The 240714-nt window shown below is 38.6% G+C and overlaps 1 protein-coding gene and 1 long non-coding RNA gene across 3 annotated transcripts; one reads left to right on the forward strand and one right to left on the reverse strand.

Annotated features, from left to right (window-relative positions):
• Positions 1-44695: 44695 nt before the first annotated feature.
• Positions 44696-47355, reverse strand: LOC134492303 (uncharacterized). Its single transcript, XR_010067423.1, has 3 exons — positions 46806-47355; positions 45397-45500; positions 44696-44850 (listed from the first exon to the last, which is right to left on the reverse strand). It is a non-coding gene; the product is annotated as an uncharacterized LOC134492303 (long non-coding RNA).
• Positions 47356-61407: 14052 nt separating this feature from the next.
• PPARGC1B (PPARG coactivator 1 beta) lies at positions 61408-214997 on the forward strand. Of its 2 annotated transcripts, none has more exons than XM_063292423.1 (12): positions 61408-61717; positions 168943-169116; positions 183345-183557; positions 186563-186679; positions 194227-195409; positions 196352-196388; positions 197839-197903; positions 198345-199113; positions 200082-200160; positions 205449-205570; positions 206907-207061; positions 208160-214997. In XM_063292423.1, exons 1-12 carry the CDS (start codon positions 61634-61636, stop codon positions 208261-208263), a joined length of 3102 nt encoding a protein of 1033 aa, XP_063148493.1. In that variant the 5' UTR covers positions 61408-61633; the 3' UTR covers positions 208264-214997. The 2 variants fall into 2 exon arrangements, with proteins under 2 accessions (XP_063148493.1, XP_063148492.1); XM_063292422.1 differs by having other exon boundaries at positions 61409-61717; positions 208157-214997.
• The last annotated feature ends 25717 nt before the right edge of the window (positions 214998-240714 follow it).

Here is a 240714-nt window from a genome sequence, read left to right on the forward strand (position 1 = left end):
TGAAGCAAACTTACCGCAAGCTCCTTGCCAGGTTTATTTATATACTGTATGTTTATTATTATTATTTCCTTATGTGTGTCTGGCAAAAGCTTACTAATAGTGGGAAAAATAGGAGGAGGGAGTATTAGGTATGTTTGCCACCTTGAGTTATTTATAAAAATAATAAAGGTAGGATAGCAGATAGATAGATAGATAGACAGATAGACAGATAGACAGATGCAAGTCAGGACTTCTTGCTTGTAGGGAGACCTTGGCTTGGGATTCAGAGGCTTCGGGCTTCTGTTAGCCAACTTCTGTCCCTTCTACATATTGGAATGACAGTCAGTTCTTGTCTGTCTTTCTCTCTGTGCACATGCTGGGGTGCACCTATGTGTGCATGCATGCGACGAAGAAGCAGCCTGAGTAGCTCCTCTGCCATAATCTTACTCTGCAACCACTAGGTAAGGCTGGATGCTGCACCACTGCTTTTGAATTGTGGCTTCCAGGCTACTCTGAAAAAACCCCCCCACCAAATGGTTATTTGGGCTTGGTTTGAATATATAATTAGTTTGTGCCCTAAGTCCAAAATTGATCAGCTGCTGTGTGGCCTTATTTCACAGAAGTCATTTGGATTCGGTAGCTAAGTTTGGCTATTAATGGGAAATTATTTCTCAGCCTCTGACAAGAAGTGAATAATTTCTGTGGCAACTTAGATACTGCAGCTGGAAGCTCTGATTGATGCCAGTTCATTAGTTCCCTTCCCTTTAGCTGTTGCCCAGATATAGACTCATTGTGGAGCCTCGAAAGCTTTATGTGTGAAGTGCAATATTAAAAAAAAAGATTTAAAACAGCCTGATGCACTATTAGAAAAAGACTTTTGGTGGCTTGATTCAATAAGGCACCTTTTGCCTCAAGGTGCAAGAGATTGTATTGATACCAGGAAGAGATGAATCTCATGGGAATGAAAAGGGGATCAGTGCTCCTTGAGCAAGCTAAGCCTGTAAACCCTTCTTTGCATTTCTTCCTACAGGCCTAAGATTCCATTTACCCTAAGAAAGGCAAGTATTCCTGCAAGATCACCTCACCCTGAAGAAAGAAAAGAGAATAGTCTGGCAAGCTGCTGGTTGCCCAGTGGAAGCAGCTGTGAGCTGAAGTTTCTTAAAACCATCCTACTTTAAATCAGGGACAGCTTATATTTTTGTGGCTGGCAACTGAATGTTTTAATCAATTATTTTTAATTTTAGGGAGTGCCATAGCAGTGGCATGGTGCCATGTTCACATTCTTGGAGTGGGGGGGGGGTTGGAGGTTTTTTTGGAAAGTTTGGGGAATTATTGTTAATATTGATAGGTTGATTAACTGTTAACACACATATCCTTTCCTGCCCTGCCTAATGTTGATGGAAAATCACATCTGCAGAATTGAGGGATGTCCCACCCAATCTTAACAGGAGAATTTGGAGAGGGCAACATGAAAGAGACTTGGGTTACACATTCCCTCTTTGCTTTAAAAGAAGGCAAGAAAAAGAGAAATACCCGGGTAACAGGCTGGGGGAGTGTGGGTGGGCTCTTTCAACCATCTGCTTACCCACCTAGGTACCTTACCTACCTGAGTAAGAGGTTGCAGACATGGAGATGCCCCATGCAGGCAACCTGCTACTCTATTTCTGAACAAAAGTCTGTACTTCAACATTAGGACAGCTAAAGACAACTTTAAGCTGTCTCCGCTGTGGACTGAGAATGAGATAAAGGCAATGTCAAGGAATGAAGCTGTATAAAACCAATTACTAGAGCGTATTCATTTCACAAGTAGAAGGATGTGAGTATAAACCCAGAGTTAGGGTTGGAGTAAAACAGAGTTCAAGTTTATGCAGAATCAATGAGGCAGGATTGGGTATTATTATTATTATTAATTATCAAATTTATCACTGCCCATCTCCCCACAAAGGAGATCTTTATTAAAAGATAAATGAAAGCAAGGAACCCTTGTTTGGATAAACCTAAGACTGAAGATGTTATAAATTGTTTAAATTAATTTTAAAAAGCAAGTAAAAGCATAAGAGTGCCAATCATTCACTGTATTATGTGCAGAGTGGGCCATTGTTGCAAACAAAATTTGCATACATATACTTATGATAGTGCATCCTTGTGGCAGATTTAACACAGTATTCTTTGTAGTAGTCACATTGTACTTTGGGCCTTTTGCAATAGAGAAAAGAAACAAGGTGTTAAACATCACTTGCTATCTTGTCTTATCTCTGTTTGAGTGTCAGCACATGTAGCCACATGTCATGTTCCACAGTCACATGATTTATGAAATGGGTTTTACACCTCTTGAGTCAATAACTTCCCTATGATCATAACTCTACAGCCATATATTCAGAAATGGCAGGTCATCTACTGTATATATAGACCCATCTATGCACAAACCAGCAGAATGCCCAGAATCACACAGACTTGCATCCTTTCTGTCTGAAGTTGCATTCCACTAAAATGCAATGGAAACATCAGAGGATATGCTTGAAGAATATTTTTTTCATTTACTTACTTACTATTTATTGGCAAACATTTAAATTTGATAAAAATCCCATTCTGGCTAGAATGTGTATCTGTTTAAAATCTACTATCTATATTACAACAAGCACATTTACAACTTACATGTAGAAGAATGGAATACATATTTAGCATCACATGTGAAAATACCACTTGAAGTTAGCGCATGGAGAATAAGAGATCCTCTTTTCTTTCTTCCTTGTTGCCTAATTAACTTGCTGTTTACACAACTTTACTATTTGCACACTAAGTTGCTAATTTCAACAATGGTACTGTTTATGCTCCTGAAGCAGCTGTATGAATTGCTGGACAGTCCATTGAATTAAGTTCTGAGATTTTTTGTTGCTCTGGTGAAGGAAAGCTGGAGTATTAAAATCTTGGCTCATTGTTTGATTAAACAATCTTCCTTTATTTACACTAAAAATCTTTGAGAAGCTAATTTTGCTTTATAATTTATTTATTGCTCATTTGATATGGATTTGTTCAAATGATCAATAACAAACATGAGCTTTTTTTTTAGTAACAGCTGAACATAATACAAATCTGAGTGTAATTAAAGAAAATAATGAAACTTCTCTCTGAATAATTCTGGGGTCTGCTTCAGATATGCTAACTTGTTCTTTATAGAAAGCATTTCCACGTAGGAAAAGGAAGGGCCCAATGCTTCTGGACAGCCACACCAGACAATTAAGCATACATCTATTTCATCAAGAGTATTTGGCAGCTGCAACCAGGGTGTGAAAATAGAACCAAACATGTTCCCCTGTTGTGCATCCACTTTTTCTATTATTGTTTCCATTGCCATGAATTGATCACTTTGCCAAGAACGGTTCTGCTCATCCAATTGGATCATTCAGAGAATTGCTGCTGAGAATTCTGTCCCCATCTGCTGTGCAGGATGTGTTAGGCTTTCTCTGTAATAGCCCCCACATTCTAAACCTCCTGAATAACTGGAGGCTTGAAACTAGGTCTCATTCAGTCTTAGCACACACAACTTTTTTCCAACTGTTTGTCCATCAACCCCCAAAGAAATACCTCTGGTCTCAATTGTATATTCTTTAAAATCTTCTGAATCAGTGTATGTATCTGAATCTAAATCTGAATGTTTCTGAATTCAGAATTTTCTAGCTTTCTTACATGTCCACCAAACATGGTAAAATGTCCTTTCTTATTGTTCACATTTCCAACATAAATTTGAAGTGCCTGTATACATTCTAGACAATTTCTCTGGTGAAATATATCAACAGTGCATCATTTTATAAAAAATCCCTTTGAGATTATAGCATAGTGTAAATTGAAATCCTTTCAGTCACGTATTTTCCCATTGTTCCATCTGGATAGTATAACTAAGATTTTTACCCCACTTTATCACACATTCTTTCATTTCTTCTTCTGTTTCAAATTTCAATAAAAGTTTTTCCATTTTAGTAATTACATGTTCATCATTTGTACACAATTCTATTTCAAACTCAGTCTTACAATGTTCAAAACCATACATTCTTTTATCTACTTTAAATCTTTCTAATAATTGTAAATAAGAGAACCACTGACAACTATATCCCTCTGCCACCAGTTCTTCCCTTGATTTTCTTTTACATTCCCCTTGACAAAATTCTAATATCTCATGATAAGTTAATCATTTGCGTTTACCCATTATTTCACATCTATAAAATGCTTCTTGTGCTGAGATCCACAAAATGTTTTTGGGTACAACCTGGGTTTGTATCTATTCCATACTCTCAACATGGCAGGTCTAACATAATTATTTTTAAAATCCACATTAACCTTGACTTTATTGTACCACAAATATCCATGCCACCCAAATCTCAGGTCATGTCTTTCTAACTTCAAACGCCTTCTATTTCTCAGCAATACCCAATCTTTCATCCAAACCAAACAGCAAGCTACAAAATACAATTTCAAATCAGGTAAACCCAATCTTCCTCTTTCCTTTGCATCTTGTAACACCTTATATTTAACTCGTGGTTTTTTCTCCTGCCACACAAATTTAGATATATCCATCTGCCTCTGTTTAAATGGTGCATCAGTTGTCAAAACAGGTATTGTCTGAAACAAAAACATCATTCTAGGCAAGACATTCATTTTTATCACAGAAATTCTCCCCAGCAATGACAATTGTAATTTCTCCCATCTTAACATATCTTTTTTAACTTCATTCCATGTCTTAACATAGTTATTTTGAAATAACATATGATTTGTATGTCATAATGATACCCTGATATTTTACTTTCTTCTCAATCTTAAAACCTGTTTTATTCATCAATTTTCTTTGATCGATTACTTTCACATTTTCTGTTAACATCTTTGTCTTCTGTTTATTAATCTTGAAACCTGCTAATGTACCAAATTCTTTTAATTTGCCCATTAATATTTAAATTCCCTTTAAAGGATCTTCCAGAACCAACACCAAGTCATCTGCAAAAGCCCTTAACTTATAAGTTTCTTTTTAAATCTTTACTCCCACAATCCTGTCATCTTGTCTTATATCTCTATTCAGTATTTCAAGAACTAAAATAAACAAGAAAGGAGACAGTAGGTTTCCCTGTCTTGTTCCTTTTTGTATCTCACAGGGTTTTGTTAGATCTCCATTAACAATTATTTGTACTTCCTATGAAGTGTAGGTCGAACTTACCCATTTTATAAAGTTCTCTCCAAATTTTATATCTTCCCAAACCCAAATTCATATCTTCCAAAAAAGCCCAGTTCAAATTGTCAAAGGCCTTCTCTGCAACATAATGAAAAACAATCACCGTGGCTTGTTTTTCATTATGTTGCTCCAATATTCCAAAATGTCCAACACATTTCTAACATTGTCCTTTTACTGTCTTTTAGGTAAAAACCCACATAAATCCTCATGAATAAATTCTTGCAAAATTATTTTCAGTCTATCAGCTAGAATCATTGTGAACAACTTGTAGTCATTATTCCATGGTGATATCAGCCTATAGTTTCTTGTTAAAATCCAATCTTGTCCCTCTTCGGGTATTTATGCTATACTGGCCTTTTTCCAAATCTCTGGCATCTTTCCTCCCTGTAGAATAGATTTCATTGTATTTTGTAAAGGTTGCGAAAGTTCATCCTCAAAACATTTATAATAAGAACCTGATAATCCATCTGGTTCAGGCACCTTTCCTAGTTTAATCTTTTCTATAGCTTGAGAAACTTCCCTTATTGTTACAGGTCCATTTGTAATCTGTCTCTGTTCCTCTGTAATCCTCAGTAAATTTTCTTTAGATATTCATCTATTTTCTCTACAGAGATGCCACTTCCTTTATATAAATTGGAAAAATATTGATAAATTGCTTTTTTTATGGTCCCATTGTCCAGTATCTCCCTCTCGTAATTTCAATTTTCTTTTCTTTTTCTTTTCATAATTTATATGCCAACCACTTCCCTGGTTTATCTGCAAACTCAAAATTTTTTTGCTTTACATAATTCATTTTTATTTCCATTTCTCTTATGCTAACATAGATAATTGTCATTGTAAAGGCTTAATTTGTTGAGAAATGCTTATCTTCTCTGGAAATGAATTCTCTTTCTTTTCTCTTTATTTCATCCAAAATAGCTTGTGTTTCCTCTTGACTCTTCTTTTTAAGTTCACTAGTATGTTGTATAAAATAACCTCTAATAAAAGCTTTACTTGCATCCCAAACCATTCTTAAATCATGCCTTATCTAAATTATTTTCAAAAAAATATTTTAATTTCTTTTTACCATCCTCCACTAGTGTTTCTTTCTGTAGCAACATTTGGTTTAGTCTCCACCTAAAAGAATTAGATTTTCTTTTATAAACCAAACTCACAGGATTATGATCCGAAAAAGTCTTTGATAATATCTCTGCCTTAGAACCCTTCGTAGCCAAGTTCTTTGAAGTCCAAATCATGTCTATTCTTGAAAAGGATCTGTGACTTTCAAAAAAAGTAGATGTACTCTCTCGAATTGCCATTTTTCTGCCTCCATGTATCAACTAGCCCCAGAAAAAAAATGAACTTGTGATTTATGGTTTTGATGATTAGACAGGATAGATTATAGAAAGAAGAGAGTTATATTGTAACCACAAAGCAAGAGGTTAACTTATAATTATAGTTGTAACTGCTGTAAAGAAGATTGGAAGCTACTTCTTTGTATCTTTTCAGTTTCTTTTCTATTTTTCTTTTACTTTTTTCCCTTTCACTTTTAGCTTTCTCTTTGATTTCTTTCTTTTTCTTACTTTATATTAGTTTGCAGTAGTTTTTATCTTCCTTTTTTAAAAAAAATCTTTAATAAAATTATTTAAAAAAAAAAAAAAAAAGACTTCCATTGAATTCCAGTGGAAGTTGGCCTTAAAACAGCCTTGCCCAGCTTGGAATTTTCTGCTGGATTATAGTAACCAACTCTCCCTCCAACCAGGGCACTTTAAGTACAACATGTCTGGAGGGCATGAGTCTCCCATATTTATCAGCTCAGCTTTGCACTAAGAAACTGATTCTGGAACAATCTTCCCCAGGTTAGAGATCTCTACACTGATGGACTATAACTCTCATCTTTCCCAGGAAGCAGGGAATTGCAAGTCCAAGGTATCTCAAGGACATTTGTTTGGGGGAAATTCCTAGACTGTCAGAGACTTTCCAAAGATGCTGCAGGGGTGGAAGGGAACCCATAGATGGGGGAGTGAACCGCTCTTTTACTCACACATCAGCAGGAAGGCTTCTCCTAATGCATAGATGCAGTGGATGCAAACTAATGCAGCTCATTTTTAAAAAGAAATCAGATGAGTATTTTTAAAGCCCTGACTGAATATATCTCAGATCAAGAACAAATGAATAGTCTGAATTTATTATTGAGTTTTATACATTTGCAAGTTAGTTAAATTTGGGTAGCTTCATGGTTTCCCTTGTAATTTAAGTACAGCTACTCTTGTTTAGCAACTGCCTTGTTTAGTGACCATTCACAGTTACAACAGTAATGAAAAAATAACTTTATGACCAATCCTCTCATTTATGACCTTTGCAGATCTGTAAAGCAAAGGAAAGGATCATAAGCACAATAGCAGTTTCATTAGTGACTGCTTTGCTTAACAGCCAAGTTGCCAGTCCCAATTGTGGTTACTAAATGAGGACTACCTGTAATAGATTATTCAAAATCAGGGAATGGGGGGGGGGGGGGGGAGAAGAATACAAGCTTGTTCCTGAAAAATAGATCATGGTTCCCAAGTAAGTCCATCATATCACAAGCTGCCTAAAGCAGCCTTCATATGGAATTACTGTAATATTTTAAACTTTTTTGGTATTTAAAATGCCACTGGTCCTTAGAAAATTGCACATGTCTAGCCACCAATAAATGTTATCTGAATGCGTGTTAAGCAACCATCTAGCACCTACCACAAAACCATGGAGAACAATCCTGAAATGCTCACTTTTTTCTATTATCCATTTTTTTCCTAATCATCAACATTGCTCTCTCTATTTTCTATTAGTTGGTGTTAGTTTTTATGTTTTAAAACTTTTAATAAAATTTATTGAAAGAGAGAGGGAGGGAGGGAGAGAGAACAATCCTGAAATGGATGCCAGTCAATTGGGTCAAAAATTCCTGACTAGAGTACCCTAATTTCTCTTCTGATATTACAACCCAGCCAGTATTTCACAGCTAGCAGCTATGGCTCAAACAGGCAGTCTAACTGTACTTCCTTCTGAAAGGTAATACATTGTCTCTTTCCTTTTTTTTTTTTTTTTTTAGAAATCTAGCATTGCATTTTTATGGTTTGACTTCCTGCATAGAATAGTTTGCACCACTGCTACAGGATGGCAACCCATTGCATAAGATGACAGAACAAACTGGCAGATTCTGTTGATGCTCCAGGAAACTCCTGTCTTCTCCTATGCCAGCTGTTCCATCTGATCTACAATGATCTCACCGTAGCCAGGTTTATAACTCATCAAGCCAAACTGAGCCGTGGATATTGGCCCATTGAGGGCTGAATCCTCTTTAGGTTGTCAGTTTGGGACTGAAAAAATAAAGGATGTTATTAGGCCCCTGGATTGCGCTTGGCTTAAAATATTCTGGCTTGATCAGGTGTCCTTGAAAGCACCTTCTGCAGATAGGAAAAGTCACCCTTGACTTCTTCCCTCTCCGTTCTTGGTCTCTCATCTCTAATTTTTGCTGCTTCTCTAAACACATGAAATCATTTTTCCAGACTTCAGAGCAGTGGCCAAAAGTAGGAGAAAATCAGGATTGGGGATATCTGCAGTTAAATTAAGCATATGAACAGCGTAGAAGGAAATCAGACAGAGCAAGCTGGTTAGGGGAAAAAACGGTAAATTAAATATTGTTATATTATTACTACTATTTTGGATCAGTGTTCCAGGATGTTTATTTTATACATTATGTTGCTGTTGTTTCTTTTTTGCTTTAGTCCTCTGTGCACCACCCAGAGTCACTGTTGTGAGATGGGCAGCTGTATATATTGTTCAAATAATTGAATAAATAAATACTAAATGTATTTATTATTATTTATTTATGAAACAAACTTATATAGCCTCCCATCTCCCCAAGGGATTTCAGTGGTGCACTTTTGGTGAGCAAAGAAAATAAGGAACCACTTGAGACCCTTGGACCATGAAATGGTCCTCCAAGCACAGAACACACTTGTCACCATTTTGGATTGACTGTTACTGCATATTTGCTACCAATTTTTGGTAGCAATATTCTGGGGTCTCTGGGAGTTGCAAAAATGGACCTGAGAGCTGCATGCAACTACTCTATGTATTGACTACCTGGGGCACAGAAGAATATACTACTTCTCTCCTATGTTGCTTCTGGATATGGTCCAAGGTGTTGACACTTACCTATAAAGCTCTGAGTCTGATTATCATTGAAGGAACAACTTCTCCTATATAATTCTTCACAGCCACTGAGGCCATATTTTGCTGGATGCTCCTGAACTTCATGGATACCAGCAGCAGCACAGGGCAGGTAATTTCCAGAAGTAATTTTGCAACTCTGCCATAGACTCTTCTCCCCCACAGTTCCTTAGTGTTTGCAGAACAACAGTAGAGACTTATGCTTATGACTTGATTTGGTGTATTTGTGGCAATACCTAGCTGATTTTGTCTGGATTGAGAAGCTAAGCATTGTAGAGTTGGGCAGCCTTATAACTGTAATTAAATAAATAATTGGAGGGGAGCTCTTCAGGAAATCCAGGGGCTTTAGAAGTTGCAAAAACATTCTGGGAAAAGGGCGATGGAAAACCACTTCTGCATTATTACCAGAAAACTGCAGAGACTTAATCATCATCATCTTTATTATTATTATTATTATTATTTGATATGTCAACTCAAGGTGGCAAACATCTCTTCAAATATTCTTGGCTGAAATTGACACCTGAGCACTGGACCTATCTGGCTTTGGAGTAGCCAAGAACAACCTGAGGCAAAGGATGAGATGATGTCTTCCTTGCTCCACATACCAAGGCCTTCTGGAATGGCAGTTGACATTTTTTCCCCCTGATTGGTGCCTCTATAGATAGACTGTGTTTAAAAGAAGTTATGGAAGAGGAACAGGTTTTACCGGACAAGACTGAGACTGATCTGAAAGTGGATTTAAAAACGTTCAGCTACAAGAATGATATGGAAAAAAATGCTACAGTGAGTATACAAATGAAACCGGCTGATGTCTTAGTAATTAAAAGGGATGTATAAATACAAACCAAGAGAGTGATCTGGATAACTTTCCTATATTGGATTTATAAAAGAGACTTCTTAAAGTTTTGAAGAATTTTATGAGCAGGGACAAAGAAAAAATGAAAAGAAATCAACTTCTAGGACATTATTTGACAGGATTAAATCAAGATTGTTAAAAGGAAGAAATATAAAGTTGGTTTATTTGATCAGATTTAAAATAGATATGTTGTTATTTCTGATAACCCTCAATGGACTTTTGCTGATCAGGACTAAACGACAAGGCTTTAATGATTTGTTTATAGATAAGAGGTTTGATATGGGAAGAAGAGATCATTTGTTATATTTTAAGAGAAGGTGATAAGTTGCTAAAATTGTTTATACTTGTGATGAAGGGGGAAGTCATTTCTTTACATATTTCTTTTTCTTTACTATATTCTTATTTATTCTCTCTACTATTTTTCCTTCTATATTTTTTCTTTTCAGCACTTCCTTTTTTTATTCTTTTATTTTTTTCATTTGCATTAGTTTTTATCTTTTTAATTGTAATGATTATTAAAATTACTATTTAAAAAAAAGGAATAAAAGGGCTGCAAAGGTCTCTGTGGCAGCCCCCAGACTTTGGACATTCTTACCCCCAGAGGTCTACAAAGCTTCCTCCCTTGTGGTTTTAGAATATCTTTCAGGACAGTTTTATTTCACCAGGCTGTCAGCTCTAAGGTTTTTGGGCATCTGCCTTAGAGAAAAGGTTGATTTATTACTGTTGATTTTTATTACTGTTGTTTTGATCATTTTGATTTATGTTCTTGTTGCATTCACAATTTTTACTTGTTGTAAGTTGCCCAAAGGCTTTTGAGATATGCAGGCTATCAAAACAAAAAGCTAAATGAGTAATTCAGTGAGCAAACCTCACAGCTACCCTTGGTTCTCTGGCTGGTGGTAGAATTCAGGGTGCAAGTTCCTTCTGCAGGGGAGAAGACAATTAAGCCTGGCCCAGGTTTTTCTGTTCTTGGTTTCTATTATTGCTGTATCAATTTTAATGCTGATCATACCTGCTTCTTTTTGGATTGATTTATACGCTTATCTTCTACTGTGAAATAAAGGTATTGAAAGCTGCCGGGCAGGCCAAAATTGTTCTATTTGCAAGAGATGCCTTTTCCACTTGAGGAAGGGGGTGGGGCAGCATTTGAATCTTGGCTTGTGTTCTGCGGAGTGCTCATCGCATTTTGCAGTCAGATGCAGTTTGTATATAGAAATCCTGCAAAACAAGCCAGTTGCTGCCAAGCCTTTGAAAAATCCTAGAATCTCAGAGCGCACAAGGCCAGGACAAAAGCAGGCATGTTGAGTTGTTGGAAGAACTGAACAATGCCAGTTGGGGTTGATTACGGTAACCAAGAGCAAGTCCTAAATTGGAAACAAAGTGAAAGCGCAAGAAAAATAGCATAAGGGCTTCACTTCCTTGATTCCTGAATCATCTCCTTTGACAAGCTTGTGGGGAAGACAGGCCTCCCTTGGAAGATTTGATAGAAAAGATGGCTTTGTAACACAAGAAGAGGCAATAATGCTTAGCGGCTTTAATAATACCTCTTAAGAGCCGATGCTCCAGAAGTAATATAAGGGAAGCTCTGCTTGAAAATGCCTAGAATGAGTTCTTCGCTCTCACCAGGGAAAAGATAGACACCTCATCAACTATGTCATCTAAAAGCGGACTGGACAAAGCCCCAGAATAATATCCTGTAGTAAACAACCTTGCCTTGCCTCCCAGGAGATTGACAACATGACAGCTTTAGTTGCTGTTTTAATTCCAGATCCTAAAAATAGGAGGGGAAAAAAGCCTGTACACTTTAAGCCACACACAGACTTTAAGAACAATGGAGGAACTGAGGAAAGCCAGCCAAAGGAAAGGCATTGTATGGAAACAGCTAATTATTAGTCACTCAGACTATAATAAAGATCCCTAAAATTGTTTTGTTGTTTTTCTTTTCATCTAAATTCCACAATAACAGGCAGAGAAAAAGAACAAATCCCTGCCCATGTTGTTCTACAGACAAATCCATATTTATATGTAAAGCTATTTTTTGCCTAATGCATAGTAAACTGTGGAATTCACTACACTTGATGCAATGATGGCTACTAACTTTTATTTACAAAATGTATCTACCCCCCCATTCCCTAATAGATTTGCATGGCTTGCAGTAATACAATAAAAACCATTATGAAACCATCATTGAAAACTAGAAATATTAAAACCCTAAAACTTAATGCAATAAGCTTGTAACATGAATCAATTAAAAGACAAAAGGCCTGAGTGAAGAGATACGTTTTTAGTCCCTGCTAAGTTGTAAAAAGAGACCAAATTCAAGTCTAAAGCTAGACTGAAAAGGGTATTGATAAGTAGTATCAGCCAGAGCTGCAGCATCATCACTTTGCTCACCAAGTTGGCTCAATATGAAATATTCTATATCAGGTCCAAAGATGGTTTTTAAACAAGGGCCTCACTACCACCTCCTTTAAGATGGAGGGAAATCTTGCCTGCAGCAAAGAAATAATGGGGTGATTATTGGTAAGATGGAATCCTTTGAAAGCCTCATAAGTGAAACTGGGAAGAGATTCAGGATACAAGTGGTGACACAGACAGATCCAAGAGCCTTATCTATTTCCCCAGGAGACAAACTATGAAGCACATTAAGGTTACTAGACGCTTTGGTGGATACCCTTACATGCTATCACTCATAGTGACAAAAACTCCCAGGAACCTTGCAGGTAAATGACTGCCCAAACTGTTCAAAGCAATGCTCACATCAGACCTGGATGCCAGCTAGAGCCACTACAAACTGGGCCATCTACCCAACAACCTGTGCTCCTCTTTGGATGCAGTCAGAAAGGAGACCTGTTGCCTCTTGGATTATTTTAAAATTGAATGAGACAAATTGATTGATAGTAAGTCAATCAATCATTGGTAGCTACAGCACTATATTTTACTTCCGATAACAGATGCAGAACTGTTCAGTTCTGGTCCTGTTTCCAATGCAACCACTGGTCTAGTCATGCGCACTGAAGATCAAATGTAGTAAATTAATAAGTAATAAAGTATCTCTAAACTACTGACTCCAGCCAACTTGAGGAAGTTTAGAAATGCAGAAACACATAAAGCAACAATAAAATAAGTCCCACAACAGAATGCCCACAGGCATAGCTTCGACTGCCTTCAAGAATATGGAAAGGGATGGAGGCATTCAGTTATCTGGAGGGAATTCAGGACTCCCAAGCACCCTACCTCTGATCTTGTTTGGTTGGGGAGAGTCAATATTCACTTTGCACTGCCCATACTGGAAAGATTGTTTCCTTCTGGAGTAGGTCCTGGAGATATCTAGATGCCAAGCAGTATACAGGGCACTTCAAATTGTCCTTGGAGGCCTATTGACAACCAATGAATTGCTCACAGCACCACTGTTGTATGACACTGCTGGCTATCACTATCCAGTAAACAGGCTGCTGCGTTCTGAACGAATTGCAGCTTTCAAGTAGTCTTCAAAGGCAGCCCCAAGTAAAGCACGTTGCAGTAATCGATCTGTGAAGTTCTTATGTTTTTAGCTTTGGAAGAATAGTGTACACAGATGGCTTACCACATTAAGACAGCTGCCACGTGGAGCAATCTGAATTGCAAAACTGACATTTTGATGGATAGGTGTGCTCGTTTTTATTGGAATTGCGATGGAAGGGAATAACATTAAGGAGAAAGCTAAGGATTACTTTCTCCTAATACCTTAAAATAACGTGCTAGCAAAAGTTGCTTCAGATTGCAATCCCAATCAGGAGCCCAGTTTTCATCTTGCCTAGTTACCAAGTAGTATTGGGCTTCTTCAAGTATATCATGCATAAGTTGGTCTTGTTCAGGATAAACCCTCAAATGTTGTGTTTTGTCCAAGATTTTGTTTAAAAACAGTTTACAGTATTTTTCATTGAATGAGTCTGATTTGCTTTTGAACGAACCAAGTTAAGTTTGTCAAGTTCTTAACTCAGCTGATTCAAAACACTTATTCAGATACTGCATTGACGTTATTTAGTTCCTTGATTATTCAGTAGTGTAGGGTTTCGCTGATAAGGAGTTCTTACAATTGCCGGCTTCTATTAGTAATCTGAAACTACAGAACTCCTCCCAGCCATCTATTACTCTTCCTTCCTTTTCCAAAAGGTGAAATTATGCCCCAACAAAGGTTGCATGTTTAGCATCCCTGTTGCAGAAATAATTCACAGATGAGTAACACTGCTAAGACATAGTAGAGTTACACCTGGACTCAGCTTTTGTATCTTTATATATTGTGCTTATTCTTACATAACAAAACTTGCCTTGTAGCCATGTAATGGCTCTTTCTCTACTTGGTCATTTGGACACCTAAGCAGAGCAGCGTAATGTCAGAAGTAGTGTGCTGCTTATTACCTTGCTGAGCTAAAAAGAATGTATTAGTCATGGTTCAAACTCGTAACTTGGATATTAAACCTCAGATTTCCTTTCGCCTGATATAATGCAAAACAACATGGAGCATACTGAGTAAAGGGTCTGGATTCAAGGGACTCTGTCTGTGGGAGGTTTGGACTAGAGTGCCTTGGTGGATGTTCAGTACAAAATATAATTGTTATACCTAAATAAACCTTGTGTCATGTTCCCCGTTGCAAGGCATATGTGCATCACAACGGGGAACATGCACATTAGGTAAGAGGAAGGGATAAGCATAATCCCTTAATCACTCAAGCACCCATATCCAGAAGGGAACCCCCAACACAATAGGTAAGCCGTTCAGACCAGACTTGGCACCCATCAAAAGGCAAGGGGAACGCCTTCCCATTCCCCCAGGGGATGCATTCACACCTCCCTCAGGCACGCATGTCCACAGAGGAATATCCAACATAATGGGAGCGCCCATCAGACAGAAATTAACACCTATCAGAAGATCGGGGAAACACCTTCCCATTGTCCCCAGGGGACGCACCCGGTCCGGACGGAGACAGGGAGACAAAGGAGATCGCCGGGATCGCCCATCAGCTGACGCATCGAGGTCCCAAGCACCCATCCGGTCCTGGCCCGAGGGTAGAGAAGCACGACGTCCGCCAGCAAAGTATAAACAGGGCACCCTGTCACCACATAAGGATTCCCGTCTTTCTCTTTGCACGCACTCTGTTCTAATAAAGCCAGAAATCCTTAGACCTTCTAAGTGAGTCTGTGTCTTATTCAGAGCGTGGCTGCCCTGACACCTTGTGCTTTTGGAACTGCAACCATCCTTCCCATTGCCGCATAGCAAATGTCTTTTGAAAATTAGGGCAGGATCATAAACAGGTGGTGATCTGTCCGGTTGCAGTGCCATTCAATATGCAAGTCCCCTGAATATAGTCCCTTGTTGGATCCACTTGCTAAAACTGAGATTGCAAACATGATGGGAAAGTGAAGCCCAAGACCTGCAACCAGGCCTTTTACAAGACTCCGTTCTATATCAATTCATTCTTAGTCCAGCTGCTATTTGCCAGGCCTTTTTAAAAGATGTATCTGCAATAGCTCCGTAGACACCAGGAGAAAATAATCTGAAAGAAGCAGACAGCTAGCAAGATACCATCACAGGTTCCAAGGCTTTGTTATAAATAATAAGAGAGATGCAGCTTCTCAGCATAGAACAGAATCATCATCTGTGCTTGTATATAGGTTTTGGGTTGGTTTGCCCCCCCCCCCACCCCCATCTGAAGGAATAACATCTGTGCATGCAGGCTATGGAATTTCATTAAACTGAGCAAGTCCTGAACAACCCAGTAAAAGAAACTCAACTTTTCTGGATTGTGCAAACACACTAAGAACAATAGAAAGGCCTTAATTTAACATGAGGAAGATTTCTGCCTGTTCTTACAAAGAAGTTGAAAACATCATTTAGGTGACTCTCCTGCATGTTTTGGGTAGTACATAGTGAGACTTTCTGAATGTCCATAAACCACAAGTGGCTATTTGTGGAGGAAAGGAAAGTTCCAGATTATGATATTCTGTATCATACTTCTTGGCTTCATTTATACTTATTTTTAAAATCATGGTTTGTTGAACAGGCTGGGTGACACTAAGCCTAAACCAAAGGAATGACATGGTGGCTTAGTGTTACACAGGGACCAGGGCTTTTTGTTAAGAGGACTTCATCAGGCCAGACAGCAGCACTGACTTTCTTTTTTTCAACAAAATTTTATTCATTAAAAATTTCTACAAAAAATTCTACAAGACATATATACAAAAATTTTTTTCAACAAAACAAAATAACAAAAAAATCAACATACATTTCTACACATCTTGCTATAATGTACTATGTTAGTGATACATCTTATGATTTTAACCTTTCTTTCTCAAAAAGAAAAAAGGTGTATCGACATATACAAAATCATATAAATGAAAGGTTTCCGACTAAACTAGCTAAAGATATATATTAAAACCCCTAATGTAACTCCCGATAATTTTGAACTCTTATTTTACTATTTATTTCTCAATATTTGCTTCTTTACAGTAAGAAACCCAATGTCATTACTTCATTTTCAACAATTGAATACAGGTAATCTAGGATTGGTTGCCACGTTTCCTTAAATTTCAAAATGTTATTATCTTTCATTAGACATGTTAATTTTGCCATTTGTGCTAATTCGATGAGTTTTATTATCCATTCTTCCACTGTTGGGACAGTTTCCCTTTTCCAATACTGTGCATATGCTAATCTGGCCGCTGTGATCATGTAAAGCATCAAATTACTATATTTTTCTTGTTGATTGCCATCAAAGAGACCTAATAAAAAAAAATCTGGTTTTTTTCCAATCTTTTTCTTAAAAATTTTCGGAAACATTTCATGAATCTGTGCCCAAATTTTTTTAGCTTTGCTACAGGTCTACCACATATGATAGAACGTTCCTTCCATTTGCTGACATTTCCAACATATATCTGAGATGTTATTGTACATTTTTGCTAATTTTTGTGGTGTCAAGTACCACCTAAACATCATCTTATAAAAATGTTCCTTTAAATTATGACATAATGAAAACTTTAAATCTTTAGTCCACATTTTTCCCATTTTTCTAATGGAATGTCATAACCAATATTTCTTGCCCAGTTAATCAAATTCTGATTCTTCTTTTTTAAATTTATAATTCTTTTTATCTAACTTAAATCATTTGTTTAACTGAAAGTAAGTAAACCAATTGCACGTGTGGCCTTCATTTTGTAGTTCTTCCCAAGTTTTTAGAATAGGCAGACCACCTTGATCGTCTTGTAATAGATCTTTATATCTTAACCATTTAATCTGGTCCCCTAAGCTTTCTCTTCTTGATAAGGCTTCTAATGGCGATATCCAATTTGGTATATTTGGAAGTAATCTTCTTTTGTATTTGTCCCGGGTCTTAAGTAGCGTTTTTCTAATAATGTGATTGTTAAATTCTTTATTCAATTTTATTTTTTTGTACCAGATATAGGCATGCCAGCCAAATTTAATTTCGTGTCCTTCTAACTGTAAAAGTTTTTGATCTTCCAATGTTAACCAGTCTTTGATCCATAGAAAACAACAAGCTTCCAGATATAACTTAAGATCACGTAATCCCAGGCCTCCTTTCTCTTTGGCATCTTGCAATAGTTTAAATTTAATTCTTGGTTTTTTCCCCTGCCATATAAATTTCAAGATGTATTTTTGCTGTAACTTAAAGGTTTTTTCATTTATCAAAACTGGAATTGTTTGAAACAGAAATAACATCTTTGGTAATACATTCATTTTAATTGCAGATATTCTTCCTAGAACAGATAATTGTAACATACTCCATTTCTCTAAATCTAATTTAATCTCAGACCACATTTTCTCATAGTTATTGTGGAATAATGCATTGTTATTAGCTGAAAGTATTATACCCAAGTATCTAACTTTCTTTTCTATTGTAAAGCCAGTTTTTTCTTTTAAAATTTCTTGTTGTTTTTAAGTCATATTTTTACTCAGTATTTTAGTTTTTTGGTTATTGATTTTAAATCCTGCTACCTCTCCAAATTCTGTTAGTTTTTCAATAAATAGTTTATCAAATCTAATGGGTTTTGTAAAGTAAACACCAAGTCATCTGCAAATGCTTTCAATTTAAATACTTGTTTTTTAATTTTTATCCCTTCTATTCATTTATCAAATCTTATCTCTCTGTCTCGTTCCTTTTGCTATTTTACAGTTATCTGATACTTCTTTGTTAACTATTATTCTGGCTTTTTGTGATGAATAAATTGCTTTGATCCCCATCATAGTCTTTTCCAAACTCCATTTTCTCCAATGCCTTAATCATAAATCTCCAATTTAAATTATCAAAGGCCTTTTCAGCATCCAAAAATATTAAGGCTATTTGGCTTTCATTATGATGATGTGCATACTCCAAAATATCTATCACTGTTCTTGTGTTGTCTTTTATTTGTCTTTTTGGTAGAAAGCCATTTTGATCTTTATTTATAATTTCTTGGAGGACTATTTTTAATCTTTCAGCTAATATTGCCATAAAAATTTTATAATCATTATTAAGCAATGAAATCGGCCTATAATTTTTAGTTAAAGTGGGATCTTGTTCTCCTTTTGGGATAAGAGTAATATTGGCTTCAGACCATTCACATTAAAACGGTAAGTTTCATTCTTTATTTTTAGTTTAAGAACACTGTTAATGCATATACTGTATATAGGCCTACACATGAAATGAGTACAATAATTTTGTAACTTGTGGCCTATATTTCAGCCTGAATGTGTAGGGGTTTCCCGAGGCCTGAAATATGTTTCAAGGGTTCCTCCAGGGTCAAAAGGTTGAGAAAGGCTGGTCTAATCACTACAGAACACTGGTTCCCATATATGGACTTAATGACTAGAATATCCATAGTAGTTCTCTCCTTGTCTCTCTCTCTCTCATACACACACACATACACACGTATAATTTCACATTTAATGAACACTGTGCACACAGTGAATTAATTTTTGAGTTGACATTAGGAATTGGATAAAATACAATCTGAGCCATTCTTTATAATGGCATTTACCATCTTATTTAGGATAACAATTTTACACTGCTCCTGTCTTTGCTCTGGAGAAGAGTTTTGATGATCTGTCTGAGGAGTCAAAGGGAACCAGAAGTCTTCCACTAATTCTTGACAATGGACACTGTACAGCCAAACAGTGTTCTGTGGCTAAGTACTATAACAATTTATTTATCAAAAATAAGGGAATTATTCTAGACTTTAGGGTACTGCTGATTCTTCAGTGATGTCGATGAAGATTCTCAGTCATCCAGGTGGAATTGTCTATAGGTTGAGTCATAGCAACTGGATTTCTTTCTTTTTGGTTGAAACGTTTCACTGCTTGTCCAAGCAGCTTCTTCAGTCTGGGCAAAGGTTGGTGAGTGGACCCCATATATGTCTTCCAGAGTGGCTGCATTGTCCCTACACCTGAATGGCTTGTTAATTTTGCCATGGAGGTGTGGATTGTCTTTGGGATGTCTTACTCCTAAAGTAAGACATATGGGGTCCCCTCAGCAACCTTTGCCCAGACTGAAGAAGCTGCTTGGACAAGCAGTGAAACGTTTCAACCAAAAAGAAAGAAATCCAGTTGCCATGACTCAACCTAAAGACGATTCTTCAGTGATAGCTTTTTCTTAATGACGCTCCAACTCTCCTTGGCTTTTCATCTGAGATTCAGAGTTTGCCAAAGATTTTTCATTTGTTTATGATCATAATAGTGGAATACAAATTATTTGGAGTTGCCTTTGCAAATAATTTGGAAATTCCAGCTGGTACAAAGCAAGCAACAAGAAGCTAGAAAGGCACTGAGGAAGCAGTCTTCCAATAGCTGCTGGGCTATTTTTAAGAAGATGAAAATGGAGGAATTTAGAGGCAATGACATCCCATTTGCATTTTGACAACAATTTGGATGGGATGATAAACTCTTGTAAATACATTTATGTATTCTAAAAAAAAATTCATGTCACTGGAGTGCTATTTTTGGCAGAAAGATGAGATATATAACAAATTAATAAATGCTCTGTTCTAACACTAGATTATCAGTGTTCTGAAGTTCAGGAAGCTGTGGAACATTTTAATGTTTGTATCCTGTTCTTCTGTCATACTTAACATTTTGATGTGGAAAGTAATTTAATATAGAGAAAGCCACAGTTGCTCAGAGAATAAGGGAGAAGCTCAGCATCTTTCTCATCATCAAATTTTTTTAAACTCTCCCAGTGTTTTACTAACAGGAGTGTCTTGCTGGAGGAATTCCATTACTTGAAACCTCAGCATGAAGTATACTTTGTATATGATCCTTAATGTGCTGATTTTGGATCCCTGAAGCTTTAACCCTTATGACTGAATTGCTATTTATTTGACTATATGAAATATTCATGATAGGCACTGTCTGGCCAGAGTGAGCAGGTTTAAGTTTTGCTGATTTCAGCTGAAGAGATTTGTGCAAGAATATAATTCTTAAGAGAATTAAATTTAAAAGTGGCAGGTCCATGTGTCTCTGTATAAATTATCTGTGTTCCTTGGGTTTTCTTCTTTTCTAAACCCTGGAGAAAAGAATAGTTGCAAAATGAAGAAAATATTAGTATGTATAAAAATCTGCTTGTGAATTAGGCCTGTCTTACAATTAAGGATGACTGAAAGATCAGCGAGTTTCATTGTAGGAAATGTTTGTATCCAACTGCATGCCAGTTTATCCTGTACCTTATCTAATCCACTTCTCATTGCCATCTCTGAGAAACGGAAAAGAGAGAAAAATAACATGAGAGAGACTTGTTATACCTCCTGCTTTTAGATTCTGGATGAGCACAGTTTTCTTTATAAAAGAATAATCTTATTCTGCTTTTTGTAAATATACATTTTTTCATAATACACATTTATAAGGGTATGAAATAAATCAAAACTATGGCAAAACTCACACTTCAGCATATGATCTCGTAACATTTCTGTGTCAGGACAAACCACTTTTACAAACTGTAAGCTTGTGTGCTGGTAGAAGCACTCTTCTCTATGTGCCTATTCCCTGGCAATTTTCCATGTCAATTAGGTGTGGAATTATCGTAACATTTTGATAACCCGATGCAGCATCAACAAGGAGAAACATGGATTATTATATGGACGTGGCCACTTACTGCAGTGATGCTGTTTCTGGAACAAAACGCTGCACTTGAATGAGTCATCCACAATTCTACCCTAACCCACTGTGCTCACCCACTCATGCAGTTTTGTGTTGAACGGCAAAATGAGATTGCTTGGAAGCTAACTTCTGATATTTTCTCTGTTATACAGTAAAATATTTCTGAGGGTCTAAAATGTGGGCATTTGGTAAAAAAAGGAATTTGGCAATCCCACAAAGAGTTAGAGAAACAAAAGTGGGATCTGAGTGAATCTTTCCTATGAATACTGCAGGAACTATGTGTAAAATTGTGAAAACTTCACAACCATAGAGATTACAGTGCTAAAATAACTCGCTTTCAGCAGGACATGCCCTCTACTAAATGTACTCTACTGAACTGGTTATCTACTACTGCAAATTCTAGTTATCATTGATTTACTTACAGGGTTCAAGGGCACTGCTGATCCAAAAAGGTGCCCTCGTGCAGAATTCCACTTAGCTCTCCCCAAACATTTTTAATGTTCAAAATTTATTAAATATAATTATAATTATGTGAAGCCTTGCTGTGTTGTGATCCCAGTAGCAGTGTGTGTACATGTGAAGTTGTAGAGCCTATATTGTTAATATTGTATATCCTCTCTTTTTTTACTTGCAACTGGCACCTCCCCTCAGCTGGCACCCTTGTGTGGTGCACAATTTGCACACTGGGCTGTGGTGGCTCTGCCACGGTTGATTGCTAAATGCCTAGATTTCCTTTGTTTTGGATGAGAACACTGAATGTTAATTGCATGCTTGCAGCATTTTAGATATATAGGCAGATCATACTGGGAGTAAATAAAGACCTAATATCTGACAGCACAAAAATGATTCTTGCTTCAGGTTCTTAGGAAAGCTTTCCCCCCTGCCACTCTAAACCCCAGAATATCACTCTTAGCACCCCTAACTAAAGCTCCCAATTTGCTGTAATGAAATTCAGTGATGCCGTAGACTTTGTCTCCATTCTTTTCATTAATAAAAGGGGACCACTTCCAGAAGTAAGGGAAAGAGGTATTTAGACCCCAAGGTATGCTAACATCTCTTGCAGAGTCCCAGAACAACATCAGCTGCTCAGTGAAAGATGCATTCACACTGCAAGTGAAATACAATAGTAACCCCAAAATTAAAAGAACATTTTATAAAGCAGCTTGTCAGAAGAACAGGCAGAAGAAGACTACTGCCCTTGTTTGCTACTTTCTGGCTTCCCATAGGGCTAAATGAGCTTTGATCTGCTGCAGTAGAACTCTTCTTTTGAAATTGTTAAATTCATTCATTCATTCATTCATTCATTTTATTTATATGGCCACCCATCTCAAATTCATGACTCTGTGTGGCTAACAATATTTAAAAACAGCTTAGAACAGAAAAAAGAAACAGAAAATGACAACACACATGTAAACACATATAATTTGATTTTAAACTGGGGGTAATTATGTTGGAAAGTTGGAGTGCCTTTCAGTAAGCATGATCTGATATTTGTTATATGCATACCTGCATGCATAATACAGTATATGCTTATCATACTATTCCCTTTCAGAATATGCAGAGGTATGTGGAGTTGTGCAGATTGCAAAAGATGAGTAAGAAATAGTAGGAGAAAAAAATTAGAGACATGAGTTAGGCAAAAGGAAACAAACATAACTAAAATTGCTAAACTAACACCATTCACTATACCTTTCTAGACCTTTCAATTCTCACAAATACTCCTGGCTTCTACAGCATCCCAGCTGGTTCATGTATCTTCTCACTTGTCTTTTTTAAGGATCTCATTAACTTGATCAAATCATAACTTTATCAGATTTCTTCTTCGTCTTCACCCATTTGTTCTTTATTCATGTTTATAATTTAATCCTCATTCTTTTCTCTACATGACCAAACCACCTCGAAGTAGTTCTTTCATACTGGGCATTCAATTTTGTGTTCAGTCCAAATTCATTCAACACTCATTCATTCTTAATCTTGTTTCATCTAGTTTTACCACACATGGTTCTTTTGTAACTCATTCCCATTGCATTCAGTTTATTTTTAACTTTTTCCTGACATATCCAACTCTTACTTGTTAATATGTTTTCTACTACAGATTAAGGTTACTATGGTAACAAATCATTTTGGCCAGGTGAAGAGGTTGAATTTAATTGTCCCCTTTTCACATGTTAATGGTTGCATTGCCTAAGGGAGGAACTTGCCTGGACTTGTTTTAGTTTCAGTTTCCCTTCTGTGTAGGCTTGCAGAGAATATGCAGCTGAGAGAAATCTCTCCTCTCAGCAAACAGCCTTTAAATATGTTTGTTTTCTGTAAATAAAATTATTTTTATAGAAATGCCTGGTGTGTGACTTTTCTGATCTCTCCTGGGCCAAATGCTTTCCTAGCAATCTGCCAACAGGTTATGGGCCCAGTAAGCAGCTCAGTAAATCCAGTAAGCCCAGTAAAACCCAGAGAGAATAGAGAGATCAGTTCCACACCTCATGCACAATTTAAAGGCAGGTAGCAAAGACCTGTAAAGGTTTTCTTTGGAGCCACCTGGAGATTTTCCAGCAACTGCCAGTCTACAGGACAAAGAAGCCAGCTGAGGTGACTTGCAAAAGGAAGAAGCCATGGCTACCTCCCAGCCCTCAGCAATGCCTCTGAAGCACCTATCACAGACCAACTATTTGAATTGGCCCCTGAAGATGGAGATGTATCTTCGCAGAGAGAATCTTTGGCTGGCAATTGGTGAGCAAACCCCCAAAATCCCAGTGCTGAATGGCTTAGACAGGATGAGCGGGCTAGAGCCACCATTATCCTGGGAGTTGAGGACAATCAGCCAGTCCATGTGTGAGGTATGCAGTCTGCAAAGCAACTTTGGGACGCTTTGAGAGACTTGTATGTAAAGGCAACAGCAGGGAGTAAAGTTACCCTGACAAAAAAAAAACTGTACAAAGCCTACCTTGCAGAAGGAGATAGCCTTCCTGAGCACCTGCATTATATTCAGCAGCTGTTTGTTGAGTTGCAGGAGAGAGGAATGGAATTTACACCTCTCACAAAATCCTATATCCTCCTGTCCTCACTGAATGAAACGTGGGACATGCTGATTTGTACCCTGGAGGTTATGCCTGAAGCAGACCTCACCCCATCATATGTTACACAGCGCTTACTCGCAGAATCCATGGAACAACGGACTGGTTTAAGATTGGGAAAGGAGTATGGCCGGTCTGTATACTCTCACCCTACCTATTCAACTTGTACGCAGAACACATCATGTGACATGCTGGGCTTGAAGAATCCAAGGCTGGAGTTAAAATCACTGGAAGAAACATTAACAATCTCAGATATGCAGATGATACCACTTTGATGGCTGAAAGTGAAGAGGAACTGAGGAGCCTTATGATGAAGGTGAAAGAAGAAAGTGCAAAAGCTGGCTTGTAGCTAAACCTCAAAAAAACCAAGATTATGGCAACCAGTTTGATTGATAACTGGCAAATAGAGGGAGAAAATGTAGAAGCAGTGAAAGACTTCGTATTTCTAGGTGCGAAGATTACTGCAGATGCTGACTGCAGTCAGGAAATCAGAAGATGCTTAATTCTTGGGAGGAGAGCAATGACAAATCTCGATAAAATAGTTAAGAGCAGAGACATCACACTGACAACAAAGGTCTGCATAGTTAAAGCAATAGTGTTCCCCGTAGTAACATATGGCTGCGAGAGCTGAACCATAAGGAAGACTGAGAGAAGGAAGATCGATGCCTGTGAACTGTGGTGTTGGAGGAAAATTCTGCAAGAAGATCAAACCAGTCCATCCTCATGGAAATAAAGCCGGACTGCTCGCTTGAGGGAATGATATTAAAGGCAAAACTGAAATACTTTGGCCACATAATGAGAAGCCAGGACACCCTGGAAAAGATGCTGATGCTAGGGAGAATGGAGGGCAAAAGGAAGAGGGGCCGACCAAGGGCAAGGTGGATGGATGATATTCTAGAGGTGATGGACCCATCCCTGGTGGAACTGGGGGTGTTGACGACTGACAGGAAGCTCTGGCGTGGGCTGGTCCATGAAGTCACGAAGAGTCGGAAGCAACTAAATGAATAAACAACAACTCGCTGAATGGGAGAAGAGAGAGGAAAGATTCCCCCCCCCCCATCTCTTCTGGAAAGCTGCAGTACCAAAAAACAAGGGAAAAGAAGGGAAAGGAAGCTGAGGCCACAGCACTAGCCAGCCAACGATGCTTCACTTGTGGTTCAGCTGGACATTTGCAGAAAGACTGTGCCTTGAGACCCAAGGGTAGAAAGACAGAGAAGAAGAACACAAGGGCAACACAGAAGAAGGCTCTTCAGACAACCCAAATTGCACAGGTTGCTGAGAAGGGTAATTCTGATGTATGGGTGTTAGATTCTGGGGCCAATTGTCATTTATGTAATTGTAAAAGCTCTTTTGTGTCGCTGTCTAAAACAAACAGACAAAGTGTGTCTTTGGCTGATGGGTCTGTGACCAAAATTATGGGACAAGGTGACTTGTATTTATCCTGCTTGGGAGAAACTGTAAAAGGTGTGTTGTATGTGCCAAATTTACAATCAAAGCTTTTATCTGTGGCACAATTGGCTGCAAGAGGGTATGTCATAACATTTAAGAAAAATGGTTGGAGATACGTAAAAAATGGAAAATTGTGTGCTACTGGTATATTAAAAGTCTCTTTGTATATTGTGCAAAATGCAAGGAAGCCAAGCTGCAAGGCTGCAGTTGGCAACTAGACCTTTGGAAATTGTACACTCTGACATTATTGGTCCTTTTGCTCCAAATCTTGGACAAGCAAGGTATGCAATGACCATCATTGATGATTTCTCAAGATACACATTTATCTACATCTTAAAACATAAAGATGAGGCATTTGAGAAATTTAAAGGGTTTGTGACATGGGCAAATGGAAAATTCCCTAGGCCTGTATCTGCAGTCCAATGTGACAGAGGAGAAGAGTACCTTTCTCACAAATTCAAAAGGTTCCTAGTGGAAAAGGGGATAGAACAAATTCTTTCTAACCCTTACACCCCTCAGCAAAATGGTGTTGCTGAAAGAAAGGGCAGAACCTTGCAAAATGCGATGGAATGCATGCTTAAAGATTCACATTTATCTTTTAAGCATTGGGGAGAGGCAATATCTACTGCCTGTTATGTACAAAACAGATTGTATAACTCTGTGATTCAGGACACTCCATTCCATTTGTTTTATGGTGTGAAACCAAAGGTAAACCATCTTAGAGTGTTTGGTAGCACTGCATGAGTTCATATTCCAAAACAACAGAGAAGGAAAGGAGGCCCCACAACAAAGGAAGCCATTTTTGTTGGCTATGAACAAAGCCAGAGGAGCTACAGGTTCATAATGGGAGAGAAATTGATAATTAGCAAAAGCACTTCTTTTGCTGAACAAAACTGGGGGAGATTAAATTCCAGCTCTCCAGTTGATCTGAGCACCACAAGAGAACAGCAAGGACTTGCTGATAGTGATCTTTTGCCTGATGAGGACATTAAACCAAAAAAGCAAGCTGAAGATCTGTCTGATGAGACAGATGCTTCTCAGGAAAGTGATAGGAGTCAAAATTTAAGCCCTGTATTACCTCGCAGATCTCAGAGGAGTAATAAAGGCGTTCCTCCATCACGTTTTCAGACTGAAACAGTAAAGGCTTTTCACATATTCACAGAACCTGAGTCTTTAGAACAAGTGAATGCTTTACCACCTGAAACTGCACAAAATTGGCATTCTGCCATGCAACAGGAGTTAGCATCCTTGAAAGAAAATAAAACATGGAAACTGGTAAATCTACCTCCCAATGAACACTGTTTAGGTTGTAGATGGGTTTTCAAACTGAAAAGGGATGCTGATGGCAAAATCCAAAAATATAAAGCAAGGTTAGTTGCAAAAGGGTTCACTCAAAGGAAAGATTTAGACTTTGACAAGACTTTTGCACCAGTTACTAAAGGTGAATCAATTAGATTACTGTTAAAAATTGCTGCACTGAAAGGAATGTCAGTTCACCACTATGGCATTCAAACTGCATTTCTCTGTGGTGATTTAGACCACAAATTATACATGCAGCAACCCCCTGGCTATGAAAAAGGGGAGAATCTGGTCTGTGAACTGCAGAAGTCAATCTATGGGTTAAAACAAACTGCTAGATCCTGGAACCAAAAATTAGATGAAAAAAAAAAAAACTGCAGAATTTTGGTTTTGAAAAAGGAAAAGCAGATCCATGTGTATATATGAAGAAAGACAAACAAGGCTGTATGTATCTGTGCATTTATGTTGATGATTTGCTGCTGTTCACACCATCAGAAAAAACAAAGGCTTGATTTTGAAGCCTGCATGAAAAGCCATTTCACATTAAAAAGCCTTGGAACTGTAACAAATAACCTAGGTTTGGAAAAACACAGGGAGGAGGATGGTAGCTTTCTGTTAAACCAAAGGGGAAATAATGTTCAAATATTGTGAATGGAAAGGCATACAGAGTTGTCAAAGAAAATTAGTTTGCATCTTATTCTGTAGTATAAAAAGGGGAGTGTTAATATGTTTTCTACTACAGATTAAGGTTGCTATGGTAACTAATCATTTTGGCAGAGTGAAGAGGTTGAATTTAATTGTCCCCTTTTCACATGTTAATGGTTGCATTGCCTAAGGGAGGAACTTGCCTGGACTTGTTTTAGTTTCAGTTTCCCTTCTGTGTAGGCTTGCAGAGAATATGCAGCTGAGAGAAATCTCTCCTCTCAGCAAACAGCCTTTAAATATGTTTGTTTTCTGTAAATAAAATTATTTTTATAGAAATGCCTGGTGTGTGACTTTTCTGATCTCTCCTGATGCTTTCCTAGCAATCTGCCAACATTACTTCCATATAACTAAGTATGCAAATACCATCTCCCCCATTTTTACATCTTTCCTGTAACAGACCACATACTACCAATGACCTTTCTGCTAGTATTTGCACATCTTCTTATTTCCACATTTATTTTCCCAATATTAGCAAATATTCCTCCAAGTGACAGAAATTCATCTCCTTACTCTAGTTTTTCACCATTTATGCATAACTTTCAATCATTCACATTCCCTGTCAAGTACAACTTGATCTGTTTAATATTGAACCATTTGCTAAGCATTCCTGTTATTCCCATGCATTCTCATTCATTCTTAAGCCTATGAATGCTTCAATCCTTTGAGATAGGGTAGGTGAAGAAATAGACATGGCAGAGATTCCAGGAATGCTCTTTATTGCAGTAAGGTAAAATGACAGAATCTTGGAAGCCTGTCCAAAACTTCCCCTGCTCCTTTTTAAGTACAACAAAGTCAAGGTGGGACTGTTCTGAGTCTCTTTCTCACACTTCCTACTTCCCCAAGGCTGAGCAACTATTTCCTCTTTCCTACTCCTCAAGGCCATAGCCAAATTCCTCTACGGAATGACCTTAATGTTTTGTTCCAAACCATCCATCCATGTCACCTAGGACTGAATTCATTCAGAATATTGCACAATTTCCCCCCAGATTCATATCTGATTTTTTATTACTACCATTCATGGCAGTATCACATTCAGCTATCACCAGATTAGGGATTCCTACCTTCATATGCATCCACAGGAGCCAAGGTGGCACCACTTCAAACATTCTGACATATATTTTAGCTTTTCATTTATAATTAAACCTAAAACTTCATGTCTCTGTATGCATTCATTCATTCTGCTTCACAAGATCAGACTACATTCACTCAGATTTTTTTCATCCTTCCCTTTCTCACAGATACATAACGCCTGCCTGCCTGCCTGCCTGCCTGCCTGCCTGCCTTCCTTTTTGGTTAATTTATATTCTTTACTATTAACCTTCTTACCTTCCGAGTCACAATCTTCCATACACTATGGTGGTCACCAGATGGACCCACATATATTGATCTTCATCACCTATTAAGGTTTTGGTCAACTAAGATTTTCACATGACATTTTTTAGTAATACAGAGAAGCTGTAGACTAGATTATCAGCCTTAGTCATACCCATGTCACATACAGTATTACCTTTTGACATTAGACATTATCAATCAGTTTTGCTACATTTTGGCCAATATGCCCAAGCACAACTAAAGCCCAGTTTTATCCAGATATGATCACACTCTTGAATGAAAGCTAGGATCTGAAATCTAGGGACTATGTTGCAAGTTAACATGCAGTTGCCTTCATCCCACCCTCTAGAGGATATACGTTGTGCACTGACCCAACATACCCAGGATGCTTGATACAGTTAATAATTCATTCTTAACTGAAACTGAGTATGAATCAGAATGTGATATAGCTGCAAAAAAAGAAAAGAAAAGAAAAGAGGCTATCACAGGTTAGACTGTATCAACAGAAATATAGTCTCCAGATTACAAGGACATCATTCAATGTTATTCTACTTTGGTCAGATCCTACCTCTAGTTCTAGGCAGCACACTGTGAACATATTTGAAAAGATGCCACTGGGATGATCAAGGGTCTAGAAAATATGAGTCCTATGAAGAGAGGAGCTGGGTATATATAGCCTGGATATGATTGTAGGGGAAGGGTTGGGGATATGATAATAATCTTGAAATATCTGAAAATGTGTCACAGAGAAGAAAGTCAAGACCTGTTCCCCCTCTTTCCAGATAACTGGATATAGAATAAAAGATATAAATTACAGGAAGGCAATTTCCCCTTGAATGGTAGGGAAAATGTACCAGCAATAAGAACCAATTACCCAGAGAGGTAGTCTTCAATGGATGTGTTTCAAGGGAGGCTGGGATAGTTTAATTTGGATTCCTGCTCTGAGCAGCAGGTTAGATTTAATAGCCTAGATGGCGCCTTCCAACTCTAGGTTTCTATCAGTGTTGATCGCTGCCCCATTGAAGAGCAAACTACTTCCTAAGTTAGAACTGGAATAGCTAAATGAGGTAAAGAATGGAAGAAAAATAACAAACAAAGTATATGTGAAAAAATATTATTTGGTAAGAGATTTTTTCTATGATTTTAATGGACCCATTACTAGTAGTAAAATTAGGCTCATCAGAGATCACCTGGGATGGGCTTAGATGAAGCAGAGATTCCCTTCTGCCAAGAGAGAGTTCTACTGGTTGGAGACGGCTCTGCCCAAGAGACCTTATTTATTTGTATCAAAAGCTCCAAACATGTAAGTGTAAATCTACTCCTGGCAAATTTTTCAGATTATCAAGTGATAATCAGGAAGCAGAATAGAGATGCTACTGGATCCAAAGCCATTTTTAACATTTTCTGTTAAAAACAAACAAAAAATCTTAACAATTCGATGGTATCATAATATTTGGCTATGGCTATGGCTATAGTGGTGATAGATGCCAAGTGACAGCAACATCAGGAAGCAGGAGTGTGAGAAGCTGGAGAAGTACCAGGGCCTGAAGGAGGAACTAGAGAGGATGTGGAAAGTGAAGGCCGAAGTGGTCCCAGTGGTGGTAGGAGCACTCTGGGCTGTGACCCCCATGCTGGGAGAGTGGCTCCAACAGAACCCAGGAGCAACATCAGAGCTCTCTGTCCAGAAGAGTGCAGTGCTAGGAACAGGTGAGATACTGCGCAGAACCCTCAAACTCCCAGGCCTCTGGTAGAGGACTCGAGGTTGAGGAAGACACATACCACCCATATGGATGAGAGGAATTTTTTGTTTATCTATCTATCTATCTATCTATCTATCTATCTATCTATCTATCTATCTATCATCTATCTATCTATCTATCTATCTATCTATCTCGCCACCCATCTCACATATTCTGAGTACACAATTCAAATAACATAAATAAAACAATTAAAACAAAAATACAATTAAAAACAGTTCAAAACTATAAATAAAACAAAAACAAAAACACAGGAGAGTGCATTCCAAAACCTACAAGCAGTATCACCATTTTGCAGTCCCTGTACTTCCGTGGGATCCCCAGGCCCAATGACAAAACCAGGCTTTAAGACCCTTGCTTCCACTATGGAATGATGATTAAAGTATTGGATGAAGACTAGGGAGAGTCAGGTTCAAGTCCACCCCCAGCCATGGAAACTCATGGGGTGATTTTGAGCCAGACAGTATATCTCAGACCAACCTACCTCACACAGTTACAGCTGTGGGGGAAAAAGGGCATTCTATTGACATCATCATGAGCTCCAGGAGGAAAGACTAGATAGCAGTCTAATAAATAAACAAATAAATAAATGAGTATAGAACCATAAAATTGAAAGAGGCCATTTAGATCATCACATATAACCCCCTGTTAAGTGCAGTACAATGCAAGCATAATTGTCTATTTTCTTAATTTGATCTAACCCTTAAACACAATTTTATGAACTGCATTGAAGGTAAATGCTATTTGAAGTACTAAGAAAATGCCGGCTCCTCCATCTTCAGCTTTGCATATATATTGGGGTATGTATGTGTATATATGTATATGTACACACACACACACACACACACACACAAGTGCAGCCATTTGCTTTTACAAAATACACCCATCCTCATATCAGTGAGTGAACCTCGATTTATAATCAAATTCTACAGCATTTGCCCGGGAGAGTTTATAGACTGTATTCAGAAAAAAGCCCCAAATTGGGGGTCCTAGCACCACTAACATTTGATTTCCTCTGTATGCCAAACTCTGTAATGGCACCATCTATATTGCCAAACTAAACACTAAATTAACCAGTCAGAGGACCCAGGACCAATCCCCACCTGTCAAGACCTATACAGACATTGCACAAGCACCTCTTCCTCTGTTTAAGCATCTTGTCTGTGCCATGTGGACACTGCTTAAGCCTCTGCTCATTTTCTCCAGTTGAACTTTAATCTTAACCTCTGTCTCCATTTGCCTGTTTACTTATCTCTAGTGCTTTGCTGCTTTGGGACTCAGCATTGACTCATTGCTACATGCCAGCTTTTGGCTTATAGCCAGCTCTCAGGGGTCCTGGAACTTGTCTTTTCTAAGGCCTTGAGAAGGAAAGAGAGTTTGAAATAGAGGCTCATTTGCTCTCCCTGTACACAACTGGGGGTGTTGCCAGTATATGAACTGTAGACAATCAGTAGATTTTGTATTGTCACATATATCCAATTAACAAGAAGTTCACAGACGCTGGTGATGTCCAAATCAAAATGCTATTCACCCCACCTCCATCTAAAGGATATGAAGTGTGAATGCAACCAGAGCTTCAATGAAATGAATCCAAAGCCAAGGCATGAACGTTGCTAGGTTTCACATTTTCAGACTCTTACGTTAGATTTCAATTGTGCTTCCAGTGACTGAAGCTGTCTTTATTTAATGTTCATTCTACCAATTTTCCATAAGGAACATACATTTTATATCAGAAAATACTAGTTTGAAAATGGCATACTTCATTATTTTTCTATCCTTTTATTCAAGAGCTTTCTGGCAGACAACATGGCATCTTAAGACACAGGGAGTGGGGCATAGACAGGAGGCACTTGAGGACAGACAGACTGCCTTAGCCTGGGCACTCACCACATGTTCTGGTTTCAACTCCTAAAATTCCCAACAATGGCAGTGCTTACTGTGGAATTCTGGGAACTGAAATCTACACTTTTGGAGGATGTGGGGCATTGGGGAAAGCTGCTTTAAAATATTTGGAGCCTGTTTCGAAAGACGGTTGATGTTGGATTGTTCAGTAGAAGTCCTGACCATCCTTTTATCACAAGGTGACACAGAAAAGTAGAATGGTCTAAGGCTTCCTCCTGAAGAGCAACTAACAGCTATCTAGCAAGTGGCTCGAAAGGGGAGAAGTTCAGGGGGCTCTGGTGCTGCTATTTTGACCTCTTGACATTATGGTTCTTTCTCTTCAGACATGGCTCCTACGACTTAAAAGATTATTTGATAGCCAGCAATTCAACAAGCACACCTTTCTTTAGTATATAGCTGAAGTCACTGGAGTTGCTTCTCCTCTCAACTTTTTTAATAATGCTTGAGACAAATAATCTCCTGGGAATGGATCTCTTGGCATTACAAAGTCAATGCAGCTAGAAGACTGTGGGGCTTATCATACAGTCAGCATAGTGCAGGACATCTGAAGAAAAAAGAAGGAAAGGAAGACCTGATATGCACTGAGCTTTTGGTAAAAGTATCTGTTGCACCTCTCTATGGTTGTACACATATAAACAGGGAATTATGGTTTGATGAATTGTCGGATGTACTTTCTTTAGCATTCACTTTTCCTTGGATACATGTTTGCTACATCCTGCTTCTGCTTTGGTTTGTGGTTTGTTTTGGGGGGCTTGGGGCGGTCCTCATATGTATGTTTTCTCTAACATAATACTTTAGCAAGTTCTTTTCCATAATAACTTCCTTTTTCTACACAATTTGTTGGTAAAGTATACATTTCTAAGTGTGGTTGTATGGAAAAAGCAGTTTCAGTGAGGAATGAATTGTTCCATTCCATCTTTGCCCGTGGTATGTCAGGGAATATAATAGGAGATCCATATGCTGTGCACTGCAATAACACAACCAGTTTAAGAGTGTTTTGGTTATTGTAAGAGGAACTGAAAACCTTCCATTGATGTTAAGGCAAGTGGGGACTAAAGGCCTGAATTTGTCACTATTAATTCATGTTTTGGGGAATTCCTTAGCATGTGTCCTCAGCTGTCTCCTCTCCTTGCTACTATCAGTGCCATTTGCTTGATGTTTCTCCCCTTCTCAGTTTGGTTTAGTGCCTAGGAGGTACTAGACACTAAGTAGAAGCTACTGATCCTTCTCTTTGCTGTTCCTGTTCACATGCACACAGAGGTCAGATGACCAGCCAACAAGAGCAGAAAGGGGTCGCAAGGCTACAGGACTATAGGAGTCAGCTGTGGGTCCACATGCTAGCTCGCAGGCCTTGTCAAGTACTTGATAATGCTAACCTCTGGTAACCCCTTCCTCTGCTCCATCTGTTATCAGTCATAGCAAAGCAAGAGAGATTCAGGTGAAAGTCTTATAGTAACAAAGTTTAAGTCAAGACTGTTTCTTCTAGGCTTATTGTAGGTAACAAGAAGGCCTCATGAACGTTGCAATGTATATATGCATGTGAGACACATACACAATGTTATCAAAGTGCATGATAGAAAACACTATTTGATGTGATGAGGAAAAGACATATTTCAAGAAACTCTGTTAGAAATTGGAGTCATTAGAGGCTGTACTTGCTATTCTTTGCTATTGTGCAAGATGCCCAATATTGTTTCAATATATCATAGACTTGTAAAAAACCCCAGAATTATTTCCCCCCCCCCCAAACCCATAATCAGCTGAATGAAGAATGTGCAGCAGGAGAACAGCAGGCAACAGAGAAGGACTTCAGAAGGGCTCAACTGTCTGCTGAGTTCACATATCAAAGGCAGGACAATCACTAAAATCAATTGGAAAAACCATTTACCAGGAGAGGAAAGTGGGATTTATTTAGGGAGGGAGCTTATGTCATCTCTTGTATCCAGGCAGAACACTTCCACTCAGCATGAGGCAGTTGTACAACCTTAGGGGATCTGCCTATACAAGGCAACAGATCAGTGCAACAGACATTTGTGTTGAAATGTTGCATATTTTCAAAACCTGTGCTGTAGTTTAAACACGGCTTGCATTGGATTGTTGCCATGAAATGAGGCGTTGTCACTTGTTCATGGCCAATTAAACTAACCTGGGTGGGAATGTGAAGTTCGTTTCCATCTATTGCCTAACCAGTCTTCCTAATACCATCTCACCAGATGCCACTTGCCAAGGAAAAGATCCCTTGACAACAGGGCTGGGTTCTGTAGAAGATTTCAGGATGTGCTACATGAGTATTTGGTAATTATAGTGTATAAAGCACAGATTTTAATAATATTATATGTCTACTACCAAGAGTAGCATGGACCCTTCCAAATGGATCCTGGATTAGTCAAAGAATTCTTGTCTTTCAGGGAAAATAAGGAGTGGGGATGGGGAGAGAAGAAGCATATGCAATATAGCATAAACCTGTAATGTCTTACCTGCATACTTCTAAATGTACTGGGCTAAATCCACATGATTTTGCCAAACACGTGATAGATTGGCTGGGCATTCTGGAAATTGTAATCGAAATACATCTGGAGGGCACCAAGTTGTGGATTGCTGTCATGAGCTGGGCTGAACTGGAATAAATGCTACATAATAGCTTAGAGGAGGAGGAGAATACCTGACAAGAAGGTTCTCAGGTCAAGTTTCCTTTTAGCCAAGATGTTTCTGCAATCCTGCACATAGCAAAAAGTCTCCATGAACTGGGATTCACTTCTAAGTTAATGTGTATCAGATTGCCCAGAAAGCCCTTTCTGCTGTATGGACCATGCTTCATTTTACAGTAACTGACAAATGCTAGCAGTATTAAGACTGCAAAGCTTGAAAATGCTATTTCTCTTAGCAGGATTGTCATAGGTCTTCTTGAAGTGATGCATAATGCAAACTTACTCAAAGAGCAATAAATAAATTATTATCCATTATCTACAAATAGTATTTATTAATATGTATTAATATGTGCATATATTATTACTATTATTAATCCATAAGACCAGAAGCAGAGTTTTGCTTGTGCAATTGAACTTTCCTGCATTCTTTCTCCTCCAGCATGGCAAGCAACTAAGAAAACTTCTTCATTTCAATCCATTATGTATTAGCATCCTCCTCCTCCTCCTCCTCCTTTGAACTTTCATTTTGTGCTACATTGTGGCAGGTGTTATTTATTTATTTATTACTGTAAAGGTTTCTTTCTTTTCAGCTAAAAGGAGTTCCCAAAGTAGTTTAAAAGATCAAAGATAACCCCAAAAGCTTGGAAGGAAGATGATAAAAGCAAATGCAGACACTAGTTCTTAGTTACAAAGATCTTATAATGACGCATTTGGAATGAAACAGTTCAAGGAAAGGAGCCAAACATTGTTGACTTTCTCTCCGCTAAGCTAACGGAGTGGCTCTCTTTCCTTTCATTATCCTAACCCAGTGTTTCTGAACTTTGGCAGCTTGAAGATGTGTGGACTTCAACTCCCAGAATTTCCTAGCCAGCCATGCTGGCTGGGGAATTCTGGGAGTTGAAGTTCTCGCATCTTCAAGCTGCCAAGGTTCAGAAACACTGTCCTAACCTGAAGGCTGCTCCCCGGTGTTGTTGGTGGTGAGAGAAGCCTGTTTCTGCTTCATGTATGCGGTGTGGACATCCAACCTGGATTTCCTAGATTTGCTTGTCCATACCTTCTCCCACTCTCTAGTTGGCACTGCACATTGGCAGAGGTCATTGCTGAGAGACGCTCTTATGTTTCTTCTGTACTAGACGCAGCTGTGATATGTGCCTTCCAGTCAGGCCCCACTTTTACTTCTGTGATGAGATGCTGTTCAGTGAGCTACTGGAGGAAGGAGGAGGCAACCTTAGACTTCATTTTTGTTTTTTGTATTGTGGACTTCGCACTTCACTCTTGTCTGCTTCCATCTACAGTAAAACTGAACAGCTTAGAGAAGAGGGCCTAATAAAACTCCCAGACCAGTACAAGTCAAATTTCAAGTATGCGAAGGTTGGATTCTTCTGTATTATAGAGGAATTCATTGATAGTTACTGGGCAAACTCAGCATTCTGATTCCAGATCCTGTGGTGCTTTGGATAGAGGGAAGGCAATGTGGAACAACAAGTTTCCCTTCCAGTTCTGATGGAACTTTTATCTAGATGTAGTACAGATATGGCACAATCAATAATATATTCCCTCTTTACTCCAGGGATGCACTGCCAGAGGTGAAATGGTGCCTTTGGGCAGTGGTGTCTCCCATTTCAGCACTTTCAAAGCAACCCTCTGTGAAGCTATGGGCATGATTATTTTGAGAGGTGGGTAAGCAGGACTTTGTGTAATCACAGCCTGGATTCTGATGACCACACTGACAACTAAAGGCATTGCATACTTCCCCCAGTCTCCTATCATGGAAAAATGATTCTAAGGAGTCTGATGTGCTACTGTGTCTGATGCTGCCTATTGCATGCAAAACAGAGTGGTTCAAGCAAATCGGTTGGTTGTTTTGCCCTTGCTCTTTTGTGGTAGCAGTCTGTGTTGTGTTGGTTCCTAAGGAACCAGGAATGACTACCTGGGTGAGGTTACCAAGCCTCTCTTACAGTGCTCAGGGTACTGGAAAAGGAAAAGGAAAAGGAAAAGGAAAAGGAAAGGATGGCAATAGGACAGGGAGAGCCAATGCTATTATATGTACTCAGGTTTAGGGAGGAGGCATTAAATATCTATCATTGTGAACTGTTGGCAAGGTATGGAGATTGGAAAAAGTACAATATATTGATACTCTGTGGTAGGGTGAATTCATACAATCAAGTAGGAAAATCAGTGGTCAATTTTTCTTCTGAACTTGTTCATATCTTCAGTATGTTACCACTGAGCAATAGAGGAAAATAACCTAAATGAAAAATGTAGAAACATTGGTTAAGGGGAAAAAAAAGCTTGTCAACTCTGGTTGAACTCTTTTCTTTGTGGGGTCCACTCTTATCAAGGGCTACAAGGAGTGGCTTGCTCTACAGAGTTATAAATATGTGTGGCTGCTAGACGACAGCAATATTATAGCTACTGTCAATAGCAAGCACTGACAGCTTAATAGGGAACCAAACCTAGCTAGCAAAAAAAGAGTTAAACCTGATTTGTTTAGCAGCTAGGAGTGCATGCATATGAGGTGCTCCCTCAAAGAAAACACAACTACAATCACACAAAGTAGCAGCTGGCCCTTCCTTGCACCCATGGCTAACCACTGCCAGCAACATGGTGGATGAGACAAATCTGCATGTAGAAGTATATTACTCTGTCCGATAACAAAGAGGCTACCAAGGCAAACCAGTTCATACATTGTACTTTATGTGACACAAAGAAATAGCCCACCAACAATCAAACCTAATTTGTGCAGAGGTGAAGAGAGCTGAGAAAGCACCATTGCAGAATTGTGCAACGATAGCAAAAGAAAGCTATGCCTTTGTTTTATAATAGTTCTCACAGTCTGCAAAATTCCATCTGCAAATCACCCAATTGAATCTTTGCTTTGAGCTGATTCCATAGTTGGGCAGAAGAAGCATCATGAGGCTACTTCTGCACTGCTTGAAGATCTTCTTGAGGACAGCATAATGATTGCTCCAGAGGATCCTATGAAGCTGCTTAGTGTAAGGACACAACGTTAGGCTGTTTATGGATACTCAAGATGGGGTATTTTTCATCTTTGTGTAGTACTCAATTGCTGTTTGCTGGAAATCATATGGCCACATTACAAGGGAGTCCCTCCCCCCACCATATCAATGCTTTGTTAATTATACCAAAGCTCTTCCTGAACTTTGCTTGATCTTTCAGATCTTCAGTAGAACAAGGATTTTATCCTCTTTCATCCTATTTCCACAATATCCCTTATCTGAAGAACTTTCTCTGGTCTGCCATCCAGCAATGTCCACCATGGAGAACTGAATAGTGGTGGGCCACTGAGACCAATCTTCAGCAAAGGATCGTTACCTTGTCGTGGTGCTGGAGCTTGAGCACCTCAATGATGCCATGAGCTAAACCGTGAAGGGCCACCCAAGACGGGAAGGTCATGACAGAGAGGTCAGACTAAATGTGATCCCTGGGGAAGGTAATGGCAACCCACCCCAGTATTCTTGCCGTGAAAACTAAATGGATCAGTACAACCAGAGATATGTCGGTATACCATCGGAAGATGAGACCCCCAGGTCGGAAGATGGTCAAAATGCTACTGGGGAGGAACAGAGGATGAGCTCAACTAGCCCCAGACGTGATGACGCAGCTAGCTCAAAGCCGAAAGGACGGCTAGCGGCCGACGGTGCTGGTGGTGAACGGCGAATCCGATGTTCTAAGGATCAACAAACCATTGGAACCTGGAATGTAAGATCTATGAGCCAGGGCAAATTGGATGTGGTTATTGGTGAGATGTCAAGATTAAAGATAGACATTCTGGGCGTCAGTGAACTGAAATGGACTGGAATGGGCCACTTCACATCAAATGACCACCAGATCTACTACTGCGGACAAGAGGACCACAGAAGAAATGGAGTAGCCTTCATAATTAATAGTAAAGTGGCTAAAGCAGTGCTTGGATACAATCCAAAAAACAATAGAATGATCTCAATTCGAATTCAGGGCAAGCCATCTAACATCACAGTGATCCAAATATACGCCCCAACCACAAATGCTGAAGAAGCTGAAGTAGAGCAGTTCTATGAGGATCTGCAGCACCTACTGGACAACACGCCTAAAAGAGATGTTATTTTCATCACAGGAGACTGGAATGCTAAGGTGGGCAGTCAAATGACACCTCGAATTACAGGTAAGTATGGCCTGGGAGAACAAAACGAAGCAGGACACAGGCTGATAGAATTTTGCCAAGACAATTCACTCTGCATAACAAACACTCTCTTCCAACAACCTAAGAGACGGCTTTATACATGGACTTCACCAGATGGACAACACCGAAATCAGATTGATTACATCCTTTGCAGCCAAAGGTGGCGGACATCTGTACAGTCGGTAAAAACAAGGCCTGGAGCTGACTGTAGTTCAGATCACGAACTTCTTCTTGCACAATTTAGGATCAGACTAAAGAGATTAGGGAAGACCCACAGATCAGCTAGATATGAGCTCACTAATATTCCTAAGGAATATGCAGTGGAGGTGAAGAATAGATTTAAGGGACTGGACTTAGTAGATAGGGTCCCGGAAGAACTCTGGACAGAAGTTGGCAGCATTGTTCAGGAGGCGGCAACAAAATACATCCCAAAGAAAGAGAAAACCAAGAAGGCAAAATGGCTGTCTGCTGAGACACTAGAAGTAGCCCAAGAAAGAAGGAAAGCAAAAGGCAACAGTGATAGGGGGAGATATGCCCAATTAAATGCAAAATTCCAGAGGTTAGCCAGAGGAGATAAGGAATTATTTTTAAACAAGCAATGCGCGGAAGTGGAAGAAGACAATAGAATAGGAAGGACAAGAGACCTCTTCCAGAAAATTAGAAACATTGGAGGTAAATTCCAGGCAAAAATGGGTATGATCAAAAACAAAGATGGCAAGGACCTAACAGAAGAACAAGAGATCAAGAAAAGGTGGCAAGAATATACAGAAAACCTGTATAGGAAGGATAACAATATCGGGGATAGCTTTGACGGTGTGGTCGGTGAGCTAGAGCCAGACATCCTGAAGAGTGAGGTTGAGTGGGCCTTAAGAAGCATTGCTAATAACAAGGCAACAGGAGACGATGGCATCCCAGCTGAACTGTTCAAAATCTTGCAAGATGATGCTGTCAAGGTAATGCATGCTATATGCCAGCAAATTTGGAAAACACAAGAATGGCCATCAGACTGGAAAAAATCAACTTATATCCCCATACCAAAAAAGGGAAACACTAAAGAATGTTCAAACTATCGAACAGTGGCACTCATTTCACATGCCAGTAAGGTAATGCTCAAGATCCTGCAAGGTAGACTTCAGCAGTTCATGGAGCGAGAATTGCCAGATGTACAAGCTGGGTTTAGAAAAGGCAGAGGAACTAGAGACCAAATTGCCAATATCCGCTGGATAATGGAAAAAGCCAGGGAGTTTCAGAAAAACATCTATTTCTGTTTTATTGACTATTCTAAAGCCTTTGACTGTGTGGACCATAACAAATTGTGGCAAGTTCTTAGTGGTATGGGGATACCAAGTCATCTTGTATGCCTCCTGAAGAATCTGTATAACGACCAAGTAGCAACAGTAAGAACAGACCATGGAACAACAGACTGGTTTAAGATTGGGAAAGGAGTACGGCAGGGCTGTATACTCTCACCCTACCTATTCAACTTGTATGCAGAACACATCATGCGACAAGCTGGCCTTGAGGAATCCAAGGCTGGAGTTAAAATATCTGGAAGAAACATTAACAATCTCAGATATGCAGATGATACCACTTTGATGGCTGAAAGTGAAGGGGAACTGAGGAGCCTTATGATGAAGGTGAAAGAAGAAAGTGCAAAAGCTGGTTTGCAGCTAAACCTCAAAAAAACCAAGATTATGGCAACCAGCTTGATTGATAACTGGCAAATAGAGGGAGAAAATGTAGAAGCAGTGAAAGACTTTGTATTCCTAGGTGCAAAGATTACTGCAGATGCTGACTGCAGCCAGGAAATCAGAAGACGCTTAATCCTTGGAAGAAGAGCAATGACAAATCTCGATAAAATAGTTAAGAGCAGAGACATCACACTGACAACAAAGGCCCGCATAGTTAAAGCAATGGTGTTCCCTGTAGTAACATATGGCTGCGAGAGCTGGACCATAAGGAAGGCTGAGTGAAGGAAGATCGATGCTTTTGAACTGTGGTGTTGGAGGAAAATTCTGAGAGTGCCTTGGACTGCAAGAAGATCCAACCAGTCCATCCTCCAGGAAATAAAGCCAGACTGCTCACTTGAGGGAATGATATTAAAGGCAAAACTGAAATACTTTGGCCACATAATGAGAAGACAGGACACCCTGGAGAAGATGCTGATGCTAGGGAGAGTGGAAGGCAAAAGGAAGAGGGGCCGACCAAGGGCAAGATGGATGGATGGTATTCTAGAGGTGATGGACTCGTCCCTGGGGGAGCTGGGGGTGTTGACGACCGACAGGAAGCTCTGGCGTGGGCTGATCCATGAAGTCACGAAGAGTCGGAAGCGACTAAACGAATAAACAACAACAACTGAGACCAATAATCAAAAGTAGATGTCCTGATCTGACTATGCCTTTAGTGACACCTTCATCTATGGATGCATCCAATAGTACAGTCAAGACCACACAACTAATCAAGCTGATTTTACAGAGATAGTCTGGACAGTGTCACTTCAACCTCTATCCCATCTGTTGGCAGAGCATAGGCTCTACATATCTTAATGCAGCACCAAATCCACCTCATTTTATTTATGGGCCAAATCTACGTTTTATAAACAAAGTTGTATGAATTTTGGTATCTATACAAGAGCTCAAAAAGCCCAAATTGGAAGCCCCAAAGTCCTGTAATTAAAAGCAGCATTTTGTGCTCTAGTGACAAATTTGACTTTAGTTTCTCAATGATCCAGTTCTGTCCCTTTATTTTAATTAGAGCACACTTTAACTGCTTTTATATCTAGAGTACTTCAGTGTGCTTGGGCTTTTTTTGGGGGGGGGTGCTGTTTTAAGGTGTCAACAATAAGGTGTCAGTTCCACCTCCCTCCCCACATCAGTTTCTTCTGCAGTAAAGAACAAATGAGTATAGGGGGAGATAAGTAGAGGCTGAAATAAGAAGCCATGACCAAGCATTGTTCCATCATGCTGTCTGGAGAAGACAAATGTGCTACAGGGAAGGAAGGCTGTGGGGGCCACCTTCAGTAGTCCACAGACTAGAAAATATGTCACATTGAGACCAGTTGTGACCTTCCCTCCTTTGTCATCAATCTGGATTTGTGCAGATCTGCATAGAATCCCCACCACCACTATTTTAAAATAGCATAAAGTCACCCTTCCACCACTCCCTTCATTAATCCTGCTCAATTCCAACCTTACCAATTCCTTATAATGTTTGTGAAGCAGACTATCTATAGCAGGGTTTCTCAACCAGGGTTCCATGGAAGATCACGATTTCTTTTTAAAAATTATTTCAAATTTGGGCAACTTCACATTAAAGAGGTAAGTTTCATTCTTTATTTCTAGTTTAAGAACACTGTTAATGCAGTTATACAGGCCTACACATGAAAGGAATATAATCATTTTGCAACTTCTGGCCTATATTTGAGCCTGAATGTGCAGGGGTTCCCTGAGGCCAGAAAAATATTTCAAGGGTTCTTCCAGGGTCAAAAGGTTGAGAAAGGCTGATCTATAGGATTCAACTGGAAAAAGTGGAAGGTTGGATAGAGAAGGTACTTGACCCTAACTGAAAGGATAAACACTGGAAGAGAGGTTGGCCAATGCCAGGGGGAAGGGGCTTTGACTACATCTCAGGATGCACCAGGTTATCTAGTATTGCTGGGCCAAAATGGGGCAACAATTTTTTCACACCTTTTTGTTGTGGTGAGACCCTCTCAGTTTAAGCAGTAATATGAAGTGGTGACAAAAGACTGATTTAATTCTGAGCTAGCAATTTAATAAGGCCAGTGTTGTGTAATCAAGGAGGAATATCAGAGCTGCCAGGGCACACTGGTGTTGATTTGAACTGCAAGTGAGAAAAGGACTTTAAATCTGTATGTCCAACCTAGCCCTTTGTCATTGCTCCTTATGGACAGCCATGGCATTCAAATGACATTCCTGCAGCTGTGCCTGGAAACTGCAGCAACTGCTGTTGCTAAGAGGCACTTTAAGCAGGAAACCAATTATCCAAGCATGATGTATTCATTTTAAATAAATGAGAAGGAATTCTTGGGAATGCATCATGGATTGGAGAAGGCTTCATGGACAGAGCTGCTGGATTGGCCACTTTTTGCTGGTCACCCAGAGGGCAGGAATTTTATTTTATTTATTTATTTATTTTATTTTTATCCCGCCTTTATTATTTTTATAAATAATTCAAGGTGGCGAACATACCTCATACTCCTTCCTCCTCCTATTTTCCCCACAACAACAACCCTGTGAGGTGAGTTGGGCTGAGAGAGAGGGACTGGCCCAAGGTCACCCAGCCGACTTTCATGCCTAAGGCGGGACTAGAACTCACAGTCTCCTGGTTTCTAGCCCAGCACCTTAACCACTAGACCAAACTAGCTGTTTACATCAATGTAAAAGTGTCATTTTTGTTTCTTGGCAGCAAATCCCTATGGATGTTGATGGGCTATAGTTACTAATTGTCAGTATATGCAGTGTTTTGTATATTGATGTAAGCATAAGTCAGACTATATCTCTCCAAACTGAAGATTCAATTTTGTATGAAGTTCTTGCAGTTTTATACAATGCCTTCCAAGATCTGGCTCCTGCTGATAAATTTGAATGAGTTAAAAAGCAGGTGTCCAGTAATGTCGTATCAGCTTCAAGGTAAAATAAAACTTAATTCAGCTCTGTTCATTTTTCATATTCATTTTTCATATTTTCATATTCATCTGCCAGCAGCTGAGGGAACTGAGAATGGTTCATGGTCCTGTTCTCTAAGATATTTATATTTAAATAAACAAAGAGAAGAAAAGAAAAATGGTTGTTCAGCACTTTGGAAAGGAAGGTATACCACTACACCCCACAACAATGGATCAGTTTTGAACATAGACTGATGCTTCATTACATTCTTGAAACCATTTTATTCTTTATTTTATAATACTGTTGAATAAATCCCATTAAAGTCCTGCAAAACAGGAAATAATGAGATTGGGTTCACATCAATAGTTACATACAAGTGGTTCAGCAGGGAAACGTGGATGTACATCGCAGTTTGAAACTGTATCTCTTGCACAGGCTTAGCATCTGTTCCTACATGTAGTTCTCCATTGCTGGACTGAGACAATTAAGGTTACTTAAATGCCCATTCCGCTGACAGGAAACCAAGGGAAAGAATGGGAGAAAGCATGGTACAGAAGATACATCCAGGTAGGTTCTGCCTCAGCAGGTATTTGAACCAAAATTGAACATGCTTCACACCATAGATCAACTCTTACAGAAGTCATGATTTGAAAGAACAAGGTTTCTTTCAACATTTCATTAAAATGAAATAATTCTATGTAAGAGGAGCTCATATCCAACTAGAAACTATTTTAACTGAATGACAGAAATGTTCAATAAGACTAATAACATGACTATGATGCTTTAGTGCTATTAATGTTAATTATAGAGTTCTACAAATGAATTATGGAACTATCAAAATATTAATCATGCAATACAAATGAATTATGGAACTATCAAAATTAGTTTGATTGAATTATGGAACTATCAAAATATTAATCATGCAATACCTCTAATTAGGATTAACCTATGTTCACAATGTACTAAGGAAACATACTGTATGATGTATCACATTGCTGATTTACAGTAGATATGCACACGCACACACAGAGAGAAAGAAGGAATGAAAAGTATAACATGGAAATAACTTGCAAGTTAAAACACTTTATAAGTTTTCCAGGGTGATTATATGGTCATATGAATAAAATATTTTGCCATCTGATTAAACATGTATAGTATCCCTGTAACAAAAAACAAAACAGTAAAGTTAGAGCTCATAATATGCTTGAACAATAGCTTTTTTTGTGTTTCTGGCTGGATGATGTATAGCACACAGCTGGTAAGCTGCCAGATCTGGATTGCAAAACTCCAGACAACCACTAGATGTAGCCAAAAGATACAGAAAAATCAGAATCCTTGATGTCATCTAATGGTTGTCGGGATGTTTACATCTTAGACCTTCTACAATGTTAATGTAGCTATTTCTGGAAAAAATGACATTGGACACTTGAATGTTCTCAGAACTGGAAACTTGGCCTGTAATTGGAAGGGTTAGGTTTATTTCCTTTATTCTTATAAAGAGGGATGACTATGGCCTCATTCCACTCAGATGAAAAATGTGCTGTGTTGTTAATATAGGTAAATAGGGCAGCCGGCATTGGAGCCCACCAATTTTTATTTTCCTTTAGCGACTCTGGAGGGATGAAATCACCTCCAGGAGCTTTCCTGGGTTTCAACTGTGTAATAAGATCCTTAACCTTGCCTATAGACACAGGCATTCAGGAGGTGCATTACAGTGGGGGACCATCACTGGGTTCTTAATAATTCTGAGCTGAAAATGGTCTGAAAGTAATTCTCCCAAATATCTGCTTCAAGTCTATGATACCTGAGGAAGTGGATAGGTCCTCTTTGGAATGAGTTAAGCCACCTGTAAATTAGATTCTTGTACCTCTTGGCTGATACATGTGGCTAGAGAGGGAATGGCAATCTGGTTGCAGGAAGTGATGAATGCATGTTGAGGGAGTGATCCTGCCAGCCTTCAAGGAAGTAGTAGTTTGCTGTCTCCTCAAGAAACCATCATGTGACCTAGCCATCTTAAGGAATTATCAACTTGTCTTCAACCTATCATTTTTAGGCAGAGTGCCTGGGCAGTGTGTTGAAGGAAACCAATTATCTGGATTCCTTCCAGTCAGGACTCATGCTTTTGTGAATAGCTTGCAATGGGACCACAAGGGATGGCAGATTGTCTCCTTACCAGGTGGACCAGACAGGAAACATGACCAGATGAGCTAATTCTACTGTGTTGTTCGGTTACATTAAGAGAATCTTGCAAGTACAATTCTCCCCCTGTCTCCTTTACACCCGAAGAAATTAGGGAGGGTCTCTTCTGATCCTCTTCCCCTGCCCACTATCCAGCTGTGGACTATGCTGTCTCTAATCTGACCATTCCTTAGACAGTGTCTCTAGGCCCAGTCTCCCAAGGTCATTCCCACATACCATTACACAGTTCTTCCAGCAGCATTTAGTACCATCAACCATCGTATCACCTGTGAGCGTTGGAGACTGGGACGATTGCTCTACAATAGATCCTCTCCTTCTTGACTGGGAGATTCCATCAATACCAGTTGAAAACAGTGTGAGTCCTTGGGCATTTCAAAGCAAGGTGACTCGAGTTGGTCCTCTTGCCTGTTCTTTTCAAAATCTACATGAAAACACAGACAGAGATCACTCATTCATTCTGCGTATCATCAATTGCATCTCTACTCCAGGTCAAACAGGAGATGCAGTAGATGTCTTAACAGTTTGGAGCCTGTGAGTGATTGAATGGGTTAGAACACTCTTGGACAAAATTACACAAGTTTATACATGGTCAGTAAGAACATAGTATGTCATTAAAAATTATAAGAAATGTAAAGAGGTAGTAGCGATGAGGATTCACTTTGCTGACAAGCAGTTGCTTGTAATCACTTCCATGAGGAACTAAGTTCCAGACTGGAAAGGCAGTAGCGAATGGAATAGATGCTATGGCAATTCATATCACTTGCTTCTTCTTCCTTACCTTTGCCATTCAGGAAAACTAGTGATGTATTACAGCACAGACTGTTATGATTGGTTTGGACAATGGCTTCCAGCACCTGGCCCGCTTTGAGCTTGAAAGTAGAGCTGGCCTGGTCCTGATTAAAATGTGGAGAGGAAACCTCTAGGGAATAATACCCAAAGTTAAACTTGACTGAGAAGTAAAAAGACAAAAAGAAAAATCCTCAAAAAAGACAAGGCAAACTGCTTCCATATTCTTACCAAGAAAACTACATGGATGTGTTCATAAAGTCATCAAGAGTTGAGTTTAGCTTGAAAGAAACTGTATTTTATCTTACCGATTTTAAATCACATTCTCAGGTGATAATCCAAAGCAACAAATCTAAATTTGTTCTGTTAAAAGGAGGAGGGGAAACCAAATAATTTCTCTGCATGACCCAAAGCACTGCTGTTAAGCATGACTGAAAGTTGTTTTCATACACTTAACGTGTCCTGCAAATAGATGTATGCATGACCCCTCACCTGCTGTGGCCACCTGCACTGAGAATGCAAAGCTAAACATGCACTGAGAAGGAACAGCAATGATATTTTTATTACTCTGATTAGTTAATGTTTATAAAGTATTCAGTGGGGATCTTGATACAGAACAATTAATATATAAATCATGAAGCCAAGATCCTGGCATGGAAAAATTAAGTTTTGAAGTCTGATAAAGTGTTGAATATTTTGGAGTTGTGTTGACTTTGGAATTCATTGAATGTTTTAGTGCTTCATGTGATCACTTCAACAGCCTATGCAGTATTTACATTAGAAAATCAATGCTAAAACTTCTCATTAGTAGCCTTGTGCAGAGAGCAGAGATAGAGAATTGCAATTTGAATATAGATTTCTGGATTTGCAAGTTCAAAGCTGGAGGGAGAAAGATGGCTCATTGTCCCATGGACAAAGGTATAAAATGAGAAAATATCTGCCCCTTGCCACATTTCTGAATTGCCAGAACTGTTCTGTGAAGTGTGTGTGTGTGAATGAGAGAGAGAGAGAGAGAGAGAGAGAGAATGGACATTAAGACACTCCACTGGTCATCCCCAACTAGAGGCCAAACACTAAAACCTTAAAGCATAGTTTTCCTCACATCTATACCACTGAAGGCCGTATACATTATCCTCTTAAGGATATATCTTTTAATTACAGAGAACCTAAACTCCAGATGGGAAGAATGCATAAATTAAACATGGAAGATTCAGTGTTTCTCTCTCAAACACAGCAACCTATGTTGCACCAGTCTTGAAGGTCTTCAGTGAATTGAAACTAGCCTCTAGCAATTCGGGTTTTCACTCCAAATCATTCTAATGACATATGAACAAAAATCACTACCTTTGTACAGTATAAGCAAAAACTCCCCAAAACAGTTGGGTTTGCCTCAGCTACTTATCTTAAACACTGCACAACTGTCTCATCAGGGAATTTACTGAAAGCAGGAAGGCAATCTGATGGGGAAGAAAACACAGAACATCATATAGCCAAATGAAATGAGAACATGGAATCTAAACTCAGTTGGATTCCCACTCTAAAAAGTATAAGGTTGCCTTCAGGTATGATCAGTGTAAGGAGAATAGGGGCCCATTTTTAGAATAAGCAATCTGTTTAAGCATCTGTCTCAGCCAAGGATCAGAAGTATGGCTCTCTATAGGTCTCATTCATGTTCAGACTTCATGATCCCTTCTTCCCAACTATGCCATCTTTCTCTCTGAAATTCCTTTTGAGAAGTTGCTTTATGAAATCCTTTTCTAAACTGGGTTCATGTAATATGATTCAGTTTGCTGCAGCCACAGGTTGTACACCTCTGGTGAAAGGTGAAAGGTCCCCTGTGCAAACACAGAGTCATGTCTGACCCTTTGGGGGGACACTGCTTTCGCGATGTTTTCTTGGCAGACTATATCGGGGTGGTTTGCCATTGCCTTCCCCAGTTGTCACCTTCCCCAGCAAGCTGGGTGCTCATTTTACCAACCTCAGAAGGATGGAAGGCTGAGTCGACCTGAGCAGGCTACCTGACAGAGAATCCAGCTTCCGCTGGGATTGAACTCGGGTCGTGGGTAGAGTTTTCGGTTGCAATACTGCCGCCTACCACTCTACGCCACACCTCTGGACTCAATCATAAAACATTATAGTCCACAGTGGCTAGGTTCACAGAATACATTAACTCCAATCCTAACATAGCACATTATGGTTTATAGTAGTGGAGGAACACTGCCTAAAAGGCCTCATGTTGAGATCTTGGGAGACTGCTATGAATCAGGGTAGACAATATTGTATGAGATGTACCAATAGTCTGCCACAGGACAAGCCAGCTTCATACATTCATATCACTTCTTTTGTCTAGTTATTAATTAACTGAGCTTGACCTGTCTGAGCAAGTATTGTTCTTGAGACTTAAGGATAATATAGATACCCCTGGGACCATTGAAATCACCACTTCTTTGTTCATGCCAAAGCTTTCGCTCTGGAATAATATACCACATATCTTTAGGAAAAAGCAAACTCTGTGACAGAGTCAAATGCACACCTACTTTAAAAGAACAGAATTTGTAAAAATAGCATGTACACAGTGCCAGAAGAGGATTATATTAGCCATTAAGACCAGATGGCTAAGTAGAACTGATTGCACAAGAAGCTGAGGGACCAGGGCTAGAAGAGGAAAAGATACAGCAGCAGCATCAAATATTGCATGGCAGCACATTTAACAGTGTAGCACAATGACATCAATACAATATCAAAAGCAAGGTAAGCTGAGTGTAATAGCTTGTAGTGGTAGCATGCAGCAGAATAATCAGAGTTCATTTGAAGGTTGAGAGACTGACTGACTGAATGTTTGGGTAAGATGTGGCTAAGTTTGGTCACTTAAAAGTAAATAGCTTTCCAGCCCTATCTACCTAAATCTCCTTCAAGTCGCTTTAGAGGAGGATTAGGTGAGAGATAGAAAGGAAAAATGAAAGGGACCAGTGCTTCAGAGTCAGACAAGGACACAACAGATTCTCCAGACAAAGCCACAAGTCTCCCTCTAATTAGAAGTAACATAAACATCCTGATTTCATCTGAGATATTAAGAAATACAAAGCATGGAGTCAAATCCATTTATGACCTCTCTGGCCCTAAGACAATATGTATAGTAAAATAAGGGAATTGGTCTGTACTTACAAATCATGGGGGCGGGTGAGGGGGAGAGCATTTGATTCTTCTGATCTCAGGATTAAAGTCTCGCAAGTTACAAGAAGGTAGCAATGGACCAACTCATGCTGGTCTTGTGCTGCAATTACCAATCCTTTCTACCCTCCTTCTAAAAACTCTCCTGAAAAACTAAAATAACACAAACTGTAAATATGTTTGTGTTATTTATCTTGGATCTGGCTGTGAATGAATACTTTCCAGAAGCTAAAAACTCAGAGAAAGACCAATGTCAGTCTTTTAAATATGATTGCCCCATAGTGAATTGGAGTCCTATCACTGTCCTCTAGATGAATTCATAGGATTAATGAGGAGAGCCCAGGCCCTTTTAGGTATATAGAATAGTCTGGGTTATTTCCATAATAATTAAAAAAAGACAGTTCATGAAAGCTAAAAATGACCATCCAAGGAATTTGGAGAACATCAATAAACAAATGCTTCTTAGCATGGACCATAGGAAGCATAAAGTTGGATTTCCATTAAGCTGTGGAAAAGAGGAAAGAAAAAACACCAAAATTATGCCCAAGAGATTATAAGGTGGGAAAACAGCTTCACAGGCAATCAAATGCTGGAAATGGCTCCTTTTCTGGTGTTACAGTAAAAATTCATTCATAGCTGAGCTTTGCTGAGTTTCCAGGAAGCTTCAGTCAAGTTTTAGCCTGCCAAGGGGCACCTGGCAATTGCTTCTTTGGGATTGTTTTCTGACTTCCCAGTCTAGCCTACAGTCCTGGAATTCCCTGGCAGTCTACTATTCAAGTACTAACCCACCTGACCCTGATCAGTTTCCAAGGACAGACAAGGTTGTGTCTAAATACTGTATATGAATCCCTTTGAGCTTGAGGCTCAGACTGAATGGTTCTTCTGGAAGTTCCTGATTGGCTGAGATGACCATATCTATATTAAGGGGACACAATACAAAGAGTTTTCAAATGATAGATATGCCTCCATTTGTGATCCAGGTAGAACCTATTGAAGCATTTTGAGATTTCCTTTTAATTTTCAACTGGTACAAACCAGTTTGAACTGAACTGCTACTGGAATTAAGGGGTAATTCTGTGGTTATTGCACATATGTAATAAATATGCATGTCTTAGAGTTAATGGCCAACATTACTGGATAATGTGTTAATCATGAACCCCTTTGTTAATTTTAGCTATTTATTTCCTTAATTTCACAGGCAAATCATAAAACTTCCCATGCCTGATTTTCCCCTTCACTTTCATTTGCCTCAAGTGGTTTGAATCAAGTGCCTCAAATGGTTTTTTCTTAGAGAACTCTACTAAACATGTTGAAAACGCAATCTGGACATTCACGAGGCATTCTCATTTCTTGCAAACTCATTCCAATTCAAAAATTTTGAGTGTACCACTGTGACTTTTGTTCCTTTCCGATTTTCCATTTGCTCTGATTTCAGCAGCTGCACAAAATATATTCAGACCGTGAGTGACAGGAAAATTCATATATTAAAGGAAACTTGATTAGATATATCTCTAGTTTCCAAATGTGGTCATTGCCTATGTCCAAGGGAAGGGTTGTATTGGAGACACTATCATTTGCAATATCATCTGCACAGTATGTGCAATAAATAAAATAAATAAAATTTAGACCAGAGGAAATATTTATTAAGCAGATTTTTTTCAGAAAAGTGAAGAAAAGTTTGCTTTTGCTCATTTCGTTTTAGCAAAATGAGAATATATCAAAGTTTGGATTATGATGGACGTTTAAAGTAGGGAGAGAGGATGTTACAATTTTGAATAGGCCACTAAACATTTCTGCCTTTCACCACATATCATCTGTTATTACAACATCAACTTCACAAGTATCAGTGACATCTGAAATCTGAAACTAAAGCTGCAGAGTTTACATAGTATTTGGGGTGTCTCCTGCTCAAGTGGTTTTCATTGGTTCCTTTTTCTGTATTGTATATTCAGCCTTCGGTAGGCTAAGGGTAGAGATAAACTTTGTGATTTCTCCTGACCAGTGGCCTAGTGACATTAGTTGGTCTCTGAACTGTATTATTTTGAAAGGATACTGGCAGACTTTCCCTGTTACACTTCAAATTGTTAACTTTATACCCAGTCTCCCTGGGCCTAGATCACATCACAACAGCTGGCTGTAAAAGCCACTTAATCTCTTGAAAATTGCTCTGGTTATAATCCATGAGTCACAATCATATAAAATTATAGTCAAGCAAGATGATTTGAACATTTTCTGTAACACATAAAAGACCAGGCAACACCTGACTCAGTATGTCTTCCCATCTTCCCAGGATTATGGTGCTGGATTCATTCATAAGGAAGATCACTGGACCCAGAAACATCTGAGATCTGTGTCAAAGGTATCCATAGTTAAAAATTCATTACCTTTTATTTTTCAGATGCCAGGAAGCACCCTGGCCTTTTCACAAAGGCAGGAGATAAACATCTTTACAGTACTCTCCTTCTTTAATTTTTTAAACTGGTACTGTTGCACTTAATGCATACAGCCTCCAGTCAACAGCACAAATTTCTCTGAATTTTGCAATTATTCACTAATGTTATTTTGATATATAGTTAATTTAAAATGGAAGGCCATGAAAATTCTCTATCTAGAAAGTCCCTAAAGTCAATCTGAACGTTTTTGTGATCTATAAAAAGACGAATGTAAGAATAATCTCATGGTACTTTTGTTGCTCACATTTCAATGAGATGTGGCAAGCAGCTAATTAAAAACTTCATTGTGCAATTCTACATGCAGTAATCACTACTGTTTCTATATTTCTTCACTGACATCTCTATTCTAACTTCCGCCCGCTCAGAACGTTTAGTTGGATGAACTCAAATTAGGGTGAAAAACTTTGCATTTCCTAGAAAATGTGATTCACCTATAGAGCAAACTGATCAAGAAAGAAACAGGATTCTCTGGTGCCTGTGGAATCTTCGCTCCTGGCTGGCTGGGTGACCTTGGGCCAGTACCTCTCTCTCAGCTCAACTCACCTCACAGGGTTGTTGTGGGGAAAATAGGAGGAGGAAGGAGTATTAGATATGTTTGCCGCCTTGAGTTATTGTTAAAAATAATAAAGTCAGGATAATAAACAAACAAACAAACAAACTTTGGGTGGTGAGCAGTGAAAGAGTTAGATCTCTCTCCCAATTTTCTCCATTTTACTCATCCAGATTATTTTTAAAAAGAAAATACATCCATGCTAAAACTTATATGTATTTCATGTAAAAAGTTTGGCCTTTTATTACTTACATGTTTTAGTGAGCAAAATAATCACATTTAACATATTAAAAACAATTTATTAATGGAAGCCAGCTTTGGTTAAGGTATACAGTATATGGAATCAAAAAGCCATGTTCAGGCTGTTTTATATCTGATTTGGTTTACACATCATGCTTTCTTCATTGGATCACGGTTTCTTGAATAATTCACAATAGCCTAGATTCATATATTGTGCTAAGACATGAACCATTATTTAAAAATCACAATAGCTGGGTTGGTACAACATGCTAAGTCAAAACCAAACAAACCACATTATAGTTTACTATGATATGTGAACCCAGTCTATATGTCCAGTTATGTAACAACATTCATACTGCTTGGTTCACAACATCGTAGCCTTATAAGAAATGATATGGATATCAGTGAACCCCAGCATCAATGCTGACATGCAGTGCATCAAACCATATTGTGGTTTACTAATTAAGCCATCAAAACTCAGAATTATGGTATTCTGTTGATAGGTGAAAGGTCATCAGCCATAATCAGTAGCAATGTTCATTTCTTTATGGAGCCATTCATCCTCTGAGGAAATGGTGCTGGACCTGCAGCAGCATCTTCACAAATCCAAATTCATTTCTCATCACCTACAGAAAACTAGAAGGGTTCTCTTGGAAAATAAAAGGACTGGGGAAAAAGATGAGCCTGTTCTCCATTCCATTCAGATAGCAGCATCTGCTCAGCTCTGACTGATCTTGAAAATTAAACTGGATCATCTCTACTTAGCAATTGCATGGGGAACCATAAAAAAACACCAAGTCAATAGGCTAGATGGGGAAGTTTTAAAAAACAAGTTGGGGGAAGAAGGTTGTTTGTTTGAAAAAAGCATTGCCCAGAGGAAAGGTTGCTTTAGTACCAACCAAAAGGGAGGAGAAAAGCAAATTATGGCTGATTGTGATTGGCCATATTTTCTAGTGTGCATTCACTGGACGAAGGTCTTAGCCATGGTTAATGCATGTCTGGGGAATGTAGTCAGTATAAGGATCTAGGTTAAGAAAAAGCTCATGATACATACTATCTTCTTTCCAGCCTGAGTTCATGCCAGCACAATGCTGTTATTTTAAATAAAGAAGGCAATTATTCATCTGAGCTCTATGTGAGTATCTGCTCTAGAAATGTAGTGTCTAGTTAGAAAGTAGGTCTGTTAGTGAATCCATTTTGTATTTGGCATTTAAAAAATGCTGTAAGAAATCTTAGCGGTCAGTTCTGCAAGTAGTGTTGTCAGATTATAACCCAGAAGACATTTACACACATTTAAGTTCCTCAGTGCAGCAAAAGATTTTCTTCTCCCACTTTGATTGCCTACCTGCTACTGCACTTGCTACTGTCACAGGATGGCAAGTGACAAGAGGAATGAGGGCAGATAATAAGACAGGAGAGAAATGGGTGAGGAAAGGTTGTGGTAACCCTTGGCTCTTGTAGTACAAATGATTTAAAGTTATAATATAGGTTTTTCATATACCACCATTCTTATGAGCACTGGCTTTTCTTACTGCTAAAGAAAGTATTTCTCATTTATAATGCCTGTGCCAACTATGATGAAGGATTCATACATCTCCCCAAACACCATTAACTGTCAAATATCATTTATTTTACCAGAGTACATCCATTCTGGAAATGCTCCCCGTTTTTATTTGTTGAGAAACTATACACATAAACACATACCAACAATCATATTTTCTTTCACAGCACTTTCACATGTTCAGTTCAATGTAAAAATTAACTGATGAAACTCAATGATTGGGGACATTTCCTTTGGGAGTATTTTCCTCAAGTTTACCATGATCTCCCCGCTGTTTAAACATGTTGAAAAAAGTTATTGGTGTTTGCAATCTGAATTTAGTCCACAGAGCTGACTCTATTATCTCTGACTCAGAAAGATTTGTCTCTCTCTTGACTGTGATTAAGAACAATTATAAACAAAGTTATATATATATTTTAAAAAAAGATCACTATCATTCTGCATCTGTGGCCTAGTCATCAAAGTGAGTTTAGAGATGAAATTTATAATCCTACACATTAACTTAAATCTATTTTTAAGGAAAAGTTTAAGGTATTGATAAATAATAGACTTGAACCTAAAAACCAACTGGAAGCCAGTAAAACTGGTCATACTCAACAGTCAACATGGTAACATAACATCCAAACTTCAAAACTTATTTTTGCTGTCAGGTTTGTGCTCTTGTCCCCCAAGGCCCCTCAACTGGAATAGACACTGGGACTGGCATATATCTGTGACATGGTTCTCTGTGCCCAGCAAGTTATGCTAATAAAGGCTTGTTTGTGCCTTTGACTTATTATTGGCTCCTGGCGACTGCCTGGTCAAGTCCATGCAGGGTCTTTTGGCAAGATTTTCAGGCAGAGAGAGAGTGACTAGTCCAAAGTCACCCAGCTGGCTTTGTGTCTAAGACAGAAGTAGAACTCACAGTATCCTAATTTTTAGCCTGGTGCCATTAACCACTACATCAACCAGGCTCAATAAAGGTTTATCTCCATAAAATAATGGACCAATATACAACATTGGCATTAAGGAAATAGGGTCTATTGCAGCTGAAATTCAGAGGAATCAAGATGGCTTTTTGAATACATTCACATTTATTCTGGTTTCAAGACATACAAGCCAGGTGAGAAAAACCTGTCTAGTCATCATCTCATCATCAACAAACTGTTTGACTTTACTATTCCAAGCAGTCATGATGTTATACACAACCAGATTGTTTTGCTTGGTGGGTTACAGCTGTGTACAACTGATGTAAATTAATCATGTTGGTGATATTATATTTCTGATCCTTTTGTCTCCGCTCAGAACACCAAAGGTCCATTTCTAATCAGCAACTGCCCTTTCTTCAGTGCTGGAAGGGAAACTTGTTGAATGCTTTCTCTAGATCTTTGTCCACTGTTAGATGCATGCACTGCTACCATTCTGACTTTCTGCCTGACAGTGGCAGAAAGGCAGCATTTATGTCACTGAGAGATGCACTACATGAAAACCTTGTCAAAAGAAATTTGCACAATGTTGATATTGTTATAACTTTTAGTAACTTGAATAGATTGGTCACCTGGGTAGGACACTGACACATCTTCATAATGTGATGATATTCATAGGAAGACTGTTCTAGCAGGTGTTTTTGTGCTAAAGCTTCCAGATGGAGGGCTTTGAGTGCTAGCAATCAAAAGGAACCACCTAGCCATTTCATCTTTTCTTCCTTAATGGATTTTCTTTTGTTAAGAAAAAAAGCATGGACGAAACCATGCATAAACACAGCAAAATTACAAATGAAAAGCAGGAGGGACAGGATTTAGATATTGCACTAAGCAACAACTGGATTTGTTTAATGTTGGCTTAGCATGTTGTATGTATCCAGCCAATTGGAACTTATTAATATCATGGTTAAATCATGATTTAGTGCAAGGTATGTACTCAGAATATAGCATGGTGATTGCACAGTAAAGCTTCATCTAAAAGCACACTTAAGAAAGATAAGGAGGTGAAGATGCTGTTGATTTATTTTGAAGTATTTGCATACTGCCCTGATCCATACAGACTGTGGGCAGTGCCCAACAAAAAATTCCCTAATAATTTCTCTAAACCCCAGTAAAACGATAACTAGGTGATCACTCACACCAACTCACCATGGGCCAAATTAACACTTTAATTCTTCATTTGTGGAATCCTATTAGGTTCAGTGGTCTGCCTATTCAACAAATAATATAAGATTCAAAACTATTTGGAGAGGTATCATAGGTGTTTTAGAAAGCACCTAGTTCTTTCTTCTGTAACCTTAGAATTTACTGAGAACTAGTCTCACTGAAGAATTGGATGCTGAAATTGATTGAAGCTTATCAGGAGCCTGAAGTGATAGTAGCTGGTCTATCTTGCAACAGCAGAAAGAAAGGAAGAGGAGAAACTATGATCATGGATGGCACTGACCATGGTTTAATAAGGTTAGTCATCTTAAAACACTGGTTCTGTGGTTATGTCCAGAATTGGAGGTTATCTGAAATGCTTATTACCTGTCCTGAATTGATAAAGTAAAAAGGACCATAAAATATAAACTACTAGATGGGCATATTTATGTTCATTATGAAGGCTTTTTATAAAATTCTGTGTTGTTTTACTATGCTTTTTTTTAAAAAAAATGCGGGTATCTCTCTTGGTTCACTTCCATTCTGGGCTCATAGCATGAATGATGTGGGTTAAACTGTAGGCCCAGAGCCTTAACATGTGAGTTAGATGTGTTCACCATGGAACAGAGAAGTAGAATTACAGAACCCTTAATGTCCTATGATCACTGTATTACTTTTTTTAAGGCACAAAATGGCAGTCGAAGTACAGCCATAGGATGAAAAAAAACCCCATAAAACTTCAAAGGAACAACTATAGACAGTCCTAAAATGGCTGGTGACAAAGAATACTATTGTGCTAGGACAATAAAACATTTCAATAAAGAACTTCAAGCACAGCGCACATGAGTATACCTTTTTTAACAGTATAATCCTTCTATGCACATCAGTATCATATTGTCTGATACGTACGTTGTGGGGGAGAGGGTAATCTAGCTTCAGTTGCTTGCATGGGCTGTTGTTCAGGACAGTTGTATATTGACTAATTAAATTATTAAACTCCATCATTGTCAGTGGTGACTTAATTTTATTTGCTTTGGATAAGCAAATAAATACAAATTAAAGGTGATTTGATTCCCGTCATTAATTCCTTCAGGAAAAAAGAAAAACTACTACTTTATGTGCATTAAAACATGAGAATTGGGTCTGAAACATGAAAGGATTGTCTGCCCTACAGACCACTACCAGTCAGTGAAAGGCTTGTTCTTTGCTGCTTCAGTTTAGCTCTGCATACCCTCTACTCAGCCGTATAGAATATTCAACAGTCATTTTTCCTGCAGTTATTGGCACAGCATTGCACACCATACAAGTAAGTGTGATTACAATGTGCTTTTATATGCTAACAAGTAACAAGCTTTGAGCTTATGGACGTATACCAACCTAGCCTAGGGTACTATAAAATTTGATCTTTTCAGAAGGAGCAGCTCTGTCTGTGTTTATGGGTCTACATTTTATTTACTGTTCTAACCAATGAGTAGAGACACAGAAATCAAAGAGATGTCTTGGAAAACTTTAAAAACAATCAATAGGAAGAAGCATATGTGCAATCATCTGTCCCTTAGTAGCTAACACATGCAGAGTGAAGTGTTCATTGTGTGTGTCTGTGGGAGGGAGAGACGGGGCAAAATTAAGCCAGAAGTCAAGATTCTGATTGTGCCCTAACAGCACTAAATATCTTATGGAAGAGCTGCATAATTTGCTTCCAGGCAATGGAAATAAAAACAAAACAAGGAGAGCAGCAAAGCACACACAGACACAAAAAAAAGGGGGGGGGGGAGCTGTAAAAAGAAATGTAAAATTTGCAATGAATGTAATTAATTTAACAATCCAAATTAATGCTTTTATATAAAAGAAATCAGCAAAATACATTTGTTCTTATTGTAATAATTACTTTATTTTTTTTATGCACATGACTAAACATAAGACAAGTTTTTCAGGCCTTCTTCATTCTGAACTATTGTATCTGAATGCTTGGCCTGGAAACAAGGTTGCAGATCTTTGAAAGGAGAACAGTAGATTAACCTTGATTGCTCAGGAACAAGGATGGGGAAACTGAGCTACAAATGGATGACTGAGCTGTAGACAGTACAGGAAATATAGTACCGTGACTCAGTTTAAAATGGTTCCCTATCTAGAACTGGTCCTCACTTTGAGGAAGGGCTAGGGCTTATATGGATTGAGGAGACAGTGTCAGGTGGCAGATGCTGCATACTGTAGTCCCCTTTACTGAAGGAAAGAACTGCTTGCTTGCTTGCTTATTTATTTATTTTTTTATCCTGCCTTTAGAACAGCATCTACTGAACATTCCAAGATTCCAGAGATACATCATTTCATTAGACCATGAATTTTAGTCTGCCCTTAGGCAGGGAAGCCAGCTGGATTGGTCACTCACTCTCAGCCCAAGGCCTCTCACAGGGCTGTGGTTGTGGGGAAAATAGGAGACAGCATTATGTAGGCTGCCTTGAGTCAAACAAAAATAAAGGAATGATATAAACAAACAAGCAAGCAAGCAAACTCAGTAACCTTTACACTAGGTACACTCCTATTAACTGAACTAGGGATTTCACTAACTCAGCGTCCCAATTGCTGCTTCATACTTGCTCTTAGCAAAGGGTGATATCATTTGATGGCTATATTATTTAAATATCATTCAGGGCATAAAATGCCCCTTCCTTCCTTCCTGCCTACCTGCCAGCCATCAGAATGTGCTTGTGGTTCCGAAGCAGCATGCACTAATTGATTTTTCTTTTTTAGCGCTGTCTTCCTTTTCCCTGTTCTTGTCTAATATATTGATTGAGAGAAGAGTTGCTGATCGCATTCCACGCCTAAGAACCACAATATGTCAGCTCAGCAGGACTTTGAAATTCAGTTACGGTGGGGGGGGGGAATGCATTCTATTAAGGTAGCAGGAGAGTGCATATAGAAACATTACCTGCAGACTTCTCTTTCACATCATCTGTGTGAACAATATTTACAACAGGTTCACTGAATATTCTGAGGGCCACAGAGAGCATCTGTTAATGCTGCACAGCAAAGTGGCTAATATGACACTTGATTGCTTTTGACTTTCTCAGCATAACAGATGTTTATTTTGTGGCTGAGTGAAAATGACAGGACTTTGAATAGATTTAGCTCCCACGTCTGCTATAGGTGGAGATTATTGGCTCACATTGACAGTTAAGGCCGGATAAGTACTGAAAGAGTCACGTGAAGACTTTAAAATGTTACAAAGAAAGAGCCAGAAAGAATTAAGGAAGCAGTGGGACAGTTAGGTAATTCTAGCCTCTGGACTTCGTGATCTTACTGAGGCACCCTCTTTCGATAAAATGTATCTCTTCACTTGCTTCATAATGTCGTAAACCGGTCTTGCAGCATGTCTGCCTGAGTATTCTGCTAAGCAGGGCCCCAGAGCCCTGCTGGGACTGTGACCCAGAGTAATTTTCAGGAAGAAAAATGGCTGGGTTGCCAAACCACGTAACGTGGAAAGCGCGTTGCTGCTTCTTCAGGGAAAAACGGAATGTCTCCGAAGCATGCCGGCAGGGAAGTCAGGGAAGTAACACGGAGTGGAAGAGGGTCTACTCTTCCTGAGTATCTCCCCCTCCACAACGCCCTCAGCGGTAAGAGCGGAATTCTGCCGGGCGCAAGAGCCGCCCCAGGGTTTCAAGGCATGTGCGCACTGTTTTCTCCCCCCTCCGCTCTAACAGACGACTACCGATGAGCGCCTGGTCAGGAAGAGGAATTGCCGGGCTGGTTTATGCCCCGGCTCCTCTCTCTTGAGGAGGCGGGGAGGGCGGTCTCTGCCCCACGAGGAGCCAAGGGCTTCCCGCGCTCCCCCGAGATATCAGAGACCGCAGAACTCTTTCGGCGACCTGGGGGCGACGCGCGCGCCTCCTGCGCTTCTTCCTTCCTTCCTCCTCGAAACCCGCGAGGACACAACCCTGGGAAGCGCAGGCCGCAAGCCCTCTTCCCGGGCAGGAATTCGGGCTACCCGAAGCGCGCGAAAGCAGCAGCGCCCCGCCGCTTTGCCCCACCACTCCCGCGAAGCCCAGCCCAGACGAGCCTCCCGCCGCCGGACTCCTCCTCTTCTGACTCCCCGACACCGCCCATTTCCAACCGGCGGGCTCCAGGCCCCGCCCCGCCCCGCCGGCTGCCCGGTTTGGCTCGTTTCTGACTGTGCTTGCTGTTGCCGCTGCCGCATGCTGTTTCGTGCCGTTGCCGGAGGAGCAGGAAGATGGCGGAGCCGGAGCCGGATTGCAGCACGCTTCTGGATGAAGACCTCTCCTCCTTCGTCTTCAACTATCTCTCCGACAGCCAGGTAGGGCTTCGGGGCGCGAGCCTGGTGAGGGAGGGGGGACCCCCGCCGGCACGTTCGGAGCAGTCGCTGGGATTCTAACGGACCGCGGAGTCGCGAGGAGGGGAGAGCCTGGAGCGAAGGGGTGCTAAGCTTGGGCTCAGAGTGTCCAGATCCCCCGTGCACCGGCACATCTCGGCTACAGGGACTTCGGAACCCATGAGTCATTCGGGACCCCAGCTCTGCGATCGGTCAAGAACGGGCGGGTGTTAAAATTCCGTGCATCGTGAAATTTGGGGCTGGGGGATTCCGATCTGTCATGCCCCCTTGGGATGTTTTACGCAGCGGGTGCCTGATCTGACAAGCATTAGAGTTTCGGGCATAAAGGCGCCGCATGCCCGCATTTACTCTGCAGGGAATCTGGGGCACCGGGATTGAGGGATGTGTGTTTGCATTCAGACGCAACTTAGAAGTCTGGTGCAGAAGATCCCGGGAACAGCCATGCTTTTTTTTTTTAAAGTGCTGTCGTGCTGAGTTAGATCTGCGAGGCAGGAGCGATCCCCTTAGAAAGCGGGAAGTGTGCGTTTTGTGTGTGTGTGTGTGTGTGTGTGTGTGTCTGCGTGCGTAAGCGTAAGGACTTTTGATTTTTCCGTAACGGATCTTTTCCTCTCTTGGGCACGGAGAGAGGAAAATGGAGAGGTCGCTAGTTGCCCGGCGGTCCTGACACATTCCAATGCATCCGGGGCTGGAGAGCCAGGAACGCTGCCCTTTCGGGTGCCCGGATTCGTTCAAACAGCAGACGGAATGGACAAAACTAGGGAGGGAGGGAGGTTGTGTCCAGCCAACCCCCGCGGAAGCTTGCTGGTGCTCTCCTCGCTGCAGTTAGATAGGATCCGGCGGAAGAAAAGAAGAAAGAGCGTTCTCATGGAGAGACTTAAGTTGAGGATGGCTCTGCGCACTCCTCCTTCCCTTCCATATTGCTTTGGAAACCGCGGTGGGGGGACTCTAGTAATCCGAACACTTCAGCACCACTTACACGTGGACGAGTGGATCGCTCCGTTGGTGTCCCAGATAACGAGTCTTCTTGCTTCTGCGGTGTTGCAGACTGAAGCTGCAGAGCTGCTCGCTTTACCACTACCTTGCCCCCAAACCTGAACGCCATTCCCTTTGTCTGAATTAGAAACTCTGGATGGAGGGATGGGAGAGGCTGAGGGTGCTGGCCATGGGAGATGAAAGGAGCAGGGTACAACGTTTATGTACTCCCCTCCCTCCCTTTGGGCTTGCTGTTTTCTGTTTTTCTTTTATCATGGGGAGGCAAGATTGGCAGTAATTCAGTTTGACTGTGGGAAAACAAGAATAAATGGATGCTGACCCCCTCCCTTTCCCCTTTTCTCTTAGGGATTTGCTGGTGGGAGCACTTAATGTCTTAGGGTTGTGTGTGTGAGTCATTGCTGATTATATACCCGCAGCTTTAGGGTGAGGGGGGTGGTGGTAATCTTAGTTGCTTCAAATAAGCAATTTTGCAGATTGCTGCCCCTTTTGGACCGAGTTGCATGTTAAAATCAGATTAAGGTTTTTTTGGCAGCCCTCGCTGATCACGAGCGGGTTCCGGCTGGAAGGGCAGCAGGCTGCATTCCTTTCTGTGAGGAGAAGCAGAAGAGCTGTAGAACTAATGCTTCAAGACCATCATACATCGCTCAAGTCCTGAGCTGTTGCAGAGTTTTCCATGGTTACAATCCCAGGCCTCCCTCATCCTCCATGATTTCTCATAAGTAGAAATGGCCTTGATTTGGGAAGTGGCACACACCTTTCCTTCTTTCCTCCTGCCCTCTCTCAGGTTTCTTCATTTAGTTGGTTAAAAGAGAGCTGGGGAAAATTTGCTCTGGTTTGGTCCTAGACAAGCAAGAGTGCCCTTGTCTCAGTCACACCAATTTATCCAGAGCATATTTGTGTTTATCTGGGAGACAGAACCAGGATGAACCAGCTCCAAGCTAGACTTCTTTAGTCTCAACACTTCTGTTCCAGGGCCAACACTGGAGTTTTCCAGTTTGACATGCAACAGTATTGGCCAGGGGGGAACTTTTCACAGAATTAAGTACAAAATGGTGACAGCTGGATTAGAGAAAAACGGATGGAATATTTTGTAAGCAGGGATTTTTGCCTTGAAAGTGGTTATTTACATGATGCCAGATAAAGAACTAGGAAACTCTGATGGATCAATACAAAGATGTGCTTGCTTTCAGAAAACACCAGCAGCAAAACCCCCAGGCAGAAAATTCAGAGGATTGTGCAAAACCCTGTAGTTGTGTTCTTACAGATGAAAGATCTGACATTCTGCAGCTCGTAATGTAATCAGTACACTTAAAGTGGAACTTTTTGTGTATTGGTTAATGGTCAGGAAAACTGAGATGTCTAGCCTTGTATATTCTAAATTTGTAAATGTAAATGGAGGTACAGGAATCTGCATTTTGCATGTTGGATATGAAAAAGCCAGTGAGTGAGCATTTTCTGAAAATCTGAAACAAGCAAAAGATTATTTTCACCAGCTCTGATGTAATAAGTAGCTATTTGTACCTAAGTAGCACCAGTAATAATAGGTAATTTAGAAAGTATATCACCAAAATACTTGTGGTAGGTTGATGTTTCCTTTTTGCTGCAGATCTCTGCATTATTAGAAGGTGCTTTTAATCTCTGGATTACTTTTTCTCTTCCCCTGCTTGTGCACAAGGCTAAAGTCTGAAATTGAAGTGGCATGTGATTGCTTTGGAAATGATTGGAGTTGTAACTGTGGTTTGCACTTGTACTTTAACCTCTGACGAAACTGCAGTGAAGGCTCCAGCCTTGACTGCTGTCACATGCTTGCTTGTAACTAGAAGTGGGAGGTGGTTCCTAGGCTTGCCTCTGACGTCACTCTCCATTACTACTATACTGAACTAGCCTCTGCTTACAGATGGGCTGCTGAGTTCTCAATGAAGTCAGAAAGCTGCACAAGATCAGATTATCCTACGAGGCTAAAGTGTCAGGCATCTAGGAGAGAGTGAATGTTATTTCTCTCTTTCACTGCGACTCAGAAAGATTTCATTCTTTTCTGTTACTTATCATGGATACCTTCTTCCTTTTGCAGTGACATTGCAGCAATGCATCTCAAAGTCTTGTGAGTGTAGTACAGGGAACTGGAAACTCACAGATGTTAACCTATTTTATTTTACTTACCTTAAGAGCTTTTATGTCTTGTTGGAGAGGATATTTCCCAAAATGACTGCACTGCAACACTTAGATATTAAAGCCTGCAGGCTGGTTTCTCATTGGCATGGGCCTGTTGTGCATCAGGCTAATACAGTTTATGCATTAACTAGCAGGTTGCATTCTGGGCTGCTAGTTTTGAGTTCGTCTCTGTTGTTGATGCACTAGGTATTGCAAGGTTTCTGGAATTCCTCTGTCTGTACAAGGGTAAGAAAGGGGGTTTCCTTTTCTATATATTATTATTATTTAAAAGAAAAATAATAACACAGGCTGCCCTGGAAAGTATTTCCTCTTTTATCAGCAACTTGTTAACAGCTCAATTAATTGATAGTTGGAGATGTAAAGTATTATTGATCAAAACAAACTGATTTAGCTTCTGTCAGATACATACATACTTCCAATGAATTCATAGATTTGTGTAATGTTCCTTTTCTGTTTGCACAAGCTATTGCCATTTGAATAACTGTGCCTCCACCAGTTGAATGAATAAAAAGTGTATTTTTCTTGGCAAAATGCTATAAAGTTTTCTTTAGATCAATTTTTTTTTTTTAGAATATCTTGCTTCATTATTGGGGAGGGGAATAATTTACGAGGAAGAGGCGAGATACCAGGTTCTTTACCTGTTTTATATGTTTCAGCCCTGAGCAAAAATGTGGGGAAGCCAGGGAATCACCAACTCAGTTGCCCAAACTCTGCACTTATGTCTTCACAGTCACATTTAAGGAAGCATCCTAATTTTTCCCCCCTTTTGGAGGTTGACCTAGATCTTTTATCTGCACTCTTGGGAGTGACAAAATTGTCTTTTATTATTGTTCTTATTAGTGTTTTGTTTTTAAAAAAATAGAATGGATTTTAATTCTATTTTGTTCTTCCCTTCCATTTTGTCATACTAGTTTTTGCCACTGTATTCCTCTCCTCTACCGCCCTGATCAACCCTGTCATTTCAAAATAAGGCATAAGTTATCAGATAAAGGAAGGGGGGTAATCAAACACAAATATATATTTTGAACTGGGCTGATACATTCTTTCTGACTTAAAACTGAAAAATCACTACATGGCTTTGACCTCATGTGGTCCAAAGGGCATTCAGCTCATATAATTTTCATAAAACTTTCTGGATTCTCTCAAAGTTATCCAGATTCCCTTGTCTTGACTAGTTACTCTGAACCATTTTTCCATAATAAATTAGGACTTGCACTTCTGGTGATATTGAGAGGAATTAAAATTATTTCATTTTTTGTTTCACTTTTAGATCTAGAATATACTTTATATTCTAGACAGGAAAGTAAGCAGAATTATATTCTTAACATTGCTTGCTTTCCTGTCTTTGGCATATGTCATGCAAAAATTGAAACTAACGGGGGAACAGCATATTCAGAAGACTCCATAAAAAGAAAACTCTTTGGGGGCCATATCACTTCAGTTCCAAAGTTAAAGCCTGTTGAAACTAGTGGGATTTATTTCCAGTTAAATATGTATAGGTTTTGAACATAAAGCTGAAATGATGTGATTATGGGAAGGCAAGAGGCAGAATGTTTAAGCTGTGGAAATAATGCCTTTGTATGTCATTATATTTTAAGTGAAAGTTAATCTAAACTGCTTTTCAACATAGATTCCACTCAGAGAGGTGTGAATTTAGTGCCAGACAGCTGTATAGATTGGATCCTTTTGCTTATTTTGAGAGTGTATAAAGTGTGGGCAGTAGTCAGCAAGCATCTTTCTCTACAGCAAAGTTATGCCAAATTTTGCTGAAGCAGGAATCTCAGCAGAATAATATTGTGAATTTAATCTTGCCAAGTTTGGCCCCTGGACTTCTTTTTATCAGACTACTTAATAAATGAGCCTGATATAAGCACCAGATTGCTATTGGCTAGGAGCTGATCACAATAGATGATCTTTATGACAACAGTGAATGACAGTTTGCCAAACCATGGATCCAGAAATTCACTCTGTACAACTGCACAAAATCTGGATGACAGTGTACTCAAATGCCCACATTAGTATCCCTCAGTTGGTAACTAAAAATCAGGAAATATCCATAAACAAGCACATCAAGTTGTAATAAATACATATAGCCACATAAGATAAAGCTAAGCATAAGAAGCATATCATGCATTCTTTATGGTAGCTAATATTTGCAAGGGGAAAAAATCTTTTAAACCAGGGGAACTAATAATTTCACTGGTTCTGGAGTTGGCTTCTGGCACTGAACACCAGTATCATTTGTGGCAGGTATTCATAACTTTTCATTTCTTGAAAATTTGGGGTTTCAGTGGAATATGTGACACTCCTCAAAGGGACAGTTGGAGATATGGTCTGGAGCCACTATCACTGAGAAGAAACCATTCACCATGGAACTTTATAAAGAGGTGATTGTGAGGATTCCGAGTTGTCACCATTAATTATCAGAAGGCACTTTCTATCTCCAAGGCTAGGGATTGACTGCATTGGGATGACTCCAATTTAATTGTTTTGTACTTGCAATGATTTTTGACAGTCATCTTATGAACATGTCCGTGAAGAACAGCAGTGTCTGGATGAATTATCATAAGTGAAAAGGGGTGATTAATATTGGTCTATGAACATTGCCTTATATGATGTGGAATATAATACAGCACCTTCATTTCATATGAAGAGAGTGTGGCCCAACTGTGTTAACTGATGCTTTGTGTTCACAGTTTTCATTCACTGAAGTTGCTGCCAGTTTAGATGGTTTTAAAAATAAGAAGACAGATTCGCAGAGGATGGATATAAACAATTTCTGGTAACCAAGAAATTTTTAACTCTCTTGTTTAGAAACAACATAGTATTAAATGTTATATATTAATAATATATATTAACTTCCCAGAGTTGCTGGAAGTTGTGTGGATTATTATTATTATTATTATTATATTATTATTATTATTATTTACTGTTGTTTTCCTACTTATAGCAGGAAAAAAATAAAACAATGAAATGGTAAATAAAAAGTATTGCCTATATATGAGCAATTAATACAGAGCACAGAAACAATAATATAGCAAGCCCTAAAAAGCTTTAATTAAAAAAAAATAAAAATCTGATTTAAATTCTTGATTATAATATGTCATAGTCCTAAACACATTGCTAAAAAATGAACAGGGCCTGGGGGTTGGGTAAATATGAAACAATTTCTGCCTAAGGTTGGATAAGTATGAGACAGTTTGCCCCAGGCCACAAATTGAACATAGGAATATGTTCAATCTCCCCTTTTGGGGGAGATGGGCGGTAGCAAAATTTGAATAATAAATAAATATAAGCAGCGCCTTGCTTATCAGACCCTTGGCCCATCTAGTTCAGTTCTCACAGTGGCCAACCAACTGCACAAGGAAGCCCAGCAGATGGCCTTCAGAGGCAGTCACATATCAAGACTAATAGTCATTGATCCCTATGACTTCCACAAGTTGGTCCAATACTTTTTTGAAGCCAGCCAAGCTTGTAGTGAGTACCATATCTTGTGGTAGCAAATTCTAAAGCTAAATTATGTGTTGTGTCATGAAATATTTCCTGTTGTCCTGATTCTTCCAAGATTCAATTTCATTGGATGACCTCTGGTTCTAATATTTTGAGAAGGGAAAAATAGCTTCTCTGTGTATACTATATCCACACCATGCATAATTTTGTACACCTCAATCATGCTCCCTCTCATTCACCTTGTTTCTAGACTAAAAAGCCCCAGATATTGCAACCTTTCCTCATAGAGAAGCTATTCCTTCCCTATGAGGAAAGGCCCCTTTGTCATCTTAGTTGCCATCCTCTGAACCTTCTATAGCTCCACTAGAATCTTTCTGAGCCGCACTGACCAGAACTGCAAGTGAAATCTACTGTCTGTAGTTGCTTCCCAAGGGTTTATGGAGCCTAAGGTAGCTATGATCTAAGGAGCCCTGAGAAATATTTCAAGCACAAAACTATTGCTTCAGATAAGGAATGGGTTGTTGCAACTGTTTTAGAAACTGCATTTCTAGTGAACTTGAAACACTTCTGAAATGGTCAGAACATCTTGTGTTGACCTCAAAACAGAGCATTATGAAATCAAAGCTTTTCAAATACAAAAAATTTGGTGTACTCTTCCCCGTTTTTTTTCTTCCAGCATACAGTACAGAATTGTACATATAATTCACAATGACACCAACAGTTCAAATTCATGCATTTTAACATAAACTCTACTGACAGAAGCTGCAACCTCCCCCCCTTTGATATACAACGTTCTCTTTAATTTAGGCACAGATTGAATTAAACTTAAGATGCATCCAACAATATTTTCTGGTATAATCATTTTTTAAAAAAATAGTACAAGAGAAATGGAATTAGTAATGGTGTATGGATCAGTTGAATCTATTCATTTTGAAAATGAAAAATCTGGGCTTGCAGGAGTCTTAGCCATAGTATACTACAAAAAGTGTTTTACTATATCCAAAATAATTAATTATGTTAATAAAGTTAAATTCAGTTTATCTTTGTGGTCAGAGCAAAGGAGGGGGAAAAATAAGAGAGAGGAAGAAAAAGAAAAAGAAATGAAATGAGCCCCAAGAGGCTTGTTTTAGAAGAGAGATGAGTGTGAAACCAACATGGTTGACATATGCTAAGTTGCGAACCTTTGTCGAAGGAGAACCTAAGTTAAAAACAAGAGAATTGGAAATGGAGGGTTATACTTGTCAGTGGTTTACTTATGCCCAACTGACAGAATGATTTAACTCAGATAAGAAGACTTACAATTTTGTTAATGAAAAAACACAGTTTAAAGTGGATTTATGTACTAATGACGAGCATGTTATTTCTAAGATGTATAAACTATTCCTGCAAATGAACTGGGAGGTTGAATATGTTAAAGACTGTAAGATTAAATGGGCAAAGAATTTTGGATGTAATATCATGCTTGAACAATGGGAGAATATGTAGATCAAAGGTATGAAATTTACACTGAATTATAATTTGAAGGATAACTTTTATAAGATGATGTACAATTGGTATTTAACACCTGATAAGTTGTCAAAGATGTACAAGGGGGTATCAATTGTATGCTGGAAATGTTCCCAGTGAGAAGGTACTTTTTACCATCTTTGCTGGACTTGCAAGAAAGTTAAAACATATTGGGAGCAGATATGTATTATAATTCAGAAGATTATTAAGATGAATATACAATTGAAACAGGAAGTTTTCCTTTTAGGTTTGATGGATGAACAACTTGAAACAAAATTTGGGATTTTGTTTTTATATACGATAACAGCGGCAAGACTTTTGTATGAACAAAAGTGGAAGGATTTACAGATTCCTGCAGTGGAAGAATGGATGATAAAATTAATGGAATTAGCAGAGATGGCGAAACTGACTACATTGATTAGAAAAAATAACTTGTCTAGCTTTGTTTCTACTTGGAAACTGCTTTTGGAGTTTTTGCTTGTAACTGAAAAAAATGAAGTTTTGATTCTGAGATTTGATGATTAGGTTGGTATAGATTATAGAAATAATGTTTATTATAGTTAAAATTTAGAGTAAGGGGTTAATGTATTTGTTATTTGTATCTGTGCTGGAGAAGGTCAGAAATCACTTCTTTTTCTGTATTTCTTTCTATTTACCTCTGCACTTCTTCTGCACTTTTTAGTTTATCTCTTTTTCTTTAGTCTCTCTTTAATCTTTTTCAATCTTTTTGTATTTTATCTTTATGCTGAAAAATTTAATAAAGTTTCTAAAAAAAAGAAAAGAAAAGAAAAAGAAATGAGCCCGCTATTACAGGCAGCCTGCACTAATCTTTGTTTTGTAATAGGTCATCTCTAAAAGTCATACTTAAAAGATTGGAATTTAAAAAAAACACACTTTGAAATGAATCTGTGTATTAACATAAGAATTTTCTCAACAGCTGGATTTGGTTTCAAAACCAAATTCATTATTACCATTATTATTACTGTTACTGTTACTATTATCATCATTTCTCTGATCTTCATTCAGCTAATGTGCTTGCTGAAAAAGGCACAGATTTACCTCTGAAAGCAGAAATTGAAGGGGTAGAAGCTGAGAGATAAGTTGGAGATTGGCAGTCTCTTTTCAGGCCAATACCAATGAGATCAAACAGTTTGAAGTCATATGTTTAACGTGCACTTAGAAATATATGACATACTTTTCTCTTGGGAGTTCATTGAAAGCTTCATTTTATCAAACCAAATTAAGCTTTAGGTGTGTATTTAGTTTTGAGCTCTTTAAGTTAGGTTTTCAATGTGTCATTTGAATCTCTCAGACATTTGAGTTTTGATTCATGCAATTGTTTTAGACATCTCCTTATATCAATTTAAATGTTTTACTGATGAGGTGGCCAAACTATATAACAAAATAGCTTAAGAATGGATGCACACACAAATTCTCTTTCACACATGCTGCATTTAGTAGTTATGAATACAGCAGAGACTGAGCAGTGGAAGGAGGTGGCTTACCATCCCTGGTTTCTATTTTGTTTCAATCTAGTGAGGTGCATTTATTTAGTTTCTTAGTTTGGGTACGTATTTTACATTCTTACTTTCTTGTTTCCATAATTAATATGCATATATTGGATCAGGGACCTTGACCTTCCAGACCAAAGATTTAGATGGAATGTAGGAATACTGATAACCTGGTTGAAAACCTATCACCCTGCCATGGACTCAGCCAGAATGTGGAAAAAGGTACTGATGTCTGTCAGAAACAAACCTGCGTATCTATACTCTTTTGCTCTATCTGTACTTTCTCTTCCTCCAAACTGGAAAGGGGATCAGGAAGATGTGAGGACAATGGGTAGATACTGATTGGCTAAGTTATTCAGATTTATGGGATGCAGATATCTAAATAATTATAAATGAAACTTACAGATGCACTGATTTAGTTTTCCCTTTTTTCTTTATTTTGTATATGATCCATTTCTTTGGTCTTTGTGTCTACGTGACTGTTCACTTAACTATAATGGTGCTAGGCCTATTTTCTAATAATACTGATACTTTACTACAGCACATAGAGGCTATAGGCCTCCCAGTGTCATACCTACACAACCCCCACATTTGGACAACCCTGTTACTGTATTCACTGGTGCAAATTTAAGAAGGAGATTCAAAAGCTAAGTGCAATATATTGATTAAGGTGTTGGGCTAAAAGAAGGGAGATCCAGGATCAAGTCTACCCTCAGCTATGGAAACTCACTAGGTGACTTTGGGTCAGTCACTCATTCTCAGCCCAACCTATTTCATGGGGTGGTGGTTGCTGGGAAAAATGGGAAGAGGGAGCACCGTGTACACCATCATGAGTTCCTGTACATATGGCGGGATATAAATATAATAAATTCTATAAATAAATTCCTGGTTGGTTTCTTTTGAGATCATGATTGCAGAGCTTTAAAAGTAAAAAATGGAACACTCTCCAGTAATTCCAGTAAAATAGTATATTGGAGACAAACAACTGGGGAATGTTATTGATTGCCTGGAATAGTATGCATTCACATACATGCATACATGATTGAGAAAAACAGCAAATCAGAAGCAAGAGAAACAAAACAGCTCACAAGCAGGGAGAAAAAAAAATCCAGCACAAGCAATAGCAATTTTCTTGCACGCTTGACCAACTTGTTTCTATGTGCCTCTCAGAGGCATCTTGTAGCCATGTTTTGAAATAGTTTGCAAACTAACATAAAGATGTGGCCAGAAGTATTAGTACTTTTTCCCAAAGAATCCCAATTTGCCACAAAATAAGTTGAAACTGACACAAGTAAATGGCATCTACCATTCTTTATTCCATAGTCCATAGTCATAGAGCAGACACTTTGCTTTTGATGTATGACTTAACATATTCTTGTTTCTGCCTAGCCAATCTGATCTGGCAGGGTTGGTGAGTTCTGGGTTCCCTCAGTTAAACAAGGCCATCTATCAGGACCTCAGAAGCGTGCCTTCTCTGTTACAGCGCCTGCTTTCTGGAATGAGGTTCACCCTGAGATTCGAACAGCCCCTACCCTATTGGTGTTCCTTTTTTTTTTTTTTTAAGAATTTTATTAAATTTCAGAAAAAGATAAAAGGTACAGAAAAACAAAAAACTACAAAAAGAAAAAACTAAAAAGTGTGAAAACATAAGAGAAATTTTTTTAGGTAGATTACAAAAAGAAGTGACTACCGACTTTAAACGTCAAGGATATACAGCAATTTTCCATAATCGATCCATTACTCTATATTAAACCAAAATCACATTATTTCTACAAATCAACCCCTTAGCACATTGTAAATATCACTAAGTACCATTGCTCTCTCCATTTATATTAAAAGAAAAAAATATAAAACATCTAATCAACTTCCCCTCTCAAAGTAACAATTACTTAATTTTTCCCTTCCTACTACTATTCTATATATTCCTGTCTACTATAATAAAAATAAAAAATAAAAAAGCATTTAAATTGACTACCATTATAATTAATAATACAAAAAGCAATGATACAAAAAACATGAATAAGAAAAACTTAATAATCATAATCCCAATCACTAACAATGAGTAAAGTTATCCAAAATCATAAGAAGATCCAAATAAATATTTTTAGGCCCTTAACCCACTTCAGAATAGACCAAGACATTTATACATCCCCATGACAGGCACAGAGCTATTTTCTTAAAGAAATCAAACAGCCCAACTGCTCCCCTCACAAACACAGACTTCTCTCCAGAAAACCTCCCATACATAATAACCCCTTCTTTTCCATAACACTCCATCAAAAAGCCAAATTCACTCATGTCTTGCAGCTCAATTTCTCCCTTTAAGTTCTTCGATTCAGCATTGCCAATTTCATCCAGGATTTCAACACAAGCCCAAGAGAGATAATTTCATCACTGTTGGATTCGACAGGTTCATCCACTTCATCCCCAACCAGATGGCACATTTCAGACCACATATTTTCCACAATGCTCCGAATATCTTGCAGAATACTCAGCAGGAATCAGAAAGAATCTGCTTAATATCTGCTTTGATATCTCAGCAACAGTCAGAGAAAGCCTGGCTAAGATCCTCCATTTCTGAAGCAGTAAGTTATGGCGCCCCCTAGATACTTAAGTGGCAAAAGTCAATGGAAAATATCCAAACTGAGTTAAGGTAAGATAACAGTTCCCTGAGAAAGTTGTGGCAGGAAAGTAAAAGTTCAGAATGGCAGATTCAATGTGTAGGAAAAATGCCAAAATCTTCAAAATTAGCGCAGAAATTATAACAGGAAGACGATAACATACTCTCAACTCTCCTTAGAATTGGATGGAAAGCAAAATCCAAAGCTTTAATTTTTTAAAAAAATTAATCACAAAAATAACGATAAGCACCAAGAGAGATCGTTTCTCCTTAATGTAGAAAGCCTCTCTTAGGGTACAAATACTTTTAAAAAAAATAATAAATTGAGTGCTTTAGAAATGGGGTGGCTGGACTTAATGTCCCTTTAAGGGCTGCAGCGTGGCTTGGAAATGGTGAAATCCCAGCCTCCCGGCGAAGTCTTACCCGTAGATTGTGCACGCTGTCCACAATCTCCTGGCTGCAACTTGCTGTCCGGAGGACGAATGGGTTGATTCCAAGCATTTTCCTTAATCCTGAAAAACACTCTGGGCTACAGAAGAAACTAGCTGAGCCCGAAGAAACTGCCACAATGCCAGTTCTGCCCGTGGAGCTTGTAGGCATGGCTGCTCAGTCTGCCATATTCCCACCAGAAGTCCTCCCTATTGGTGTTTCAAAGGTCTCTGAAAACCTGACTATTCACGGAGGCCTTTGGTGGGTGTAACTGATGACACTTCTTTGTTCCCATCTAGGTTTGTTTTCTCTGCCATCCTTGTTCCTTTTGTTATGTTTTGTGTTGTTTTCTTGTTTTTTCTTGTTTGTAAATGTTTTAACAATTTGTAAACTGCCCTGAGTTTCTGGGAGTTGGGTACCATATAAATTTAATAATTTATTATTATTTGAATTATATAAATCAAATAAATAAATATTAAACATAACAATGGTGAAGATGGGCTTTATATCACTTCAACAATGGTTGGGTAATGCTAAAAAGATGCTATAAGTCACAAATGTAGAAATGACCCTGGTCATTCATATATGCCCTTCTCTATTGATTATCTGTTCAATATATTGCTGTTCATGCTCTCTCTCCAGGACATATTGTACCTTTGCCTTACCAGAAAAAAATGGGCATTTTTATGATAAGTAAAAAGTTGAAAGTGGTGGAAGAAAATCATAGGAAGGTTCAAGTGAGATACATTGTTAACTTGGCAATCTCTAGAATTATGCAGTTAAGATGGGATGATTGCATAATAGAAGTGTCATTTGGAAAACCCAAGATCAGATCTGGAATGTAGCTATGTGCATCTTATGTGGTATTGACGAACCACTGATATACTCCATTAAAAACCAACATCTGTAACTGCACCAGCTCTACTGAGGAGTGCTGAAATCAATTGTTTGAGATAGTAAATATGTGCAGGCGTTTGAATTATCAGGCCCTCAAGGAAGCCTTTATGTATGGAGGCGCAAGGAGGAAAACCCTAATCATCATCATATTGTTCTTTCTCAATGGAATGGGGGGAAGGCTTGTAATCTGCTTTCTAAAAATGATAGATCCCCTGCAGCCTACTGAAATTCCTACCTCTATAGTAATCATGATTATGCAGGTAAAAATCAAGTCCTATCATTCCTATAATTATACCAGATATGAAGTAGCTCCACTAAATCTACTGGAATTCAAAGAGAACATTGAGCATATTCTCTTTGGTGTTCTGAACAGAGAAAATCTGACAAATTATAGTTGTTGCTCCTGTAATTTTTCTGTCCTGATATGGGGACAATATACATCCTTGTCTCACTCTCTTTTTATTCTGAACCAATCTGTTTCTCTGAATTCACTTCTTGCAATAGCCTTTTGTGTTCTGACAGATCCAAAAGCCTGAATACATTCCATTGTCTGCCATGATCTGCATAATCAAAGGCCTTGCTATAGTCAACAAATTATGGATCTCCTTCTGATATTCACTTGGTCTTTTCACTATCCATCTTCTGTTAGCTAACTGTTCTTGTATTCCTTTGCCTTTTCTGAAACTGCCTGTTCATTTGACATTTTTCTTTCCATTTCTCTCAGTTCCTTTTGTAAGATGTTAAGCAAAAATACGTTTGTATGAAGAATTAGTGCAGTGGTTTGATAATTTACATGTAGCAACTCACTTCTTCAATATAGCTGTATCTACAATAAACTTTTCCACTCTCTAAGTCAGTCTTATGCTATATTTTTGATATAGAGCTATTAGCACTTTAACTATCTCTTCGGCAGTTTAAACAGTTTGCAATCTTGGTCCATTGCCTGTCGACTTTATTTTCTAGGGGAGTTGGTTCCTGAACATATTCTCTCTTTGCAAATGTTTCTGTTATTCTGTAATCCCCTTTGTAAGGGGATTTGGCAGACTTTCCATCTTTCTTTAACCTTGTTGCTTTTATTACATCTCTTCTGAGAATATACCTGTGATTTTTTTCTTACATTCTTAGAAAGTCTCTTTGTTGACATTCTTGATATCTTTCCTTGTTCTTTCTCACTTGATATTGGAAGTTTGTGTTCAGTTATCATATGTCCTTCACGTTCCTCAAGGCTTTAATCTTTTATTATAATCATAGCTTGTTATGAAAGCTACTTTAAATATTTTTTCTTTTGCTTCCGTTTTCATGATGTCTCTTATCCCTTCCCATAGCTCCTGAGGTTCTCTTTCACATAAATTAAGTGTACTGAATCTGTTCCTTACCATGATCTTATATTCTGACTGTATTTCTTCCAGATTGGATCTAGCTGGCACACTAACCTCTTTAATCTTCTAAGTTTAACCTGTATATTTGACACCAATATTTCATAGTCAGTTCCTGTGAGAGTCTGTGGGGCTTTGCAGTGTCTGCTTGACTGAATTGCACTTCTCCATTGTTTGCTTTCTACTTTTTTTTAATCTGTTCAATTGTGTCTGATTCTTGGAGACTGCCTGGACAAGTCCCTGCAGTTTTCTTGGCTATTATGTAGTAGTAAATATGATTCTGATACTGTCCTCCTGGTGATGCCGAAGAGTAGAGTCTACACTGTTGACAATAAAGAGTTCTCTTTGCAAAACTGTTGATCTGTCTCCTGTATTGTATTTACCACAACCAAATCCTTAAATCATTGGAGGTTCCTCCATTTTTTCAGCTTGCACATTCTAATCACGCATTAGTAATACATATCCTTTTTTGAAGTTGAATTTAGTGTTTATAGTAATTTGGTGTAGAAATGCCTTCCATCATTTTATCTGCATTAGGTGTTTACACTTGTATAGCCTAGACATTCACTAGATATCTACTTATTTTAATAGATATAATCCTGTCATATTGGACCCTAGCCAAGCATATACTTAGCAGTGTCCTGCTACCACTGTCACTCTATTCCTTCATATGATCTCATGACCAGCGGTCATCTTATTTAAAGTGGTTAATTCCATTTACTAAAGTTTACTTATTTCCCAAACATCTAATTTGGTGTGCTTTATTTCCACTTTAACAATTACAACTTTTCCTTGGTTTATATTTCTTACACTCTAATGGTATGCATCCTTGCAAACTGTGGAATGTTTAGTACTTTAGTACTGGCCCAATCAGGGACCCTTTAGCCATGTCACAATTCTATTCAACAACTTTACTTTTTGTCTTGGGGGTTTCAGTATCTGTTACTGAAATGTGTCTAAATGTTTCAGCCACGTCCTTACAGTTTTCTTTGCAAAAATGGAGTTTTTCCATTGCCTTCTTCTAAATTTGATTTTGGAGTTCTTTCTCTTGAGCTGTTGGGTTTTCTTGCACCTGTAGAGCCTCACCTGCTTTCACCCTGGTTATATATTACATACGGCCTTATCTCTCTCCTTTGACCTTACTAGCAAGGGTGATTCTGTGAGGAACTCTTATTGCCACTAGTGTTACGCTCAGGGAGAACAGGCCATATCATTTGTATTGTAAGCAGACTGGAGATGAACAAACTGAGGCACGAGGACAAATTCCTTCAAGTTAATCATTGTGGTCTCAATTAACTGGCTTCCCAATAGCAAACTATCCTTTTTTATTTTACATGCTAAACTACTTAGCTATACATGCATACAATAGCATTAATAAATAAATAATTTCTATGGGAAAGTTCTTGAGCCACCTGCCTAGTCCAAAGGCACTTCATGCAGATTTAATTTATTTCGGGTAAGTAATGCCTTAATAGGTAAAGCAGTGGTATTCCATGTAGTAACATGGCTGCAAGAGCTGGACCATAAGGAAGGCTGAGAGAAGGGAGATAGATGCTTTGGAACTGTGGTGTTGGAGGAAAATTCTGAGAGTGCCTTGGACTGACAAGAAGATCAAACCAGTCTATCCTCCAGGAAATAAAGCCAGACTGCTCACTTGAGGGAATGATATTAAAGGCAAAACTGAAATACTTTGGCCACATAATGAGAAGACAGGACACCCTGGAGAAGATGCTGATGCTAGGGAGAGTGGAAGGCAAAAGGAAGAGGGGCCGACCAAGGGCAAGATGGATGATATCCTAGAGGTGACGGACTCATCCTTGGGGGAGCTGGGGGCGGTGACGACCGACAGGAAGCTCTGGCATGAGCTGGTCCATGAAGTCACGAAGAGTCAGAAGCGACTGAACGAATAAACAGCAATGCCTTAGTAGGATAGTTGTGAAAGGTTTTTCTCTGAATTGAGTGGCAAATAAATGAAGCGAATGAATGAATGAAAGAAAAAGAAAGAAAGAAAGCTGGCTGGGTGACTTTGGGCCAGTCACTTTCGCTCAGCCCAACTCCCCTCACAGGTTTGTTGTGGGGAAAATAGGAGGAGGAAGGAGTATTAGGAATGTTCCCAGCCTTGAGTTATTTATAAAAATAATAAAGGCAGGATAAAAAAATCTAAAAAAATAAAAATAAAATTTGTATTTATGTATTATTCATCGTGTTCTTCAGTAACACCACTAACAACAGCATTTATTAAAGAATTAATTATTTTGTATGAAGATAATTTGATTAAAAAGCTCCTTACCTATTCTGATATTAAAAGTTTTCCCCAGTCACTGTCATTTTTGTCTGACCATATTTTTTGTACAGAGGGGGGGATCTTAAATCATTTAGGCTTCTTGTTAGTGTATGGAATTGCTCTCTGAAGTAGGTGAGATTCTTCGGTGATAATGTATTATCAGTTTCATAAAATGTCCGTATGCAAAGGGATTCTTTAATCTCTAATCACAAAAGAGATGCACATTTGAGTATGGACTACATTCCTAGCTTTAGCACCAAATGATATTCCTGGCATTGTGATGAGTTCTAGACCGTCTCATGTGGTCTAGGAAATGCAAATAATTAATGAAAGCTGAAGTACATCAATAAAAACTAATTTCTGTCCTTTGAAAGAAAGGACAAAAAGTCAACATAGAATCAAAGTAGATAGTTTAGTTTAGTTTTGTTCAGGTTTACCTGCAATTGAAGTTATTCTGGTTTGATTTCATTTCAGGTACATAAGCATTCAGTAACCACTTCAACATACATAATCAGTTCAATTCTGATCCACATGAGAAAATTTTTAAAATATACTGTGTGTATATGTATCTGTGCGTGTATATATATGTGTGTGTGTGTGTGTGTATGTGTATATATATATATGGCACATTATTTCTGACAGTTGTTTCACTGCAGAGTGCAGCACATTAGAAATTAACAACATATGCAGTAAAACAAGCCCAGTGTTAGTGCTTTACAAATATATGCTTTTATTTGTATGGTTTAATTTCAGTTCTTAAGTTAGAGCTATGTGTAGAGTAAGTCCCTGTCACAAAGAGGAAGTAAGCAGACCTCTACTTCAGCTTAAAATTTTCCAGGTCCAAATCTTGGTGATGGTGATGGTAAAAGTATAGAAGCCTGTCCAAACTGTCAAAAATAACTTCTTTGGAGACATTGCTTTTCTTTTTTATATTCTTTCTGATTGTGATATTGGTTGTTGCAGAGCCATTTGTCACATTAGTTATTTGTTGTTTGGATGAACTATTACTGTAAATTAGTAATGTGATTTTCCCTCCTTCACAGTTCTGTTCTAGCTCAGGTTCAACAAATGCTTTCTGACAATACATCTGTTTCTATTCTGGCTGAGAAACAAAAACAAAAATGTTTATTCTGGTTTTTGGTTCAGTTTTTGTTTGACTTTCTGGTTATAGCAAGGCAGAATTGCTTGTCAGACATTTGTCTAATTTTTTAACTAAAATCCCCACTAATTTAGATTCTTCTCATTCTTCTCAAGAAAATTTGTTCCAGTGCTTATTCAGCTACAGCAACTGCTGAATGAGAGAGTAAAAGAGAAGCTGGAATCAAAATCAGAATTTTATTTTATTTGTATTGTATCTGAGTATTTTTCTCCCACTTGTAGTCATCACTAACAATTCACTCATCAGATGAGTGACATTTTGTTTGATCCAGGTATACAGGTGTACAGGTATTGATACAGGTATTGATGAAAAAATAACACCTGAACACTTTTCTTACCTAAAGCTATAGATATGTATATATAGTATTCAGGTCAGAAGCAAGATTGACAGGTTCCAGAAAATTAATACACAGATGCAATTGGAAAGTTAAACATTTATCAGCAACTCCTGTTTCCTTTTCCCAACCGCCAATAAATATTGGAGATTTGTGCATTGCTAGCTGGGAAATCATCTTCAAAAGTGGAAAAATAACAATTTAAATGAAAATTGTCTGAGTTTAGGTGACAGGCTTTGTCCCATTTCTGAATCTGAACAAAAACAATCAGGGTAGGTAATGATTGGTGACTCTTTTTGTACCCATGACTAGCATAGCAGTGCTTGATTGACAGGGTTTGACTTCAAGGATCCTTGGCCTCTTTCAGTTTTTTCAGTTGGACTCTGAGTAGTTCAAAACATTCCCACTATGCCATGATCAGAGGTCAAGAAAAGTGTGTGAAGAAAAGCTGTTCCTTCTGTTTAACAGAAAAAAAAACAAGCATTTTGAGGCAATTATGAAGCATCTGAAAGGAAACATTCCTCCATTATCAAATGTTCCAGCTGATTCCTTGTGGCTTTTTTGTTCTGTCTGCCTCTGTTCGTTATTTTGAATGATTTAGTACGGTTCCCCTTCTCCATTAATCCATTCTTAGTTTACTGTTTGAGGACTGAACTGGCAGCATCTTTATTTGTTCATGGCTCTGACTTTTGAGGCAAGGTTTTAGTGATGTCAGTTTCTCACTTCCCAATAGCTACTTCAGTTACTTAGTTAGTTAATTTATTTGATTTACAAGGTGGCCTGTCTCACATCAGTGGCTCTGGGCAGCATATAAGGATTAAAACAACAACCTTATACTTCGTTAACATGGTGTAACATTGATGTTTAGTATAAATGCTGGCATTGGCATACCAGGATATGTGTGTGACTAAAGATTTGTTTACTTATGTATCAGAAACATGGCATGCACAGCCGCTGTCCAATGAGCTATTTGCAACCCTAACGTGCCAGGGTATTGGTGGCTCCCTAGCCCCAATCACTGATGCTCAGTCTGGATATTGCATTTGTGTCTGGCTTCTCCATCAGTGTTACCAACATATTATATTATGTTGACTGGGTACACGCACACACTCACACCAAGAGAAATATATACTTTACCTCACCAAAGTGTGAGAAACAGTATTGAAACCCATTAGTTTTGAGGGAGAACAGAATTAAATATAACGACATATAAAAAGAGCAATATTGGATATGACCAAAAGCCTATTTTGTCCAGAATTCTGCCACCACCCAGCATAATAGATGGCTATGGGAAGCCCATAAGCAGGGCATGAATACAACTGTATCCTTTCTCTTGTGTTCTCCAGCAGCTGGTACAAACAACAATATATAACCTTCCTGAAGTATAGCAATCAGTAGCTTTATCCCCCATAAATTTATCTGATTTTCTTTTAAATGCGCAAAATGGTAGTACATCTTGTAGTGAATTCTATAGTTCAACCATGCCAGAGGTGAGCAATATTTGGCCCCAAGGCTGTATTTTGTTACAGATTATAAGTTGCTGGCTCCACCTGTGCATGTATGCATTTATACATTTCCTTCTGCCTACTTATTTACATATGCTGTGCCCATTCATGTACCTATTCACCACAATATTGCTTAATAGAGGAATCCTCCCAGTGATCCTGTTGCTGCAGATAGCCTAGCAAACTGTTTCCCAGCATCTAGTTGTCTTATTATATTTATTTATTTATTTATTTGTCTGTCTGTCTGTCTGTCCGTCCGTCCGTCCGTCCGTCCATCCATCCATCCATCCATCCATCCATCAAATTTATAACCACCCATCTACCCCCAAGGAGGAACTCTGGGCGGTTTACAATAAGACACAATTAAAACAATGCAATATAACTATAGAATAAATATAATACATAATAAAATATAAATAGGATGGAAACCAGATGGTTAAAAGTTCTCTATAAACCTGCAAGCAAAACAGGGCCATTCTGGGGAGCTAGCCATCCCCCCAGGAGTGACTATTTTCCCTCCCACCCCAGGCATGGTGACAAAACCAGATCTTTAATTGTTTGCAGAAGTCCAGGAGTGAAGGGGTCTGTCTCACGTCTGGGGGGAGAGTGTTCCAAAGGGCAGGGGCTACTGCAGAGAAGGCACACTTCCGTGACCCCGTCAGATGGAACTCTTTAACAGAAAGGGTCCGTAGCATGCCCTCTCTGGATGCCCGGGTGGGACGGGTCAATGTGATGGGGATATTCTTTTCTGTGGGCCAGAGCTGTACATAGTATTCCAAGTATGGTCACACCATGGATGACATGTTGATTTTAACAGTTTTATTACTATTTTTTTTCTTAATGATTCCCAAATTGGACTCATCTTTTTTTCTCAGCAATATTATTTTCATTGATCTGTGATGACCAAATATCCCTTGTCAATTACTCATCATTAGACCTTCATCAGTGCCTAAATATGAGAAATTTTATTTTTATTTTTTGGCTCAGCCTGACTTGCGGTGGGAAGAATGGTATATAGTTGGTACAATCATAAGAGTGGCAGTTCAACCTGATGAATTCCAGGGTACACTGAATAACTAGCAGGTATGACATTTGAGAATAAGAAGAAAACAAGGCAAAATGAGTGCCCATACAGCCCTATATTTGGGACGCTGAACACATTAAAATATGTTCAGTTCATTTAATGGAGAGAATAAAATATAGCTTGTCCTCAGAGTACCTGATTTACTAAATAAATACATAAATGTGTGCAATAGTAAGGCAAATCAAATGAGTGTAACTTCTGTTAGTTAGGGATGGCTTCCCAGGGCTGTTTGCAGACATTCTGTTTTTCAGTTGTTTGGCTGAATAGCTTAGTGATGACAGCACATGAAAAAAGCTTATCTGTGAACAAAAATAATTTGCTTCTTTGTCTATAAGTAGTATTTGTTTCTTTGCAGTAATTTAGGTAAGCATAGCAATTGATGTATCAGTTTATGAGATCATTCACTGCCTAATTGCTACCCAAAGTCTTAATTGATTTGGATAGTTTACAGGTATAAATAAAAAAAATAAAAATTAAGTTAATAAATAGAACAATCTAAAATAAAAATGATGTCATCCTAAATAAGTAAAACCACTGTCAATAAAAGATCAATAAATCAGATTTCAAGATAATAAAATGTTCTTAGAATTATGATGGAAAGAATAAGATCTTCATCTGGTACGAGACAGATTATAACAAAGGCCCCAGCCAGACCTGTTTGGAATGGGGATTTATAACTGAAGTATCACCACTGAAAATGGCTGTCCCTATTAGTTAGTTACTACAGTTCATTTGAATGGGGCATCTGAGAAGAAGGCTACTTAATCAAGTAACCCAGTCCTGATTTATTCAGTTTCCCTACTGATTGTAACACTAATTCTATTACTCTTTTCTCCTGATGCAGCAAACTCTGAAGGTAGAACATATGGGACAAATTTTTCTCAACCCTATATGGCATCTCCCTCATTGGAAGTTTCTAACAAGGGCCAGAGGCACCCAAGAGAAAGAGATTCTGTGGTATGATGCACATAAACACCATACACCATTAATTAGTTTAACTGAAGGGTAGTGTTATGCTTCCAGGCTATTTAGTTAATCACAGTGAGTAGGTGTGTAAATCTAGCAAATATATCCGTGAAATAATATGCAGACACTTACAATACTTACATTTCTGTGAAGTTAAAGCAGATGGACTTTGGAGCCCTTAGAGGTACTTGTTGGATTTCCTGTGCAAATGGCTATAGGGGAAGACAGCTTCATCTGTAGAGGCTGCACCATAGTACCAAATTATGACTTGGGGATTGTGTTACTTCATCACAGTTGGGACTTATTCACAGGTGTGCAACAGAATGTCAAAAGCAATGGTTGGAAATTCTTCTCCCTCTAGATCTTTTGGAATTACCTCAAGAAAAAAAGGTCCATTCACCAACTCCCTCAAAACTCAGGAAATAACTGCTTTGATCCCTCTCACACCCCCTCATGATTTTCCAAATCTGATCTTTCTGTCTCTCACTGACCTTTGCCCTGTTTGTCATCTGCCCAATAGCCTGTAAGCTGGAGGAAATCTTGGGAGTCATAGTATTTATTTAATAACTGAGGCAAGTATGATTATTTGCCAGGTTTCATATCGTAAGCCAAAGAATGTTAAAGCTTGATGACACTCCTAGTAGTAAGGATATATCAACAAGAAACTCCAACTACAATGTCCTATGAAACATGAATTATATGGTGAATGAATTTCTTTTGAAATACACGAAGTCCTGCCCATTTTCTCTACCACTCTTTCATTGTTCCTTTTATTTGTGTTTTCTTGTTGGATTATGTTTCCTGACTTTCTCCAATCTCAAAAATGGGAGCAAGTAGTTTTTACTTCTTTGGTTGTGCTCGGAGGTGACAAAAGTCACTGTTGCTCTAAGTCCCTCTTCTCCCCAGGGCCTGGTATATGATAAGGCTTCTGAAACTCAGAGAAAGAGTTTGTTAGCTCAGCTCACATTGTTTTTTAGACACTCAGAAATGATGTGAGAGATTCTGGATGTTTGTCTCTCACCTAGTATGAATCAAGAGGCAAAAGATTTCTTCAACCAATCACTCTGCATGTGCTAGATGAATCAGGCAATTGTGCAGAATCATCTCAAATATTAGTTTGCCATCAAAATGTATAGACCTCTGCTTTTAAATTAAAAGGTAGATAATACCTGAAGATAGAGAATTTTACCCATTTGAACAAATAGATGCTTGTTTGTTTCCTATGACTGAAAATCCCATGTTTTTATCAAAATTGGCAGTGTAAGTATAGAAGCAGAAGGGAAAGTAGAAACCAGTCAGTATTGAAGTAGGAAATTTGACAGTTTTTAGATTTTCTAAAATTTGTCATAAGCCGTAAATATAACTACTACCCATGAATTGATGAAGTCTTGCTCTGTATTTTAATTGCTATATGTATCATCTGTGAACAGTTGAGTTATTATTCACCCCGTTCTCCATTTTTCATAGTTTTGCACAACTAGAAATGATAGTTGTTACATCTGAACTTTTCTTCCCTATCTAGAAGAGATCATTGATTACATTTCAAAGGTGTGCTCCCTTATCTTTCTGTTTAACTTTTTCTGTGGCTATTGGTGTTTGAAAAATGGCCATTTTCTTCTGCTCTTAGTGACATTGGTGAGTTAATAAGACTTTCATGACCATGTCATACATAATTAAACTGGAGACCAGAAATGGGAGATTGTGAAAGATAGGGCAAGTAAGACAGAAATTGCTTATTTCCTTGCTAAAGTCAATGAAGTTAGATTTAAACCACAAAGTATAGAATTTGGGAAAAAATGGCAACATGTATTCAGTGTGTGGCCGTGAAGCACTTGAAAATGTCCATGGGATTCCAATTTCATTTGCCAAAGATAATTCATCATCTTTCTCTCAGATAGTTATGTCTCCTTGGAGTAGTTGCATTTAACCAATATTTGGAAGAGCAGTATATTCTTACTTGAGAAATATATTGCTCTCCCTTCAATACCTTGTTTCCTTCTTCAGTGAGCACAGCTTTTATTATACGGATAGTTGAGTAGAAAGAGGCAGCTGCTTGTGTGCCTGAACCAAAAGTGGGTTGCAAATAAGGGATGAAGTTATGACTTGGGTGAGTTTCAGGTGAGGTTTTGGGCAGGATATGTTATTGAGATTGATGTCCAATGTTGGAAACTGGATGTTGGGAGAATACAGTTCTGCTATTTCTTCTAAACCTCAGAGTCTCCTTCTGGACTGTGGTAGGATTAGGCATTGAGGTCACCACTTTACAATGGTTCTGGTCTCTCCTCTTAAGCTGTGTTCAGAAGGTGATACTAGGGGAATTGCTGATTGGCAGCAAGTCAGACAGCTTATCCCTCACACTGCTCTACTTAAAACATCCACATGGGAGGTATTAAGGAGTTTTGGAATGGGATCCTGTCAATATGCTGATAATATCCAGTTCTATTGCTCTTTAATATCCAACTCTGAGGAGTTAGTTGGTACCCTTGAACATTATACAAGTTTGATAATAAGCTAGATGAAATAGAATAAGCTGTAGTTAAATTCAGACAAGACTGAGGGTCTGGATTCATGGATTAAGATTAGCTTGTTTTGATGTTAGGAAATCCCAATTGCTTAATATAGGAGAAGTTTATTTATTTATTTATATATCAAATTGCTTCTTCATCTACAACTGTTGCTGAATTAAAAGATGATGGTTATTGGTGAGGAGTGGTTTTCCACAATTAGGGCTAGTGGTGTCGGTGTGGTCCTTCCTGAGGTAATTGAGATTGGCAGCAGTTGGTCACATCTTGGTTGTATCCTGTCTTGATTATTGCAGTGTGCTCTGAGAGGCTTTCTTTACAAAATACCTGGAATTTGAAATGGGTGCAAAATGCAGAACTAATCAATTGCTAGTTAATACTGTATATTGCATGCTGTCTTTACTGAAATCTGCAATGGATGCCAATTGCTTACTGGGCACAATTTTAGTTATTGAGGTAAGACCCACATAGCTTTGGCCTGATTATCTGAGTGATTGCTTTGTGATGAACCTATCTAGTATTAAGAGCTGCGGAGAAAGCTTATATGAAGAGTCTCCTGCCATCAGCAACTTGGTTATTTGCATAAGGTTTTCTCCTGTGTTGCTCCCAGCCTATGGAATGCATTTCCACAGGAGCTGGATTTGGCTCTCACTTTCTTAGCAGTTAGAAAATATGTTGCAGTGTATTTCATAGATTTTTAATTGATAATCAATTTTGGAATTAATTTTAATTTATGTTTCAACTTAAATAAAATAAATCTTAACTACCTTAAGTATTCACTTTAGTAGAAAGGTGTCTATAAATTGAATGACAATGAATGATTGACCAATCAGTCAATAAATTATTGAAGCAGTATCTTTTCTTTCTGTGAATCAATTAGTATCTTGTCGCAGAGATGACTTTTTTTTGTAAATTACTCATTCAGCATTAATGATGCCTGTTGTCTTTTGTTTATTTTTTTTAAAAAAGATTAAATTAGGTTTTTTCATTTACTGCATGGTATGTTTTTCCTTTAGTGATATTTTTATGCTCATTGCTGGAGGAACTATTCCATAAATGCCATAGAAGGCATGCTATTGCAGTTGGGTGGTACTAGTACTAATTTGACATATATGCTCTTTGGTCCAGGACTGTGGCTAACCATTTTCTCTGGAGAGAAGCTTCATTTAATTTTGCATATGTGCCAGTGCAGCAAGAGCAACTGGCAAAAGGCACACTTTGTGCTGTCTGCAACTCTACAACTATCATGTGTGTATATATAGAGATACCTTCCTTTGTGGCGCAGATATTCCGGCTCAGGCTTTCCTGATTTAGATTCTGTTCTTTAGCCAAGCTGCTTGAAGTGCTAGCTGATCGGTCTTGTGATTTGGTCTCTGGCTGACTGGAGTGTGCACAGGATAAGATTTGCTCTGTGTTTTCCACAGGGATGCAGAAGATCCCTTGGTTACTTGACTGTTTAGCTCTGTGATATTCCTGTTGTTGCCTTTTAAAGGCATTGGTCTGTTAGTAAAGGAAAATACATTCAGAGTTTTGGTTTGCATGGCCTGTTGGCCCCTGTGAAGCATTCTCTGTACACACAAACACACTACCCTCTTTCTCTGTTTGTGGCCTGATTACACCCCAAGTAAAGAATTGCTGCAACACATTTACCAGCAGCATCATGTACCAGTGCTATTGAACTACATAGCTAATGCGTGCGAAAAAAACAGACTGGACTCACTAAGTTTATTCTTCTATGATTTTGTCTTGAGGTGAGGTCTCAGTAGCACAGTCACTCTATTCAGTGATTGTTGACTTTTGTCCTTTTTCCGAATGGATTCATATAAATAATCTAAAATAGCTTTCCTCAGTCTGGTGCTTTTTATTTTATTAAACAAACAAACAAAAGTAATAGTTATGGCAGCAATAATGGATAAATGAAGAAAAAATATCAAAGTTATCCTCTGATACTATACAAATGTTAACATACCATATGGTCTGGATTAATAATAAGCTGTATACTATAAATCATATAAAATAGCAATAAATGCCTGAAAGATGAAACAATTCAATTTTTTTTAATGAGATTGGGTAAGTCATCTTTCTCTTTAAAAAAAGGCCAGTCAAAACAGGAAACACATATCACAGCAATTCACTATTGCATTTCACTTGTAGTTTTGGCCTTTCAATGTTGTATAACAGTTCTTTTGGCTGTCACTGTGCACAATAAATATTTTTTTATTCCTTGATAAATTCCAAAGTCTGGGTATACAGCCAAGTAGAGCATATACATTTCTGACAAGCAATGATCTGGTAGGATCATTTGGATTGTAATAGGATTGTAATGTTATGTTAATAATCCTATGACAAAAATATAGCAATAGTAGGATATCCCACTTTATATGAAATGATGTTCTAATTCCTACATTGCATTTCTAGTAACTGTAATCTCTCTTATTGAGTGACACTCCAAGATATCTATTATTTACAAAACAAAATGTTTTATTAAGTGCATTTTAAGATAAAAAGATTAGTTTTATAGTTTTTTTTAAAAACCTGCCACTGGTTTATGTAATAGGATATTTAAGCTTGTTATTCCAAAGGTCACATAGATAACTAATATCTATTTCATCTATTTTAACTTCTTAGCCTCAGTTAATACTCCCAAGACTTTTAACAAATATAGAATTTCAGAGGCAGCAATGGTATCAGGATCAAAGAGACCAAATCACTAATACTTAAAATTCAATTAATGGTCTCAGAAGCACTCTTCCTGAGTTTTGAATCTACTAAAGTTTAAAAAGAGCTTTCAGCAGTTCCTAAGTGGTCCAAGGTGATGATATTATGAAATCTAATTTACTCCAAGATTTACTAGCTATTCTTAAATTGGGGTTGTCCCAAAAAGATGTTCATGGCTAAATGTGTCTCTTCTGCAGAATGGTAATACTGTAGCTATATTGTTTGGAGCTAATAGGAATTTCTAACAGATCTGGAGGGCACTGAGTTTGGAGAAGGCTGATCTAGAGTATTTACCATAAAAACACATCCTGCAAAATTTAATTTATGCCATGGGTCACCTCCAGCAAGAGCAGGAGTCAAATCAGGAACATGTCAAATAAATATAGATGAAAGTGTTCCTGAGTTAGAACAGAGTGCGCTTTCCTCACCATTTAATAAGTAGCTAGGTCTTCATGTATGAAGAATTGGGGGAAAACCTACTAGCTCTGATGAATGTGCCCCTGGCATTTTTATGTTATCTTAGAAATTAAGTAGTGTGATCATAATCTCTTAGATCCTGTTTTCTTGTGTTGTGTTCTTTTCCATATGTAGTACATTAACAGATGTAAGTGCTGAGGACATACCTTCTTTCTCAATAAATTGTCTGAGCAGAGAGGCTAAATAAGTCGTATGCAATCAGAATCCATCATGCGTGCAGTGCATTAAATAGGGCAATAAGCTTTTTATGAAGTCTATTTCCACACTTGGATCTGGGATTTAATGCATGGTTGCTTAGAGAGACTAAGGATTTCAGAGGTCAGCAGGGCTAATTGCAAGGCTGAGAGCTGCTCAGGACGAGTAGGGCCAGAGGTAACCACATATGCTAAGGGAAGTAAGCCAATTAACTGATGAACCAGTTGGAATCTCTCCTGCAAGGATCAGACTGTAAGCTTTTAACTGTATGAACTTACAGTGAACAGGGACATTTCTTTTGTGTCATTCAGAAGGATGAAGTTAGAGAGGAAGCCCTTTTCACATCAGTTCTAGACGGTGTTTGGTAGATTATGCAGCCTTTGGAGTGGTGGTGTAGGACTGTGGCAGTTTCTAAAGCCATGGATTCTGGGGAAAATGCCACGTAGCCTGATTTTTGCCTAAAGGCAAGTGAGTCTGTGAATGTCAGTTTGTTAACAGATTTGTGTGGGTGGCTGTAGGTTAATGTGAAGGAATAGGGTGATTTTGTGAATGTGAGGCCTAATTTAGAGCCTTGCATTTGGAGATTCTGAACCATCAGGTATATATAACATATAAACTTTTTATCTAATTCTTTGGTAAATTATTGATTTAATAGACCTTACAAGTAGGCTTGTCTCTTAAGCTATCCTTGTGTTAGAAATACCAAGTTCTGGTACACCTTTCCTTGATTTCCTCCAGGCTAGATTTCTTTTTGAAGAAATCTTTCCCTAAGGGCAAATATATTTGACTACCTTTTGTGATTGGTCATATACCAAAAATTCAGCAGGACAAATTCTGATTTGGGATTACCTTGTTCAAGGTCGTAGTCAGGCAGGTGTGCATTAGGGAATAGGATTGTCATATTATAACTATCTGTACAGTTCAAAGAACCATGTTTACTGTAAATCTACAATTTATATACTATCAAAATATGTGGTATTCCTTGCTTAAACCTGTTTGTATGCTAAGACAAAACACACTAAAAAGCAACTGTTGAGCGTCGCTTATGTAGCTGGTTCCATGATATTCTCTGTGGTGAAAGAAGGCACAGTAGAAGCTATTTTCTTGAGGGCAGAATTAGTATGTTTGGTTTATCAGGAAAAGGCTGGCTTTTAAAAACATACAAAGCTCCGAAAGTAATTTAACTGAAAAAAAAAAGTCTGTTCTGAATTAATTCTTGTAGACCCTCTATCTTTAGGGGTGTATGAAAGAAGCTGTATGTTGCACAGCTGTAACCAACTTATTTGTGCTGTTTCATGTATGTATTTCTTTGTCTTCCAAAATGGCATACAGGTAGTCCTCATTTAGTGACTGCAATGGGTTCCAGTGACTCAGTCGTTAAGCAAAATGGTTTCTAAGGGAACACGTGACACAGAGAGAGAGAGAGAGAGAGAGATGCTGCGAAGATCACTGGTTGCTGCCATCTCATTCAGATAAAGTTCTCTCATACGTGTCCTCTGCTTGATCTGTTTCTCCCCCCCTGTTTTGGCTCCTCATAGGGTGGAGAGATTGCTTAAACAAGCTACAGTATCTCTTCCTGAGCTGCTTTTCTTTGCAGCCCAGTGCTTCCATAAAAAATGCTACCCCATAAGTTGAGAAGCTCAGCTCTGTGACCTTAATTAGTCCATCAGAACTCTGGGGCTGGCACTGCTGCCTAAAACTGACCAGACCTAAATCAGTTTCACACTGAAGGCTTTTTTGTCCTGAATGCGCATTGGTCGCAAAAATGAATTTTTAATTACCGTTTATTACCATCATTTTTGTGAATGGTTGCTATCCAAGGCAGTTGGTAAATGAGGACTACCTGTACATGGTTTTCCTTTTCCAACTTTTCTGCACAACAATCCTATCAGGTAGAATGGATAAAAAAAAAGTGACTGGCTCTAGCTCATGCATCAGTCTGTGCCTAATGCAGTACTCTAACTGATGCCATGCTGGCTATTACATAGCTCAAGAGGATACTGAGGTTAGCACTTCTTAGAAATAAGTATAAAAACGACAGGGATAGTGACCTCAAAGCCAGATAGATCTTCGACACCCTTTTCAGTGACCCTTTTTTCAAAATTTAGAATAACTCCCAGTAGAGAGCCTGATAAAAAGTAAGATGCTCTATGATTCACTCAGTGTAGACTCTTAGGCATATCCCAGTCACTATTTTCCCCAAATTCCTCCTCTTTCCTTACTTTCCTTGACAATCCTCAGCTGTCTTGTGAGAAGTGATGATGTTGTCATGGCAACCAACATGGCTGCAATCTTGTTATGCTGCTCCCATGCAAGACACAACCATAATCTAAAAATAATAATCCCTGCTCATTTCTGTGAAGAACTGATCTACATTTTGTCACAGGGTATGAAAAGCAGATGTTTAGAAAGATGTTTTTAAGTGTTCGGTTGAATATTAGAACCTGTAGTTTTGGCAGTCCTTTGGAATGTCAACTTCACCTCATAACAAAGTGGCAAAAATAATTATAATAACAATACACAATACATTTTCTCCTCACAGAAATGAACAGCAGTTCAGGTATTCTCTCCACCTGAGATCACTGACAACATTTCCACCTATACAAGAATCTCAAGAAAGCAACTATTCCTTTTTTGATAGATTATAACAGGAATTTGATTGTAATTTGCTGCTACTATGCTCTGGTGTTTCATGAAGTCAAAGTAGGTAGTTCATAGTTCATATGTTGGGATATATTAAATGGACTTCGTGGCCTTCATGCATTATTTATTTATTTATTTGGGTTTTTTATATATATATAGACGTTCAAATTATCCTGTGTATTTATTTTCAGCTTTCCCTGTTGCTGTGTTGACTGTAAAATATTTATATTGTTGTGTCAATCTAAAGTAAGTCCATCAGTATCTAGAATTTGCAAAAGAATTATCTTTTTTGCCTCCCATCCCACTTGCCAGACTAAGTTTTCTCCTTGCCAACACTTTTTTTCTTAAGCGTGGGAAGCAAATGCTTTAAAAGAACTCTTTATCCAAGTGGGAGCAAGACTGTGTTTTTCAAAATAGGTTTTCTATAAATGATTAATCACATGGTTTTGTTTTATTCTTCATTCTCTCCTAGATGGTGCCATTTTTACTTTCCCTGAGAGAATCATAGTGCTAGGAACATTTTCTGAACTTGTAGGAAGATTATTGTAACTGAACCAGGGCTTTTTGAAATGTCTTTAGTTGATGGCTTTATTAGACTAGAACTTCCCATGTGCTAGACTATGATCATGCAAGCCTCTAATTTTGGAACAGCTGAAAACAAAAATACGATGCATTGCCTAGAGAGTGTCTGCAGGTGCAGTCACTGGAGCAATCCAGTTCATATTGGATTATCTCACTGCTGTTCCAAAATCATGAATTATATTTCCTACCTCTCATTTGAGACATAGGCAATATTTTGGGGTTGATTTGGAATTCTGAGAGCATGTCATGTTCATGGCCAGAAATGACTACCAAGGTGGCTTCCACATTCATCAAATGCCAGTTGTGATGAAGAGAATCACAAAACTCTGTTTACTAGAATGCAAAATTGTGAAGGTTTTCTTACCATCTTCTTTAGTCCCTTCCAATTTGTCTCAACAATCCCAGCTTAAGCTTTGTCTTTTCTTTCGGCAAGTGAACGTGTTTCCAAGCAAAGAACTAAGCACCAGTCACTTTTCGTTTTTATCTTCTAAGAATACTGTGGGGATAAATGTACAACAAATGTGGGGACAGGGCATTCTTAGAAATAAGAAATAATTCTTGCTTCTCTTTTAAAAAAAGTAAAAAGTCAGGTAGTATGAGAAGCCTGATTAACATTGTACGGTAAGGGCATATTGGTGCTTACCAGCCCATTTTAAGGATACTTTCTGGGGAGTAGGGGTGTGTGTGTGTGTGAGTGTGTTAGATAAAATATATGTGTTAGAGAAAAACAAGAACAAAATTGGTATTATTAAGAACATTGTCATACAAAATTAAATTAATTTTATAAAATATTATTAGATATTGCAGAAATTTGATTGATCTGTCCTGGTTAAAATGATTTCTACATTTACTTTCAATTCTGTTATTCCATTTTTTTCCTTTGTCATATACAGAGCAGCCTTTTGGGTCATCAGTTTCACAGCATACAAAGGTCTTGGCATATTAGCAGGTATATCCAAGAAACAAAGTTTTTCTTAGGTATACCCAATACTCAACATGTGCCAATTTTTTTTTCCATTTCTGTACAGCTCTTATGGCCAGGTTCTGGGCACATTCATCCATAAATGAATCCCAAGCTTGCATAGAATCACAGCGTAAAGGCTGTATGAGTTTTCTAAAATGTTGCATCTCCTTTCTCTGTGCTATTAGATGTCCCAGGGAAAGTATTTTTCCCATCATGAATCATGCAAATGATTGTGCTGTAGTAATATAAGAAAAGCCAGAGTATTTTGGGGGTGGGGAGAGAAGAAAGATAAAAGGAGGCTAGACATGCTGTATAGCTGTGTCTTCCAACACAGGAATGGCCAAGGCAATTCAGGAGGAATGCCCTGCAGATGTTACTGTTGCTCTCCTCAAAATCTTCTCTCTGAGGCAGTTACCTCATCTGTCAAATGTGGGGTCAGATATGCTAGTAGTAGAAAAGATTCTTATAAAAGGAAGTATGTGTATGCATGTATGTGTGTAGTGATCTGCCATATGGCGATACTACAATATAAAATTTGCAAGCACAATTAGAATGCAGATGCACTACTTTACTTTGTTAAACATCAGATTTACCAGGCCTCATTTAGGCAGAACTTTCTGCAGTACAAGCTCATGAAAGTATTTGTATTTATGCAAAGTATATGTATTTGAATATTAGAATATGAATATTTTGCCTGTGAAAGAACATGTGCACTCAGATATGCAAGCAGCAGCATGTATATATATTTCCCTGTTTCTTTCATTGTGTGTTGTAATGTTCTTGCTGTTGCCTGTAATAGTTTGCAACATGATTTAATGAACAGCTTTGGGAATTGGTTCCAATTCCATCTTCAATCTGACACTGTAATTAGTGCCACCTGCTTTCTTTCCCTATTCCTTTTCTGTTATTTAGCAATTGAACAAGCAGAGAAGAGCATAGGGTTCTTACTTAGACTTTTAAAACTGAGGTTCCCATAGGGCTAAGAAAGGAAATGTGCCTACAGATAATATGGAAGAACTATAGCCCTCATGAGAGGTTTGATAATATGAATATGCTCTATGCTGAAAAAGCTCTGAAGATAAATGGATTCTTAGGTACCCACTGCAATTCCCTTTTGATGAACCCAGATTAATAGAAAGTTTGTGTTCTAAGATTCTTCTCTTAGGGCAAAGGCAGACAAATATAAGCCCCACTTCTGGTTGGAGTCCCCCAAAACCTTCACTGTGATCCCCAGAGCCCTTGCACATTTGCTATCAAAATCAGTTTTTAATGTGATAGAAAGGGATTTCTTTTTAAATACTTGGGGAGGAATCATATCAACTATATTTTATAAATGTAATTTGAAATAATGTCAGTTAAGATAAATCAGATTTAATGTTTGTCTGGTCCAACATACTTCCTAACTCTGGCCTTGCCCACTTTTTGGAGTATGTTCCCCAAAGTGTCTTCTTTTGGCCCTTGGCAAAAAATAATAGTAAATCTGTCTTCGGGTTACTGAATTTTCATAAGATACATGACCTCCAAAATGAATGACATTGCTCAAAACTTGCTGATATGGATGAAGCCCAGAGTCATTATGATAAGATGTATAAATTTAACTGTATAAATAACTGTATAAATAAATAAACAAACAAGGCTCCCCCCCCCCCCATACTAAGATTATTGTTAATGCCAAACATGACATTGACAAGGAAAACACAAACTGGGCTTCAGCCCTGGTAGGAAGAGCTGGGAACATTAGTGCCATTATATTTCAGCACCTATGGAAATGGTTTGGGTATGCTAAGTGTTTAATAAATTTTGGGTATGGCTAACAGCTTCTTAGCATTGGTTCTTGCGCTGAGGCACTTGTGAATTCCATAGAATGGGGTTCTCTTTTCCTGCAGATCTTCCAACAGAGCTGGTCAGCAACCTCCTATGAATGCTCTAGCTTTGAATTTCCTTCACTGAGTAGGATGGGTGGGTGGACTAGATAGGTAAGTCTTCTCTCCATGATTCTGTAAAGCTCAGTATAAAACAAACAATAAAACAAAACAGTTCTGCAAAGCTATATTTAAGTCAGACATTTACCCAAGAAGTGAGGTGTCAGCTCTTTATTAGCTTTGCTTCTGTGTCTTTAAAAACAGCAACATGCAGAAATTGAAACCAAGAGATGTTCACATTTTATATATATATACACGTACACAACACACACACACACATGCACTAAAGGAAACATCAAGCTGATAAATTTCTCTGTTTGGATCTCTGTGTTTAGATGCCAGGAGTAACCCACTTCCCCTCACTAAAAGCTGTCATACCCAAGATTTTGATCATAGCCTATTTTAATAACTTACCATATATACTTGCGGAGAAGCTGAGAATTTTAGGTGCCAAAATATACCCCTAAAATTGGGTTAGGCTCATCTGCAGATGGGCTTATCCGTGAGTATATACAGTAATACTTTTTTAAAGTACCTGTATATCCTGTATATATAAGTCCATCCACGGCTAAGCAGACCCTCAATTTTTTAACTGAAATACCATGTTAAGTGTTGGTCAGCTTATCCACGGGTGGCACATTTTTCATGATATTTTGGTTAAAAATTCGAGGGTAAGCTTATCCACGAGTATATATAGTTGAAAATGAAATGTGCTATTGTTGGACAGAAGGATTTACAGGTGTAAATGGTCCATCAATTCACTAGCATCCATTTTTATGCTACTTTTCTGCTGATATCAGTAGGTAAAAGCCAAAAGCCTGTGTGTAATTACAAGAACTGTCTCACTGGATTCAGTAGACTTAAACAAATTTACACAGACTTTAAAATAGCATTGTTAAAAAACTGGGTCTCAATAATTTTTAATAGAAGTTGGTAGATTTTTGTATTGTCAAATCTTTTTATACTGAGGTTTTACAACTTTCCTGACAGTTTTCCATCACTTAAAAACTGAACTATTTTCTCAACTTTAAACCACATCACTACTCTAATATACTGTATTTAATTCATTGCCTCAGATCCTTCCCCTGATACTAGTGGAGAACAATTATGTTATCATCTTCTTTATAGCTGTTGCTTAAACAAGCAAATATATTATTTGTACATGCTCAATTTTTAATATAAAGCAAACTTGTTCTCTCACCCAACATCTTTACTAGAAGAAAATATATATCCAGTAGTTTGTAGTCTCTAATACTCGAACAAATACTGAATGTGACAACAAATTTAGAATCCTTGTAACTTTTGATACAGAATTATTTGTTCATTGGCCTGCTTTTGCAGAGTAAAAGACAGAGTATTAGATTTAGATGAAGATTTGGACCTCATATTAAATTAAGTGACTTTATCTAATTGTGTGCTGGATTTGAATTTTCATCTTTTGGTATTACAAAAGTTGAACAATAAGAATGAAATTAGAGCTGTTAATTTCACCATGTCATTCAGTTCCATAAACTTCACCATCCATTCTTTGATTAGAGAAAAGACATTGATTAATTTTAATGCTGATTGGAAACTCCTTCTAGACTGTTTTGTGTGAAACAGGAAAAAAATGAAATTATGATATGTGGATTTGATGATTAGAAATAATAGTAGACAATAGAAAAAATGAAAGTTATGTTGTAAACTTAGAGTAAGAGCTTGATGTAAATCTATACTTACATCTGCTATAAAAGGAAGTTTGAAGTCATTTCTTTGTATTCCTTTGTATTCCTTTTTTTTTCTTGCAGTTTTGACTCTGTTTTCTTTTTGATACTTTTCTTTTTTTCTCTCCTCTATTTTCTATATCAATTATTTGTTCTTGTTCTATCGCAATTATTAGTTTTTATCTCTTTATTTTAAAAATCTAAGAAAGTTACGTATTTTTAAAAAATAAGAATGAAATTAGGGCTACCATCTCTGGCCTGTCATAATTTTAAAGATTATATGCATTTGTAAATGTATGTTCTGTATGTTTTTGTTTTTCTGGTTTTATTCTTTTTTATAGCTTTATGCATTCTTTATTTCTTTTTCATTTTGTTTGTTTTTAGAAAAAAAAATGGCCTGCAAAATTTTGGCCATAAGAGTAATAGAAAACTTTTTCCTGCCATCTAATGATCATCCAAAATTTTTACATCCCTACTGAAATGGGTTTGCAGTATTGTTCTGGTTTCAGACCCCCTATGGCATAATTGCCAGATGTTTTTCTTCATAGTTCTATGCCATGCAGAAATTCAGGTGCTAGTTTTTCACAGATAGCAAATAATTTTTATCAGAATAATTCCTAGTTAAGGCATAGGAACTAAAGTTGGGTTACCAGATTGTACCAGTGCTTCCCTTCCCTGTTTCCTTTTGATCAGAAACATTTGGAAATTTGGGTGTGTGCATATGAAAATGAGTGAGGACAAGCAGGGACAAGGTCAGACCAGCACTGAACGGCAGCTAGTCATGTGAGGCCAACTGTACTCTTGTTACAACCTAGTAAAATATTAGCACTGTACATTGTAAAACTCTTGAACTTTCACCTAGAACCAGTTGCTTTTTACTCTGTAGGAACATGCAAAACTCAAAACTATAGCAGAGTTTGAAAAACAAGTAAAAACAAATAGAAGATGAAAGATTTGCATGTTGGGAAGCCGTTTTCTTTGTAACACATTCTGTTCCTTCCATGATTGACATATAGACATAGTAGAAATGATTGTGACATCTTTTTCAGAAGCCTTGCTGTTTGAAGAATATGAGCATTTGCAAAGAGTGAATGAAAAGGCAGACACGTTGAAGGTGCAAAAGTAGTTCAATATTTCTGCAGTGCATAAATTTCTCAGCTAATGTGGATATGCCTTCCAGGATAGGAATGTTTGTTCCCAGTCTGAATGTGTTGGATAGGCAAATGGGGTGTGACAGTTTCAATGGTTGACCAATGCTGAAAATGTAAATGGTGTTTGGAATTACCTTTAGTGTTCCTTGTGTTCTGTTGGTACATTTTGGGTTTTTTTTAAGTGTGCTTCTGATCCTGGTTGGAACCACTATACAGATGATCTCCTTGGATACCTCAAGAGCTGTTCCCCAAGGAATTTCTCTTTGCTGTCTGTCTGCTCTCTGCTTACAGACTCATCACCATTTTAACACAGCTAAAGCTAAGCTGCGCAGTCTTGCTCCCATTCCTTTTACAGTATGGGCTGCTTGTCTAAGGAAGTTCAGTAATCTCTTATGTCCCATTTCTTTCCTTCTTTGGTTGTCCTGACTGCTTGATGCTCTGGCACCTATTCCCTCTTTCCATTGTCTGCATCTAAGGCTATCCCTTCCATTTCAAACAGAAATAAAAGCAGTAAGAGAGGAAATGGATCCCAACAAGTGTTTATCAACAGTGTAGTTCTGCCAGTCTCCTGGAGTATAACTGGAGACCAAAAGGAAGATAGAGGATTTATCTGTTATTGATATAAGCTTGGTTGCCAGCACTTAAGATATATGCCAAGTGGCTGCCTAATTGGCATTTCAGGTTCAGAAAACAGATTTTTGCTGCAATATTATCCTGCCCCCCTGTTGCCACCATTAAATAAGATTTGGCTCAAAGCTTACAGGAACTGGGAACTATCTTCCATTGTGACATCATCAGCAGAAAAATGAAAAAGGACTCAAACTATTCTTTTTTTGGCAAATCTGTATGCAGAATTTCATATAAATATGGCAGTTAAGTACGTCCTATTGAACAGAGTAATACTTCTGAATAAAAATACAGATATAGACTTGGGTTGTGAGATACCCTTTTTATTCCTCAGAGCTTACAGAATAAATAAATTACCCACATGCATTTTACACATAAGGGCTTCTTTGCAGAAGTGGTAGTCTTGTCTTCTCTCTGACCAGCAGAAACAAACCTTTATTATCCTGCTCACGTATCTGGCAAGAATTCTATGTGCTCATTTGCTTGGAATTTCTGGTTTTTAGTGATGATCATCGTGCAGGTGAAATACAAGTTTCCAGAATTTTTCATAAGCAAGAGTCTAGTGTGGGAGAATGGGCCAGATGACTGGCCTTTTCTGTGGTACCCCCTGCTTTCTGGAACATTCTTCACCTGTAGGTACATGTGGCCCTTAGACTCCTAATCATAAAATATAAGCAATTAAAATCAGTATTATTCCAACAAGCCTTCAGCTCAAGTTGATTCAGTTGAGGCCTTCATCTTTGGTACCTTAATTATAGTTATTTATATTTGATTTATTTTGTTCAGTGTTTTTTACTGTTTCTGTTTTGTTGTTCTATTTTTGTTTCTTAGTTGTGTACTGCCCAGAGGCCTTTGGGATTGGAATGAGTTAAAAATGCCATTAATAAATAAATGGATGAATAAATAGTTATTAAGCAAAAAAGTATTCACCATCATATAAAACAATTGTTTGTTATTGGTTAATAAAATCATAAATATTTATACACCTTATGGAAATTGAACAAATCAGGTATTTGGAGAGATTAAAACAGAGAAATAAAGTAATTTGTCTAGGTTCTGTGAATGGGCTGGGAGATAAACAGGATGTTATTACTGTATTCCAATTCCTGGTACCCCAGTGACTTTCTAGTTGCTCGCTGATTCTGAAGCTCAGCAATTGCCATCTTTTCTGCATCAGGAAGTTATTCAATGGGATATAGAGAGCCAGTTTGGTCTAGTGGTGAAGTTGCTGGCCTAGAAACCAGGAGGCTGTGAGTTCTAGTCCTTCCTTAGACATGAAAGCCAGCTGGGTGACTTTGGGCCAGTCACTCTCAGCCCAATCCACCTTAGAGGATTGTTGCTGTGGAGAAAATAGGAGGCAGGAGTACTGTATTAGGCATGTTCACTGCCTTGAGATATATATAAAAAGGGGTAAGATGATGACGATGGTGATAGTGATGGTGATGATGAAACATAGAAAGGACCCTTAGCATTTCCAGCCTTTCACAACACTGCAAAAAGCTATAAACATTTAAACCAGACCAAGAACAATGGGACTGCTACTTTCCCCCCAGGAAACAGGGCAGTAGAGTCTGTTTCTTCTCAATTCTGCACTGCCAATCTGCACCTGGAAAGGTTTTAGGAGCTGTCAGAATGTTCTGACTAAACAATAGGATGTACCCATACCTACTGGAAAAAAGAGAAGACACTCTTGTGTTGAGCTTGACCCTTGATGACTGCATTTACACATCCATGCTCTTTTCTTGGCACTAGTGCAGAGATGATTTGCCCTAATTTCTTCCAGGATACGTTTTTTTTAAATCTCCCAGTCTAGTTTACAGCTCTGGGATTTCTTAGTGGTCTCCCATCTAAGTACTAAGCACATCCAACCCTACATATTTTCTGACCTCAAATAAGATTGGGCAAGTCCTGCTGAGATTGCCCATACATTTATTCAGACATATGTCCCTTTGGACATAGAGTTTGCTGTCTAAAAAGCATGTTTAGGTTTTTAGCTTTATTCTGTTACTTACGATGATTAAAATTGTCTCAAAAGACAATATTTTGGTGTGGTTTTTTAAACATTAGAAGCAGCCTTCAACACAAAATATTTACTGGGTAATCATAATTTGATTGCCTTCAACCTGTTTTCTTGTAGGTATTTTAGTAACTTAAGTACTTTTGTTTTAAAAGATAATTATTTTTTTCAAATTAAAAATCTAATCACAAAGCAGAGGTTTGTACTGCACCTTGTTAGTTGGTTATATAAGTTGCAAACAGCTCAGGAATGTGCTGCCCAGCAGGTGGTCTGTAACCTTCAGAGAATCTTTCAGAAATGCCTTCTCCACCTGAGCTAACCTCCACCTGGAAATAACCAGTGGTGTGAAACAAGCACAGACTCCAGTGTGGAAGGCTGCCTTGGGTTGTTGAGGGTCATTTTGAACTCAAACAGCTTAGGGGTCTCTGAGGGGGTTTCATTTCAGTGAAGGAGGAAAACAGTTTGTCTTCATGCTTCAGGTCTGAAATGTCACCTTCTGAAATAAAAGAAGATCAGGTTTAGTTTCAGGTTGAACTTTTAGCTGAAGCTCGTATCTCACTTTGCCCTGTAATACATTCTTGCAAGTGAAAGCAACCAGAGTTGTAAAAAGGGGCTTGGCCTACGTTATCTGCATATTGTCTTTTGCTTTAAAGGTAGGGAACATGCCCCCAAACTGTTACTTGCCATAGATTTGGAACATCAGTTTTTCAGTTTCATTTTAGAAGAAAATAGCATCAAGAGAATGTGACTCTTCAAAAATGTTCTTGTCAATACAGCGTGGAACAGAAAGGATTTAACTGTAAAATCTTGGGCTATATTTGCATTTTGCAGAGTACACATATTTTATCCTCCTAGCTCTCCTCGGGCCATTAGTCCAATCCCTTTTCCTCCTGAAACATCTGGATCCCCAAGTAACCAACAATGTTTACTTGGAGCCGTGGGAGAATTTTTGGAGCGTGGGTGGCTGCATCTTTGCTTTGGGGAGGAAGGAAAGGTGCTAGACAAAAATGTGGAGTTCTGCTGATTACAGCCAGTTTCCATTGTAGTTTGATTTTGTGATTATTATTTATATTTGGAAGTCTTCCTCTCAACCATCCCACGGAGACAGATGAATATTGTTTTTTGTAGCAATTTGGAAACAAGAGAGCCCATGTGGTATTTGCAGGAGTGGTATTTATCCCATTGTAAGCACAGTAAGATTCTTCCGTGTAGAGGTGAGACAGGTAAGTTGGAACTGACAGTGCCGCAAATGTTTAGTGCTATTTGTTAAAGCCAAAGGGCTGTTCCTCTTCTCTCCACTCCTTCCCTGGACCTTCAGAAACAACTACTGCCAATTCTTGTTTTGGTTATTGTCTTATTTTTGGCTAGCATGTATGTTGCTTTCAAAGCTCAGTGCTTTATTACACATCTGTCAGAATCTTTTTTTTTTTTATCCATTCCCAAATGTACAATTGTGAAATTGTCCCTCTGGTGGACAGGGGTTACCCAGCTACAGTGATCATCCTACTTTCTCCTATATTCATGGCTGTGATTCAATTCAATTGATTTTATTACAGTCACTGACCAATATAAGATACAATTCTATAAAAATATGCACATTAGCCATTAGCCATAAAATATGAGCCATCTAAATTAAAATAATTTTAAATTTGAGTTTACAAGTTCCAATTAAGTGTTAAAATACGTTTGGATCACAATGTAAGTGAGCCCCTTAATCAAGTTTAAAAACAATCTTATTAGTTTGCATTATCATGACTAATATTCTATCAGGTATAAGTGTCTATAAAAATATATGTAAAATATTAAAAGGAGTGATAAAAAGAGTAAAATATAATATATAAAATGTGTTTTATAGACCACAAAGTTATTACAAGGGATACATTACTACATTTTTCCAATCATAATCTGACGTATCTTCATAGCAGCTGCGCAGAATCTGGCTACTTGCGCCATGACAGTTGGATATTCATCTATAAGTAACATTTGCATGCAATCTATATCTTTCCATCTAGGGCATTTACTAATCAAAGGTAATATTAGTTTACTCCTGAGCTCTTTATAAAAAGAACAAGCACGTGGTCTGTAGTTTCTATCTCTCCATTGTTACAAGGGCACCGCCTTGCAGCTATTGGGATTTTTTTGTATGTGCCTTCCAAGACTGCAGAAGGGAGTACATGGCTTCGAGCTAGGGAGAAAGCTTTCCGCTGGCTAGGAATTTCAAACTGAGAAAGGTAGTTAGCAGTATTGACAATATATTTATTATGCTCTCAAGATAGGAAATGAGGGGCCTTCTGTAAGTCCATTTGTCTCTCTATATCCTTTATCCTTTGCTTCAGGGTCAGTTTTGCCTGTTTGTAATCCATCCTAAGAATTGAATCTGTAGAAAATCCTAGCTTTGCGAGGCTAAATTCAGTGTCCTTTAACCAAGAGGATTGGAAGTAATCTTGAAAAATGAGTGGTGCTAAACCTTGGGGATAATGCTTGACTTTTAGCCAAAGGTTCAGGGAGGCTAGACGCACTCTTGCCTCGACTTTTATCATGCCAACTTCCAATCGAAGTTGAGCGTTTGTCACACATTTGGGCATTTGGAGTACTGCTCTCATAAATTTGGACTGCACTCTTTCCAGAGGTGTAATGCTTGAAGTTGGAGCACCAATGCAGGACCCATAAAGGAGCTGGGCTAATGACTTCGCCTGGAAGAGCTTAAGAGCTGCTGGAATATAGTGCCCACCTTTGCTTCGGAAAAACTTGAGAATGGCATTGGCTGATTTTTGTCCAGAATCAGCTGCATACTCAAAGTGAGGTTTCCTAGATCCAGTGGCATGCACAACTACCCCTAGGTATTTGAAGCTCGTCACTTGCTCTATTCTGTGCCCATTTATATGCCAGGAGCGAAGTTTTGGCCTTTTAGCGAAGGTCATTATCTTTGTTTTCTGATAATTTATTTCTAACTGATTATTAATACAATATTGGGCCAAGGATGTCAAAGCTCTCTTGAGACCTATAGGAGTCCTAGAGAGTATGACCGCATCGTCTGCATACAGCAGCAGGGCAATACTTCGATCCCCTAATTTAGGAGGATGAAAGTCTGGGTGACTTAGGCATCTTACCATATCATTAATGTAAAAGTTAAAAAGTAGGGGAGCCAAAATGCAACCCTGTTTCACCCCCTTTTGTACTTTAATCGGCTTGGACAGTGACCCAGATCTATTGCACCTGACCTTCAAGGCCGTATCTGAGTGTAGGGCACATATTAGGCAGAGAAGCCTGCTATCTATGGAGGCGGCTTCCGACTTCTCCCACAGCTTAGGCCTGGATATAGAATCAAAAGCTGCCTTTAAGTCTATGTAAGCAGCATACAATGATGTTACCTTGTTGGAACAATATTTTTCAATCAAATGTTGAAGAATCAGACATTGTTCAATAGTTCCTCTGCCCTCTCTAAAGCCAGCCTGTTCATCCGTTATAAGATTTCTCTGGTCCAGCCAGTCTTTGAGTTTTCCTTGCAAATGTCTAGCATATAGCTTACTAATTATATTCAGTAGACTAATAGGTTGGTAATTGGCAGGATCATTTGTCTTCCCTTTTTTAAAAATCGGGACTATAATAGCCAGGCCCCAATCCTCTGGGATTCTCCCAGAATTATCAATATAGGTAAAAAGTGATGCTAAAATTGGGGACCACCATTCAACAAGAGAGCCCATGTGGTATTTGCAGGAGTGGTATTTATCCCATTGTAAGCACAGTAAGATTCTTCCGTGTAGAGGTGAGACAGGTAAGTTGGAACTGACAGTGCCGCAAATGTTTAGTGCTATTTGTTAAAGCCAAAGGGCTGTTCCTCTTCTCTCCACTCCTTCCCTGGACCTTCAGAAACAACTACTGCCAATTCTTGTTTTGGTTATTGTCTTATTTTTGGCTAGCATGTATGTTGCTTTCAAAGCTCAGTGCTTTATACACATCTGTCAGAATCTTTTTTTTTTATCCATTCCCAAATGTACAGTTGTGAAATTGTCCCTCTGGTGGACAGGGGTTACCCAGCTACAGTGATCATCCTACTTTCTCCTATATTCACGGCTGTCATTCAGATTTAATATATTCTTCTGGATGAATTTGAATGCTGATACTACATCTTTTTTGGCTGTCTTCATTTCTTTGGCTTAGTTTACTATTTATACCTACCCCTGTTTTTACTTGCACTTAATTCTCAGAATTTCTATATAGCAACATGCATTTAATATGACTTAAATTTTAATAACTGAAGTAAATTAATTTTTACTTTTCCACATTTTAAAAAATGAAAATATGGAAACAATTCTCCATTCCATTCACTAAAATCAGTTGTTAGTTTAGGCATGTTAAGAGGTTAACATTTTTATCTTTTGAACAACACTATTTGCTTAAGTATGTTGCATTAGACCCCAAATGCATGCTGTTGAGGAGTTCACTCTGTAAATCTTGCTTTCACATGTATGCTCTTGTTATAAGCTACAAGGGTGTAATAAAAACAAAACAAAAACATTCACTTACGACTGTTAAATATTCATAAACCCATATTTTGGGACGACAACCATAAGCAATATAATGATTACATGCTACCTTGCTGTTGACCAGTTTGAAAATATATGCCATTGGTTTTGCAAACAGCTTCCTTAGCAATCTCAGTTTTATATTAACGTGTCAATGGCCAAGATCCTAAACTTTAGCATTAAGCTTCCTAAGGGTGTGGCGGGTCAGTGAAGTATGTTTGCAGGAGACAAGAGGGCAACAACTGAAAGTTTCTTTATTACTGAATCTGCAATTTGTGCTTGTCATGCAGATATTAAAGGCATGGTGCTGGAGCCTTTCCAGAAAACAAAGAATTGATAGTCAAGAAGGCATAAACTCAGTGAGACACAGATTAATAGCTGTATTTATTATTACAGTGAATTAATATAAGAATTAATCTCTTACAGTTACATGTTATAAAAACAAATAATTAGGAAGCACTCTATAAGCTTGTATTGTCTTGCACCTCTGAAATGATTCTTTCCCAGAGTACTTTTCATCAGGAAAAATAGACTTCCTATTATGCATTTTAATCCTCCTTTCTCTTGTTAGGAGTCCCTTGACCCTACACACAGAGGCTGAGAATGGTGGCTGTTAAATGATGTCAGATTGAGAGAAGGTTGTTTGGTACAGAAGTAGATGTATAATATGGATTTTTGTTATGAAATGCTGTGTGGGTCTGTATCTTGCACACAGAAATTCCTTAAATGGAAAATGGGTAGGGCATGTATATGTAGGAAAATATCTGTCATCTTCATTTCTAGATAAGAGAAGAGGTGCCAAATGCTGAGATGTGAATCATACACATATCTGGTTTTAATCATGTGTGATAATGGAAAACTACCCTTATGTCTAATAAAGCAGATTTTGCAGTTTGTTTCTTGTGCAATGTCCATTCATTACCTTTTTAAAGCTTATTTTTAAAATGCAAACAATTATTAGTGATTTCTGGAATGTTTGAAGCTAAGCTAGTATATTCAGAACACCAAGAATTGGAGAAGTATGGATCCATGCAGCAAATAAATAAATGCTTTAAAATCCCATTGTGCTCATTGGGAGAGTTTTTGTAGGCTTTATTCACCCAAGTTAAATGATTGGGACAACATAAGCTAATTTTGCTTTGCATTTGCAGGTATATTGCTGTTCCTATCTTCCTTGCTTCTTTTTCCTTTCGTTCTTCTCTGTTCCTTTTTATTTGGTCCATCTGATCCAAACAGGAGAGCTGTCTGTATGTGTCTGATATGCTGGTTGGCTGGTGTCAGTATCACAAGGTAAGAGAAGTCAGAACAAAGATACCACTATGGGACAGCAATTTTGTTTACAAGCAGCCAATTAGAATCCAAGTTTCCTCAGCCTGTGGTCTAGCAGGTGTCCTAAGCTGAACCAATGTGCTGGAAGTTTTGGCACTATGAGGCAATATGCCTGGAGTTCCCATCCTTTGGCCCTGCCTCATTTGGATTCCATGCCAAATGCTAAAAAGCATTTGAGCTAAACATTCAGCTGAGACTCGTTTAAGAGCTAAAACATACAGAGACATCTGCTGATTCCTAGTAGTGCTCCATGTTTCAGCCTAGTTTACCCTGTGATCTGGTGGTGGTGGAAGAGAGTGGCCAAGTATTGAAAAGATTATAGTAGCTTTGGAGGAAGATGTTTACCACTGTAGGTTATATTTTTATTAAAAAGAGTATAGAACTATTTGGCTGTGGTAGAAGAGTCCAAGCAATTTAGTGATATTATACGTCTATGGTTGGTTTCCTATGCAGTGCATGGCTAAAAGTAGATTTGAAGGGTTTTTTTCCTTCTTGTACTCTATGTGGGAAAGTATTGATTTGGCTGCATAGAAACCTTATGGAGAGAAAAACTGCAGTACAGATCATATCTCCAGTTAAGGTGGGAGCATGTGCAACAGAGTATAAATGCACTGAGAAAATAATTGGGGCTCTGCAATCCATCCACAATTAACTCTTTCCTCCCCAGTGTGTAATTTTTGATCTAGTAAAGCAAGCTATGAGTAGAAACTGCATTTTCTATTTAAAATTATTGGCAGGAGTTCATTGTGTATTTATACTTGTTGACTATTAGCACTCATACAAAATTTTGCCAGTCTAGTGCTATTGCACACACTACTGTAGCTGGCAAATCTGGGAGTCGTAATCCAGTTCTTGTGGATGTACCAGATTGGGGTTTTAAAGGATGTTCAAACCTTTCCATTTCTTTCTTGTTGTGTGTTAATTTTACATACCTAGGTGAGAACAACTTGAGCCCTTCAGATACTTGGACTATACCTCCTATAATGCACCTTTGGGTTTATTTATGTCTTTGTTTCCTTATTGTTTTTGACAACATTTATAGTCTACCCCAATCCTAAAGGACTCTAGGCAAGGCTCATGGTAGTTGTGCTTCAAAACATATAGAATGTATCTGTTTACTTATTTTAAAGTTACGGTTAGGGAAGGATTTCAAAATCTGTTGGTCTTTTGCTTAGTATAGCAGTTACATCTCTGCTTCTCATTATCCTCAGGAACTTGGGTTCCAATGGCCAGTGGGACAAATAAAATAGATATCACTTATTGAAGCCTGTATTTTGATTTGTAATATGAGAAAGGGACCTATTTTGTATACATATATTTCAGTACCTTGAATTCCAGCTCAATTTTCTACAGACACAATATTCTCTGTTTTAAAATCTCCATATTTAATTAATCAGAATAAATACTATCCAAAAGTTGATGCATATACAGTAATTGCTAATGCAGATTATAATCCCCATTTCCTCATCATCCTCAAGTTAAGTGAATTTGAATATTTGTACTGAGTGAAAATTACATTATATAATTTCTGAACTTTGGGTCATTTAATCTAAAATGCAGTTTGTACACACTTCTTTGAGATTAAGTTGCAATGAACTCAATGAAATCTAAGTCCAGATAAACATGCATAGGTCAAGCCTTAATAAGTGTACCACAACTGCATGCCCTTTTCTGATGAAAATCTCTATCCAGTCCATCCTGACAGATTACCAATTTTTGTATGATGAGAACTCTGATTTCAGAGTTCATATCTGACTCATTGCTACATGTGGTCTTAAAAAATTTCTACCAGTGCTCTTGTCAGTCTTTTACCTTGGTCAATTTGTAGCTTAGTTTATCTTTTGCCTCCACACTGTTGTTTTAAAGTACATTACTCCTGATGCCCCATATTGCCGTAATTGTTCAGCAGCAGTAATTCATTCATGAATTTGGTGATTTCCCTGAACGAAAAGAAACAGCCAAGTTCCAGGTAATTGTGAAACTCATTGTAATACTTAATCTGTATAGCTGTATCTTTGGGTTCAGCAACCTTGTGTGCTGGCAAAATGTCCTAAGAAATATGCTGAGCGTAATGAAGTTCTAACAATCCCACGATGCAGTACAGGCTGGCTGCTTGTTCAATATAAAAGGTCCCACCTCCAACAAATATCAACCAGATATGTATCAAAGTAACTATAGAAACTTTATCATGCTCTTTACTTCTGGGTAAACTTTGGAAGGGAGTGTTTTATGATGCTTGTGTCTATGTAGTGAAACATACTTTATTTCCGTGACCAGGTATTCAGTTGTGGGAACAACTGAAAGTTCTGAAGAGCCTAATCTTGCATATCAAGGAGTGATATCATCTTATGAAATAACAATTTTAGTGAAGCAGAGGACAATATGATTATTGAATCTACAAATCTGAATTAAGTAAATTCAGAATCCTGTCAATATATATGTAACTCATTCTGAATTAGGGGTGTCAGCTGTCTGGACTGTCTTCAAATCCTATGCCACAACATTTCTAGGTATTGCTAGTTATTTTCTAATTATTGTCCAGTTCTGATGACAGCCCAGAAAATCCCCAGTTTCCAATTAGTTTTGCTTTGCACCTTTATTAATATGATATACATATCTATCCCTTGTGCTGCTCACTTTGTAATAGAATTTGTGATATTTAATAACATAACTTTTTTTTTCTCTTTCCACTTCCTTCTCTTTAAGTGTTCTGTCTTTTATCCTGTAAACCTGTGGACAAGGACTATATCTGGTTCAGCACTATGGATTAGCAATATACTGTATGTAAACCAAGCTAATATTTACCTTCTTTTCTTTATAGTTAAGGCAAAGCTATCCACTTAGTGAGCACTAAATAATGAGCTCAGTAGGATTGTAGTAGCAGGGAAGAGGAGCAGAATTAATAGTAGTACAGCTGGAAATTCAGGGAATGGGGAGAACAAAAAATTGGGAGCTGTGGAGATCAATAATAATCTGATAAAGGAATAGAAGTAGGACTAACATCTTCCAGAGTATGTATTTGCGTAATATAGGAACTTCAGAATGTAGCTCCCATCTCTGTCATGTTATGTAAATCTCCTCCCTATTTCTTATGTTGCCTGTGAAGGCATGGAATGATGCAGGAAAGTTTCTGCCTTGGGAATTTCCCCTTTATTGCCTCAAGGAGTTAATTCCTAGCAATATTCACTGCTGTAATAAAGGTATTACTTAGAAGTACAGATAGGAAGCTATGCTTTTATTTGGCCTTTCCTATAGCATGCGAAAAATAGAATGGCTTTTTCAAGAGATCTGCTTAGGACCTACAGTATATCATAGTATTTGTCTGTCTGTCTGTCTGTCTGTCTGTCTGTCTGTCTGTCTGTCTATCTATCTATCTATTTTTTTAGATATTTTTATCCCGCCTTTATTATTTTTATAAATAACTCAAGGCAGGGAACATACCAGTACCCCTTCTTTTTCCTATTTTCCCCACAACAACAACCCTGTGAGGTGAGTTGGGCTGAGAGAGTGACTGGCCCAAAGTCACCCAGACGGCTTTCAGGCCTAAGGTGGGACTACAACTCGAGTACATAATGTATTAAAGACACTATTTGTAGAATACTTATTCCTGCAAAACAGAGTTCTGGATTTCTTCTTCAAATAACAAATCTAGAACAATTATTAATTAATAATTAAATAATATTTACGATGTGTGTGTGTGCGTGAATCTGTGGTCCATTGCCTCTCAGGTTAGGTAATCATTTATGTAACAAACTCTTCATAAGTTTTCAAATGTTTCCTAAGATTTAATAATGACAGGATTCAGGAATTCTAACCTACTATTCTATCTATTGTTTAGGTTTCTAGAGCTGTCTATTTATAGAAACCGTCTTTCCAACAATGGAAACTCTGTAAATTACAAATGCAAGCTTAGGTGTTTCCTCAAAACCATGCTTTAGCTTTTTTTGCACCACAAACTCTGTATACTTTGTGATGCCATCCGTAAGTGTAAAATTCATATAATTAGGATGGACACATTTAATACACCAAACCAATCATGCTATATATCATTAGGACCTATATCAGCGGTATGATAGTTTTATACTGTTCTGTGTCATAAGTTCTAATTTTTGAGCTGTAGCTCAGTGATATATAAGTGATTTACTTAGTAGCTGTGTTCACATATAACGCTAATCCAAAGTCAGTCAAACTGTATTGTGATATAAAAGAATGTAAGAGCCCAGTCAATCTTCATTGTTAACAAAGGTTTTTAAAGGTAACTATTGATACCTCCTGAACTCTGCTATTTATGGTGTCTTGTTTAGAAATCTTATGTTTATGGGATTTGGTTTATGGTTACTGTATTTCTGTATCACTGTAATTTTATTTTCTTTTACTGTATTTACTGTGTTTTTATCTTCTTGTATTTTGAGTTATTTACGGTTGGAATTATTGAAGCAACATAAAAGCATTCATAATAACTAAAATATAAATAAATACATGCATGGATTTCTTTAGTGACTGTATTTAAAGACATGAGGTAAGCCAGGTTTCCTCTTGGTTTAGGAAGCATGTAACATTTCCACAGTTTAATTTCTAGACTGGCTGTGAAGGTTGTCTATGCATTCCCGCGAGTCTCTTACTCATTTGTTTGGGCCTTACATACTAAACATGATCTCTGCTACAGAATGTAATATCTACTGTTATAGATACTGATGCTCTAAATCAGTGATTTTCAGCCTTCGCATCTCAGTTCTCACCAATCACTCTGTCAAAGAACCTGGTCCCACCATGATAGAAGTAAAAAAACTCCTCAGTCCCTCCCCCACCACCGGAACATTTATATATTTTGAGGCATTCTATTATAACAATTATTTACAACTTTTAACGACTTAATTAAAGTGTCAATGACATATCCTGTGCCCCATCAGTTGAGACCTGTTGTTCTAAAGACTGTTTTATTTATTTTTCATTCATACATAAATCAAAATATTCTCAGTAGTTCTGCTGAATGTCTACTGATTATGTGTACCAAGGACTTGGTTTTTATGTTTTTCTTTTCTGTGTGCTTTTCTTTCTTTCCTTTTAAACATTTTTCTCCCGCTAAAATTAAGTATGTTTTGTCCTTGAGGTTTAAAGGACAGTTCTTTAGCCTAGAAAGAACACTGATGTTGCAGTGTTCTATCTATATGGTGGCGGAGGAAGCCTCATGGCAATGGACTGGCCTTGGTGACATAGCAGGCCTGGCGTACTGGCCTTGGTGATGCGGTGCAGGGCTTAGGGCAGTGGACTGCTTGTGGGGTCTCGGAAGCATGCCCTCTGTGCAGTAGCTCCCACCCTTTGGAACATTCTTCCCCCGGAGGTGAGACAGGCCCCCTCGCTCCTGGACTTCCATAAAAAACTACAAACATGGTTTTGCCAGCAGACCTGGAACGGGAAGGGGAATAGCCACTTCTGGGGATGGCTAGCACCCTAGAATGACCTTAGAAGGGCCTGTTATATCACAGACTGGTAGAGAACTTCCAGCTATCTAGATTCTATGACATTTGTATTCTTACTGTATTTACAATTGTTTTGAATTTGAACTCTGTTTTTATTGTTAACCGCCCAGAGTCCCACCTTTGAGGGGGAGATGGGCGGTGATAAAATTTGATAGATAAGCAGATAAATAAATAAATAATACTCCTAAACAGATTCTATCAAATGCATTTCCCCTGAATTCTGAAGGTGGCTTGAAAGCCTTTCAGATTAAAAGATAAAGTCTACAGCTTTGCCCACTTGGTTTATTCTGTGACTTTATACATGTGTGTTTTTGTAATAGCTTCCCTCCTTTATTGGATACATGTATATTAGAATGTACTGTATATCTTACTGAGCTAAACAGGGAAGATGCTCTGTTGGTGGGTGAGCAAGATGAGTGCTGATTTTTAATGTTTTTATACAACTGTTTGTTTGTTTGTTTGTTTAACAAATTTTGTCACCGCCCATCTCCCTCAAAAGATGCAATATCAACTCTGAACCCTGGTAGTTACAAAGAGCCCTATGAGGGTCTTGCTGAAAAACCTTGGGCTTGGCTGGAGAAAATAAACCCAGTAATCTACTTTTGCATAATCTAAGTAAATCACTTAGGTAGTTGAGCACCTTTATGTAGGCAGAAAGTTTGCTGCTCCATCCTAATTTTATGATATGAAATATCTTCCCATTCGCTCTGAGTCTCCCTCCCCCGCTCCAAGCCTGGAAAACGGCAACGGATGCATCACATACAACCGTGAATGCTTGGAGTATAGTATTCTTCTTTCCTGCTTTACCAAGCAGTGAAATCATGCCTCCTTCAAAATACTGTTGGCTGAAGTGGGATTGGTGACATTGGCCATAGGCAAGGCAAAGACCAAGCCAAATGTTTTGTCCTTGCAATTAGTACATTTATCTATTTTCAATAGTCCTTGATCTAATAAGAATATCGCCTTGCCAAAAAAGACTGAACATCATTCCCAGGCCAAAACTGAAGCTTATTCTGTGATTCATTCTCTTTTGTTCCCATCTGTTCCCCCATTTAACAACAATATCCAGAATGATCCTGATATATCGGATAGATATTTAAAAAATACATCTCTAGGCTGCTAGGTAAGTGGGACTGGTCCAAGAAAATATATCTTGCCAGATTTGAAAATATGTCACTGGCATCTGATTTATTTCTGAGTACAATTTAAAGTGGTGATGCTTAGGAACCAGATAACTTAAGGAATGGGCTTTCTGTTTACAAAGACCTAAATGCCTGTTATAATAAATTTAGGTTGGCTGTTAAGAGAAGTATGTTGGGGGCGGGGGAAATATTTGGCTGTAGTGCTTTAGTTCTGAAATGCTTTCTGCAGGAAAAAATTGCTTGGCATCTATTCTTACGTTTTGTGTAATCTATACTGTGATTTTACTTTTTGAGGTGTTTTCAGATGGTTTATCAAACTATTAGCTATCCTAAGATCATATGGTTGAAGGGTGGGATATACATTTTGAAATAACTATCTTTAAATAAAATATATTTCATTGTTCTGTTTCATTATCATATGATATCCTTGCAGGGGTTTTTTTGTGGAAGTTAAATACTTTTTTTAAAATATCTTTTGCTTAAGGATTTTAAATAATTTATCCTAGAATGTAAAAATTCCACCTTAATTAGCATTAAGGGTGCATAGAGGTAGCAGGGGAAGTACGTAATGTATTAAATACACTATTTGTAGAATACTTATTCCTGCAAAATGGAGTTCTGGATTTCTTCTTCAGATAACAAATCCAGAACAATTGTTTTTCTATTCCAAGGGAATGATCATAATAGTTCAAACAAAAGTTTATACCTTGGTCAATATTTTCAGATTTGTGCTCCAAGGAATCTGGGAATATGTCTGTGTGTGAACTCAGAATGTTATTGAGAATTTTTCCAATGAGAAGTACCTTCAGTGCCAGATATGCTTCCTTGACAAACAGTGTGACTGAAATGGTTGGTTATTTTTCACAATGTATAGCTGACCTAAAAGGTTAGATATATTCAAACTCTTAATGGGGTAGTGTTCAGAATTAATCATTCATGTTGTATTATACAATTAAGCCAGTCACTTTTAAGTCAGTGTACTTAACAATAAGAAAACAAAATTGGAAATCAAACAGAAGTTAATATGTTCAATCCAGATTTCTGAATAGTCCTCCAGTTGAGACTCCCATGCTATAATGCTTGTTCAAATATAGAGAGATAAGTTCTTAGACCATTGAATAACCGATGTAGAATGGATGTCCTTTCAACCTTGTAATGTCAGGGTTTGAGGTTTGTTTGTTTTTTGTTTTTTGTAATCATAATAGTATACAATACAGGCAGTCCTCGCTTAACAAACCTAACTGGAACCAGCAACTCCATCAATAAAGTGAAGTGGTCGTTAAACAAAACATCACGTGACTGCCCTGCTTAGCGATGGCAGTTCCCGCAGTCTCGGTTGCAGTCATTAAGTGAGATATCACATCACATGACTGCCACTTGTGACCTCCTGCCAGCTTCCTGATTGACTTTGCTTGTCGGAAGCCAGCTGGGAAGGTTGCAAATTGCGATCATATGACTACGGGACTCTGTGACTGTTGAAAGTGCACAATGGTTGCCAAGCACCCAAATCATGATCATGTGACCGTGGGGACACTGTGACAGTCGTAGGTGCGAGGACCGGTTGCAAGTCACTTTTTTCAGCGCCTTCGTAACTTCAAACAATTGCTGAATGAATGGTTATTAAGCGAGAGCTACCTGTATCCACTTTGTTCCATTACTGTTAAGTTCAAAAGAATATGAATATGTATGAAGCCAATGACTTTAATAGAACACAATAAGTGAAATGTCTGATCAAAAGAGAGCCATTGTAGTCCAAGGCCATACCATATAAACCAATGTTGTATTTTGAATATCATATTGCCATTAATTAGCTGAACCCTTCAGTTTCATCCAAAAAGGCTCACAGATATCTTTTGTTGAATTAAACATAAGTTTTCATCAATGGAATTGTGACATCTAGTTCCCAAGATGATATTCCATTAATTTTAATATATTGGGCATTCTAATTTATTATTACATGCCTCCGTTTATGCTGGAAATGTATAATTTAGTATATTCTTGCAACTGGTTATAAATATCTGTTATAGACTTACTATTTTGTAAAACGCATATTAAATCCTCTAATACCTCAGGGGTTTTGAAATGCTTAGGACTGTTGATCTATATTTCAGATCCATTATCTAATCATATTACAGGTAGTTCTCCTTTAGCGACCATTCATTCAGCGACTATTCCAAGTTATGACGGTGCTGAATGAGGGGGGACTTATGATTGGTCCTTGAAGTTGCAGCTGTCCCAGTGTCTCCGCAGTCATGTGATTGTGATTTGGGCACTTGGCAACTGGCTCACACTTAGGTTAGTTGCAACGTCCTGCAGTTACATAATGGGGAAACCAGCAGGGAAGGTCGCAAGGTCCACCTGGCCACACCTGTGCAGCGCACACCCACACCGCAGTGCCCACTCCCCCGCTTGCCTACATTGGTGCTGCACTCCCCCACAAGCCTGCACTTGCGCCACAGCACTCACCTGCCCAGAGTGCCCACCCCCACACCTGCTCATGCTGCACTGTGGCACCTACCCTCCTGCACTCCATACCACTTATCCACCCACTGGCCTAAAGAAGAAAGGTTTTTCATGTTTGGAACTTGTGACTTCCTGCTGGCTTCCCCATTGACTTTGCTTGTTGGAAGCAGGCAGGAAGTCGAAAGTCACAGTCATGTGAGGTCCTCTCTTAATAATTTGCAATCCTCCCTTAACAACAGCAACAGGGACTGCTGTTGCTAAGCGATGCTATCACATGACATTGCACTTTATAACTGTATCACTTAGCGATGGAAATTCCAGTCCCAATTACCATCATCAAGTGAAGACTACTTGTAATTGACCTAAGTTGTAAATTCCATGTTCTACCTTGATTTTCTTAAGAAAAGATAATTCTTAAGAAAAGATAAATTAAGAGCTGGTGAGCAATACAAGACTAGTTTTGGTTAGTATATGAGAGAGATCTGGTCTGGTCTGGTCTGGTCTGGTCTGGTCTTTCCCTTCCTCTCTTCTTCCTTCCTTTTTTTCCTTTCTCCCCTCCCTTCCTTTTCTTTCTGTTTGGACTTTTGGAGCTGGACCATACATGAAACACCATGAGCCACTTCCTGTTCCAGAAATAATCACAAATCACCCTTAGAGTGGTAAGATCAGCACATTCCAGGAAAAAAATGTAACAACTTGGAGAAAGTCCATGTTCTGTCGGCATATTTTCTGATGTGATTAGCTACTGTGAGAACTGAACGGTGGATTCAAGATTTTTGGTCCAGTCTCTGTTAGAAATAGAATGTCCCTTACTTTGTCTTTATGCCAATGTCATAAGAGTTCTTCTGGAAGGAGAGAAAAACATGCTCAAAGCTGGGTAGAACTACTTAGGTTACATACTAAGGAATTACCTTACTTGACTTTCCCTTGTTTTTGCAGCTAAATGAATAATTTGTTCTTACTACTGTTCCGTTGAAAGTATATACTGTAATGTTTAGTACCATATTCATACTGATATGATTCAGTTGTTGAGCTCAGCATGCAAGGCAGGCAGGACTTTGTACCGACTTTCAGCAGTGGGCTCCACATTACACCAATCCTATCTTTGCTGCCTTAGAGCCAATTCATGTGACTGCTCTCTCTCTCCAAGGTGACTTTTGCAGTGAGATGGAGAGTGGTCTGGTTAATAAATCCAGCACACTATCACATCACTCACCATCATTCACTACTGTATAGAAATTTTACAATGGAGCAGAATGTGATAAGAGAGGGGAGTGAGATGAAGTGAAAGACTAACTTGGAGACTAGGGCTAGGAAGTCTATTTGCAGGCTAGAAAGAAGGCCCTGCCCAACCTGCTCTTATCTCTCAACTTATTTCTGCTGGTGCTCTTACCTGATTTCTTGAAAACCCCTGTGTCTTCTGAGTAATTATTCACTTGGTATTAGATTCTGCATCAGATTGCTTTTTATATCAGTCATGATGCAAATGCTCAGGGCAAGTTAAATCTATCTTTACCTGGCCTAGCTTGGAATTGAATATCAAGTTTTGTCTCACCACTGTGCTGCAGCACCTCTAGCTCATGTAGCAAAAGAGCTCCCACAGTTGATGTGTTCTTGGCTTCCTGTTTGTCTCATGTCTCTGGTAATTAAAGAATGGTAAGACTTTACTGAGGGTGTTGTTGTAGGCAGAACAATCTGGTGTGACTAATGTTTGGCTTCTTTTTTATGACTAATGTTTGAGGTTTTTTTTTTAATGGTATATAATGAGATTTCTCATTCTGCTGCTGCTGCTGTACTTGTTCCTGGTTCTTTCACTTAATTCAGATTGGGTAACAATTGTATAAAATAGCTGATGGAAAGTACAGTATGTATCAACTTCTTCATAGCTACAGTTGTGTGTTTCTTTCATTCTTTTTCTCAAGCACAAATACTCCAGTCCAATAGATAGTGCATGTCTTGGAATATGTTGATTGAAGTCATTGTCAAGACACTAATTTTTACTCATTATGTTTGCAAGTTTTTTAAAAGCCCAGCAAACAATAGATTTGAAATAGCCTTTGAGTCAAATTTCACATTACAAGGTGCTTGTTTTTGCCTGATGTTCAGCTAGAAGCTGAACACAACACAATCTTGCAAACACACACTAGGAATTTAAAAAAGGATACTCTCTCTCTCACACACACACACAGAGCCATTCATATATTCATTCAACCCAGAGATGTACAGATATATAGCAGGAGTTTGACTTTTTGTTTTTGTTGTATTATTTCCTGTTACTGGTTTTTTACATTGAAGAATGTACTGCCTCTAGAGCAGGATTTCTCAACCAGGGTTCTGTGGAACCCTAGGGTTCTGTGAGAGGTCACTAGGGGTTCCCTGGGAGATCACAATTTATTTAGAAAAATATTTCACATTTGGGCAACTTCACATTAAAGAGGAAAGTTCCATTCTTTATATTTAGTTTAAGAACACTGTTCGTGTATATATTCAGGCCTACACATGAAATGAATATAATAATTTTATAACTTCTGGCCTATATTTGAGCCTGAATGTGCAGGGGTTCCCTGAGGCCTGAAAAATATATCAAGGGTTCCTCCAGGGTCAAAAATTTGAGGAAGGCTGCTCTATAGAAATAGGAACTGCTGTGTAGAACCCTGCAAACAAAACTATGGTTCTGCATAGTCAGTAAGCATTGTTCGTCTTTGAATTACAACTACAGACTTTTAAAGTGAGCAGGCGTGTCGGCTTCTGTAATTCCAGTTGGCTTTTCTACATCTCCTGCCCTTTATTACATTGGCTCTTGGGATCAAGTGACTGAGTACTCAGATAAGCTGATACTGCAACCTAGACAGTGTCCTTGAAACATAAGAGTTTGGTCTGCAAATTTTGGAGTATGATATAGGATTCTCCAGATATTTTGGATTAAACTCTCATAATCCATTGCCACTGCCCATAGTGATGGTGAGAAAAAAGTAAAACAAAAGTCTAAAAAGTATTCCTATAGTAAAATTAAAATACTGTGGCACAAGATGTAAGAAAGCTGAACTGTAGTGCAGCTGGGGCCTTTTTCCAGATTCATTGCCCCACTATACCTCCTAGTACCTACAGTTGCAATATTGCCATCCAGCTAATATTTTTAGCCCAGTGGTATAGCTGGCTTCAGGATCCAGGAAGCCTTAACGAGTCCTCTAGATACAGTACAAGCATATCAAGTAGTAATGGATGTTTGCAGTTGGATCCAGCCACTTGATTTGTTCAGAATGCCAGCTCAGATCATTTTTAGTGTGTAGAGGGAAATACATGCCACGCGTCAACAATGTATTGTGACAGTTACCAAAGAAGTTTAGGTGCTGACACCAACTCTAGTTTCCTCTAGAAAATGTGTTGCATTTTGTTGAGATCTGGTTCAATGAAACAATACAGTCTGTAGGCATAAGCCTCTCAGGTATCTCCCTGAGACAGAAACTTCAAGCCAAAGATCAGTGCTTGGTAAAATGGATATTACCAGCAGTCATTGTTGTGATAGTACTGTATCTCATAATAATGAATGAAAATCATAGGTGTACTCATATTCCTATCACTGCATTTAGTAGATTATTGGAGCTAAGAGTTGGAGGTGAATGTTTCAGTTTCCATAGTTAGCTTCATCCTTATTCTTGTACTGCTGCCTCATAATGGAGTTCCTTCCGAGAGGACTTTTGAACCAGGACATAGAGAGTGAAGATTCCTGTTGCTGGTGGTTGCGTATCTTGCATCAAGCTATGGCTGTAGTTGGATGCCAGAGGAGTTTGGTTGCCTAACTTGTAGTTTTCACCCTGGAACATGCATGGAATCAAGTTGTTGGTTGTTTCCATAAGCAACTATTTAGCAGAGGTGTGTGTGTGCGTGTCTTTGAGTCAGTGTTGACTCCTAGCAACTGCCTGGATTAGTCCCTGCAATTTTCTTAGCAAGGTTTTTCAGAAGTGGTTTGCCATTGCCTCCTTGCTAGGGCTGAGAGAGAGTGACTAGCCCAAGGTCACCCAGTTGGCTTCATGCCTAAGGTGGGACTAGAACTCACAGTCTCCTGGTTTCTAGCCTGGTGCCTTAACCATTACACCAAAGTGGCTTTCTATCTAGTTGTTACTAAACAGAAAAGAGTTTCTCCATGAGATGAAAAGTAAAAGTCTGTGAGAAATCACATTACAGAGCAGATTGTTAGGATAAAATAAATATAGAGAAACATCCGTGTAATCCCTTGGCCTGAGTTTTAATCTTGAACTATTCTGGACTGGGGGATTGGGTTTATGAGGGAAAGTAATTGAGGAGTGAGAGGATGTTCTGTGTGGTATGTGAGTGTATGTGTCTATTGTGTGTGGTTGGTACCCGTCTTACCTGGCTCCTTGGGCTGCTGAGTGCTAGAAGAAAAAGTAGCTGGGGTGAAGAATATGCTAGGCATCTGATGGGTAAAGTCCTCAGAATTGGACTCTACTTGGACTGGTGGTGAAGGCAGGACTTTGCTTGGTTAGCTGGAAAGAGTGATCCTGTTACTCCTGAAGAAGTGGCCAGGATCTTTGGGAGTGCTAATTCAGCCATCTAATTATTAGATCCTTGTCCTTCCTGGCTGGTGAAGGCTACTTAGGAGGTAACATGTGGTTGGGTACCTGTGGTAGTAAGCACCTTCTTGAGGGAGGAAGTGGTTCCAATAGTCTTGAAGGAGACAGTTGTATGTTCTTGGGAGGGCTGGTACAAGCCATGGGTGAATCAAGGGAGGCCAGGGAGGACTGGTGCAGGCCACGTGTGAATTGAGGGAGGCTGGGGGAGGGCTTGGGAGGCCCAGCGCATGCTAAGCGTAAGTTAGGGGAGGCCTGGGAGGGCCAGTGGGGGTGCTGCGGGTGGGAGCAACTTATCAGAGCGACTGCAACCTTCCCTGCTGGCTTCCCCATTGACTTTGCTTGTGACAAGTTGGCAGGGAAGGTCGCAAATGGCGATCACATGACTGCGGCTCCCTGTGAAATCGTAATCGTGAACTGGGCAGCTGAGCACCCAGATCACAATCATGTGACCGTGGGGGTGCTGCATTGGCCAGAACTTTGGGGACCTGTTGTATGTCCATTTTTTCAGCACTGCTATAACTTTGAATGGTCACTGAGCAAATGGACGTAAGCCGAGGACTACCTATATTCTATACTGAACCAAGGTGGAGTCAACTTGATCCTTTTTTTCATGCTCTTTTTCCCCAGGGCTGAAATGTCATTTTATTGTATGCTAAAGCTCTTGCATACTTTTGCCAATGTTATCTCATGTTTTCCTCTACACTGGCTCTCCACAGTGCAAGGAGCTGGGGTGGGAGACACTGTGTTACAGTGGCTCCCCTTTTCTCTGAAGCTGATTCCAGGCAGTGTTGGTGAGAGTTTGAATCTGAAGCCCCTGATTTGTGGGGTGCCACAGATTTTGATACTTTGATCCCTCTTGTTTAATGTCTACATGAGACTGCTAGGAAAGGTCATCTATCAGTTCAGGGTAAGGTATCATCAATGCACTGATGACACTGAGTTGTTCATCTTGACCTTTGGCTGGACGATTGATTGATTGATTGCATTTTTCTACTGCCCATCAACTGCACAAGGAAGCCCACTAGTGTCCCAGCAGATGGCTTTCAGAGGCAGTCACAGTGCTATCAAGGATAGTAGCCATTGTTCTCTTTTTTATATATAATTTTTTAAATGATTTTGATTACAATGGTAAAAACTAATACGAACTAAACTTAAAAAAGAATAGTATGAAAGAATAAAAAGTTCAAGGAAAAAGAAAGAAGAAAGAGAAAAGAAAGAATATGATAAAGAAAATGAAAAATATATAGAGAAGTGACTTCCAACCTTCATTACAAGTATAGATAAATTTAGTAACTCTTCACCCCCTATAAGATTACAAATATCTCTTAATTCTATATCCCATCCCTTATCTGTAAGCAAATCCATAAAACGTCAACTTTTCAATCCTTGTGTCAACCAAAAGTCCATAAAGAGTTGCCAGAACTTTGCAAAAAAACTCTTATTTTAACCTTGATCAAATAAACCAACTTCATATTCCTTCCTTTTACTTCTAACAGTCTTAAGCTTTAGTTCATTCAAATATTGCCATAGGAATTGATTTCTCTTCAATTCTTCTTTATCCCATCACACAGACTTCTTCAAGGGTTTAACAAGCCTCTTTGTAGATCCAATAAGAAAACGTTTTCCAGGTAATTCTCTTGGTTTATCATTCGTATTTCCCTTTTAATTTTTAAAACTTCAGTTTCTTTTGTATATCCAGTGAAGCATCCTTTTCTAAATCATTCTCTTGGCCTGTCATTTGTATTCCACTTTTGGTACTTTCTCTGTCTGTGAAGCAAACTTTGCTCCACATCTGTCATTCCTTCATTAACATCCTTTGGACATAATCTATCCATAGAATCAGCCGTCATTACTGACGCTATTGATATTGTAGCTACTAATTTCTGGCTCCATTCTTCAAAAGTCTCCTTTAATATTTCTAATGTTACGATGTTTAACCAACACCAAAAGCAGGCTTGTATTTTTTTTCCCCTTCTACTTAGAATCTTTAGTTCCCTCTAGTGTCCAGTTTCTAAAATCCTAAAGTCGCTTATCTTTGTTATGAGCCAAGATAGCTAAAATAATTCTGGTTTATAATTAATTCCAAAATCTTGTAGTAAAAGTCAATATTCCAAGTTTAACTGGCCCCTTAATCTGTTTGTAACTTTATTAGATCAAAATCTTATTTAGCATTTTGATGTTTATTTCAAATTATTTAAGTTATTAAGCTTGTAATTAATTTTTCTTTTGTTCAGAGTTGAAGCTAAACTCACTTGGCAACTTTTCAAACATGTCTGAAGGTCTCTAATAGCTTTAATATGATTAATAGGCAATTTCCATAAGTGATTAGAAAGTGAAGCTTACGAACTTAGTGTCAGAGTGTGCTGGAAAGCTTTTGGCCCGAGAGATCAGAAAAATCACACACACCAGGCATTTCTATAAAAAATAAATGTATTTACAGAAAGCACAAAAACATATTTTACAAGCTGTGCATTCACATGTTCTCAGAGAGCACAGGGAAGAGAAGCTGTGTAGAAAGAAGGAAACTGAAACTAAAACAAGTGCAGGCAAGTACCTCCCCCAGGCAATGCAGCTTTTAACATCCAAATTGAGGACAATTAAGTTCGACCTCTTCACCCTGCCGATACTTAAGGAAGTACTCAATTACCATGGTAACATTAATTTCTGTAGCAAAAAACAATATACCAACACTTAGTTCCTGTAAAAGGCTCTGCTGCAGTTGCAAGCAAGATGGCTAATGCCTTCGTCTCCCGGCACTCAAACCCGCAGAAGACTGTTGTCCTGTGGTCTTCTCATGAGGAGCAGCCACTTGGAGCACATGTAGGTGATCTCCTGCCCTCTACTTATCTGGAGAGGTTCCGAACAAGCAGTCTACTCACCGGTTCTTTGGTCTTTGCTGTGGTTGTCGACTCTACTTTAGCAGAGGTGTGTTCAGTTCGCCCTGCCTCCCCCTTGTAGCTATTGTTCCCCATGTAGAGGTCTTGTCCCAGTACCTGGAGGCTGCCAGCATCAGAATGGGGAGGAATAGGCTCACGCTCAATCCTAGCAAGGCCAAATGGTTGTGGGTTCTTGGACCACCTGATTCAGAGGAATTTCAACCTCTGCTCCTAAATGGGGTTGCGCTGCCCTACTCAGAACTGGTGTGCAATGTTGTGGTCTACCTGGACTCTCATGTCCCGCTCTGGATCAGGTGGCAGCACAGATTTTGTACAGGTTCCGTTTCTCTGCCAATTGTGCCCATTCTTGGACTTGGAGGTCTCACAGGTGGACTACTGCAATGCTTTCTACATGGAGCTACAACTCGGAAGCTGCAGCTGTGTCCAGAATGCAGTAGTAAGAGCTATGAAAGCTCCCTGGATGACTGGATAATTTGAACCAGTCACTATCTTTCAGTCTAAGCTATTGCACAATGTTGTTGTTCTCAAAATAAAGTTGGAGGAAGGAGTCGTGTACTCCTGAAGGAAGGTGAAATAGAAATCTAAGAAATGAAGTGAAATAAAAGAATGAATGACTGGCTCTGTGAATGATACTGGTATCAAACAGGAATATGGAATATTCTGGATTGTGGTCTGTGTATTACCTTGCTAGTTCCCAGATCTGATAAAATGTCCACAAATAATAAACACAGTATATGATTTATGATGTAAGTTATAATGCATCCAGCCAAAGTCAGTAGAACTTACAGTAATTTGGATAAACCCTACTGTGTTCAGTAGGGCTCAGTACGTAGTATTTAAGATTGGCTTAGTTTCAGACAGGTTTTTTTAACTGTGATTCCTTTTTGCATTAAAATGTATTTAATGCATTTTGTTTAATAGAAATTATATGGGCCTCAGCTGATTAGTTTATATTAAGGTTTCATAGTAAATAAAGTTATTTTTCAAAGGATTTGCTGTCAAAGCTGTTTTAAATATGAAAACCTATTTATAGCCATTTTTTTCTTTAGAAAGCGTAAGTATTTATCATCTCTGCAGCTTATTTTCTGCTTGCAGTTAGATTTGAGGGCACCTAGTGGGGGATCCATTCAGAATTTTCATTCTGGCTTGTGTGCATCATTGCTCATACATATTTAAACTCTTAAGGGAAGAAAGACTTTTTGTGAGTTGCAAACTCCTTTTCCTTTTCCCTTTTATGAGTTTGTCCGAGGTGCCCTGGCCAGCTGCTTGCTTTTATCTATGCATACTTAATTTTGCATTATTATTGGGGTCATTGGGAATCTTACTGAAGCATCCTGCTTCATCAGGTCCCAAGCCCAGTAGCAAGTATGTTAATTAATTTGGATCCTATATTTAGATGCACAGACTAATAAAAGGTCACTGTTCTGCTAGTAGAATTTGCTACACAATAAAGCTGATTTTTTTTCCTTCTTGCTTTTCTTCTTGGAGCCACTGTTTAAAGCAGCATTTAGAAAAGTTTCATCATAGACCACAATATATACACTGAGAGTTTGGTATTCAAGAATATAGGATCAGAGAAGAAGCAGATCCAAGAACTTGAAACAGTTTGGCTGGGAGATGATTTGGTTTGGCAAACTCTTCATGTACTTGCATGGAAATGTATAGTAAAGCTTATAGTAATTATGTGTATACCTGCTATGTCTCCATTTTCAGTGTTACTTTTGCCAAGGTTTGGAGGGATTGCCAGTTTTCTTGCATGTTCAAGGTCAGAATTTGTCAAATGATACAGCAGAATTCTCACGAAGACATTATTGAATGAAATGGTACAATCTGAATATTTAACATAGCGATATCTATAAGAACAGAATAGCAGCGATGGTATACTCCAATTCATACAGTGAAGGGTGAGTAGAGCAAAGAGAAGCATGAAGTCCAGTGGCCAATCATTGCCTCCTTTTGAAAAAAATCCTCTTTTAGTTTTTATTACTTCTGAAATGTCACATACAGATAGTCCTCAAGTTACAACCATTCATTCAGTGACCATTCAAAGTTATGATGGTGCCAAATGAAGGGACTTATGACTGGTCCTTGAAGTTCCAGCCACTGCAGCGCCCCCACAGTCATGTAAACAAAATTTGAACATGTGGCAACCAGCTCACACTTAGGACCAGTTGCAGAGTCCCGCAGTCATGTGATAGCCATTTGCAACCTTCCCTGCCAGTTTCCCACAAGCAAAGTGAATGGGGAAGCTGGTAGGGAAGGTCGCAAATAGCTCAGGTAAGTTTCCCCCAGTCCCAGCCTTTTTTTGCTTGCATGCACACATATGCAGGCACTCTGCACCATCTTTCCTGGCCTCCCTGTGCTTGCATGCATTCCATGCCCTCTTTCTCTGGCCTCCCTGTGCTCGCACACACGCACACACCTTGCACCCTTTTTCCCTGGCTTACCTGCACTCACACACATCCCGCGCCCTCATTTCCCAACCTCCCTGCACTCATGCCCATGCACGCACAAGCACAAACTCCACATCATCTTTCCCCAGCCTCTCTGCCCTTGCATGCACCCCACACCGTCTTTCCCCAGCCTCCCTGCACTCACACCACGCCGCAGCACCCCCTCCCCCTACTCATGCAGGACCTGTGCTTGGCCTCCCAAGGCCTCCCCCACCCCCAGCAGCACCCCTTCATTCTTTACCTGGGACTCCCTCTGCTTCCTGCTTAATGACCCAGGCTTAGACCTACGTGTCTGGGGTTATGATAACAACCAGGACTGCCTGAATTAAGGTCACTAAGCAGTGTGGTCACATGATGTCGTACTTTACGACTGCATTGCTTAGCGATGGCAATTCTGGTCCCAATTGCAGTCATAACTCAGGGACTACCTGTATTCCATTAAGAAGTCTGATGAGTTGTGATTCGGAACCATAATATAATATGCTGTAAAAATTCTTGTGAATTCTTATTTGACATATCTTATTAGGAATTTATCAGCACTGTTACCTAATGCAATATAGTTCACATCAAGCCAAAGAAGTGCACTCCTGTTAACTGTCTCATGGGGATGTTGAGGATAAATAATTTGGCAGGATATTTATTTATTTAAGTAATTATGCAGATTTATATGGTTGCCCATCTTGCAATTAACTCTGGGCAACGAACAACATGAAACCATATACAAAAACAATAGAAAAAAACAGTAAAGAAGTAAGCTAAAAACTCCTTATTTAAGCAGACCAAACACAGATTGGGCTCCATTAATATCCTGGTCCTAAGCCTGAGGAAAGAGCCAAGTTTTTAAAGCCTTCTGAAAGGCCAACACATTTGGGGCAATCTGAACCTTGAGGGGGGAGACTGTTCCACAAGGCAGGTGCTGTGACAGAGAAGACATACCTCCTAGGTCCTGCAGGATAACATTGTTTCATAGAAGGGTTACTTTAGGAGCTAGTGAATCACCACAACCACTTTCTGATAAATAAATTGTGAGATGGTTATTTTTTTCACAGGGAGAACTGTAAAGTTTCTAAAGCTACACTGGTGTCATACAGATAAAGTTGAAGGGACAAGTGACTATTTCCAATGTATATTAGGAGCGTGGCATAATTGTGGGAAACAGTATAAGATGATTTAATTAAAGCAGTAATATGACAGAAAGAGTTAAATATTCCCTCCTTCAACATTTTCCAGATCACTAGTTGCTCTACTTCTCCCATAATTACTTTGAAGTAAAGAAAAAATATTAGATGAGCAGATCTCAGATCACATGCAGTTAGGTTTGCAGAAGCATGTTTGTGAACAAGAGATACTTGGAAATAGATGATTTCATTTTATTGCCATAGATGCAGCCCTTTTTGTTTTGATTCAGACACACACACATACACACACACCATGTTCTTGCATATGAGTTTGCTGTTCCCAGCTTGCTAGCAGCCTTGTAAGGAAAATGACTTAATATCAGCTTTTTCTCCAACCAACCTTGATCAGTGCCTGCCTTGCATCATCAGTACAGCAGCTTTAAAGGACATTTCAAGGTCTGAGAATCTGCTGATATGCAGTTATCAGGTACTCAGTTATGTGCTTTATTCTGTTCATCTTGCCAGAAGGGGATGATATCAATAATCCAGTTTCTACCAATATAATAATACTGTACCAAAACCTCAGATGGATGTACCACAGTTTTGTACTGGCACAAAGAAAATTTGAAGTGACTAGGGAAAGATGTTTAAAACAGTAATTTTTTTCTGTGAGACTTCTTCATTACTGAGTAGTGGCAAGGAGTCAGGAATTGGCATTTGGGGGTGAGAAGTGATTGGATGAAAGCAAGACATGCAGCATGTCTTCATTCTGGTTAAACAGAGCTTCATCAGACTTGACTTTACAAGCGGTTTCTCTGCTAGTAGAGAGTTTATGAAACTGGCATATTAAGCTTATTAAACAGTCTCCTTAACATTTTCTGTGTTTCCCAAGCATATAAGTCTACTTCAGCAAATAGTTTTCTCCGATCTAGAATTTAATTCTCTTATCTCTAGTTTTCTTCTAGACACAGTAAATTCAGATTCAAATGTGAAATGTTTGATATACATATTTTGTGCTTTCCTTTTTCAGGAGCAAGTGTAGTCATTCAGATATTTGTGGTTGTGGAGAACCTGAACAAACTGAAGGAGGAAGAGGAGCAGGAAGAGGAGGAGCAGGAGAAGTAATAATAGAAGCAGTAGTAGTAAGGACATATTCTGAAGGGTGTCATCAGCTTCATCAGTCTATATATAGACTACATTTTAGTTACAGTTGGTCTTGCAACCGGAAGCAATATTTTCTGAACTGTGGAAATTTTGACCCATGCAAAAGTGATTTCTAGACAGGATTCAGCCTTTCTGAAAACAGCAGAACTGTCTTTCAAAGTTTTTTTTTCCCATTTTACCTCAGCAAGACAGTACATGATACTTTCTAATGAATAGGTCTATACTGTATAGATCTATTAGGATCTATACTATATCTATACTAGAGCCTCGTGTGGCGCAGAGTGGCAACCGAAACTCTCCCCACGACCCAAGTTCGATCCCAGCAGAAGCTGGATCCTCGGGTAGCCGGCTCAGGTCGACTCAGCCCTCCATCCTTCCGAGGTCGGTAAAATGAGCACCCAGCTTGCTGGGGAAGGTGACAACTGGGAAAGGCAATGGCAAACCATCTGCTATAGACTGCCAAGAAAACATCGTGAAAGCAGCGTCCCCCCAAAGGGTCAGACATGACTCGGTGCTTGCACAGGGGACCTTTCACCTTTCATACTGCATTGCCCAGCATCTGCTACTTGTCATTTAAATTTACATTCCAGGCTCAAGAGGTTCTGGAAATATTTTGTGTGAGACTTTTTCATGACCCAGAAGGTGAAATTTTCTGGAAAATGAAATTTCTCCTGTCTGATCAATTTTAAGAAGGCATTTAGTAAATACAAGGAATCTAGCTTGCCTAAGAATAAAATAAGTATAGCTTAGTTAGAACCAATTGGTAGGGCATGTTATTTAGACACCTATTATATGAATAGTTTTGTTTCCAGACAGCTTGGAATGACAGGATGAATGGATCTGTTTGTTGTATGTATACTGTGTTTATACTGTACATATTTAAACTGGGCCACATTCTAAAAAATATCTAGAAATAAATCATACTGCTGTTCTTTGTCCTGAAATGTTGTTGTGTACTTAGGGAAAATATTTTTTAATAATTTGGTAATTGTTATCCTTCATAACCAAGTGAATACTTGTCACTTATAAATAGTTATTTTTTTTAGAATGCATATAGTTATCACTGATTCTATAAGCCCATTTCTAAGATGGCCTGATAGCTCAACAATGCTTTATATCATAGATTCAGCTTTTAACAATGTGATTGTATTAATACAGGAGTACATTTTTACAGTCTGAAAGTGAGTGATATGCAAACACGATAACTTGGCCCATATTCTTGCGAAAGCTTAGCCCCAATTATGTATTTTCTCAAAGCGGTTAGAAACTTGTACAAGAATTTACATATGCATTTCTTTCTCCCCCACTCATCTCCCATTGGTCTGTATTCTGTCCTTCAAAAGAATGAGTAAAAAAAGTTTCCTAGCTTCCCTGCAAGGAAATCATAGCTGAGGTGGAGTATGTGGAGGTCACATACTCCTAATCAAGGGAAAGGTCTCTTTGTTGTTAATCTCAGTTTAAGTGCCTATGTGTGTGTGTGTGTGTGTGTGTGTGTGTATCTCCCATTTGTTTTTCTTCAAAAGTAAAGAACTGATTGGAGAAGTGTACAAATATTTAAAAAACAAAAATAGCAAGAACTGATAATTAAAAGACAACTCAAATTTTGAGGTGAAAAATAGCATCATATCTTATGGGGTGCTGCAGTCACAATGCACCTCCCTTGTTCCAGGATTTCTAGGCCCTTAGGCCTCTGGTAGTTCAGCTATGTCCTAATTCACATTCCTCTCATATTTATTCTGGAGTTGTGAATGATTACCCTTCAGTCCGGTGTATGTTATCACAAAGATACCATAAAGAAAGGCAGATAAATGGTTTGGACAGGATAGGAATAGTTAAACAGGCAAAAGAGAGCAATATTTGGATGTGGGCATGACAAATGGCTACAAAGAATAGGGTAGACTATGTGAATGTTTGCTTAAATCCAGGTAGATTCTCCTACTTCCCCATTTTTATTACCCCAACTTCTTCTAGATATTGGTACTTAGAGGATATCAAGTCAGGATTTTGTAACGTTAAAAACATTTTTATTTCTTTCTGTATCCTTGATGCCTAACTAAATATCTATATAAATGTGTTATTTATCATGAAACAGACAATTTTTCCTTGCCTGCTTTCAGAGGATGTTGTATCCCTGAGCCTATCTGATATCGGTGCTTGGTGATTCAAACACTATATCGTAGGGAGAGTATTAGAAGAATCAAATTAACACATATTCTTTCAAAGGCAATGATTTTATGCATCTTACAGTTCATACATTGTTGGGGAAAGAACAGAAAGTATTTTGGTCTGCAGGGAAGAATGCCTACTTTGTGCTTGCTCCTGGGCATGTTTCCGTAAATCTTGTAATAACTGGATTAATAGCTAAGTTGAAATAATAAGTGCCATGATGGTGAATGTGTTTGGTCATGTAAAAAAATTTGCAGAGGTTTTCCACTGGGAGGTAGTAAAATAGGTTGTAGCATGTTACCATTTGAAGTAAAGAGGGAACTGTGGGTTCCTCTTCCTTGATAGTAGTGTTAGAAGTTTGAGTCCAAATATATGATGTATAAATATCATATTAAAGAGATAAGGATGATGCTTCAGAGGATATAGAGCTGCAGATATAACATCTGCTTGCAGTTCTTTCTTTTTAAATACAATTTTATTGAAGAATTTTTTAACAAGATGAAAACAATACAAATATCAGAAAAGAAACAAAGAAATAAGAAAGAATAGTGAATAAGTAAGAAAGACAATAGAAAAAGAAAAAGAAAGGAAGAAAAGATTATAAAGAAGCAGCTTCCTATCTTTTTGGCAGCAGTTATAAATGCATTTATATTTTACCCTCTTTCTCTAAGGTCACCCTCTTTCTCTAAGGTTAATTTCCTTCTTTCCATAAGCTACCCTTTCTAATCTTCAAACCCATAAATCGCAAGTTCATTTTTCACTTTTTTCAGCAAAAAGTCCATAAGGGGTTTACCATGCGAACTTAGATATATCTTTCTGCCATTATTTAAATGGTACATCAGTTGTCATAATAGATATTGTTTGAAACAAAAATATCATTCTAGGCAAGACATTCATTTTTATCACAGAAATTCTCCCCAGCAATGACAATTGTAATTTCTTCCATCTTAACATGTCCTTCTTAATTTCATTCCATTTCTTAATATAATTATTCTGGTATAACATACAATTCATGTTAGTCATAGTGATACCCAAGTATTTCACTTTTTTCTCAATCTTAAAACCAGTTTTTTTCCCATCAATTCCACTTGTTTTTCCATTTTCATATTCTTTGTAAACATCTCTGTCTTTTGTTTATTAATTTTAAAACTAGCTAACACCAAAAAAAGTTTTAGTTTTTCCATTCCAAAATATCCAATACATTTCTAATATTGTCCCTCAGCTGTCTTTTAGATAAAAATCCACACTGATCTTCATGACTAAAGTCCTGTAAAGCCATCTTCATTCTCTCAGCTAAATAGTGAATAACTTATAATCATTATTCAGTAATGGTATCAGACAATATTTTTTTTGGTGAAGTCAAGTTTTGACCTTCTTTATCTATTAATGCTATATTAGCCTCCATCCAAGTATCCAGTATCTTTCCAGTCTGTAACATAGTATTCATCATGTTTTGCAATGGTTGTAATAATTTAACTTCAAAATGTTTATAATAAGAGTCTGGTAAACCATCTGGTCCAGGTACTGTCCCTATTTTGACCCTTTTTATAGCTTTGCAAACTTCCCTTATTGTAATGGGTCCATTCAATTGTTTCTGTTCTTCTGTGATATTTGGTAAGTTTTGTTTCTCTAAATAGTCATCAACTTTGCCAGGGGAATTTCTTCTCCTTTATATAATTTAGAGTAGTATTGATGAAATGTTTTTTGCATCTTTAGGTTATCTATTATTATAGTATTTCTGTCTTGTTATTTTAATATCATTAGGCTTCTGGGTGAGGTTCTGTGTGGATTAGATGTCTACAAAGTAGTGGGGACAGCGCAGTGATAGTGAATGGCAGCTGGTGGTGATTTCTGGCTGGCTAAAGTCTTTCCGGATAAAGGAGAGACCAGGAGATTGACCACCTATGGCCCGGACAACTGCTCCTCATAAGGAGACTGCGGGATGGCAGTCTTGTGGTCTTCTCATGAGTAGAGCCACTGGGAGTCAAGGGAGAAACAGCTTACTCACACTCGCAATGCACAGCCTTTTTTTAAATAGTAATTTTATTGAACATTATAATTAAAAAGATAAGAACTAATACAAACTAAAAAAAAGAATAAAAAGAAAAAATAGTGCAGAAAAGAATGAAAAATAGAAAATAGAAAAGAAATAGAAAAGAAAAAAAAGATTATAGAAAAGGAAAAAAAGAGAAATATATAAAGAAATGACTTTCTCTTTCATAACAAGTATAAACAATTTTAGTAAGTTATCACCTTCTCTTAAAGTACGACAAATGATCTCTTCTTCTCATATCTCATTTCTCATCTATAAATGAATCTTTAAAGCCTCATTGTTCAGTCCTGGTCAGCAATAGCCATTTAAGGGTTGCCAGAGATAACAACATATCTATATATTTTAACCTTGATCAAATAAACCAATTTTATATTCCTTCCCTTTACTTTTAACCATCTTGATCCTTAATCCCCACAAATAATGTCCTAGAACTTGATTTCTTCTCGTTTTTTTCTTTCTCCATTCTCACAAAATTCTTCAAAACTTTAACAAGTCTCTTTTGTAAATCCAATATAAGAAGGTTATCCAGGTCACTCTTGATTTGTTAAGATATCAGTCGGTTTCATTTGTATATCCAGTGTAGCATCTCCTTCCACATCATTCCTGTAGCCTGTCATTTTTAAATCCACTTTCAAATCAGTCTGAGTCCTATCTGGTAAAACATGCTCCTCTTCCATATCATCTTCCAAGCACAGTCTATCTATAATGGCACTCTTAAAGTTAACTTCTGGATCCCTTGTTCACAAATTTCCTTCAATATGTCCGATGTTAAAGTATTTTGCTCCATTCTGTCATGGTAGGTCAAATTTAAGTGTTCTTCTTCTGTAATCTTTAGTTCCTTCTGGTTCCCTCTAGTGTCCAACCTTCAAAATCCTATCTTACCATATTTTTTTTAAGTATTCAAAACAACAGCATTTTCCCATGGGAAGGATTCTTATCATTAGTTTCAAAATCTTATTTCAAATTCATCTGGACCCTTAGTCCATTTTAACTTTCCAAAATCAATGTCCAATCACCCTTTTGCTGTTTATTAAAAAAATAGAATAAAAAAGAATCTTTTAAATCCTTAAATATGTATTTAAAAATTCTTTCACTAAGGATTGAAGGAAACTCACCTGGTGTAGTAAAACTTGCTGTTCTGAAGGTTCCTTATATCTGAAAATCAGTTAACAGGCAATTTCCAAAGTGATTAAGAAAGAAAGTATGCGAACCCAGTGTCCTTTGAAAAGGCACCAAACACAGTTTGGGCAAATATTGCAATCTCTCATCTCCCAGAGCTCTAAACCCACTGGAGACAGCTGTCATGCGGTCTTCTTGTAAGCAGCAGCTGTCTGGACTCCTTGTGGGCAATCCCAAGTCCTCTCCTTGTCCAGAGAGGAATCCCAAAGAGCCAGTCCATTCTCCATCTCTTCATTCCACCACGGTTGTCAGCTCTGCTCTCAGTGGAGCCGTCTTCAGTTTGTCATTTCTTCCCCCGGAAGTCTCAACAACGCGCAGCCTTTTAAAGGACACTAAGTTCCACCAACCCTTACTTTCATAATCACTTCGGGATATAATCAGTTTACAGTTGAAAAGAGGTCTTTGAAAACAGCGGGTCAGAGAAAACTTCTTGGTGAGTTCACTTTCCTTCTGGATTACAAAAAGGAAAGCAAAAAGGAAAACAATACTTTTAAAGACTTTAAAATAGCAGCAAAGAGCTTAATTAAGATTTTATCTAAGAAAGTTATAAACAGACAAAGGGGACAGGATAAATCTGAAAGATAAATATTTTGGCAAAAGTGCTTTTGGCGTTACTTGGAATTAATTAACTAAACAGAGTAGACTTTCCTGGGAATGTTGATTGTTTGACAACAAACAGAAGAGATAATTGATGGAAGTTACAAAGTAAGGAGATAAGTGTAATAAGAGATGGATTGGAAAGACAGATTGGATTAAAGCCTTAAGGGTATAGAGAAAGTGAAAGAAAGGGGGGAAAAGAGAACTCTGCTTTTTATCTTCATCTTTGTAATTGACTTACTTTTACTTCTGGATTACAAATAAAAAAATGGCGACCACCAAAAAAGTTGCAAAGCAAGGTGAGGTAAGGAGAGGTTCATTAGAGCAACCAACAGATAAAGGAATTACCCCAGAAATATTACAACAAACATTTAAAGAAAAGGGAAGGCAGGTAATCGAATCTGTCAAAAGTGGGCGGGTTGCTTTTGAAGCGAGAATGGAACAAAAGTTCATAAGAATTAAAGAGGAGATAAAAGAAGCAGTTACAAAAAAAATTGAAGAATCTAAAGTTCTTCTTATGGGAGAAGTTAAACAAATTAATGGCAAAGTGGAAATTTTAGAAAGTAAAACAGAAATAATAGAGAGATGGAAAAGGACTTAGACAATTTGGCATTATTGGAACTGAAAGAAAAAAAATTCTGCCTGAGATTTAGAGCAGTTCCAGAGGACCCTGGAGAAGACACTAGAAAAAAGATTGTTCAATCTCTAACAATTTTTTTGGAATAGGATGAGGATGACTGTGCAGAAATAAACACAGTCTATAGAATCAACATGCAGTTTGCAAAACTAAGAAGTATACCAAGGGATATTCTTGTGCACTTAGTCAGAAAGAAGACCAGAAATCAGGTTTTGCAGCAGCATTTCTCTACTGGACTGAAGATTAATAATGCAGGTATGATTATACTTAAAGAAATGTCATTTAGAATACTGAGCAAAAGAAAAAAGTATTTCTTTTTGACTGGCAAGCTCAGACAGAAAACGTTACTATTTCGATGGGATAAATTGGAAGGATGATCTTTATTTTTAAACAACAGAGGTTCAGTCTGAATTCAGTCCAAAAGGCAAGAGAATTTCTGGAAAAGTTTAAAGGGAACTGAAAGAAATGCAAATGGAAGTGACATTTCTCCATGGACCCTAAACAGCTCTGGACCCTAAACAGCTACAAGAAACTGAGGAGGAAATCACCATGCTAGGCACTGCAGCTATTGACTTTTCTAAGTTTTTGGCATAAACATGGATTTTAAATGCCTAACATGGAATATAAAAAGAAGAAAATTATTTTATTATTTTTTAAAAATGAAACAATATATAGTTTGTCTTCAAGAAACCATATTAGAAAAATGGATATTAAATATCTGATCTGCAAAAATTTGGGTGAAGAATTTATTTCGGCAGGCGTTAAAAAGAGAAATGAAGTTATTTTTTTATAAAAACCCCCAATTACAACCAGAACTGATATTGACTAATGATTATGGTAGCAATGTGGGGGTGGAAGCTACTTTGCATGGGGCCAAGACTTTGATAATGGGAATTGATGCTCCAAATGAGGATAAAGTAACTTTTTACAAATGACTTATGGACAAACTGATGGACTTACTATATGAAAATTGGTATTCCCTCTTTTGTGGGGAGATGGGCGGTGGCAACATTAGATAGATAGATAGATAGATAGATAGATAGATAGATAGATAGATAGATAGATAGATAGATAGATAGATAGATAGATAGATCTATAATGGGAGATTGGAATGGAGTAATTTGTCCACAAAAGGACAGAACCTCTGAGAAAGATATTAAAACAACACAAGGTAAATTACCAAAAGTTTTTTTTTAACATGATCGATGATCTAGAGCTTGTAGATGCATGGAGATACAAAAATAAGAGGTGCAAAAGAATAAACTTATTTTTTTGAAAGACACAGATCTTTTTCAAGAATATTTTGGATATCAAAGAATTTGGCTCCTAGTGTTCACAAAGCAGAGATACTTGTAAAGACTTTTTCAGACCGCAATCCAGTGACTTTAGTATTTAAAAGGAAAACCAGTTCTTTCAGATGGAGTTTAAACAAAACATTGTTGCACAAAGAAACAGTAATGGAAGATTGTAAAAAGAAGTTAAAAGAATGTTTTGATAATATTCTTAATAAAGATACAGACATAGGAATGGTTTGTGACGCAAGAAAGCTTTTATGAGGGAATATTTTATACGGCATAATGGTAAACTCAAAAAGAAAAAAAAGAGATGAGAAAACACAGACGATTTTAGATCAGACAAAAATGAAAGAAGAATTCAATCCCTCCAAAAGAAAATTAATTCACAGCAAATTAAAGTTTTACAACGGCAGTTCTCTTTGTTAACAGTAAAAGAATTGGAAGTAAAAATGAATTATGCAAAACAAAAGAATTTTGAATTTGCAAATAAGCCAGGGAAATGGTTGGCATACAGTATACTGTAAATTGAGGAAAGAAAAAGAGAAAATAATGATTCTAGCATAAGCTGTCTTATGCCAGGATCTAGATGCAGTTTTAAGAGTTTCAGACAGGAGCCATATAATGCACCTTTTTTTCTTGTTAAAAGTGCTTGAGCTACAATTTGTTGGCCAAATGAAGTTAAGAGAGTTTTATCATTGCTCCCAAAGATAGATGAGATATTTCAAGGTGGCTCATAGCCATTTGACAATTTCCAGTGTTCGATGTCTGATGTGTTATAATGAGTGCCCAAGGGATAATTGTAGTTCTCTTATAACATAGGTAAGTTATTATAGCCAATTATTGGAGTTGTTTATGAATGAAGTTTTTCCATTCTTATACAAAAGTTGAAATGAGACTTCTTAAATGTATTTCAGTTTGGGGGAACTACCAAAAGTTACCAGAAGTTTAATATAGGGTTTAGTGGACAATTTCCCCACAAATATGCATTGAAAGACTGAAAAAATCTATATGAATAAAATAATCTGAATAAAATAGATTAAGAATTAATGCAAAGGTTGGGAGATAGTTTTTATTTTGGAGAAATTTATCTGATCTAACAGAATATTCAGCTCTAGAAACAAAGGTCCTCTGCATTTCTTAATGAATTGACCATTAGGGGCATTAGGAATAGAGATAGCAAGCAGCAGACTCTGTCTTTTTTCTCTCTGTGTCCCTGCTCTGCTTTCTCAACTGGAAACTGTTGGTCTTAAGCTCTCCTCTTCAGTCTGCTTTCCATAGGAAGAACTGAGTGCTCTCTTCCTTTTCCATTCCCCCACCATGAGGGTAGAAAGCTCAGATATGCAGCTTTTGTATCAAAATGGATAATTTCCTTAATAATGTTTCCATCTCTCTAGTAGGGTTACCATATCTGGGCTGCAAAACTCTGTACCGCTACCAGATACAAGGCAGCAAAAATACAGAAAGCTCTAACTCTTTGCTGCCTTTTAGTGGTCTAGATACTCTTAATAGGCTTGATTCTACGCGGAGTGAGAGATTCTTCCTAGCGTTTTCCCACAGGTGCAGGCTCCACTTTTCAGATCAACCGAATGTTGATCCATTGGTTGCGACAAGAATTAACTGGCTGGCTTGTTGCTAGAGCCTGATGCTGTGGGCTGAGAGTACGGGACTGGCCCAAGGTCACCCAGCCTGCTTTCATGGCTAAGGAAACTCACAGACTCCTGGTTCTAGCTTGGAGCCTTAACCACTAGACAAGACTGGTTCTCCTCTACTCACATATATACGCTGTGCTAAATTTGTATCCTAGTGAGTGAAGTAGGGCATTACAACTTGGATTACCTCAATATTTTTTCTACAGATATGATATCAAGAACAATTACAGTTTCTCATTAGTGCTGAGACCAGAATAAAGTGACTCACACAAATGTGTACTGTGCAAATATGTAAGTGTTCTCTTGAGAGACATTAACATAGTTATTGTAAGGCCTATTCCATTATGTAGGGTAATGTGTAAATAAAGTGTTCTCTCATGGTTAGGGAATTTCTCTTATAAAGTAATATATGGATTAGAATAAACATTATGTTCCGTTGATAATTTGTCATGGCATTATCCCAGTTATAAGGTTATAAATTTCTGGTACTGCCCAGCCCCTGATTACAACTGTGTTTCCATTGTTGAAAACTCCACTTTTTTATCTGTCTTAACACAGTATCTGATTTTTAAGGCTTGCTTTTTTTTTTTTATCCATTCAGTCATGTCCGATTCTTGGACACTGCCTGGATAAGTCTCTGCAGCCTTCTTGGCAAGGTTTTTCAGAAGTAGTTTGCCATTGCCTCCTTCCTAGGGCAGAGAGAGAGTACCTGGCCCAGGGTCACCCACTTGGCTTGGGGCCTAAGATGGGAGTACAGCTCACGGCCTCCCGGTTTCTAGCCTGATCCCTTATCCACTAAACCAAACTGTCATGTTCACTGATTCAATGTAGTTTATACATCGTAACGTTTCACATGCCATGGCGCTGACGCGCATTTCTGTTTGGGAGAGAGCTACTGTGAGACCTTGTACCAAGCTCTGTATGTGAAATCAGTACAATGGAATGTGTTTGGGTTATCTTCTCTGCTCAAGGACTTTTCCTGCAGACCATCAGAAACCGTTAGGAGCACCTGGGATTGTGAACTTGAGAAGATTCTACGGGGGGAGGGATCTCATTTGCACCGAGGGTTTTTAGTTTGAATTTGGCGCGCTTTCATCATTCTCAGCTTTCTCTGTGATCCTGCATACTATTCTTTAATAAATCAGATATCTTCGAATTCCTACTCATGAGTCTGATGGTGTTTTAGAATAGGCAACCATTACACAAACTGGCTCTTACTTTTATGACCCTCCATATAGTCCAATGTTTCCATATGTATGTGTGTGAGAGAGTATTTCCTGCGAAGTATAGATGCAATGAAACCAGAAGAGTTTTTATGTAAATTTTTTGGGGCTTTGTATTCTGGAACTAACTGTAATATAGTCTGTCGTTCTGGGGTCCCACAATGGTAGATATGTACATCTGAGACCCAGGAACTACAGGTTTTCTATTGTGATGTTAATGATATTTTTATTTCATTGGTGATCTTGTTCAGTGTTATGAGAAGATTATGAATAAGCTTCATAAAGTGTGTGGGGTTATGGGTGCTCTTGTGTTGTATTTAGAGGAATTAGTTTGGAGACAATTTTGTTTTCAGGTTGCTTGCCATTAATGGACAGTTACAAAGCAGATGGGTATGTTTAGTTTGCTGAAGTGGTCTACGTCTGCAAGACTGTACTAGCTACCTTGGATATATTGAGTTGCTGGGCTTGAATTATCCACATTAAAAAAAATCATGCCATTCTTTAAATGTATCTCCTTAAAAAAGAAATAATTAGAAGCTAGAAGCTTTTTTTTTTCTGGAATAGTAAGTTTTGACATGAAGGTAATTTTTTATGTGGGGGCATTTTCAAAGGAAATACTTCACAGGTGGAAGCTGTACATTCAACTGAACAGATATTTGCCTTGGTGATGAACATTTGCATTAGCTCTAAAAAAAGGACTGTAATTAAAGCCAAGTTAGGGAGAGTCCACAGATGTTATAAAAGGGTTGTATTGGACTCAGTGGAGCAGTGAACTGTAGCCTGTTGATCTGATAAGAAACTGGTGTCAACTACTTCTGTAATACAGAAAGAACTTTGAACTCGTGGAAATAAATCTCAAGATATACCAAATCAATCTTTGCCCTCTTCACTCTTAATTTTCTGCCTTCTTCCATCCAAGTAATGGAGGGGAGGGGGCTTTTTTTTGTGGAGGGAAAGGTTAATATACTGGCAGAGAGGAAAGCACTGCTCAGACTGCCTGAGATGTTGGCTGTTTTAAATTTGTTAGGACTCCTTGCCATTTATAACAGTTTTCTGCTTGCCAGTTTGACTGCCAAGTCTTCAAAAAGATAGTGCTCTTCTGTAGATACTTCAAGACCTTTACCTGTATTTACTGGGCCTCAGTTGCTTTCTTCATGGGTTGTAAGGATAATTGACATAACTATATGCATATTTATGTGCCAGATGCAAAAGTGCTTTGACTCCTGTCTGAAGTTACTGTTAATGAGCAAGATAGAGGATACTACTAGCTAACTTGTCCCTTTTTAACTTGACCTTGAAGTTTTCAGTCACCTTAATTATCCTTCGGGTTTGCTAAGATGGTAATTTTTTCTTCTGTCGCAGAACTTCTTGACATACCCATCACGATGGGGGATGCTTCTATTTGAGTCATGTTTACTGTATGTAAAAAGGATAGCTCAATTGTTAAAGACTTGGGAACTCCTGCCAAGTCTTTAAGTTAGCTGCAGGCATCCACAGTACTTTCACAGGCATAATTTTTCTTGTTATATGTTTAGGTCTGCAAACACTGAGCAAGGATTGCTCAAGCTATTGTGCAAAGAATGAGAGACCCTGTATTTGACTTCTCAGGAGATGCTGGAGCTTCAGTTAGGAGTGTTTGGATTTGTATAGAGCTGCCCCATGTGGTGAGCCATTGAACTGCATGTTTCTGTCTCTGGAAAGGCAATTTAGGACACTCAGTCGTGAGGCGCCGTTGTCGAATAAAGTTTGGAGGCTTCTATTAGGAGCAGTGCCTTTTCATTTCATTTTATAGAATGCCTTCCCATAGTTAGAGAAGGCATTTGGAATCAACTGCAGAATCAGACCAATACATTTTGTTCCTTGAGGTGAAGGAGAAAAATTCCCCCCTCCTCTAGCTCAAGAAACCAATCAGACTGGCAGTTGAATCTTATTTCAGTACTGGTGGTGAAACTTAGGGGCAGCAGGTTAGCGTAGAACTGCAGGACTGGTTGTCCAAAAAACAGAGGAAAAACAGAGGTAGACTGCCAGGTTATCACCTCCAAATGACACCACTGTAGCATTTGGCACCTGAGACAAGAACCTCAGTTTGGCTAATAATAGAACCAGCCTTAGTCAGCTGAAATTATTTAGACTGCTATCTTTTTTTTTTCCCTAAAGATTTTTTAAATTTAGTGATTATTGCTGTGTTAATGATATTTTATTTTATGCTTATCTTCAGTTGCTATAAACTTTGTGGATTTCCTGTCTTTAATACCTTATTTGCAATTTTGCAGCAGCTCTTTAAAGTATATTTTATTATTTTATGGGATAATTGTACTGAGTTTATCAATAAAAATAAAAAGAACATTGATGATGATGATCGTTCATTCCCCTCATTTCATTCCATCTGTTATGCTTCCCATCTTTTATCTGTTACTGATTTTATTGTAATTTCTTTGTTTGATTGTTGTGAGCCACCCAGAGTTGGGCAGCATACAAGTTTAATAAATCATCATCATCATCATCATCATCATCATCATCATCATCATCATCATCATCCAATAAGTCTAAAACTTACCTGGACAAAACAATTTCTGATTTAGTTTAGAGAATAAAGCTAGAAATGTATGATGTATAAACTCTTCATTCCATTTAACATATTACAATTTTCTCCAGTTGGAGGGCTAGTCTTCTATATTTAAACATCTGAAATTGCCAATCGCAACTTTCTTAATTAGGTGCCTAGAAAGCCAAATATATTTCATGACATTTTTAGAAATGCTATACAATTTACATAGGCACACAAATACGTATTTGAAGTTGAGAAGATGCTTCAGAGCATGAGGGAGTACAAATATAGCACATATTTGCAACTAATTAAAGCAGCTGTATCTTTTCCCAGAATTGTGTTACTGACCTCTACAGTTGCTTCACAACACCGGGAAAAGACATGGTTTAAGGAGTTGGAGGCAAGTTCTATGTGTATAATCTAAAGCACCTTTTTGACTTTGAAGTGCTATGTTTAAATGATATTAAAGGCAAAACCAAAATATAATGAGAAGACAGGACACCCTGGAGAAGATGCTGATGCTAGGAAGAGTGGAGGGCAAAAGGAAGAGGGGCCGACCAAGGGCAAGGTGGATGGATGATATTCTAGAGGTGATGGACTCGTCCCTGGGGGAGCTGGGGGTGTTGACGACCGACAGGAAGCTCTGGCGTGGGCTGGTCCATGAAGTCACGAAGAGTCGGAAGCGACTGAATGAATAAAGAACAAAAACCTTGCCCTTGGTCGGCCCCTCTTCCTTTTGACCTCCACTCTCCCCAGCATCAGCATCTTCTCCAGGGTGTCCTGTCTTCTCATTATGTGGCCAAAGTATTTCAGCCTTTAATATCATTCCCTCAAGTGAGCAGTCTGGCTTTATTTCCTGGAGGATGGACTGGTTTGATCTTCTTGCAGTCCAAGGCACTCTCAGAATTTTCCTCCAACACCACAGTTCAAAAGCATCGATCTTCCTTCACTCAGCCTTCCTTATGGTCCAGCTCTCGCAGCCATGTGTTACTACGGGGAACACCATTGCTTTAACTATGCGGACCTTTGTTGTCAGTGTGATGTCTCTGCTCTTAACTATTTTATCGAGATTTGTCATTGCTCTTCTCCCAAGGATTAAGCGTCTTCTGATTGCCTGACTGCAGTCAGCATCTGCAGTAATCTTCGCACCTAGAAATACAAAGTCTTTCACTGCTTCTACATTTTCTCCCTCTATTTTCCAGTTATCAATCAAGCTGGTTGCCATAATCTTGGTTTTTTTGAGGTTTAGCTGCAAGCCAGCTTTTGCACTTTCTTCTTTCACCTTCATCATAAGGCTCCTCAGTTCCTCTTCGCTTTCAGCCATCCAAGTGGTATCATCTGCATATCTGAGATTGTTAATGTTTCTTCCAGCGATTTTAACTCCAGCCTTGGATTCCTCAAGCCCAGCATGTCGCATGATGTGTTCTGCGTACAAGTTGAATAGGTAGGGTGAGAGGATACAGCCCTGTCGTACTCCTTTCCCAATCTTAAACCAGTCCGTTGTTCCATGGTCTGTTCTTACTGTTGCTACTTGGTCGTTATACAGATTCTTCAGGAGGCAGACAAGATGACTTGGTATCCCCATACCACTAAGAACTTGCCACAATTTGTTATGGTCCACACAGTCAAAGGCTTTAGAATAGTCAATAAAACAGAAATAGATGTTTTTCTGAAACTCCCTGGCTTTTTCCATTATCCAGCGGATATTGGCAATTTGGTCCCTAGTTCCTCTGCCTTTTCTAAACCCAGCTTGTACATCTGGCAATTCTCGCTCCATGAATTGCTGAAGTCTACCTTGCAGGATCTTGAGCATTACCTTACTGGCATGTGAAATGAGTGCCACTGTTCGATAGTTTGAACATTCTTTAGTGTTTCCCTTTTTTGGTATGGGGATATAAGTTGATTTTTTCCAGTCTAATGGCCATTCTTGTGTTTTCCAAATTTGCCGGCATATAGCATGCATTACCTTGACAGCATCATCTTGCAAGATTTTGAACAGTTCAGCTGGGATGCCGTCGTCTCCTGCTGCCTTGTTATTAGCAATGCTTCTTAAGGCCCGTTCAACCTCACTCTTCAGGATGTCTGGCTCAAGCTCACTGAACACACCGTCAAAGCTATCCCCCATATTGTTATCCTTCCTATACAGGTCTTCTGCATATTCTTGCCACCTTTTCTTGATCTCTTCTTCTTCTGTTAGGTCCTTGCCATCTTTGTTTTTGATCATACCCATTTTTGCCTGGAATTTACCTCCGATGGTTCTAATTTTCTGGAAGAGGTCTCTTGTCCTTCCTATTATATTGTCTTCTTCCACTTCCACGCATTGCTTGTTGAAAAATAATTCCTTATCTCTTCTGGCTAACCTCTGGAATTTTGCATTTAATTGGGCATATCTCCCCCTATCACTGTTGCCTTTTGCTTTCCTTCTTTCTTGGGCTACTTCTAGTGTCTCAGCAGACAGCCATTTTGCCTTCTTGGTTTTCTCTTTCTTTGGGATGTATTTTGTTGCCGCCTCTTGAACAATGTTGCAGACTTCTGTCCATAGTTCTTCCGGGACCCTATCTACTAAGTCCAGTCCCTTAAATCTATTCTTCACCTCCACTGCATATTCCTTAGGAATATTAGTGAGCTCATATCTAGCTGATCTGTGGGTCTTCCCTAATCTCTTTAGTCTGATCCTAAATTGTGGAAGAAGAAGTTCGTGATCTGAACTACAGTCAGCTCCAGGCCTTGTTTTTACCGACTGTACAGATGTCCGCCACCTTTGGCTGCAAAGGATGTAGTCAATCTGATTTCGGTGTTGTCCATCTGGGGAAGTCCACGTATAAAGCCGTCTCTTAGGTTGTTGGAAGAGAGTGTTTGTTATGCAGAGTGAGTTGTCTTGGCAAAATTCTATCAGCCTATGTCCTGCTTCGTTTTGTTCTCCCAGGCCATGCTTACCTGTAATTCCAGTGTCATTTGACTGCCCACCTTAGCTTTCCAGTCTCCCGTGATGAAAATAACATCTCTTTTAGGTGTGTCGTCCAGTAGGTGCTGCAGATCCTCATAGAACTGCTCTACTTCAGCTTCTTCAGCATCTGTGGTTGGGGCGTATATTTGGATCATTGTGATGTTAGATGGCTTGCCCTGAATTCGAATTGAGATCATTCTATTGTTTTTTGGATTGTATCCAAGCACTGCTTTAGCCACTTTACTATTAATTATGAAGGCTACTCCATTTCTTCTGTGGTCCTCTTGTCCACAGTAGTAGATCTGGTGGTCATTTGATGTGAAGTGGCCCATTCCAGTCCATTTCAGTTCACTGACGCCCAGAATGTCTACATTTAATCTTGACATCTCACCAATAACCACATCCAATTTGCCCTGGCTCATAGATCTTACATTCCAGGTTCCAATGGTGTGTTGATCCTTAGAACATAGGATTTGCCGTTCACCACCAGCACCGTTGGCCGCTAGCCGTCCTTTCGGCTTTGAGCTAGCTGCGTCATCACGTCTGGGGCTAGTTGAACTCATCCTCTGTTCCTCCCCAGTAGCATTTTGACCATCTTCCGACCTGGGGGTCTCATCTTCCGGTGGTATACCGACATATCTCTGGTTGTACTGATCCATTTAGTTTTCACGGCAAGAATACTGGGGTGGGTTGCCATTACCTTCCCCAGGGATCGCATTTAGTCTGATCTCTCTGTCATGACCTTCCTGTCTTGGGTGGCCCTTCACGGTTTAGCTCATGGCATCATTGAGGTGCTCAAGCTCCAGCACTACGACAAGGTAACGATCCTTTGCTGAAGGTGCTATACTGTCCTAAAATATACATACATACAGATTTGCTATAACCTCTGTTCACTTCACTGTTGCCATTATGGCTTCTAGCACGGACTGTAATGCCCCACTGATTTAAAAGTTCATGAAAATTTCATAGATGGTTGGATGATTAGTTCATCGTGAGTTTAATGAAGCCCAATGCAGGTTTGTTGTGGAAGTGCAGTACAATTATCAGCTGCAAATACTTATTTTTTTCAAATCAGTTTTGTTTAGTCTCTCATGATTGTGTTATGACAGTCCAGTTAAAAATCCAGTTAAAATCAGTGTGAGTGGGATTTAAATTTGTCACAGCTAAATTCTATCTATAGCTTTCAACTCAGTTGTGAGTGACTTTTGCGGAAACTGATCATGGTGTTCTTCACACCATGATAGTTGTAATACGTTTGTGGAAACTATGAAATAAATCTACCATAGTATTTGGACCATGAGCTCTGACAAATACTTCAGTACTACTACAACTACTTAAAATCTCAGCCATGTAACATTGTAATCTAAAGATGTAAAGCTCAGGGCAATGAACATGCTGTTTTTAGAATCTATTTTCCTTGTTTGGAATGAGAAAACTGGGCAGGATATGAAACTGTTGGACTTTCAGGCACAGTTTTCCCAGCCTTTCTTGAGAATGGGATTTTAAGAGACTGGGAAGAGATCATGTAACAGGATAAAAATACTCTGAACGAGGAGCAAAGGCCCTTGAGCTCAGTGCGTGCTTGGGAGACTGACCTTGTTGCTAGCTTCAGTTCTTGACTTTTCACCCTATATGTTCAAGGCATTTTTTCAACTCCAAACATTTCACATGGTTTTACTGAGAACCAGGATTATCTCTGAAAAGCATCTCTTAGAGTTAACACACCTGAGGTAGCCTATAGATCATCTCTACGCTGATAACGTATTTGATTTCAGCAAAGATTTGGCACAGTAGTCTATGATATTCTGATTAGCAAGCTAGTTAAATGTGGGTTGAATTACGTAATAAGTGGATACACAGATGTCTTGAAAAACATACTCAAACAGCACTGATCAACAGTTTCTCATCAAACTGGAGAAAAGCATCAAGTGGGATATCACTAAGTTGAGTCCTGGACCTTGCATTCTTCAACATTTTCATTAATGACTTGAATGAGGAAATAGAATGTCTTCAGACTGCAAAAGATTTTTAAAAATGGTTAAAATATTTAATACCCTACAAGGAAGAACTAAAACATTCTAGATAGGTTAGAAAAATGGGCTGAATATAATGGATTGAAATTTTATAGAGACAAGTTTAAAGTTCTTAATTTAAGAGACAGAAGTCAAATGTACAGTGCAGAAGAAAAGGGATACCTGACCTGGCAGTACTACTTGTGAAAAAGGTATTGAAATAGTAGTTTATTATAAACTGAGTATCAAGTTGGTTGCTGCAGAAAGAGACAAATGCAATTTTAAGCTGCCTTAAAAGAAATACAGCTTCTAAGCATCAGAAAGGAATCTTCAAACTTTATTCTGGCACGATCAGACCCAGCCTCAAGTATTGTGTCCAGTTCTGGTCATTAGAGATTCAGAACAATTGGAGCCTGTGCAAAAGACAGTGGGAATTATCATGGGAGTTAAAACTAATCCTAGGAAGAGAGATTGAAATAGCTGGGGATGTTTAACTTTGGGAACAAAAGAGGTAGGGGGACAGGTTAGACAATGTCATCCGGCAGGACCCAGGAGATGTGCCTTCTCTGTTGCCACCCCTTTGGAACAACATCCCCCCTGAGATTTTGTTGGTTCTGACCTTGCCTGCCTTTTGAAAAACATTAAAGGTCTTGCTCTTTCCCCAGGCACTTGGTCAGGGAATGGTATGATACTATTGGCTGACTTAGCTGAGGTTGGGCTTGATGGCCTAAGTGGTCCCTTCCAACTCTTTGGTTCTGCGAAATGTGGTAAGATAAGGAATGTGATAAAAACAAATGAAAAGGGTTCCTTTTACCCTGAGGCTTTCATTATCACTATCAGAGCAAGATATGTATTTTTGAATAATCCCAATGCTATTTCTGAAATCCCAAATGTATTCTGTTTTCTACTTTGAGAAAATTAAAGAACACTTTAAACTACTATTTATCTAATTAGTTATTCCATCCAATAGAAGAGAATTGCTAGTATATGGACTTAAGCTATCAATTAACAGGTAAACAATGATCATATAACCAGGCAAATTTTTGCTTCGTTTTTCTGTTTTTTAAGAACCAGACTTGCAGTTGAAGAGCTACAGTACGTTGATTCCTTTATTTATTTATTTGATTGAAATTATCTGAAAGATTATTAGCTTTATTCCTTTCTAGCCTGCTGCTAACCCTCTAGCTGACATCCTTTCTGCAGCTTTCCAGGTATTCTGGTTAGATCTGCGAATGAGAACAGAGTTATCCATCATTCATGCAGGTGCAGGAAAGAGAGAAGAATTTGAGAAACCAAGGAATAAATGTCCTTGTGAGATGTAAGAGTTGCTGACTCTGTACCGTGGCACAGTTAATTAATTTTCAGGTGTTTGTGGGTTATTTTTTAATCCTTATCATTTTAGTGCTTTTGTGGTTAACTGGTGCACTGATATGGTGATAGGTTTGGACTCTTACAAGTCAGGTGTCACCTATGGATGTTTCCATTCTTATTCCTTGCTGGTAAAAAATGCTAGCAGGCTGAGCCTAGGAAAACCAGACGCTGTTATGCATAATCACTGATGGTAACTTCAAAATCTCCTATGCTTTCCATAGGTTTTGTATTCCATCATTAGTAAATAACTTCCACAAATCTCCTCATCTGAATAGATTTGATCCTCTCCTTTAATGCAGGATCTTGTGAATGCCAACTAAAATGCCCTTTTTGGGAATTTACCACAGCATTTTCTCATAGCCTTCTGATCCATATGGATATTAAGTGGTACAAGAAGAAGAAAACATGTAGCCGGCTGTGCTTGTAGGTGAGATTTCTCCAACTTTATTCTCTTTGGCTAGTACTACAGTATTAACTCAAACATCTAGCTTCAGTTATGCAGACTGGCATCAGCTTGTTCATTTAAAATGTATCTCATCCCTCAGTTGTAACAATTAGTTTGTTTTTACAAGATAATACAATAAACTATTAAAGACAGCATTAAACAATTTGGCAGAGATAAAAGAATACCAGGCATGGGAAAACCAGTACACAAGAAGGTCTTTGGCTAGAGCAGTGTTTCTCAACCTTGGCAGCTTTAAGATGTGTGGGCCTCAACTCCCAGAATTCCCCAGCCAGCAGGTATGGCTGAGGAATTCTGGGAGTTGAAGTCTACGCATCTTAAAGTTGCCAAGGTTGAGAAACACTGGGCTAGAATATAAAAAAAAGCAGGTAGCAGGCAAGGCTTCAAGGGTCTATTGGGTTTTTTTTCCAATTGTTATCTGTCTCTCTTAAGATGATGGGAATGTTTCAAGGAGGGCACCTGATACATGCGTGTGAACTTCATCTTGGCTATATGAGTCCCAAGTCACAGAGGTCTTTCAAGATCAGCAGTAGCACTTTAAAAGTTTGAAACAAATCAAATCCAAGGACCTCAGTAATTTTGAATTAAAGACTGTTAGATAGATGCTGCTGTTACTAAAAAGGCATTTAAACATTTGTGCAAAAAATGGGCAAATATATGGCAGTGAAAGCATATGTAGATTCTTCTTGTCAGTCACATCTTTGGTAGAATTTGAAATGAACTGAAATTAATAGCTGTACCTTTTTTCGTGTAGTAAGCAATAAGAAGGATATGTTAGCTCTAAATTGAGATGAATCATACTGACTTAGAAATCAGTTCAACAATGTTTGCATGTGACAGGTTTCTGTACACTTCTGAAACTTTTCTTTATCCTGAGAATAAGCCATCCTAGAATATGAACACTTCAGCTCTTATACTAAGGCAACGGAGGGCAACTCAAAAGTTCTCCAGCATGCCACTTATGCTTTTTAACACTCCTGGGATTTGGTGGCAAAATGACTAATTTTTGGTTTCATGATTTGGGTTCCCGATATCCCCCACACAAAGGGAGAGAATGGGAGGGGAAGCTTCCAGGGGACATCTTCCCTTTGCAGCTGTAATATGTCTCCTTCCACTCACCCCTGAAGTATTCCTAGGCATTCCCCAAATACTTTCAAATATTAACTTAAAAAACAAAAACAAAGGAAGCTGAGATGGTCAACATACTTGACTTATGATTGATACCAAATCTTTGCCTCCATAAGGTATTTGCAAAGCACATAAGGCCCTGAACCTAGTTCTGGTCTGTATGCTTTTTGTTTTCCTTTCCTTTTTAAAATTACGTGGATAGATCAAATCAAACATTTTGATTTAGCTAGCCCTTTTTCTTAGAAAGTTTGTCACCTAGGAAAAGCAAGCAGTAATTCTACAGCATAGTATTGGAGCAGTAATGATACAGAAATTGCAGTTTATTAAATTACTATAGAAAGTTTCCATTATAGTGCTGTGGAATGGTTTCAATTTAGTTCCAAAATGGTGTTTCCAGAGTATTCAGGTTCACAAACAGAACTTGTCTGCAGTTCTTTAAATCCATGTTTGCTTTAAAGAGTTGCAGGCAAATGCTGTGTTTGTACTTGAACAAAGTCTGGAGCACCATTTTGGAACTGAATCCAAAGCAGTGCACAGATCTAGTCTCCATGCATTCAAATTATACTTAGAAGAAGGAGCAAGGCTTCATATGCTGCCTAATCATCTAACAACACTGCCTCTGCTGGCTCCATTTCCAGACTTTTGCATATTGGGAGAAAAGTCAGGAATTGAATTTTGTAGATACAAATGTTTCCCCTGCAGACCCTCTGAGCCTAGGTAGATTCTTCTGATGAGAATTCAGCCATCTATTGAACCAATAATTTCTGCAGAAGTCAGTTTTATGTGTGAATTTGGGCCTGATCTGTGTTCAGAGTTAAACTTAGGGAGAAAATATGGATCAAGATCTAGAAGTTGTTTAGGTCAATAGACTAGATCAGTCAACTGCTAACTTCTGTATCTGCCACATTGGAATGTCTGATAGTTGTTTAACTGTCTTTTATTTCACTGGGGCTTTTGCAAGTAAAAGTACTGATGCATTCGGTACAACATGCATTGGAATCGCCAGCCCAAACGCAAAGCCTATCATGAAGGGTGAGGATTATTCTTCATTCACTAGCATAAAAATAAATGAAAGCTGGATAATATAGATGACCTTTTAATAGAGTTTTAATTTTAATTTATTATGAAATATATGTTAACAGCTGAAAAGTTAGTTAACCTGCCGATTATTTCTGTATGTGGAAGTCTGATTGTTCTCTTACAAGTTTGCTGGAGAGTTGTGGGTTACATTTGTTTTACTAAACCATTATATCTTTAACTTTGCAGCAAACCCATATAGTTTTCATTTCAGGGGTGAAAAGATTATAAACTATAAATGTTTGAAAATAAGTTTTTTTTTAAAAAAATCAGGTAGTACCTGATGAGTTTCCTACATATTCATAAAAGTGGGCCTACTTTTAGTTTGTTATATCTTGATCCTACTTCCCGTTCTGGTTTTTGTGTCATACCCAACATACGCTTTGTATTATTGCTGTTCATTTATTTTGGACTTGATTGCTGTGTGGTGGGAGATAACACCAAGTTTATTAGAAAATATTGCTGGGGTTTTAGAGACACCTCTGGGATTTCAGCTGGGTGATCTTAAAGCAGCTGTTTGCATAGCATTTGTTCTTGCTTTTCTAACAACAAGGCTATAAGTTTAGGATATAGAACAATGTCAATTGCTGCCTTGTAGGAGAGGAACAGCCCAGCTGCAAGACATATGGGTACTTCATAAGTATGTAGGACCTTAATGTACACACTTTTTCCTACTTGATGTAAGTATTTGGCTCTGTTGAGTTTTTGGTGTAACTGAAAAGCAAAGTTGTGCATGTGTATTTGCTTACATATGTAACGTATTACTAATATTGCAGCAATTATATTCTGGCTTTGCTAGTTCTTAAATGTGCAATACAAAGACACTGCTTGATTTAAATCAAACTCACTATAGTGATACTTCGTGGGGTTGGTGATGTTTTAGCTTTTATATTTTAAGTCTATCACTTTTGTGGTGCTAAACTAGTGATCCTTTTAGTCTAAAACACCATTTAGACTAAGAACATGAACCATCATGACAAGAATGAAAAGAACAGTAATGTCATCAGATAGTTCTAGTCTTTGTTCTTAGCTGGTGATGAGTTTTTAAGAAAGGAATGCAAATATTATTTTATTTACATATAAAATATGGTAAATCCACTACATTTGGAGGCTCTCTCTTGTTGAGTGAGACCTTGGACTTCTGCCTGAAAGTCCTTTCCTCTGATGGTAGTAAAGGTAAAGGTTTCCCTTGACATTAAGTCCAGTCGTGTCTGACTCTAGGGGGCGGAGCTCATCTCCGTTTCAAAGCCGAAGAGCCGGCGTTTGTCCGTAGACACTTCCATGGTCATGTGGCCAGCATGACTACACGGAACGCCGTTACCTGCCCGCCGAAGCGGTACCTATTAATCTACTCACATTTGCATGTTTTTGAACTGCTAGGTTGGCAGGAGCTGGGACTAGCAACGGGAGCTCACCCCGTCACGCGGATTCGAACCGCCGACCTTCCGATCGGCAGCTCAGCAGCTCAGCGGTTTAACCCGCAGCAGTTGACTAAAAATACAGTCCAAATTCAGAAATGGGAATATAACTGTAGCAAGGTCAGATATTGCAATCAAATTACTTTACCAAGTAAAATGTATATAAAAATAATTCCTGTACATATAAAGTCTTATACTGCTTTTTTTCCCCCTAAACCCAACTTTTATTGCCTTGGAACTAGAGTTCTTGAAAGGAATGCACAGTGACAAAACAATTAGAGAAGGCTAATTTAGTGGTTAAGGCTCCAGTCTAGAAACCAGGAAACCATGAGATCTAGTCCCACCTTAGACACAAAGCCTGCTAGGTGACCTTGGGCCAGTCACTCTCTCTCAGCTCTCAGAAGGAGGAAATGACAAACCAGTTCTGAAATCTTGCCAGACTAGTCCTGGCAGCCTCCAGGAGTCAATAGTGCCCAAGCAAGCAATCAATCAATCACAGTCATGCTTTGTAGGCTGAGACATTTTTGTGTTTTGTAATACATACAATCTCATTTTGTCTAGTTTCCCAATCAATCATTTAAAAAATATTAGGTATCATGTAGATGTTTTCTAACTTATGTATTTTTCTAGGTAACTTATGTGATTTTGTAAGGATATTTTTTAAACTTGCAACTACCCCAATATATTCTTTTTTTCTAGGCAACTTGCCCTAATAAACAGGGATTTTCCCCTATATAACTTGCCTTTCATATTGTTGTTCAGACTCTTTTGACTCTTTATCTATTGGACATAATTTTGCTAGGACTGTAACTGCTACTTTGAGTTCTTGTAACTTTAGTGTCTAGCCACATTTACCTTCTTACGCTTTTGTATATGTGGGATATTTTTATTTGCTTCATCTTTAATATCACAAAGTTCAGTTCAGAGCACTCTTTTTTATCAAATCTAATCCATTAAATGTATACTTTATCTTCACCACATAATTGTATGGAATATTGCCATGGTTGTACTTTGCCGATGTGATGAATTTATTTGTTTTCTTTCAGTTTAAGTTGCAATCTTAATCTAAGTACTGTCAGCACTAGTTCTGGTTTCTGTTGATTGAAAAGAGCTTTTGCATCTTCGCTTCCAGAGTAGAGAATGAATTTGATTTTGATGTTGTCAGTCTGATGATGTCCATGTGTAGAGTTCTCTTTCAGGTTGTTGGATGGAGTTTCCTAGAAACATTGAATTTTCTTTTCATAACTTCATTAGTTTGTCTTCTGTTTTGTTTTGTATACTGAAATGATTTTTTCTATTATTCCAGATTCTATTTTATTTCCAACTGTAGCATTCCAGTCTCCTATAATTAGTATGTCTTTTGTGATGTCTTGATAGAGTGTTGCAAGTTGCCATAGAACTGTTCAGCTTCTGCCACCTCTGTATTTGTGATTGCTATATAGATTTGGATCACCATAGTATTTATTGGTTCATCTTGGACTCAGATTGAACATCATTTTATCATTTTGACTGACTTTGACACCATTTAATAATGAGTAAGGTCTGTACTCCTTTAATGTCAAGTGGCTCTTTCCATTCTGTTTCAGTTTGCTGATTCCCAGCATGTAAGTGTTCAGACTTGACATTTCTCTTCTGACAGCATCAGTTTTATCTTGGTTCATGGTTCTGACATTCCAAATACCAGCGGTAGGTGTATCTTTGCAGCACTGAACTATTCTTTTACCTCTGGCCATGTGAAAAACTGGAGTCCTTTTGGCTTTAATCCAGCCACATCATAAACACCAAGATTAGTCATACTTGTTCTCTGGTCTTCCCAGTAATTCATTAGATATCTTTTGCCCTGGGGACTCTACTTCCAGCACCATGTTGATAGTGTCCTAGCTGTAAATGTCTCAGCAGTATAGCTCATAGCATCATTGGTATGTACAAGTTCCTTCACCACTATGGCAATGATCCATAAAGAGGTTCTTTTTATTGTTTCTTGTTGTTCGTTTTTCACGTAGCCACCCATCTCACAATAAAATGACTCTAGTGGGTTACAGTAAAAACAATAATAAAATCCAAATGTTAAAAACTACAATTAAAAAACATCAGCAATATTATTATTAACAAGACGTGGGGAGAATTGATGTTAAAAACAATGCAGCCATCTCATCAACTCACCAGTGCCTTGAGATCTCTAGGCCTGTTGATACAGCCATGTTTTAAGGGACCTCTGGAAGGATGTCACAAATGAGGGAAGCCTTATTACAGACCAACCTGGCATTTAGTAGCAGAAGCCAGAGCCTCTGACAGTCTGCTGACCTGGCACAGAGGTTGAGTGCAGAGGTGGATCGTGGAACTGGTACAAGCCGTTGGGACCCATTCTCTGAGAACAGCCTGCTCCCTGTCTCCCGCCATACCTACCCATGCCCATCACCACTGATGTTCCAACCTGCCCTCCCCCGAGACCTCAACATCCCCCACTCCAACCCTCCTGGTATCCAAGGCCGGGGATCTTCCACCTGTCCTTTTATATACTCTGTTTAAATAACACATAGGCATACAACACTTTTTTAAACTACAACTTTTCCAAATCTGTACTGATTTATAGACAACTTTTGTAGTGAAGAATAGCAGATGATAACAAACTTCATTCATTGCTGCCATCCATGCTGTGACAAAAATCCCTTTTAGTGAATCAAAACATTTCAAGGAAAGAAAATCTGTGATGGATTTCTTTTGCATCTGTAGTTATAATATGTGGCTGTTCAGTGCTGTCCAGGGATAGATGTCCACATCATAAAAGCTGAGCCTGGAGCTAGTGGGGCCTTGATTATATTCTGCCTCACGTTCTCCTGTTGTCTTGAGTAAAACTTTTTCTTGCATAAAAATATAAGATAATATGATATATTCATTGATGTTGTTGTATGGATGCTATGCTTCTGTCTGTGCTTGTGATTTGTAATTATTTTTGTTAGGAATGTTTATTCATTTAAGATGCAGAACACTGGCACATTTGGCTACATCTTTATTCATACTTATCTGTATTTAACAGAAAGAAATCAGAAGGACTTCGAAATTTATTATGGGAAGCTTCCTGTCTCTACTAGCCTCATATCAATAGTATTAGATTAAACTGTAGATAGATGGAGCACATGAGTAGTATGGCTGTGAAAAATATGAAGAAGCCTCAGCAATAAACACTGTAGCTAATTAATCTTTGGTAAAGCATCATTTCTTCTAAATCATTCCCATGCTTGTCTAAAATGCTCCTACTTAACTTTGTTTACTTTACAGCATTCCTTATTTCTTGGGAAATGTTTCCTTGCCCTTCCATCCCCATCAGGGCTTGCAGGTATTAGTGACCCAACAAGTTCTTTCAAGTTTTATAATTAATTGTAATGTCATCATTTTGTTCTTTACACCATGGAAAATATTAACCTATTTTCAAGTTAATGGAACTGTCTTCTTGCACTGATAGTTTGATCTGTTTTTACAGCAATTCTACTTGTAAATAGTGGTTGTAGGGGTAAGCCCACTGTGTCTTAGTTTCTCATCATTAATCCAAGATTAATTCCAACATGTTGCATGTAATTGTTGCTAGATTACTTGAACTTATTAATAATGTTTTCTAAAGAAAAAAAACTGATTATACAATTTATGTTATTGAAAGACCAACTATTCTGATGGTTTGATTATTGTATGAATCACAATAAAAATGATTCCTTTGTTATATGATTATCTCTGTCACCTCTCAGTTGTAATAGGTGTAAGAGAAATAGGGGTAGCAATGGTATTTACCAGTGGTTTATATCAGTGAGTAGCATGTGATAAGTGGTAGCATCAATCACATTTCTGTAAGTTGTAGCATCAGTCATACTTCAGTCACGTTGTAGAGATCTGTTACTACTGTGAAGCCAGATTTATGTAAGATTGTAAAGTACTTGCAGTCAAATATGCTGCATGTATCTTGCTTCTAGTAGTATCATCAGAAAACATCATACGCTTATTTATTTGTTTATTTTATTTTTATCCCGCCTTTATTATTTTTATAAATAACTCAAGGCAGTGAACATACCTAATACTCCTTCCTCCTCCTGTTTTCCCCACAACAGCAACCCTGTGAGGTGAGTTGGGCTGAGAGAGAGTGACTGGCCCAAGGTCACCCAGCTGGCTTTCATGCCCAAGATGGGACTAGAACTCACAGTCTCCAGGATTCTAGCCCAGCACCTTAACCCCTAGATGAAATTGGCCCTCTTTGTCAACAGAAAGGAAAAAATCCCATACATTTTGCTTCTTCCTAAGTGTAGGCTGGCTTTCCTGAGATCAGTAACTAAGCTCAATGAAGGCCTTAATGAGACCTTGATGCTCACCAAAAACTGCTTGTTTTTAAGTTCTAATTCCCTTTGGAAACTTTTGGTACAAATTATGGATGTTTCACCTGCATATGGATGAATAAGCAATGGGAACCCATACAGGAGCTTATTTGGCACCCAGGGAACCTTTCTTTCCTTTCCATAGACCAGTGGGACATCATTCTTCTCACCTCCCTCCTCCATGTCAAATATTTATGTTTGCCATTGCAAGCTGGGCTGCCTTTCCAGTCACAACTCCTGGGGAGTACTAGTCACCTCTTCTGAGGCCTTGGCTATAAATATCACACTGTCAAGAGGAGTAGCCTGACAAAAACACGAATCAGCACAACACTTATCCGTTTAAAATGACATTTTGTCAAATGCCATCACAGGGGTTGGCATATTTCCTGGCAGCACTGACCTTCATGCTGACTGCCACATGCTTTGCTCTCTCTCTCTCTCTCTCTTTCTCTCTTGCTTTTTCAAACTACTCTTCTTCAGAACATCTTTCATTTATCTACTGTTCCACAGCATCAAAATACTGTAGTCCCCATTTTTGTCCCTCTAACTTTTACTATCTCAGTTAAGAATGTCTGGTAGACAGCATGCACAATGCGCAAAGAGGTTACCTTTCCCTGGAACCTAGCAGATTCCAGTGAAACTCCTGTACTGGGCCTGCAGGTACCAAAAATAGTTTAGACCTAGATTGCTGGATAATCACTGGGGGCTACTACTAGGACTGAAGGAGACAAAGAGGCAATAAAAATATACTTTACATATGTTACAAGAATCACATAATTATTTTTATGATGTCAAACAACTTTAATCAGAGATGTTTTCCCCCCTGGAGGTGGAAAAGCTTATGAAGACAGAACAAGCCTCATTTGGATAGCCCAATGATAGAATTTTACAAATACCATTTCTTTTCCCCAAAGTTATTATGTGAGAATTCAGCTTGGAATCCTCTTTGTTGTTTATTTGTTTAGTCGCTTTCGACTCTTCGTGACTTCATGGACCAGCCCACGCCAGAGCTTCCTGTCGGTCGTCAACACCCCCAGCTCCCCCAGGGACGAGTCCGTCACCTCTAGAATATCATCCATCCACCTTGCCCTTGGTCGGCCCCTCTTCCTTTTGCCCTCCACTCTCCCTAGCATCAGTATCTTCTCCAGGGTGTCCTGTCTTCTCATTATGTGGCCAAAGTATTTCAGTTTTGCCTTTAATATCATTCCCTCAAGTGAGCAGTCTGGCTTTATTTCCTGGAGGAATCCTCTACAGTAGCAAAATTAGAGGAAGCCAAATTTGTTCAATTCTCTTTGCCATGGTATTGTAGGAGATGTCAAGAAATGCTGCACAGCACAGTTGGGGAAATCCATGTCACTTTGGGTGTTGCTGAACTACACCTTACAGCAACCCTAGCCTGCATGGACAATTAGAGATAAAAGATGCTGAGCGCAGTAGTTCAGCAACATCTGGAAGGCCACAGATCAGCTACCCTGTGCTGTACTAGGAGTTAAGTTTTGACCAGGAGAGGAGTGATCTTTTGGATACCAAAAGGATTATGTTCTGTATTCTTCAGCAGATTCAGAACTAGCTATGTGGAACTGCTAGTGAATGCAGTTAGTAGTGGGGGATCACTCATCTCAAAACCATTATCTCAAACCACAGTTGCAGCTGTCAGTACAAAAACATGCTTGTGGAGGAAATGGATTCAGAATTTTTTTTCTCACAGGGTATTATATAGGTATCCAATGTAGGTGACTGTTGGCTAGTTTAGTACAGAGGAAATAGCCTTTTGGTACTACAGTAATGATTTTGTGAGATGTAGTAATGGCCAGTGGTTAAGAGAAAACTTTAACAGGAGTAGGCAAACACATAGTGGATAACTATTATTACTAGTCATTAGCACAGACTAGATAGCAAAATACAGTCTTCTTCTAAGGAAATGTGCTTCGGTATCAAATGTAGGAACCAAACAGCAAGGGATGTGTATCATCATTAGACCTTCCTTACAAGTTTCCTAGAAATACTTAGTTGCAAATGTAGGGATTGTTTTGATCCAGGACAAATCTCATGTTCTTAGTCATATTTCAGCAATCTTGCACTTAGGGGAAGATTATTAGATACCATTTAAAAAATCTATATAACATTTCTGCAGACACCAAGATAGCTTCACTGCTAGTAGTGAAATCAGCCAAATTAGAGGAACCAAAAGCAAAATTGGTGGGTTTGGTTGATCATGCTTAGTAGAAGCCCCTGAGGAAATGCAGCCGTTGAGGGCAGTGGATGCTCAGTGACCACAGAATTCTGAGTGTCTGCTGAAGGAGAAGGGTTAGGGGGAAGAGAGGAGTGGAGACTATACTGGAGTATTTTATAAGAGAGCATGGCTGGCTGGAACTGTAAACAGGAGCACTGCTGTCTTCCAAGTACTAGTCCAAAATGTTAACAGAGATCCTAATTCTTTTTTTTTTTTAAAAGAAGACTTTGGCTCCAGCAAGACATTCCTGTTCAGTTATAGGCCTGGGCACTCTATAATCCCACTGGTTATCTTTGCTGAATGTAAATATTGTGTCCCTTAAATGGTTGAAATATCCATAATTGAATTGATGCAGTCTCTGAAGAGATTGTCCCATCAGAGAGGTCAGTAATTCATGATAATAATAATAAAAAACATTCTCTCAGCACACCCATAATCTGTGTTGCTTATAGTATGTAATTACAGATTTCTCTCTGATAAATCCAGATGGTTCTCATAAAATCTCCTTGCAAAGGGATTGTTTTTTGGTGTGAGGGAGGGAGGCATCAATTTTCTCTGTCTTTAAAAGATACAAACATGCTTTTGCTTCTCTGCCCATCGTTCCTATGAAGTTGGAAGTACATACAGATGAAATGGCATCACTCTTCTGTCTGAAACTTGTTTGTAAATCACCTCACCTTGCTCTGCTTTGTGATCCAAATACCTAAATGCAGCTTTCCAATTTGGAGCTTTCTTGACAATGCTGGTCCTGAAGTTATATTTATCCCTTAATGCCATTGATGGGGGACTTACTCATGAGTGGGAGACTCTGAATCAAATAGGATGAATCATTTGCAGAATCCTTTTTTTTTTAATGGGTAGCGTAATTGATTGTGTTTTCTTCCAGATGTCCCTGGTGAAATTGAATGCTCTCTAGCCATTCCAATAGAACAATCTTTACCATCACAACTGAGAATAGTAAATAAATGTTTGAATGGCAAGCCCTTTACAAAGCATCTTAGTAGCATTTATGCAAATGACAACATAAATCTAGTCTTCAAGGCTTAAAATGGGATTAGGTTACTGAAAAGCTGCTGTGGTCTGTCCTTCCGGCAGCATTTTTTTAGCTGCTGCAGCAGCTGTTAAGAAGAAGCTTACTGCTTCACAGACCAACCTCCCATTTGTTCTCTATTTTCTGCTGCACTGCCAAAAATATTTTTTTAAGATGCTACCATAACCAAGGACCAGTTTCAGAAAAGTGCAAATTTAGCTTTATTCATGCGGTACAGTCTGCTTCGATTTTGTGATAAGCTCCATTTCTTCTGCATTCAATATTCATATAGGTCATTTTCAGAATTTGGAAAGCAAACTCAGTTTGCACTGATGTGAATCATCCTTTATAATGAGTGGACAGCCTTTTTATGATTGATGTCATGCAATGTCCCCCCCACCCCCGCCCCAGGAAGGGCAACAGTAATCTGAGTAAAGATGCAGAGTGTGCAAGTTTGTATAATACAGAAGTGAACCTTTGGTTTCCCATTAATTTTTTGGGTTTGGGAGATAGGCTGGGGGATTCCCTCCCACTTTTGTATTTAGATTGCTTTCAGGAATATCCTACAGTTTTTGTGTACTTTACTTTTTTAAAGCCAGCATTTTCAAATTAAAAGACTTAGAGCAAAAATGGGGTTCAGGAGCCATAAGTTATTCACTTCTCTACCCTGAGTCACAGAGAACCTGCAAGAGCTCCTCATCTGCTCACTGTCTAAGAAAAGGGGAAACAAAGTTTTTAAAAGGGTCCCTACCGAAATCAATGGCCCCTTTGTAGCAGGAGGGGGGGCTGTTTTCGAGATCATCTTTGCTGATGGCAGAAAGGAGAGGCCTTCCTTCCCTCCCCAAGACTTAATCTAGAAAAATGTTTTAAAATCTGTTCTCTTGATGGTGGAGGATATTTTCAAGGTTCTTTGTCACACTGGAGAAAGGGCATTTTAGGGTGGCCTTATTGCTTAGAGACTAATCATAAAAATAAAAATAGGGAAAAGTATGAGGAATTATGATTTATTTTTCCACTTCAGTATACATAGAAATCACATATGTAGCTTTTAAAATTTGAGAATTAGATTGAGTACTTAATAATAATTTGTTTTTTAGCTCAAAATATACTATATGCCATATGCATTAAAATGGGTGCAAATTACAAATGTAGATATTCATTATTCTCTATATAAAGACAAATATCTTTACACACATACATTCATGTGCACAGGGATCTAGTCTGTATGTGATAGTAAACCAGAAGCACTTTTTACAGATTAAGTGCAGCCCCAACAAGAGGGTGGCTGTGGGTTGACAGTTCTTCTAGAATTGTGGAACATGTGGCTCAGATATGGCTCAGAAAGGCAGTATGACAGCAGTGATTTAATCATTCCAATATGGCTTCATTTAGCCTTTCCAAAAGTCCCTCTGGACCTTTTGTAAGCAAAGCTTTCTGGGTGAATGAGGTCTACGTACGGACAGACAGACAGAAGGAAGGAGAGGCCATAGTTGAGCAATTAAGCAAACAGCAGAAAATCCCATGTTTAGTCTGCAGTATCTCCAATTAGTAATGTCTTTGAGTTAAAAGCCGTGGATGAACCTTCGCATGCTTGAATTTTTTTTAATCCCTCCTTTATTATTTTTATAAATAACTCAAGGCAGCGGACATACCAGATACTCCTTCCTCCTCCTATTTCCCCCACAACAACAACCCTGTGAGGTGAGTTGGGCTGAGAGAGAGAGACTGGCCCAAGGTCACCCAGTTGGAAATACTTCTTGAGTGGATACTTTCATTTTCTAATTTAACATGTTCTAAATGTCCACGTACCCAAATGACTATGGAGCATGAGTTCCCCTACACACAGTGTGTTGATTGTTTTTCCTTCAACAAAGAAAACAATCATGCCAGAGAACAGGGTAACAGTTCTCATTTACTCTTTCTACTCTGTTTGGCTACTTCTGAGGTTTTGTTTTGTTTTTAATATAAAATATGCATTTGAAGACTTGAAACCACACCTGCAGTCCTGTGTTACATAGTTTGACAACTAATATTAATGGAAAGTTGTAGATAGCGCCTTTTAGCTCTTAGTTAAGGCAGTAGCCCATGTTGTGCAGCATAATCTGAGATGTATAGCAATCAGCTATTTATAAGAAACACAGCCAAATCCAAGGGTAGTTAGAAAGAAGACTGTTCTGTTGCTGGTGCCAGTGTATTTCATCCATATGCTTCAGTGTGCACTAGCCCAGCAGTCATTCTTTTCTCTCAGGGTGATGAGAGATAGAAGTACATGCTAAAATTTCACTTCTGTAATTATCTAGCTGTGGTCTGTCATTGAGGAGGACGCTGTGTTAGTTAGCACAGTGCATTGGATTTCATAGTGACTCTGAGTGTTAGAGTGTTACCAATGTAGGGCAAGGATCAGTACAACCTTTCATCTCTCTCACAGAAAACATCTAGTGGGGAGAGCTCCATTTTTTCTGATCTTATCCTAAAGTTTACAGTGGTTGGGTTGCATCTGTTAAAGTGTTACCCACTAGCCTATAATAAAGTCAGAAATTACCAGAAACGTCAGAAAGAAAACTTCCCAAGAACATGCCAGTACGTTCTGCATTTTCTGTTCAGATCTTATTCCTCATGGCAGAAATCTCAAAAAAGAATTGTAATTTCTTCCAGAGTCATTGCTATACAGGATAGGAAGTGAAGACATATGGTAGATAGATAAATAAATAAATTTCATGGCTACATCCAGCTAGGCATTGTCCACCTGTCTACTGTGGAAAAGGCTTTGCTGCTCACAGATCAATTTATTGATTATTTTTCTTTAATTTTAATCAAGAAGTTTAATGGCTGTTTATCAGTTACAGAAAATGCATGCTTAAAGAAAGGCTTTAGGATAATATTGAGATGAGTGCACTGAAGATGAATTGCTCGACTGCTGTGCAAACAGAAATGTAGACATCTTTGTGGCCTCATTAACAAATCACAGTTTGAGGCCCAAAATACTTTATCATGGCTAGATTTGCCACTTGACAAAAGCAAGTTCAACCTTTCTGTTCTTGGAAGGGACTTGGTAACACCATATTAGTACATAAAATCTCAGTCCACCATAATTATATTTGAAATCTATCTTTACAGCATTATAGTAGGACAACCTTGGGAAGACCACTTTTTTATTTGCTATTCTTTTGCAGAAGAACATGTGAAGCTCTGTATACCATTTGATCGTTGGCTTATTTATGCAAGAATAGGTTACTCTTACTAGCAGTAGCTCTCCAGCCTGTGTAAGATCTTTTCAACCTGAATTACCTGAGATCCTTTGAAATGATTTTGTGAGAATTAATTACTAAAATGTTTATAAACCATGCTGAGCTCATGGCACAGAGCACAGTCAGGTCCCAGACATTTTTCATTTTCCACCATAATTCCTGTCCTCTTTCTAAGTAAGAGTGGCATGAGGATCCATTCCACTATATACCATTTAGGCTTCCTTAGTAAATTAAAAAAGGGAAAATGATCTGATTTTACTGAACTCCCAGGCTGGGTTTTTTGCTTTGCTCCAGTACACATGAATGAAATGTCTGGAATGAAAGATGGTTCAGAATTCCCAACCATTTTGCTGGCTGCCTTCCAAGACCCAGTGGCTGCTTTTCTTACAATCTCCTGGGTAAAATTAGAACAAAGTTCACTTATTTCATAAGCAGAAAAAGGAAATGGAGAACAGTAGACCAGTCAAGATATATTCAAAGTGCAGGCCCTCTCAGAGTAGAATCCTGTACCATCCATCTGCCCACAACTCTAGATAGAAAGAAGAATCAGAAATATCATCAGCTGTTCCGCCTTCTATTAAGTGCTTTATTCTTTCAAGGCATGTGACCAAAGATGTGTATTTCTTCATATTTTTAAAGCACTGAAGGAAGGAAACTGGATTCAGAAACAGAATATACTTTATTGATAGAAGTAGCCAAGCAAAAGTTAGACCAGTTATTACAGGTGAGTGGGGCTCAGCACTGGCTTGGAGAAGATTCTTGAGCCTTAGGCCACTAGGTTTAATATTGATGGATCATGACTCACAATTTATCTTTACATGAGCTGAGTCTCACTGGTGACACCAGCATAATTTCCTTTTTTAAAAAAAATGATGTTCAAATATATTGAGAGAAAGCAGTAGAGAGAAAACACAAATTGATACAGAGAATGAGGACAGACAGGAAATGCATGCAATAAAAACATGGGTACTGTCTTGCAGGATAGGGCTAAGATTGTGATTAAGGTTGAACTTGCTACTTTATATTGCCACATTTGAATGGCTAATTCTAATGTAGTTATGAATTATGCTACTAAGCTACTGAAAACCAAACACTCAAGTTATTGTATTCAACATCAGCTGGTCAGTTGCTTCTGTTGACTTTGGATGGATGCATTCTTGTAGTCAGGAGCAAAGAGTCCTGTTTTTTTTATTTCCCAGGTGACTGCTGTACTGGACTTAAACATGGCATTGCCAGGGCACCAGCTGAATCTTGCAGCTGATCTCAGCATGCCAAGTAGGCTGCCCAAAGAGGCATTGGATTGCAGGAGTTTATTTATACCCAATTCTGTTGGCAGTGAGAACGCATCATGACAGTAGAGATTATCAAAGGACATCCTAAATGCTGGTGTCAGCTGTGCCTTGTGATTGCAATTTAGGATTTCTTCCCTTGTGATGTATCAAAGAAAACTGAGGAAGTCAAGTATCTGTAGAAGTCTTAATATACATAGAATAATTGCAGTGCATATGAAAATATATTTATGTATTAAATTTATATCCTGCTACAAGCAGGCTGAGATTCAGGTTTTTGTCCTTGTCGTTCTTATTTCATTTCAGAATGCTTGAACATCTCCAGTTCTAAAGTATATCCAATATTTTGCTAGCCTTTCTTGATCAACTTATGTGCAGGACCCCTCTAGTTGTACCCAGCTGTTAAAAAAGAAGAGGAGGAGAAATGAAATAGAAAATAATGTCCCTGACGTTTGTATTGGGGGTGTGGGCCAATGATTCAAGAGAGTGACAGTGAGTGGGCACAGGGCAGGAAGACATCAGTTTGTACCCTAGCAAATCCTAGTCTCTGTGCAAGATTGTTGCATGCACATCTTGTGTTATATCATAAAAAGAATACAATTGTTTGAATACAACCATAATGGTTTGATTAATGATAATTGAGGAATTGGGTCGCTTTTAAACTAGCCTTTGTTCAGTATTATAGTATTTACTTCCATGTTGTAAAAAAGATTCAATTGCTATTTTTCATATTGAGGTTCTGTTAAAGCAGAAGAGCAAGCTGCTCCCCTAATCTTCAATATTTATTATTTATTATTCACATTTCTATCACCGCCCATCTCCCCCTAAATATATTAAAAAGCTTCTGAAATTACCCTTGAGTTCAATGATGAGGAACTGGTGGTGAGGCATCAAGGCTATTTTAATCAGATAAATGTTTTGATCATAATCTGTCCTGTACTGGGCAGATTTAGTGGGGTTCAGGTGCAACTTTCTTTCCCATGCTGCTTTCAGTTTTTATCCATTTTCAGTCTTCCTCCTTCCTCCATGATCTTCCTTCATAATCTTCTGACCATATGCTTTTTCTTGCATTTAATGTTCATACAGAAGGACTAACAGTTTACTGTTATGGGACACTGCATCCCAAACTAAATTGGAAGACGGTGACAGTCCCATTTTTGCAAGAAGCCAACTTAATTGAGGTTATCCTAGATAATTAAAAGAAAACAGAACCAGGATGTTAATGGGGAAGAATAGTATTCTGTCACTTCCATTTCTTTAACTGTTTTTGCAAATTGATTGTACAGACCTAGAGAAGCTTGGAAAAATCCAAAGCAGTTGGTTTTTCAGATGCTCAGTTGATCTTGTGTTATGATTACACTGTGCAAAATAAGCAAATCTGCTTTCTCTCTGGTTTAGAATCTCTCACGTAAGTGTGTGTGTGTTCATGAATGTTAATTTATTGGGCAGTGATTTAAATGCTGTTACTGGTTATTACAGAAACAAAGAATGTAGATTACTTGTTGGATAAGAAAGGCCAAACGCTGAACCTTCCTTGCCGAAGTCAGTGAACACTGAAGTACTACTATATCAGCAAAGTTGAGATCAGGAATAGTTATTGCTTGGTATTGTGTTTTGTAAACCTCAAAATATTTACCATGAATAAGAGAGCTTCAGTGTTGAAGTAAGACTTGAACATCTCTTTCGAGTGTGGTCTAGTGAATTAAGTTAGAATGAGGGTCTGGAGATTCAGTTCCCCTTGCAGACATGAAAATCACTTTAACAATTAGCAGTAAAGCTACATATAACTGTAAATAAATACCACTCTGAATAGCTTCATATAATTTTAAAACTCTAAGCATATTCTCTCCCAGAATCAAATAAGGTACAGCTATCAACAGTGCTATATAGCACAAGTTTATATAAACAATTATGTAGGCAGGCTTTAATATTAAAACAATTCTCCCTCCTAGCTTTCCCTTCATTCTGAATCTTCAAAGGTAGAATCTCTAACATACCCATGACTTTTGATAAGCTTAGCCTTAATGGTGCAGTGCAGCATTCCTCTGTCCTTCTGGGTTACTTGCTTTGTGCTGAACATTAATGCAGTTGTGTATGCCTTGAGAATGTAGTAGAAATAGGGCTAGGTCCCAGCTGCTCTCTGTGATTGACTGGATATTTTTAGCTCAGTTCTTAGAGCATAGATTGCCTTATGTGCGCCAGCCATTGATTTTGCTCTATTATTCTTGTGTTTTGGCTAGGTTTGAGGAGAAGGAAAAAAATTACAATGGATTGTTAGAGCCTTTATTGAATAGGTGTCTAGAGAAACTTGTTTCTGTAAGGAGAGATTGTCACCAGGGACAAGGAAATATTGAAGTTTGAAGGGTTTGCCTTTTAATACCTTGAGCGTGTCAGGGCTACAGTTAGGTGAAGGATGGAGCTTTGGGGTGAAAGGTCTCAGGCTAAAAGAAATTAAACCAGAGAGTATGCAGAGAGCTGTTACTGTATGTCTACTGGACCAAAAACATCAACTCCAAATGCTTACGTGCTTCTGTACCTACTGGGCTTATACAGTGATGCTTAAAAGTTTGTGAACCATTTTGAATTTTCAATATTTCTACATAAAAGTGACCTAAAAAGAAAGAAACCATCTGAGCTGTTTTTAGGAGGGCTTGGCCTCCTGAAACTAGGAAATAGTTCTATTTCTAAGAACAAAGAATTGTTAAATTTTGAATCTGCATAATATTATAGTCATGTAAATATAGGACATAAAAAACAAATGTGTTTTGAGAAAGTTGGCCAAGTCTGCAGTATTATTCCCTAATGGAAATAATAGTAGTTAAATGAGAATAGTTACTGGCAAACATTTTATTTTGCTTTTCTGTAGAGTTTTTTTGGCATCTATGCATGTATTCAAAGTAAATAAGTATAATCAGATAGTAGTAGTCACTTTTTCCATATATCTAAATTCTAATAATCTTGAGATAATTTAGGGAGATATAATTGTAATAAATAATCTGAAACCCCATGATTTTTTAAGAGGGGTAGCAAATGCCCATTTCAGAACACTGCTGGCCTATTTAAATTTTGCAACCAAAGTGACTTGAAAAAAAAAGTTTACGATAGTCCTTCCTTTCTACCTCAATTACTCATGGATTTGCTCTAAAATATGCCTGGGATATATTTTGTGTTATTGTGTTTTTAGTTGCAAAATCACTGAGCATCTCAAATTACATATGCATTAGCAATACTTGTCTCCTACGGATGGTAACAGGTAGAAAATAATCCATCTGCTTCTGGCCCAAAAGTAAGTCTAATAGGCAGCTTCCCAAAAGCTCTAAATCGATGTTTCTCAACTTCAGCAACTTTAAGCTGTGTGGACTTCAACTCCCAGAATTCCCTAGCCAGCATGCTAGTTGGGGAATTCTGGAAGCTGAAGTTCACACTGCTCTCAGTTATTAATTGCAGCTGACTGATTCTGTAAAGCAGTGCTATTACATGTTATCCTTTTCAACCCCAAGAACCATACATAATACCAGGAGGTGAGATGGAGGCTGCACATGTGAGCATACACACTTTCCCCAACATCTGCTGTGGGTACTCATAAAACTTCTCTCACCCAGCAATTTTAACACAAGGTTTCTCCACTGCTTTTAACAGTGAGAAAATGATGGGCAGCAAGGATTGACCAAATGCTGTCTGTTTCATAACAAGATCAAGCTTTTGTAAATCCAAAGGTTGTAATATGGTATTTGTCCTCACATGTCCTCTTTCTCAGCCCAGCTAGGGAAGAGAGTAGCAGCATGGTTGGCAACTGCAGGAAAGGCCTTTGAAAGTCTATATACCACAAATTGCTCGTCTCAGTTTAAAGCTTGCTTAGAAATACACTCCATTTTTCTATGGCTGTCATTTGTAGCTCCTCTGCCACTGAGAGTCTTATGGGGTTATTGTTACATTGCCTGTTTATATTTTTACATTTTTATTGATCACATTTTTGTGCTGTTGAGCTGTCCTCAAACAATTGAAGAGCAGGATAAACATATCTAAATAAGCAAATTGGAAATGCTACATTTTCAGAGCTTGAAAGAGTTGATAATAGCTTGTAATTATTTAAAGGCTTATTTTGTTCCAGGAAGAATTGCTCTTTGCACTCCCTGTCCTTTGGGGTGGGGGTGGGGGTAGGTTTAGCACTGAAAAACATTTACAATCTGATATACAGCTACATGAAGGCAAGTATATTATTTGGCATGAAGTAATCAAGAATTTGTAGGCAGGCACTGTAAACTCACTATCATTCTTTTCTTTTTTTCCTTCATAGTACGAAGTCTCTGGTGAAGAGCACCTTTACTCTGATTTCCCAGAGATTGATTTGTCCCCGTTGGATGCCAGTGACTTTGACTCAGCCAATTGCTTCAGCGAGTTCCAGTGGTGGTGTGAGCACTCTGAAACAGAGTCCAGCCAATACAGCACAGATGACTCTGAACTTTTTCAGGTACTCTCTATCATGGGATTCCCTGTTACAGAGGGGAGTCTGCTGTGCAGCACAGCTTTCCTTTCCTTTAAGAAGTGTATCATCTGGGATCCCAGGGTGCATTCAGCTCCTGAAAACCTTGGGTATATGCAAAGGTTGCTACCAAATTATAATTTTAAATGTGACAGAAGTGGAGAATGATTAAATACAAGGGGAGTAATCATGTTAACTGTATTTAATTTAATTTAATCTTAATTGAACTAAACGCCCATTCCAAGTTGCTGATTACCTCTGCAGGAAAGCTGCTGTGGGCAGAAATACAGGTGGTCCTCACTTACGGACTGCAGTTGGGACTGGCAACTCCATTGCTAAGTGACATGGTCATAAGGTCATAAACTGAAATGTCACGTGATCGTGACTGACTTATGATGTCAGTTTGTCAGTTCTGGCTGCAGTCATCAAGTGAAGCACCGTGTTGATGTTCCCATTACTCACCAGTCTCACTGCCTGATCTGAGAATGGTCGTGGGCATGCTGCTGGGAGATTTGTGCGATTTAAATATTCATATAAAGGGCACCCAGGGCTTCATCACTTCCACATCAGCCATGTGCAACAAATGCAAGAGGACATAACTCTGAATTTAGTTTTCTTTATTAAGTAGGAAGTTGGTGGTCAGGAATTAGGAGAGTGGGTGTTGTGACCCCTGTTACGCAGTCAGGTCATTTTCTGATGGAGTGAAATTTAGGAGTGGCTTTTAGGTTTTTCACCCACAGATTTATGGAATTTGATAGGATTGTAAATAGTTTGGAGGTTTTAAGTCTGACAAATCTGACACTTTTGTTGAAGCCCTGGACTTCGTATTAGACAATGAGATGATGAGGGCTGCTGGCATTATTACTCTTTTGCATTGTAGAGTCTGGTCAGTTCCATGGTTTACCTGTGGGTTGGGAGTGATGATACAGATAAGAAGATGATTATTATGCAAAATCTCCCAGGTTCTGTGACTACACCGTTGAAGGCACCAAAGGATTCTCACTTTCTCACTATCATTTCATTCTCAAGTAGAAATCTGCTTTCAGAGAAGACTTTTGTGGTCTCCTTTGGCATTGCAAGACCCTTTTGGGGCAAAGTGCTTCACATCTGCTCTACCTTTGATACCGTCGTTGATACCGTTCCAGAGGAGAGAGATCATCTAGCCATGCTATGTGGGATAGATTTTAGTCAATAAAACCTAAGGATATGCTCAACCTTTATCCCTTTTGGAAAGAGATGTTTAGTTAAAAGGGAGTGTGTATGTGTGAGTTCAGGAAATTAAATGCCTTTTTTCGCAGAGGATCCTGGTTGCCTTGAAAATGAGTCATGAGACTGCTTCTTAATCTTCCTTACTGGAACTGGAAGAATACTTGTCTATTGCAAATATCCCCTTTATATGTAGCGTGCTTGATAAAGTGATGGGAGTCCAGTTCCAGATACTGTTGAATAACAGTATTATTTAAATCATTTTAAGTGCAATTAGGCTAGGGTTTGGTATTGATTAACTTTCTCAGGTGAGAGGGAGAGTATAACTCATCTATCTATCTATCTATCTATCTATCTATCTATCTATCTATCTATCTATCTATCTATCTATCATATTTCTTCACTGCCCATCTCGTGTTGCGATAACTCATGTTGGTTCTCCCTGCTTTATTTATATGTTTTGAATTGCTCACCATATTTTCTTACTCAGCTAGATCTGTGAGAGCTTGGAGGCCCCAATTCATTTGCAAGAGCAATTTCAGAAAGTAGGTTCAAGGAATTTGTTCAGCCTATTGATTTAGATCTTTGGCATCTGCAAGATTCTAGTTATACAGTATGCATAATCTTTATCTATGAAAATATTGGGTGAAGTTACCTGAAGTTTTGAAGTAAGGTATCCCATAGTTTTTTCATGTTATCTCATAGTCTGATGATGCCTATTTCCATCATGGGCGTAGGTGATGGGTGGGAAGGGAATCCTCGTAAAATGGAGGCTCTCCAGCTAAGTAATTCAAAAGGATCTTAGAGTACATCTTTTTCTGGACAGGGCTGCATGCCATTTGTAAAGAAAGGTACACAATCTAACGGATGCTTTTTGATCCAATATTGCCACTAGAGGCCCACATGCGCTCAATGGCTCATAGCATCTGTTACTTGCTGTTGCTTTCCTGCATAGCAACAGGCTGCAGTGGTGATCCAGGCACTTTACTGTAATGTGTTCTATGAAGGACTGCTTGTAAAGATAGTTTAGAAGTTTCAACTACAAAGAATTCAAAAATGAGGGTTGCAACTAGTTTGAAGAGCCATATTATACAAATCCTGAAAGAAAGAATTACATTGCCTACCAATTTGCTAATTTAAAATTTGGGGTGTTTATCTTTAAATTGGGGATGGGCAATCTGTGACCACACAGTAACATACAGCCCCGAAAGCCTTTCTTTGCTTTCTCAAAGACCCCCCTCCCTGATTACATTGCTGAATGTTTAATATCTTTTCATTTTGAGTGGGAATCCTATACAAATAGGCCCAAATAGGCTTAACAGAGTAATAAAAAAAGAAAAAGAAAAACAGTCCTGAAAATCTAGGGTTCACTCACATGAATCTTACTCCCAAACATTTTGCATCTTTGGTGCATCCATTGTGCCCCTTTATTTACTTCAAACCCATAAAGTGCTTACTATACCAACTTTCTTGTCTGTTAAGAGCATCAGGTAATGCCTTTGGATAGAGGAATAAAGGACAGACTTCTTTGATAGAGCGCTGACTTTAGAACATGCCTCTAAGGGCAAATCTGACTTGCACTAACCCTGTACACTTTTGAGTAACAGCTTAAAATATTTCAGTTTCTGGATATTTTAAACTTGACTGCAACTATCCTGTATGGTTTCAGCTGATTGGTGAATTTTGGTTTAATTCCTCTCAGTTTTGTGGTCTTGTATGGGAATATACAGTATAATACTACAATTTAATCATACTGAATCTGTAATTATATGCTTATATACTACTGTATATTCAGCAAAGGATGGTTACCTTGTCGTGGTGCTGGAGCTTGAGCACCTCAATGATGCCATGAGCTAAACCGTGAAGGGCCACCCAAGATGGGAAGGTCATGACAGAGAGGTCAGACTAAATGCGATCCCTGGGGAAGGTAATGGCAACCCACCCCAGTATTCTTGCCATGAAAACTAAATGGATCAGTACAACCAGAGATATGTCAGTATACCATCAGAAGATGAGACCCCCAGGTTGGAAGATGGTCAAAATGCTACTGGGGAGGAACAGAGGATGAGTTCAACTAGCCCCAGATGTGATGACGCAGCTAGCTCAAAGCCGAAAGGACGGCTAGCGGCCGACGGTGCTGGTGGTGAACGGCGAATCCGATGTTCTAAGGATCAACACACCATTGGAACCTGGAATGTAAGATCTATGAGCCAGGGCAAATTGGATGTGGTTATTGGTGAGATGTCAAGATTAAATGTAGACATTCTGGGCATCAGTGAACTGAAATGGACTGGAATGGGCCACTTCACATCAAATGACCACCAGATCTACTACTGTGGACAAGAGGACCACAGAAGAAATGGAGTAGCCTTCATAATTAATAGTAAAGTGGCTAAAGCAGTGCTTGGATACAATCCAAAAAACAATAGAATGATCTCAATTCGAATTCAGGGCAAGCCATCTAACATCACAGTGATCCAAATATACGCCCCAACCACAGATGCTGAAGAAGCTGAGGTAGAGCAGTTCTATGAGGATCTGCAGCACCTACTGGACAACACGCCTAACATAGATGTTATTTTCATCACGGGAGACTGGAATGCTAAGGTGGGCAGTCAAATGACACCTGGAATTACAGGTAAGCATGGCCTGGGAGAACAAAACGAAGCAGGACATAGGCTGATAGAATGTTGCCAAGTCAACTCACTCTGCATAACAAACACTCTCTTCCAACAACCTAAGAGACAGCTTTATACATGGACTTCACCAAATGGACAACACCGAAATCAGATTGACTACATCCTTTGCAGCCAAAGGTGGCAGACATCTATACAGTCGGTAAAAACAAGACCTGGAGCTGACTGTAGTTCCAATCACGAACTTCTTATTGCACAATTTAGGAACAGACTAAAGAGATTAGGGACGACCCACAGATCAGCTAGATATGAGCTCACTAATATTCCTAAGGAATATGCAGTGGAGGTGAAGAATCGATTTAAGGGACTAGACTTAGTAGATAGGGTCCCGGAAGAACTCTGGACAGAAGTTCGCAACAATATTCAGGAGGCGGCAACAAAATACATCCCAAAGAAAGAGAAAACCAAGAAGGCATAATGGCTGTCTGCTGAGACACTAGAAGTAGCCCAAGAAAGAAGGAAAGCAAAAGGCAACAGTGATAGGGGGAGATATGCCCAATTAAATGCAAAATTCCAGAGGTTAGCCAGAAGAGATAAGGAATTATTTTTCAACAAGCAATGCGTGGAAGTGGAAGAAGACAATATAATAGGAAGGACAAGAGACCTCTTCCAGAAAATTAGAACCATCGGAGGTAAATTCCAGGCAAAAATGGGTATGATCAAAAACAAAGATGGCAAGGACCTAACAGAAGAAGAAGAGATCAAGAAAAGGTGGCAAGAATATGCAGAAGACCTGTATAGGAAGGATAACAATATTGGGGATAGCTTTGACGGTGTGTTCAGTGAGCTAGAGCCAGACATCCTGAAGAGTGAGGTTGAACGGGCCTTAAGAAGCATTGCTAATAACAAGGCAGCAGGAGACGACGGCATCCCAGCTGAACTGTTCAAAATCTTGCAAGATGATGCTGTCAAGGTAATGCATGCTATATGCCGGCAAATTTGGAAAACACAAGAATGGCCATCAGACTGGAAAAAATCAACTTATATCCCATACCAAAAAAGGGAAACACTAAAGAATGTTCAAACTATCGAACAGTGGCACTCATTTCACATGCCAGTAAGGTAATGCTCAAGATCCTGCAAGGTAGACTTCAGCAATTGATGGAGCGAGAATTGCCAGATGTACAAGCTGGGTTTAGAAAAGGCAGAAGGACTAGGGACCAAATTGCCAATATCCACTGGATAATGGAAAAAGCCAGGGAGTTTCAGAAAAATATCTATTTCTGTTTTATTGACTATTCTAAAGCCTTTGACTGTGGACCATAACAAATTGTGGCAAGCTCTTAGTGGTATGGGGATACCAAGTCATCCTGTCTGCCGCCTGAAGAATCTGTATAACGACCAAGTAGCAACAGTAAGAACAGACCATGGAATGACAGACTGGTTTAAGATTGGGAAAGGAGTACGGCAGGGCTGTATCCTCTCACCCTACCTATTCAACTTGTACGCAGAACACATCATGCGACATGCTGGGCTTGAGGAATCCAAGGCTGGAGTTAAAATCACTGGAAGAAACATTAACAATCTCAGATATGCAGATGATACCACTTTGATGGCTGAAAGCGAAGAGGAACTGAGGAGCCTTATGATGAAGGTGAAAGAAGAAAGTGCAAAAGCTGGCTTGCAGCTAAACCTCAAAAAAACCAAGATTATGGCAACCAGCTTGATTGATAACTGGCAAATAGAGGGAGAAAGTGTAGAAGCAGTGAAAGACTTTGTATTTCTAGGTGCGAAGATTACTGCAGATGCTGACTGCAGTCAGGCAATCAGAAGATGCTTAATCCTTGGGAGAAGAGCAATGACAAATCTCAATAAAATAGTTAAGAGCAGAGACATCACACTGACAACAAAGGTCCGCATAGTTAAAGCAATGGTGTTCCCCATAGTAATGTATGGCTGTGAGAGCTGGACCATAAGCAAGGTTGAGAGAAGGAAGATCGATGCTTTTGAACTGTGGTGTTGGAGGAAAATTTTGAGAGTGCCTTGGACTGCAAGAAGATCCAACCAGTCCATCCTCCAGGAAATAAAGCCAGACTGCTCACTTGAGGGAATGATATTAAAGGCAAAACTGAAATACTTTGGCCACATAATGAGAAGACAGGACACCCTGGAGAAGGTGCTGATGCTAGGGAGAGTGGAGGTCAAAAGTAAGAGGGGCCGACCAAGGGCAAGGTGGATGGATGATATTCTAGAGGTGATGGACCTGTCCCTGGGGGAGCTGGGGGTGTTGACGACTGAGAGGAAGCTCTGGCATGGGCTGGTCCATGAAGTCACAAAGAGTCGGAAGCGACTAAACGAATAAACAATAACATACTACTGTATAAACCCAGCTGTTTTAGGAATTCTTGCAAATAAATTCTCTCACTCAATCAAATTTAAAGAAAAGAAATTCCCTTATCTGTCCACATATAGCTCATTCCTAGCTTGGTTATGCATCTCTTATAACAGAAGCACCTGGGATATTCTGCTTAATGGTTTCATAAGCCTATTAATTCCTTATTGTGCAGGTTATTTTTTTCTTTTTCCTAGATCAGTATGAGGAAAATGAGGAAAAGTGGCTGTGGATGGGGAGAGGGTCCAGGCTATTAATATCTTTTCTGCACATGATTAGTGCTCCATTAATTTGCACTTGGTTTCTAAATGGAGCAAGTGTAGTAAAGCTAATGAGGAGGTGGAAGAGCAGGAGAAGGCTGCCGAGCCAATCCTCTTGTGATCTATTATTAAAAGGAAATTACAGGATGGTGTCTTGTGCATCCAGCTTGTTTTTTTTAAAAAAACTGATGGATTATTCTGCTGTAGGTGGGAGGCACTAAAGGAGAAGGATGCGGAGAAGGCAGGTGCAGGGGGAGAACTTATATGAAGCAGCACAAATGATATGGCCTGAGAATATTAATTTCCATCCTGCAGAAGGCTGCTTTATCTGACTCCCCAGCTTCAGCATCACCTTTACATCTCTGTGCACATAGATATTTATAAAAGAGGCTCTCTCTCAGTGTGTTGTTTGTACAGTATTTTCTAAATATATGTGGTCCCATTATACAAATACTGAGCTAAGATGTGGTGCTGGGTGGATGGAGCAATGAGCCGATGAAGATTAAAACCATATTACATACCCTGGGCTTATGAGAGTTTTTTGCACAACCCATTTCTTCCCCTTCCTTTCTTGGCTTTCAGAAAGTGGTACAATATTTCACTTTGGGATACAGTGTATTCACACTACAGTTAGTACTCCGATAATCAGGATATGTTGTGAGTGATTACTACAGGGGTTGAATGAAAAGTAATGCTTCTACCACCATAACTTTAGTTTAAATAGGGATATTTTAATATATGAAAGGAAAATAATCCTTGAAATGAGCTCTTTTGTTACCTTGTATTTACTTCTTCACAAAATCACCACTGTTTGCTACACACTTCTACCAAAGATGAACAAGCTTCATAAAGCCATCACGAAAGAACTCCGCACTTTGTCTCTTCCACCAGGCCTGACAATTCTTTCCACCTCTTTGAGTCAGATGCCTACGAAAGTATTTCTTAAATTTTGGGAAAAGGTGGAAGTTGCATGGCAGCAAGCCTGGACTGTATGCCAGATGGGGTAAGATGATAAGATCCAACTTCACAACTGCCTCTTGGCTCATGAGTGTGAAGCCTAGTGTTGTCATGTTGCAGCAAAATTTCCTTCGTATGCTTCCAAATTCTGCTTAATTGTTGTTTCAAAGTTTTGAGTGTTGCAAGGTAGCACTATGAGTTGATAGGTTCAAGGAAATCAATGTGAACAGCTCAATCTGTCAGATCTTGGGTTTTGAATGTGTTTTCCACAGGTGAAGCTTTGTGATGATATTCTATAGACTACTGCTTTATTTCTTGATCATAATGATGACCCCATCTTTTGTCTGCTATCAAGCTGTGAAGAAATTCCTCACTTTCATTCTTGTAGCATGACAACAATTGCTGGCAAATTTCAACTCTTAAAGCTTTCATCTCTACCATCAGAGTGTGAGGAACTTATCTTGCAGAAACCTTCTGATATTGAAGAACATTAGTAATGTGACCCGCACATTCCTGTGAAATGCCAAGCTTGACAGCAATTTCCCTTTGAATGATCTGCCAATTGTCCTTAATCAGTTCATCAACCTTTCTCATGTGAAACTTGGTTGCTGTAACAAGTTGTCCATTTCGTACCTGATCACACACATCAGCTCTTCCCAGTTCACTATCTTTATACTTTTTTTTGACCCAGTGATGCACGTCATTTATGTATTTGATTCAGTTTTTGATGCCGCACGACTCTGGGCAGCTCACAAAGTTAAGAAAACAACACAAAAACAAATAAAAAATACAGTAAATAATTAATATACCCCACACACAAGACAGTTACAAGATGGCAATCCAGACAACATATAAATCTGAACTGGGGGGAGTCCATGCACCTTACCCCAAGGCCAGGGGGAATAACCATTACTCGTGTCAGCATAGTCATCACTATAAACAACCTGCATTTATCATTTCATTTCATTTCATTATTTTATATCCCACCTTTATTATTATTTTTATAAATAACTCAAGGTGGTGAACATACCAAATACTCCTTCCTCCTCCTATTTTTCTCACAACAACCCTGTGAGGTGGGTTTGGCTGAGAGAGAGTGACTGGCCCAAGGTCATCCAGCCAGCTTTCATGCCTGAGGTGGGACTAGAACTCACAGTTTCCTGGTTTCTAGCCCTTTGTTTAACCACTAGACCTGGTGAATATTAATTGGAGGGGCTCCTTTGGCAGTCAAAAATCCAATCATGCTTAAAATGCACTGAGTATTTAATACAGGCTTCCATTTCATGAACAATAGCAACATAGCCTTTTCTCACAGCAACTTCCCACCAACTGAAGTGAAAGAACAGATACTAAACAATACATCACAACATCCAGCATGTCAACACTGCCATCTGTTGGTGGCTTACAGTATAACATTGAAGGCATTACTTTTCATTCAACCTTCCTACCTTCAGTTCTCCTGTGATTAAGCCCTGTACAGTTAAGAGGGTTAGTGAGTTAATGTGTTGTGAGAACATTGAAATAGGTCAGTTGACCTAGTCAATGTAATAAGAGGTTAAATTACCCAAACTGATCCAATTGTATATAGAGTTAATGCAGGACAGTCATATTGTGGGAACACCTAAACCCTTTGGTATATCTACTCCTCCAAGAAAAAGTATTGGAATTAAAAGGAAAGCTCTCCATTACAGAATTAATACAAAGATCTGGGAATTGGGAACGTACCTGCAGTGGCCGAGCCAGGTCTACAGCTGCCTGGCTGGCCAATGGAGAAGGAGCTGGTGATGGAATGAAGCCTTGCCAATACTCTCTTGATGCAAGGACTTACGGAATACCTGATGAAAATTGATGGATCTTTATGTTCCCCAAATAGTGTTATCAGTTGGTATAATTTTGTATTGCTACATCTGGTAATGAGACTGAACTGGATTTTTGGCTAACAAAGTTAAGTGTACTATGGGAACAGGATCTTAAAGTTGTAGTCAACCTCATTGCCTTACTGCTTCCCCTGGGCCAGGCTGCTATTAGGCATTCACTAGTTCCATGCAGGAGAGTGAGTAGTTTTATCCTCTTGCCAGCTCACCCAGCTATCATACTGGCCATGATAGAAGTGATGCCTATCCCTCCATAGGAAAGCTAAGCAGGCTGATGAAAGAAAAGTGGAGTGTCTGATTCTCCTTTGCTACTCCACCGTATTTCTAGCCTGCAAAATGTTAATCAGACTGTACATTACTGGTACACAGGTTACAGGTCAGTAACTTTTGCATAGTAACAAGGCAACCCTGGAAAGGCTATTTCTTCCTTTCCCAGATACCTCATCAATTTTTACAAATGGCAGTGTGAATGTTACTGATACCCACCTCCCCTTCAGCTCAGTCTTTTTTTTTTGGGGGGGGGGTACTTCTGCTGGATTTACTATACTGCCTAGGGAGTTTCTTTTTGTGTTTCTTTTTTTTGCGGGGGGGTGGAGGTTCAAGAGAGACTTTTAGTCAGCCCTTTTCTTTTCGGGAAACAGTGATTTTAAAATGCATTAAATAAATGCAGCATAGAAGTGTGGTAATTGGAGCCCCTCTGGTTATTGCTGAGTGTAATTACAGTAGGAGGCCTGACCAGCTGCAGTGTTGCTTATCCAAACAACCTCTAACTGATCTGTTGCAGAAAAGCTAAGACTGTATGTGCAAACAAGGAATGCCATTTTAATTTCCTGAAATGGCTGAAAGTTGTGGAGGAAAGAATGAATAATCCACAGTCCCACAACACAAATACAAATTGTAAGAACAATAATATTGCTCAGGATAAGTGCAGTAAAGCTGGTCTGGATCGGTGCAGAGAAAAGTAACCTTAAATAGACATATTAACAAAACGGATGTGCTGCAGCAGTGGATATGTGGGTGCTGCTCATCTTAGGCCTGATTCACTCATTAATGTTCAAAATGCATCCCACAGTTTCAAGTACCCAAACCTTGCTGATTACCTGTTAGTCCAGAACAAGTGAAACCAGAGGGCTTGGCCAGAACCTTTTTCTAACCCCAGCAGAATCTTCCAGGTAGGCTTTGCTCCATTAAGCTGGCAGGGAAGGGGGCTACTGACTCTAGCAACATACAGTCTTAGCTTCTCTTGCTTTGTTCAGTATCCCACTCAACCCCTCCTTGATTTGACGTAGTAAGAGCCAAGCTGAGCAAGATGTTGGGAAAGGGTGTAATATTTGTGTGAAAATCTAATATTATTTAGTTCCTATAATAAAAGAATTCATTTATACACTGATTCCTGTAACAATTTTTCATGGTAAAGTAGGTGTCAATCTCTGTAGAGCCTCCTAGAAGCAGCTGAGAAGGGACATATAAAACTATAAAGAGCTTATGTTTGGACAAGCTGTATTGGATACTGTAACAGTGTCATTTAATGTATATACTACTTTTTATTATATAATATAAAGAAAATGGCAGAAAATAACACACATTTTGATTGCTTGGGTAAGCAATTTTTCCTAGTTCAAAAGGTGAAGTATATTAGTGGTTACATATAGAAAAAAATGCCTTTAGTTCTTTGCTGTTCCTTCTTTTAATATAAATATCATCTTAGATTTCAGGTTAGTAGGAACTACCAGACTAGTTGTACTATAACTTTTTTTTCTTCCCAACGTTTTCCCATGGGTGCAGGTTCTGCTTTTTTTCGGATCAATGAATGTTGATCCATTAGTTGCTACAGGAATTGACCAACCAGCTTGTCACCCGAGCCTGACGTCATGGGCTGAGAGAGAGGGACTGGCCCAAGGTCACCCAGCCGGCTTTCATGCCTAAGGCGGGACTAGAACTCACAGTCTCCTGGTTTCCAGCCTGGAGCCTTAACCACTAAACCAAACTGGCTCTCCACTAGTTGTACTATAACTGCTTGTTCATTAAGAATTTTAAAGAGTTCTTCCCCAGATGTAGTGCCTTCACTTTCTAGCTTTATGTTGTTGTTCTAAAAAGTCCAGTGACTGACAGACCATCATTGCAGGATGCATATTTTCCACTGAAGAAAAAGACAAACAGAGCAGATATGTGAAATACAAGTCTTTCTGGAATGCATAGATCATCATGAAAGATATCCTGCTGATGTCCTGTGTAAAGAAGTATTTTGCCAATATTAGAAGGAAAATGTCTGTTCAAAGAATGCTGCATTCTTGGTGCTTTCCTCCTTGATGCTGTCTTGTATAACATGATTTTTGGGCGTTAATGACTTCATTTTTATGGAGTAATAATGGCTGCAGATAGCCCAAAGATGTGCTTAGAGTCAGTGAAGACTTTTTACATCTTTAAATACAAACTACAGATATAAGTATCTGAGAGCCAGTTCATATGTTTGGCAAGCATGAGACAGACCCACAAATAATATACAGTGTTGGAATATACACAGTGTATAGCTTGTTGAAAATAATCCCATATCAGCACTATACATGAAGTAAATTTACATATCAGCAAGAAGGTTATAAATCGAACTATCTTACATATGAATTTTGAGTTAATAGCATCAGTGGGGAAGACTGTGCCGTGTATTTGAATTAGCTCTAACTGAATTAGACTGGAGTGTCTAATGTTTTAGACAGCTAAGCTTTTCTCCCCTGTGTGTGTTTGTGTGTGTGTGTGTGATATCAGGGCTTCCAGCATACAGGTTTCAACACTTAATACGTTGTGTCTCTAGAGCATTCTTTCCATTACTAGCCTGGTAGGCTGAGGGTCAACTACACATAACTTGAACATGTGATTATCAGCTATGTCCAAATCAGGACCAGAACAAAGGTTAGTGTAGAATCTTTCATTCTTTGCCTCTTCTGCAGTTCCATCTGAGAGTGGAGGAAAAAGAGGTCTGCAATTTACGTTGTCCAAAATAATTTGTTTGATTTGATAACAAATGGGAAAACAGCACAGGCTGAGAATTAAAATTGGGGTGTAGAAAATGGCTAAAGCAACCACACTTCCCATATTAGATCTGCCCAGTCCCTCTTTTGGGAGAGATGGGCAGTGGCGAAATTTGATAAATAAATAAATAAAATAGATCCCTGATCTGGATCAGACTTGTGTACTTGCTTATATTTGTTTTAATGTTGTTATTTGTTGTGTCTTTAAGCAAATGTATTATCTAAGCATGACTCACACATAGCGAATTTAATCATGGTTTACTCTGTTAACCCATTTTAATGTTTGTACAACACACTGAATTTTAAACACCAGACAGTCTAGGTTTTCACCACAGGCTAAGCTAAAATATACTTGGCTACTTTATGTCTCAGGGTATCATGTGAGCACAGCCATAGCTTTAAAGTTAGTATAGGAATAACATGCAAGGGTAGGGTATATTATACCTGAATTAGATGTTTTCCTTAAGTATCCTTAAATTATGAAGCACCTTGATGGCTGTACCTCATGGCAGCATGCAGTCATGTGAGCATGTTAAGCGCTAAAATTTATTTATTTATTTCTCAAATTTATACTACCGCCATCTCCCCCCAAAGAGGGACTTTGAGATAGGCAGTAGTATAAATGCTAGATAGGCATTGTAACATGCAGGGGGAATCATGTCATAAGGCATAGGGCTGACCCCATCAAATCCTGACAATGCTGGGATCCCTGTTTCTACAGCTATTACAAGACATTAAATCCATATGATTTGGCTTGTCCTATTATCGCTATGTTTTGGGCTAGTGTCAATAAGGTTGTTAATACAGCATGATCAATCAATTTATGTTAAAGATGTATATATTCTTCTTGGATATATCCCCAGCATTTGGTATCTATCAAAATATCAAGAATTGTGATTGAGGCAACCATGGGTTTGGCTAAAAGAATTATTAAACAACATTGGAAATAGAAATCTACTCCTGAATTTCAGTGATGGTTGTTGATTTGTGATGTTTGTCAGCATTTGAATTTTTTTTTTTTTTTGGTCAAAGGGCTAAAGAAGACTTTTGAGCAATATGATCAAAATTTTTGAAGTTGTTCAGTTGATTACTTTTGATTACATTTTTTAATGTTAGGCCTATGCCAATGTATTGCTAGTTTCTCTGCCTGCCTTTACAAAGAATATACTGTTGTTACTGTCTCAGTCTTTAAATTAAATAATGAATATGATACTTTGTCCCCATTAAGAATTATAGGATGAAAACCAAGTTTCAGAGTTTATTTATTTACAGTCATAGACTAAAATAGAGAGCCAGTTTGGTGTAATGGTTAAAGGTACCAAGCTAGAAACTGGGAGCCTGTGAGTTCTAGTCCTACCTTGAGCATGAAGCCAGTTGGGTGACTTTGGGCCAGTCATGTTCTCTCAGTCCTTAGAAGAAGGCAATGGCAAACCACTTCTGAAAATTTTGCCAAGAAAAATTGACTTGAAAAAAGTCCTGCAAGCACTGGATGGCAGCAAAGAGCTTGTCTTCTGTATCTGCTATTGTCAGATGTTTGGAATCCAGATATGGTAGCCCTAACTAACAGTAATAGGCAGAAGGGAAGAAAGGAACAAACATAGATGCTTTTTGGTAAATTCGTCACATTCCAAAAGAGAATGGCTTATTCTGTTGTGGAATAAATCTTTTCTACTATGTTTTAGGCTGTGGAATGCCAGTTTTCCCTTCTTTATGATGATACGGTAGTTTCATCTGGCTGCTCTACTGTATAAATAACTTGAATGTGATTACAAGTGAGTTTTTATCCTATAGGAAGTAGTGTGTTTGGGAAACACCTGTTCTTATTCTCTCTTTTTCTCCCATGTTCCTCTGACTCCTCCCAGCAGATTATAGACAGCGAGAATGAAGCTTTGCTGACAGCTCTCACTGAGACACTGGATGGCATTCAGGGAGAAGACATGGGTCTGGCTGCCTTCAAAAGTATGGACGAGGGGGACATGCCCAACAGCGGCTACACATCACCTATCCCCTCTCCCAAACATGCTGCACCAGTCACGAGGGGGCCTCCTCTGGCCCAAGAGGTTGATGAGCTGTCTCTAGTAAGAACCACTTCCTACTGTTTAAGGTGGATTTGGATGCGCCTCTGATAATCCGTCTGCATGGGTATGATAGGAAGCAAAGGTCTGAATTTTTTCATTATAGGCTTACAGTTATAACAGTACAAAACCATTATATCTGTTATTGTATACGTATACATGTGCCACATCATTGCTCTCATTTGATCTGCTCCATAGTTATCCTCATTGGGAAGTATATGATTGTGGTGGAAAGGGAAGGGCAAAGAGTGGGCTAGTGTGTGAATGGCTTAAGCACATCACAATATTATCATTCATTTTAAACACTATCTACTCTAGGGATGCCCACTGTCCAGCTATTTCCTCTCATCTCTTACATTTCTTCCCATATCACACTCTCATGTCTATTAAGGAGATGTCCATGATTTTGTAAATTGTGTCATTTTATTTTGTGTGAGTAGTTATGATATACGGCAAGCTGCTATAGAGCATTTTCTCTGAAACCACCAGTTCTAGTAATTTACTAAATTGTTCTAACTTCTGAGATTTCATAGTCTCAGCTGCTAGTAGCCTCTGGCCAACCGTGGCTGGGCTTGGAAGCTAAATAAGATAAATATTGGCTAGTACTTGGATGGGAGACCATCATAAATCACTAGGAAATACAAGACATTACTACAGTACTGCTGTTGCATGGTTGTGTCCATGCAGTCACCAGAAATTGAGCTTGGCTCAAAGATATCTTTAGCTGTCATACTGCCTATATACTTTCCAAGGGTCTTGGAACTTGCTTTCTGTAGGGGAACTTGTTTTCCCATGGAAAACTGACATTTGTAGGAAAGAGGAGTTCTGAACTGAGGCATGTAGCCACTCTTCTCCTTTGAGGTAGCAGAATACTGTATTTGGGGATTTATCTAGACAGTGGTCCTTCTGTACTTGATTTTCTGTGGTTTCTGTTCTACAGTATGTAGTAGTATTACCCAACCTGCAAGTGGGAGCAAAGAAAAGAGAGCATTATGGATGACAGCATCTCTGCTAATAGAAAATACTGTTACTACTAGCCCAGGTTCCACTTAACAAGGAAAGATCATTATGGAACACAGAAGCTTCAGTGCTCCATAATGTCCTTTCCCAAAATATGCTTTTACACTACAGTGGCATTCTTCACTTCTAAACAGAACTTTTGTACAGGAGACCAGGAGCATAACTGTAGATTCCAGAACTCTCATCCACCCATCCCACCTCCTGATCTACCATTATTGAATCTCATGATTTCTAAAAGTGTTATGGTGGCATCTAGTGGTAAGAAGTATGCATTTTCACATCACAAAACAGTCTGCCTGTGTATGTCTATATATATCATATATATATATATTGCACAAATCCATATGTATATATATAGGATGTATACGTTGCAGAAGGGAGGAAATAACTTTTTAATGTTTTATTATTATAGAAAGTTTACACATAGAGAATCAAACTAGTATTTCACTATGTTGTATTAAAGAAAAGCTTTGCAGTTTTGATTGTGGGAACTAATTGATTGTATATTTGTCATATGCTTAATTGTTAAGGAGATTTTCGAGTTTCTGGACCATCTTTAAAGATTTGTTCTCACTGCCACATTCCCACTAAAGTCATATCTACCTGTTTGTAGTCAGAAAAAATTAGGTTAAGATACCAGATATTTGAAGATAATGTTTTACTCAGATTTGGTTTTTTTTTCTTTTTATGAAATGTAATACCTGTTTTACAAAGCATCCTTAAAATCATCTCAAACTGGGAAAGAAAATGCTTCTTCAGATTGCTTGGCAAGCTGTTGAATTAATTAATTGAAACCCTTGTTAGAATGTTACATCCAATTGATTTCTTTGGCAGGAGCTTATGTCTACTTCCTGATTCATACTAAAATTAGTATCTGAAAATAAATCACAAATTAGGGGAAAGGGGAAAGAGATTATTCCAACTCTTCAGAAGCCAATTTAATACCACCACCCGTGATTCTGGAAAGCTGCAAACAGCCTTGGTGCCCTCTGAATGTGTGGGAACAGCATCTTTTCACAAACTGCCTTTGAATGTGGGCTTTGGCCATAGTATTCACTCACCTGGGCTTTGGCTCAGCACATCAAAATATGCCAGATTTGGGAGGCTGTTTTAAACTATAAAGGTTAAGCAGCTTTCCAAAAAGAAATCAAGATTTTTATATTGTCAACATTTTTTCAGGGTTTCTTCAGATGGTATATAATTCCTGCCTCTGTACAATTATGCAAAATTAATTTTATTACATGCACCCATCAATGAAAGCTTGCTGTGACTTTGAATTATTATTATTATTATTATTATTATTATTATTATTATTATTATTATTATTTTCTTGGAATGGCAAGTCAGACTAACCAACAATAAATTCAGTATTCTTTTGAAATTGCCTTTGCCAAGTTAATGTTGGCCTTCAGTCTCACTGTGATTCAGCTTCCTCATGATCTTGATTCATGTGATCCTTTATCTTTTTCTAGGTGATATGGAAAATGATGAGGTTCTACTCATGTTCAGGGGAGGGGGACTTCTTTCTCCCCATGTCACTTTCATTACAGAAGTGTCTATAATGGGGAATATCCAGGGAGGCATTCCAAATCTTTGAGAATCTTTATTTTGTATGGTAGAAATAAGATGCTCTTTGCTACTGAAAGCTGTCTTCTAAACATAGCAAGCAATGTAAGAGGACAAATTACCATGCCACTTCCATTCCCTTACCCTTCCTTGACCAGCCATGAGTATAATCTTGACACTTTTCCTAATGTATAAAGAGAGGCAGGTTTTTGTATGAGTAATGTTAAAATGATTCGGTGTGGGAAAAGGCAGGCTGTTAAAATAAAGTACTCAAGTAACACTGTCGCTTTTATTTTGGATCTCTACCCTTGCTGCTTATCCTATGATTGTCTTTGAGTGTGGGAATCTAGGGAACTTAAAAAGAGGCAGCTCTTCATTTATGTAGGAATTTCGACTCTTTCTTTCACCATTTCCCTTTCTAGCTAAAGAAATTGCTTCTTTCTCCATCCAATGTGCCTCCAAGCTATGAGGTTCAAAGAGAGGGGAGTATATGGCGTCAAGGAGCTCCTAAATCCAGACCCCAGCGACCTTGTGCAAAGGTATTGTTTTTCTTGGCAGCTATAGCCTTACATAACTGTGGACTATATTTATGTGAGATGAAATTTTTCCCAGGAATATTACAAAGCTGTCATATGTTCAGATTGCTAGCTCAGCATTAGTTGCACTTATTGGCAGTGGCTCTCCAGAGTCACTCTCCAGGTGATGTGGTGTTCAGCATTTCCTCTTTATTTCACCTTCACCTTCACCTTCACCACCTTGAAAATGGACAGGATAATTTCTGCCATCAAGAGCTCCTATGAAAGTTGGGTAGTTGTTCTGTCCATATTTATAGTCCTCCTTCCCCTCCCTTTCTTCTCACAGGCAAACCATCACAGCAACCAGTTGCTTATTTCTTTAAAAATCTTTTAAGAATGTTGCTAGGAATGTTCTGCAAAATAGTACAATTCTTTCTGTTTGATCCAGCTGAAGATTAAGACATTCTGAAAGCAGACATTTGGATCAACCATACCAAAAAATGTTAGGATAGAACCTGGGTCCTTCTGCTTATGGAGCATGTGTCATTTATTGTGAACACTATGTGTAAAGTTGTAGAGCCAGTCCAGTTGTTAAAACTAATTGTTCAACATCCACACAAGATGCCATTAAAGCATTTTCACTTGGATGAAGGAAATTGTGTAGTATGTTAAACAGGTGAATTTGGATTGCATGGGGAAAGATAGGGAACATGGGAAAACAGAGTGAAGACAGGCAGGGATAGATATTGAGCTTCCATGCTTAATGTCATGTATGTTATAGGCAGTGTGTCAGGTAGAAAAGAATCTGACTGAAGAATCTCTTTGATCCATACCATAATATACCTCTGAAATCTTTAAAAGAAGTTTGTTGTTGTTGTTGTTGTTATTATTATTATTATTTTCCCTCTTGTTTCCCCTGCTAACTCTTTGAAGAATCCTCTGGGTTCTATTCTTGATTTCTGAATAAGTTTATGCATCTCCTCAGCTTATATCTTTAAGGTTTTTCTGTTTCCTGATATATATAGAGGTAGGTAGGTAGGTCTTCAGCAAAGGATCGTTACCTTGTCGTGGTGCTGGAGCTTGAGCACCTCAATGATGCCATGAGCTAAACCGTGAAGGGCCACCCAAGATGGGAAGGTCATGACAGAGAGGTCAGACTAAATGCGATCCCTGGGGAAGGTAATGGCAACCCACCCCAGTATTCTTGCCGTAAAAACTAAATGGATCAGTACAACCAGAGATATGTCGGTATACCATCAGAAGATGAGACCCCCAGGTCGGAAGATGTTCAAAATGCTACTGGGGAGGAACAGAGGATGAGTTCAACTAGCCCCAGACGTGATGATGCAGCTAGCTCAAAGCCGAAAGGACGGCTAGCGGCCGACGGTGCTGGTGGTGAACGGCAAATCCGATGTTCTAAGGATCAACTCACCATTGGAACCTGGAATGTAAGATCTATGAGCCAGGGCAAATTGGATGTGGTTATTGGTGAGATGTCAAGATTAAATGTAGACATTTTGGGCATCAGTGAATTGAAATGGACTGGAATGGGCCACTTCACATCAAATGACCACCAGATCTACTACTGTGCACAAGAGGACCACAGAAGAAATGGAGTAGCCTTCATAATTAATAGTAAAGTGGCTAAAGCAGTGCTTGGATACAATCCAAAAAACGATAGAATGATCTCAATTCGAATTCAGGGCAAGCCATCTAACATCACAGTGATCCAAATATACACCCCAACCACAGATGCTGAAGAAGCTAAGGTAGAGCAGTTCTATGAGGATCTGCAGCACCTACTGGACAACACGCCTAAAAGAGATGTTATTTTCATCATGGAAGACTGAAATGCTAAGGTGGGCAGTCAAATGACACCTGGAATTACAGGTAAGCATGGCCTGGGTGAACAAAACGAAGCAGGACATAGGCTGATAGAATTTTGCCAAGAAAACTCACTCTGCATAACAAACACTACCTTCCAACAACCTAAGAGATGGCTTTATACATGGACTTCACCAGATGGACAACACCGAAATCAGATTGACTACATCCTTTGCAGCCAAAGGTGGCAGACATCTATACAGTCGGTAAAAACAAGACCTGGAGCTGACTGTAGTTCCGATCACGAACTTCTTCTTGCACAATTTAGGATCAGACTAAAGAGATTAGGGAAGACCCACAGATCAGCTAGATATGAGCTCACTAATATTCCTAAGGAATATGCAGTGGAGGTGAAGAATCGATTTAAGGGACTGGACTTAGTAGATAGGGTCCCGGAAGAACTCTGGACAGAAGTTCGCAACATTGTTCAGGAGGCGGCAACAAAATACATCCCAAAGAAAGAGAAAAACAAGAAGGCAAAATGGCTGTCTGCTGAGGCACTAGAAGTAGCCCAAGAAAGAAGGAAAGCAAAAGGCAACAGTGATAGGGGGAGATATGCCCAATTAAATGCAAAATTCCAGAGGTTAGCCAGAAGAGATAAGGAATTATTTTTCAACAAGCAATGCGTGGAAGTGGAAGAAGACAATAGAATAGGAAGGACAAGAGACCTCTTCCAGAAAATTAGAACCATCGGAGGTAAATTCCAGGCAAAAATGGGTATGATCAAAAACAAAGATGGCAAGGACCTAACAGAAGAAGAAGAGATCAAGAAAAAGTGGCAAGAATATACAGAAGACCTGTATAGGAAGGATAACAATATCAGGGATAGCTTTGACGGTGTGTTCAGTGAGCTAGAGCCAGACATCCTGAAGAGTGAGGTTGAACGGGCCTTAAGAAGCATTGCTAATAACAAGGCAGCAGGAGACGACGGCATCCCAGCTGAACTGTTCAAAATCTTGCAAGATGATGCTGTCAAGGTAATGCATGCTATATGCCGGCAAATTTGGAAAACACAAGAATGGCCATCAGACTGGAAAAAATCAACTTATATCCCCATACCAAAAAAGGGAAACACTAAAGAATGTTCAAACTATCGAACAGTGGCACTCATTTCACATGCCAGTAAGGTAATGCTCAAGATCCTGCAAGGTAGACTTCAGCAATTGATGGAGCGAGAATTGCCAGATGTACAAGCTGGGTTTAGAAAAGGCAGAGGAACTAGTGACCAAATTGCCAATATCCGCTGGATAATGGAAAAAGCCAGGGAGTTTCAGAAAAATATCTATTTCTGTTTGATTGACTATTCTAAAGCCTTTGACTGTGTGGACCATAACAAATTGTGGCAAGCTCTTAGTGGTATGGGGATACCAAGTCATCTTGTATGCCTCCTGAAGACTCTGTATAACGACCAAGTAGCAACAGTAAGAACAGACCACGGAACAACGGACTGGTTTAAGATTGGGAAAGGAGTACGGCAGGGCTGTATCCTCTCACCCTACCTATTCAACTTGTACGCAGAACACATCATGCGACATGCTGGGCTTGAGGAATCCAAGGCTGGAGTTAAAATCGCTGGAAGAAACATTAACAATCTCAGATATGCAGATGATACCACTTTGATGGCTGAAAGCGAAGAGGAACTGAGGAGCCTTATGATGAAGGTGAAAGAAGAAAGTGCAAAAGCTGGCTTGCAGCTAAACCTCAAAAAAACCAAGATTATGGCAACCAGCTTGATTGATAACTGGCAAATAGAGGGAGAAAATGTAAAAGCAGTGAAAGACTTTGTATTTCTAGGTGCGAAGATTACTGCAGATGCTGACTGCAGTCAGGCAATCAGAAGACGCTTAATCCTTGGGAGAAGAGCAATGACCAATCTCGATAAAATAGTTAAGAGCAGAGACATCACACTGACAACAAAGGTCCGCATAGTTAAAGCAATGGTGTTCCCCGTAGTAATGTATGGCTGTGAGAGCTGGACCATAAGGAAGGCTGAGCGAAGGAAGATAGATGCTTTTGAACTGTGGTGTTGGAGGAAAATTCTGAGGGTGCCTTGGACTGCAAGAAGATCAAACCAGTCCATCCTCCAGGAAATAAAGCCAGACTGCTCACCTGAGGGAATGATATTAAAGGCAAAACTGAAATATTTTGGCCCCATAATGAGAAGACAGGATACCCTGGAGAAGATGCTGATGCTAGGGAGAGTGGAGGGCAAAAGGAAGAGGGGCCGACCAAGGGCAAGGTGGATGGATGATATTCTAGAGGTGATGGACCCGTCCCTGGGGGAGCTGGGGGTGTTGACGACCAACAGGAAGCTCTGGCGTGGGCCGGTCCATGAAGTCACGAAGAGTCGGAAGCGACTAAATGAATAAACAACAAGGTAGGTAGATAGACAGATAGATGAGAGACAAAGATAAGGACTTGTTCAAAGTAAATTTCTACCTATCTTGTATTAAGTAGAGATGATCAAAGGTCTTTGAGGAAATCAGGGAAAGCATTAAAAAAATTAATCCTGATACTGGTTTGTCTGTATTTTCACACAATAGAAGAAATAATACAATCTCTGCTTTTCCCCCCCACAAAACTAATATTCCTTTTTTTTTCTCACTGATGTGTTAAGTATAGAAAATTGGCTGAAGTTTTAGTATAGAAAAAGACCTTTGAAGAATATTATAATTAAGGATCATTTTACTCAAATCCAGTCTTAATGTCTCTACTCAATCTGTACAAATACCTTATTTTTTTTTGGAGGGGAAATACTGAATATGGATGTTTAAATGTATTTCTCCTTAAGATGATGTATATTTTTTTGTCTTTTTCTTGATATCGTTTTAAGACACTCTTCATTTTTATCGATAGTTTCAATTAAAATGAACTTAAAAGAGTGGCTAGAAGGACCAGTATGGCATTTCACATACTGGAAATTAGCACTCACAGCACAGGAGTTACTTGCTGGGTTAATGTAATTCTCCCCCTAGCCTTTAGTAGCTGTTGAAATTGGTATGTATTTATGTAGCTGAACTGCAGCTACTGAATTATGCTTGAGACATCATAGCTAAATGATTTGTTTCTTGCCATTGCCATCAATGGCATCATGTCTGTGCAACTTGGGAGATACTGATAATGCTATTTCTTTTTTATGTTTTTAATCCCAAATGTTGATGCTAGCCATGTTGTCTTTTGTTTTTAACTGTAGTCACAGACAAGCCCAAAGTCCTCTAAGCAATGCTGTTGCATCCCCACTGATCCACCTTTCAGAAAGTGTATTTATGCACAGATCTTTCATTGCTTTAATTTTCCAGAAATGAAAGTAAAGGAACTTTTCCCTTGCAGCAAGAGTCTTCCCACATTGCAGCAGTGTTTCCACTCCCCTCCATTTTCTGCAACCATTTATGCCATCACAATTGCAGGATTGGAATTTATACAGTGAAAACAGTGAAAGGGAATGTACTCCCATGGCTTGGCATTTTATCAGCTGTGCCCAGTCTCAGAGGCAAAGAAAATTATCAAAAGAAGCCAGCCTGCATGTAAAATGCTATGGAACTAAGCCTGTGATGAAAGATAACAGATTCCTACAGAGGTGGGTGGATAATGACCTAATCTCTTCTCTGATTCAAGGTATAAAAACCTCCTTAGGGATCAGAATGAAAGTCCAGCCCATACTGTGCATAAATGCTTATAAAAACTATATTTTTAATATGACTAACAAGTATAAAACATTATAACACACAAATGTACAAAGAGGGGAAGTTTGGAATTCACAGTACCAAAAGAAACAACATAAAGATGCAAGAACAATTCTATGAGGGCCTTCTATTGTGCCTTCCTTGCCTTCCTTTCTAAATTAGTCCTTTAAGCCCATATTTATGGATCTGAAATCAAATCTACAAATATCTGGTGCTTAATAAATGAGTTCAAATACAATAGAATGCCAAACCTTCTGTAGAAATCATTTGGAAATTCCAGCCAGGCCGAACATAATTTAGTTTATTAATACAATGGTTGTTACAGGCTTCTTTGAACTAAAATAACATCCACAATAAAGTATAATTGTTACCACTGCAATTAAGTGCAATTAAGAAACAAGATAATTTTCCACTGTACTTATAGAATCTTTAGGCAAAAACAGCTTATATGATTAAACCATGGGAGCTGTGAGATACATTTGTTGGTTCTAACATGATGGTTACAGATATATAGCATCACAACATACAGAAATGCTGTACTGAAACTACTTATGTCAAGTGCATTTCAACATAGAAATAAAAGCAGAATTAAACCTGGGTATGTGTCAATAGTCACAATATATTGCACCACAACCCTCTCATTAAGTCTAAAGAGGACTGTTTTTAAGATATATATCCAATATAGTTACCTTCTTAAACATTTTTCTTAAGTTCCCACCTTCATATTTATTCTTTTAGTGTGCCAGAACTCATTTAGATGAACAAGTAAACAGATCCTTTTGAATATAAGTACTGTTATTACTGGAATTCATAAAGCTGTTGGATTAACAGCAGTTTTTACAAAAACTCCATTTACTGTGTGGCTATTCACCTGCAATAGTCTGTGTGTCTGTGCATGCATGTGTGCGTGCATTTAAGGGAGTTAATCTATGCAGCCTAGTCTCCATGCCAGCTATTATATGTGGGCAGGACATCCACAGCTATAGAACATATATAGGGAAACATTGCAACTGAATTAAATGGAGTAGATTTCAAAGTTATTAGCAAAGCATTATATAGAGCAGGGTTCCTCAACCTTGGCAACTCTAAGCTATGCAGACTTCAACTCTCAGAATTCTGGGAGTTGAAGTCTGCCCAGCATAGAGTTGCCAAGGTTGAGGAACCCTGATATAGAGGAAGGTCATATAGTAAAGCATGTACAATTCTGGTGTAGTTGGCATAAGTAATTTTAGTATTGCATCTTTATATGCTTTTATTACTGTAAGTTCCAACCTTCCTCTGTTTGTAATTTATTCTAGCAGTTTACACTTGTTAGTTGTGTTAAATGCTTGTGGACAGTGCAAGCTGGAATTTCATCCTGTTCCTCTTTAACACTCATTTTATGGATCAGAGATCAATCTTCCTCTTTTTGTTGTGAAGACTTCCTTGACTATGTTGGTAAGGATTGGTTGCCTTATTATTATTTCAAGCATAAAATAAACAAACAAACAAACAAACCAATGGAATTTGCACAGTAATTTCCACAATATTATATAAAGCATAGACATCTCAGTGAGAATAGAAGCCAAATCTAGAGCAATACAAGCAACCTCCAGAAAATCAGATTCTGCAAGTTCTCTGGAAATATAATAGAGGATACTAGTTATATCAATTATTCTGTTAAACTAGTTGTTCTTGAATTAAAGCCAGAACCATCTGTCATTTAAGGCATAATGAAATGACTTTAAGAATGTGTATGATTCACCCATTGTTTTATTACATTATATGACTCTGTGACAGTTGATATGGGTTGTTGAAAAATCCATATAGTGTTATTATATTGGTTGGTCAGCAATTAAGCATAGGCAGTAAGCCTTGAAACAGCCATTTTAGTGTTGCAAAATATGTAAAGATTTGAACGAACTCTGCTTTAATATACTTGATCACCTAGAATAAAGAAATGTGCAAATATGGGATGTCTTTTTGATGTAGTAGCTTAACTTCCTTTTTTCTTTGCCTTTGAAGGTGGAAGGTGTCCAAGAGAGAAAGTCAAGTTTTCTTCAGGCTCAGAGTCGGAACTGCACCGAGCTTCATAAACATCTTACCACCACGACAGCCGCCACCACACACTGCCTGCATGGAAAAGGCAGTGGGCCACTAGACAAGTGTCATGTTGACAACAGCAGCAGCTGCAGTGAACCCCAGAGACATTACATTCAAAACAGAGAAGATAGCAATTTAAGCGAAGATTTGTTGAATCGCAGTAACACTGTAGCACCTCCTCTCTCTTCTTCTGAAAAAGGCATTGGAGACAAGGACCTTCATGCTGCAGTGGAGCTTATCCACTACATGCATACCTATTGCCTTCCTCCAAGAAAGCTGCCCTCCATACATCCTGTTGATGGAAAACACCAGCCTTTTCACAGCCCCTCCAAAAGAGCCAAGCCAGATTTCCCCCTGCAGCGGCCTCCACTCTGTGGGAATGGCAATTGCCCATCCAGCCCTTGGCACTTCTCCATGCGCTACAAACAATCCCGAACTCCCTTTTCTGAATTTTCCATCCTGAAAGAGCTGCTTGCCAGAGAGCTCCCATGTGATGTGAGTAAGCCATATCGATTAGCGAAACCTGTGTATGCCTCTTTGGCCAGGTCACAGCCTCCCAAAACTTCAAGAGCTTCACCTCACCATACTGGGAGGGAATCTTCTGATGGATATAAGCCCACAACCAAAATAATACCAGAAATGAAAACTGAGCTGAGACAAACTTTCAAAGTAGAGTCTGAGGCTGAGAAAGAGACTGCACTAGAGGATGGTGCAAAGCAGGTGACTCTCTTGGGTCAGGGAGCCTGTGGGAAGTCAAGCCACAAGCAGGAAAGCTCTATTTATGCAGTGCGGCGCTCCAAAAGACTCAACCCTGAGCTCAGTGTTTGGCAATCTTTCCTTGATAAATCTCCCTCAGAACCTACAGCGTCCTCAGTGACCACTGCAAACACATTTGCTTCTACAGAGCCTTCCCTCTGCTCATCTTTGCAAAACTTTGATACAGAAGCACCAGCAGCAGAAGTAGAAGTGAGTGGTGCAGATGAGATGGATGGTGGATATCAGACTTTCCCAATGGAGTTGCAGACCCCTTCACCAGAAAGTTCTAGGGAAAGCGACACTTATACAGCAAATGAGAGTCAGTGCTTCACCCCCTTTCATCAAACAGGTATGTAGAAGAAGGGAGCCCTGCCATTCTCCTGTGCCAGCATTTCCACATTTGTGGAAGAGAATATAAGTTAAAGCCACTCATGTTTTACCATGATTACCAGTCCTAGCATTCTTCAAGGCCTGAGACTGGTGTGATGTGGTCCCATATTCTACTAGCTTGACCACTGAATATCTTAAATATTGTTGAAGAGAAATCTCTTTCCCCAAACCAAATGCATAGATAATTTCCTATAAAGTTAATTGAGTATTGAAAAAGTAGTGGGAAGGGTAGCAAAGCCGTGACAAAGAAGGAGTTCAGTATTAATTAAAGTGAGCCAAGTCTGACAAGGAAGAGTTTGTAGAAGCCCAGTGTGCTTGATGTGACTCACACATTGAGGGAGAAATGAGAAGCTTCTGAAATACTGTATAGTGTTCCAGTTGTCTCATAATCCCTCCCCTCAGGACTCAGTCATATAGGGTAGGAAAATAATTCCTCTAAGTCTATTGCTAAATTAGGGACAGACACTGGGAAAACTGAATCAGATCACTATTTCAGCATTGGGAGAGATGATTTATTCTTTTCCATATAATGTTTCCCAAAGCTCTTCTCCCCTCTATTAATCATAGAACAGTAACAAGACAATAAAATTCAGTATGGTGGATCATTTCAATATGAAAAACTGCATGGAAGAAGAATTAATCCCCTCCCCTTCATCTCCAATGCAGTTCCTCTCCCCTGCAATATTTTCAAGTTTACAAAACAAGATAAATCATGTATCTCCCATGGCTCACCTCATTTGGTCATAATCGCCCAGAGTCCCCCATCAGGGGAGATGGGCGGTAATATAAATTTAATAAATTAATAAATAATCTACTGTCTCTCTTACTAGCTCTCTAATCCAGTTTATGGGCAGAAAGATGGCTCATTGAATCATTCTGGTTTTCTCTGTTTTTGTTTCAGAAGCACCACAGTGTCTGTCATTGCCCTTGGCACAAACGTAAGTGCAATACCCGAAATATATCTTGTGACATGATGATATCTCTAAGTGTCAGAAGCCAGAAAATCTGGCAAATGGCAGTCTCAGAATTTTGCAATCCTGATAACCAAGCTGTGCCTTCAGAACTGGGTTGATACTATCCTTAAGCTAAGCTGCTTGTGTACTAAGAGGACTTCTGGTGCAGGAGCTTAATGTCAAAATAATCCACTACTGGGTAAGAACTTCATATTGCAGCTAAGCATTTTATAGAAAGTGATGTGCAACTCACCCAAGAAACACTCAGAACAGCTCATCTAGAGCATAAAGCCCCATTAAGGACACTGGAACTACTGATATATACATATGCATAACTGAATCTTTATTATTAAAGACACATCAAACTTGAGATGTTCATCACATGCTGCATATGATAGTAAGGTGCCATAATCGCTGGACTACTCCTATCTTGACGGAGACTTTAAGGGGAGGAAACATATGAACCGATAGAAATCAATCTGGCGGTGACATGTCAAAGTTTACTAAAAAAAACTATATTTCAGTATATTTCAATAAAAGCAAAGGAAGAATGAGATGTCCAGACAGATGAGGAGCAAAGAGTGAAGAACTTAAATTGTGCAGGATCACTCCAGAGTGAGCCAGTTTTCTTTATGCAGAAAATCTCATTGTTTCTGCTTTCAGAAACGTATTCATTATTGTAGCAAAAAGTTTCACTGTGGAGGCTTCAATGTTAACTAGAACAAATATGAAAGCATAACTTCTTGCTTTCTTTTAGTTCTTCATGAGAATAAAGTTAGCTGAAAACTTGTGCTACATTAGTAATAGTATCCCTGCTATGCTGCAAATACTTGTTTGCAGGAATGCCTTTGACAGTCAGTTTGCTTGCTGATTAATGGATGTTTTATGTCTGGCTATGCTCACCATGACAGTCATTTTGTGAATAAGTAAGTCTCCCTGGCAACCATTTTGTGAATATACCAGCCACATGGTCCCAAAATTTCAAATGTGCCCTTGGCTTTCAAAGTTTGTTTACTTGTGAATTCATGTAGCAGAAGTATGGGCTTCCATGTATGTAAATGTAATGTGTACCTGAGCAGAAAATCTGTAACAAGTTTTCAGGTTAGGTTTTACTAGTTTATGTTGGTCATTTGAGACCTTTTGGTTGTCTGAGTGGAAGTTAAAAGAGTTAGTTCCTTTCTAGCTTATCAATTTTCCAACATAGTTATCTGGAGATGATCCCAACTCAATAGCTGCTACCAGATGAGTGCCCATCTATCTAAACTTATTAAAAAGAAGATACGGCATTTAAATGGCAGCAGGGAGGTATCCTCCCACCATGTCATGTTATTTTTAAAGCTTCTTTTTTTCTACTTTATTGTGTGAATTCCCCATTCCAAAAGTATGTTTTGGCTTTTCTGTAACCATTTCACTCTACTTTTCTTCTCATTTTTAGAGAATCAACACTTGGGAAGCGTAGCTTTGATCAAGTTCTGACTGTAGAGCTGTGTGGCACTGCAGGTAAGGACAGAGTTTATGTTAAGAGTTTATTATTAAAGGAGTTCCATCAAAATATGGAGAAAAGACTGTCCAAAACCAGATTATCAGGTAATAATTCCTGCATTTAATCATTAACATGAATGAAGAGGAATCTAGGCACCTCTGAACCCTGTTTCATTTCTCCCTTCCTTGAAAAGACAATTCCAGAGCAGCTTATCTTTATTTGAGTGACAAGTATTTTGGAACTGCTGTAGCCATTTTCTAGAGACAAAAGACTGGATATAAATAGCAAAGCATACCCATCCCAGATCAACTGTGTGATAGCATTTGAAGCCTCCACAAAGGGGTGGGAATGTATGATTTTTTTAAAATGGACCTAATTCCGGTTGCAGTGATGGCTTTTTACTTTCATGCTTCTATACTGAAAGAGTTTTATTCTTTTGCTTCCTTGGGGGAGATAAGGTCTCACACCACCAACTACTCCTCCATACAAGCCTTCAGAAGAGGACCTATATAAGCCAGACATTCACCAGAGACCAGCACAGAAGACTGCTGTCATCACCAGCTCTGAGGCACATCCAATGATCAGTCATAGGCCAACTTCCAGAAAGCATCAGAAAAAGCACCCAGTGCGGACAGAGCTTTATGCCCACCTGAGTAGGTCTGCTATTCACCCTTCTCACTCTGAGCAACATGGGGTGTTGAAACGCCCTTTCTCACGGTCTTTTGGTGATCACGATTATTGCCAAGTCTTGAAACCTGAGTATTCGCTCCAGAGGAAGGTGCTGAGATCTTGGGAGCCCTTGAGCCATATAGAAAGCCAACACAAGAGACAAGTGCCTGATGTGCCCTATCAGGAAGCAAGCAAGAAGAGTTTTGATAAAAGCTCAGTGAAGAATGGCAGCAAACAGCTGAGGGACCAAGAAATCAGAGCCAGTTTGACCAAACACTTTGGTCTCTTGGACAGTGCCCTGGATGATGAAGAGGCCCTGTTCTTCAAAACTCCTGAATATGATACACTCTTTGAAGACAGCTGCAGTGAGATTGGTTCTCCATTGGAGGAAGAAGAGGAGGAGGAGGAGGAGGGCTACATGAGTCCATTGGGTTCCAACAGATGTCCACACAGTAATCCTCTTTCTAGGACCAATTTGCACTATAGTTCCCGAAGCAGATCTGATTCAGAGTCTTCATGCTGCAGAACTAGGTCTCCAGTCAGCCAGCAGGTTTTCAGGTACATTCACTTGCAATCCATACTGTTGTTAGGAAAGAGTCTGAGATGGGCAATAGTCAATTGCATTGGTTTGCATTGTTGATTGCATTGGTTCAGACTATTGTGGATTAAACCTTCATACACTTCAGTTCCATTTTTAAATAATGCAATGCTGTATGATTGGTGGCCCTTCAGTCAGCCTGGGGGAGCAAAAGACCAAATTTTGTGAATTTCTCAGACAGGGTTATATCTTTTTCTTTATTCTTGATTTGCCATGCAGTGATGCTATGTCTAAAAAGGCTAATTTAAAAGACATTGGGCTGAATTCAGAAATCCTGTGAGCAGAGAACAGAAGTGGGAGGAATTATTTTTACTGTATTAGTTCCTCCTCCAGACCTTGAAAATCTACTCCAGAGGATTGATGGACCTATTAGAACTGCACCAGAAATAGCAATGGCAGCTGCAAGAGAAATTGGGAAAATTTGCCTTCATTCCTTGATTCAGGAATGGCAGTCTTTGCTGGATAGATAGCATCCCTGAATTGGAAGGAGACTCTCCATGCACAAAAGGTTATTTGAGGACCAAGGGGAAAAAAGAGATACCCTGTTACCCAGATGCATAGAAATAAATTTAAGATTATTTGTAATGGAGATTGAGGCCAAAACCACAGTATGGTTGTGCCTAAGAAGATTATGTCTGAAGATTTTCAAATTGTATGGGTTCAATCATTTACTTTTGTTTACCCCTCTGGTCCAATATTTGGTGGCTCTCTGGTTTCTCCTTTTTCAAAAACGCTAAATGTTTGTGAATCTACAATAGCCCTTAGCATTCTATAGTGATTGTTTTAATGGGTGAGACTGTTCCTGCAAGCATGAAGTATGTTTCTATGTAACTGTGATTTCTTGGAGTATTTTTATGATTAATTGTGATTTCTAAGACTCAGAAGAGTTAGAATCCATTTAGGTCTGTGCTTTCTTGTTTTCCAATAGACGTGAAAATGGCAAGCATTGTTCAGATGGAACTATGAGCAGCCGGAGACAGATGGAGAAAAAAAGAGAAAAAGCCATTGTGAGTGACCTGTGAGCTCTCAGTGAGGTTTGGAATGAATGAAGTGGAAGTGGTGTGGTTTCCAATCAGATCAGATGACTTCCTCTTTCTAAAACACATCTGAATTTGGGGACAAAGAAATTTCCGCTCAAGATAGGGGTAATACAATGCATTAGCTGGTTTTCCAATATTGCCAAGACTAGCTTATAGGAACATATTGGAAGGGAATAAAATGGAAGAAACTGGCAACAGATTGAGTTCTTGGCACAGGGAGAACTCTGTTCATAATTCATCAGTATGCACTTCCACAGAGTAATAGAGTTTGGAATCTTGAAAAACATGTGATATCATTTTTAAAAATCAGACAAAATAAGAGGAGATAGAGAATTGTTGAAGTCGAAAAAGACCACAGTTGAAGCTAGTGGTTTGATATTCCATATCATCTTTTAATCAGGCAGACCTGGATTCATTTAGCATATTTAGAGCTCATCTTTCTTCTGCTGTTAAGTTCAAAGATGTTTAGATGAGAAAGCCATCTCCTATCAAGACACTGTTCAGACCCAAACTGGTTGGATAAGAAGTCTGCTTCGTGTGTTCTTGAACACAGATTCCTAGTATTTGTCTTCTTATACAGTCATTCATTCTTTGTAAAGTAAAATGTTAGGAATAGAGATTGTTCTTATATGAATGGTCTGACTTCCATAAATGGTTGATGCCTGTGCAGCATAGGAATCTTTTCTGCAGACCTGCAGATGAACAAAAGACCACATCTTGAGGCTACATTGGAAGTCAGAATTGCTTCAGAGGTTTGCTATGGTGTGATTCCCCACTCATTCACCCAGGGCCAGGTAGCTAATGCCAAACCAGGTCTCCTGCTCTGCAAAACTCTTTCTTTTCCTTTTTCTTAAAAAGAAAATAAACACGTGTTAGATTTAGTACATTTTGTTGGCAGAGTGCTAGAAAGCCTTTGGCCCAGGAGAGATCAGAAAAGTCACACACCAGGCATTTCTATAAAAATAATTTTATTCACAGAAAGCAAACATATTTAAAGGCTGTTTGCTGAGAGGAGAGATTTCTCTCAGCTGCATACTCTCTGCAAGCCTACACAGAAGGGAAACTGAAACTAAAACAAGTCCAGGCAAGTTCCTCCCTTAGGCAATGCAACCATTAACATGTGAAAAGGGGACAATTAAATTCAACCTCTTCACTTGGCCAAAATGATTAGTTACCATAGTAACCTTAATCTGTAGTAGAAAAACATATTAACACTCCCCTTTTTATACTACAGAATAAGACACAAACCAATTTTCTTTGACAACTCTTTATGTCTTTCCATTCACATTATTTTAACATTATCTCCCCTTTGGTTTAACAGAAAGCTACCATCCTTCTTCCTGTGTATTTCCAAACCTAGGTTATTTGTTACAGTTCCAAGGCTTTTTAATGTGAAATGGCTTTTCATGCAGACTTCAAAATCAAGCCTTTGTTTTTCTGTTGGTGTGAACAGCAGCAAATCATCAACATAAATGCACATACAGCCTTGTTTGTCTTTCTTCATATATACACATGGACCTGCTTTTCCTTCTTCAAAACCAAAATTCTGCAGTTTTTTTTCCATCTAATTTTTGGTTCCAGGATCTAGCAGCTTGTTTTAACCCATAGATTGACTTCTGCAGTTCACAGACTAGATTTTCCCCTTTTTCATAGCCAGGGGGTTGCTGCATGTATAATTTATGGTCTAAATCACCATAGAGAAATGCAGTTTGAATGTCATAGTGGTGAACTAACATTCCTTTGAGTGCTGCAATTTTTAACAGTAATCTAATTGATTCACCTTTAGTAACTGGTGCAAAAGTCTTGTCAAAGTCTAAATCTTTCCTTTGAGTGAACCCTTTTGCAACTAACCTTGCTTTATATTTTTGGATTTTGCCATCAGCATCCCTTTTCAGTTTGAAAACCCACCTACAACCTAAACAGCATTCATTGGGAGGTAGATTTACCAGTTTCCATGTTTTATTTTCTTTCAAGGATGCTAACTCCTGTTGCATGGCAGAATGCCAATTTTGTGCAATTTCAGGTGGTAAAGCATTCACTTGTTCTAAAGACTCAGGTTCTGTGAATACGTGAAAAGCCTTTACTGTTTCAGCCAGAAAACGTGATGGAGGAACGCCTTTATTACTCCTCTGAGATCTGCGAGGTAATACAGGGCTTAAATTTTGACTCCTATCACTTTCCTGAGAAGCATCTGTCTCATCAGACAGATCTTCAGCTTGCTTTTCTGGTTTAATGTCCTCATCAGGCAAAAGATCACTATCAGCAAGTCCTTGCTGTTCTCTTGTGGTGGTCAGATCAACTGGAGAGCTAGAATTTAATCTCCCCCAGTTTTGTTCAGCAAAAGAAGTGCTTTTGCTAATTATCAATTTCTCTCCCATTATGAACCTGTAGCTCCTCTGGCTTTGTTCATAGCCAACAAAAATGGCTTCCTTTGTTGTGGGGCCTCCTTTCCTTCTCTGTTGTTTTGGAATATGAACCCAAGCAGTGCTACCACACACTCTAAGATGGTTTACCTTTGGTTTCACACCATAAAACAAATGGAATGGAGTGTCCTGAATCACAGTTATACAATCTGTTTTGTACATAACAGGCAGTAGATATTGCCTCTCCCCAATACTTAAAAGATAAATGTGAATCTTTAAGCATGCATTCCATCGCATTTTGCAAGGTTCTGCCCTTTCTTTCAGCAACACCATTTTGCTGAGGGGTGTAAGGGTTAGAAAGAATTTGTTCTATCCCCTTTTCCACTAGGAACCTTTTGAATTTGTGAGAAAGGTACTCTTCTCCTCTGTCACATTGGAGTGCAGATACAGGCCTAGGGAATTTTCCATTTGCCCATGTCACAAACCCTTTAAATTTCTCAAATGCCTCATCTTTATGCTTTAAGATGTAGATAAATGTGTATCTTGAGAAATCATCAACGATGGTCATTGCATACCTTGCTTGTCCAAGACTTGGAGCAAAAGGACCAATAATGTCAGAGTGTACGATTTCCAAAGGTCTAGTTGTAACTCTGTCACTGTGCTTACTCACAGGAGCTTTTAGTGTTTTGCATTCTTTGCAAACTACACAATCTAAGTATTTGTCACAGGGTTTTATCTTTAGATCAGCACACAGCTGTGGCATTTGTGCTATATACTTGAAATTAGCATTAGCTGATTGTCCTCAACTCCCAGGATAATGGTGGCTCTAGCCTGCTCATCCTGTCTAAGCCATTCAGCACTGGGATTTGGGGGGGGTTTGCTCACCAATTGGCAGCCAAAGATTCTCTCTGTGAAGATACATCTCCATCTTCAGGGCCCAATTCAAATAGTTGGTCTCTGATAGGTGCTCCAGAGGCATCACTGAGGGCTGGGAGGTAGCCATGGCTTCTTCCTTCTTTTGCAAGTCACCTCAGCTGGCTTCTTTGTCCTGTAGACCGGCAGTTGCTGGAAAATCTCCAGGTGGCTCCAAAGAAAATGTTCACAGGTCTTTGCTACCTGCCTTTAAATTGTGCATGAGGTGTGGAACTGATCTCTCTATTCTCTCTGGGGTTTTACTGGGCTTCTTACTGGGTTTACTGAGCTGCTTACTGGGCCCATAACCTGTTAGCAGATTGCTAGGAAAGCCTTTGGCCCAGGAGAGATCAGAAAAGTCACACACCAGGCATTTCTATAAAAATAATTTTATTTACAGAAAACAAACATATTTAAAGGCTGTTTGCTGAGAGGAGAGATTTCTCTCAGCTGCATACTCTCTGCAAGCCTACACAGAAGGGAAACTGAAACTAAAACAAGTCCAGGCAAGTTCCTCCCTTAGGCAATGCAACCATTAACATGTGAAAAGGGGACAATTAAATTCAACCTCTTCACTTGGCCAAAATGATTAGTTACCATAGTGACCTTAATCTGTAGTAGAAAAACATATTAACACATTTAGCTTTAGGTTTTTAGGCCATTCCATAGAACAATTTAGAGCTTCCCAGAAAAACAATGACCAGCATTTTTTAAGCCAAGAATATAATTCAGTAGCTTGTCCCAAATGCCAAAAATTCCCATCAGTCATCCATTACTGTGGCTGGCTCCAAAGAATCAACAACAACAAAAAATTTACTTGTGAGTTAAATCCTTCTAAACTACTCCTGTGCATTCATACATCTTCCAACCTGCAATTCCTCTTTCTTGGATTCTCATGTTGTCAAAAGAGGATCATGGTATAAACGATGAGAAGACACTAGGAAGGATTTATCATTCCACTGCTTCGAGAAACACTCTGTGCAGCTGACGAGTCTGTTTGCCACATATATTAATGTAACTAGAAGAACTTTAATGCATCGTTATAAATATTCTGTGTTGTTAACTGCTATGTGTACCACACATCTTAATGTGACTAGAAGAATTTAAACCATAGAAGGGTAGTGTCTTTGTTTAGTAGAACCTAATTTACAGATATGTAATCTGAGGTTTCTCCATTACAATCTTGTATTTTGCTACAGGTTACATTCCCTTACTCCAGACTATCCTTCTCCTTTGTCCATCCATTCTTTCCACACATCAGGTTCTTTGAAAACTTGGATTCATTTGATCAGTAATGCTTTTCATTTTTAATGACAATTATCTGTTTTCAATGCAGGTAGTCCTCATTTAGCAACTGCCTTGGATAGTGACCATTTGCAAATACAACAGTAATAAACAGTAGTAAAAAAATCATTTTCTGACCAATGTGGGTGCTCACACCCAAATTTTTGCACCTGACAACAGCGCACGCTGGAGTGAGAGTAACATTGGCATACCCGTATGAGAGAACTTTAGCCAAATGAGATGGCAACAACCAGCAATCTTTGCTTAGTCACATGGTTTGCTTAGCGACCATGTCACTTAGCGACTGTTTTGCCACAACCAAATGAGGCTGCTAATGGAGGACTACCTGTAATGCATTTTCATCCATTTTTTTCAAATGTATACTGATATTTCTGAATCATCTTTCAACCCCAGAAGTGACAACATATAGTCTAAAACTTCAACACAGTTTAATCATTAACACAACAAATTTAAGATAAAACTATATTTTTTTCCCTCCAAAATCAAGAATAGCACTCAATGTATTTAAAACCAGTTTAAAACCAAATGGAACAAAACAGTTTCAGCACTTGCCTAAAACAATATTGAAAAAGGCACTACTTGAATATTAAAGCAGAACTGGGGATATCAAGAGTTTATCCATTCAAAACATTAAATCAGGACAGGCATGAGCGATTTACTCTTGTCCTTGAACAGGGAGAAGGCCGTGTAGTATACATCCAAAATCTTGCCAGCAGTATGAGCTCTAGTGAACTGAAGAAGCAGTTTGAAGTGTTTGGAGAGATTGTTGAGTGTTGCATTTTGACCAAGAATAAAAGGTGAGTTTTCCTTACCTTATTATTATCCCTGACAGCAACATTTTTGGAAATCAAGGGTATTTGGAAATTAGCTTCCTTATTCTATGATTAAAATTAAAATCTGACCCCAAAGTACAGTAGCTGGATAATATCTGTTCTTTGGAGAAACATCTGCTCTGTGGACCCTGTGGATGCAAAGGATGAGTATTAATTGATTGGAATAATGTGTCTACTCAGAAGTAAGTTAAGTAAATTAAACTTATTCCTGGTTAAATATGTATTGGGATTGCGGTCCTAAATTCATTCTTTCCTCAACTGTATCACACATTTTTTGACTAAGAAACTGCCATTAATTCCATCATCATTTAATTGTGTAAGGAGTAACACTGCTGCGTCGCACAGAGGATGCAACATTTCTTTCAGTTCCTAATGGATTACCATTATTTAACCTATGTATATTTATTTAATTGTGGTATACAAAGCAGATTGAATTTGAAACAGTCCTGTTCAAGCTTGGAATGGGACTCTTTTGAGCTCAAAACTCTTCCAGAATAGTCCGAACAGCATTGGAACCTGTCTGATAATGTTGGAACTATCTGTTTCAAATGCAAAACGGGGCGTTTTAAGTTCCAAGTGTTTTGTAGATCTCTGTTATTTACATATACAGTATATGACACATACAGTGTCTTATATCTTCCAACTGGGTTTAGCTATGCAGAGCTTTCTTGTTTCCATCTCAAAGCTGGAAGCGAAAGTGAAAGCTGGAAGTTTGCTGCTTTGCTTTTCTGCCTAACTAATAATCAGACTGGAGTCCAATTGGCTTGTTTGTCTTTGTGACCAGCATGCCTCCATTTCCCCGTCCCAGCTAGGAGTGGGAGATGGGAGATAAAAGTTTGGTACAGCCCTGGGCCCAAGTGCAGAGCCATGGTAAATCCAGGCTTTTGCTGAGGCTATGTTTTCCTATATGTATAAAAAAATCTTCCTTACTTGTTTTATGAGAGAAACCATTTTTATCCAGTGGCTCCCTGTTGCAGTTTTCTTAATTTATGTTATATTGTGTAGGGGCAGGTCAATATTTTGTAGTCTAATTGCTATTAACTATCATGAGTGGTGTGTAAGTGGGAATGAAAATAACAAATAGCCTGGCTGAAGTGTTCTTTTCCAAAGCAGCTGGAAGATGCCAATGTAATAATAGTAGTTTGATTAATAGACTCTTGGATCCTAATTCCTGTAAAGTTTGTATGAGATTTAAACCAGTTGCTCTGAGCTCCTGTTGAAGAAAGACAGAATAGAAATATTGACAAATAAATAATGCTTCCTTGCTGGCTATGCTGGCATTCCCTCTTTCATTATTCAGGGGAGATAAGTATGGTGTCATCACATACCGGTGTTCTGAGCACGCTGCCTTGTCCTTGAAGAATGGTGCTTCACTGTGGAAAAGAAATGAGCCGTTGTTCCAGCTGGCTTATGGCGGCTTTGGACACTTCTTTTGGACCAGATACACTGATTTGGGTAAGCCAGCAACCATCTCAGCCTGCTTCATCATAATAGACCTGATTTTGGCAATGGTGGTTGGACTGAATTAATTCCTATACTGTCTCCCATTACATATCTTATTATTTATCTTTAGTACTGATTTACTATCTGGTACATTTATTTCTATTTAGTAGCATTGTGTTTTGTTTATACAATCAGAGATAATGCAGGGGGGCTTTTTCCCCCAGAGATGGCTGGATCAGAGTGGTTATCTTGAATCAACCACATATACTTGATTCACTCATCATACTAATCCATTGATTATTTAACCACAGTTACTGAATTAACCAAAATTGATTAGGTACATGTAACACATTAAACCATGAATCAGTGTTTGCAAATAGTAGTAGCAGGGTTTGTGTTCTTACTAAGTAAAACCAAAGAAACCACATTATACCATAACTTTAGCCTTTAATTTATACCTTAACTTTAACATTCTAGGGATTTTCACATTTGCTCATTTTCACAGACAATAAGTGACTTTAATTTAATTGCTTTCATTTTAACTAAAGCTCTCCTCCCCTGAAAGGGACATACAGCAGCTTTTGTAATTCAACAAAATTTAAATGAATCAACCATAACCATAAAAAAAGTTAAGTTGTTTTATTGTAAGCCGCCCAGAGTCCCCCCGTAGGGGAGAGATGGGCGGTGAATAAATTTATAAAATAAATAAATAAATAAGTAGCGCACAGATATGAAATAAAATATAATGAGGTCACTCAAAATAGCAATCTGATTAGGGAGAGTGAATTATCCAATGCAGGAGTTCTTAACCAGCTTCCAGACAGATCACAGGCAACCGTCTCTCTTGAGAAACAGTTTGGTTCCCTCAGCCAAACGGGTTCTGGCCCATCATATTTGCTGACTGGCCTCTTCAGGGAAGAGCACGGGGAGATCTCAATAGGCTACTGGTGATCATTAAATCCTGCAGTCTCAAACTTTTGGAGGTTTTCCATGTGGCTTAGAGGCATTATACATGCTATATGTCTTAGCTGACCCTCTTGGGATCCTCTAACCAAGTCAGTCTGTCCTTCCTTCCTTTGACAGCATTTATCTTTTCTCCATCTGTAGCAGATTCCAATACAGAAGAGTCCTCTCCAGCTCCAGTAAAAAGCAAATATGAAACCATGGATTTTGACAGCCTGCTGCAGGAGGCCCAGGAAAGTCTGCATCGGTAACAGCCTTAACCTTTGAGGAATACCTTAATACCTCAGTCAAGGCACTTCCAATATGTTTACGTTTTCAAGAAATGATTAAATATACAACGAGGGAGAGAGAGACTGCTGACCCTTTAAATTGATGTTTACATTGAACAAGCTGCTTCTGTCTGTGAGTTCCCATGGTGTTGATGTTCCACTGCCACAAGTTAGTATCTCTGCTTCTGATTGGTTGTGTTAGGATGAGCCTGCAAACGCCTTCTGTCCTCTTCTTGTCCAATACCCTTTCTCTGACTGGCCCCATTTCCGCCGTGGAGTGGCAGCTTTGTTCACCATAACTTTTATTTCTTTTTTGGTCTGTAGTGCGTGATTATGAAATTGTTAATTGTGAATAGAATCAAGATTGTAAACTAATTTTTAATAGAAGAAAGAAATATATACTTATAATGTATTTATGGCTCAGATGTACTGTAATTCAGATTTATTGTACCGCTTCCTTGATTTTTAACTATGCACTGTAATGAGGCACTTGCCCCTCAGCAGATGCAGCCTTTCCAGAATGGTGCCCTTCAGTGAGTGGCTCATCTGAAAATCATAAAAAATCTGTTTTGTCCTTGATTAGCCAAGGGGTTATTGAATGGCACTACAGAATTGCTATATAAGCCATTCTTTCCATTTGTCTGGACTGAATGCTGGGATCTCCATTTCTTAATCACTGACTGCATGAGACATGACAAACTGTGATCCTACAGTCCAAAGCAGGCTCTGAATATTTGGGTAACAGAGCTTTCAGATGGCAAATAAATAAGAGTGAAATAAAGTGAGAAATGAGGAAAAGGTGAAAGGGTATGTTTTTCCCTCTTTCTTCATGGTGAACTGGTAACACCTGCCAGCCAAGTAAATGATACATAAGAAGAGCCTTGCTTCTGGTCAGCATCCTGTTTCCCATGGGGCCACCAGATGCCTCTGAGAAACCCACAAGCTGTACAAGAAAGCAGTTGATCTGCAAGTGGTAATCTAAGGTCCACTGCTGCTGATTTGGAAAGTACATACAGTATAGCCATTATAACTAATAGCCATTGACCTACTTATCCTACATGTGAAATCTCTTGTGAGCAGAGAAGATTGGAAAGTGACCCAGAAAAGTTAAGACTCCTAAGTGTTAGACCCACCATCAGTAGCCGTTGCTTCATGACATTACCATAAAGGCAGGAATGTAGAACACTTTACTGTATTTAGTACCTTAAGTCATATCCCCAGTAGCCTCAGGAATAGATTTTTGGCCATCTGGTCATCCAACCAAAGCAAAATCTCTTGTCTGATGGATAGCCTGGGTTTGTTTTGCAAGACCTAACAGAAAAAAGGTCAAAAGCATCCTTGCATTTTGACTGTCTGGGAGTACCCAGTACTCAGCATCAGCAGAGCATCTCTGCCCCATTTTAAATACTGCTCTCTGTCTGAGCAAATTTGAATAAGCCATAGAATATATAGCCATTGCTATATATTAATGATGTTATTTTTTTCTATTCTATATGCCTGTTTGCCTGCTTCTTACTTTCTTTTGATTTTGCTGTGGCTTAGAAATCTTGCTGCCTATTCAGTGATTAGCTTTTCCTAAATTCAAAACCCTGATATGTCCATGGGAAGGAAATCAGTCTTGCATAACTTAGGTTGATTTAGACAAATGGTTTCTGGAGAACAAGGCCATCTGATAATGGTGAATACATGTGGAAACCTCATGCTCCAAAACTATGAGAAGGATCCACTTTATAATTGAAATACTTATTATATCCTAAAGAGTGTAGTTCTTCATACAGTATACTATACTAAATGCATCATTTGCCGGATGCAATATGGATGCTCTTGTGCTAATTTATGTCCAGCAAAGTGACAGGGAGACACTAAATAAGCAATAGGAGCAAGAGATAGCACTTTCGAGTGGGGACCAAATAGCATTGCTAAGTCCTCCATCAGTAACCATCTCTTTATTCTGTTCTTCAGAAAGATGAGACCTATGGGGTTCAGCCATCCCATGTAGATAAAATACAACAGCCTTAATTCTGTCCACAGTTAGATTCTCTTCCCTTCAGGCTTCTTTAGCATTAGCATGTATTTAATTTGAAATCAAAGGGCAAAAACACCCTGACATTGCCTGGTTGTGGCCTAATTCATGCTGTCCAAAAGCTTATTTGTCTGAATAATCCCCATTCTCTTGATAAAGTCTGTACATATCAAAAGCACCATAAGGTCAAGGAATTTCTTATCCCATCCTGAGTATTTGATTATTTCTGGGATGGGGGGCGTGATCTGGAGCTTTCATAATAACAATCCTGATTTCATCTGGCAGCTAATACAATTTCCATGCTATTAGGAAAGTTTACTATCACAATGTTTTGGCTAACATGTCACTTGTAACACCTCTGTTTAGGAAGTTATTAAAGTATTGCAAGGCCATTAGATCTTCCTGTGATCAGTCCAGAACAAAGTCTGTCCCAGATGAAGTATCTGCTATTGACAAGTGCCTCATTGTAGCTTTGCCTTTTCTGTCCTAGTATTTCCTTACCACAATGATGTTTACATGTGATTGCTATAGAGCTTACTGTAGAATGTACATAGTGACACATTTAGGGTGGGTAGGACTGTCCTGTCCTGTGCTGTACTGATGTTTTCAGAGAACAATCAAACAACAAAAAAATAATAACCACCCCAGCAACTAGTAAGTGGAATTCTTCCATCTCCTGGCTTGGTTACAAGAGATATCAAAGTTCAGAGCTGGGTTTGGTCAGAGAGATGGAAAATGCATCAAATTTTAAGTGTGTTGAAAGTGTTGAATGCAGCTGGAAAGAAAGAGGAAAAACAGTCCTTCTGCTATTTGGAAGGTGCTGCTTCTAGCCCAAATAGCTTGCAAATGTGGCTTATCTGCTTTTATATCTCAAATTATTTTTAAGAAGCTGGACTTGCCAGTGATATTAGGGCATGCACAGCATGCTCTTTGAAGGGAAGGAAGATCCGGTAATGCACATAGCCTCTCAATCCTAGCTGTAGGGAGAGGTGCAATAAGTGATCTTTGTTTTGCCTGAAGCCTATAGAAATATATTTTTTGTGCGAGAAACTTCACTAGGACTTTATGCAATATGCACATATGTGCACAAACGCACACATGTATGGGAGGAAAATAATGGGCATTGAGCCCTTCAGCATCTGCACATTTAGCAGTGTTGAATGTAGAACCTGAGTGGGATGGTTTGCAAAGCACGCACATTTGACGCTGGTTACAGCTACAGTACCTGCAGCTTATGTTAATTGCTATTGGAAGCACAGCTAGTTTGCATCACCCACACAGGCAGCAATGTATGAAAATCCTTTGTTCGTATTTATTCTTACAGTAACTTGGGAAGTTGTAGTCTGTGACAGAAGAATTTTAGGCAAACGCCTGGCAGAGTATTCCAGGAAGAACAAATACCATCCTGAGTCTTTTAAAGCAGAGTGGTATACAAATGTTTGTATAATTCATTAAAAAGTTTTGGTATGTAGAACACTCATCTGCAGTGCTCCGTAAATATTTTAAGGAGTGATTATGAAAGACTGCTGAAGAAAGGCCAATTTCCATATAACAGAGGAAGTGGTAAGATCAGATGGGTATAATACCCTGCTTTGTATTCATTTCTCTGAATATCAGAATAACTACATAATAGACTTACTTGTGATCCACTAAACTAAGTGTGTCATCCAGTCTCCTGGTTGTGCTCCTTGCCTAGGAGTGTGAAAAACCTCATAGGCTTGGATAGGTAGCTGATATTCTGTGATTACCTTGGTGGGTCTACAGGTCTACTATACAACATGGGCCTTTTTTCATACAGTAAAAGCACTATTTCTTTTCCTTAGGATAAGGAATTAAAATGAGCTTTATATTTTGCTCCAGCCATCCCTGCTGCCAATGTGTTCTTGCAGATTCCTCCTAAGCGCAGTTATATTCAGCACATTTTGATTTTCCAAGGATAGTATGTAGAGGTCCTCTGGCTAAAAATGACTGTATGCTACCTATTAGCTTAGGGGATTCATTTCTGAAGTGATCATTTTCTTTGGCCCTTCTATAAAGAATGTGCTGCTGTGGTTCTTTCTGCATAGACTTTTGCAAAGTTTGCCTAAATCTCTACTGCTTTAATTATATGCATAATGCCAACACCCCCACATTCAAGGGGCAGGCCTAGCCATAATGATGAGCAGCAGAACAAATCAAGATCTTGTGAAAACACATGAGAAACCAAATAAAGAGAATTCATTGTCCAGGGTTTTTCGGAACAAAAGGGTGTATTAAGAAAGGCAATCGTGAGGGAGACATTTATTTTTTTAAACAAAACTATATATGTTTGTAGGTGTGTGTATGAGAGAGAGAGAGATCCCTCCTAATTTTCTTTTGTAGATTTGTTTTTTGTTTGTTTGTTTGTTTGTTTGTTGGGAAATCAGGAGAAATACCTTAAGAATAGGAATAAGTCACAAGCCATTTATTTTCTCTTGGTCCTTTAATAAAGATTGCTTTATGTGAAAGACAAATCGATATTGATAAATAAACTGAGAACTTTGGCAGAAGTAAAACAGCGGTGTTGTAAAGAGACTGCACAAGAAGAACTGGGTTCTGTATCTTACTTTCACTGCCAGTTATTGAAACAGTTGTCCTGTTTTCCCTCTCTGAGCTATTCTACCTCCATAAAACTGGTATCAGCTTTGTCTTGTTTTTGTGATGAACACTCAGTTTTCTCAGTAGCCCATGTCAAAAAGCCATACAGGAGTCTGTATGAGTGTTTGCATGGCTGTGTTTAATATGGCATTCATTTACTATACAAAAATAGGAAGTAGTTTAGCATTTCCTCAGTTTATTTTTTCAAGAGGATAGTCCATGTGTGACATTCTTTAGCAGTGTAGGCATACAAAACCTCTTTTACATTTCCATGTTTTTTGAAATTTTTGCAAAGAACTATTTCTTTCCCATTTGTGTAACTTGATTGTTTTTTGATAATTCCCTACAATATATCATTGATTCCTATGTATCATTTGGAAACAGCCCATCCATGACATTCTTGTGTATGATTTCAGGTACCTCTTTGTTCTAAAGGTGCTGTTCACCCTCCTTCTCAAAAACAACTAGGGGCTTATGCATTCTGCATTGTAGCTGTCATTAACAGCGGCTGAAGAATGTGAACTAACAGTGAGCAGCTGCAAAAGGGTATTGCTAATTAATTCTAAGATAAATGTTGTATGAATGTAATATATAGAAAGATATTTGGTCCATATGTTGAGCATAAAATGGCTTAGATGTCACAGCCTGTGTGTAAGCTCACATGTTGAATTGAATCTCCCTGTAGTCCCTACATATGGAAACCAAGCAAGTTAAATTTTTGGAATATTAGTGAATATTAGATCAGGTTTTAAATGCCCCAGTTTTAATATTTGAATCTCACTTATGCAAATCTCTATAATTAAAGGCATCACCTTGTCACTCTAAGATTCAACCCAGGTAATCCAGAAAGCATGCCCACATTATGTGCATCGATCCTAGGTTCATTTGTCTGTGATAGCCATGTTGTACGTCAAGTCAGGCTATGAACCAGTGTGTGCAGAAAGCTGTACAAAAGTAGGGGCTGATCCATTTTTCTGTTGCATTTGCATTGCTGCAGCCTCTCAAAGCATTTGGCAGCTTTTGAAGAGACTAGACCTCCCCATCTGCACAGAATTCTGCGTGCATCAAAATGCACCTGAACCAGTTCATAAAGGTGCTGCATTTTTAGAAGGGTTACTTTACCACTGAAAAGCAGATTTCCTGCAATAGTTTGATCTTTTTTTCTTTCTTCCATTTCTTCATGGGTATGATACCAATTGCAAGACAAACTCCTGGAAAGCCTGATTTTAGTACAGGGGTTGGTACTTTAGGAAGCATAATTTCAGACAAAGATGAATTCATACCCCTCTTTGCCATGTGTGTTTATGTGTGGATGTGAGGCAGAGCATGTGAAGGAGGCTAAATTGATGCATTTTTAGAGAAAGGTGTAAGAATTTCACCTAAAAGAGGGGCACATTTGCTGTAATTTATAATAAAAATTATAAAATAAAGGTTTTACTGAGGGTTTTTTTTCTCTATCTTTTTTCTTTTTGGATAACACTGCTAATAATTAGAAGGGCCCAATTCTGCTACGTTTTTACAGGTATTAACTAAGTGGTAACTTACTTCTGGGTAAGTAAAGGCAGCAGAATTGACCCCTTTTGTAATCAATACAATCAAGTTTTTAGTTTGATGTTTTAAAAGAGTAGTAGAGGATTTTAATATTTCACTTATTTTCCCCCAGTTGTGTTTTGTTATGTCCTTATTTATGTAATATACTTTAACTTTAACTGGCATACATTTTATGCCTTTCTTTTGTTATTGTCATTTTTTAAATAAATATTTCTTTCTAGTGTGATTTCAACGTCAACCTTCTAAATGAGAGAATGTTTTCTTGTATTTTTACATTGTCAGATTCTATAGTTTCGTAGATGATTTAACCAAATTGCTCAATGTATTCTCTATATCTATCTAGTGAGTATATAAAAGTTCTATTTTAAATTATGTAAATACTTCAGAACTGGCTTCTTTTTGAGACTCCCCCATTGCGGAGTTAATTGTTTACATCACAAAGACTGTAGAATCTCTACATTCATGTACTGTAAATAGTGAAGTGATCTGCCTATAAATAAATAAACCATAACAAACATACCATAAAGTCCGTCATGTTCAGTGTGACTATAACTCTGTGTGGAATTGTACATACACATTTTGGCCTTCATATATATTTTATTGTTTACTGTCAGTTACAAAAGGCAGAGCTCATCAAACAGTCCAAGTCATGAACTTGCTTGTGGTTAAGCTATAACCTGTGGTTTGTAACAGAGATTTATGATACATGCCCATGCAGATCTACACAAGATTTACATAGCTCCAGTATGATCAGTGCAGCTTACTCTCAGTAAGTGTAATGTGTATAAATTAAATATGCAATCAGTTGAAGATTAACTACTTAATTTTAAGGTCTGTGGTTACCCTGTCTTCACTATCCAATTAAACGTTTTTAGGTTGAGTGTTTTTAGATTATTATTTCTTCAGTGAGGTGTGAGAATCACTGTTTAATTGTCAGCTTATCAGGATGCATATTAATTACACTCAAAATGCTAGTTTACTTCAAGTCACTTTTCTTTAATCATTTCTGTTTTGGACAACTTAATAATAGGGCTTATGTTACAACTTCACACTGTTGCTGATGATCAAAGTTATAGGCCTTCAGGCCTTCTAATCAGCATGAGAAATTAATGAAATATTGCTGATCCTGACAGATATATTCTTTATAAGTGTGGTTTTTGGAAATTGATTCATTGGTTCACTAGCTCCTGAAGAGGTGGACTATTCTGACATCCTCTCCAGTTAGTTATATACGACCTAGAAGAAAATATGCATTGGATCACACATTGACTCAAATACGTTCAGTTGTTCTGCACATTCCCATGGGATTCTTAACCCTCTGGGTTTGGTTCTACAGTTCTCCCTCATCTGGGACTTTCATATTCTTTGAGGATAGGTACAAAATCCATAATGGCAAACAGGGCAGGGGAGGGATATATCTGGAATCATTCCTACTGCAAAACTTCAAATGTGCAAAGATGTACTTCATGCCATAAAGATTTGGTGGAATATTGACATACAAACCTCAGGGCATTTGTCCTTGGAATATGCTGTGTGTTGATTCTAGGTCATGAAGAAAGGAAGTGGCAAGTCTGGGAAGAAAGGTCCTATCATAGTACCAAAATGCACAGAATAAAAACTTTAAAAGCCTTATGGAGAAATTAGAGCATTTCTCCACAAAGTATTAGTTTAAAATGCATGGAATAATAGTCTCCAACTGACCGTATGTGCCAGGTACTACCATTGCTTTCTTGTCCCTGTCCTCATTCATGAGAGAAATTTGGTGATACTTTTGCAATGCTTTGGGTGTGCCTACATGTCCACCAGAAATCTAGTTATAAATCATCCTCGCTGTTTTAGCTGGAGCAATCAACAATCAACATCCAACCAACATTAACTCTTTTTCTCTTCAGATAGTAAGTAGCACCAAGAAACGATCTTCTTTAATTCAGTGCTTTTCCTGAATTATTGAAATCCAAATACTTTTTTTAAAGTTAGATAGAAATAGACAGTATGGTACCTACCGTATGGTCATTCCTGTTATGCCCACCGCTTTTCCTTCCCCAAATGGCTTTATATCTATCTATATATCAGAAAATACTATTACTGTGCCTTCTGATATATGGATGTTTTCTGATTGGCCATCCTGCCATTTCTTCTCTAAGGCACTTTCCTTGAGAAAAAAGCAAGTAAAATGAATGGAATAATGTGCATTCCTAGTTTTGATAGTGTGCAACGAGTGATATCTCTCTAGAAGAAACTCCCTTCTAAACATATTTCCTAAATAGCATTCTAGGTCCAGTATACTAACATTCAGATAAAGCCCAGCAAAAACTTTAGAATGAAGGCTTGCAGTCAAGCAGTCTTAATGGTCCCAAAAGAGAGCTTTTTAAAGCTATGCTTTAAATCGATACACAGTATCCAACAGTAGATAAGTCATGGGGTTTGAGTTGTTTCATCATTTGTCTCCCATGCCCCCTTCCCAGGATACCTATTACTGGGGAAATTGTATTGTTTATTGAGTTTCTGCTTATTATGCGAACATTAAAAACACTGGTTCTAAAGGATGGGGGAAGGTGAAACATCCACAGACCTACTTACAAACTGCTTGATGATATGAAGGGTTTTTGTTTTAGGAATCTCTTTAAACCTGGAGAGAATAGGATAACAAGTCTTTCTTGGGGCCTCTATGGGCAGTGCTACATCTGAGACATCAGATAAACAGTACCTGTAAAGTATTAGTGGGGGAGGGCAGATTTCCAGTTGGAAAATGGCACCCCTAAAGAATACTGAACTATTGTTGGGTTTACATAATACAAAGAGACACAATGAGATTTGCTTGTTTAATAAACCTGATTAAGCAAACTCTTAATACAACCGTCTTCTACTTGCACGCCCTCCAAATGTGTGGATTTCAATTCCCATGTTTCTCATTAATAGCCACGTTGGTTGAGGAGTTCAGTGAGTTGATTGATCCACATCTGGAAGGAACTCTGAGTGAAGAAGTAATTAATACTAAAGTGGGACGAATGTGGGCAAATTTATTTTTTATTGTCTACAGGTGTATATGGAATGACTAGCAGACTAACCCTCAAATATGCTAAATGTATGACTAAATGGTTATGCTGGATTTGAGACTTTGGAGCAGCTTTCCAACAACACTCTTAAATTCCTGGCCAAGCTTTGGATTCAAGCACAGTGGTACGTACAGATAGTACAGCCCCCTACAAAGCAGCAAAAATCACATATAGACTCAATGTGTTGGACTTGATGGTTGCATTACTGGAGGATGAATCTTTTTATGCTTGAGGTTCATGAACTTTAGAAAAATATTTTTATTACAATGTTTAAAAGAGAAATACAGAGAGAATATTATACAAAAATAAATTAAAAGAAAACAGTAATGCCCAACAAATTAATTATGAAATTGTAATACCAATATGAACAAAGACAGGAAAAAAAATGAAATTAAACAAATAAACAAAAAAAGAACTTTAAAGTTATACTACTACTACACTTAAATATATCATACACTCATTTAATTCTATAATAATGTACCAAGTTATGCACAAAATTTGTCTATTCTGTAAAATAGTATGAAACCTATTCCAAATGGAAATGTATTGTGTCATTTTTTTATTAGTAGCAAAAACAGCCTTTTCAAAAATAGATAAATAACACACTTCTTGAATCCAGTCTTTGATACCTGGGGTAACAGTACAATACAATTCTCTTGGTTATTCTGTACACTAAGTAGAACCAAAATTCCTGAAAATATTCAGATTCCATAATTTTAAAATATAATTCAAAATAACTTGGGCATCTTTAACATGAAAACATTTACCCAAATATCTATTTATGTACATTATAATATGCTTCCAAAAAAAAACCAAAAGTAGACATGACCGAATCATGTGAGTTAATATACCCTCAAATGTCTTACATTGCCAACAAAGAAAATCTACAGTCCATCATTTCTGATACATTCCTTGAGGGGTCCAGTAGTTTCGGAATAAAATCTTTTGACGGATTAATTTCAAGTCCAAAGAAGCAAACTTAATATTTTTTAAGGTATTAAAAATACCTTATCAGGTATTCCAACTCTTTATACCATAAATCGTAAGAGTAATTTTGATGTTAAATATATTTTTCAATTTCTGATACAATTTTAAGTTGTTTTAATTTGAGCAACAGATTCAAAAATTATATCATCTCAGGCAGCTTGAGGCAGCTATGGTGTTTGACCCATATTGAGAAATCAAAACATGCTTAGGTTGATTATATTGCCACTGATGTGTACCAGGCAAAGAAAGTTCTATCTATAATTGTTGAAAATCATTAATAATTACACAGTAATGGATAATTCAGACTTTGCCAAAGCTTTCTCATAAAACATCTTCCCACTTATTTTTAAAGTAGAATTTTCCACGAAGATAAATATTCATGAGACTTGGCATCAAAACTCAATCTATAGTACATCCTAATAAAGCTCAAATATGTTTAGTTGCACGTAAGCCAGGAAATAAAATACCTTTTTTTGCTAATGTTGACCTAAGTAATTGCTAGGATCTTAACAGAGATATATAGTAACTTTCCAATAAAGCTCATAGAGTTTGCACGAAGGGGATGAATCCTGCCCTTTGATAAGCAAATCAGCATATTCATTCATTCATTCATTCAAATCAGCATATGAAATGGTACAAGTGAAGAACCAGAGGAGCCTGGCCCTGGGACTTTAAATTAGGCACCACCTTGAAGCAGCTGTAGTAATCAGGATGATGTCTTGGAGAGTTACCAGATGTAACTAGGATCATTTGAAATCCATAAACTTGCTGAGTTCCCAGAAAAAAAAAAAAATCAGTGTCTGGACTCAAGGTTATTTATAGGCTTCAGAATATACAAAAGTATAAAAGATGAAATTATTTGAGAGTGGGCTCAAAATGTGGCATAACAAAAGGATCAAAAGGACTTTGGATGGGAAAGTGATCAATAATAGGGACACAGAGAATGAATACAGACCTCAAAGTATTTTCTGGCCACTTTACTGAATTAACACTGATTGACTGACCAACAGGAAGACAAGCTATGGAAGGCAAATAATTACAGAATGCAAAACATAAGAACACTGAGAAATGTTCAGAACGTATTCTAATTAGTTTGATCTCTTCTGGGGGTGGAAAGACAATTGTTCCATTTTTCTTACCGAAAGAAAAAGACTGGCCAAGTTATGGGGAATATGGTGGGTTAGTGGGAAATACTTTGGAAGTCAGACAATTGGTTTCATTTCTAGTTCAAGGGGACCAACTCTTTTGAACTTACTCTGTGGAAGAAGGACATTAAACAAAAAGTTTCTACTGCTGCTTATATACAGTATGTAGGGCTTTCTTCTCCTGTTCCTCTCAGGTAACAAATTAATTATGAAATTGTAATACCAATATACTTCAAGTCTTTAGCAACCTTGTAAAAGAGAAATGGAATGTCTGAATTTCTCTGTAACAACCATTCCTCCACCGCTTGTCCTCAAATGAAAATCCAAGATAAGTCATAAGAACAGGTAAGATGGGTCATCTGTAGACTACAGACTGCATATTTGATTTAATTAAATAAAACCTTTCAAGTCATTTAATTAAAGTATTTTAGCTGCAGGCCCAAGGACTTCAAGGGTTCTTTTTTCTAATATTTTCAAGATTAGAGGGAAGGCTCCAACTTTGGAACAGTAGATCTAATCTTGGAGTTGCTCCTTCCATAAGCAAAATATTTAGCAACCCATTTCAGCTGAGTACTGGAGTTTCAGTGTTTGGAAGGGAAAAATTATGGAGGAGAATCAGAATTATGGCATAGGAGGGTTCATTTGGATTGGCAGATTTCAAAAGACACTGGGTCCCAAATGATGACTCCAACAGAGAGATGGACTTACATCAACTCTATGACTGCCGTGAAAAAAATCCAACTCCCCCCACCCCAATTCCTGGCAGTGAGAGAGAAAATAGTCATAATCCCTTGAACATGAAGAGAGGGAGGGGGATGCCAATCTTCCTTTCCATCCACCCTGTTTCTTCCACCCTGTCTGTAATCCTATTCATGCAAGTGTGTTATTCAGAGTGGATGCAATAGGGATAGATTCCAGCTCAGAATGGAAACTGCACTGTTGAAGGTTGGCTCCTGGTAATCCACTAAGCACAATAGATATTGGGTACAAGTACAGATCATGCTAAACCATCCTGACATAAGGGTGAGGGTGCTGAGATAAGGGTGAGATCATGATTTGGATATTGGTCAGGATGGAGAGTCTTAACCATAACATGAAACCATTTACTTACCTAACGTAGGGCTACCAGGATGCAAAAATCCAGATGATTACTACATGGCAGCAAAGCAGAGAGCCAGGTTGGTCTAGTGGTTAAGGCTCCAGGCTAGAAACCAAGAGACCATGAGTTCTAGTCCCGCCTTAGGCATGAAAGCCGGCTGGGTGACCTTGGGCCAGTCCCTCTCTCTCAGCCCAACTCACCTCACAGGGTTGTTGTTGTGGGGAAAATAGGAGGAGGAAAGAATATTAGGTATGTTCGCTGCCTTGAGTTATTTATAAAAATAATTAAGGCAGGATTAAAAAAACGTTTCAAAAAGTCTGCCAACTAAAAGCCACCTGGATTTTTTCAACTCAGATATGCTCACACTATGTAAACTATGGCTCTACTTATTTATTTATTATTAATGTTTTAAAGTTTTATGTCATCTGATTTAAGTGACTTACAGCAAATCATATAATGAGTAACATTGCAGTAATTCACAAATTATCAAATATACAGTATTTATAATAACCATTAGTATAAATTCAACCTAGATCATGTCATCAAAACCATAGTGGCTTATAAAATGAAGACAGCCAAATTCCACCCAAACTCAGGTATATCTCCCGTTCTTGCTTCTGTCCCCATATGCACACTTAAAGATCTATGTTTTTCAAGCCTTCAGGGATATTAGAAGTGAGGGTATAGGTCTTACATCTGGTGGGACGGCATTCCACATGAGGGGAACTCCTTACAAAGGATGCAGATCTCTGAGTCCCTCCCATTGCACCTTAGGAGGGATGGGGACTCTCCCCAAACACTTCCTATTGTCCCCCTTCCAGCTTGTGGATGCAGAGCTAGGTGACAGGAATGGCCACAAGGTGGAAGCACTGCTGCCACAACATCTCTGCCACATATCCTCTGGGACCTGCTCTTGGAGTAAATCTCTCACCCGTTCTTAATTTTAAGGTTTGCTTACTATAGCTTGTGAATGTCCTCACGGACTGGCAGTGCATCTCCAAAGGTTCAGAAAAGAGTTTTTCCAAGGCCTGTCAGGAGAAGTCATGGACAGAATGTTGGACCTTCTGCATTCAAAACATGTGACCTACCAGCTAGTTATGCCCCTTTCCTTTTAATCTAGCAAACATGTGTTATGGTGGCCACCCAATCCTATTACTGTTTACTACATGTTACTGTTTACCTGAAAGAAAATCTTTTAGAGTAAAATTGGACTCACCCCTCAGTCAGTAGAGATTTTTGCTTTAAACTGTATCTCATGCATACTTGTCAAAATACAGTCCCATTGATCTCTGTAAAGCTTTTTGAATCAAATAGGAATATATGTGAAATATTATAGACACCAGGCTCTGATATTTCATGGTTTGGCTTTAACTACAAAATGGAAAACACATTTAAAAGGCTAAGCAAAGTTGGAACTGCTAAGGACTTCCACTTCATCAATTTTCAGTTAAACTAACTAAAATGTGCAGCATCTGCCATCTTTTGCTGTTACGTTATTTTGACTCCCTCACCCCCTTCAAATTGGACTTCTTTCACTGCCTATGGGTTCAATGCAGGGAATTCCTTCAGAGTACACAGAGCAGTGTTTCTCAGCCTTAGCAACTTTTTAAGATGCATGGACTTCAACAGTGCTGGCTGGGGAATTCTGGGAGTTGAAGTCCACGCATCTTAAAATTGCCAAGGTTGAGAAACATTGACATAGAGGTTTGTGTGCTGATTTAATGTCACCAACAATCTCTCACAAATACACAGCAGAGATTAACTTTGCCTCTAATAGTGAGCTTCTCCCTCAGTTGTTTGTTTTTAATCTTAGCAGAGATTCCTCCTTCCTTCCAGTAACCGTTATCCAGGATACATCTATAATTAAGTGAACAGGGAAGGAATCTTGGGGTTGTGCAGCAAGGTGCAAGGAAAATGTCAGTCCAAAATGCATCTACTGAAAAGGCAAAATTCATGTTAGGGATCATTAGGAAAGAAGTAGAGAGCCAGTTTGGTCTACTGGTTAAGGCAATAGGCTAGAAACCAGGAGTCTGTTAGGCATGAAAGCCGGCTGGGTGACCTTGGGCCAGTCACTTTCTCTCAGCCCAACTCGGTGCATTGTAGACTAGCCTCCTTGTGGTGTACCCGGGCAACGTGACTTGTCACAGCTAAATAGCCTACACATCTGGCTGCTGGACCTCACAAGGATTTCCCAGCAAGAAAAAGCAGCATGAACATCGAACTGCTATGCCATATGATTTTAAAAAAAAAATTAGGAAAGAAGTCAAAAATAGAAGAGCCAAGGTCCAAAGGCAGGCATGAGTAAACTTGTTGGGCCTTTAAGTTTCGTCCCAAGGATAATAATCCCCCAAATAATCCTACTTCATTTACATATAATTAAATTGGATCCTATTTCATTCATATATAATTAAAAGTTGACACAGTAACTTTCCAGTCACTATTTAACAGTTTTCCTTTCTGCCATACTTAAAAATTACAATGAGCTGGTAATTTCTGAAGGAGCTCCAAAGGTCTCTCACCATTTTGAGGATTGTATAACGTCCTGTCCAAATGTATTTTCTATTATAAAGGGGAGAAACATTATTGTTAGGACTTTATATTCTAACTCTGGCAACTCAGCTGTGAATGCTCAGCTTCTTCCTTTCTAGAACAATAAGAAAACTTTAATTGATCAGTTGTTGAAATTGTTGCAAGAGAACAAGGCTTGGGTGGATCAGAAGGAAAAGCAGGACCTTGGTGACTTCCAAGCCAATGGAGAAAAAGCAGCCATCCAATTGAGCAGAGCAAAAAAAGCATGTGGTTAAGGAGAGAAATGTGGTTCTCCAGAGCCTCTTCAGAACCGCCAGGCACTCACTGAACACATGGATGCTTATCTTTTCTTCAAGTTTTGTTTTTGCTTCTGCCAGTAATAATTCATGTTCTGATGCATTCAAAACATTATTTTTATTTAGTCAACCTCGAGGATTTACAACGGCCTCGAGAGAAGAAATTTCCAGTCACTTTGGAATGTAACCCTCCCCTCCCAATATATGCATGTAACAAAAGATTGGCCTTGTCTCCAGGTGTTAGTGATTTCATCTGGCAGTCCGCTAAATTTAAATCATAGTTAAATAATGGGAAGGCTGGCACTAGGGAGCCTTCTTCAGTATCTGAAAGTATCAGCGTAACTACTATAACATGATTTATTTATATCATTTTACTGCTGTTATTTGATGCAATTTGTTAGGATCTGCTATGTATCTCCTTTTTCATGGCATGTTTCTTTTTTATGCAGTACTCTAGGACTTTAACTTGTTTCTTTGAGGCTATTTATATGTACATAACCAAAGTTAAATATGAAGGATTTATATTATGCATTTTTTAAATTAAGGTATTGTGGTCATTTATTTACTGATTAGGGATGCCAGAATTTTAAATATTTAATTGAACAGTGCTTTGGGAGACTTAATATTCTCCTGACATCTAGGCTAGACAGTTGTTATGCATTGTAGCTGGCTGGCCTTTAACGGTAGTTCAAAAATGTCACTGGCAATGGGCCTAGGTGGTGGACTCACATGATACCTATTATTATACCAGTAAGTATGTGCCAAGGCATTTCTGAACTCAGTATCAAATGATGGTTTTAACATCTAAAAATCTTAGTTTGATTCTTTCCAACCTGTGGTCTAGAGACCAATGGTGATCTGTGAAGATACTGCAGACGATCCCTGCAATATGCATATGGGTAACCACATCTAGTAAAATCTTGGCATTTTTACCTGAAAGCTCATGATATCAGGTTATTCCTCACCTGAAGAAGATCTGCAACATTTCAGGTAGGAACCTCAAAATCTTAGGAGTTTTGATGATTTCACAAAATTTCAGCTGTTAAAAAAAAAAAATAAGAAGAGAATGGGGAGAGGTGTGTCTTGAATTGGGCCTGTCACGAAGAGTCGGAAGCGACTAAACGAATAAACAACAACATGACAATGCCCCAAGCTTCACCGATTTGCTATCCTCCATATTTGTTGAACTTAATTTGATACCTTATTAAAATAATTCCTATCTCACTTTAATTTTGATAGAAAATTCCTCCTAACCATTATCAACCAACCTATGAAACTGCAATTTTTCATCAAGTCAGAAAGACCTGGCTGTTTCAGTGGGCCTTTGGAATCTGTCCTACGTGGTGACTGTGTTGCGGTTGTTCTTCAGTGCATTGGATGTTGTTTATTACATTGTTCTGTTTAATTTTTTGATCTGATTACTGATCTGGAGGTCTGTAAGCTGTTCAGTCAGACATGACAACTTATATATAAGCCAGTAATATAAAATCTCAAGGAAATACACCAAAATCCATCAATAAAAGATTACTGCCACCTAAGGCTACTGACAAGACTGATAGAGAAATGCTTGGGTAAGCAGGTAAGTCATCTGTTGATAGCAGAAACTCACCAGACTTGGGGTCTGCCTGATTTCTATGGCAAGATCATTCTATTTTGAAGGAGCTGCAATGGAGAATACCTTCTTTGCACCTTTTCTAAATAAACATTAGCAAGCCAAGACAACAACAACACCACTTCTTTGCAGAAGCTTTGTGGAAGATGGTTTTTCAGATAATTTGTTCCTTAAAGGGCATGCTGCTTGGAGGAATATGGGAGCTGAATGCTAATAAAAGGATAGCAGATTGAAGAAAGATGCCATATACAATATATAGTACTTTATCCATACTCTGTGAATTATGAACAATGTAGATTAGCAACTAATTCTAAAGCTAACTAGTCATTGTTTATACTGGTTGAATTAATACAAAGTTACAAACTAGGAAAATACCATCTGCAATTAACCTCGAAGCACAAGTTATGGTGGACGGAGAGGCAATGCTGCTAGGGAATTTAGGAGACAAAGTCTCACTCGTTTTTTCTTTGACACTTTCTGTTCCCCCAAAATGTTTCCCAGAACAGATGTCTTCTTGCAAATATCATGTTTGCTTACAGTTAACTGCAGATGTAGTTTTTCTGTAACGGACTGTTGGTTAGATCTTGGTCTGGAAAGAGTAAAACTATTCCTAGGAGACAGTGATGATTAATAGCTTATGCCACCATGTTCATGGTAATAGATCTAGCTGTCCTTAACTGGAGAATCTGGAAATATGGAATTTAAATCAGCCCTAGATGTTCACTTTGCCTAATAAGCCAATCTCACTGCTTCTCCAGCATTTTATGACACACTGTCCATAAGCCAGGTGGCCTCTCTCAAATCTCTATATGTTTCAGAAAATGTATGAGCATGCAGCTAATTTTCATATGTAAAAGACACTAGAAGGGAAATGGGAAAGCCGCCCAATTTTAAATGTTGATTTCATGATGTAAAGCTTTAGCCTTTATTTGCAAGGGAATCCTATGTGGAATGATCACAAACAGCATCTATGAGAAAAAGCTAATTGATATGGATAGATAAAACAATAACAAAGATCTCAAGAGACTGGTAAAATTCCTGCAGGAATTTTAATACAGTGGCACCACTTTACATTCAGAGGGAATGCCTTATCATGGATCAGCTACTGAATAAAACATTGATTGCAATTATCTGCTTTGCTTCCTTTTTGCTATTTAATAGACTGGAAGATAAGAATAAAGAACATAGCCTTGAGGTGTGCTCATTGTCCTTATATATTATGCAGGTTTTGTTTTGTTTTTAGTGTTTTCATGATGCAAGGCAAATCACCTTTATGTGGAAATGCAGGTCAAATGGTTTCTCTTAGTCTGCATTCTTATGTTGCCTTGCCCTGAATGTAATCTGAAGCACTGACTTTAAAACAGCAGATTTTTGGTCAGTGATGCTTGAATGCTGTAATATAATTGTTGGAGAAGGACCATAAAGCTCCAGATTCAAGTCCACTCTCAGTTGTGGCAGCACCCTAGATATCTCTGGAGTGGGGATTCTCTTTCAGCCGAACCTACAGGTCTGCTGTGGTGGGGACAAAATTAAGGGAGATCATTATCTTACACTTTCAGAGACAAGAAAGTGTATACATGCAGATGCAACAAATGAATACATAAAATTTACCAGTATCTATGTTAAATCAGCAGATGCAAATGGATTGCCCAACAGCCAATTATAAATCTATTTTCTTTCAATCAGATGTGACCTCCAAGTCTTCCCATCATCTCTATCACTGACTAGCAAGTGGTGAGCGGAAAGGAATATGTGAATAATGAATAATCAAGCAGTGTGGTGCCTAATTTCCCAACTAATTCAAATTTGGGCATACCTTTACTATTGAAACAACTCAGAGGATCATTATCATTTAAGCTGGCAATTCTGCTTGCCATATTTTATGATTCACCTTTAACCTATAGCATGCTGGCTGGGGAATTCTGGGAGTTGAAGTCCACAAATCCTAAAGTTGCCAAGGTTGAGAAACACTGCTTTAGGGAGACTTGATGAGAACTCCAGTCTATTCCCAAGCCCACTTAATTCAAATTCTCCTTGAGGCGGGCATTTCTGGAACATACTTCCTAGCAAAAGCCTTGAGAAATATATTGAAATCAGCACTTGCTGCCTTGATATTTAAATTTAACTGACTGGGCTGACAACTGCTGCTAAAGAGCAATAGTCCCAGTGTTTCTAATAATGCCTAGGCCACCTTTAAAAACATTCATACTACTCCAGAAATAAGCCATTTTGAATGCTAGTGTGAAAAACCCTGATGGTATTTTATAATACTAGCTCAGTCTACAAAAAGTACACTGTGAACAAAAGGGGATATAACACGTCTAACTCTCTGAATCAGGAATGGGCAACTTGTGGCCTGCCTGTGGCTTCTGCAGCACTCCAGCACAATTCTGGGGTGCTTTGTGGCCCCAATAATCGCTCTATCGAAAGGAGTTATCATCTTCCCACCCTGTTCCTGCCAAAATAGAATCTATGTCCTGAATCAACACAACCTTTCTCACTCTAGAGACTTCCAGCTACGCTGAACTGTATCTCCCATCATCCACATCCAGCTCTTCCCACAATCCTGAGATTCTTCTCTATTAGTAGTTAGTGCAACTGTTTTTAAAAATGCCTTTAGTTTCTTACCTCCTGTATTTTGATATGTGTACGCTGATAATAATGGACTTATGGAACACAGAACGTACATAAACAGCCAATCATAAACTTTTGCATAAAACTATCAAAACACTTACTTAAATTCTGTTTTGCCACCCTTATAAGAAGTAGTGGTTTGCATCAATTATGGTTGTGATAATTTGTCTGAACAGTTAGAAGTAATTATTACAGCTTTTATTGTTTGCTTGAACTGAAATTGGATAGATGCCAGAGCCTTGGAAATGCAATTCTTGTGCATTAAGCCAATCTCTGGTAATGAAAATAAGTTTGGGTGAAGATTGGCATAATATTAAGACATTTAAAGATGTTTATTGCAGAAATGCTGGGTTCACCTTTGATTATCTCTAGCTTAAAATACATGCTGTTCCTCATTGCTTTCCTTATGAAATGGCTGTCCATTTATTCAAAAGAACATGGAACCAGAATGGGGAGTGGCCTCAGAAGACCTCAAAGAAAGACTTCTACATTGTTTCCATTTGTTTCGGAAACACGCTGGATTAAGATTTACCAGTGCAAAATGTGCTGATGTGTGGAATGCGGCTGCAGATGAAATGCCCTGGGATGGTGTCTGTGGCAGTCTTCCTTTACTAAGCTGGGATAGCACATACTGGCTGGGAATTCTGGGAGCTGCAGCCCTAACTGGACTTGGGTGCCAAGTTGGGGAAAGCTGACCGACATCATTTATATCAAGCAGCACAACTTCCCCCTCCCAGGCCTCCTATTCCATACTGTCAGCAGTGTTGCACCAAATGTTGGGGGATTCAATAGTCAGAGAAACACTCACAATTGGAATAACTGGTAAGCCCAGCAAAATACCATACAATACAATAAAAAGCTTCTGGGATGAAAAATGTCCTTCAAGAAAAGTGACCCAAACCACCACTAAGCTTTTACAGGATTCTGTTTCAACCTCTCTAAAATGTCCCTTATGTACTGTGTTGTTGTTGATACGTTCAGTCGCTTCCGACTCTTCATGACTTCATGGACCAGCCCATGCCAGAGCTTCCTGTCAGTCATCAACACCCTCAGCTCCCCCAGGGATGAGTCCATCACCTCTAGAATATCATCCATCCACCTTGCCCTTGGTCGGCCCCTCTTCCTTTTGCCCTCCACTCTCCCAAGCATCAGCACCTTCTCCAGGGTGTCCTGTCTTCTCATTATGTGGCCAAAGTATTTCAGTTTTGCCTTTAATGTCATTCCCCCAAGTGAGCAGTCTGGCTTTATTTCCTGGCGGATGGACTGGTTTGATCTTCTTGCAGTCCAAGGCACTCTCAGAATTTTCCTCCAACACCACAGTTCCAAAGCATCGATCTTCCTTCTCTCAGCCTTCCTTATGGTCCAGCTCTCGCAGCCATATGTTACTACGGGGAACACCATTGCTTTAACTATGCGGACCTTTGTTGTCAGTGTGATGTCTCTGCTCTTAACTGTTTTATTGAGATTTGTCACTGCTCTTCTCCCAAGGATTAAGCGTCTTCTGATTGCCTGACTGCAGTCAGCATCTGCAGTAATCTTCGCACCTAGAAATACAAAGTCTTTCACTGCTTCTACATTTTCTCCCTCTATTTGCCAGTTATCAATCAAGCTGGTTGCCATAATCTTGGTTTTTTTGAGATTTAGATGCAAGCCAGCTTTTGCACTTTCTTCTTTCACCTTCATCATAAGGCTCCTCAGTTCTTCGCTTTCAGCCATCAAAGTGGTATCATCTGCATATCTGAGATGGTTAATGTTTCTTCCAGCGATTTTAACTCCAGCCTTGGATTCCTCAAGCCCAGCATGTCGCATGATGTGTTCTGCATACAAGTTGAATAGGCAGGGTGAGAGTATACAGCCCCGCCGTACTCCTTTCCCAATCTTAAACCAGTCCATTGTTCTATGGTCTGTTCTTACTGTTGCTACTTGGTCGTTATACAGATTCTTCAGGAGGCATACAAGACAACTTGGTATCCCCATACCACGAAGAACTTGCCACCATTTGTTATGGTCCACACAGTCAAAGGCTTTAGAATAGTCAATAAAACAGAAATAGATATTTTTCTGAAACTCCCTGGCTTTTTCCATTATCCAGCGGATATTGGCAATTTGGTCACTAGTTCCTCTGCCTTTTCTAAACCCAGCTTGTACATCTGGCAATTCTCGCTCCATCAATTGCTGAAGTCTACCTTGCAGGATCTTGAGCATTACCTTACTGGCATGTGAAATGAGTGCCACTGTTCGATAGTTTGAACATTCTTTAGTGTTTCCCTTTTTTGGTATGGGGATGTAAGTTGATTTTTTCCAGTCTGATGGCCATTCTTGTGTTTTCCAAATTTGCTGGCATATAGCATGCATTACCTTGACAGCATCATCTTGCAAGATTTTGAACAGTTCAGCTGGGATGCCGTCGTCTCCTGCTGCCTTGTTATTAGCAATGCTTCTTAAGGCCCATTCAACCTCACTCTTCAGGATGTCTGGCTCTAGCTCACTGACCACACCGTCAAAGCTATCCCCGATATTGTTATCCTTCCTATACAGGTCTTCCGTATATTCTTGCCACCTTTTCTTGATCTCTTCTTCTTCTGTTAGGTCCTTGCCATCTTTGTTTTTGATCATACCCATTTTGGCCTGGAATTTACCTCCGATGTTTCTAATTTTCTGGAAGAGGTCTCTTGTCCTTCCTATTCTATTGTCTTCTTCCACTTCCGCGCATTGCTTGTTTAAAAATAATTCCTTATCTCTTCTGGCTAACCTCTGGAATTTTGCATTTAATTGGGCATATGTACTGTACTGTACACAGTCCTATTTCCTCATTCCCAAATGCGTATTCTCCAAATGATATTGCATAAGAACTTATCAAAGTTAAAAATAGATAAAGAGTCCATAGATCTGACTCTTGCTCAGGTTGTACTTTCTTATCATGTCCTTCGGGCATATTTGGACTCTTGCCCAGAGCCCTGGCTGCTCCAGCTGTAAAGTACTGTTAACACTGACCTCCTGCAAACATAGCATTCTTAATCTCAGGCTCATGCCAGGCTGAAAATCAGTTGGGATACATAGTTCATGATCAGAATAAGTTATTCAATCCAGAAAAAGGTTTTTCACATATTCCTCTCCCACTTAGCAGCACCCAGCTGTAATCCATTGTGCTCTCTTGCCACGTAGGTCTGAACGATCAGGGTATATGGCTGAGCATGTTTAGCAATTCCAGTATAAGCAAACAGAACATGTTGTTAGTTACACTAGCACAACCAAGGGGACACTTTTTTGCCAGAATGCCAATTTCCAGCAAATCCAAGTCACGGTAGAAAATCAATTATATCCTGTCCATTAGCTTTTGCCAATTCTGTAGTCCCATACTTCATTACACCCCCCTTTTGCAAAGTTGATTATTAGGATTGTCTAATATAGCCTTCTTCAACTGGGTGGCTTTCAGATGTGTTGAGATTATAACTTCCAGAAATTCCAGCCTTTTTGTTAGTCTGTTGGAGAGTTCTGGGAATAATAGTTCTAACACATCTGGAAGGCACCAAGTTGGGGAAGCTTGGCCAAACCATTCAGCAAGAGAAAGAATGCTTAGGCATTTCAAACATAACCATTTTTTGGGCACTGAATACAGGAAAAAAATGAAGTATCTGCTTAAAAAAGCACTCCTTTGTTATTCTTTTGATCCAGATATACTCACCATCACGGCTATGACCCTCCTTTTATTTTATAAACACATTTTTTTAAGAACTCAAAGTACAAGTTTTCGTTGCTGACCAAAAACAATTTCTTTCCTGAACTGGAACTGTAGTTTTGGACAATGTACAATGTGGCTCTATGACTCTGGCACATCAACCCCAAAAGGTGGAAACAGTGTTAGTGGGATGCAGCACAGCTCCAACCCAACTCATTTTGAGAAAATCTTCAAGGATAGGGTCTCTACACTCTTCATCGGTTTCTTTTATTGCCAGCTGCTTTTGTAATTTGGGATGTTCCTCCTAGCATTTAATTCAAATATGCCTCTCTGTCTGCTTTCTGTCTAGCTGTTCCTGAAACTGTGTTTATATCTGACAATTAAATTATCTGGAGATCATCACGATTATCCTTGTAATAAACTTGTCTTATTTTAGGTCTAGGCCTTTATAGGCTCAGTCTATTTAATGCTGTTGGCATAGGACCAAGGAGCGCTTCCAAACCACAAACATATCAAAGAGAATCCAATTCTTTTCGAAAATCCCCATTTCCAAACTACTTTTAATAAACCAACTGAATCTCTTCAAATGTCTTGGTTTTCATTTGAATTACCACCCATTTGGGCCTTAACATGAATTGCAGCTAAGCCCATTAAGAGAAGCAAGTTGGTGGGAGTATAGGATGTCTTTTTTTTTAATCACTAGATCTCACAACTACTGCCTAGTGCAAAGTATCACTGGAAGAGTACAGTATCAACAACAGTGAATTAATGGGGCTAAAATTACTTCAGAAAGAGATGTTCCCACTTTAGAATTTTAACCTTCCTCTCCTGCGACCTCCATTGCACCACCTCCCTCCTCAGAGACACATTCTATCACAATGAAGTCAAACAAACCCTAGAAGCAATCCAGATAAATATTCTTAAACCCTTACCCCACTTCAAAATAAACCAAAGCATTTACATGTCCCCACAATACACACAGAGCTTTTTTCATAAAGTAATCAAACAGCTCAACTGCCCCCCTTAAAACTCCAACTTCTCAACAGAAAGCCTCCTGTACATAATAACCCCTTCTTTTCCATAACATTCCATCAGAAAATCAAATTTACTTATGTCTTGCAAGTCAATCTGTCCCTTTAATTTCTTCAACTCAACTATCCGATCTTCATCTAACTGCTCAGAGTCCCTCTTTGGGGGGAGATGGGTGGTAGTATAAATTTGAGAAATTAATAAAATAAATAAAAATCTAGCATTTCAACAGAAACCCTGATCTCACTATTAGAAGAAACATTTCTATCATTGTTAAGCTCTTCAGTTTCTCCCATGACATCCCCAACCAGATGACACATTTTAAACCTCATTTTTCCACAATGTTCTGAATACCTTGCATAAAAACTTGACAGGAATAATTTGAAAAATCTGTTTAAGGTCTCAATGGAAATATGAGAAAGTCTGATTGAAATCCTCCATGTCTCATGCATTAGATTATGGTGCCCCAGAGGTACTTAACCAGCGAAAGTGGGCGATAACAGAAAAATTCCGAAACATGTTTACACAAGTGAAAGTATGTTAAAAGGCAGTTCCCCAGGGAAAGTAGCAACAAAGCTGAACAGTAGCTGAAAGTTCAAAACGGCAGATTCAACTTGTAGGAAAATGCTAAAATCTTCAAATTTAGTACAAAAAAAATAACGGAGATGATTACGTACTCTCAACCTTCCTTAATGGAGGTTGGATGGAAAGCAATTTCTTTTAAAAGAAATTAGTCACAAAAGTAACAATAAGAACCAAGAGAACACATTTCTCCTTGCTGTAGAAAGCCTCTCTTAGGGTACATAAACTTAAAAGAAAAATAAATTGGGTGATTTAGAAATGGGGTGGCCAGTCTTAGTGTCCCTTTAAGGCTACAGTGCAGCTTGGAAATGGTGATGCCCCAGCCTCCCGGCTGCGCTTACCAGTCAATCGTGAACGCTGTTTGCGATTTTCTGGCTGCAAGCAGCCTTTACAAGGACAGATGGGGTGATACCGAGTATTTTCCTTTCTATGGAAAAGTGCTCCTGGGCTTCAGGAAAAACCTGCCTGATCTCAAAAAATTGCCATGTTATTCTGCTCGCGAACACAGCTATTCAGACCATGTTCCCACCAGAAGCTGAGTTGTGTACTTATTGTTCAGCATTGGAAACACAAACACATGGCTCAAACTAATTAGTGCTTTATAGAATTGACTAGTGCTGAGTTCTGTAATGCTGCTGCTTTTTTATTCAAAGGGAGATTTACAACATCAGTGTCCATTCATCAAATGACGTAAGTTCTTGTGATCAGACACATGCAAATTGTATATAAATCATATATGGAAATCAGACATTAAAATTGTTCAACTGACCACACAGGCCTTAAGAAAAAGACTAAGATGTTCAGATATTGAAGAAAGGGAGCTGGTGGGCTAAAAATAGTGTTTGCCTGATAGGCTTGCTCTGAGACCAGTTCTGTTATTAAAGGTTTTTGTTTCACTTGGTGATCTGGAAATGGAAATCTGGAGAGGGTAGATTTTCATAAAAATACCAGACAATCCACGACCTATTGGGTCAACCTTCTTTCCATATATGATATAGGCTGGTGCCATTTTCCTTCCCCTCACAACCCTAGGCCGAACCCCAGTGAAGCCTCCTCCTCCTCCTCCAACTCGCAGAATGTCTGCCACTTTGCTGGGGGGAGGGGGAACAAAAGGAGCCATGGACCCCCACTCCCCATCCCAGCATGTCCCCAAGGGCCCCCTCCCTCCAGGGAGGAAGAGGGCTCACCCATCAACTGCCAGCCCCCCTCCCCCACCAGCCCTACCTTGCCTGCAGGCATCCGAGTCATTCTCTAGTCCTTCCCTTGCCACCCACTGCCATTAAGAGATTTCAATTCTCAGCCTTGGTTCCAAAGCAACCAATTGCCACTTGCCCATTGGGCATTGCTGCCAGCCAATTGGGTGCAGGGGCCAGAGGGAGGCAGGAAAAAGGGCAGGAATATGCCCCTCCCATCTTCCTTTGCACCACACAACCTACAGGTTTTTGGGGAGTGTAGTCAGAAATCACGATCATGTGACTGCGGCTACCTGCAGCAACACTGCAGCAGCCACAACATTGCAAATAGAATTGATGTGTAGATCCTTGAAATTTGAATTCCACAGGAGCCATGGGTCCCAGATTTTGGACACATTCTTTCAGTTAGCTCATCTGAGGTACCTTGCTTTAAAAATTGTTCCCCTATGATGCCAATTTTGGCCAGCTGAAGGTTACAAACAGACAGACAGACAGACAGGAGAGTTGTAGTAGTATTGTCATGAGTAAGGATGGCGAGCAGGGGGCTCTCACCCAGACTGTCAAGCGCATGCGTAGCACTGAGGAACTGTTCAGCCATTCAAAGAGACACAGATCGGGACCGCCTTAACCTTTGGGGTTTATATGGCTGGGTTTTCCCACGCTTTCTCAGTTTGTTAGGATTCTTGTTAAGTACTACTAATAAATATTAGAGACCAAGTCCTCGCCTCAGTGTGTTTCCTGGTAGTCAGGACAAGTATATAGATTAGTGTAGTGTAGTGTAGTATAGTAGGAAAGAAGGAATCAGTTCGGCTTCTAAACATAGCAGTCAGCCTTGGCCAAGTACAATAATATCGGTCAGTCTTTCTATTATGAAGATATCCAATTCATAAGGAGAAAGCAAACATTTATCATCAGTCCAACACAGTAAGTCTAATGTGACATTGTCTTTCCATTATTACAGAATAATCTTTGTTTTGCTCAATAACAGATTTTATGGAAATTTATATGATTAGTGTCACCAATGATTTTTAAAACTCACTGGACAATCCTGTGACCAGTTGGTCATCCTTTGAGGGAAAGGTAGTACAGTCTGATGTGACCAGAATGAACATTAAATTTTAGGCTGACCATATTTTTTTTACCCTAATGCTGAATAGTCCCATGTTCATCTAAGAAGAGTATATATCATAAATAGAAAAATAATTGTAGTGGCAAATGAACTCCTCTTTGATTGGTAAATGAACTTTAATTATAAGTCAGTATTTCCTTACCTAAACATTTAAACAGAATGACCACAGGTGTACAAAAAAGCAATGGGAGCGGGAGTGACTTCTGACTTCCTACTGGCTTCCCCATTGAATTTGCTTGTGAGAAGCTGGCAGGGAACATTGTAAATCATGATCATGTGACTGTGGGGACACTACAATGGCCACAACTTTGTGAATAAAACTGGTCTGCACATTGTGGAAATTTCAATTCCACAGGAGTAATGGGTCCTGGATTTTTTACACATTCTTTAAGTTAGCAGATTTTAGGTACCTTGATTCAAAAATTGTTGTGGTATAATGCACTGCTTGGGCTTACCTGAGGATACAAACAGACAAACACAATGAGAGTTTTAATAGTATATAGATTATAGTCTGAACACAGGTGACAGCTTCTCCAGCCTGTTCAGGGGTGTTGGAGGACAGAGGGTTAAGAGATATTTCCTTTCAACTGTACCCTCTGAAGCTGCTTCCAGAATCTGCTGTTTGGTCTGTAAGGGAAATTAAAAGTATTTGTATATTTTCCTTCCATTTTCCTCATGGAACAAAAGAGCAAATACCCTGTTGAATTTTCATCATGAAAACAACATGGGGAGGATTTAGTTTTTGAGGAATATTGTTTATCCATCATTTTTACAAATTAATTATGATGCATGAAATAACTTGAGATTCTGTAGCCCTCCAATGATTTACCACAACTGACTCTTGGAGAACACAGAGCTCTGATCTGTTTTTCAGATTAGAAAAAAACCCATAAAATTTCAATTAAACATGATTGGACAAGTTCCCTATAACAAGCACTGTTTTCCCAGCATGGAAGACCGTTTATCTAACACTTCTTTTTGTTTTTAAGGCTTAATGTGCCCATATTTCTTTATAGCACATACTGTGTGCAACAAACTGATACGTTGCCATGTAATTTTCAACTGAATCCAATGGTGTCATTCTCTGCATACAAAGGCCACACTGGAGGAAAGTGATTGCTTCATTCCTGCCCACATCTCCAAATCTACTGGAAGCTCCTCCAGTGCAGATTTGGATGCATGCAATGGGTGGAAGGGAAAATGTGCTTTTCTCAGATGGAGGACAGTCAGTTGTTTGTATATTAAGTATAATGTGGAAAAATTCAAAAGCCGATTGATGATGCCATATGGATATTTTAAACCAGAGTAAGGCACTATGTGAATTACCAAGCCACACATTGCCTACCAGCCATTTATTGTTCCTTGGGGAGAAAAAAAAGATCAAATATAAAAGCCCTAATTTTACAGCTTTACATGCAATTTTTAACATTAAAAATAGTGTTTTTTTAATTGTTAAACTGTTAAAATTTATTTACAATAACTTTAAATATTAAATTGTAAATGTGGAATAGTGAAGGAAATAAACTGTAAAAACTGCCCAAATCAGAAGAAAATGGCAGTTTAAAAGGAAAATTGAAAGAGAAAATGCAACGTTCCAGCTATGAGATGAAACTCATCTGCTGAAAATGACTCATTTTTGCCCCAAATCTTCATAAAGAGGCTGGTTGCATGTTTCAAACTACTATTACCCGTTTTACATAAATTCTAGAGATAACTTACTATATTCACGCATAGCTTGAAATATGAATAAAAGCCTGGATGTACTTACCTAGTTTCATAATTTGCACAGAAAAAATAGAAACGTAGACTTTAAGGCTTGACATAGCACTATAGAAACCAAATTAAACCTTAAAATGTTAGAGGAAGTAATAAATTACTGAAATTGTTTGTACTTGTCTTAATGAAGGGGGAAGTCATTTCTTTATGTATCTTTTTCCTTTATGTATTTTCTTTCTTTCCCCCCTTTTTTCTCTGCACCTTTAATTTTTTTACTTTTTATTTTTAGTTTGTATTCATTTTTTATCTTTGTATTTTTAAACTTTCATAAAAATTATGATATAAAAAAATTGAAAACAAATTAAACCTACTGTAGATTCCATGTTACTTACCGTATTTTCCATTTTTCTACAGAAATAGCCATGCCTAAAGCATTTGTTTCACTTTTCCTCAACTTACCACTTTGGAAACTTCAGACTTTAATCATAGGCTGTTGGGAACAATAAAAAGCCTTTTGCTTTTTTCCAGCCTTAGTTCAGAGAATAAACGGAATGTGAATATAAGGAAAGAGAATGTGGAAGCTGCTTTGGGACAGCAGAAAGGTATTGTATAATATGTATCAGGAGAAAAGAACAAAGGCTAAAGGTTAAGATTATATGTGTTTATTACGCATGCCTAGAAAGGTGTTGGGCAGGACAATAAAATCTGGGAAATACAAGGCAGATTAATGGTGGGCTAAGGAAGTGCAGATCAGATTTTTGCTCTTTGTGTCATTACAAATTGTATGAATGTGAGGAAGTTTACTGTATGCTGATCTAGCAAAAGCACTGAATAAATGAATAGGCTTGAATGATGGAACATTTTGCATGAATGAGTTGAAGGTTGATTGCTAAAGCTGATATGACTGTTATATGAAGGAAAGCAAGCTTGTGTGAGGATCAATGGAATCCTTAGTGAATGGTTCAGCACTGACCAGGGACTAAGACAAACTGTCGTATCTTCTTAAATATACTTAAAGATAAAAGTAAAGTATAAAGAATACTTGCAGTGATGTTAGAGGTTTGTTGATCATAGTTCTTGAATTCATGTGTACTTTTGTACACAGACAATGCTGTGTTGTTGACTTAGAACCTAAATGACTTGCAGTGAGAGATAGCTGTATAATGCCATGAACACTAAGATGTGCTTTACAAGGAAAATGAAGTGAACAATTGCAAGTATACATGAATAGGAAAAAAACAGAGCAAGTAGATTGCCACAGTGTGACTGGGTTTGTTTTGAACTGGAGGTACAGTATATTATGATCTGCAAGGATGGCAATTGACACGGAGAAATAAGACAGTGGAAGCTTTTATGCAGTGAAACTATTTACAAGTATTTACAAGACGTACCTAAGGTATACACAATACAATTGCCACGTTCACCCGGTGGCAGGTTTCCTCCTAAGTCTCCTTCCCAGAGTCTATTCCCCTCTATTTATTTATTTTACAAATTTATTCACCGCCCATCTCACCCCTCTAGCTCTCCTGCTCCCTCCCCTTTTCTTTCCATCTCCCTCCCCTATTTCTGGGCTTATCGAGAGAGTGGAAAGAAGGGAATGGGCTGGATTCACTGCAGTGTGCACTCAGCATGGCTTGGCTTTCTCCTGGATCTGCTCAGCCAAACACCTACTGCTTCTCTGTTGGGGGAAGAGCCTCTCTCAGAGACCAGGGCTTTGCCAGCAACAGACAATCCCCCCTTCCCATCTTGGGTCTTGGGTGAAGGTATCATCTCTCTAGGTCTTTTCTCCCCTTCTTCCAGGGAAGCCACCTGTGGACCTTTCTTCCTAATCAGGAATAGGCAACTGCTCCACACATTCACATAACTTCACTCTCCAACTTCTCTCTCCATCCACTCTGGAGTTTTTTTTTCTCTTCTTCTCTCTTTTCCTTGTCTCCCTCTGTCCAATTTCGGGTCAGACCAGCAGATGTCCCCCAGCAACTAAGGAAGTGGGTGTCCCCCCCACCTTTATACCCAAGACATGGGACTTCTGTCTTTACATCTCCCCATAATGGCCCTGGCTAGCAGCCAGGTCAGCTTATCAGCCCTCATGACAGCACAGCTGCCCTTCAAGGCCAAAACTGAGCTGCTTCTCCCCTTTTCTCACTCCATTTGCCGACTCATGCCAGCACAACTGCAGCCACGCAGGCCACTAAAAACCCATTTGCCACCTAGTTAAATTTCTGTATCTACTAGAAAGTTTACTAAAGATGCAAAACTGGAAGGTGAACTTTACCAAATGCTGGTAGAAATGCATTGGAAACTATGTGGTCTGTTGTGAGGAGTGAAAGCTTATAGAAAGAAATGACAATGGCAGTTATAACAGCATGCGTCTCCTTCCCCTGGAAAAAAAAAATGGAGAAATGATCCATCTAATTTCTGTAACCATAAATGTGGTGGAGAATTCTGGAAGTCCACTTGTGCCTAGTTCTGACACCCATTTCTTTCCTCTCAATGAACTTTTTTGTTTACAAAATGCTCTCAACCAGATTATGCTAAAGAGACTCCTAAGGCCCACTACTGAATTATAGAACTAGCCAATCCCCCTTAAGTCAGTAGAAAATTACACTGGCGTGGAAACTGCTGCCCCATTGCAATCCCCACCCTCCCTCTAGTGTCTCAGTTTCTTGCCAGTCATATAACTTCTGTCCAAGGTCATAGGTAACAAAGCCTAATAGATTTTGCACACCTTGAGGCTGCCCCTGGACAGTGTACGAGAAAGGAGAAAATACTATTTTAACAACTAAGCACAAATTGTACCTGTCCCACTCATGGGCTGGGGATGAAATGAAGGTATGTTATAGAGACATAGCAAAAGAAATAAGTTGCCAGGGCATATTTGTATCATGGTTAGGTGTGAGGATACAGCCACAGACTGAGTGACAGACCTGATAGTTCAAGTTGAACTGGTGAATCTCAGTGTATAAATTCACTATTATTTCTTTGATTTGTATCCTGCATTTCTGCCCAGTGAGCAGAAGTCCCTAAACTCTCCAAGCTTATTTTTAATGTGCAGCCCAGTTTTCCCTGTCTTTTGTTCCCTTCTCTCTACATGATCTTGTATGTATAAGGGACTGCCAGCCCACATGCATGAATTAGATGTTCAGATTAACAGCTGTATGAACTTGCAGTGTCATTTCATCTCCAGTCACTGATAACCAGGCCGGAGGTGGTTAGTCACATGTATCCCATTTTCTCTCTCAACGATATCAGTGAAGTCATATGATACCCTGGGAATTTTCACCATGGGTTGTTTTTCATCGAATAAGCCATTTGCCTTAAGGCCCCAAGTGTATTCTTCCCAAGTCTGGGAAAGCATCATACTATAATTTCATGAGAAATGCCTCTCAAGCAAATTTTACATTTTGCTCAATAGCAGAATATCATTCTAATCCAAAAATTGCTTGTAAACAATTATCTGTACAGTGATTGTCACAACTGGGTTTCTATACCTTTAAGCCACTGGATGGAATAGATATTCTACAAGGAGTATTAATGTAAAACATCCCTTGCAGTTT

The sequence above is a fragment of the Candoia aspera genome, chromosome 2 (assembly GCF_035149785.1).
Source record: "Candoia aspera isolate rCanAsp1 chromosome 2, rCanAsp1.hap2, whole genome shotgun sequence".
NCBI classification, from domain to species: Eukaryota; Metazoa; Chordata; class Lepidosauria; order Squamata; family Boidae; genus Candoia; species Candoia aspera.

What these genes read in the sequence shown, in the direction of transcription:
- PPARGC1B (XM_063292422.1), top strand. Translation starts at nt 61,634, where the DNA reads ATGGCGGAGCCGGAGCCGGATTGCAGCACGCTTCTGGATGAAGACCTC. An exon ending in CACCCCCTTTCATCAAACAG is followed by an intron (nt 195,410 to 196,351) that starts GTATGTAGAAGA and finishes TTTTTGTTTCAG; the next exon opens with AAGCACCACAGTGTCTGTCA. An exon ending in GTCAGCCAGCAGGTTTTCAG is followed by an intron (nt 199,114 to 200,081) that starts GTACATTCACTT and finishes GTTTTCCAATAG; the next exon opens with ACGTGAAAATGGCAAGCATT.